At 41.9% G+C, this 243,793-nt stretch overlaps 4 protein-coding genes, 1 long non-coding RNA gene and 1 pseudogene across 6 annotated transcripts; 2 read left to right on the top strand and 4 right to left on the bottom strand.

Annotated features, from left to right (window-relative positions):
- Positions 1-11,245: 11,245 nt before the first annotated feature.
- Positions 11,246-13,760, bottom strand: Rps13 (ribosomal protein S13). The gene is made up of 6 exons (XM_057777085.1): positions 13,639-13,760; positions 13,437-13,485; positions 13,241-13,319; positions 12,443-12,612; positions 11,918-12,018; positions 11,246-11,325 (listed from the first exon to the last, which is right to left on the bottom strand). Exons 1-6 carry the CDS (start codon positions 13,659-13,661, stop codon positions 11,292-11,294), a joined length of 456 nt encoding a protein of 151 aa, XP_057633068.1. The 5' UTR covers positions 13,662-13,760; the 3' UTR covers positions 11,246-11,291.
- A 3,129-nt stretch (positions 13,761-16,889) lies between these two features.
- Pik3c2a (phosphatidylinositol-4-phosphate 3-kinase catalytic subunit type 2 alpha) lies at positions 16,890-127,427 on the bottom strand. Its single transcript, XM_057777084.1, has 33 exons — positions 127,296-127,427; positions 105,719-106,850; positions 88,888-88,991; positions 81,983-82,140; positions 78,240-78,360; positions 77,063-77,174; positions 74,628-74,707; positions 74,443-74,506; positions 56,680-56,823; positions 54,253-54,298; positions 53,967-54,177; positions 51,741-51,863; positions 50,771-50,938; positions 47,826-47,937; positions 44,093-44,238; positions 41,669-41,857; positions 40,876-40,969; positions 39,941-40,035; positions 39,424-39,604; positions 37,531-37,635; positions 36,654-36,746; positions 34,328-34,457; positions 32,103-32,239; positions 29,463-29,632; positions 28,038-28,194; positions 27,320-27,429; positions 26,280-26,487; positions 24,587-24,711; positions 22,705-22,822; positions 22,546-22,618; positions 21,889-21,998; positions 21,680-21,805; positions 16,890-19,748 (listed from the first exon to the last, which is right to left on the bottom strand). Exons 2-33 carry the CDS (start codon positions 106,787-106,789, stop codon positions 19,566-19,568), a joined length of 5,064 nt encoding a protein of 1,687 aa, XP_057633067.1. The 5' UTR covers positions 106,790-106,850; positions 127,296-127,427; the 3' UTR covers positions 16,890-19,565.
- On the top strand, positions 109,884-110,316 carry LOC130879077 (40S ribosomal protein S13-like; annotated as a pseudogene).
- A 59,196-nt stretch (positions 127,428-186,623) lies between the features above and the next one.
- Nucb2 (nucleobindin 2) lies at positions 186,624-223,972 on the top strand. Of its 2 annotated transcripts, none has more exons than XM_057778870.1 (14): positions 186,624-186,740; positions 192,762-192,927; positions 208,252-208,395; positions 209,218-209,325; positions 211,077-211,203; positions 211,429-211,532; positions 212,645-212,830; positions 213,014-213,104; positions 213,848-213,906; positions 213,993-214,085; positions 218,222-218,311; positions 221,697-221,867; positions 223,338-223,419; positions 223,836-223,972. In XM_057778870.1, the coding sequence occupies exons 3-14, from the start codon at positions 208,252-208,254 to the stop codon at positions 223,841-223,843; spliced, it is 1,263 nt and encodes a 420-aa protein (XP_057634853.1). In that variant the 5' UTR covers positions 186,624-186,740; positions 192,762-192,927; the 3' UTR covers positions 223,844-223,972. The 2 variants fall into 2 exon arrangements, with proteins under 2 accessions (XP_057634853.1, XP_057634854.1); XM_057778871.1 differs by lacking the exon at positions 186,624-186,740 and adding an exon at positions 190,977-191,045.
- Positions 206,390-206,791, bottom strand: LOC130879917 (60S ribosomal protein L31-like). The gene has a single exon (XM_057778742.1). It carries the CDS (start codon positions 206,780-206,782, stop codon positions 206,390-206,392), a length of 393 nt encoding a protein of 130 aa, XP_057634725.1. The 5' UTR covers positions 206,783-206,791.
- Positions 223,819-233,132, bottom strand: LOC130880049 (uncharacterized). The gene is made up of 3 exons (XR_009057588.1): positions 232,957-233,132; positions 224,916-225,044; positions 223,819-224,795 (listed from the first exon to the last, which is right to left on the bottom strand). It is a non-coding gene; the product is annotated as an uncharacterized LOC130880049 (long non-coding RNA).
- Positions 233,133-243,793: the final 10,661 nt, after the last annotated feature.

Genomic DNA, 243,793 nt, shown 5'->3' with positions numbered 1-243,793 from the left:
ACCTTGACCTGAGCAGCTAGGCTGTCGATTCCAGCGATTCTGTCCACTGTCTGGAGATCTTCAGTTTAGATGACAGGCATGTTCGCCCAATGGTCAGTGCTTGGCAGTTGAAGCGAATTGCAGATGGACGTTGTTCTGTGCCCATTTGTCTTCTGTCTTCTTTGGAGGAAGTAGAGTGCTGCTGCTAGGAGCCAACCTGTCTCTTTTTGTTATGAAAAGTTTTTTAATAATTAAATATTGAAATACCATGCTCCCCTGATCTCTGAACAGTTGAGGGCTGTTTATCAGGTATAGCTACAGTATAGAACCTGCCTGGAGAACTGGGTCTGAGCTTGATTATACTGGCTCTTAACAGGTAAAATTTACACTTGTAAAACGGCAGAAAGAAGGAAAAACTGCTTGCAATAGAGGTTAATGGCAGAACTGACAATAGTAGAGAACATCTTAATATATTTTATTTTTTTTATTTTTTTATTTTTTTGGTTTTTTCGAGGCAGGGTTTCTCTGTGGTTTTGGAGCCTGTCCTGGAACTAGCTCTTGTAGACCAGGCTGGTCTCGAACTCACAGAGATCCGCCTGCCTCTGCCTCCCAAGTGCTGGGATTAAAGGCGTGTGCCACCACCGCCCGGCATCTTAATATATTTTAAATGAGGGTTAGATTAAATATAAAGTATTTTTGTAAGAGACTTAAAAGTACATACCAGCTTAAAACATGGGACTTATTGTTTTTGTAGTCTGAAATGAGATGCAATGAATAGACAATTATAACATTTAACAGTAAACATAGGTGCATTTAAGTTACATGTATGAACACACACACAGAGTGAACGGGAATTGGGCGAAGTGGATGCTCTTGGTGGCCACTGTGCAAAACACACATGCAACAAAGTCAGCAAGAAGAATTTAGAGAGGGGCTGGAGAGATGGCTCAGTGGTTAAGAGCATTGCCTGCTCTTCCAAAGGTCCTGAGTTCAATTCCCGGCAACCACATGGTGGCTCACAACCATCTGGAATGAGGTCTGGTGCCCTCTTCTGGCCTGCAGACATACACACAGACAGAATATTGTATACATAATAAATAAATTTTAAAAAAGGAGGAATTTAGAGACAAAAAACATAATAAAACAGGACCAGGCAGGGAATACCTCAGTAAAGATGGTGGAACTTGGTCGCCTGACCTCAGTCAAAATGGCAGTGATCACATGTTCTATGGAAGAGAGATCTAGAGACATGATCTGCCCTGTTGCCAAGCTACCATGCCACAAGCTGCAGCAGGGAACAAAAGGCTGGAATTGAAAACAGCCACCTGGTGGATCTGACCAATCTTGTTGGCAGCAGTAGCAGTGGCAGAGACAGTTTGAGGAAAAGTGGAGCCCGTGGGATACAGGCAGAGTGAGGGTTTATACCATAGCCGAAAACATGAAAACTCACAAAAACAGTGACACCACAAGGCTTATAGGGGAACGTCTCCCCTCTATAGGTGGGGTGTGCAGCAGCGAACACTGCAGTATGAGAGCGTCCTCTATCTACAGGCGGGTGTTAAAGCCTGACTGGCTCTGGTTGGGGCAACTCAGAAGCCAGAGAGGCCAAGGCAGGGACCACTGACAAGTGGTCTAAAAGAAAAGAAAAAAGGAGAAAGAAAAATCTGAGGGACCCTGGGCCCCCAGTCGCAGGAGGACTGATCCCGGGTTGTCCAAACGTGACTTCAGCTAAGCCGTTAAGACCATGGTTGGGGGCTGTCATCCGTGCCCGCGCCCCCAGAAATGGCTAAGCTGACCAGAATGGGTAAACTCACCAACTGAAGCCAGTGGTATATGTAGAAGTCATGCTCAGGCGGATGGAATGGAGAGCTTTGTAAAGAAACCTGGTTCGCGAGTGTCCTTAGCCGGTCTGCCCACAGGCGAGAGGAAACGTGTGCCTATCCATGTCTCTGTCTCTCACCCGCCGCCTGGCTCCTTGCCCAGGACCAGCTGCCTTCGGAGACCTGCGGCATGGTCTAGTGGCGTGTCTATGCATCTCAGTCCCTCACCCACCATGCAGCTCCCTGCCTGGGACTCGCTCCCCTACGTGACTCACAGGCCACTCAGGAGCTCCCTGCCTGGGACCCGGCTGCCTTTGTGGCCTGTCGTGGTTTCATGGCCCGCTGGCCCACTGCCGCCATTTGGGGACCTGCAGTTACGAGGGGGAGGCTCTGGGCTCTGTCTGACGTGATGAGGCGTCCTTGAATAATACTGGCCAATAAAACCACAGGGGTGGGGGCGAAGGTGTTTGTGATAGAATGCCACCATTAAGGCAATTTATAGAAGTTATTTGAGCCGGGCGGTGGTGGCACACGCCTTTAATCCCAGCACTTGGGAGGCAGAGGCAGGTGGATCTCTGTGAGTTCGAGACCAGCCTGGTCTACAAGAGCTAGTTCCAGGACAGGCTCCAAAGCCACAGAGAAACCCTGTCTCGAAAAACCAGAAGAAAAAAAAAAAAAGAAGTTATTTGAGCTTCTGGCTCCTCAGGGTTAGAGTCCATCATGTCAGGGAGGCTCAGAGCCGGAAGCTGCTATCACATTGGCAGGTATGAAGCAGAGAGGGGCTGGAACCAGAAGAAAGTCGTACTCTTAGACTCTGTCCCCACTGTCACACTTCCTCCAGAAAGGCCACAACTCCGAAACCTCAAACATCAGCACCCACAGGGGGCTAAACGTTCAAATACCTGAGCTAGTTTTCATTCAAACCACTGTATGGGGCACGCTGGTGAGCCTCGTGGAGAGTCCAGAGCAGCTGAACGTGCCATTCCGCTAGGAGATGCTGGCCTAGCGGGACCCAGGCTGAGGCAGAGTCATCTCACAGCTGCAGCCTTAGCATTCTCTGTGCCCGGATTTCTCCAGTTGGGCACGGCATTCCAGGTCCATAATATCCCTATATAGGCACCACAGAGGCAACCCAGGGGCCTAGACTCCAGTATGCAGATCACTCTGCCCCGCCCCATCCCCTCAGTTCTGTTCATCTCAGACACACACTATTATGAGGAAAGAGAAAAGCAGTTTTTGGGAGACGCTTCCTGATACATGGCCCCCCTCTAGCCTCCACTCACTGCTGTCCTGTGAAGTGGTGTTCACTTTAGGACTGTTGGGGTCGCGGGATACTTCCCAGTAGAGAAACCAAATTCCTCTCAGGTTCTGACTTTCCTGTCCGGAGGAACTCCGAACAGGCATCTGAGAGGACGGACCCAAGCATAGGCAGCTGCTGGGACCCACTTGTCCCTAAGTCTGTCTCTTTATGCTTTGGCCCTTACTATGCCCACCCAGGCTGCAGAAAGCAACCTGGCACTTCTTGCCCTGCTGGTGATTACAAGAGCAAAGGACTCTGGGCTATTGCAGAGAGCCCCAGCAACACGCTGCCAGCCCTGTCTAGCCCCAGCCCTTTCGGAGTTGGCTCCTTTACTTTTCTTCCAGTTAGAGTCACTAGCCAAACTAAAGTGATCTCATCAACCCCTCCTTTCTCCATGCTCTGCTCTCGCTGCTCCCTCTGCACAGAGGCGCTTGCGTGGAGTGCGCCCCTCCCTCCCCAATGGCCTTCAAGATTCAATGGGGGTCTCCCTGGAGGCTTTAAAGCTCTGTGGTCTTAACGTCTACTGTCACCTTTCTTCTGAAGTTCATGAGGCATACACACTTAATGAATAAAGCACACACACACACACGCACACGCACGCACGCACGCCACCTCAACCAGTCTTAGTTCTTTTTTTTTTTTTTTTTTGGAGACAGGGTCTTACATTACCCAGAGTAGCCTTCAACTAGCTATATAGTCAAGAATGGCCTTGCGCTCCTAATTCTTCTGCCCATACCTCTCCACTGCGGGGATTACAGGTGTTTGCCACCATGTCCAGCAGTCTGTGAACCTTCTGAGGCACATGATCATTGTGATCATCTTTTTTTGTTTGTTTTGTTTTGTTTTTTGAGACAGGGTTTCTCTGTGGTTTTGAAGCCTGTCCTGGAACTAGCTTTTTTTTTTTTTTTTTTTTTTCTTTTTGGTTTTTCGAGACAGGGTTTCTCTGTGGTTTTGGAGCCTGTCCTGGAACTAGCTCTTGTAGACCAGGCTGGCCTCGAACTCACAGAGATCCGCCTGCCTCTGCTTCCCAAGTGCTGGGATTAAAGGCGTGCGCCACCACCGCCCGGCCATTGTGATCATCTTATTAGCACCTAGCGTAGAGCTTTGTTTATAGCAAGCACCCAATAAATGCGTTGAGTTAATTAGCCATGCAGCCAGGTCCTAAAATGCTGCTCACTGAAGCGCACCAGTCACAAAAGTGACAAGCTCAGAAACATTTGCTGGGTGAATGAACTGCTTTCACAATTCTGGACCCCGCAGAGATTTAAAGGAATTTTTGGCAATAAGAAAACAACCAACCCCTATGGAGACAGCCGTGACCATGCCCTGCCGCCTTGCTTATAGCTGAAACATTAGCCACGGCTCAAACTCCCCCGCGGGCTGTCTAAAGCTCAAGGAGGGACCGCTGTCCGGACTTGGGAGTTCAGCTAAATATGCCATTTGGTTTGTGGCCGCAGCAACACACAATGGTGTAAGAAGGAATGCGGCTGAGGTAAGGTTGCAGAGGCAGAAGCAGCGCCAGCAAGGAGGGGGAAAGCAACCTCATTTCTGACTAAAAAACCTCGAATTTGTACGTGTTAGTAAAAACATTAGACAGAGGGATAGTGTATGGGGGGCGGGCAGGTGCTCAGCAGTAGAACATGGTACACAATGCAGTCTCTGGACCCCATCCCCAGCACCTCACCTCCCCAGCCAAAAGGGACCCACTGTGTGCGGTGGCACTCGGCTGCATTCCCAACTCTTGGAAGGTGGAGACAAGAGCATCAGGAGTTCTTTATCCTCTGCTATGTAGTCAGTTCAAGAGGACAGGCCAGGGGGCTGGAGAGATGGCTCAACAGTTAAGGGAACGGCCTGCTTTTCCAGAGATCCTGAGTTCGATTCCCAGCAACTACATGGTGGCTCACGACCATCGGTAATGAGATCTGGTGCCCTCTACTGGCCTGCAGTTATGGCCAGTTATGTATGAAGGCAGAACGCTGTATACATAATAAGTAAATAGGGGCTGGAGAGATGGCTCAGTGGTTAAGAGCATTCCTGCTCTTCCAAAGGTCCTGAGTTCAATTCCCGGCAACCACATGGTGGCTCACAACCATCTGTAATGAGGTCTGGTGCCCTCTTCTGACCTGCAGACATACACACAGACAGAATATTGTATCCATAATAAATAAATAAATAAATAAAAACATAATAAATAAATAAATTAAAAAAAAAGAGTCCACGCGATTCTATCTGGAAAACAGAAACAAACCCAGGGTGGTGGTGGTGCACACCTTTAATCCCAGGACTCAGGAGGCAGAGACAAGTGGTGGATCTTTGTGAGTTCAAGGTCAGTCTGGGTTGTTACAGAGTGAGTTCCAGGACAGCCAGAGCTCTCACACCAAGAAACCCTGTTTTGAAAAACCAAACTAAAACAAACAAACAAAAACCCAAACCAAACAACTCTCCCACCCCCAAAAAGAATATTTCTAATTTTTGTTTTGTTTGAGACAAGATTTTACTGTGTGGAACTACACACCAGAGACCAGGCTGGTTCTGAGACAAAGGCACTCACCAGATACCCTTCTTCACAAAAATGGAAAGAATGCTAAGAAGAATAAAGCTGCCGTGATAGGAACGCTGAACGTCAGTGACTTGAGTTTGAGTCTTACTTTCCTGAGCCTCAGCTTTTGCACCTTAATCTTTTTTATTTTTATTTATTTATTTTTTGACTTTTTTTTTTTTTTTTTTTTTTGGTTTTTTTCGAGACAGGGTTTCTCTGTGGTTTTGGAGCCTGTCCTGGAACTAGCTCTTGTAGACCAGGCTGGTCTCGAACTCAGGCTGGTCTCGAACTCACAGAGATCCGCCTGCCTCTGCCTCCCGAGTGCTGGGATTAAAGGCGTGTGCCACCACCGCCCGGCATTTTTTGACTTTTTGAGTCAGGGTTCTATCATGTAGCCTTGACTGGCCTAGAACTTGCAGTGTAGAGTGTAGACCAGGCTGGTCTCAAACTTGCTGGCTGTACTCTCCCGCCTCTATCCCCCGAGGGCTGGAACACAGGCATGCATCAGTACACCTGGCAATTTTACTGTCTTTAAAATGGGGGTGGGCTGGGGCTGGAGATGACTCAGAGCACTAACTCTCCTTCCAGAGAGCTGGGATTCAGTCCACATCACTCGGATGGTGGATCCCAACTGTCTGCGACTTCAGTCCAGGAGGATCAGCGACCTCTTCTGGCCTCTACAGGAACTGCGTACATGTGGTACACAGACATCTATAGAAGCAAAATACCCATACACATAAAATACATCATGTTTCTAAAATGGGGGTGGGGCTGGCAATATGGCTTAACAGGTAAGGCACATGCCACCACGGAGCCTAAAAGGGTGAGCTCAATTCCTGTGACCTACATGGTAGGAGAGAATCGGCTCCCGTAAGCTGTCTTCTAGCCTTTCCAGTCACCTTGGCATGCACATGTATACACACGTAAACACACAATAAATAAATATGTAGCCAATCCATAAATCATAAATATAATTTAAAAATTAAAATGGGTACAATTTTTTTTCATTAATGAATTTAGATCTAGCCTCCTTCCAAAAATAGTCTGGAGTCAGCTTTCGGGGAAGTTATAAAATTAAAGAAACAAATGTGAGAGACTTTTCAAATTCCAAGCAGCTGTGGTTATTGGGTCAATGCCAATAGCAGCAATCTACAGCACCTACAGTAAAAGGAGAACATAAGCCTAGCAGGATGCCTATGACAGGACCCGAATGCAGGTAATTACACGGGATGCTATATTTGAGAATAGCCTCTACTTTTTCATTTTTTTTTTAGTTTTTTTTTTTTTTTTTCAAGACAGGGTTTCTCTGGCTGCCCTGGAACTTGCTTTTTAGACCAGGCTGAAATCCACCTGTCTCTGCCTCCCGAGAATAAAGGCGTGTGCCACCATGCCCAGCACAATCTAATGTAATTTTTGAAACAATCGCTAAAAGGAACTCAGAATAATGAAGAGGCAAGGACAGCTTCAGAAGTGTGTTTCTAGGATGGCCAGATGCTACATTGATGATACAGGCCTCTACGAAAGTCACTGAGGAGAAAAAGCTAAGCTCCGAGCGGTGGTGTGCTGGAGGTGCTTCTGTGGGCTCACCAGAGCCGACTGTGAAGCGGGCACTGTGAGGGTTTTCACACTGTAGCAACAGGCAAGCCCTATTGATCAGAGTCAATATTGTTGTCTCAAGAGGAAATTACCAATATTAGAAGGTAATGTTCAAACTTGCCAAAGAGATAGGCAGCCGGTAAGAAGATGAGAAAATTAGGAAACCAGAGAGTCTAATGTGCAAATAAGCTCTAAAAAACGTGAAAATAGGGGTAGGGTGAAGTTATCAAAGCAGTATTTCAAGAAAGTTTCCCACAGCAGCAGGGCAGTTGTGGCCTGAGATGGTACTGAGCACCGTGCAGAACAAAGAAGTAAAAGCCAAGCGTTGCTGCAAACCATGCTCTGCTGAGCCATGAGTCTCAGAGCAGAGATGGGCGGAGCCAGGTTAGGAGGAGCCAGAACTGGAATGGCACCCGACTTCACAGCAACACCTATCTGCTTGCTCTTCAAGTCAGGAGCACCAAGTTCTCCATCAACAGCAGCAGGAGCTAGGAAAGGGCAGTGTCCAAGACCTACACTGAGTCCCAGGTAAGCCAGTGCCATACAGAGACCCTGTCTCAAAACAAACAAATGCCCCACTTTTCCTACTATTCTTCAATTTGAGTACACTATACAGCAGTTTCCTGCCAGGGACTCAAGGCGTTGTCTTGTCTTGTGCAGCAAGATTAAGAACTTTAGAACATACTGAAAGAGTTGGGCTACTAACTGGGAGATAGTAGTTATTTACTTACGGCTTTTTTTTTTCTTAAAGATTTATTTATTACATATACAGGGTTCTGCCTGCCTGCATCCCTACACACCAGAAGAGGGCACCAGATCTCATTATAGAATGATTACTAGATCTCATTATAGATGGCTGTGAGCCACTATGTGGGTGCTGGGAATTGAACTCAGGACCTCTTGAAGAACAGCCAGTGCTCTTAACCTCTGAGCCATCTCTCCAGCCCTTAATTATGGCTTTTTGTTGACATTGTTTTAGGGGAGGACCAGAAGACAACTCTAGTTCCCATCTTCTATCATATCGTACCCAAACTTGGTGGCAAGTGCTTTTTCTCATCAAGCGGTCTCACAGGCTCCACCCTAAAAATTTAAGGGCAGTACTTTTCTTATTAAAGATTAAAAAAAAATTGTGTGTATGGAGGTGCCCAGAGAGGCCAAGGGGTTATCCAATCCCAACTGCAGGTAGGCGGTTATGAGTTGTCTGGCAAGATCGCTGGGAGCCAAACTCCTGCAAGTGATCAGTTGCTGAACCATCATCCAGTCTTGTTTTCTGAGAAAGGGTCTTATGTAGCTGTTGCTGGCCTGGAACTCACTACAGAGATCAGGCTGGCCTCAAATTCATGGAGATTCACCTGCCTCTGCCTCTTACTTGATGACTGTAAAAATGCTACATAGTGAGACCAGCCATCCTATGTTGAGATGGAAAAGAGAGGAGAATCATCCAGAAGTTCAAAGGTCAGCTAGCCTGCATGCTCAGTACAGGGGCAAGACATAAGAGATGCCACCCTGGCTGGTCTACAGGGGGAGTTCCAGCGAAACCCTGTCTCTAAAACCACAAGTGGCATGCATATGCCTGCACTTACACACGGGGCATGTGTATTTGACTGTGGGGAAGCAAAAGGTAACAAACACTAAACGCGAGTGAATCACTCAATAAAGCAAAACATGTGAGAAATACGAACCTTGGGATAGTTATCTTCATGAACCTGGGGCTCTATAAAGGCTGTTTTCTGTTGGGTGGTGGTGCACCTAGGATGGCACCTGGGAGGCAGAGGCAGGTGGATCTCCGTGAGTTAGCAGCCAGCCTGGTCTACAGAGTAAGTTCCAGGACAGAGAGGGCTACACAGGGAAACCCTGTCTTGAAAAAAATAAAAAACAAAACAAAAAAAGACTTTTAATCTTTGTCTAAGGTAAATAGCGGATATGGATTACTTGAATTTTTTCGAAAGGAAAACAACTATTGAAATAAACATGCAAACTCTCACAGGGGAACATCTGGACAAATAACTGTGTATGTGCTATTCCCAACTGTGTCAAAGTAGATGTTACAAATATGAAATACTTTTTAATTTTTTTGTTTTGTGCATTGGTGTGCAAGTATCTTTGTGTCAGATCTTGGGAGTTACAGACAATTCTGAGCTGCCATGTGGGTGCTAGGAACTGAACTCAGGTCCTCTAGAACAGCCAGTTCTCTTAACCTTACTGATCCATCTCTCCAGTCCCCATAGGAAATGCTTTGTTAAAGTGTAAATGTACTTAGCTGGGAGAGGCACACACCTTTAATCCTAGCACTCAGAAAGCAGAGGCAGGTAAATCTGTAAATTTAAGGCCAGCCTGGTCTACATAGTTCAGGCCAGTTTATGCTACAGTTGAGACCCTGACTCAAAATAGTGAAGGACCAAGTACAGAACAGATGAAATACTGGGACACACACACACACAAAAAAAAAGCTTGCCGGGCGGCGGTGGCGCACGCCTTTAATCCCAGCACTCGGGAGGCAGAGGCAGGCGGATCTCTGTGAGTTCGAGACCAGCCTGGTCTACAGAGCTAGTTCCAGGACAGGAACCAAAGCCACAGAGAAACCTTGTCTCGAAAAACCAAAAAAAAAAAAAAAAACAAACCAAATCTAATGCTGATGGGCTCAGTAGTCTTCATCTCAGTTCTCAGAAGGGAGAGGCTGGCAGATTGGGAGTTCCTGACTGACCAGGGTTCACCTCAAGGAATGGAAAAAAGATGTAACACATGCTATTTCAAATTTGTGATTGAATCTCACTGTCCTGCTCAGGACATCCATGCTGGACACGCTAGACCTTTTATTCACTTGGTAGTCTTCAGCGATCTCACCCATCATGGTATCTCCATGTGTCTGAGCATTAGCATTACAGCAACTCTTACATAGTAGCTACAGATCACCTCCCATCATCCTAGAGTGTTTTGATATTTTTAAACATCTGTGTGCGCTTGCCTATCATATTTTAAATTTAAATGTTTAAATTTTTCCCTTCCACCAAATGGTTCCCAGAATTCGAATGCCAGGCTTGGTGTCAAGTGCCCCAACCTACTGAACTATATCGCTGGCCCAAAGGCTAAATATCTTATTACAGCCTAGTTAATAGTTCTGGCAACATATTCAGTCTATAATTTGAGACTTAGATTAGGTCCAGTTCCCAGGACCAACAACTCAAAACCTTCTCTAACTCCAATCCCAGAGTAACTAACACCCTCTTCTGGTCTCTGGAAGTACTGTATGACTGTGATGCGGCCATATACGGAGATGGGCAAGTATGTGCACACACGTTAATAAAAAGAATTCATTCCAAAAGTTGCCATTCCTCAAGAGTCCCTAGAGAGACCGAGTCAGCTCTCAGCCAGCAGCCTGTACAATGTGGGCACACTTCTGAAGCTAACCATGGTTATGCCTCACACATAAAAATCATAAGCATCAAGGACTCACCCCCCCCCCCCCCCCCAAGCACACTCCACTCCCACACTTCCTAGTGTCTTTCAGGTCTACAGGTAGATAGCAGTTAAGAAAAACCAAGTAAGCCAGGCGGTGGTGGCGCACGCCTTTAATCCCAGCACTTGGGAGGCAGAGGCAGGCGGATCTCTGTGAGTTCGAGACCAGCCTGGTCTACAAGAGCTAGTTCCAGGACAGGCTTCAAAACCACAGAAAAACTCTGTCTCAAAAAACAAAAAAAAAAAACAAAACAAAAACAAAAAAAAGGCCGGGCGGTGGTGGCGCACGCCTTTAATCCCAGCACTCGGGAGGCAGAGGCAGGCGGATCTCTGTGAGTTCGAGACCAGCCTGGTCTACAAGAGTTAGTTCCAGGACAGGCTCCAAAAACCACAGAGAAACCCTGTCTCGAAAAAGCAAAAAAAAAAAAAAAAAAAAAAAAAAAAAAAAAGGAAAAACCAAGTAAACAGACACTAGCTTTCTGTCCATGCTGATCAGTAACTGCCAAAAAACCAGTTCCCACCAAAAAAGATCAACAGAGAAAAAAAAGCACACACTTGAATTTATTCAAAGTGATTTTATTGCTTGTGTATACAAGGGAATTTATGCCACCAAAGCAGAGGCTGTGGATGACTCACTGGAAAAAAGAAAACAGAAGCTGGGATTAATACTAGATTTGGGGATCCATTCACAACTTTCTTCACTACCAGAGCTATCCCCAAACAGCTCAAATACCCAACTGCACACAATGCATCAAACCGAGTGAGAACCCAAACCCCACAGACTTAATCAGGAGGATGAATGGCAATGCTCCATCGGACATCTGAGCAAGACTGGTCACGAGGGAAATGCCTATCCTGGCAGAAACTGAATGTTTGGATGATCATCATGGTGAACAATCCATGCGGGTGGGGTAGAGGACCACTCCTGAGTCAGACCACATTTGCCAACCATGGTCCTCTTGTGTGACCTTTCTCTCTTTAATAAGACAGGATCTTGTGCAGACCAGCCTGCCTCTACACCCAGCTCTAAATAACATTTTGATCCAACATTGTCATTTGATTAGGTATTATCTATCGCCTATGCATGCTTTCCCACATGACAGGGATGAGCTGAAATGGCACTTAACCACAGGACGAGAAAGGCAAAACATGTACCACCAAGTTCCTTATCTACTACCACCGTTGCTTACTGTCTGGCTGAGTCTTCAACAAAACGCATATACTTACTATTTCCAGTTGGGTGGGAGTACCCGCTTGGTCTTATAGTAACGAGCCAGCCGGTGAATTCTGCTCTCTATCAGAATCAGGCGGAATTTAGCATCCTTATCCTAAAAAATAAGATTTAAGAAAACCACCAAATAAGTAACCCAACACCTTCCAAGGCTAAGTTCTTAAGGCTTTAAACAATCTTGTATCTTGCAAATTGCTAGACCAGGCTGGCCTTAAACTCAGAGATCCACCGGCCTTGCTGAGATTATATGCACACACCACCAAACCCACAGCAGAGGCGATTTGAGGATGCAGATTTAGGTCTATAGAAATTGTTAAAAAGCTACAACAGCCCCCAACATTTGGAACCAACTGGATATGTTTAGGGGAGAAAAAAAAATCAAACTACCCACATCAAAGAAACTAGAATGTTGATTAGTGGGGGCCTAGAACCACCCGACAGAATTAAACTCAAATGCACACTGCCTCCTGAAGACCAGGACAAGTATCGCTACACAATCCCAGATTTGTGTCCTCACTTACCTTTCTGTTCCTCTCAAGATGCTTTCGGACAGCGACTGCCTTCTTAATCAAATGGTAGAGATCCTCAGGGAGATCAGGGGCAAGGCCTTTGGATTTAAGGATTCTCAAGATTTTATTACCAGTCACAAAACGGACCTGGGCTACACCGTGAGAGTCCCTCAAGATCACACCTGAAAAAAGCAAGCAATTTCTAACACAAACTTGAGCATGTAATAAAGCCCTGATAGCAAGGCCCTCCAAATTTCCTCCGATTAGTCAACCTAACAGCGCTTGCAGCTCACTCAGACATCCAAGGAAGGTCTACCCAACACGGAAGAAGCCCTTCTGGTGGAAACCACGAATGTTGGAACACCATCATCACAGTGTGGCTGCTAGAATACAGCTGACCAAAGGAACCAATGAGATCTCTGCCTTTATATCTTACCCTAACTAAAACCGCCTGAAGGTGTATTTATACCAATTTTGAAAACCGCATATGCTATTCCTTTTAAATCTCAAACTACTTCTGATGAGCTGAGTCCCTCTCAAATTCTTTGTTCTCAGTATCTGTAGTATACTCAAGTCTTAGCGAGCATGTTTTCCTATGACCACTTATCCTACACCCCAGAACCACATTAACAGAAACATATTATCTGCCGTTTGTACAAAGTCCCAGTCAATTCACATCTAGATGTGACGTGATCCCAGATGCTCGTCTAGCTGTGGAAGCTGGGAAACGCGTGTCCGACGCACGGATTAGGCACGTTTGTCTTTCCAGATCACACGAGAGTAGAAGTTAGAGACGACACCAACACTCACCTATCTGGGAGGGAGTGAGGCCTTTCTTGGCCAGTTTGTAAATCTGTTCCTTCACGTCGTCAGACGTCAGCTTCAGCCACTGTACGTGGAACAGAAATCGGCCTCAGCATAAGAAAGCCCAACAGCAACCTTCCCCTCGGGCCTCAGATCCCCTTCCCCACCCCATGCTGCCCCCCAACCCGCCGCCTCTACTCACCGTGGGGACGCTGCGGCGGTAGGGCAGCGCCGACTGGGACAGGCCCTTCCTGAGAACAGAAGCACAGGGTGTGAAATGGGGGCCCGCGGCTCAAGCAGCCCGGCGGTCTCCCCACCTGCAGCCCGCATCCTCCTCCTCTCATTGCCCCGCGCCCTAGCGCCCCAGCTCCAGCCCCACAACCCGGTTTGGCGCCGCGGCTCACCCGGGAGCGTGCATGCGACCCATGATGGCGGAGGTCTGGCAGCAAAGAGAGAACGAGGGAGGAAACTCCGCAGGAAGCCAAGATACGCAGGAAGTGACGCCACACGTACACGCTTCATCCAACGCGGGGCGGGCGGGGCTATACGGTGCGGCCACGGGCGCCCGCTTGACTACGTGTCCCAGAAGGCATTGCGGCGAGACGTCACGCCTCAGTTTTAGTTGAGTTCCCGCCGAGCCTCAATGGCAGATCCGGAAGTCAGTCTAACCCCTAAGTGAAGGCCGTTTCTGAGAACATAGGGTGGGATCGAGCCCCGGGCTGGAGGATTTGGGTAAGCTGCGGGGTCAGCGGTTCGTCAGGGCTCGCTTACTAGCCCCAGACTCGAGCGGTGCGGCGTGAGCGCTGCATCGAAGAGACCGCCGTGCCTCCGCCTCCGCGCAGCCGGCGCCTCCCTCCTCTCCAGAGCGTTAACCCTAGGCTAGCACAGAGCCGGCCTCTGTCCTTCGCTGCCTGCGCCTTTGCTGAGCCGCGGACCCGGCTGAGAAGAGCTGGGGACCAGGAAAGCAGTTTGGAGAAGATGAGGGGGAAAGGGCATCCCTAGGGAATTTAGCTTTTAAGGATGACCTAGTGCCGGCCCACCATTAATGCGTTCCAAGAATGGGTGAATGGAACAACTTGTTACAAATGCAACAGAAAATAAAAAGCAAGGGCTTGGGAAGGAGGAAACTCAAATCTACAAGACCCTGTTGACAAGTGACGGGCGAGAAGTTTAAAACATTGCCTTTTTTCGTGTTTTTTTTTTTTTTTTTGAGACAGGATCTCCCTTGTAAACAAGGCTAGCTTCGAACACAAGAAATTCTGCTTCTGCCTTGAGACAGTGCTTAGGTGAAAGGCATGAGCCACCATGCCCTCCCTGTCCAGCTGCATGCTTTTAACCCATCACTAATTGAATGTTTTCCAAAACATTGGGAACTTGAGCCAAATTTGTATTTTTCCTAGCAAAGATATATTTGATTTTTGTTTTGTTTTCAAGACAGGATTTCTCCGTGCAGCCCTGGCTGGACTGGAACTTATGCTGTAGACCAGGCTGGCCTTGAACTCACAGAGATCCACCTGCTTCTGCCTCCGAAGTGCTGGGATTAAAGGCGTCATCACTGCCTGGCTGCAAAAATATATTTGAATAATTAACCAGATTCATACTTTTAGCCCAGATATGCGACCCGTACATCAAATTTGGCTTCAATTCATCATCCATAAACTAGAGCCCTTCATTTCAGTTTAACACATTTGCCCAAAATATAAATTCAGGGTTCTTTATTCCTTTTCATTTCTATGAGTCACCCCAACACATCTCATTACGGAAGCGTATAATTACTTGTTTCCACGGATACCCCATCCTATCCATCCTTTCTCAGGTGGTTTAAATGGTACCCCATTCTTTATACAACCCATTGTCCACCTAGTGGTCAAATAAGTGCATTGCTCCTGTGTAAATGCCTCTAAATTTTTTAACTTTTTTTTTTTTTTTTTTTAAAAGTGGTGGTGAGGAGGCAGAAGAGAGATGGCTCAGGGGTTAAGAGCATTGGCTGCTCTTCCAGTGGTTCTGTGTTCAACTCCCAACAACCACATGGTGGCTCACAACCTTCTATAATAGTATCTGATCCCCTCTACTGACATGCAAGTATATTTGCATGGCACTCATACATAAAATATAAAGTTTTTAAGAAAGTGTTGAGTATGGGGAATATAATAGGACAACATTATGGAGTCTGTTCAATATTTTCACCTTCCCCTGGCTTTGGAAATCAAAACTAAGCTTGTCAGTGTATAGCAAGCACTTTTACTCACTGAGCCATCCCAGGGGCCCTTTTTACACTTTCTCAGTGCATTTGAAATATGCATTGAGATGGCCTCATGTCCTCCCACTTTATTGCTAAACATTCCAGGCACGTTTCTTCTGATCCTATACATAGCAACATGTTGTCTACCTGAAAAAAAAATATATTTTTAAATGTGTGTGTATATATATGTATGTACATACTTGATGTGGGAGTCCTCTGTATGCTATGAATGTTTTATTGCCATTGGTTAATAAAGAAGCTGCTTTGACCTATGGCACGGCAGAATATAGCAAGGCAGGAAATCAAGCAGAGATAGAGGAGGAAAGAAAGTGGAGTCAGGAGGCACTGTGTAGCTGCCAGAGGATGACACTGGAACCTTACCAGCAAACCATGAGCCTTGTGGTAAAAGATAAAATAATAGAAATGGGTTAAGAGCTAGCTAGAAATACTCCCGAGTCATTGGTCAAGCCGTATTGGAATAATATATAGTTTCTGTGTGATTATTCGGGTCTGGGCAGCCAGGAAACAAATGAAAAAGAAGTCTACACTTAAATGAATTTATGTCTTTGTACCACAGTACCTGCAGTGCCCATGGAGGCCAGAAGAGGATATCAGATCCTTTGGACCTAGAGTCACAGAATTCTTAGCTGCCATGTGGGTGCTTGAAACTGAACCCAAGTCCTCTGCGAGAGCAATAAGCTCTTAACCCCTCAGTGACCTCTCCAGCCTCCAGGACTTCTTAAAGATTATTACATGAATATATGGCTGTGCATGTGGCGTACAGTGGCCGCAGAGGCCACAAGGACACTGGATCCCTAGGAGCTAGAGTAATACGCAGTTGTGCCTTTGTACCGGGAACCAAACTCTAGTCCTTTACAACAGCAGGAAGCCATTGTAACCACTGCATCATCTCTAGCCCCCTATCTACAATACTATTTGTACGCCAGCACCTCCAAACAGCCTGGCAGGAAGTTAGGCAGGCACTTATTCAAAGAGTAAGCCTACATACTTTAATTGTCCTTTCAGGGTGTTTAGATTCTTTTTCACAGTATAGAGATCCAGTCTCATGCCCATACCCAGGAGTAAAGGTATGGTGTTAGAATTTGCACTGAATGTGATCGTTGCTCTATTATTACTGTTTAAGTGAACTGTCAGAGACCAGGAACCACATCTACAGAAGACTTCACATCTCAGGAATAGTGATGGGCTGTAGAAAAATGATATCCAAACCTTCAAAGAATCACACTTAGATAGCAATTCAAACTCTCTTTTTAGACATTTTAGGGAAGTCTGACAGATCTGAAATCCAGGATTACTAAACTTTATAAACTCCTGGGTGAGATACAAAGAACACTGTTATAAAAGTTTGAAACCAAAATATTAAGACAAGAAAAGACAGATTGAGTTCTTTATTTCAGAAATATTTTAATATAATTGTAGTATAGTTATGAAGTCACATTCAAGCCACTGAATATATTCCAAGTATTAATAAAAATATTATACATCTTCACTATGCTGATATAATTAAAGCATTTGGTTCTTACAGATGACACCAGTAATCACATCCATATTTGCACTGCTAGTAAACAGCATGTAAGTAAATGTGTATTTTAATAGCAGGGCTTCAGTGTTTTTTTTTAAATTATCAAAAGTGAATTTTTAAATGCCACAATTCATGAATCCTAGAAAGAATTAAAACAGCTTAAGGCAAGATTTTGAAGTTTTATACACTTTAATTTGAAAAAAAATATGTAAAAAAGATACATGCTTTAACAACTCGATTCACATAAACACAGTACTAAAAAGCATTGGTGCCAGTTCTCAGTGGATTCCTCAGAGACAACAGGTTGGAATGAACCATCATCTTCAGATCCTAGAGCACTGCCAAGAACAAAGAATTCTGGCACAGGACTTCTAGGTAGCAGAATTATTTTTACTTGACAAAGGTAGTTATAAATGATTATACAAAAAAGTTAGTGTCTTGGCCAGTTTAGGGTTTTGTTTTCAGATGTATTTTAAGGTAAGTGTTAAAAAGTTTGTAGAAAGCGAGTTGATTTATACTTGACTGCAGTAGTGCAAAGAGGCTATTCTCTCCTCCCTAGTGCTATTTTTGGTATGGGCTGAAGTTAGCATTTTACAAATAACTTATATTAGAATATGTGTTTTAACGACCAAAGGAGGCACAGATTGAGTTAAATTAAGAGAAAATATTATCTTTTCTTCTGAATTCTTAACTATACAGTATTAATCATAATATATACTTTTAGATATGAATCAGATTTCTTGTCACTGGAAAGTGACATTACCTTTCCAAGTTCTATTATTGTGCTAAGATGTGCTGTAACAGATCACAAAAGTCCACACTGAGTTCCATCAAAGGCAATCTTTCAAAAAGAACATCTTTTTAAAGAAGTAGATAGGTGAATCATGGAATGGAATTAGGTCTCTCTCAAAAGAAAAAAACAATTCTAGTGCTACGTACATTTACAAAACAATTTAAGGAAATATTAATTGTGGAAAAACTAGACAACGGTGCTTTGATCTTATTTTAATTTATCAACACATTTTAATATAAAAATTCATATACTATACTCAGATTTCCTTAAAAGTGGACCATAGTGTTAGGCACCAAAAATTTCAAGTTTTGATTTCTTTAAAAATCTATTCCAACGATAACACCCTTGACTCTTATTTAGCTCTGTAAGCATCATTTCTGCTAATCACTTTGTACACTTTCCAAAAATTTCATCAGCAAACTGAATCAGATTGTCCTCTCTTGGTATTACCCTTCATTAAGTAGTTTGTCAGTTTTCTCATGACTACCAGACTTGCTACATCTCTATTACCATTCTAAAAATATTTGAAATTCTATTCTCACCATGAAGTCTGTCATATTTACATGTTTACTAAAACTAAACAAAGTTATGTCTGAAAGGAGAAATAAAAATGAATCTTATTCTTAATGGTTACACTATAGTAACTTCAAACTCCTCTCTTGTAATTCTGAATTTCCTTGTATTACAGAAAATAATTCTTTTATGTGAATGTACAATGTTTACAAATACAGGAGAGTTTACACAACACCTTCCGTAAAATGTTTATATTAAAATTCAGTCTGGATCCTACCGTTCTTTTCCTGGGCCTCTTACCAAACAAAAATGGGCACAAGGCCAAACAATTTCCATTTGTTTAATGAGGGAGTAAAGTATAAATACATAGACGTGAAACTCCAATTTCAGTTCACACCCCTACATATAAACATAGGATTATAATGGAATGATAGAATTTAGAATGCAGCAACATCAATGAATCTCATTCAGTTACTGGGCAACAAACATTAAATCAAATAGCTTAATAGTTAAAATAACTAAGTCACAATCAGAAGTAGAGAACATAGTATTTTTGCGGGGAAATTATTAGTAAATGTACCTGATACCTGTCCTCATTAAGGTGAAATGAACGGAAACTACTCTAATCAGAATGAAGTGCCAACGACGCAGAGAAAGTTAAGTAAGGCACCACTATTTACAACTCCAGTGATTGGCACTTACTCTGAAAAGGCTTTAACAAGGAATAAAAATAGTATTTTTTCTCTACTTCTATAAACTACTTAGTAGTTCTTAGCATTCTGCCTACTATTTGTGCTTTGCTTTTCAGCCTGTTGAGTAGCAGCTGCATCTTTCCTTTCCTTTGGTGTCTGTGAACGTACACAGTGGTAAAGGCTGTGAGGTGCATAACAGGAAAACCAATTTGCTGTGTCTGTGTAGAAAGAATGCAGACAAGGTGGCCGAAATGATACAGTATTATTTATCTCAAAGTCTTTTTGAGGACTTACTATATACTATATATTAAGTTTGGGATTGGTAGCATTTAACAGAACGATTTTGAAACAGCAATGGCTTCCCTAAATCTTTAAGTTAGTTATGTGACAGTTGGTCCAACAGATGTGTTGAAATACTGCAAGTATATTTAAGTTTATAGTTTCTGCCAACATATAAAAATATACAAAGTTCCCAAGTGTGTGTTTGTGTGTACACACATGTGCATACATTTATAACTCCTTGCTTCCAACGCTCAGAAATCCACGGTTTATAGGTATGTGGCCGCAGTCAGCTGGTACCACTTAACTGTCTCTTTGCTCAAGTTGAAATCTTTCAACGGCAGGGTTATTCCACCCAAGAAGAAATTCTCCCGCAGAGATTCTGCACTGAGGACACTCAGTTGAAGTTCTTTCTGTCTCAAGGTTTCTTTGCTGTATCCATTATACACAAGCTAGAGGGGGGAAAATGGTAAGATTTGGTTTCTTGGAATATCTTCAGTAAAGTATGAAGGTATCAGTCAAAGAGTAACACAATGAATGGCAGTGAATATAGAAGCGGGACTTGTCTCGATGTATCAGGAGCAAGTTTTAATTTCTGGAATACTGGATTGAACTATTATTTCTGTCAGTGTTTAACAAAGAGACTGTAGAAAGCAGGACCAATCATTGTCAAAAAACAAAACAACCTCCAAATCCTCAGATATGGGTTCTGAGAGATGCAAGTGATGGGGCAGGGAAAAATTACCTGGTGATTACCTTAAGATGATTTAATAGCTCGAGAAAAAAAGAGGATGAAAGGAAAGCAAGTTGGAAAATAAAATTTTAAAATTATTTTGCAAAATCAGATTAAAATTTCATTGTTCTGTCAAATGCCAGGAAGTGGTAACCTTTTATTCACAAGAAGAGACAAACCCACATAGAATGTAGTTTGCAGCAGATCTGCAGTGCTCAAAGCTATTGCTAGCTCAAATCCTCATTACAGCACTTAAAATGTTTATTTTTCCACAAAACTTCACAGTAAGGGCCGGGCGATGGTGGCGCACGCCTTTAATCCCAGCACTCGGGAGGCAGAGGCAGGCAGATCTCTGTGAGTTCGAGACCAGCCTGGTCTACAGAGCTAGTTCCAGGACAGACTCCAAAGCCACAGAGAAACCCTGTCTCGAAAAACCAAAAAAAAAAAAAAACAAAAAAACAAAACAACAAAAAAAAAAACCTTCACAGTAAGTTCTGAGAAATATTTCTTTAACTTAGACCTTCTCACTGTTTGACTAAAACAACCAGAAGAACACTTGCTTGTATGTCTTTGTCTTGACAGTATAGTATCAACTAGGGGAAAATTCACTAAAAATCCCACCATTGTTTTATAAGACTAACACCAAGTGTTCTTTGGTAAGTGCTGCATGTGTTTTTAAAGAGTGGATGACCCTCTAGAGGGCTCTCTGTGTGTATGTATTTGAGACAGGGTATATCTAGACGGCCCGGGTTGACTTCAAATTTGCTATGTAACCCAGGCTAACTTTAAATTCACATTCTAATCTTCCTGCCTCGACTCTTAAGTGCTACAAGTACAGGAATGTACCAGCCCACCTGACGTTTTTCTCTTTAAATTTTATTTATTACCTTTTATTATTATTATTATTATTATTATTATTATTATTATTATTATTATTTTAATTCACGTGTATGTCATACATGTGTGGGTGCCTTAGGAAGTCAGAAGATGGTGCCAAATACCGGGCGGTGGTGGCGCACGCCTTTAATCCCAGCATTCGGGAGGCAGAGGCAGGCGGATATCTGTGAGTTCGAGACCAGCCTGGTCTACAAAAGCTAGTTCCAGGACAGGCTCCAAAACCACAGAGAAACCCTGTCTCGAAAAAAGAAAAAAAAAAAAAAAAAAAAAAAAGAAGATGGTGCCAGATTCCGTGAAACTGGAGTTATCGGCAATTGTAAGCCCCCATGATATAGTTGCTGGGGACTGAACTCCAGTCCTCTGAAAAAACAAGTGCTCTTAAGTGCTGAGCCATTTCTCTAGCCCCATGCCTGGCTTTTCTACGGGTCTTGATACATTCATAATCTTGATAAAAATTCAAGTTGTCAAGCCGGGTGTGGTGGTATATGTTTTTAATCCCAAAGCTCTGGAGACAGAGGTAGGTGGATCTCTGTGAGTTCAAGGCCAGCTTGGTCTAAGTAGCTAAATTCCAGGACTGAGTGTCAAAAACAAAACAAAACAAAAATAAATTCAAGTTGTCTTCCAATCTCTATCCAGACATTTTTTTGTGTGAATTAAATGCTAAGGTCCATAAATAATGTGTCTACTCTGCCCCCCAAAATAGTTATGCAAGGCAGCAAGGTGAGAACTTTTGAGAAATGAAGTTTAGCTTACCATTTCATTGAATGTTGGGTTCCTAGTTTTACGTGAAATTTTGGTTTTACGTTTTGATGTTTTGTGGGTATCTGGAAGTAGGTATGTTTTGACATATGGATTTGGGTCGGCCCCATCTTCAGTAACCTATAAAGAAAAGCAGTCTCTTAACAGTGATGCTTCCCACCAGGTACAGATCTTCTCAGCAGTCAGCATTTGTAACCACTCACAAGGTCTTTGATGTGCATCACCATGATGAAGAGGGTGCCATTTCGGTAAGACACAGATAACTTCACTGCTCCTCCTATTTGGCCCAGAGTAGGGCTGAAGGAACCTGCACCTGAAAATAGAAATACTTTCCTCTTTATCTCAACGTGCCTGCAAAGGTCCACAGTTCAACAAAAGAACTGCTGCACGAGGGCAGGGCGAGGGGAAGTGGACGGGAAAAGTAAACCTCATTTGCCACTAATTTGTACTTTTTTTTGTAATCACAAGCTAATTATTAGGAATGCTAAGTTTTTCTAGAAACGGACTTAGAAAGACTAACCTATTGAGAGAAAGGAAGGGAAGGAGGGAGACAGAAAATTTATTGCTCTTACAAAGAACCTGGATTAGATTCCCAGTATCCACGGAGTGCTTACAACCACCCATAACATCTAATTCGTTCTTCTGACCTCTATAGCATGTACATGGTATACATATATACATTCAGGCAAAATACTCATGTACATAAAATAAATCTCAAAAAAAAAAAAAATCCAAGAGAGACACCTGAAGACACCCCAAACAGATTTCTAGCCCCCACACACATGCATGTGCGCTAACACACATCAACCCCCACCCATCACAAAAGTGATGAGTTATCAACCGACGGGAAAAAGTCTCACCTGCAGACCTAGCTATTCCTTCAGCTTTCTCATCACGAAGTAAGGGGTGGAAAAAAGTACAAACAAGATCGCACTAAGATAAAAGAGAAAAAAGTTCATTAGTTAAATATTACATGACACAAAGGTAGACTGTGTTATTTACTTATATTGGAAAGTCACCTCTGCTACATCTGTTGATGCATTCAGCAAATTCTGTAAATAACTGTTTAATTCAATTTTCCTTTTGGCTGCTACATCTTTTATGTGTGTTCTTCCCAGAACCATCCTATTAGGGAAGCTACAAAAGATAAAGAAAAACAGCGAGATTTAAATGATTTTATCAGAAAATATTTGTAGAGTATCATGCACAATATTTACCTAGAAATATATTTTTAAGACACAAAAGTGTGGTTTTAACCTATTACATTTTGCAGGTGTGATTCAAAACACTAGGAATAAACTATTCAATTATTCATTTTCTTCATTTAAGCCTTGGCATCAAGATGCATGTGTTAGTTGGGCATGGTGGCACATGTCTGTAATCTCGGTACCACTTGGGAGGTAGAGATGGGTAGATCAGGAGTTGAAGGACACTCTGAGCTACAAAGCAAATTCCAGGCCAAAAAAAAAAAAAAAAAAAAGAGAGACCCTATCTCAACAACCCCCTCCCTGGGAGAAAAGAGGAAAGAAAAAGAAGCATGCCCTACTAGTTTCCTGTATTTGTTACTAATTTTCTGATATTGGTTTCAACTTTAATCATTCACAAATATTTACCTGATCTTGTCTCTAAAAGAATCATTACTCAATAATCATAAAGATACACAAACAATGACATAGAACCTAAATCAGGTGCCAAAACCATTATCTTAATTCTTACTTTGGTGATGATAAGAAAATGAGAGTACACACAGTAAGAAACTCTTTATTGTCTGAGACAAGGTCTCACTATGTATCCCTGGCTGGCCTTTTACTCAGAGATCCACACCCATCCGTAACAGACTTTGATACCCATCTTGTCTCCATGTTTTTGAAATCTCGTATGACAAGAATATGGCAAAGGAAAGCTGTAAGCTTTTTTAATCTGAGGTTTTACAAAAGGAGTCAGATAAAAAGCTAAGCACTAGGGGCAAAAGAGACGGCTCAGCAGTTAAGGGCATGTACTGTTCTTGCAGAGAACCTGAGTTCAGTTCCCAGCACCCACATTGGTCAGCTCACAATGGCCACTGTAACTCCAGCTCTATGGGATCAATGCCTCTGCAGCCACCAACACAGTAAACATACACAACACACATATACAATTTAAAATGAAAAATTATCTTTTAAAAAAGTAAGCATTGAAGATTAAAACATCTGTGAGGCAGTGCCCTTAATCTTAGCACTTGGGAGGCAGAGGCAGGTAAATCTCTGTGTTCAAGGCCAGCCTGGTCTACACAGTGACCAGGACAGCCAAGACTGTACACACAGAAAAACTGAAATGACCAAAAAAAAAAAAAAAAAAAAATTACATCTAAGAATTTCAGTGGTAACTGGCAAGGGGTCAGTGTTAAGCCATGGCACATGTTGAGGTCTGAGTTGTCAGGTTTGGAAGAAAGAGCCTTTACCAGCTAAGCCATAACATCTGACCTCAGGTTTACTATTTATCACAGAGTCAGTATGGCTCATATGGATGATTTATGCAGCTGTAGCATGTGACATTTTAAAACCAAGATTCCATTATCTTAGTTGACACATACAATCAAGGTGACAAATCAGGCGTCTTCAAAGCTCACACCTTGGTTGTTGTTTTGGTTTTTAAGACAATGGGTACATACTTAAAACAGTTCTCTGAAACCAGACCCACCTGAAACTTGCAGTGTCCTCTTCCTCTGCCTCCAGTGTACATGTGCCACCAGTCCTAGCTTTAAGATTTTAGTCACATGTTCATTCAACACAAAATTTAAGCTCCTTATCTATGTTCAGTACTGTACAAGGTACTTATTATTTTAACTGTTAACCACTTGCATGTAAAAATAGTTTCTACATAGGAAAATAAGAATAAATTTTTGCCAGGATAGGAACATACCCAGGTAACTTCCAAAGTGGAAAAATTATGCTGAGCTTATTGTGCAGTTCCTGAAACTCATCAAATGTCCGGAATACAAATGATGGTTCAAGGTGTCCTTCTCTCAGAATTCGGACTACATAAATCTAGAAGGAAATCAATGATAGGCACATTACATTATAATAAAATTTCTTTCCTGATACAAAAGTTTTAGTACAAGTAAGTGCTTTTACCCTTGGGAATATAAGTCACTAACAGGAAACAGGTTGTGAATAGAGTTCAATGTATTTATATAGCACACACTGCATTCTGAGACTGAACTTAACTACTAGAAGATTCAAATTAAACTTGGAAGTGAGCACTTTTGTTTCCATGCTTAAATATAATATACTTCTCAAACATATACACTTAGTGCATTTCCAACAAAAAGGAAAAAGGTTTATTTAAAGAAAGTATTGAACATGATTGCAAGAAGAGTCAGGTACATCCATAGAAAGCCCAAGGCACATGTGTGTACGCATGTGTATGTAAACTGAGTACACTTTCCAGTGCCATTATAAATCAATGGCAATATAACCTCAACAAAGAGATTAAAATTAAAGTGAAACGACTTTCTAAAAATATATTAATCATAGATTTAAAAAAGCATTATCTAAGAAAGTATTAGCATGGAGGATAGAGGTGTAGCTCAGTAGCACAGCATACGGCTAGCATACCTGAGACCTTGGAACTGACTCTCAGCATAGAAAAAGAGAGCGAAAAACAACAACAAACAAGACAGCACAAGGGTGAATAATAATAGCCACGGGAGAGTATGTAAAAAATAATACAAATCCTGGAGTTGCTTAAATATAAGGTGGTAGGCCATGGTGGCAACAGTCTTTATTCTAGCACTTGGCAGTCCAACAAATGTGGCTCTCCAAGTTTGAGGCTAGCCTGGTCTACACAGAGAGTTCCATGACAACCAGGGCTAAGACCCCTTCAGAGAAAAACAAAGAACAAGTTTTATGCGTATGTTTAATAAATAAATGCTATGTAGTGGTTAAAACCCTGGGTTTGATTGCCAGTGACACAAACAAATAGGAAAATACTGAACTGAAAAGTATAATGGGAGCTTAAGACTTTTTTGTTAAGTCTCTCTAATCAGCCCTGCCTGTCCTGGAAGTAGGTATATAGATCAGGCTGGCCTCGATCACAAAGATGTGCCTGCCTCTTGTCTCCTGAGTGCTCGGATTAAGGTGTACATCACCATGCCCTGATGAAACTTTAAAACTTTTTGAATTATATTGGTTAAATATGTTTCAGTAAGCAAGATTTACCTTTGAAACTAAAAAAAGATGGAAGGAAAAAGAAAATACTCTGACACTAAAAGAAGGAATGTATTTTGACCTTCATGATTTATTTCTTTTTTTTCTTTTTTTTGGTTTTTTTTTTTTTTTCGAGACAGGGTTTCTCTGTGGCTTTTGAGCCTGTCCTGGAACAGGCTGGTCTCAAACTCACAGAGATCATGATTTATTTCTAAGCAAATTAACAGTCCAAAAAAAAAAAAAAAATCAAAGTAATTCTTTAGGTATATTTACTTATTTTTGGACCATCCATGGAAACAACAAGCATAAACAAAATCAAAGCTCAGAACTTCAGCAATCAGTGAAAAATGTATGAAGGACAACAAAAACCTTACACATGATAATCTACACATGTTGAACAAACTTACATAGTGTTTATCTGGGTTGTATTTCTTGTGATATGTGAAAACAGAGGCTTCCTTGATTCGACCATCTTGTCTAAAGGAGTATGTTTTTGGTGAAAATGAAAGGATGGGCTCATCATTAGAAGGAAGACCAGAAAAACGGAGCTGAGCAAGGTTATGAATGAAGAAGTTAAACTTTGTGGCAATGCTTCCCAAACTTGACTCAATCAGCCTAGAAAAGAATCAGAAATTTGTTAATAGTAAGTTTACATGGAGACACGCGCTAAATTCAAGATAATAAAAAATGACCCCCCCCCCTTTTTTTTTGAGTTTTCCGAGACAGGGTTTCTCTGTAGCTTTGGAGCTCTTGTAGACCAGGCTAGCCTTGAACTCACAGAGATCTGCCTGCTTCTGCCTCCTAAGTGCTAGGATTAAAGGCATGCATCACCACAGCCCAGCCAGGTCAGTGCTTCAAACCTCCTCTCTACCGAGAGGAAGAAAGCAAGAGGAAAAGGACACGTCGATGCAAGCTCATTCTTCCCTGCTGAGAAACATGACAGCAGAAGTCAGTGAGTATGGTCACTGGGTCTTCAGAACATGTTTGCCCAAAAGATCTGTTTTTATTGAAAACAGCAATGATATCCAAATGCTAGCTGTTAACTGGCATGCACTTCAAATACTGTCATGAAGAAATAGTTTACAGCCCTAGAGTATCAGTCGGCTGCTGTGTTGTGGAATTCATAGAAGCTATTATTGTAGAATCTTGAAAATAGAATCATTTCAGAAGGAAACCTTAAAAAGCACATTATCATTAATGTAGAAACATGTTTCTTAGAAATACACTTATAAGCAGAATTCATCCAGTGGAAATCATACTAAATAACCTTGAGATTACACTTTGAAAGGAATAACATTTTTCTAAGCACTGCTGCACCTTTTAGTAGTTTTTTTTCTTTCAGTGCTGGTGAATGAACACCCAGGATCTTTCAGAGGAAAAGATAAGCACTCTACCTCTGAGCTACACCCCTAACCCTTTACATCTTGACATAATTAACATGTCATACCTAGTGAAGAAAATGGTAGCCTCAGCATCTGTAGTTTGGGGCTGAAGTGCATCTCTAACATACTTCAAATCCTGAATACTTGTAAGTTCTGGCAAACCTGAAGGAATCATCTATAGAAGAAAAAATATTAAAATTTCTCTTGGTCAAGTACTTAGAATTAAAGAAACAAAATTTATCAAAGACTTGAGTTTGTTAATATCCTGGGTATCTAAGTGACTCTTACAAATGAGAAAAGTCATACACCTCGCTGGAAGAAAAGTCCATTTATGGAAGTAAACACATACATTCTTGATCTCCCTCCTAGGCCTATGCTTACTATAACAACTCCACTCACAATCATTACAGCACGTTTTGGTTGTTTCTGTTCTTTTTACTTAGGTGTACTACTTATCCTAGGAACTGCAGAGATCCTGACGAGACAGCTTAACAAATGTTTGCCACTAGAATACACGTAGATCTAGAGACACAAATACACACTCACTCACCAGCAGCCATCGCCCCTTTCCACTCTAGCGTCACCACTCTCCTGACTTTTTGTAGTTTTTAATCAGTGGAATCAGACAGTGAGTACTTATATCAGTAATCTAAAAATATTGCACTAAAATTTTGACAACTGTGACTATAGCCAATTTTATTCCAAAAGAATAAAACATCCTTCTTAAAATATCAAAACATAGAGGTTTTAGTATATAATTCAATGCCAATAAAGAACAGTTACCAGTGAGAGAAGGTTAAGAAAGAGGTTTGTTTGCTTTCTTATCAAGTTGTAGGCTTGACAGCAGAGGTCCACAAACAACTGGAAACGAATGGTGGGCCTTTCACCCCCATTAATGACGTATGCCATGTCAGAGGTAAGCACAAAAGGAGCTCGATCCCTGTTGAAAGTAAACACAGAGCATATTTACACAACATACTTAAAATAAATGCTACCATTGCTGTTAAAAGTTATTAAATAAGCCACGTGAGCTACAATAATATTCAAGTGGGAAACAGCATGCTGTGGGATGTCTTTCTGCATGCTGTGCTGCTCTCACTGGTTGATAAATAAAACTGCTTTGGCTTATGGCAAGGCAGGATAGAGCCAGTCAGGAAATCCAAGCAGAAAAACAGGAGAAGGGTGGAGTCTGGGAGACTCTAGCCAGCCACCAAGGAAGCAAAATGTAAAAAATGAGGTAACAAGCTATGATCCATGTAGCAAAGCATTGATAAAAAATATGGGTTAATTTAAAAATGTAAGAGCTAACTAATAATAGCCTGAGTCATTGATCAAACATTTATAATTAATATTAAGCTTCTGAATGATTTTTTTTGAGACAGGGTTTCGGTGTGTTAACAGTCCTGGCTGTCCTGAAACTCACTTTGTAGACCAGGCTGGGCTTGAATGCACAGAGATCCAACTGCCTCTGTCTCCCGAGTGCTGGGATTAAAGGTGCGCACCACCACGCCTGGCAACTTCCTTTTATAACAGCACCAGGAGTTTTGCCTTTCTATAATCCCTGAATGTTCACATTTTGAGGAAAACTATTACATAGCAACTTCAGCATTGGGACAGAACTTAAATATGAAATTTTCACAAAAATGATTACTAATAAATCTTTATGACCAAAGAGAGATTCAACAGTGGTTACAAAAATATGCAGAGTTAGGGGCTAGAGAGATGGCTCAGAGGTTAAGAACACTGGCTGTTCTACCAGAGGTCCTAAGTTCAATTCCCAGCAACCACATGATGGCTCATAACCATCTGTAATGAGGTTCTGGTGCCCTCTTCTGGCATAGAGGAGTACATGCAGGAGGAAGGAGTACATGCAGGAGGAACATTGTATACATAATTAATAAATCTTAAAAATAAAAAAATATTAAAAAAAAAGAAAAATCAAAAAAAATATGCAGAGTTAAATTTATATTCATTACCACTGTACAAATGGACCATTTCTAGCAGATGACATAACCTAGATTAAACAATACATGTCCATTGACTTCAACAAAGTGCACACACACTGGTTTTGTCTATTATATGGTAAAGGCATCTCTTAGGGCCTTTTTCATTCCCAGTTACATTGAAAAGGAACTACAAGGCAAAGCACAACACAAGGACAAAGTCTGGGACGCTTCCCTTCACTGACAATAATAACAACATCTGTACCTTTTGAAGCTACCGAACATTTGTGCATGGCCCAAAAACTTTCCAAAATCAATGTGGAACATGTGTCCTGTGCTTCGAAGCATTATATTGTCATTGTGCCGATCGCAAATGCCTAAGACATAGGTAGCTACACAGCACCCAGCACAAGAGTAGATGAAGTTCTCGGAAGCCTGGAATAAAGACATAAAATTATTATTATTATTATTATTATTATTATTTTTTTTTTTTTTTTTTTTTTTTTTTTTTGGTTTTTCGAGACAGGGTTTCTCTGTGGTTTTGGAGCCTGTCCTGGAATTAGCTCTTGTAGACCAGGCTGGTCTCGAACTCACAGAGATCCGCCTGTCTCTGCTTCCCAAGTGCTGGGATTAAAAGACATAAAATTATGTGAGAGGAAAAAATATGTCTTAAAGGAGGCAGGGTTTGCCTGTGTATAGTAATAATTTATCACTTTTTTGGGGGGCTGGAGGGACAGGGTTTCTCTGTGTAGCCCTGGTTGTCCTGGAACTCTCTCTGTAGTCCAGCCTTCCTCAAACTCAGAGATCTGCCTGCCTCTGCCCCAAATGCTGGGATTAAAGGTGTGTACCACCACTGCTTGGCAGGAAAGCATACTTTTTATTTTTATTATTATTTTTATTTCTGGTTCAGTGGAAACGGAATACCTTTTAACAGAGCAAATTAATTCTCCTTTCAAATAGAACAGAGAACACATGTAAAGAAAGTCCGCTTGGAACTTCGGAGATGGCTCAGCAGTTTTAGCAACTGTTGCTTTTTCTGATTCCAAGCATCTACATCAGGTAGCTCCCAACTGCTTGTAACTCCAGCTACAGGAGATCTGATAGCCTCTTCTGTCTTCCAAAGGTACATGAGGGTACACACATACAATACACATAAACGTAATTTTAAAACTAAGTCAATTTATGGGCTAAGAGTATATATAACTCATTGTTTATCTAGCATGTAGAAGAACACAAAGCCAACTTATATCTTAAAACAATAACATGATTGGCTCTGTGCTAGCATCTGATGACTCTGTGTCTTCTAGAGTCTCAAGGGTATATCCATTTGTTCAGTTAGGCTTGCTATTCCTGGGGATTGCTAGCATGATACAGAAGGATACACAGCATGTAAGATGCACATAATAAGTATTATAAAGCATGCCCACTGATTCTCAAAATACCGTGATTGTTTTTTTCTTTTTCAGACAGAGTCTGTATCCCAATGAAATTCACAATCCTCTTGTCTCAATCTTTTCGGACCGGGACTGCAGGTTTGCACAATGCTAATACTAGTGAAATACTCGATTTCTTAAGTGGTACAGTTCTATTGGTCTTTGTGGTTAATTTTATTTTATAATCCTCCAGACACCATTGCCAATAATGATGATAACAGCAACATATATATAATACTTAATATCAATCTCTCTATTTATACAACTACTTATTTAAAAATCCCACCATAGGGGGCTGAAGAGATGGCTCAGAGGTGTAGAGCACTGGCTGCTCTTCCAGAGGTCCTGAGTTCAATTTCCGCAACCACATGGTGGCTTACAACCATCTTTAGTGAGATTGGATGCCCTCTTTTGGTGTGTAGGCATCCATGCAGATAGAGTAGTTGTATACACAGAATAAATAAATATTAAAAAAGACCCACCACAAATCACTAACTTAGGTATTAAGATTAATGCCATTTTAAAGACAAGTGAAACTAAGATATAGCAAGACTTCAATGTTTATCAAGATCATGTAATTGCAGAGGTGGCAAAGCCAGAATCCAACACAGACAACGGGACTCTACTGTGCTATACTCCTTCTTAGTCAAATGCAAATAAGGTGCTTAGTATACACTGTTCAACAAGAATTTTGGGGCAACATCTTATCAGAAATCACAAATCAATACTAAAATGAAGAAAGAGTGTCTTCTGCCATACTGTTTCCCAAGACTACAAAGAATTAAAAAATGGAGCCAGACACGATGGCCTGTAATCTCAGCACTAGGGAGACAGAAGCAGGTGGAACTTTGTGAGTTCAAGGGCAACCTGGTCTACACAGTGAGTTCCAGGACAGCCAGGGGCTATGTAGAGAGACCCTGTCAAAAAGAATTAAAAATGGCAGTGGGCTAACTAAACCACTCTAAAAGACCAACAAAGCATGAAATTCTCTTGCTTTTCCTTCACAAGTCAACAAACTGGATAGCACTTAATAGCTATAAAAATGACACATTAATGGCACTTAAATTAGGTATCTAAATGACATTAAAACTGGGGTCTTTTCAAACAGAGAGCACAAGGGAAGAGAGAGGGAACACAAACAACAAAAGGAAAGTTTGTCCGAGAAATGCCATATCAAAATATAATTCTTACTGGTCGGGCAGTGGTGGCGCACGCCTTTAATCCCAGCACTTGGGAGGCAGAGCTAGTTCCAGGACAGGCTCCAAAACCACAGAGAAACCCTGTCTCGAACCCCCCCCCAAAAAAACCAAAAAAACCCCCCAAAAAAACCCCCATAATTCTTCAACAGCTAATAAAACATTAATTGTGAGTCTTCCTTAAACCATATGAACAACATAACAGGTCTTAAGCACTAACAGTTTTCAGAATATATTTTGACAAAGTTCTCTAGGATAAAGAAGCATGCTGATTACCTTCTCATACTCTTCTTCAGAAGGATTGTACTTCCTCAGCCACTCGGCAAGGGGTTTATCTTTGAAGGATCCTGTCACACCATATTCCACTTGGATTTTCCTGAGGGTATCTGAAGCAGGAACTAGCTCCACCATGCCTTTAACAAACAAAGTATCAACTGTTTGAAAATGTTTCCCCAAAGTAGGTCTCAAAAATATTGATATGTTTCAATCCTTGAAATAAGACACCAAATCTAGCAAGTCATGCTTAAAAATGTAAGCAGTCGAAATTATCTTATTTTTTTAAAAGTACCCAAGGACTGGAGAGATGGCCCAGCAGTTAAGAATAGTAGCTTTTCGGGGCTGGAGAGATGGCTCAGAGGTTAAGAGCACTGACTGTTCTTCCAGAGGTCCTGAGTTCAATTCCCAGCAACCACATGATGGCTTACAACCATCTGTAATGAGACCTGGCGCCCTCTTCCGGTGTGTGGGCATACATGGAAGCAGAATGTTGTACACATAATAAATAAATAAATTAAAAAAAAAATACTAGCTTCTCTCTAGAGGTACCAGATTTGAGTCCCAGCACTCACATGGTACCTAGTTCACCAAAATCTGTAACCACAGTGCACGGAGATCTGATGCCCTCTTCTGGCATCTGCAGGTACCAGGCACTCACATATTACAAACACATATGTTAGTCAAACACCCATATACACAAGTAAAAATAGAAATAATGCTGGGTGGTGGTGGCACACACTTTTTATTGCAGCACTGGGAGGCAGAGGCAGGTGGATCTCTATGAGTTTGAGGCCAGCCTGTGTATACAAAGTGAGTTCTAGGACAGAGCTACACAGAGAAACCCTATCTCAAAAAGCCAAAACCAAACCCAAACCAACCAAACAAAAAAGAGTAATTACAGTGTCATTTGATGAACATGTAAAATATATCACAGAATGAACGAATTGTTATCAGTTACTTGAAAAACTTATCAATTGAGGATTGAGGCGGTTCAGTGGGTAAAAGTATCTATGTTAGCAGGACAACTTGATTTCAGTCCCTAGAATCCACAGAAGAATGAAAGAGAAGAGAGAGAGAGAGAGAGAGAGAGAGAGAGAGAGAGAGAGAGAGAGAGAACTGATGCCTGAAAGCTGTCCTCTGACCTCCATGCATGTGTGCCTACTCTTTCCAACACATACAAATAGCAAAGTAAAACAGAAAAATTTATCAACCGAGTAATAAAATAAAAATCTAGCTAACATAGATCAAAATAATGGGTTAAGATACGTCATAAGAGCTAATAAGAGGCTAGATCTAGCCGGGCGGTGGTGGCGCACGCCTTTAATCCCAGCACTTGGGAGGCAGAGGCAGGCGGATCTCTGTGAGTTCGAGACCAGCCTGGTCTACAAGAGCTAGTTCCAGGACAGGCTCCAAAGCTACAGAGAAACCCTGTCTCGAAAAACCAAAAACAAAAACAAAACAAACAAACAAAAAAAAAAGAGGCTAGAGCTAATGGGCCAATCAGCTTTATAACTTAAAAAAATATCTACTCTCATGAAAAAAGAAAACTTCATTACTGCTATTTATTCTAAGGAAATGAATCCAAAGTTGGCTTAAGTAGATGATGTCCTTATTGGGTCAATAAACCTATACTACTGGTTACTACAAAGTGTTTATTAGGACTACCTACTGAGCTGTTTTCTTAGTAGTTCTTTAAATGTTTTGTTGTTTTTTGGGATACAGTTTCTCTGTGTAGCCCTGTCTGTTCTGGAATTCATTCTGTAGTCCAGGCTGGCCCCGAACTCACAGAGATCTACCTACCTCTGCCTCCCAAGTGCTGGGATTAAAGGTATGAGCCAACACCGCCTGGCTGTAGCTGTTTTTAAAAGGATTTAACCATAATTAATCCAATCACAAGTAATACTAGCCAGGCATTGGTGGTGCATTTGGGAGGTAGAGACAGGTAGATCTCTGTGAGTTCAAGGCCAGCCTGGTCTACAGAGCAAGTTCCAGGACAGGCTCCAAAGCTAGAGATACCCTGTCTCAAAAAACCCAAAACCAACCAACCAACCAACCAAACAAACAAAAGTCCCCAAACAAAGCAAAAAAGCAATACTAGATATAAATAACTGAGACCCCAGCAAGCCTGCACCAGGAGCTGTGGGTATATAACCAAAAGTAAGTTCAAGAGTAAGCTATGTTCATGAGACAAAAGAAAGAAATCAAGATCCAATTAAAAGACATACCTCGATCTCGGCCAGTTGACAGGCATTTGAATATCACCATCCTCAGATCCAGTCCCTCTTTAAGCCAGATCTTATCCATAATCTTTATCATCTGTAAAGCTAACATATCTTGTCGAAGGTCTTCACCAACCTTGAAATTAAAGAAATAAAAATCACACCTTTCCCCAAGCACTTGTTACATGCCATAAGATCTGAGGGGTGTTTGACAGGGCATGCACAGAGAGAAGGGATTTTCAGAGCTGCACTGTACTCTTCTGTGGTGTCCTAGAGAAACTATTTCAAATGCCTCATGTCTCCATTTCATGTACAGTGCATTTTATTTTAATTAATTTTAAGGTGTCGGGGACTGAGTCCTTGGCCTTGTGTACACTGGGCAAGCACTCTACCACTGAGCTACATTCTGCTCAACAGTACGTTTAAAAAGCTGAATTTTAGCCGGGCGGTGGTGGCGCACGCCTTTAATCCCAGCACTTGGGAGGCAGAGGCAGGCGGATCTCTGTGAGTTCGAGACCAGCCTGGTCTAAAAGAGCTAGTTCCAGGACAGGCTCCAAAACCACAGAGAAACCCTGTCTCGAAAAACCAAAAAAAAAAAAAAAAAAAAAAAAAAAAAAAAAAAAAAAGCTGAATTTTAGAGTATGTAAAATACCTTCAATCAAAAGATAAAAGGAAGCTGGGTGGTGGCAGTGGCACATGCCTTTGATCCCAGCACTCCAGAAGCAGAGCATTGGAATCTCTGAGTTTAAGGCCAGCTTGGTCTATAGAGTGAGTTCCAGGACAGCCAGGACTACACAGACAAACCCTGTCTCAAAAAAAACCAAAACCAAAAAACAAAAAAGGAAATCACAGTGATCTTATGATAGTTTGTTTCTTGACTGTATCAATGCTAATATTCTGACTATAACATTACATTACAGTTATATAAGAGGTCAACAAGAATCTCTAGGAAACTTCTTATAATTATCTATAAATCTACAACCATTTCAAAATAAAGGTCACTTAAAAATATTAGTCCTTTTGGGGCTGGAGAGATGACACAAAGATTAAGATCATTTGATGTTCTGGCAGGACCTAAGTTCAGTTTCCAGCACTTATACATGGTGGCTCACAAATGTCCGTAATTCCAGTTCCAGAAGATCTAATGCCCTCTTCGAATCTCAGCGGGCACCAGCATGCATGTGTACACATTCAGACAAACATTCATATATATACAATAAATAAATGCTGGCCTGGAACTTGCTAGATTGACTAGGTTGGCCCTGAACTCAAAAGATCTTTCTGATTTTGCCTCTGGCGTGCTGGGATTAAACGTGTGTACCACCACACCTGGTCAAATAACAGTTTTTTTAAAAATATTTATTTATTTATTATGTATACAATATTCTGTCTGTATGCCTGCAGGCCAGAAGAGGGCACCAGACCCCATTACAGATGGTTGTGAGCCACCATGTGGTTGCTGGGAATTGAACTCAGGACCTTTGGAAGAACAGGCAATGCTCTTAACCTCTGAGCCATCTCTCCAGCCCTTGAATAACAGTTTTAACACAAACAATGATAAATATATTTTTGAGGCTAGCCAAGAAAATTATGAAAAAGATTAAGGAGGATTTGCTTTAACAAAAATTGAGACAACTTGTAGAATATCTATCATTAAAATAGATGGTATTGTTTTAAGAAAAGGTAAAAATATCAGTAAAATAAACAGAAACTTCTATCAAAGAAGGTTCAATTTTAGCTATCTTTATAAACCTTCAATTTATCAACTTAATGAATTAGCCAGAACTCCCCATTTTTTCTTCAATGTATGATTACAACTCACAAAATTTCAACAGGTAATAGATTCTTTTCTAACACTCCAGTCCTTCTAATTCACATAGGTAATCTCTATGCTTCTAAAAAACAATAATCAGGTATGATGGCATACCCTTACAATCCCAGCACATGGGAAGCTGTAACAGGATGATCCAGGGTTTAAGGCCAGCCAGGACTATACTGTGAGCTGTTGTCTTGCACAATTCCCTAAGAAACATCACCCTTTCTAGTTTTGCAGGTTGGCAAACCTGAGGGAGCCTGCCTGTGGTGATACTATGCTCACCAGCCTGGTCAAGGGCTGCAGTTGCCCCCCAGTCCTATCTGGGAAGATTTTATGTCAGCAATAATTTTACAGAAATACTCAAATTGTTCCCGTCATTGTCTGTTTTTTTATGGGACAGGGTCTCATAATTGAGGCCCTGTCTCAAACAAACAAACAAAATCAAACCAAACCAAACCAATCCCCTCTGAAAGAACCCAAGAGACAAAAAGCACAGAATGACTCTGGTCACCTCACCTTAAACATGACATTAATCTCTTCCCCCACAGGGTCAGCATTCACCATTGTGACTTTCAGGGGCATAGCATTAGAACTGAAGAAAGAGCACGACTGCAGACACAACACTGAGCGTTAGAAAGGCTGACGACAGCATGAAAATGAATTCTGAATTTATTGTGCCTGATATTTTTTTTCTAATGCTTTAAATTAGAGCAAATCAAACAATGGATGTTAACTAGTATTTACATAATCTGCCAATAATATGGATATGTAAATAGCTTTTGAAATTTAAACAGTATATAATCAGTAAAATAGCTACTCAATAAAGGCAGAAAAAACAAAAACTTAAAGACTTGGTGCAAAACCCTTTAAAGCCAGCCTGAACTTCTTCCTAAGTATCTGAATCACTCAACAGAACACACAGAGACCACACAGCTGTGTGATACTCATCCTGACCTGGGACAAGAGCTCCACTTTCACATAAGTACTGATGAAATTCATTACCTATGTAATTAAATACTAACACTTTAATAACTTCACGGCTTAAATCAAATCACATTTTATCTATTTATTTTGGGAATCAAATTCTGGGACTTGCACATACTAGACAAGGGCTCTACCACTGAGCTACAAATCTTACCTTACCATAAAACTCACAAAAAGCTAGTGTACGACCGTAACCCTACTTTAAGAACACAAAACCCAAAGTAATGAAAGAGCCTGTCACTATGTCCTTCAGGGACTCTGGTCAGGTAACAACATGCAGAAAGACAGAGCTAAGGGCACTTTCCCTAGCCAAGTACTTACAAACTGCACTCTCGCCCTCACCTGCATTAACAACTCTCCTTCTTGTGCATTATTTTATGTTTATATGAACTTGAGAGTACTGTGTTACCTTAATATTTAATTCTTTTGCCACTAGACTTGGTTTGAGAGGAAGACGACAATTATTTTTCAGAAAAAAGGACTGTACTCGTTCCATATTCTTTTGGAGGACCACCTATGGAAGAGATTGCCTCTGTAAGTAAATTATGAAAATGAAGAAAAAACGAAGATTATTCATTCTGAGAACGAGTGTGTCTATGCAGGTACACATTCATGGAGGCCACAGGTCAAGTGGGTTTCTTCTGTAATTGTTCTTTACTTATTTTTCTGGATAGACTCTCTCATTGAACCTGGACCTCACTGATTAGGCTAGCTGACCAGTGAGACCCAGGGATTCTCTTGTCTTTGCTTCCCCAGCACTGAGATTTCAGGTGGGTATCACTGAGCTGCCTTTTTATGTGGGTACTAGTAGGGATGCAAATTCAAGCTTGTGCTGCAAGCACTTTGCTGACAGAGCCATCTTCCAGCACTGAAGATCTGTATCCCTCCCAACATCGTGAACTCTTTTTTCCTATATAACTTACTGAGTCTAATTAGGAATGCCCATATACACAAGGGTGTTGGGTCACAGGAAGCCTACCAGTGGCCACCCCCTAATATTTATCTTTTGTTTTATTTGGTTTTAAGATACGGTCTCACTATGTAGCTCTGACTGTCCTAGAACTCACTCTGTAGACCAGGCTGGCCTCAAACTCACAGAGATCTGCCTGCCTCTCCTTCTCAAGTGCTGGGATTAAAGGTATGTGCCATCATGCCCAGTACAGATTTTTAGAAAAAAACAATCTAACAATCTAATGAAGTCATTACAGTTAAAATGTATACAGCTCTTAACTCAATTATTTTGTCCATAGGAATATTCCATAAAAAAATTAAAGCAAGCCTGGAGCAGTGACATGTATCTACAGAGTGAGTTACTGGGGAGATTGAAACAGGAGTGCAAGGCAACTCAGTAGTCTGAGACCAGCCTGAGCAACATAGTAAGATTCCATTCTTTCAAAACATAAAAGAAATAAGGAAGAAGTGCTTGCTAGAAGGCAGTAAAGACGTGTGCAAAAATGTTCACAGTAGCATTACTTGGGAAAAAAATATATAAACAATGTACATGGAGGCTCATAAATGATATATTAAATACTTTGTGACATTATGTACCTATTGAATGCTAAGTGTAATTGTATGGACTGACAAGCCTCCAAAATAAAAGTGAAAAAAGCTATTTTCAAAAATACAAAACAAAACAAAAACACCAACAATTTTTGAAAGAATTTAAGAACATATAAATAGAAAATATTCTCCCCCTGTGTTCATGAACTGGAAGACAAGCTGAGTTCAAGAAATAAGATATATTATTATGGCTAGATGTGACGGTGAACATTTTAATCCAGCACTGGGAGGCAGAAGCAAGAGGATCTCTGTGAGTTTGTGACCAGCCTGGTCTAACTACGAGATCAAGGATAGTCAGGGCTTTATAGAGAGATCTTATCTCAAAAGAAATTAATAAATAGCTGGGCAGTGGTGGCGTGAACCTTTAATCCCAGCACTTGGGAGGCAGAGGCAGGCAGATTTCTGTGAGTTCAAGGCCAGCCTAGTCTACAAGAGCTAGCTCCAGGACAGCTAGAACTGTTACATAGAGACATCCTGCCTCAAAAAAAAAAAACAAACAAACAAACAAACAAAAAAACCAAAGAAACACAATAAAAGTTTATTATTATAATCATAATATTTCCAAAATTGATCTATAGATTTAATATAGTTCTTATCAAAATCCCAACTGCCCAATGTGGTGGCAAGCATCTGCAATCCCAGCACTTATGAGGTCTATGCAGGAGGATACAGGGCTAGTCCAGTTATACAGATTTGTCTCAAAAACAAAACAATACTTGTGTTCTCTTTCATGGGTACATACCTGTCTAGTTGATCCACTAGCCTGTCTTACTTTTTCTGCCACTCCTCCTAAAAGTTGTACAAGTTTCATCTGCTTAGAAAGTTCTTCTCTGAGTCCTTTTCCTCCTACTGAGAGGAGAGCACCCAACACATGCTCATATCTGCTTCCAAAATGTGTATCATGCAAAGCATCCTTGAGAAGCCTAATGCAACAAAAATATTTATTGTCAGTCACTTCTGAGAACTAGATGAAGCTCGCTCAAAGATCAATTTAACAAGTTCTATTTTGGATATCCAGGAAATTAAGTCACACAAGCAAGAAAAGGCTCATTAGTTATTATAAAAAGCATGATGTTGTTTCATTAATTTTGGTTTTATTTCTAAAGACAAACCCTTCAGCTTCTTTAAAATAATAGATTCACTACACAGCTGGTTACCCACAGCAAGTATAATAAGCACACTGTTTATATTTAATAATTATGCCAACTCTGTTACTGTCTGCAAAACAAAGGAGCCACTTAATAAAATTTAAGTCTTACCAATACAAACTGTGTGCTATCTGGATATTTCCCAAGGCCCTGGACAGAAGGAAGCGCACTAGTGAACTGTTCAAGTAAATTTCATATTTCAAAGCCTATGTGTAAGAGGAAATAAGAGTTATTAGAAGTCAAATCATACCAAATTGCTCAGATAAAAGCATCAAATATGTAGACTAAATGCTACTCACTGGTGAAAAGATGACACTTATGGGAAAAAAAGGCTGGGTCTTATAGCCCAGAGGTAGAATGCTTGCTTAGCAGAAGCAATGCCATTCCTTCAATCCACAGCACTGCAAATATTTAAAAAAACCAATACTACAGGGGCTGAGCATTAAGATACACGCCTTTGTTCCCAGCACTCAAGAAGCAGCGGCAGGTCAATCTCTGTGAGTTCAAGCCCAGCCTGAATAAATGAATTCTAGGACAGCCAGGGCTACATTGAGAAAGCCTGTCTCAAAAAATAAAAGTCTATGAATATAGGTCAAATTGTTGAACTCAAAAGGAATACTATCTATTATATTAGCTATGTTTCACCAGCAAAGAAAAAAAAAGGGCTCAAGTCTGGCAAATTCCTGAAAATTGCCGGGTGCACACCTTTAATTCCAGCACTCGGGACTCAGGAGGCAGAGCCAGGCAGATCTCTGAGTTTGAGACAAGCCTGGTCTACAAAGTGAGTTCCAGGATAGCAGGGCTGCACAGAAAAACCCTGTCTTGAAAAATTAAAAAAAAAAAGTCTAAAAATAAAAGTTCACATGGCTATATGCCACATTACCCATGGCAATAATGGGAGATCATACTATATTCTCACACAGTGCCCTCAACATTTCTGCTGTACTACAATGGCATTTTAAAACAAAGAAGGGGTCCCATGGCCAGTCCCTTACTAACTGAAAGTAGGTGGGTGAGTAAGCAAGGTGCCTAGTAAAAACTCCCACCTGTACAAACTGTGGGAGAAGATCTGTTAGCTCATCATCACTAATGGCCTCAATCCAGCTCACAGCTAGAGATCGCACTTCCTGGTCAGCAAATCTAGAGTATCAGAAAATCAATATATAACAGTGATTTCTTGCAAGTGCAGTTTCATTAACTGAAAACACAATTTTAGTCTGTACCTGACAAAGAAGATTCAAATGGCTCTTACTCAAAACCAATGTGCTGGCGTGGCAGTACATGCCTTTGGGAGGCAGAGGCAAGCCAATCTCTGAGTCTGAGGCCAGCCCAGTCTACATAGCAAGCTCCTAACAGAATTTTCATACATACTGAGTACAATGACAATCTCCACTTAAACCCTTCCATTCTTACTATTCCCTCTTCTACTTTCTATTACCCTTCCACCCTTCCCTTAATACTTTTCTTTTTTTCTAAAGGAGCAAAAACTTAACTGTGTAAATACAGACTCAGTTCCCAGATTATTTCAAAATTTTAGCTTCATAAAAATTAATTTTATCCCCATAAATTATTACAATTATATAATTATTAAAAATAATCAATTACACATTAATAAAAAGAATTATTCAAATTAGATACTTAATTCTTTCTTTAGGTAAGCTTTAAATGATACAAAATGCTTTCTTGAGCATTTCAATGAAAAAGAATATGTTTATATAAATTATGCATACACACTTACATTATCATGTTGTTTTTATGTTAAAAGGGAAGTACCCCTGCAGCATAACACACTGCTGGGAAATTTGACAATAAAACATCAAATAAATGTATTTGACTTACTTTGCATCAAGAAGCTCCAATGCAGCTAGTGGGCACAATGGTGGCCACTGGTGCAGCAATGAGTAAGTTTTGGCAAGATTAGCCCATTTCCAGTTTGGGGCACTTGCTAGTATCTTAGGAAGACAATTTGGATGTTCGAAGCAATAATAACGTTTTTCCCACAAAAAGACCTTATCTTCTTTAGAAAGTCTGCATATATAATAGAATTAAGTTACTTCTCAGTAGAATTACGACATGGCTATAACCTCAATAATTAAAAAGTCAAAGAAGAAATGTATTTGTGACAAGTTACTAGTACTTGATGCTGCTAATACTAATAAGAAACGGAAATATTCAATGTACAGCAAACATACTCATCTACCCTCATCTGAAGATGGAAACTGCTCTGCCTTGACAAAAGTACAATAGTTGTTAAAGTGAAGAGTAATCCCAACAAGACACCAGGCAAACAAAGCAAGAGTTGAATGAGCAGAGTGTGTCCACACAAGTAAAATGAAACGCTATGAAGAAAACAAATCTTTAGGGAAATGTTATACAGTTGAGTTGAGAAGCAGTGGAAAAAGTGTGAAAAACTGAGAAACAAATGGAAAAAAATATTTTTAGAGATAAATTGTGCGTTAAGTTCAATGACATGTTCATGAAATATTTCACTTTTATTATTCTTTTATTTTTGAGACAGAATTTCACTGTGTTACCTTTTCTGCCCTGGAACTCATTCTTTATGCCAGGCTGGCTTTGAACTCACAGAGTTAACAACTCTGCCTCCCAAATACTGGGATTAAAAGCATGTACCAGCACCCAATTTACTCGTTTTTTTTGAGGCAGTTTCTTATATAGTCCAGGTTGGCCTCAAACTTGCCATGCAGCTAAAGCCGGCTTCAAACTCCTGCTCCTCCTGCCTCCATTGCCTGTGTTAGGATCACAGGTGTGCAACAGCATGTCTGGCTCGCCCACTCCACTTTGTGCTTACAGCACACCTCATGTGCAGTATAAAAAAAACCCCACAAATATGACAAAAAGCACCTAAATAAAATGTGCTGGCTAATGGCCCCCCTCTCCCCAAGACAGGATTTGGAGCCTGCCCTGGACCCAACTCTTGTAGACCAGGCTGGCCTCAAACTCAGAGAAATCCACATGTTTCTGCCTCCCGAGTGATGGGATTAAAGATGTGCACCACCACTGCCCAGTTTGTGCTGGCTAGTTTTAAGTCAACTTAACACAAGCTATAGTTAGAAGCCCATAGAGCATTTTCTTAAGTAGTGATTGATGAGGCAAGGCCTGGGCAATTGATAAGGGGCCATCGCTGGGCTGGTGGTCCTGGGTTCTATAAGAAAGCAGGCTGAGCAAGTCATTGGTGGTAAGCCAGTAATCAACAATCCTTCATGGCCTCTGCATCAGCTCTTGCCTCCAGGCTCCTGCCCTGTTTGAATTCCCGTCCTGACTTCCTTCAGTGATAAACAGTGATGTGGAAGCATAAGTCAAATAAACCCTTTCCTCTCCCTCTCCCTCTCAAGCTGCTTTGGTCATGGTGTTTTATCACTGCAATAGTAACCCCAAGACAGAAGTCTTCCTAATTCTACAGACAAGGATCTGCTATGCTTCCAGAGATGGTTCAGTAATATAGAAGTATCCACATGGGTGTTTTAGGTTTTATTTTCTTTGTGCTGATGGTAACACTATTCTAATATGCTGATGAGTTTTGTTTTGAAACTGTTGGGTATTAGAGGTGGAGACAAGCAGATTCTTAGGGTCTGATGGACTGCCAGTCTATTCAACTTACCGGCAAGCTCCAGATTCAGTCAGATATTGTGTTTCAAAAACTAAGGTGGGAAGTGATTAAGGAAGATACCTAGTGTTGACGTCTGTACTCTATATGCACATACATGTGCGTACACACAGTAAAGATGGTAGCATGAATGGCTCAGTGGATAAGGTGCCTGCTGTGCAGACATGAGGACCTGAGATCAGATCCCCAGCACTAACACAGAACTTGGGTGTGGCAGTATGCATCTGTAACCCCAGCACTGAGATGAAGAGCTAGGAGGACCCCTAAAGCTCCCTGAACAGCCAGCCTAGTAAATTAGTGAGCTCCAGGTTCAGTAAGAGTCTGTCTCAAAAAATGAGCTAAAGAGACAGAGAAGGTATCCTGTCAATCTCTCTCTGCATAAACAGACACACACACACATGCGTGCATGCTATAGAAATACATGATTTAAAGAAAGACTAAAACACAGATTTATATAATTCCCTGATTTGTATGTAGCCAGTCTTCCATTGGTAGTGCTGGGATCATGCTGTACTCTTAGTCCCGTACAGCTTCCTCCATATCAAGAGCACTTCTAAATGACAGGCTGTAATATTAAACCCTGAACCTGATCTTTTACACGAGAGAAGATTCCCAAGAAAATAATAAACAAAGCATACCCAAATGATGAGTCCCTGTGAAGAATATCCAGAAGTTTTCCCTTTACATCGTTTTCCAGTGTTTCCAACTTGTACTGTTGAATGACGTTTCTATCAACTTGGGGAGATGTATAAACAATGTCACATGCAGGAGAAGGAAAATCAACCTGAAAAAAATTAAAGAAATCACTGAACTTGTGTGTGTGCTTTGTTTGTTGTTGGTTTTCTTTTCTTTCTTCTGAGACAGGGTTTCTTTGTGTACTCTGGCTGTCCTGGGATTTGCTCTGTAGACTAGGCAGGCTAGCTTCAAAATCAAGAGATCTGCCTGCCTCTGCCTCCTGAATGCTGTAATTAAATGTGTGCACTATCATCATCCAGCGAAGTTGCTCAAATTATAATCCATTTCCATATTAGCATCTTTGTCTTTCAGGAAACTGAGTTTTCATAACAATCTAGGTAAGTTTATTTTAAGTATAAACCTGGTGCTTCTTTTCTCTTTTCTTCTTTTGCCAACAGCTGGTCATTCTCAAAAGCATGTATATATTTCTTAGGAAAGATATAGGGCATGTTTTCCTCTCTCAGAAACTGGAATTTTTTTAAACTTTCTTTTTATTTATTCTTTGTGTTTTTCACATCATGCATCTCGATCCCATTCATTTCCCTGTCCCTCTGTATCTGCCCTCTGCCCTTGCAACCATTCCCTTAAAACAAAATAAAATCAAATTTAAGAGAGAAAAAAACCGATCTTGTCATGGAAGTTGTAGTGTGACACGGTGAGCCATACAGTAAACCGTTTTATTCATATATCTTTACTTCCAAGTGAGCATTGCAAAGAGTCACTGGTCTGGTTTGCGGCCTCTGGCTTCTGCTACACTACTGATGCTGGGCCCTCCCTGGGACTCCTCTTGGATGTCCTGTTGTTGCCCCGTGTCGTGAAAATCCTGTAATTTCGGGTCCGTAAGACTAGCACCTTCATGTGCTCCAGCAGATTATACATGGTGGATGTTGAGGTAGCCCAACTCATAACCCTGGTTCAGCGCCTGGGTAGTTGCAGGGTTGGTCAGCTCACCAGCTCTCCCTTGTTCTCACCACTAAGGTGAGCTTCAGTTATAGATTTTAATGTAATTTTATGAAAGACATTATTTTTTATATTATCTACTTTAGCAATTTATGTTATCTGGTAGACTTCTAATAAGACATTTGTCCTGAAATACAAGCAGATTGTTTAATATCCCTTTATTTGACATTTTAACCTAAATTATTTAGAGCAAAAATTGGGAATAGAAATGCAAATTAATTACTAGGAAGTACATTATTAATATACACAATCGTAGCCATTAAAAGCTGATGGAAAAAAATCAATTCATGGCATTTTAATTTTGAAAGGGCATAAGAAATCTTGTAAAATCCCATTTTATTTAATTTGTGCATACAAAAACTAAAATTTCATAAGTGTCTTTTGACCATTTGCTATTCTTCTATTGAGAATTCTTATTTAGATCTGTACCCCATTTTTTTGATTTTTTGATCTTGCGTTCTTTATATATTTTGGAGATCAGACCTGTCTGATGTGGGATTAGTGAAGCTCTTTTCCCATTCTGTAGGCTGCTATTTTGTCTTATTGACTGTGTCCTTTGCTTTACAGAAGCTTCTCAGTTCCAGGAGGTCCCATTTGTGTTGCTCTCAGTGACTGTGCTACTGGTATTTATATTTAGAAAGTGGTCTCCTGTGGCCATGTGTTCAAGGCTACTTCCCACTTTCTCTTCAATGAGGTTCAGTGTGGCTGGAGTTAAGTTTTGTGCATGGGGATAGATATGGATCTATTTGCATTCTTCTACATGTTGTCATCCAATTATGCCCCCACTTTCTGTTGAAGATGCTTTCTTTTTTCCATCGTATAATTTTAGCTTAAAATTCAAGTGTTCATAGGTGTGTTGATTAATTAATATCAGGGTCTTCAATTTGAATTGCTCAACATCCTTAGTCATCAGGAAAATACAAATCAAAATGAGATACCATATTATACTTGTCAGAATATCTAAGATCAAAAAACACCAATGACAGTTTATGTTGCAGAGGATGCAGAGTAGGGGGAGCATTCCTCCATTGCTGGTAGGAGTGTAAACTTGTACAGCCACTTTGGAAATCAGTGTGGCGGTTTCTCAGAAAATTGTGAATCAACCTACCTCAAGACCCAGCAATACCACTATTGGGCCTATACCCAAAGGATGCACACTCATACCACAAGGATAATTGTTCAACTGTGTTCACAGCAGCATTATTCGTAATAACCAGAACCTGGAAACAACCTAGGTGCCACTCAACTGAGGAAAGGATAAAGAAATGTGGCACATTTATACAATGGAGTACTAGCGGTAAAAAACAATGACATCTTGAAATTTGCATGTAAATGGATAGAACTAGAAAAAAACCATCCTGAGAGAGGGAACCCAAATTTAGATAGACAAACATGGTAAGTACTCACTCATAAGTGAATATTAGATGTAAAGCAAAGGATAACCACCAGTCTATAGTCCATAATCCCAGAGAAGCTAGGTAACAAGGAGAACCCTATGAGAGACATACATGGATCCCCCTGGGAAGGGGAAAAAGACAAGATCTCTTGAAAATTTGGGAATGTGGGCGGGGTTAGAAGGGAGAGTGGAAGCAGGGGTCGGGAGGGAAAAAGGGTAGTAAGGAGGAGAACATGAAGGAATGGGATGCTCAAGAAGGGAAAGGACAGAGAGGGAGAGAAAAGAAAGTGACATCTTGATTGAGGGAGCCATTAAAGGGCTAGCGATTACATAGCACTAGGGAAATTCCCAGGAATCCACAAGGATGACCCCAGCTAAGACTCTAAGCAACAGTGGAAAGGACGACTAAACTGGCCTTCCCCTGTAAAATTGATGACTACATTAATTGTCACCATAGTACCTTCATCCAGAAACTGATGGAAGCAGATACAGAGATCTACAGTAAAGTCCTGGGCTGAGCTACTGGAGACCAGTCCAAGAGTGGAAGGAACAATAATATGAGCAAAGGGGTCAAGACCATGATACCCACAGAAACAGCTGATCCGAGCTAGTGAGAGCTCACTGACTCTGGACTGATAGTGGGAGAACCTGCATAGAACCAAGCTAGGACCACTGAATACGGGGAACAGTTGTGAGTGCCACTGGCAGTGGAACCAGGATCTATCCCTAGTGCTTGAACTGGTATCTTGGAGCAAATTCTCTTTGGAGGAATACCTTGCTTGGCCTAGATATAGGGGGAGGACCTTGATCTTTCCTGGAAGTGAAGTATCAGACTTTGTTGACTTCCCATGGGAAGCCTTACCCTTTCTGAAGAGCACAATGGGGGGGGGGGGAGAGACAGGGATAGCTACATAAAATAAGAAAAGATTGCATTAAAAAATTCTTAATTAAAAAACAAACAAACAAAAACAAAATTAAAACGAAGGCCATCTTATCATGATCATTCCAGTGGAGATTGAGTAATAATATTGAAGGAAACAAAACCTTAGATCTGAAGATTAAGATCATTGCCCTGCAGAATACCAGCTATAGCACATAGGAGAATGAGCCCAGGAAATGGTTTTATAACACTTAAATTGAAGACAGATTCTGATATCAAATTAATTAGACAAGATTAATTAGGCTTCTTCAATACAACCCAAGTCATCATGGTATATGCAAACACTTTCTACAAAGACATTCACATGTAAGCCCCTCTATATGTCAAGAACGACCATTACCTGTAACACAATTCTTTCCATGACACAGCCTTTTTTTGGGATTGCTCCAGGAACAGAATTTGTATGTGATGAAGTCCAAAGGTAGAGAAGTTTTGTTCCACATGTTAAAAACCTTCACGAACATAAGAATACTGTGATTTTCATTTCAAAAATCTCAAACTTACAATATATCATGACAATCAATTTGAAATATCAGTAAAAATAGTATGGTCTTCAAGAGTGTTTTAGGAGGGGACTATATATATGTATGTTGGTTGGTATGTAAAATGAATAAAAAGAGAACATACTAGGAGGAACCAGTTGGCTGGGCGGTGGTAGTACACACCTTTAATCCCAGCACTCAGGAAGGAGGCAGAGGCAGGTGGATTTCTGTGAGTTTGAGGCCAGCCTGGTCTATAAGAGCTAGTTTCAGGACAAGCTCCAAAGCTACACAGAGAAACTCTGTCTTGAAAAAACAAAAAACAAAAAACAAACAAAAAAAAAAAAAAGAAGGAAAGAAAGAAAAAGAAGGAATCAGCTGCCATATTGTACTGAGAAGTTAGGTAAAATATTAAGGGGGGGGCAGGGAAGAGAAATTATGGTGATCATGTAAAATAAATGAAAAAAATTTAATTAAAATATTAATGTGTAGGATCAGAACAAAGAAAGGGAGAATAAAAATGCACCTTGGAAAGAATAGCATTGAGGACAGAACACAGAAGGGAAAAGGACAACCACTGTCCCCAAAAACACTCTAAGCAGGAAGGTGAAAAAAATTGTCTTCCAAAGTTTTTTTGAGAGACCATGACTTGAAGGTCATGGTTTGGATTACAGCACTACACCCTGATTTTTACCATTATAATAAAAAGTACATGCCAAGAAAATCAGTAACTGCTTTGCACTGAAGCACAAATTATTTGACGTAAGCTATACATGAGAGCTCCTCAGTGAATATTTTCTCTAAAAGATTAGACAATGCCGGGCGGTGGTGGCGCAAGCCTTTAATCCCAGCACTTGGGAGGCAGAGGCAGGCAGATCTCTGGGAGTTCGAGACCAGCCTGGTCTACAAGAGCTAGTTCCAGGACAGGCTCCAAAACTACAGAGAAACCTTGTCTCGAAAAACCAAAAAAAAAAAAAAAAAAAAAAAAAAAACCCAAAAAAAATTAGACAATAAATATTTAGGAGCCAGCATGTGTTTGCAATCGCAGTATCTGGGAGGCTGGGGCAGGAGAACAATAATTCTGGGCTACACAGTAACTTCCTGTCTAAAAAAAAATTTTTTTTAAATAAAAACTAAGGGCTAAAGAGTTGGCTCAGGGGGCTGGAATGATGGGTCAGAGGTTAAGAGCACTGACTGCTCTTCCAGGGGTCCTGAGTTCAATTCCCAGCAACCACATGGTGGTTCTCAACCATCTGTAATGAGATCTGGTGCCCTCTTCTGGCCTACAGCACATATGCAGACAAAGCAATGTATACATAATAAATAAATAAATCTTTAAAAAAAAAAAAAAGTTGGCTCAGTGGCTTAGAGCACTTGCTGCTGCTCTTGCAGAATACCCATGTTTAATTTTCAGCATCCACATAGTGGCTCACAAAATATTCTAGTTCCAGGGAATCTAATACTCTCTTCTGATCTTTGTGGTCACCATGCATGTTCATGGTACACAGACACACATATAGGCAAAACAATCATATGAATAAAATAAAATAAACACACCTAAAAATATATGAATAAATAAATTTAAAAAGGCCGGACATGGTAGCACATAATAGGATTGGTGAGATGCCTTAGCATGTAAGGTTTTTGGTCTTATACCTGACAACCTTTAATCAATTCCCAAGACCCTCATAGTAGAAGGAGAGAACTGGCTCCTGCAAACCATCCTCTTACCTACACACACCCACACTATAAATAAATGTTAAAAAAAAAAGGCAGTGGGGCTCATGTATGTTGATCCTCATCCTCGACTACCAATTTATGATTTATTTAAAACATTTACTTACAGACTTTGATAAACTGTTACATAGATAAAATTTCTTTTTTTCCCAAGAATAATCTCTAAAACTTTTTGTGTATGAATTTATAAGGCTAGAAAGATGGTTCATTGGTTAAGAACACTTGCTACCCTTCCTGATGACCTTAGTTTTGTTTCCAGAACCCATGCTGGGCAGCTCACAACCACTTGTGACTCCAGTTTCAGGGGATAAACTCCAAATTATCATTACATTATTTCATTTATAAACTGTTTTGTATTTTTCAAAAAAAAAAAACCCAAAACCAAAATAAAAAACAATTTCAGGGCAGGGGAGATGGTTTAGTTGGTAAGTGCTTGCCCTACAAGCATGGGAAGCTGAGTTTGATCTCCAGAGCTCATATTAAGAAGCTAGATATGCCAGTGTACACTTTCAATCGCCGTGCTGAGAGAAGCAGACATAGGTGGGTTCCTGGAGCTCACTGGCCAGCCAAGTTAGCCTAATATATAAGCCCCAGGCAATGAGAGACCCTGTGCCTCAGAAATTAGGTGGATGGTGTTCTGGAAGAAGGCAATTGTGGCTGCATTTGGGCCTCCACATGCACAAATAGGTTACTGTCCACAGGTGAGATGTTCAGAAATCTTAGACCAAGGGCCCACAGCACTAAGGGATTGGTTAGTGAGTTAGAATAGTTAAACCCTGTTGCTTCTCTGAAAATGGAGAAAGGTGGGCAATAGGAACAACAAGGTCCTTTCAGTATCAAGAAGAACTGACAGAGTAACGGCATTCTGTCATAGTAACTTTACAAAATGACAGCCATTGGTTACTGCTTTCCCCTGGGTCCTCTGCATACCCACCGTGCTACACTGACACCACAGCAGAGTGACTACTTTGCTAAGCTCAAAGATCATGTGCATCACTGTTCCCAGCCTGTCCCCAGCCTGTCTGTGACGCAGAGATGTGCCCTAGAATCACAATTAAGTAATACTCACCGTTTAAAGTCAAAAAGAGTCAAAGAAACTTTACCCAAAGTTTCTGGCCCCTTTCTTTGTTTATTAGAATCAGGTGAACTTCCACTGCTTTGATTTAAAATTCCAAACAGAGTAAGATGAAGAATTGACTCTAATGGCAACTGTGATATCTGAATAGGAAAAATGATTCTATGGGGCAAAAAAAAAAAAAAAAAAAAAAAAAAAAAATTGGTGTTAAGAAAAAATTAGATTAAAAGTGAGGCTCAGTAATCATTTAATGAAAACTGATTAACTTTAGGTGTTTTATTTCACTCTTAAAACAATTTTTAGTTTTAAGTAACTTTTAGCTAAGTAGCAAGTATGGCTAACTTGTACTGTTAAGTCTTAAATGTCATTATAAGCATAAAACTTCAAAAATCTCACAGTTCTTTCTGTAAAAATGCTTAAGTACCTAAAGATATGCAGTTCAATAATCAGGCAAAATAAATTAGACCTTAATTCTGCAACTAACTATTTACCCTAATAATTATGAGGCCTCTCTATTTAAAAAAAAAATCAGTATTTAAAAAACATTAACATTACAGAATATCATCATGTATACAGATTTAAAATTTAGGTTGGTTATCTATTAATCAAAAGTGAGATTCTTGTATAGTGTTACTATATAATAAAATAATTAAGCAGTTTATTAAACACTATTTCTAGAGTTCTGGGTAAATTTCTAATCTTTGGCATGACAAAGTTTAGGAAGAATTAATACCATGTTACTGCAATTTTAAGATACAGATGTTTATAAAAATACTTATGAAATTTTCATGTTAATTTCAGTTTGTTTTATAGAATTTTATGTAGAAGATATTTTAACATATTAGTAAGAATCTATTGGATTTCAGTTGAGATAATAATAAACAATAATGTATACATTGAAAAAAATAAAGAACAGGGCACAGTGAACTATGAAATAATTATAAAAGCAAAAAATTTCACTTACAGTTCATCCCATTTAATAAGATAGAAGAAATTCTTGTACGTGCCAACCTTCTTTGACTGAATAGGTTTAAAAAGATCCTTCCCATTGTGAGACAGGGAACATATCAAGTAGTATTTTTCATAACTAAGAAAAGAAAGCTTAATTTGATTTCTAGGTTAGTAATAATTACCTAACTAATACAAGTACATTATCGGTTTCCCCCAAGTGACAAACTATAATAAACTGGTCACCATTAATTTTATTTTTTTGAAATTCATCTGAAATATAACCTTTGCAAATTCTACAAAAACAGGGAAGTGGTATAACAAAAAGAAGTAGAGGGGGAGCATATGTCCCTAAGTGTCAGTCTCAAGGGTACTGTAATAATGATACCCACGTACTACAAGCTGTTTCAACTATTGTTACTAGCTTCAGAGCACAGGTAAATGACAACAGACTATGCATTTATCCATTCCTAGGTAAAATCCAGAAAGGAAGTACCAACAATTATCTTCCCTTGGTGCTACTTTCATTACATTTCTGCTTTTTGTTAAGAGTTTGTTTAGTTTCTTTTGCTCTCTTTCTTGGCAGTGGTGGAGATGTTACTCACCTTTGCTATATCACTGAAATACTCAGCTAAGTATATTAAGTTTGCCATGTTTTTAGCTGGGCATTTTGGCACATACTTAGAACCCAAGTACTTAGAGGCTGCAGTGGAAGGATCCCTCAGTCTTTGAAGGTGAGACCGGCCTGAGCAACATAGCGAGCCATCATCTCAAAAGCATGATAGACAAAAAGAAATAAGCACTAATAGCCATTTAAATGGAAGTTCCAGAAAGGCACTGTTCTGGTTTGTTACCAGATTTCCAGCACTGAGAACTCTGTTTATAGATGAGGCTCAATAAACACTTATTCATGACTTAAAAAACCATTTTCAGCTCGGCATGGTGGTGCATGCCTTTAATCCCAGCACTTGGAAGGCAGAGGCAGGTAGATATTTATAAGTTCGAGGCCATCCTGGTCTACAAAGCAAATTCCAGAATAGCCAGTACTACATAGAGAGACCCTACTGCTTCAAAACACCACACCCACCCACCCACCCACCCACCCAACCACCCAACCAACCAACCAACCAACCAACCAACCAACCAACCAACCAACCAACCAACCAAAAACCCAACCAATCAAAACAGAAAAACAAACAACAAACACACAAAACAAACACCACTTTCAAGTTACACCATCATTTTAATCTGAAGCTTAATTCACATGGGATTTTTGTTTGGTAACTCTTCAGTAAACTTTATAGTACTAAGCCATTATGAACCTATTTCAATAATATTCTTTTCAGACTTTTCAGTTTATATTAATTATTCCAAAGTAAATTAAAATTGGCTCCCAAAATACTATGCTTTAAAGATATTGACAAAACAAAAAAAATCAAAAGAAGAAAACCCTTATCGGGCTGGAGAGATGGCTCAGAGGTTAGGAGCACTGACTGCTCTTCCAGAGGTCCTGAGTTCAATTCCCAGCAACCACATGGTAGCTCACAACCACCTGTAATGAGATCTGGTGTCCTCTTCAGGCTCTGCATTCTATATACATGCAGAACACTGCATATGTAATAAATAAATAAATAAATAAATAAATAAATAAATAAATAAGAAAAAAGAAAAGAAAACCCTTCAGTAGAAGAAATATGCTCACGTAGAATTCAAAGATTAGCAATTAGTGACTGTGAGCTATTAATGGGGGATAGGGCCTGAATTCTAGTCCCATTACATTCTGTTTCAAATTACCTTGACTCTAAAGAGAAGGCAGAAAAGCTCAGCAATTTTAAGCTAATTCATCTTTTAAATAAAATTTTTGCTTGATAGTTTCATCATATATTTTCTTGCTTTATTTTATTTTATTTTTTGAGATAGGGTTTCCCTGTGTAACACTGGCTGTCCCGGAACTAGCTCTACTGTAGACCAGGCTAGCCTTGAACTCAAAGATCTGCTGACTGCCTCTACCTCCTGGGTACACCACGACACCTGGCTCTCTTGCTCTTTTTTCATGACATAGGAATGATGTTTTTCACTACAATAATTTCAGATATGTCTATAAATTTATTAAAACCACAAAAGTACAAAGGGGTACTCAGTGATCTTTGTATCATCCATTTAAACAAAGAAAAGTAGTTACAACATTAAGATTAGCACAGCTTTGGGTGTGGCTGTGCAAGTCCTCTAAGCAGCTACTTACTTTGATACCCAGTTACTGGAAATTCCATGTGCAGCATAGACAGTAAACTGGAGCTGCTCTGTTGCAGTCCACGCTTCCTTGATGCTCCTGCTACTTTGAGGACAGTCTGCAGAACTCTTACTAGAATTTGCATGGAGCCTGAGAAGATCGTAAATTGCTGCTGTTAAGTGATCCAGGCTTACTTGAACAGGATTTTCAGGATTCGGTGAGTCTACATTGAAACAAGGTGTTAATTCTCTGAAAGAGCAAAAATCATTGCCAAAATATAAATAATCTAAAGACATACCCCTAGTTGAGTTCCTGGTAGTATCTCCTCCAGATAATGAAGTCACCTGTATACACATATATCAATTAGTCAGAAATTGAGCATAATTTAATATAAAATGTTTACTTTTTCTTCCTTTTTTGAGACAGAGTCTTGTGTAGCTCAGGTTGGTCTCAAACTTGCTAAACTCCTGATTCACATCCAAAATTATGGGATAACAGGGGTGTATCATACACTGGATTTTTGCTTTTGTTATAAATAAACTTTACTTTTGATACATTTCTTTCTTTCTTTTTTTTTGGTTTTTCGAGACAGGGTTTCTCTGTGGTTTTGGAGCCTGTCCTGGCACTAGCTCTTGTAGACCAGGCTGGTCTCGAACTCACAGAGATCTGCCTGCCTCTGCCTCCCAAGTGCTGGGATTAAAGGCGTGGCCACCACCGCCCGGCTGATACATTTCTTTTTTTTTTTTTTTAAATATTTATTTATTTATTATGTATACAATATTCTGTCTGTGTGTATGCCTGCAGGCCAGAAGAGGGCACCAGACCCCATTACAGATGGTTGTGAGCCACCATGTGGTTGCTGGGAATTGAACTCAGGACCTTTGGAAGAGCAGGTAATGCTCTTAACCTCTGAGCCATCTCTCCAGCCCCCCGGCTGATACATTTCTTTAAATGTCAAAGAAACCCTTCTCAGAAGAAATCTGTCCTACATTTCTGAAAAATTACTAGAATAGTAAGCAAAGAAATAAAGGGCTATAAAAATGCCTCAATCTGTAAAATAACTGCCAAGAAAGCATGAGTTAGAAGTCTCTGCACCAACTAAAAGCTAGTCTATCATGCCAGCACAGGGGAGTAGCGGGGTGTGAAGTAGAAGGTGGACCCTGGAGCTCACTGGCCAGTTAAGCAGAAGATCCCGTCTCAAAAGGAGTGGAGAGGAGTAGCTGATACCTGATGTAGTCCTCCAGTCTCCACATGGACATGTGCCTACTCCCAACACTCACATGAATATCTGCACCCACCCACATAACACACAAGTGCAAATTCACAAACAAAAAGTGAAAACATAACTTTTTTTTTTTTGGAGACAGGGTCTCACTATGTAGCGCTGGCTAGCCTAGAACTCAAAGATCTGCTTGCCTCTGCCTCTCAAGCCCTGGGATCAAAGATGTGTGCCACTATGCCTGACAAGAAATGATTTTTAATAATACAAAAATCAAGGCAAGCTGGAGTGGGAGTTCACACCTGTAATTACAGCATCTGGGAAGCTGAGGAAGAGTAATATAGCATGTTCAAGGCCACTTGGGCCAGAGTAAGACCTTGACTCAAAGCAAGTAAGCAAGCAAAAAAAAAAAAAAAAAAAAAAAAAGCCAGTCATGGTAGTTCATGCCTATAATCTCAGCACCTGTGAATAAAAGCAGGCCAGAGTTCCCGGATTTCCTTAGCTGAATTAAGAGACAGTTGGAAAATATGAGACCCTGTCTCAGGAAGTCAAACAAATCAGAGCACCTAAAACTTACTATGGAAAAAGAATAAAATCAGCACTTTTATTTTAAATGAATTATAACTGTTTTCTAACACAGTACAATATTTTTCACTAGCATGAGAATAACATACTTAAAGAAACTCCATTACCATTAGGTGATTGAAGAAAATTCTTGTATATAATTATGTAAGGTAAACTCCTCTCTCAACTACACTTTAATGCTTCTTCATCCGACAAAAGAGTAAAAAGAACAGCCACTTCAGGCATTAGGGCATATGGTGATAGTTTTCAAATAATTTTTAAACAAAACCCCCACTCCCAAAATAAAACCGAACTAAACCAACAACAATGAAACAAACAAAAAACAAAAAGGAATCCCAAATTAAGGGTCATGTAGCTAGAAAGTCTTTGAAATTGAGTAGCCTTGTGAACACCCAGACACAGAGATGGAGGAGCAGGTCAAAGATATAGCTTCTCCTTTAATGTAAAGTAACTTGTAGGAGTCACTTTTTCTTCACTCCTTCCAATTGAAGATATAAACATTTCTATGAACTGAATTTATTAAGGCCCCATGGAAGGAAGTATTATGGAACATAGTTTTATTAAAAGCTGACATATGGCACAGAAGTCTCAACAACTGGCTGCTTCTAAGACAAGGCCATTTCCACAGGTCAGGAATATGACTCAAGTGTAATGAACATGGATATTTCCATTAAGAGAGAACTGGCAGCTACTACTCCATAGGCTCCCTATAGAGAGGTAGGGGTCTCACCTATAGGAAGCAATTTGAGCCCACTATTTGATGTCAATGTTCACAAAGCTCCTCCATCATTTCAGCAAGGAATCCCTACCTCACCAACAAAGCAATTCAATCAGCTCAAATGTAAAAGCCAAAGTGAAAATGACAATGCTTTGTCTATCAAGAGGCGGACGTCCTCCTGTTGAAGTTATACAAATACTTACATCAGCACTTTTGTTCCTTGGAAGGTTAACCACTCGCTTTAGCTTCTTCACCGCTTCTGTAACAGCAGGGGTCTCAACCCCATCTAAAGCACTACAGATTTTTCTTACAGCTTTAATTACTTGGTCGACAGCTCGGTGTTGGCTCTTTAAAAATGGAAAATAAAATAAAAATAAGTAGGTACAATGTAGGACCCATGTCAAAGATGAAGTCAGAAGCTAGATATTTTTGACAATTCTAAGAACAGATATTCTCTATTGAAAAAGAAATGAGATAGCTTCTCAATTATATGGTATACTGTGAAATGTATTAAAGCAAGACATAGTCTTCGCTCTGACACTATTCATATGCAAATGCTACAAATTTAATATTAGAATCAAAAGAAACAAATTAGAAACAGATTACTAAATAATTTTTAAAAACTAGATCTGGCACACATGTGGTATATATACATACATTCAGGAAAACACTCATACATTTAAAATAAAATAAATCTAAAAAATAAGCACAACTAGATTTATCTTTTAAATTCTCACTTGGAAGTAATTTTCATGTTGGAAATAACCTCTTCTGCAAAAAAAAAAAATACTGGTATTAAAAACTAAGTTCTAACGAAACAAAGCAAACAGAACATCCTTGAGGGGCTACAGAGATAGACCAGTGGTTATGAGCACTTGCTGTGGCAGATGATCTTTAGGAGTTCAAGGCTAGCCTGGTCTAGATAACAAGTTCCAGGATAGCCAGGACTGCACAGAGAGAGCCTGCCTTAAAAAACAAAAACAAAAACAAAAAAAACAACAACAGAACAAACAATATCAAGAGGATCTGAGTTTGGATCCTGTCACTCACACAAGCTGAGCACCCCACAAATGTCTATAACTGCATCTGAGGAGCTCCACATGTACGCAGGCATGTGCACCCCCATACGTACATGCACATACACAAATCTTAAAAAATAATAAAAGAAACACTTAATTTTTTAAAAAAGATAAAATTGGTTTTAGCAGTGTTGGGTCAGCTCTCTCTCTCTCTCTCGATCAAACTCCCAGCGACCAGCCCCACAAAGAAACATGAATTCTTCCCCACCTGCTCCTCTGCCTGAAGCCATCACCTGTGGAGAGCTACACCTCAGCACCCTTATCACAATTTTTAAGTTTCTGGTGACTTCCTGTCTGTGCTATTTTCCTCCACATAATCACAAAGTAGCTTCCCTGCCCTTCAGTCAGCAGGAGCACAGATCATGGGCCTACATACAGTCTCTAGCAATAGCACAGATCACAGACAGTGTCTGTGGCCTGTACTGTGGCAGAGGGCTGTGTTGATTTCAGTGATCTGTTCTACCATCAGAGACCATGCTGAGATCTTTCTCCACTTAAAAATTTTATATCTATTTTTATTTGTGTGCGTTGTGTATCCATGTAAGTGAATGCCACGTGTGTGTAGTTATCAGCAGAGACCAGAAGAGTGTTGGATCCCTTGTATCTGGCAGGTATTTGTGAGCTACCTGATGCGGGTACTGGGCACTTGTGGTGGTTTGACTAAGAATGGCTCCCATGGGTTCATGTATTTGAATCCTTAGTCACCAGGGAGTAGAACTGTTGGAAAGGAGTGTGGAGTGTTGCAGGATATCTTTCTGTATGCTGGGAATATGTTTTGTTCTCATTGGTTGATAAATAAAGCTTCTGGCCTATGGCAAGGCAGGATAGAGCCAAAAGGGAAATCCAAACAGAGATAAAGGAGAAGGGTGGAGTTTGAGAGACTAGTCAGCCAGCAGCCAAGGAGGCAAGACATGTAAAAAATAAGGTAACAAACCACATGGCAAAGCATAGATAAGAAATGGGTTAATTTAAATGAAAGAGCTAACTAATAATAAGCCTGAACCATCAGTCAAATATATATAATTAGGTTAAACCTCTGAGTGATTATTTTTAAAGCAGTTGAGAGGCTGGGCAGGACAAAAAAAATTTCTGATTACATTTGGTGCCCAACGTAGAGTATGTACATCCACATAAAGCCTGAAAAAAGCTTTAAAAAAAAGGTTCTAGACACACAAAAAGAGTCAAAAACAGCTTCTTGGTAGCCAGATTTTTTTCAAATAGGCTCTGTTTACTGGTAGTGAGTAGGAAGCTCCTTTAAGAGATGGCTTCCTGCCTTGGTACTGGCAGTATGGACAGCTCTTTTGGGAGTCCTGCTATGGAGCACTTGATCAGGGTTTGTGGGCTGGTGGGCTGCACACTTGGTGGCAACATGGACTCCAGAGTTGGGGAGATAAGGATGACTCTCACTGGTACCTCTGTCATGTTGGGAACCCAGGAGAGGCAGAGCAGCAACCAAAGCTGCCGGTTTGGTCCTAGCCGCTTGCACTTGGCAGTTTAAAGACTCCTGGTCAAAAAGGATTACAGATATGCAATTAAAAACATATTTAGATAAAAAGAAACCTCTAAACTGGTCACAATGTGTTCAAAACATGTGTAAGGCCGGGCGGTGGTGGTGCACGCCTTTAATCCCAGCACTCGGGAGGCAGAGGCAGGTGGATCTCTGGGAGTTCGAGGCCAGCCTGGTCTACAAGAGCTAGTTCTGGGACGGGCACCAAAGCTACAAAGAAACCCTGTCTCGAAAAACCAAAAAAAAAAAAAGTGTAGGTTTAAGAAAAAGGAAAAAGTATGCAGTTATAGAAAGGAATAGTTTAAAAAATAATATAAGGAGGAGCAGAAGGGGGGAGAACATGAGCAAGGAAGTCAGGACCGCGAGGGGTGCACCCACCCATTGAGACAGTGGGGCTGATCTAATGGGAGCTCACCAAGGCCAGCTGGACTGGGACTGAAAAAGCATGGGATAAAACCAGACTCTCTGAACATGGTGGACAAATGAGGGCCGATGAGAAGCCAAGGACAATGGCACGGGTTTTGATCCTACTGCATGTACTGGCTTTGTGGGAGCCTAGTCTGTTTAGATGGTCACCTTCCTAGACCTGGATGGAGGGGGGAGGACTCTGGACTTCCCACAGGGCAGGGAACCCTCAGTGCTTTTCGGACTGGAAGTGGAGGGGGAGAGGAGAGGGGTGAAGGGGAGAGGAGTGGGTGGAGAGGGAGGGAAATGTGAAGCTGGGAGGAGGCAGAAATTTTTTTTCAATTAAAAAAAATAAAATAAAGATAGAAGCAAAACAATAAAAAAAAAGCCACGTAAAAATAGGAAATTCACCTGGAGTCTGGATCCTGTATATTATTATGTTGGCTTTGAATTTTTTGATGGCTGATGGGCAAGAGACAGCTACTAGGAGACATGGGACTGAAAGAGAGACTGATAAAATATACCAACCTAAATATTTTTAAAATATCTTAACTTTAAACCAAAAGTCAAAAAATATATTTGTAAAATGGAACTTAAAAGATGCATTGCTTTGGAAAAGCAGCTTTACATTTTTTTCATAGGAAACAAGATGTTATGAATTTGTTCCAGGTTAAGATGGGTCAGATTTGATAAAGGGAAACCTCCTGAACCTTGACATGTGATATCTAGCAACAAAGGTTATAACTGGCCTTCCCAGGACTTGAAAAGTACCTCAAATTTTCTCAGGGTCCCCATAAGATCACCAGCATCAACCAGCAGGAAATAATCTAGAGAACTTCGCCCAAACTCCCAAAATATTGGTTATAAATGTTGTTTTCATTTAAGGGGGGTTGGTTATAAACTGTTATTGATCATAGTCAATCTCTTCCTAAAAGATTAGACAGAAAGGAGGCTGGAGAGATGACGGCTCAGAGGTTAAAAACACTCACTGGCTGCTCTTCCAGAGGTTCCAAGTCATTTATAATTAATCTATAATTTAATATAATTCAATTATATTAAATTAATAATTTATAATATATATCATATATTACACATTATATATTTCATATATTACCATATTATATATAATATAATAAATCATATTATTATATGATATATGTGATATAATATATAATCATATTATTATATAATATAATTAATAAATTATAAATATCATTTAATTATATTAAATTAATAATTTGATATAAAACATTTATAATTAATATAAGCGTTTCAGTGATTATTTTAAAAGTGGCTGCAGGACGGGGCAAGACAACAAAAAGTCTCCATTTACAGTACAGCCTTGTTTGAGGAAATATAACACTAGGGATGGGCTTTGATTTTATTATTACATATATTAGTTAATTAATTTCTGCTTGTTTTTTCTTTTTAAACATCTCAGTATATAACCCAGACCGACCCCACATGTAAACTCTCTCCAGTCGATGCAGTGATAGGATTGCTGACGTGTACCACCCTGCCCTGGCATGGATCATTACTCATTTTACACATGCACTGAAATGTCACATTGCATTCCATAAATATATGTAATTATTTTGTATCAGATACCTATAAATTTTTAGGGCTAAAGAAATAGCTCAGTCAGTACAGTGTGGTCCTGGCCTTGCAAAAATGAGGATCTTTGTTCAACTCCAAGAACCTACATAAAAAAGCTAGGCATAGTGGTATATGACTGTAATCCCAGTGCTGAGGAGAAAGGCAAATCCCTGAGGTTACCCGGTCAGCCACTGTGGTGGTTTAAATGTTTATGGCACACATAGGCTAATATATTTCAGTATTTTGTTCCTGAGCAGCAGAATATTGGATTGGCGGGTATGGCTTCATTGGAGGTGTGTCACTGGGGTGGGGTTTTTGAAGTTTTGAACTTCAGGGCCACTCTCAAGTTCTCGATCTGCAATTTGCAGATAATGTGAGTTCTCAGCTACTGCTCCAGCACCATGCCCTCCTTGCTGCTGCCATACTCCCCATCATGAAGGGTATGGTCTAGCCCTCTGAAACTGTAAGCAAGCCCTCAATTAAATATCTTACTTTGTAAGTTGCCTTGGTCATGGTGCTTATTCACAACAATCAACAGTAAATAAGATAGCTGTACTAGCCTACTCAGTGAGCTCAAACCCTGGCTCAAAGGAAAGATGAACACCATGCTTGAGGAATGATCCCTGAGGTTATCCTCTGGCCTGCACATACACATGCACCTGTACACACAGATATTCACTCACAAAATGTAGCTTTAAAGACTTGAGCAACAGAGGCATTCACATGTCCCTTTCCCTTCTCTTAGACAGGGACTCACTATGTCTCCTAGACTCTTCTCAAATTCATAAGCTCAAGGGATTCTGTTTTCCTCCTGTATTACTGTGCGTGTGCACTACACACAGCTTAAAGATTCACAAAACATTCATGTTACACTTTTATGCCAAGAACTATGAAAGGCTGCAGCTAAGCTCAGCATCTTCCCTTTTAGTCTATTTTTCTATTCTTGAGGCTTGGCTACCATACATACATAAGCCAAATGCTTCTTTTACCTTCAAGCATAAGTGAAACCATCTCATTTTCTTAAATAGCCAATTATGGTGCAGTTCTCAGGGCCTGAATTGAAGATCAGCTTTCAAGTCCCCCTTTTTAGATATCTCATTTATATTTCTGCTTCTTTTAAATCGCCTTCATGTAAAAACTTTCCAATCTGAAGGTCTGTAACAATGTCCTGCACTATTCTCCATTACTCTTAACATGTGATGGACTAGTGTATAGTCTAGCAGTTCTAAATCCACCCTTCTTTTGCTCTTTGTAGAGCCAGAACTAAACTCACATTTTTTGGCACTAAAAGGACACTTTAACCAAAAAGCAACAGGGCTAAGTTCCAGTCCTGTATGCATTTATTCCTTTCTTTTCAATTCACTAGGAGAGCTCAGTGGTTCTCAAAGACCAGCCCTACCTGTACCCTTAGGTCACTTTAGCTAAAATTCTTTGGGCAGTTTCTTTACCATGGGCAGCCTCTATCCTCCTGTGGTAGCCATAAGCTAAAGTTCAGTCTGGGGAGAAGGTTTATGAGAAGTTATTACATCCTAAACTGTTCATTTCTTTACAGCCTAGTCATGGCAATCGCTTTTTCACATCTGCAACTTCTAAGCCCTTCTTAAATAAAGACTAGGAAATTTTCTTTAAAAAAAAAAAAAACCACAAAGTATCCAGGTGTGGTAGCATCTATCTGTAATACCAGTACTTAGGAAGCAAATGTAAGAGTGAAAAATCTGAAGTCATCTGGTCTATACAGTGAGTTCTGGGCCATCCAGCCTATATAGCAAGGACGGGAAAACCCCGCCCCCACTACTGCCACATTCAAAGTCACTAATTACCAGGTATGGTAATACATACACATCTGTGGTGGTGTGAAGAAAAGGTCCCCCAAAGAAAGTGGCCTTGCTGGAGGAAGTGTGTCACTGTGGGGCAGGACTTGAGGTCTCTGATGTTCAAGTTTCCTTCAGTGTGACTATTAGTCAATTTCCTGTTGCCTGCAAGATGTAGGACTCAGCTATTTTTCCCACACCATGTCTGCCTGCACGCCACCATACTTCCCACTATGATGATAATGAACTGAACTTATGAAACTGTAAGCAAGCCACCCCAACTAAATGTTTAAACTTTATAAGAGTTGCTGTGGTCATGGTGTCTCTTTACAGCAATAAACACCCTAACTAGACAACATCTATAATTACAGTGACGTAAAAGTCTGAGGTGGCAATACTGAGATTGTCTCAAAATCAAAACACACACACAAAACAAACAAATATTAGTTAAGTAAATATTTTATATTTTGTGAGTCATCCTCTAGCGAGATTCAATTCTAGCCTTTTAAGGGTGAAGACAGACAATAAATAAGAGAAAAAAACTTTACAAAAACAGGCAGTAGTAGGCTAGATTTGGTATATGACCTATCAGATGTCAATTTTTGCTTTGAATCCTCTTTTATGGGATGGAGAGATGGCACTACAGTTAAGAGCACTGGCTGCTCTTCTATAGGACCTGAATTTGATTCCTGATATCCACATGGCAGCTTACAACTGTCTATAACCCCAGTCCAAGGGGATCCAACACCCCCTTCCAGTCTCTGTAGGCACCAGGCACGCAAACACTGAAGCAGGCAAAACATCTGTACACATAAAATAAACAATTTAATAATTAAAGTTTATTTTTTAAGGAAAAGAATCTTTTTACTAAAAAGAATAAACCATCTTTTGCCCATTCACTAATGATTACTTAGATTTCTTATTCAAGCAGCCAGCACAGAGGCTAGTAAAATAGATCTGGTCAAGTGTCAGCATGTGTCACTGTGGTTTCAACTGTGTGTATACATGTGTGCATGCAAGTCTGTAGTCTCAATACTTAGGGGAAGGAGGCATGGAAGAGCAAGAATTCAAGGTCAGGCAACTAGAACTAAATGAGACCCCAATTCAAAAACAAAACAATCCAATATAGTATACTGCCTTGACTGGTCAGTGACTGATAAACATTAGTACAGATAGGTGGTCAGTTCTCCACAGCAGGTTATACTTTTGTTCTGGGTATTTATCTGAATTTCTATTTTAAGTCCATACAGAACAGTCATACTGCCAACACCAAACATGAGTTCAGCTGCTTTCTGAAGTACATGGATCTCCTTGGAGTTGGAGTTACAGATGGTTGTGAGCCATTCCATATAAATGCTGAGAACCAAACTTAGGTCTTCTATAAGAGCAATACAAACTCTTAACTGCTGAGTCATCTCTCCAGTCCCAGCATTCCCTTAGAGTATTACAAGCCATTATTTCTTTTCTTAAGCCCCATACTGCCACTTTAGCAAAACAGAGTATTTCTAGAAAAATAAAGTCAAGAGAATTGAAAATTTCTGCAACTTCCTGGTCCCTTTGTAAAACTTTTCCTACGAGAAAGTAAAACATTAATCCATACAAAAACTAGGAATACATGTATATATTTCATTATGCCAACATTATTCATGATAACCAATTTATTAACTTAAGCCCAGATATAATTATTGGATGTACAGATGAAATGTGCTGTAGCCATTCAATGGAATAGTATTCAATAAAAAGGAACCACTGGTAGGGCTAGGGAGATGGCTAAGTTGGTAAAGTCTGTTGAGCAAACATAAGGACCTGAGTTTGGATCTTTAGCATCCAAGTGAAAAGCTGGATGTAGGGCTGTAGAGATAGATGTCTCAGGGGTAAAATGCTCTTGCAGAGGTCCCTAGTGTGGTTCACAGCACCCATGTGAGGTGGCTCCCAACCACCTGTAACTTCAGTTCTAAGAGACATACACAGACACTATGGCCACGACAACTCTTAAAGGAGAACATTTAATTGGGTGGTTTACAGTTAGAAGTTCAGTCCATTATCATATGCTGGGACATGGCCGTGTACAGGCAGACATGGTGCTGGAGAAAGAGCTAAGAATTCTACATCTTTGATCCACAGGTCACGGAAAGTGAGTTCTAATACTACGCATGCCTTGCGCATATATGAGACCTCAAAGCCTGCCTACACAATGACACATTTCCTCCAACAAGGCCACACCTACTCCAACAAGGCCATACCTTCAAATAGTGCCACTCTGTCTGGGAGCCATTTTCTTTCAAACCAACACACACACACACACACACAAATTAAGTATATATATATATATATATATATATATATATATATATATATATATATATGTTGTATGACACACACATATATATGTATATATAATATACACCATACAACACAATGTAAAAAAAAATTTTTAAGGTACAAACTACAAAAGATTAAATGGTTTAGTATTTGAAAAAAGTAAAACAGATAGAAAAATAACTACATTTCTTTTACAAGAAATGTGCAGAAGAGGAAATCATGAAAGAGACAGGAATTGGCTCAGCAATTATTTGAGGTTAGAGCTGGAAGGAGGGTCAACTGCAAATTATACATGAAAATGCTCTAAAACCAGATTGGGGTGATGCTGGTAGAGTTCTGTGAATTTGGTAAGTCTTTGAATGGTGGTGCATGCCTAATAATGCCTGTACTAGGGAGTTACGGGAAGGAAGATCAAGAACCCAAGGTCAGGCTAGGCAATACAGCAGCTCAAAGTCAGCCTGAGCTGCACTGAGACCCCATCCCACAGGGAAAAAGCAGAGTAAAAGAAAATACTTAAGGTGAGTGAGTATAATGTATTATGGGCATATACCTATAAGCCTAGCATGTAGGAAGGCTGAGGCCAGAGAATTCTAAATTCCATAGCCTAAACTACAAAGCAAATTTGAGGCCAGGTTGGGTGGTGGCGGCATGCCTTTAATCCCAGCACTCAGGAGGCAGAGGCAGGCGGATCTCTGTGAGTTCAAGGCCAGCCTGGTTAGTTCCAGGACAGGCTCTAAACTACAGCGAAACCCTGTCTCAAAAAACAACAAACAAACAAACAAACAAAAAATTGAGGCCAGGCTAGGCTAAATAGGAAGACATTGTCTTAAAGCAAACAAACAACACTTCAACTAAACTTTAAGGGAAATAAGTGATAAGAGTTGCTGTTTTAGACAAAGAGGTCAGTGGAAAGCACCGTGGTAACAGGTAAGTACTTAAGGAGGGAAAGCCAGGCAAATACCTAAGGGAAGGGCACTACAGAGTACAGGTCCCAGGCTCCCTGCTGGGGAGCACACCAAAGAGCTAGGTTTTGGATGAAATACTAGGATATAGGAAGTTGAGGAGGGAGGTTCACAAGTTCAAGGCCAGCTGAGCCTAAACAGTAATTTCAAACTAGTTTAAGAGCTCACTTTGCTTTACTGTTAATTTTTTATTTGTTTTTCTGAGTCGGGATTTCTCTGTGTAGCTTTGGAGACTGTCTTGGAACTCACTCTGTAGACCAGGCTGTCCTGGAACTCACAGAGATCCGCCTGCCTCTACCTCCCGAGTGCTGGGATTAAAGGCATGCACCACCACCGCCCAGCACAGTTTATAATTTTTTTTACAAGATTGATTGATTGATTATGTATACAATGTTCTGTCTGTATATATGCTTGCTGGCCAGAAGAGGGCACCGGATCTCACTACAGATGGCTGTGAGCCACCATGTGGTTGCTGGGAATTGAACTCAAGACCTCTGGAAGCACAGTCAGTGCTCTTAACCTCTGAGCTATTTCTCCAGCCCCAGTTTATAATTCTTAATTATCTTTTCTGAAGACAAGATCTCGTTCTCCTGGAACACACTAGGTAGATCAGGTTGGCTTTGAACTCAGAGCTCCACCTGCCTCTGCTTCCTGAGTGCTGGGATTAAAGGTGTGTTCTACTACATACACATCAACCTGGTTCTAAAAGTCCTTTTTTGTCCTTTTTTTTTTTTTTATTTGACATCTGCTTTCTGCTCCTATTTCACTTTTAAAGTAAACTTTTCATTTGGAATAATTTTAGAATTGTAGGAAGCTACAAAAATAGTACAGAGTATTTCCATATAAACCAGTTAAGCAGCAGCTTGCATAACCATGATCCATTTGACACAATAAAGACTGGAGCAGCGGCACACAATCAAGTAAACCCAACTTACTCAGCGTGCCAGTGCTTCCACCAGCTCCCTTTCCTGCTCTGTTCCAGGATCCAACCCAGGATACATCATTTAGTGAATTATTTTTAAAGTATCATTTTGGTTGGCTGCGCGCATGGGGGGGGGCGGTACAGAAGGAAAAGCAAAGAATTTGGAAGACTAGTAAAGAATAACACAACTGACTTAGGAATGATAATGGTCACATTCTCCATTTGTTTTCATGACAGAGATGGTAAAATTAGGTTTAATATGGAAGATGAAAGATCTTTTTTCTTAAAGGGTTAAGGATAACACCAAGATTTTAGCCTGAGCAAACAGGAGAACAGAGTTACTATTTATTAAGGCAAAATAATAATAGTAACTTTTAAAGTGAGATTACATCTGGGTAGTACCAGGGGATGTATATATGGGATATCTTCTCATTTTGCTCCAAATCCAAAACTTCTCTTAAAGTATAGTCTTGGGCCATTGAGATATCCTAGTGGGTAAAGGTATTTAAAATCAAGCCTAATGATCCAAGTACAATCCCTCAAATTCACATGGCGGAATGGGGGAACCAAATGCAGCAGTTTGACCTCTGACCTCTTGTGTACTGTGCATGTGTGAACACATACATTCATATTCTCCCCATCACCAACCCCAGAGATGGCTCAGTGGTAAAAGCACTTGCTGTTAAGCCTGACAATCTGAGTACAGTCCCCAGGACCCACATGGCCATATGGTGGAAGGAGAGAACTAACTATCCACGTTGTCTTCTGACTTCCACACAGGCATGCCTACACAAGCCCCTTCCAATTTGTGTATGTGTGTGTGTATGTAAACGTTACTTAAAGTGCTAGAGAGATGACCAGACGTTAAGAGCACCTGCTGCTTTTGTAAAGGACACACCCTCCCCAGCACCAACATGGTAGGTCATAACAGTAAGTAACTTCAGTTCCAGGATATTTGGTGCCCTTTTCTGGCTTCCCTTGGTACCATACATACAAGTTTACAAGTGTCAAAGGGACCCTGCCTTGAAACACCACACAAACAAACAAGTAGATAGGTAGGTAAGTAAGTAATAGGTAGGTAAGTAAGTAGGTAGACAGGTAGGGTTCTAGTCCAGCCAAGGTACATACACCATGACTTTGTCTCAAAAGAAAACAAAATTCACCAAAATAAATAAATCTTAAAAAAAAAAGCAGGTGTAAACAAATCTATAGAAAGACTAGGAAAAAAAGTACTACTAGATTGGGATTATGTGCATGTCTGATGATCTTAAGTACAGTTTCATTTAAGTGCTAGTAATGGGCCAGCAAGATGGCTTAGTAGGCAAAGGTGATTGCCACCAAGCCTGATAAGGTGAGTTTGATTCCTGGAATCCACATGATAAAAGGAGAAAAGCAACTCCTTCAAGTGTATTCTAACTTCCACAGGCATACTTACAGACATATTCGTGTCCATTTACAGAAGAAACAACTAAATTTTTTTTTTTAAAGGAGTACTGGAAAGGAGCATAGTTGGAGTGGGTACTAAGAGAATAGGAAAAGGAGAGAGAAGCAGCAAAACCACATACTTTCAGTTTTGTTGTAAAGAGAATAGAGAAGTGGTGTGGCTGACAACAGGATCACAGGTACTCTCATGTGTGTGTGTGTGTGTGTGTGTGTATGCATTCATGCACGCATGTATGTATATCTGAGAACTACATGTATGCCTAGTACCCAAGAATGCCAGAAGAGGCCATCAGATCCCTTGGAATTGGAGTTACAGATGGATTTGAGCTGCTATGTGGGTGCTGGGAGTAGAACCCAGGTCCTCTACAAAAGCAGTCATTGTCTTATTTGATGAGATAACTCTTGCAATGATTTTTTTTTGGGGGGGGGAGGTAAATCAACTAATCTTATAGCTGTAAGATACCATTACACTCTGATAGTTCTCAAGTATACTATCTCTACTTGGACCTCTTGCATTAAATTCCAGATTCATATCAACTACTCACTCGGTGTCTCTTTTGGATAGTTAAAGCTATCTCAGATATCCAAATTAGCTACTTTCTTTGTCACTGTAACTAAAGAGCTGACAGAAACAGCTTAAGGGAGGTAATTATTTGGGTTCACTGTTTCAGAGGGTTCAGCGTGCCAATATTGTCTCAGGATGTGTACTCAGTATTTCTTTCTTTCTTTTTTTTGATTTTTCAAGACAGGGTTTCTCCGTAGCTTTTGGTTCCCGTCCTGGAACTAGCTCTTGTAGACCAGGCTGGCCTCGAACTCCCAGAGATCCGCCTGCCTCTGCCTCCCGAGTGCTGGGATTAAAGGCGTGCGCCACCACTGTCCAGCTTGTACTCAGTATTTCTATATGGTGATAAGAATGTGCTGGGAGCCGATTGAGTGGCTGCCATTACAAGATGGCGCTTGGCCCCGGCCTCGCTTGCTGGACAGCTCCATATTAGGCAATGCAGTGGAACCGTGCCTCTCGTATGTGCAGTGACGATGATGTGCTTAGGGCCAATCCCGTGGCCAGGAGCATCGGCAGGCGCGCATCGGCCAATCCAGGCACGACTCGTTCCCTTACCCCCTATATAAGCAGCTGCCGTTTGGCGCTCGGGGGCCCCTCGCTTCCACTCTCCCTTCAACCAAGAGGCTCCAATAAAGCGTGATTTGGGAAGAATCCTCCTCGTCTGGTGGTCGTCCTTTCCTGCTGGTCAGGGAGTTCGCCGCAACTGGTGCCGGAAACCCGGGACGCTGGGACAAGCTTTGGTACCGAGTGAGGGGCCAAAGAGGATTCAGAACTCGACACGCGGAGCGGCGACGTCGGTGAGTCTCCCAGGTATGATGATTGCTGGGGTTGCACCTGAGATGTTTTGCTTGATCTTTGTGGCCCTCATAATTGTTGTTTTTCTGTGCTGCTTTTGGTTGCACAGGGAAGGGACGAGGGCACAGCAAGCACACCAGGACAGCCTATCAGAGTCGGATTCAAAAGGGGGGGACTTAGGCAGGTCTAGACAGAAAAGAATAAAGATAAAAAAGGATAGTAAAAAGGAAAAGGATAGAAAGATAAAGGGTATACCTAGAGAAGAAACTCAAGAGGACCCTCAACGGGAGGAAGGGGATAAAAAGCAGAAAAACCAGCTTTACCTACTCCTCACAGAGTTCACTGACTTAAATTTGTCGGACGATGAACTCAGCTCACAGGAAGAGGGGGAGCTAGAGGAGGAGGCTGCTAAGTATGAGGAAGAAAGGTATGAACGGGACTATCACCGTCCTCCAGCCTATAGCCCACCCGGTGCTCGCGCACCGATGGAGGGTGTGTCTCGCCCCTTGGCACCACCATTAGGTGCACAAGCGGCTGAACCAGGAAGGGGTTGCCATTATATTAGCCAGAGCACTTGGGCACGCTTAGCCTCAGCATACCCGGTGATGGAGGATCCCGTCACCCATGTCAAGACCCACTGCCTAGAGGCCTGGGCGGCTTGGGGCAAACCCACCCGCCTTAAAACTGACAATGGCCCTGCTTATTCCTCAAAAGGTTTCCGTGCCTTCTGTGCACAGCTTCTGGTGGAACATTCCACTGGCATACCCTACAATCCCCAAGGTCAGGGGATTGTGGAGAGGGCAAATAGAAGCCTTAAAGAACTCCTACAGAAACAGAAAGGGGGAATAGCGGAGATAGCTTCCCCCAGGAACAGAGTTGCACTGGCACTCTTTACTTTTAATTTTTTGATAGTTGACGGCCGGGGCAGGACAGCTGCTGATCGGCATGCTGCAATGACCCTTGAAGATAAAGGAGAGGCCGTCATGTGGAAGGATGTGTTGAATAACAAATGGTATGGCCCGGATCCTGTCATCAGAAGATCCAGGGGAGCTATTTGTGTTTTCCCGCAGGGTCAAGAGGTGCCTCACTGGGTTCCGTGCCGATTGACAAGAACCATTAAGGATGATTCAATTGCTCCCCAGCCAATGGAGGAAGGCCATGATCCAGTCGAAGATGACACCGCTGCTGTTCCTGATGATGGTGGTGATGACAATCCGGATTCGGGTGGAGCAGAGATGGGGAATACTGTCTGCCTTCCCTAAGCCGATTCCTGTTCGCCACAATGCCGTGGTTTTCCCCCGCTTTTTTTTTACCAACAAGGATTTGGGCCTCCCCATGTTACAGGCTTTTTGGTTCAATGGAACCTTCTTAAAATCTGCTAACGCCCTATAATAAATGGCTCCTCTGCAGGGTTAATGGCAGTTGCTCTGATCTCTCCCCTTTTTACTTCAGGGAGGGCAGGCTGGACAGAGCAACTTTAGTTGTGCTACCAATACCACTAATAAGTGCAAAGTGAGTAATGGTACAGGCTATTCTGGGCCTCAATGGGCCCCCGCTAATTTCACTAGAGGCTGCAACAAAAGGTTTTCGGATATAAGGATTGTTTTTTGCATGCTGCATGGGAGAATGTATAGTCTGCCTTTGGCTAATATGCCGCCTCCGAGCTCAAACATCTCGAGATAAGGTTGCGGTTCTACAAGCGTTAGCCACTTTGGAGAATGGCGATTCACCCCAAGTATGGTTAAAAGGCCAGTAGATTTGTTCCTTGCATAGCCTTTGCACTCTCAGGGAGAAATTCTCCATTGCACTGAGGAAGGTATGCATTTTTACTCTGAGTACTGCCTTTGCACCTCCCAGGAGTTTATTCCATTGCACGGGAGAAGGAGTACCAGGAGTTTTGGGCCTCCTTTGATCGGTCCTCGCATCATGAGGTGAAGACCTGAACGGGAGTAAGACCTTCTCACTGGCCTACAGAGAAAAACAGAAAGGGGGAGCTGCTGGGAGCCGATTGAGTGGCTGCCATTACAAGATGGCGCTTGGCCCCGGCCTCGCTTGCTGGACAGCTCCATATTAGGCAATGCAGTGGAACCGTGCCTCTCGTATGTGCAGTGACGATGATGTGCTTAGGGCCAATCCCGTGGCCAGGAGCATCGGCAGGCGCGCATAGGCCAATCCAGGCACGACTCGTTCCCTTACCCCCTATATAAGCAGCTGCCGTTTGGCGCTCGGGGGCCCCTCGCTTCCACTCTCCCTTCAACCAAGAGGCTCCAATAAAGCGTGATTTGGGAAGAATCCTCCTCGTCTGGTGGTCGTCCTTTCCTGCTGGTCAGGGAGTTCGCCGCAAGAATGTACTCATAGTAGAGCTGGCAAGATGACTCAGTAGGTAAAGGAACTCACTGCTAATCCTGACATATGACTTTAGTTCAATCTCAGGAACATACATGGTAGGAGAGAACCAACTCCTGCAAGTTGTCCTCTTAGTGTGTTGTGACATGTGCATACCTAAATACACCCACACGGGAAAATGTACTAGTAATTAGCAATCTGTTCATTTTACATTTCCATCTCTCATGTCCTGCTAATGCTTATCAATTTTGCCTCCAAGTATTATTAATCAGCTCTCTCTGTAGCAGTCATAATGCTTATCTTTTACTTGAATTGTTACAAAAATCCTTCCCTTTGAAATCAATTCTGCCACTTTTACACCTAACCTCTACATTATGTTCAAGTTAACTTCAGAAGACAGGGCTAAACAATTCCCACAGTATGAGTTTGGATAAAAACATCTTAAGTAGCTAGATCCAATATTCTGTAAAAGATCAGCTAACTTTTTCTATAAGGGATCAAATAATAAGGGGCTAAAGAGATGGTTCTGTGGTTAAGACCACTTGCTCTTGCAGAGTACCTGAGTTTATTTCCCTGAATCCACGTGGTGGCTCATAACTGTCTGTAACTCCAATTCCAGGGGACCCGATGTCTTTTGATTTCTGAGGGCACCAGGCATGTAAATCGTACACAGACATGTAGGCAAAACACTCACAGACATAAAATAAATTTTATAAAGTTAAAATAGTTTAGGCTTTCCAGGAAATAAAGTCTACATTCTAACTGAAATGAAAAATGAAATTTATGCCCTAGTAATGCTGAATCATGTGTGGGCAGTCCATATATGGTGGTTCTGTTGAACCTGTTCATATTGGGTTTCATGGTCTAAGTTGATGAGGATGACTCTTCCTCAAGAAGACATCATATCTTATTACAGATGGTCGTGAGCCAACATGTGGTTGCTGGGAATTGAACTCAGGACGTTTGGAAGAACAAGCAGTGCTCTTAACTGTTGACCCATCTCTCCAGCCCTAGTAGACTCTAATATTGGAATACAAAACAAAAATGACATCAAACAATAAGAGCAAATAGGTTTGGTGGGTAAAAAAATTCATTTACAAACTCAGAAATTATACTAAGTATGGTCCTCTAACTCCTCAGAATAGAGTGAAACTCCTTAATATGAACTATAAAGCAGTAACTTATATCTAGCCATTTCTAACACTATACCCTTACCTTTTTTTTTTTCAAATTATGTATATGGGTATTTTGCCTGTGTGTATGTCTGTGTATCACTTGCATTCTTGGTGCCCAAGAAGGCCAGAAAAGGGTACAAGGTATCCTGAGACTAGAGTTACAGATGGTAGCGAGCCACAATGGAAAAGCAAGCAGCCATTGCTCTTAACCAATAAGCCCTCTCTCTGGTACCTTTCCTAAACTTCATTTCACACTTTTCACACACATTATAGAACTGCTTATTTCATGTATCATGTATGTACACTTCTGGTATAGGAGGTTCTTCTGTATTTGTGTTGCCTTCATTAGTTGAATAAAGAAAATGCCTTGGCCTTTTGTTAGGGCAGAACTTAGATAGGCGGGGTAGACAGAACAGAATGCTGGGAAGAAAGGCAGTGTGGCACCCGCCATGAAGCTCCTGTCTGAGACTGATGCTGGTTAGAATCTTTCCCGGTAAGCCATGACCTTGTGGTGATACACAGATTGGTAAAAATGGGTTAGATCAGGATATGAGAGTTGGCCAAAAAGAGGCTAGATATAATGGGCCAGGCAATAATTTAATTAATACAATTTTTGTGTGATTATTTCGGGTGAAAGCTAGCAGGGCGGCCGGGACCAAAAGCAGGCCCTCCGCACAACAGACTTGTGTCTATAGGTCCTTCTCAACTCTTTTCTGGCTGTTTAAGAGTTACCAGACAGTTCCTATGTGCCTGACTCCTCCAGGTCTGACTGCTGTTCTAGGTCAGGACTTGGAAAGGTACTAACTATTGCTTTGTCTTCTCTTTTGACTGCTTCTTTTATATGCTGACTAGAGCCCAAGTATGCTATTAAACTCGATGCTTTTAGGGCTTTCTCTTTCTCTAAAGCTCTCACTACCCGTCATCCACTGCTATGTGGGTGGCTAACACCAAGAATATAGTTTTAAAACATATCATCTAATTCTAAAACTAGTATTTCAGAGAAAACAGAAATAATCTTTAAGTCCCTATGCCAAAACTTACTTCAGTTTGAAGAGCCAGTTCCACTTGGTTGTGATAGGAATCTAAGAGTTCTTCAACAGGGTGTCTGAAATGAAAAACAGGTATTTTTTTTTAAATCACAGCAGTTGCTTTGATCACAGAAAATAAATATATTTACATCCAAAACAAAGTTTGAAAACCTGCAATGGATGCTTTAAATGCTATACCTTGTCATGACTTCTTTATAAGGTTTTTCTACTTGATTCAAGAAATTGTTTAAATCCACAGGTGCTTCATCATCTTCTGCCTAAATAAATACATACACACATGTTTAAGAATAATCAAATATAATTCTTTGGTCATTCAATTAAAGTAAGTATAGTTAAACAGATGATGAAATCTTTAGACTAATTTTTGAGAACTGGAGACATAATGCTATCTAAACTACTCTTTATAACTGACTAAAAAGTTAGTCAATAGTATGAAAAATTAATTTTGTTTTAAATGTTTCAGTATTTGGGGCTGGGGAGATGGCTCAGAGATAAAGAGTACTTGCTGGTGTTGCAGAGGACTTGGATTTGGTTCCTAGGACCCACATAGTAGCTCACAATCATCTGTAATTCCAGTTCCAAGGGATGTGATAGCCAGTTCTGGCTTCCATGGACACTAAGTATGCATGGGGTACACATACATACAGTAAACATTCAAGTACATAAAAATAGAAATAAATAAATCTTTAAATGTTCCATTACTTATTTTATTTTGCATATGTGAGTACTAGGGTGTGGGTAAACGTGTGTGTACAGAAGTCAATGTCATTCGTCTTCCTCTATTGCTCTCCAGCTTATGTTCTGAGAAAGGACAGGCTCTCTCACTGAACTATGAGCTAATAAAATGGCTATACTGGCTAGTCAGCCAGCTTGGGAGATCTGTCAGTGTTTTTCTCCCTAGTGCTAGGATTATGGAAACACTGTCATATCCAGCTTTTTACAGGTACTGGGGCTCCAACTCAAGTCCTCAAGCACTTTATTTGAGTTATTGCCAACTTCCTCTACCCTGCCCCCCAGCACTCTTTAATTTTAAAGAGGTTCTCATGTAGCTCAGACTGGCCTTGAATTCTTGACCCTTGCCTTTTTGCTGGGATTATAGAAGCATACCATCAAATCTGACCAAAACTTCTATTTTTACAAGTTTATTTTGTATGTATAGGTGTTTTGCCTTCATGTGTATCCGTGGATCATGCGTGGTGACCTCACAGGTCAGAAGAGGGTGTCAGTTCCTGTAGAACTGAAGTTACACATGGTCATGGGCTATCACATGAGTAGAGGGAATCAAACCTAGGTCGTCTGGAAGAACAAACCAGTGTGCTCTTAACCCTGGAATCCTCTACGCAGCCATAAACTCATATTTTACAGAGCTAACAATATAGGTCAGAGGATAAAGGCCTTTGTCCCCAAGCCTAATGACCTGAATTCCATGCTTGGGACTAACATGGTATAAAGAAAAAACCAAGTCTCGCAAGTTTTCTTCTGACCTAAACACACATACTGTAGCATACATGCATACACAAACACACAAAAAATAAATATATGCAATAAATTTCTTAAAAAATAGAAAAGATCAATGTTCTTTTTTTTTTTTTTTTTTTTTTTGGTTTTTCGAGACAGGGTTTCTCCGTAGCTTTGGTGCTTGGCCTGGAACTAGCTCTTGTAGACCAGGTTGGCCTCGAACTCACAGAGATCCGCCTGCCTCTGCCTCCCGATTGCTGGGATTAAAGGCGTGCGCCACCACCGCCCGGCAAGATCAATGTTCTTAAATCTAGTTTATGGTGATCAAATAAAGGAAAAACTAAGCTGGGCCATATGGCATACATCTATAATCCAGGCATGGCAACAAACTTGAGGTCAGTATGGTCTATGCAAGTAACCTCAGGCAAGCCAGACCTACGAAGCAAGATCCCATTTCAAATACTCAATGGAGGAAGAGGTTGTGTAAAAACTAGGTGGGACTAGATGGGGACAAGATTGTTTGAATTTCTGCTTCTTTTTCCTCAGTAAGTTTTGTCCCTTCTCTGCTCACCACCAATGAGAAAAGTAGTCTCGCCTACATTCCACATTATGCAAACATATTCATGAGAAACTGAAAACCCTTATTTAGTATTCAATACCCTTTCTTCTTTGTTCCCTCTTAATTAACCCTGAAATTTTCACGCTTGTGTAAGACTATTAAATATGAGACTTGGACAGGCAGCCCTTGGCTGTTGCACTCTTGCAGTGAACTAAGTAAACTTAGCTTTTTCTCTAAAAAAAAAAAAAAAATGAAAAATCAAGGGCTAAGGATGTAGCAAGTCCCAGGATGATGACCAAGTCCTCAGCTCAGTATCCAGCACTACATAAAGCTGGTCATGGGTGGCAGAAGGTGACCCTTAGCTATATAGTAAGTTTAAAGTCAGTAGGAGATAGCTTTCCCAGTTTGTACTTGTAGATCTGAGGAACGTGCTACCTAAACTCCCATGACTGAAGACCTTCTGAGAAGATCCTGCTAGAAACAACAAGTGTATCAACCCAGCCTGGTGCAGAAAAAAATGGAAAACAAACTGACTGAAAATCTCTCAACTATCAGAACTATTCTGATTCACTAAATGCAATTCATACACACTTACTGTTCGAGCCAGATTCTGGCACATTGCACTGAAGGTCAAGAGTTGTAATTTAATCTCTGTGTCCCATTTTCGACAATTTTGAATATGTTCATGACTTCCAAGGCAATGATTACTGTTAAAATACATTAATTATCCATCAGTATTATTCTATTCAAATCACAAGTTAAAGACATAAAGTACAAATTGCATCTGTATGAAAAATTGAAGAAAATGGAGAAACACATTGTTTTAAAGCCAACTATGAACATTTAAACAGGAATTTTTCTATGTGAGTCAGTGAAGATGAAAGAAGATAGAAAACAACTGGACTAAATGTAAGCTTTAGTAAATTACTAAAGTTCATGCAATGATTATTTCAGGCAAATAAAAGACAGTAACTGCTGACTCTGTATATATAGCAACTGCATGCTGCAAAGGAGAACAGAATCTACAAATGATGTGATTACTGACTTTTTTAGAAGGTTATTTTATTTCCCTTTTAACCAACTGACTACAACTTTTAGTGAGTGTATAAGGCTACTAAACTTAAGAGAATACCATATCTTTCTTACTTCTGAAATCCCACTATTATATCCATGGGGAGTAGATTCCAAGAATCAAACTTGGGCTATCAGGCTTGATGGCAAACACCTTTACCTACAGAGCCATCGAAAGACCTCTATAAATTATTTTCAGATGCGCTTGTTTTACAAAGCAGAGTTTACATAGGACTCAGTGTTCAGTTTCAGACATCCACTGAGGCATTATGGAATATAACTAAGGAAGGACTACTGTAATCACTTAGCTAAGCTGGGGGAGTTTCAGAAACTATATAGTACTTGTTTGGGAAAAAAGAAACTATGTAAGACACACATACATACACATTAGGACCAAATATATTTCTTACATTTTATAAATATATAATACATAAAAAATAAATGAATGAATTTAGGGACAGGGTCTTATTATGTAGCTCTGGCTGGCCTGGAACTTGTTAAGTAGAACAGGCTGGCCTTGAACTCAGAGATTCACCTGCCTCTGTCTCCAAGTGGGGGATTAAAGGCGTGTAAAACCATGCCATATACAAAGATATTTTTATATTACAAATTTAAATTGAAATTAAATTCTAATTTAAAACATTAAGAATGAAATTTCCAAAGACACCATTCAGTAGTCATAAGTGAGTAAGTAAACTTACTTCTGTAGAACCTCCTCTTGACCACAAACTTTCAGAACATAGCTGCCAACATCCACTTGATTCAAGTCATCGTGCACCCAGCAAAGGGCTTGCATTATAACTATTTCTACAGCAGAACTCACTGAAAGAGAGTTAGTTTCATTTTGCTCAATTACCTGTCAATATTACTCATAATCTAAGAGAAGACCATATAACAGAAATATAATGCATACTCCCCCCCCCCACCATTTTTCTGTCTCTCTCTGAGACAGGGTCTCACTATATAGCCCTGGCTGGCCTGGAACTTAACTATGTAGACCACACTGGCCTCAAACTCACAGAGAAGCTAGAGAGATGGCTCAGCAGTTAAGAGCACTGGCTGCTCTTCCAAAGAACTCAGGTTCAGTTCCCAGCACCACATGACAATTTCCAACCATCAATAACTCTAGTTTTAAAGGATGTGGTGCCCTCTTCTGGCCTCCAAGGGCACTAGGCATGCAAAATGATGAACAGACACATAGACAAAACACTCATATACATTTAAAACATAAGAAGAAGAGGAGAAGAGGAGGGGGGGGAGAGGAGGAGAAGAAAACAGAGATCCATCTACCCCTGCCTCTTGCCCAAGTACTGGGATTAAAGGTGTGCACCACCACACTCAGCCATTTAAAATTTTTCCATTAGCCACACTGAAAACAGCCAGAGAAAGAGGCTAATTTTGGAAATAAGCTGTAAGGCAAAGACGTGTGTGTGTGTGTGTGTGTGGTTTTGATGTAGCCCCAGCTGGCTCAGAATTATAAAGCAGAAGACGATCTTGAACTTCTGATACTTCTGTTTCTCCATCTCAAATGCTATGATCACAAGTATGCACTGTTATGCCTAGTTTATGTGGTGCTGAGGATCAAGCCTATCTCATGGATTCGAGACAAGCACTCTACCAACTAATCTACAACTCCAACCTTGCAAAGCTAATTTTAATAATATATTTTATTTAGTCTAATATATCAAGAACATTGGTCTAGAGGCAGGAGGATCATGAGTTTAGCCCAGCCTGGATTATATAACAAGGCCCTATCTTAATAAACTATGTAGATATATGATGCTAGCATTATCAGTATTTGCTTACATTTTATTATTTTCTTTAGGCTAAGGCTCTGAACTTTAGTGTGTATACTGGATCTACAGCATTTAATACAGATGAGCCATATTTCAAGGGTTCCACAGCCTCTATTAATTGGTAGAAGTGAAGGCCTAAACAAAGAAAGTTACATCCTGGTAATCTGAACAGGAATGGCACCCACAAACTCATGTGTTTGAATGCTTGGCCCATAGACAGTAGCACTATTTTTTTGTTTGTTTTGTTTTTCAAGACAGGGCGTCTCTGGTTAAAGCCTTTGCTATTCTTGAACTCACTCTGTAGACCAGGCTAGCCTCAAATTTATAGAGATCTGCCTTTCCCTTTCCCGGGATTAAAGGTGTGCACCACCACAACCCTCAAGAGTGGCACTATTTGGAGGTGTGGCCTTGTTGGAGGAAGTATGTCACTATGGAGGTGGGCTATGAGATACTATATGCTCAAGCTACACCCAGTTAGGCACACAGTCTTTCCTGGCTTCCTTGGGGATCAAGATGTAGAACTCTTAGCTCCTTCTCCAGCACTATGTCTGCCCACACACTGCCATGCTTAATGCCATGACAATAATGGACTAAAACTCTGAGCTGTAAGCCAGCCCCAATTAACTGCTTTCCTTTATAAGAGTTCACAGCAATAGAAACTCTAAGACAGACCCATATTACAGATGCCTTCAAATAGGGCAGTAGTCAGCAATACCTAGAGAGCAGTGTCTTAAAACAAATTACAAGGAAAAGAGAATTACTACTTCAGATATTTGTATAGTGAATTCTCCAATGAAGAACAAAAAGAAAGCAAATAAGTAGGCAGTCTCACTCTTGGCAAAGTTGAGCTACTAATAAAACAATGAAGAGAAGATGAAAGTTTTCATTTTTTTTAGATATATTTATTTTAACATGTATGAGTGTTTTGCCTGTGTGTATATACATGTACCATGTGCATGCCTGTGCCAGCAGAGGTCAGAAGACTGTGTAATATCACCTGAGACTGGAGTTGAAATCATATTTCAAAGGCTCCACAGCCTCTATTAGTTCTGTCAGACAGTGAGCAGTCACGTGGGTGCTGAGAATTGAACCGAGTCCTCTGAAAGGGCAGCAAGTGCTCTTAACTGCTGAGCCAACTATGCAAACCCAAATTAAAGTTTTTTAAATCATCTATTTTTTTCTTCTTCTCAGAGTCTAACACTGTAATCCAGGCATGTCTTGAAATCATAGCAATTCTGCCTCAGTCTCTAAATGTTGTGATCACAGGCATGAGCCACCATCTGGTCAGCCTGTTCAATTTTTAAAAAATAAGCCTGCTTTTAAAATACACAGAAACTGGTGACTTGGCATTAAAAGCTTTTATGTTCTAAAATATCTTATAACACAATTCTATTTTTGAACAGACCCCAAACAAATAAAAACATATAATCTGATCATATAGTCTATACTTCTATCATAAAATGCTTATAATTTTTTCCAGTTCTAAGGATTAAACACAGGGCCTTATTTATACTAGATAAGTACTGTACCACTGACCTATGCCCTCAGTCAAGTTACACTTAATAGAAACATACATAATAAACATGCATTTATGACTAACCAATAGACATGGACAATACAATTTGAAGTTAGTCAGACTTTGATGTAAGTTAAGACTTGATGGAGATCAACATTTGCTATCAATTTTTACTCATGCTTTATTGCAAAGCACCTGTTGACTCTTTAGAAATTTAATATTCTTACTGTATACCAAATTAAAATGACTTAAAAAGAATAAGTTTTCCTTTAGAAAATAAAGCATGACTGTTATAGTTGGCTAACATTTTGTTTCAGATTTACACTTTTTTGTTTGTTTGTTTGTTTCTTTTTCGAGACAAGATTTCTCTGTGTAGCTTTTGGAGCCTGTCCCCGCACTTGCTCTGTAGACCAGACTGGCCTCGAACTCACAGAGATTCGCCTGCCTCTGTCTCCCAAGTGCTGGGATTAAAGGTGTGTGTCGCCAGCACCAGGCTCAAATTTACATTTTTTTAAAGGGCTATCCAAAAGCACAAAACCAGAAGATCTTTAAATATTGGACACATTTCTAGTTACAACCACTAAAGGAAAAACAAAATATGCTTCAGTCTTAGGCTAAATTACTAGAGATGAAAAACTTACTCCACCATTCAAACCCTACTTAAATAATATACATCATAAATAAATTAAAAGAAAGCCAATGTAGTTCTAAAAACAAAAACAAACATAACAGAAAACTGCTACAGACGTCCAGGACATAGATCTAGAGAGGATATTTACCCAAGCTTGGAAGGGAAAATTAACACCAAAGGAGAATTACCTTTCCTGCAGAGATTAGGAAGTGATCTGAAGGTTTGTGTAACCAATTCTCTGTAAGAAAGCACTTTTCTTGCCATAAAAGCAGAGTAAGTATTATAATTAGCTTTTATAGTTAATGTTTTTGGGCTTTAGTTAAGAACCAACTTATTATAGTCAGAAATAGCCCTACTGTGACCTGGTTCACTTAACCAGAAAACTTCCCAAATGAATATAAATGTTTTAAAAGGATATCGAATGAAAACAAATTTGGTTTATGAAAAGAAAGGATATACTGACATTTGAAACATTTCCTTCCCAGTCAAAGCAAAACTTACCATCACATGTAAAAGTAACCGGCAGTTGAAATCCTTCAATTTCAATGGAGACCTTCACACTGGCATGTTCTCCACACACACTTCTTTGCACTGTGACTGGACTTAACAAATAGCCTGGATTTGTGCAGTGATCTGTATATGGAAATTTGGTCTTCAATCTGTTCACAAGAAAGGAGATATTTAATCCTTTTTTAAAGCTGCATTTGAGAGCCCTGAACAAGGCTGTGCATGCTTTCAGCTACTCAATTCTCGCGTCTTTGTCCAGCTCCAGAGTAGCTCATGAGAATGGCAATGAATGAACTCCTGTTAAAACTCCAAATAGCAGCATGTGCCTTTTAAATGAAGGGGAACCAAGGAAAAAGAAGTTAACTTGTGCCAGAATATCTTTGGTAATACTGTCAACAAGATCTAGGCATTGCAGAGATGGCTGGCATCAAATGAGTTTTAGATTCTTAGGCTGTACAATACAATAAAGTGATTTGTTTTAAATAAACTGTTGATAGCACTAACAATGTCACTAAAAATTGTAAATACCAGAGGGATAAAAAGTTTCTATCTTTTCAAAGTATTTTCTTCTAAGCAGAGCTTTTTTTTTTCCCTATAAACATTGTTTGTGGTTTCAACACAAGGAAAAGTGGAAAATGGGTTTCCATAGAGCTACAAGACCTTTACAGTGCTACAAGGGTACCTTAAAAGGGGTCAAGCAGGGCATGGTGGCACATGCCTTTAATCCCAGCACTTGGGAGGCAGAGGCAGGCAAATCTTTGAGAGTCCCAGGAAAGTCAGGGTTACACAGATGAATCCTGTCTCGGGGGGGAAAAGAAAGGAAGGAAGGAAGGAGGAGGAAGGAAGGAAGGAAGGAAGGAAGGAAGGAAGGAAGGAAGGAAGGAAGGAAGGAAGGAAGGAAGGAAGGAAGGAAGGAAGGAAGGAAGGAAGGGAAGGAAGGAAAAGAGAAAGAGAGAAAAGTTAGGGGGTCACACGTTAAGGTATTCATAGGAACAACAAAGTCACATATAAATACATGAGTGTAGTATGTGGCTCATCTCCAGACATGACTGCATTATGAAAATCTGAGTCAATTCCTGGGACTTACAGGGTAGAATAAGAGAACCAACCCCTGCCAGGTGTCCTCACATGCTTGCCATAGCATGTCCACCCATACGTAACTCTCACTCACTCACCCACATATTAGCACAACACAATGAACAAATAAGTAAAATAAGCATTTTTAAGAACGGGGAGATTTAATACAGTCAACTTCATAGGCCCCAGTAACTGCCTTTTCCTAGAGGTTAACAAAAGGTTCCAGTCCCCTCTTCTTATCGGTTTTTCTTTTTTCCACCTTTTTTGAAGTGCTTGGAATTGAACCCAGGGCCTCATACATGCTAGACACGTAGGCTATTATTACTGAGCCATATATTTAGTAATCATCTGTTTTTCATGAGGCCTTAAGTAGAATGTTTGCTGGAAATACTATGTGCTTCTACGGATATTAAAGTATTCAAGGCATAAATACAGAATAAAACAGTTTGAGATGATGAGCAAATTCAGCAGTCAATACAAAACCTGTAAGGCATACTATTTGAATCTGATCCTTGTTTTTATTATTTATTAGCTGCATTAAATGCAGTTAAGTTACTGACATTCTCTTGCTTCAAAGTAATATGACCACTGATTTCTCAGGGTTGTCACAATACCATGTAAAATAAGTTTATAAAACAGTGCCTACTATGTAACAAATACTGTAAATGTCTTATAAAATGAACTAGTGTAAGAATAAATGTGGTTTCTACATTGTGATCCAATACTAAAACGATAAAATATGGAACAGAAGAGATGGCTCAGTGGTTAAAAGTGAACCTACATTTAATTTCTAACACATATGTCAGATGGTTCACAATTACCTATAACTCCAGCTCCAGAGAATCCAATGTCTCTGGCCTTTACTGACAATGCTAATTTGTACATAAATAACCACACATAAACTATATATACAAAATTTACAAATATTTTTTTCAAAAGATGAAATGTGATCAAAATGTGCCAGTTGAATTGATATTGGAACCTGTAAGATATTTAGTTGCTGCCAAGCTTATCCCTTCATAACACAGTAAGCTTGCAATGGCTTATTTTTATTATTTCACACATACTTGGCATTGTATTGTTTGCTAAAATTCATAAAATAAAACTGGACCTTTAATCTCAGCACTCAGAAGGCAGAGGTAGGCAGATCTCTCTGAGTTGAGGCCAGTCTGGTCTACCAAGAGAGCTCTATGTCAGCATGGTCAGCATAGTGAGATCCTGTCGTCTCCCCCACAAAAATAAATAAATTAAGAAAGAGAATTCATAAAATAGATAAAGTAAACCATATAGTTAACTAATCTGAGAACTGAGAATGGAGTTTAAATGGCAGTTTAATGTCATCCTCGGTTCTATGGCAAGTTCAAAGTGAGATTGGGCTGCAGGAGACAGTGCCTAATAAGGAAATAATTATTAATGAAAGATGAATTCAATCTTTGAAAACATATGGAATGTCTTAGAATTAAGAAACTATGGGGCAGAGGGAGAATGTTCAATGTTATTTGCATGTATGAAATTGATGAAATGAAACATTTTTCTGTAGAACATTTCCTAATAATAAAAAGATTATTATATGCCGTAAATATGAGATCTGAATCACATACAAAGAAAAGGTAGGCATAGAATATAGTTTCTCATTTTGTGCTAGAGAAACATAGAGAAAGCAGTAATAACCACAGACCTGGGCTGGAGCTCAGCGCTAGATGCCATGCCTAGTTCCCCGAGTTCAATCTTCATTATGTCAAAAAAAAAAAAAGGCCTACTACAACAACATTCTTTTAAAAATTTTTCTCTAGATCACAACTATTAGTTTTATCAAGAAAAAGAAACAAAGAAATAAGTATAACGAATATTGAATGGCAGTCATGAGTCAAAGTAAAAGACCTTCACTAGTTCAATTCTTTAATTTCATTGACAAAAACAATAATAAAAACCCAGGCCGAAAATTGGCACTGAATTGTTAAAACTTCTAAGTAATTTCAACTGTAAGTACACATAGAATCCTAATAATCAGATGCTGATTTCACAGCTGAATCAAAATGATGGCATGAATAACTTCTAGAAGACTTTTAAAAAGCATAAAATAGGGGGCTGGAGAGATGGTTCAGTGGTTAAGAGCATTGCCTGCTCTTCCAAAGGTCATGAGTTCAATTCCCGGCAACCACATGGTGGCTCACAACCATCTGTAACGAGGTCTGCTGCCCTCTTCTGATCTGCAAACACACAGAGACAGAATATTGTATACATAATAAATAAATAAATAGCATAAAATAGGTACTACATATAGCGTGGCAGCTGTGTGCATGCTGGGTTCAGTTCCCCAAAGGGTCAGGCATTGTAGAATATTATAAATGAGGCCAGTAGTCTGGGCTACAAAGTCAGTTTCCATCTCAAAAGGGGAGTGGGGAAGAGAGTCAAAAACCTTAGTGTTACAGGGATCATCTGGCATATGTGAGGTCCAGGGATCATCTCCCAGCATGGGAAGAAGGGTTGAGACTACTTTAGTCTGTGTGTGTGTGTGTGTGTGTGTGTGTGTGTGTTTTAAAGTCCACTGGGTTGTGGGGAGACTACGCTGGAGAAAAGCAGCCACTTGAGGAATATATGTACTGAGCCCCCATATTTTCAGGACAAAAAGAAAAATTCCTAGAACATGGCTTCAGAAACCTCTATTCTGAAAGTTGTTGCAATCATACCATGTATTACTGGAAGTCGGAGATTAAGAACTCATTTTCTCGGGAGGCAGAGGCAGATGGATCTCTTTGAGTTCGAGGCCAGCCTGGTCTACAAGAGCTAGTCCAGGACAGGCTCCAAAGCTACAGAGAATCCTTGTTTCCGGGGGTGGGGGTGGGGGGAACACCTCATTTTCTATTTGGTTCATCTGGAGTTACATATTAAATAAGCCACTCTGAGTATAAATATGCATATATGAAATAAATACAGCAGCATCCTTATTCAGTTGCATTTACTGTCCTGTCAACTATGATCTGAAAATAATTCCAGTAAGCAAAAAGAAAAAAAAAAAATCTTGACCCAATAAGGGAAGAAAAAAAAAAATCATGTGCTCAGGCTGTTAAGATTAATGGTAAATTATTGCTGTTATAAATTACGATTTTTTTTTTTTTTTTGGTTTTTCGAGACAGGGTTTCTCTGTGGTTTTGGAGCCTGTCCTGGAGCTAGCTCTTGTAGACCAGGCTGGTCTCGAACTCCCAGAGATCCGCCTGCCTCTGCCTCCCAAGTGCTGGGATTAAAGGCGTGCGCCACCACCGCCCGGCCAAATTACGATTTTTTTAACTTAAAAATTTAATCTGATGGGGCTGGAGAGTTGGCCCAGTGACTAAAAGCACTTGCTGCGGATTCAGGTTCAATTCCCAGCACTCATATAGCAGCTGGCAACTGTCTACAACTCTAATCCTGGGAGGATCGAATGCCCTCTTCTGGCATCATGTATACATGTGGTATGCTTACATACATGCAGCCAAAACATTCACACACATAAAATAATAAGGAAATTAATTTATGTGGGAAGGGGGCATATGGGCAGAGTCCAGAGGACAGCCATGGGGAGTAGATTCCAAGAATCAAACTTGGGTTATCAGGCTTGATGGCAAACACCTTTACCTACAGAGCCATCGAAAGACCTCTATAAATTATTTTCAGATGCGCTTGTTTTACAAAGCAGAGTTTACATAGGACTCAGTGTTCAGTTTCAGACATCCACTGAGGCATTATGGAATATAACTAAGGAAGGACTACTGTAATCACTTAGCTAAGCTGGGGGAGTTTCAGAAACTATATAGTTCTTGTTTGGGAAAAAAGAAACTATGTAAGACATGTAACATTATTTCCAAAGCATTAAGGTAAAAGAGTACTTCTAAATCATTAACCAAAATGGCAAACACACTCGAAAATGGTCTTGGGGTCCCCATGACTTATTTAAAAAGGAAGCCTCTTTTACTGAAGACAGCTCTGGATTAAGAATAAATCCTTGGTGATGATCACTTTTCTCTTCATGAGAGAGCAGATTTTGTCTTCTGCCTTCAAGTTTGCTGCTTCAGCCTTCTGCATAGCTTTTCTCTGTCTGACTGGCTAAGATTTATTTTCCTCTCTGCTAGCAAAAACATCAGAATATGGAATCAGTGATTATGTGCCCTGTCTTCAGAAGTCTCATTTACAATAGGAAAAAATAAAGCTAAACCACATGGAGGATGAGGGTGGTAAGAAAACGAAGTAAAGGAAAGGGAAAGACAGAAGGTCTAAAGAGAGCAGGAAATTGTGAATTTAAGTCTTCATGGTAGGAAGTCTGTAATCCCAGAACTCGAAATGTACAAGTAGAAAAATCCCAATTCAAGGTCACCTTTGGATTTATAAAATATTTCAAATAAAAAAAGGTGAATTCAAGGTAGGCATGCTGATGCATAACTGTTACTCCAGAACTAGGGAAGCAGAGGCAGAAGGATTGCCCTGAGTTCAGGGACAGTATAGCCTACACAATACACTGCAGGGGCTACAAAGTGAGGCCTTCCCTGTTTCACAAAACAAAACAGGGATGGCAAGATACTTTAGCAGGCAAGTGTTTGGTGCACAAACCTGTCAACTTGAGTTTGATCCCCAGAACCCACAGAAGAATGTAACACAAGCCCTAACTGATACAATCATGTAAAGGAAACAAACATTTAACCAGTGGCAAAGATGATGTGACACTGTACTGACAGCAGAGAAAAGTTTGTTAGGGTATTTTCTTGGAGTTTCAATTTTTCCATCTATGAAGAATATGATATAAGGCTGAAAATGTAACTCTTAGTTGGTAGAGAACCTGCCTATCATGCTTGAGGCCTTGAGTTCCATCCCCAGTACTGCATAAAACTGGAAGTGGTAGCTCATGACTATAATTCTAGCCCGTGGTGAAAGCAGAAGCATCCACAAGTTCAAGATCAGCAAGGCAGTGGTGGTGCACACCTTTAATCCCAGCACTTGAGAGGCAGAGGCGGAAGGATCTCAACGAGTTTGAGGCCAGTCCAGTCTACAAATTGAGTTCCAGAACAACCAGAACTATTATATTACACAGAGAAACCCTGTCTCACACAACAACAACAAAAGTTCAGGATCATCTTCAGCTAACCAGGACTTTGAGGCCAGTCTGGGCTACAGATCCCATCTCTGAAACAGCAATAACAAAACAAAAACCAATACTGTCTAAGACATACAAGAGTGAGAAAATATTTAAGGACTAAATTTTTCTAATATTTATAAAATATATTTTTATTAAATAAGTGGGATAGCTTTCTGAATGGTAGATAAGTTTGTGAGACAATGGGCAGGGTTATGTATGCCTGTAAACCTAGAACTCAGGAGGCTGAAGCAGGAAGAGTGAGAGTTTGAGGCCAGCCTAGACTGCAAACCAAACAGTATCTCCAAACATAAATAAATAAACAAACAAATAAATAAATAAATACAAAAGAAGGCACCTTCTAGGTGTGTGGAAACACACATGAAACCCAGATTTTCACTTGTTAATGGAGGACCAAAGCTCACTCCCGGTCTTACTTAGAAACTGTTTGTTTCAAAATTTAGCCACCCAAAGGAAAAAAAAAAAGTTAAAAATTTTAGGATTGGCATGAAGTAGCAAGTTTTGGATTTTGTTTTGTTCTGTTTTTTTGAGACAAGGTCTCATTATATAGCCTTGGCTGGCCCAGAACTCAAAGATACGCTGCCTCTGCCTTGCCCAGCTCTTATTTTGTTTGTTTTGTTTTTTGAGACATGAAGTATATCTTTTAAATGACCATTTTAATTTAAAGAATCTGTAATTTATAAAGAAAATTCCTTACTTCATAATGGATTGACAAAAAGCTGCCACCTCCTCATTCTGTACTTCAAATTCTTGTAGAAGAGAACTTCCAGTTGGCAAACTACTGGTCCCATTTGGGTCTTTCTGTAATTAAAAAAGTGATTTTATTTTAAAAGTGAAAGATCTCCAAAATGCTACATAGTAGTACCTCATAAACTAATTTTATGAAGCTATACAAAGTTGCAGAGATAAATCATAAGTAGCAGAGCTTTTAAAAGTGGCTTTCTTTAACATAACGCCTTATCCTGTACCTCAGGCAGTCCTCAGACTTTAAGTGATCCTCCTGTCTTAGCTTCACAAGCATGAACTACAACTTGCTAAAACATCTATTTCTTGGCATACACCTGGGATTTCATCACCCAGAATGCTGAGGCAGGAGGATCTCCGACTCAAAGCCAGCCTGTATGTAATCATGAACCCATTTCAGAAAACAAAGCAACACAAGAAAAAGAGGATTTCTATCCTGGCAAAGTACCAACTAAGTCCAGTTTTAACTCACTGTTTTAATTGATAAAAACTAAGAACATGCTGTACTCATCAGCTAGAACAGTGAAGACCTTTCCATTCTGAACGTTTCAGTAAGCTAGCAGCTGGATGAAATTACGTCTGTTTTAAGAAAAGAGCTCGTGCTCATTTGAGACTCGTGTAACAAAACCAGGACATTCGCATACCCAACTCAAGCTTCAAGTTACAAGAACTGGCATTTTAGGTAGAAAATGAGTTTTTAGGAGAAGTTATTGTTTTCCTATGTTAATAAATGTACACAAATATCCTAATAATCCTTTATAAGTTAAATTTGGTCAGGATTTTTTTGCGCTGTTTAGGGAGATCAATTTATCAACCACTAACAGTGAAATAGTAGAGTTCACTTAGAGGTGTTTTGATATACAACATGAAATATTTGATTTGGCACAAGTTTCAAATATAAATTTCCTTTAAAATTAGGAATAGTTTCAATCTAAACCAAGTGAATAAAGAGCCACAGCTTTAGCTAGCCCTGTGGCAGAGAGATGGCACAGATTTGGGTTCAATATTCTACATGTCAATAAGCAAATGAATAATAAAAAAATTAATGGAGCAGAAAGATGGCTCAGCAAGTAAAGGTACTTGCTGCCAAGAATAGAAACCTGAGTTCAATCTCACATGATGGAAAGAGATCAATTATTCTTGAAAACCACCTGCTGGCTTTTGTGCTTGAGCACGCACGCTCTAAATAAATAAATGTAAAAACAAATAAGCAGCATAAAACTTCGAAAGTCAATAGATTTCAATGATCTTGGTGCCTACAAAGATGTTTACATTAAAATTTTAAGGGCAATAATTACTTTAAGAGCTTTCTTTGTTGAAATGGCGCCAGAGACCTTTCTGCTAGAATGTGATAGTGTTTTTGAGGGAGGGGGCAACTGACAAAATCACAAGTAAAAATAGCACCACTCCTAAAAAAGATAGTTAAGAGAGACTATTCAACATACAAAAAAACCCTAAAACAAAAATAATCTTTATAATAACAATTTAACACAGCTAGGCATAGTAGCTCTCGATCAGAAGAACGGAACTCCAAGCCAGTATGGACTTTAGAGGGTGAGACCCTGTCTCAAATGACAAAAATACGCCAAAACAAACCTAACAGTTAAATTTTCATCCTTATTTACCCCTCGCTTATGGTCTTCAATTCTTTGAAGCCTGTCTTTCTTTCTGTTTTGTGATGGAAGTTCTTGAGGGCATTTACTCCCTTGAAGACTGCTGAATAATGAACATAGAGGATGTGGACGTCTCAACTAATCAGAAGACAAAGTTCCTCTAAGGCCAATGTCCTCCCAGCTGCTCTGTACTCAGTTTCACCAGTTCAATTCTGTGGACTTCGAACTACTCCTGAAATTGTATTTGCAGAAGAGTCTTCTGCAAGATACTCAGTGTTTTCCATAAAACCTGTCATATTGTTAAACGGTAAGAAAAGTTCGTTCAGGATTGCTACAAAATAATAGTGTGCTAGGAAAACTGGACTAGCACAACCTTGCTGCTGTGCTGACAGCAGTCTGCGACTATCAATCTGTGTTACAGAAACAGACAGACTTCAGTTCTCTGAAGAATGAGATCTGACCTCTGCTCCAGATGGATCAGTGGGTAAAATGCTGCCTTCCCAGTCTGATGATCCAAGTTTGGATCCTCAGCACCCAGGTAAAAGCATGAGCATTCGTGCCGGTTATCGCTGTGCCCCTATGGGAAGATGGGAAGTGGAGACAGAATCCCTCGGAAGTTCACAGCCACTTAGCCTGGTGTTCACAGTAGTTAAACCCTGTTTCAAACAGTGGAAGGTGAGGACTGACACACAAAGCTGTTCACTGACCTCTACATGTGTTACATACATGTGTACCATGGTATGGGTGGCTCTCACATATGAACACGCACACAAAATTAAATTACATTAAATTTAAAATAAAAACCATCTGTTCTTAACCTCTTTAAGTCAACCACTGTCTACTCCAGCCTTACTTGTCTAACGCTTCCACTGACTTCTATGCTCCAGTTAGCTCGAATCATATCCTGTTCGTACAAAACACAATGGGACTTACCTGGCTCTGAACTTTTTCTGCCAAAAACGTCTTCCTTTTCATCTACCCTCAAAACATGTAAAAAAAAACAAAAACCTAGTAGGCTTTTAGGGCACAGTGAATAGCACTTCTACACGCTTACTATAGCGTAAGTGTCCCCTGCCCCAGCTCTTGGCACACTCATGTACGTGTGGGCATGTGCATGCACATGTTGAGACCAGAGGCTGATGCCATCCTCAACCATTTCTCACCTTTTTTTTTGGAGACAGAATCTCTCACTGAACCAGAAGTCCACTGTTTTCTTTAACACTGCCAATTTATGTTATAGAAACAAGCACTGTAACAGATAAGACTTCAATTCTCTAAAGAATTCAGAGCTGACTGACCCTTGCTCCATTCCCCAAGTCTGAAGACCCATGTTTGAGTCCTCAGCACCCATGGAAGAACAGCAATACTTATTTCTGTCATCTCTGCCAGTGAGTCACCTGTCTCCCCCACTTGTAACCAACAGTGAGGTTAAAAGCCAGCTTTTTACATGGGTGATGGGGAATATGGACTTAGGTCTTCGTGCTTGCAGACCAAGAACTTTCTATTGAGCTATCTTTCTAGCTCCACCCCCACCACCTCTAACTGCTTAGTCTGAACCAAACTCTGAGCATCACATCCTGTTTTGAGTCTTGGTGTAAAAACCTCCTGGAGAACAAGCACCAAACTGAGTTTTGCATTTTTACAGAACTTAACATCCAGCTGAAAAGGTGCTCAACCATCAATCAGTTCAATCTGTTGAATATTTGCTTCTGCTAAAAAACACACCACAAAACATTTAAAGAATTTAAGAAATGTGCTTTCTTCAATAATCTAAAAAGAGTAGCAGCAACTTTAATATTTTATTCCCTAAAATAAGCTTTTTAAATTATTAGTATTATTTTAAAAATAACTTGCAACAAATACTGATAAGGTACTCTATCAGACTCCTCTATATAAAATCGACATGCATTTATTTGTTTATCAAGTAGCTCCAATAGATTGTTACTACTATAACAAGTTTTTCAGGTGGGGATATGGAAGACTAGACTCACACTCAAAGGGCTCACTGAAAAGCGAGGGAAGCACTTAGAGAGGGAGTAATCACTAGCACGTGGGAGATAGAGGCAGAAGGATCAGAGGCTCATGTCCAGGTCAGCTGCACAGTAAGTCTGAGAATAGCCTGAGATTAGAAAACTGTCTCAAAATCAAACACAAAACAAAACCCAAAAAAAAAAAAAAAAAAAAGCAAATACCTGCCCTCCCCCACCCAAAAAATCCAACTCAAACAAACCAGAGAATGCTAGAAAACAATACTGTGGTCTTTTGGAGACAATGACATGAATCCTGCCCTGTTGAATAGATTCCCAATCTCCTTAATGGCATGCTTAGACTTTTAATTAAAATATGTATTTTTCATAACACCTTTTATTCATGAGGACCTTCCTTTCATTAAGTCACTGAATTTGACTAGACAGGAACAATTTCAAGATAATAACGTAGGGGGCTAGAGAGATGTCTCAGTGGTTAAGAGCATTGCCTGCTCTTTCAAAGGTCCTGAGTTCAATTCCCAGCAACCACATGGTGGTGCTCAGTCATTTGTAATGAGGTCTGGTGCCCTCTTCTGGCTTGAAGGCATACATGCAGAAAGAATACTGAGAAGACTGTATACATGATAAATAAATAAATATTTTTTAAAAAGATAATAATGTAATTACAAAAGTTTCATGTTCACAATGGGTTTAAAAAAAAGCTAGGCTACTTCAAATGATAACATCAACTTTATTTCTGTTTTGGAGGATCTCACTATGTGGCCCTGCCTGACCTCAATCTTATGCTCCTCCTCTTCCTCAGTTTCACAAGTTGGGATTATAGACATGTGCCATTATATGCAGCTATTTGAGTCCTTCCGTCTCACTGGAACAACACAATTCTATACCTATCCTTTTGAGCCATGTTCCACTATATCCCTAGGTGTTACGCTAACGACCAAAAGCGTCAACTAGCCTATTTCCATTAATCTTGATGACTTTTCTTTTGTGGCATCAGGTCTTCTGGAACTGGAGTTGTAGATGGTTGTGAACCTTCATGGGGGTGTTGGGAATTAAACCCAGTTTCTCTGCAAAAACAAGTGCTCTTAACCACGGAGCCATTTCTCCACACTCAATCATTTTTTCTTAACACATAAAAAAGATACAATATTTAATAAAACTGTTAATGCTGTTAGCCAATACATAGAATAAAAAAAAAGTGTGTAGAAGATACTGAGTTTTCAAGTAAACATATGTTTGGAATTTCAAGTAAATGTTTAGGTCATAACCCAAATGTTCTCTTCTAGAAATGCCATATTAGAGAAATTCCAGAGATTAAAAACAGTTTCGGACATAATCCTCCTTATGGAATTCTCTAAAGGATGTTCTCCTGATTATTGCTGGCACCCATTATGATCATTTTAAGAACAACCCCTCAGTCAAAGGGAACTCTGCCTCTCCCAAGACTCAGACAAAGGTGTGATCCTGTCCTCAGAGTGACTGCAGACTGCAGTGCTCATCTCCTCCTGCCTTACATACCTCTCTCCACCCAGCCATATCACTCATGTCTCCACCTCCCTAGTGCTGGGATTAGAGGCACGTGACTCCTGAATGTTGGGAACACCTGTGTGAGTTCAATTTTTCTTTTTAGACAGATTCAATCTCGTGTAGTCCATGGTGGCACTGAGTCCTGGAATTAAAGGTGTGTGCCACCACTCCCTGGCCTCTATTAGCTCTATGTTCTGATCTTCAGGTAAGCTTTATTTATTAAAACACAAAATATCACTATAGACTAAGCTTGGGGTTAGTCTTTCTGTCCTCAACTGGTTGGTTAAGATCTATTCACAGAAAAAACAGGCAATCTGTTTTCCCTAGACTACCAATTCAAGCGCCAGCTTCACCCCAAAATACTTTAATAGACATTCTCAGAATAATGTTTGCCCAGATGCCTAAGCAGTTCATGCCCTAATCAAGATAAAACACAGAAATGGAAGAGAATACTCCAAAAATATTCCATGGTATCATATAAACCAAATAAACCCACAGCACCAAATAGGTTATATATTTTTTTTTGAAACATTGGTCAAAGGAGTCCCAGTAGACACCCCCCACCCCAACAGCACAGGCTATTGACAATGCTATTGGTTACCTTCCATAACCTATCGCTACGAACACTACATATTTACATCATAGAACATGGAAAGATGGAGCAGGTACTCAACTAGAAGCTTCACCCTATGACTAGTGCTCAAAGTCTTGGAAAATAATATATACACTACTGGAGGGGAAAAATAATCATCAGTTTCTCCCAGTTACAAAACCTGTGAGCTTCAACAGTGACCAACCTGCAGGATTTGTCCACTAATGCAATAGTGGTATGACTATTAAGGGAGTAACCAGCCATTTTTTTAAAAATTGGATTTAAGGGGCTGGAGAGATGGCTCAGAGGTTAAGAGCATTGCCTGCTCTACCAAAGGTCCTGAGTTCAATTCCCAGCAACCACATGGTGGCTCACAACCATCTGTAATGGGGTCTGGTCCCTCTTCTGGCCTGCAGGCATACACACAGACAGAATATTGTATACATAATAAATAAATAAATTTAAAAAAAAAATTGGATTTAAGGTCTCCTCTGTGAGATGAAATCCATACCAGACACTACAAATAAGGCCTAGGGCCTAAGACTAGATTGGTAATGGATCCCACGGGAAAACCTATCATTATTATTCTGCTAAACAAACATAGCAATAAAACAATACCTAATGACATTTTGCTCATAGATTAACCTTCCATGGGGAAGCTTCCTACGGTAGATGGTAATTAACATAGAGACCTATAACTGGACAATGTGCAGAGAGTAAGAGACTTAGGGGCATTTTGCCCTAAATGGGATGTATTTAGCACAAAAATTTATCGGTATATCTTCTGATTAAAAAAAGCTGTCTCACCAGGCAATGGTGGGACACCTTTAAACCCAGCACTTGGAGACAGACAGGTGAATCGTTGTTTGTTTGAGGTCAGCTTGGTCTACAGAGTGAGTTCCAGGACAGCCAGGGCTACACAGAGAAACCCTGTCTCAAAAACAAAACAAAACAAAACAAAACAAAACCAGAACAAACAAAAAGCCATGTCAAGAATACTGTATGGATTGAGCCTGATAGCATACGCCTTTAATCTCAGCACCCTCAGCACTAGGGAGGCAGGGGCAAGTAGAGTTCTGTGAGTTTAAAGTCACCATGGTCTATAAAAAAAGTCCTGGCTTGCCAGGACTACACAGAGAGATCCTGTCTCAAAACAACAGAAGTGGGAAGCTAGGTCTAGTGACCTACACCTATTATTTCAGCACTAGGAAAACTAAGGCAAGAGGACCACACAAGGTCAAAGTCAGCTCAGGCTATATAACAAGTAAATAGCACAGTATTTGCTACAGACTGAGATCTTGTCAAAACAACCAAGCAACCAAGCAACCAACCAAACAATAAAAACCAAGAAAAAAAGGGATAATGTATTGGAAAGCTTCATGGTAACATGAGTTTTAAAGTTCCTGACATACTACTCAGAAATTAAATGGGATAAAAGCACAGTTTGTATTAGTAAATGCACTCTAAGAATATTTGCTATTCTTCAGAACTAAATGCACTGCTTCCTTATTTACATTTAATTTTCCAGAGATGTGAGTTATTAAAGGTGATTAGCTGTACAATAAAAACATTTTGAACCTTCCTTCTGTATAATTAATCAGAGAAAAACGAGGGAAAGAGGTAAGAAAATTAGGTAGAAACTGGTACAGTGATACATGTCTATAATCCCAGCATTTGGGAGGTAGAAAGAGGAAGATCAGGAGTTGAAGACCTCAGCTACATGGTGAGTTCAACCTACATGAGACCTTGCCTCGAATAAAAAAAATTAAAAAGAAAGAAAGAACATGAAATTGATGTTAGACATTCTGCCAATAATATATAAATTAGACTCCTAATACAATAAACTTTTAGAAATACCCAGTATCCACATTTATAAAACCACATTTTTGTTTTTAAAAATAGGGTGTCGCCAGCCAAACATTTAGGTGGAGTTTGGGGAATTCTGAAAAGAGGAGGAAGAAGGATTGCAGGAGCCAGAAGGGTCAAGGACACCACAAGAAAACCCAGAATCAGCTCACCTGGGCTCATGGGCTCACAGAGACTGACCCGACAGCCTGGGAGCCTGCATGGCCTGCATATTTGTTACAGTTGTGTGGCTTGATCCTCTCATGGGACTCCTAACAGTGGGAACAGAGGCTGTCTTGGACTCACTGACTTTTGGTACCTTACTCCTAATATTCGATTGCTTTGCCCAGCCTTAACAAATGGAGAGGTGCTTACTGCAATTTGATATGCCATTATTTTGCTAATACTCATGGGAGTATTCAAACTAACTAAAATAGTTATTGACTACCAGTCTGATTTAAGCTTAAAGTACCAAAAGGTCGTTTTAATGCTGTTCCTTTTCCTGGTTTTGATCACACACAAAAACTACACTCAAATATTTAGATTATTATTAACCAAACAAAAGACAGTAGGAGGAAACAGGAAGTAAGCCTGCTGAGTGAGAAGAAAAACACCCTTTAGAGTAGGGTTTGTAACACACAGAATTTCTAACAGGAAATGAACGCATAAGTACCTACAGTAATTATGAGAATAGGCACTGCAATGCTGTTTCCCAACAAAAAGTCTAAATTGTGGGGAAATACTTATAAATAGCCAGAGATGAATGGTATGTGAGCATGTGAAAGCACCCGGCCAATGACTTCCAAAGTTAGTCTGCATTGGTGTTCTCTTTACCTTTTGGTCTACATAAACCAAACTTTCTTTTCTTTCTTCTGTTATTATTGTAGTGCATGTGTATGATGTCAGTGTGTGGGTGTGTATGTGTCTGTAATAAATATCACTGTGTATGTGTGGAGATCAGAGGACAACACTGTGGGGTCAGTTCTCTTCATCTTTTACACAGGTTCTGGGGATTGAATTCATGTTGTTAGGTTCACCAACCCCTAACTTTTCTTCTTGTACATGTACAATCAGTATAAGATCTCACAGACAGAATAAGATCTTGGTATCTGGAGAAAGATTGAGGCTAGCCTGAGCTATCAAGGCTCTATTTCAAGAAAACTAGTAAGACATAGGTAAGACGACTTAGAAAGTAAAGGTGTTTGCTGCTAAGACTAACCACTTGCATTAGATACATGGGATATAGTAGTCCCATATGCAAACTCCCACAAACACTCATGCACACATATGCACAAATAAATAATAAGTGAAATTTAAAATTTTTAAGTAAATAATAGGCTTGAAACTTTAATACAAAAATCCTTCCTGTAGTATTTGTAAATTGCACATCAAACTCTTATTGAATGTTTCTAATAATTATGCTTGCAACCTAAGAGTCGCTATTATGAAATAGCTATTTATAGATTCCTTGTAGATAATTAGATATCAAACTTCTTGATTTTCTTCCCCATTTGAACTTGCTCTACTTTTTGGGATACTGAACTATAAAATTAAGTTACTAAACTAAATTCTCAATTTACAGGAAAAAAAGTAGGAACCTTGCCGGTAAGCTAGAGACAAGTGGTGATACACAGATTAATAGAAATGGGTTAAAATTAAGATGTAAGAGCTAGCCAATAAGAAGCTAGAGCTAATAGGCCAAGCAGTGATTTAATTAATACAGTTTCTGTGTGGTTATTTCGTGGTCTGGGCAGCTGGGAATGAACAAGTGGCCTCCTACAACACTGTGTCATTATTGGGGAGCCAACAATTGTGACAAAAAAGTCCAACAACATATGGCACCTAATGTCTAGCCATGTATATCCACATAAGGCCTGAGAAAGCTTTAAAAAAAAAAAAGTTTGGGACATGGAGTTAAACATGGCTTCCTGGTGACTGTAGTCTCTTTGGGAGGTTTGGTACTAATGGCATATATAGGTGAGGATCTTCTTAGAGGCCCTGCTACCGAGAAATTGAACAGGGTTTATGAGCAGTGGGCAATGCGCTACTTGGCAGTAGAAGTGTCTACATCAGTGTGGACCTAGAAACATCCCAAAGCTGGAATGGTAAATGAGGCTCCTGGTGGCATCTCCTCCATGAGGTTAGGCTATCAGTGTACCAAGAGCTAAGTGCAGCTACTTTGGAGGTCCTAGCTGCTACTTAGCAGTTTATATGGCTCATGCAGAGAGAAGGCTGCATGTACACAGTAAAGTGGTCCAGACCGAGAAAACCTTTAAACAGACACAGTAAAAAATGGGTACAGACAGTCGTAGAAAAATTTATGAATAATAAGATAAGGTCTTTAGAGAGAAAATAAAATAGTATTAAAGAGGATACGCCATGTAGAGATGGGAAATACACAGGGAGTCTGGATCCTGTATGGTGTTGACTGTTGATGAGTGAACAATAGCTGCTAAGACATTGGAGTATGGGAACTGCAAAATTAAACTACCCTATATATTTTATAAATGTCTTAACTTTACAAAGTGGAAGCCAAGAAATATGTTACAATGGAGAAGGGGTTGTTTTTGTTTCCACAGAAAACAATGTGCTGTGGATTCGTTTAAGGTTGAAAGAGATCAGATTTGATTGGGCGAGATCTCCTGAAAATCCTGGCTGCACACATAAAGACATAAACCTAAAAAAACTACAAGACAGGTGACATATATTTTGCCTGCTCAAACATAAAAGAAAAAAACCATCTTTGGCTGGCTTGTGTACAACACACAGTTCATACTTGTGTTAATGCACATATTATGTTACCTTTGAAAGTTTGTGTTTTCAGGGCAAGGGGACCAGACACCAGTGAAAACAGGTGGCCCAGAAATCCAGCCTATCAGAATGCCTCTGTTGCAGTTTCCTTCAAGTTCTATGTCCAGAACAGCTTCAAGACTGCTGGCTGAGATGATCTAGCCTCACAGACTTCTCTAGTCAAAACTTTAGATAAGCCTTTCATTATCTCATCACACTGAGACTGGACAACAGCTAACGCCCCTAGACTTGACCATTATCTTTTTTTTATTTATTTATTTATTTATTTATTTATTTATTTATTTATTTATTTATTATGTATACAATATTCTGTCTGTGTGTATGCCTGCAGGCCAGAAGAGGGCACCAGACCCCATTACAGATGGTTGTGAGCCACCATGTGGTTGCTGGGAATTGAACTCAGGACCTTTAGAAGAGCAGGCAATGCTCTTAACCTCTGAGCCATCTCTCCAGCCCCTTGACCATTATCTTAATTTGTTCAGGGTCACTTAAAGATTGCCAGTGCACCCAGACAACAGGAAGCAGTCTAGAGAACACAACGTCCACATTCCTAAGAGAAGGAGTGGGTGATTTTTGGTCATTCAGTGTGCTATGGATGTTTGTTGTTTAGGGGGTTGTTTACAAATTGTTATTAGTAACAGTCAGAAAAAAAACCTGAACAAAGAAGATTAGACTCAGGGATCTCCTAAAGAGAAAAATGGGGGATATAATAGAGAAATGATGAGATAAAGGAGTGGATTGTTGAGTCTACTTTTGAACAACCATTAGCCTCAAATATTTTACATTGGCATGGATTTCTGTATACTGATACAAATTTAATATTTTTGTTATGCTGTATTATATATTTCTATTCTTGTTTAAGTTATTGTACCTATGTAGCTCATTTTAAAACGTAAAGTTTTAGTCCTTGAAAACTATTTAGGATAATAAAAAAATACAGCTTAATAGTCATCTATAACAATCATATATATAGTCATGTTAGATATATTTTCAAGGTCATACAAAGATATATTTTAGATTTCTTCAAATACTTCAAAGATCTGTGATGGAGGAGTTACTTTCATTTAATAAAGAAACTGCCTTGGCCCATTTATAGGCCAGCCCTTAGGTGGGTGGAGTAGACAGAACAGAATGCTGGGAGAAAGAAGCCGAGTAAGCAGTCGCCATGATTCTCCCACTCCAGACAGACGCAGGTTAAGATCTTTTCTGGTAAGCCAGCTCGTGGTGCTACACAAAATATTAGAAATGGGTTAGATCAATATGTAAGAGCTAGCCAATAAGAGGCTGGAACTAATGGGCCAGGCAGTGTTTAAAAGAATACAGTTTCCGTGTAATTATTTTGGGTAAAGCCATGTGGGCAGCCGGGTGCCAGGGACGCAGCCCTGCCGCTCTTATTACAACAGATCTGTAGAATATGGCATTTAAAATGCTTTAATAACATAAGGCTTTTAATAACAATGAGACATGCCTGCTCCTGACAGCATCAATTTACTTCAAAGAACCTCCATGTGGAGTTCGCTTTCTTTGTGGCAATTAGTCGCTGGACAAGAAACTGCCCTTGCTTTAACTGCTGACAGCATGCTGTCACAAGAAACTGCCCTTGCTTTAACTGCTGACAGCATGCTGTCCAAATTGGAAAAGCAGGACACAAAACAAAGTGAGTGCCAAACTTTGCCAAGCCAGGGCAGAAGAGTCCTTCAAAAATTCCTGCTTCACAGAAAAGTCTGTCAGATATTCTTGGCCTGTAGGCCAAAGATGAATGTCAGTGTTACAGAGGAACCCTGGGGTAATGAGATTTCTCTGTCATGCCATAGTTTTGGAAATTGTTTTCTCTGCACTTCCTGTTTACTCAGGTAATATTATATACTTCTTGGTTTTCGAAGTTGAAGGCCAGATATAATTTTCCTTAGTCATGATAAAAATTAAATTAGATATAAAATTCTGGACTCACTGAGGATAGTTAATAGAGTATTTTCTCTGAAATTTGCCAAATACAAATGTACTGGACATTTTGTGTGAATGGTGTAATTAACTGATAATTGTTCATATTGTATATAGTTTTACTGTGTTAAGAGTTAAAACCTTTTTTTATTGAGACAAAAAGGGGCAAATGTTGTGAAATAATTTTTTTGTTTTGTTTTGTTTTTCGAGACAAGGTTTCGCTGTAGATTTGGAGCCTGTCCTGGAACTAGTTCTTGTAGGCCAGCCTGGCCTTGAACTCACAGAGATCCGCCTGCCTCTGCCTCCTGAGTGTTGGGATTAAAGGCGTGCACCACCACCACCCAGTGTGAAATAATCTTTTTATAAACTGTGAGGATGTGTCAATGATTGGTTTAATAAGAAGTTGAATGGCCAATAGCTAGGCAGGCTTTCCAGACACAGATGCTGGGAAGAAGGGTGAAGTCAGGAGAAGATACGGAGGGAAGCATGACATGTAGGAGATAAGATTAACAAGTCATGAGCTACATGGCAGCATGTAAATAGAAAAGTTCATTTAAGTTATAAGAGCTAGTTAGAAACAAGCCTAAGTATTGACTGAGCTTTCATAACTAATAATAAGTCTCTGTGTCATTATTGGGGAGTTGACAGTCCTAATGAAAAAGTCTGACTATACATATTATTTTATTTATTAAATTTTATTTTTTATTGTTTTTTTTTTTTTTTTTCGAGACAGGGTTTCTCTGTAGCTTTGGAGCCTGTCCTGGAACTCCCTTTGTAGACCAGGCTGGCCTCGAACTCACAGAGATCCGCCTGCCTCTGCCTCCCAAGTGCTGGGATTAAAGGCGTGCGCCACCAGGGCCCAGCTTGTTTTGGTTTTTTTGAGACAGGGTTTCTCTGTGTATCCCTGGTCCTCCTGGAACTAGCTGTGTAGACCAGGCTGGTTCCGAACTCACAAAGACCCACCTGCCTTTGACTGCCAAGTGCTGAGATTAAAGGTGTGCACCACCAACCGCCCAGCCTAAATTTTATTTCATTTTTTTTAGACAGGGTCTCACTCTGTAGCCATGGTCATCCTGAAACTCACATCATCAACCAGGTTGAACTTGAACTCAAAGATTCATCTGTCTCTACCTTGAAGGAAAGTGCCACCATGCCAGGCCTAGTATTGTTATCTTAACAAACGGGGAGGAAGAGGAGAAAGGGTGAATAATGGGAATTAAACTAGGGATAAGTTCACAAAGGCAGAGTGAGTAATACAGCTGATAATGTAGTAATATTTCCAAAGGTCAAGAAAGAATTTCAGTTTTTTTCACCACAAATGATAAACCATTTAAATTCCCTTTAAGATCAAAGGCTCACTTTTTCTTTGACAGTGACATTACAACTTTCCAGGCAGCTGCTCTTTTCAAACAACCAACTACAAACAGCTGACTCAAGCCCTGACTAGTAGCATCATACACAGAACTAGTTTCTATCATTTTTAACCTACAAAAAAGCATGTTTAAACCTATTAAAACAAGCAGGAACTCATCAGTGCCCTATAGTACAAGGTCTGGGGATGACTAACTTCCCTCCTTCCCCTCCCCTCACTTAAAAAAAAATTAGGTAAAACTCACAGAACATAAAAGTCACAATTTAAACCATTTAAAACTGTATAATTCTGCAGGATATTCAAAATTTGATGCAATGACCAACAATTTCAGGACAGTTTCATTACTGCAAAGAGCCTGTACTGTTACACTATCCTACATATAGCAATTAAGTCCACGTAAACACTAATCTGCTTTTTCTACACATTTGCCCCCTTCAAAAAACTGTTTATTCATTTAATGCATATGGGTGTTCTGTATGCATATATACTGCACATCATGTGCGTGCCTGGTATCTCTAGAAGCCAGAAGAAGGCATCAGATCCTCTGGAATGGAATTATAGGCCATTGTGGGTCTCCATATGGGTACTGGGAATTGAGGTCCTCTGGAAGAGCAACCAGTGTTCTTAACCACTGAATCACTTCTCCAGACTCATTTGCCTCTTAAGAATGCTTCATATAAATGGAATTATATAATACATGCACAGTGGAGTTTTGTTGTTTATTCTGAAACAAGGTCTTAGCTCTGGTTGGTCTAGCATTCACTATGTAATTCAAACTGGCGTCAAAATTTGTGGCAATCCTCCTGACTCAGCCTCCTAATTTCTGAGATTATACACATTTGGCGTCAGGTCAATCTATGTATGAAATTTTTAGATCTAGTTTCTTTCAACCAACTTGTGTGGTTTTGTTTATTTTTCCTGCTGGTGGGCAATAAACCCAAAAAGCCTTGTGCAAGTACTTTACCACTGAGCTAAACCCTCAATTCCACACTCAGTGTATTTTCAAGGTGTATATAAGTATCGGGATTTCATTCATTTTCTTCTAAGGGAAAAGTTTTCCATTGTATGGCTACATCACATTTGTTAACCCATTCATCAGTTCAACATCTGGGCTGCTTCTACTTTGAATCTTTATGAATAGGTTTCTGTGAATAATTCATTTTTTAAAAAGTAGACAAAGATTTTAAGTAGATATTTCTCAGCCTGACATGATGATACAAGCCTGTAATCCTAATGTTTGGGAAGCTAAAGCAGGAAGATTGCTAACAGTTTGAGGCCAGCATGAGATACATGGTGAATTCTATAGTGAGACTCCATCTCATACAAATAAACAAACAGGCCAACAAAATGTCTTTGTATCTCTCCCCCAAAGGGCACAGAGATGGCCAGTAAAACATAAAATAGAGGGCTAGAGAATAGTTCAGTGGAAGAAAGCTTGCTAAGCTTCCAGAAGACCCTGGGTGTGATGCACAGTACCACAGAGAAGCAAAGAAAAGCCATTAAAGAATCATCATCATCAGTATAAAAACCGGAAAATAGTGTTAGAAAGAATGTAGAGAAACCTGAGCTTTCATATATCACTGGTAGGAATGTAAATGGTGAAATGTTATGGAAGACAGTATGCACAGTCAGGTACGTCAGCACCTGTCCAAAACAGCAGCCCATAGAAGGCTGAGGGATGAAGAGCATGAGTTCAAGGCTAGCTTGTGTTACATAGTGAGAGAGACCCTATAACCAAAAACAAATAAAGCAACAAACTATACACAAAATTACCATATCATCACTCAAGTGTATTTTCCCTGCCTTGTTCTTTTTGAGGCAGACTCTCACTATGTAGTCCTGGTGGGCCTGGAAACTGCGATACAGACCAGGCTAGCCTCAAACTCAGAGATTTACCTGCCTCTGCTTCCTAAGTGTGTGTACTATGAACTATCATGCATGGGTGCTTTTCTGTTTTAGTCCTTAGACATTCCCAAGATCTACAGATATTATAATATTTGGAATGGTATGTTAGTAAAGGAAAATTCTAAACTATGTGTGACTCTCTTCTGAGCAAAGACATACTATTCTAGTTACCTCTTAACTAACAGTGTCTCATACCTATAATCCCAGCACTTTGGCAGGCTCTTGTAGGACGGCCATTCCAAATTCGAGGCCAGTTTGGGACTTGTCTCAAATAATGGAGCTGGAGAGTACTGGCTGTTTTTTACCAGTGACCAGGTTCAGTTCCCAGCACCCACATGGTGTCTTGCAACTGTCTGTAATTCTGATGCCTTTTTCTGGCCTCTACAACATGCATTGAACATATGTGGGGCACAGACATACAAGCAGGCAAAACACCCACATATAAAAGTAAAGCTTTAAAAAAGTTCCCAATTTTAAAAACTCAAAGAATTGTTAAAAAAAAACAAACCCACATATACTATTAATAATCTACACTACCATTCCATTCTTCTCCTTTATCAATATAGGTATTTAAGGAAAAGCCTTTAAATGATGTCTTCCCTGACTTTTTGAGGTTATGTTTTTTGGTGTGTCTTTCATTATTAAGAACAAAAGGAAAGTGTTCAAATTTATATAATAGGTGACAGACAAAATTCCTTGCTTGCCCTGAAAATGAGAAGAAAAAGAAAGGTTCACTTATAAGATAAGACGAAATACCAAGAATATCTTCAGTTCACCTCAGTGATGACAGGTGTGCAACTAGGCTTATCTTGCTTGCTTGTGTTTTGAGACAAGGTCTCTCTGTGTAGCCCTGGCTAGCCTGGTAATCGCTATGTAGAACAAACAGGTTGGTCTCAAATTCAGCAATCCACCTGTCTGTCTCCTGACTGCTGGGATTAGAGGTGAGTGTGACCAGATTAACTAGGTTTTTATTTATAGTCTTACAAAAAAACTAATCAATTTTTCAGTTGACCTAATCATATTTAATCTTTTTCCACAAAACCAAAACCAAACCAAACCAAAACAAAACAAAACCACAGCAGCCTTGGAGGCAAAGAAAAGCAAGATTACCTCCCCGCAAAACAAGTGACTCACACTAAGATGCACACAAACACTATCAAATTTAAGAAGCTAGCAAGCAGAGACTGTACCTGAGATACTTGGCCTTGGGCTTTTGTAAGTTGAGCCGTTCGAATGTTTAAAGACTGGCTTCTTGTTACAGTTGCCCCAGAAAGGTATTTTCCATTCACCTTTCTTTCTAGGTGACAACTTGCTAGAGATCTCTCTTCAAGAAGAACAGCATCCCAAGGATCCTCTGCTAGCAAAACTGGACTCTTCTCCTCTCCATCATGTTCTAACGACTCCACATTGTCCACTTTAGGTTTACTTAGAGGATCCAAGTCTAACCAGTCAAATTTACTGATATCTTCAGACTTTGGAGACACTTGTAGACTGCAGACTGAAGTTTTCGAATTTGCAATCTCCAAATCAGTCCTTGCTTTCCCATTTTTTAAAAATTCTGATGTACTTGCTATTTTGTCAAATAGTTTTGCCATGTCAGGACTGACTATTGGCCGATAGATTGGTAAATTTCCTTGTGGATGAAATGGTGTGGAAGGTGTCAAAGGATATGAAAAATATGGAGACTGTCCTGGAAGTCGTAAATATATAGGTTCTGTAGATGGAAAAGTGGGCATCCTTGGACTGAAGCCATTCTGGAATGTGGCCTGTTTACTGTATGCTGAAGGATAAATAGAAGGTAAAGTATATGTGGAAGGCCCGGATAATCCAGGGGGCCACTGTTCTCTTTGAACAGTAGGTCCAAGATACAGCTGTGCTGAAAATGAAGGGCTCAGAACAGGAGTAACTGGCAACACAGGCGGTTTTTTAGTCTCAAAACTGTCATCCAGCAATATCTTCTCAAGTTCAGCTTGGGTGAGCTTTTCTACGTCAATATCTATTGCTCTCTTTTGGGAATCAGACTCAGGAAACACCATGAGATCATAATCCTGTTTGTTAAAACCTTGTGCTCTTTGTCTAGTGCTGCTAGACAGCTCAAAGCTTCTAGGACTGTCAGTCATTTGTCTATCCTTCTGAAGTTTCGCTAAGGCCTCTGCTTCCATCTGTAATGCTTCTGCTTTGTCCACATCTTTGGCTCTTATTGGTTCCGGATGTGAAGATGAACACTGTTTAAATTCATTGCTGTTGGAAATCTGAGCCATGTCCACAAAACAGACCAAACCTCTTAATCTTTTTTTCTTGTAGCTTCCAAAATACCAGGACCTATACATAAAAATAAACATAACACTCAGTTAGATTTTCTAAACACAAATTAATTTTGTTAAAACCTAACTCTGCTGGATGTGGTGACAAACACATTTAATCCCAGCACTTAGGGGAAGAGGCAGGCAGATCTCTTTGAATTTGAGGCTAGTATGGTCTACAGAGTGAATTCCAGGTTAGCCAGGAATATACAGTAACATGCCATTTCAAAAAACAAATAAATTAAATAAAACCTATCCTATATTAAGTTTTGAAGCCACTTACAAAAATACACACCAATAAAACACAATGAGAGGTTTCATGAAATCCTAATGGAAAAGCATGTTAACATTTTATCCACTCTTTGGTTCAGAAGACACTGAACCACACTTTATCCCACTTGCTAAGTTATCAAAATACTTGGCAGAGTAAGTGAAGTTAACAAGGCCTCATATCAGCTGTCATAATGCCTGTCATTTCCCAGTGACACTCTGGCTTTATTCCTGACATGAAATGACTTAAGTACCATTCACATATTTCCAAGACAGGGCTTATGATTATGCAACTAAAAAGTCAAAATAGTCATGATCTTCTTGCTATTACACTGCTCAAGAGCAAACTTTATCAGTCAAAATAAAACAAACAACTCTTACTTGATCAAAATCTATGAAAAACTTATAGAAGCTTCTTATACTTCAGAAATGTTTAAAATGTATAAAGTATCATAGCTTAGAAGAGTAGGACAGGTTTTAAAATTATAAAAAGCTGTAATATTCTACTCAAATATTTTATCATAACTCAATTCATCATATACTTTTGGGTTTTGAGATATGCGATTACACTGTCACTGTGATTGGTTTAATAAAAAGCTAAATGGCCAGTAGGCAGGAGGTATATAGGCAAGACTTCTAGACAGAGAGAGTTCTGGGAAAAAGAAAGGTAGAGTGGCCAGTAAAAGGCAGAGAAAACATGACTTGCAGGAGGGAGTAAAAGCCATGAGCCACATGGCAGGATATAGATGAACAGAAATGAGTCAATTTAAGTTATAAGAGCTAGCTAGAAACAAGCCTAAGGTTGAGCTTTCATAATTAATGTCTCCATGTTTTTTGTGAGCTGACAGGAAAGAAAAATATGTCTACAGTTTTGATTATACTTCAATTTATTTGCAGTTAAATCAATACTATACTTATCCTTTAAAAAATTAGTTTAAACATTCTCCTAAGCAGTAAATGAAAAAATATACATTTCTGATTAAGACAAACACTCCAGACAGAGGCAGAAGAATCAAGAATTCAAGGTCATCCTCAGCTACATATGAGTTCAAGGCCAATCTGGGTTAGCATGAGACTGTCCTGTGATTTTTGTGCTCTTTTTCTTCTGTTTGTCTTGTCCAACCCTGATGTGACAGTTTTATCTTATCATATTTTATGTTTTTTTCTAATGAGAGATAGAAAGGGAGTGATCCAGATGGGAGGGAAGTGGGGAGGAACAAGAAGAATAGAGGGAGGGGAAACTATAATTAGGATAAATTATGTAAGGAAAAAAATCTATTTTTCTTATTGAAAACAAAAACAAAAATCATGGGACCTTGTCAAAAAAGATGGGCATGAAGTGCTAGAGTAATGGCTCAATGGTTAAAAGCGTTGGCTGCTCTTCCAGAGGACCCAGGTTCAATTCCTAGCACCAACACAATGACTCACAACTAAGTGTAACTCTAGTTCCAGAGGATCCAATGCTCTTTTATGGTACTCTGAATGTACCAAGTTCTACAATAGTACACATATATGTATAAAAAACACCTTTACACATATAATAAAATTTTTAATTCTTATTAACTTTATTATTATTATTATTATCATCATCATCATTTTTATCCATATGAGTGTTTTTCCTGCATCATCATCATCATCATTTTTATCCATATGAGTGTTTTTCCTGCATGTATATCTGTGTACCACATGCATATCTGGTACCCATGGAGGTCGGGGAAAAAACATTGGGTCCTCTAGAACTGGAGTCACAGATGGTTGGTTGTTAGAGCCATGCAGGTGCTGGGAGTGGAACCCAGGTTCTTGGCAGGAAAAAGTGCTTTTAAATTACTGAGCCACCTCACTAACCCCTAAATTAATAAGGAAGAAAGGAAAGAAGGAAGTAGCTATATGATCTTTTGTAAATGAAAATGTTTCAATGTGCCTCACTTTAATTTCTCAAATTATTTATTTATTATGTATACAATATGCTGTCTGTGTGTATGCCTGCAGGCCAGAAGAGGGTACCAGATCTCATTAAAGATGGTTGTGAGCCACACCATGTGGTTGCTGGGAATTGAACTCATGACCTTTGGAAGAGCAGGCAATGCTCTTAACCACTGAGCCATCTCTCCAGCCCCACTTTAACTTTAAAGTTAAAAAATTAAAAGTCAGATTAAAGATATAATGCAATATTTATTACTAACTTTAACGGTAACCCCTTGCTGATCACAAAAGCTGTAGCTACTTAAAATTCTCTAAAAGAGGGCAATTACATTAGTCAATCAAACTTTTGGATACCATTTGCATACCCTAAAACAAAGGAATTAATTTAAAAGCTCGTTGATCATTCTGTGCATTCATTTACAATTTAAATTTAAACTTCAGGAAAAATAAAACAGAGGTCAGTCTTGTTACTCATCTAAATGCTTTCTGATCTTAACAATTCAAGATACCTAGTCAAGTGTGGTTGACTCTCTAAACATGGGAGGATGATGTTCCAGAGAGCTTGGGGGAGGGGGAACAGCCATGAGTTCCCAGTAAGAAACAGGGCCAGTGGGTAAAGGCAACCACAGCCAAACCTGACAACCTGAGTTAAGTTATCAGTACCCATAAAACTGAAAGAAAAAAAAGTTCCTGAAGAGAAAGCCACTCCTTCCAGGTTGTCTTCTTAACTCTGTCGCATACACACCAACACAATTTTTAAAACTTAAAGTAACAAGATAACTAAGAAAATAAAGAAGCAACGGTGGTAGTTCAACAACAGACACAATTCTCTTTGCTGTCAGGTGCCCTCACGGTTTGCATGCATGCGCCTTGGAGGGGCCTGTCCCAGTTGGCTCTGCTCTACTGCCTAGATCCCCAACCCGGCTGAAGGTGTTATCTGACAGTGTCAAGGCTCAGACTTACAAACTGGCCAAAAGAAGCCTGAAAGCCCCAGAAATTGGTGTGATCCCGAGCAGCTCATGATGTGTCTCACAGGTCTTTTTTGTAACTGGTAATAAAAATTTAAGAATCCTTAAATCCAAAGTCCCCTGATATTCCCGAGGATCTCTACCATTTGATTAAGAAAGCAGTTGCTGTCAGAAAGCATCTTGAGGATCAGAAGGATGAGAATGTTAAATTCTACCAGATTGTGAAAGACAGACGAATTTCATTGGCTTGCTATTATAAAACTAAGCAGGTCTCCTCTCAATTGGAAGTATGAGCCATCCATGGCCTCTGCTCTAGTAGCATAAATATGTCTTAAATACTCAAACAATAAAAATCACTTAAAAAATCTAGACACTATTCTAATATGACAGTAATATGGAACCAATTAAGCCATTATTAGAAATAAAATTATGAACCTAGGAAGACAGCTCAGTCAGTAAAGAGCTTGCCATGAGGGCTTAAGTTTGATCACAACCCAGGCATGGTTGCACAGGCTTGTGATCCCAGCACTGGGAAGGTGGTTGCAGGTAGACGGATCCCAGATGCTCACTGGTCAGTCAGCCTAGCCTAATCAGCTAACTTCTAGTGAGTGACTAGAAATTTTTACAAAGTCCTCAAAAATTTTACAAAGTCCTATTGCTAATATCTCTGGTTCATAAATGAAGAAACATAAGCAGTTATATGATATGTCTAAAGTTAGAGCAGGTAGGGGCTTGGAAAATGGCTCGGCAATTAAGAGCACTTGCTCTTTCAGAAGTCCTCGGTTTGGTTCCCAGAATTCACACCGTGATTCACAACCATCTGTATCTCCAGTTCCAGGGGATCTAACACCCTCTTCTGATCTCCAAAGTGTGCATACATACACGCAGACACAACATTCATACTCATAAAATAAATCTTAAAAGTAAAATAAAAATAAACTTATAGCAGGTAGTAAGTGTGGAATGAATCCAAGCACTACTAATTTACATGATACACTTTTATTTTATTTTTGTTGTTGTTTTTGAGACAGGGTTTCTCTGTAGCTTTGGAACCTGTCCTGGAACTAGCTCTTGTAGACCAGGCTGGTCTCGAACTCACAGAGATCCTCCTGCCTCTGCCTCCCAAGTGCTGGGATTAAAGGCGTGCGCCACCACCGCCTGGCTCATGATACACTTTTAAATTACCTGGAATCAGTATAGGCTTAAATCACCATAACCTATCCATCACAAATATCAAATTTCTTCTCAATCTTGAACTATTTTTTTCTCCACTAATAAATTCTGCTTCCGTCTTATCATGAGGCAGTCAACACTGCTATTTAGTTATAACACACACAATTTAATCAGTCAATTTACTATCAACAAATGACTGGCACATTATAATTTCACTGAGGGCAAGAATTTTTCCTCACTTCTACAATCAGATTTCTAATGACCAGACATACTCTTCCTTTTATCAAAGAGAAGCTCAAATTGAAAGAGAAATCAAGCAAAATGAGCTCATTTATTAACAATATGCCCTTTAATGAAAAAAAAAATCACATGGTTGGTTTAGAATAAGTAGGGAGAGACAATTATCTTGAAAACTAGAAGGAATATGGTAACAGAGAACTAAAAATAGGTGTTCATCTCTGTTAAGACCGAAATATCAATAGACGAAAAGAGAATATTCTATCTCTGATTCATGGGAAGGGAAAACTCATCTAAAAAGAGCAGCCAAGTACTTTGGTATTAAACACTAATTTATCACAAAAAAAAGATAAAATGGAAGACACAGAATGCACAGAATTTAAATGAAAACTTAATATTTTCAACAATTTTATTAATAATAACAGATAGATGAAATCACTTTAACAATATATTTTATTCAAATGTATCCAAATTATCACATTACAGATAATATAAAATTTAGCATTTTCTTTTTTAAGTACTGAATTTTTGAAATTTGATGTTTATTTTATTTTATACTTACTCATCACAAGTAAACTATTTACCTTTGTTTTAGGTTCTTTGATACAAAGTTTCATGTAGTAGAGACTGGACTTGAACATGTTATGTAGCTAAGGATGAATTTCTAATCCTCCTGCCTCTCTGTTCCAGGTGCTGAGATTACAGGTCAGTGCTACTGGGATTACAGCCCAGCATCAGCGTACCCAGCAAACTAGTCACATGTGCGCGCAGTCCAGGGTCACAGTTTAGAAGGAAAGGTTTAACGAGGGACTAAAAAGGCAAACAAGCATCATACCTTCTGCACAATTAATGGATGTATTATAATGAAACAGTTCCCAATAGCCATCTCTTTCCTCAAGTCAGAAAAGCATTAAACTGTTTATTATTGAGAAGAGAACAGATTTTCTTTTCATTTAACTCTATAATCTATGGTCTTTACATAAAAACTACCTTACCTTTTGTAATTTATTATAAATTTTATTCTATTTTTTTGTAGCACAAGAAATCAAACCAAAGACAAGTAAGGCAGTTGCTTTATCACCAAGCTATATCTCTAGCCTTCTTCCTAACTTTTGTATTTTTAAAGTACGTAACTTCTGATTAACAATATTCTAGAATTGTAAAGTTAACATTCCATAAACAATGTATTTACGGCTGGAGATATAGCTCAGTGGGTAAGAGTGCTTGCTCAGCAAGAGTACCTGAGTTCAAATCCCTAGCATCCACATAAAAACTGAGCATGGAGTGGGGCATGGTGGCACACGCCCTTAGCCCCAGCACTTGGGAGGAAGGAGGCAGATCTCTGTGAGCTGGAGACTAGCCTGATCTACAAAGCGAAATCCAGGGCAGCCAGGACTACACAGAGAAACCCTGCCTCACAAAACCAAAACCAAACCAAACAACAACAAAAACTGAGTATGGTGGCATATGCCTATAACCAGAACATTGGGGTGGAGACAAGTGGACACCAGGAGCTTGCTAACCAGCCAACCTAGCATAAAAACACGGTACTTGATACAGGCTCAGTAAAAAATCCTATTCCTTAAAATAAGTGGGAAAGTTAGAAAAGAAGGCAGCTCATGACACATTCTGGCCTTTGCATATGCATACACAAATATACACACCCACACACAAAGAATGCATTCACAGTCAAGGCATCTTATAGGTAGGTGGTGGCTGGAGAGATGATTTAGCAGTTAAAAGCACTGGCTGCTCTTGCATAAGACCTGGGTTCAATTCCCAGAACCCACATGTCACTTACAACTAGCTCTAATGCTAGTTCTAGGGGATCCAATGCTTTCTTCTGGTCTTTGAGGGCACCAGGCATGCAGGTGAAAACTCATAGCCATAATTTTTTTTAAAGCTAGGCAGTGGAGGTGCACACTTAAATCCTAGCACTTGGGAGGCAGAAGCAGGCAGATCTCTGTGAGTTCAAGGCTAGCTTGGTCTTCAGAGTGAGTTTCCAGGATGCCAAGGATACAAAGAAACCAGTCTTGAAAAACAAAAACAACAAAAAGTAAATATATATTTAAATATAAGAAAAGACAAAGAACAGAGTTTATGTATAGTCACTGAATACAGAAGGTCTCCCTAGCTTGGTTCAAAACCTATAAACCATATAAAATTTTCATGTTTGGGGTACATACATTTTTAAAAAAAGGTTTATTTTTATTCATGTGTATGAATGCTTGCAAACATACATACATGTATGTGTACTGTTTGTATGCCTGGTATCCATAGAGACCAGAAGATATCGGATCTCTTGGCATTGGAGTTATTGATGATTGTAAGTTGCCATAAAGATGCTGGAAACTGAAACAGATTCTCTGTAAGAATACTAAATACTCTTAACCACTCGGTCATCTCTCCAGTCTGGTCTAAATAAATATCATGACAAAGGAAAACACTATGTGTTCATTTCAATGATGGTTCCTAGATGTATGCTGTGCACCCTGCACTGTTCTCAGTGATGAAAAGCAAAATAAAGAGTTTAATTATAAAATGTCTGTGGAAAGCAATAACCCAAGAAGAAAAAATTTCCTACTTACAACATACAGCAGAAATTAATCCTCCTAATATATAACACAGAATCATTAGGGGGAAAATCAATAACAATGTATTAAAATGGAAGAGTTTGAATAAACAGTTCACAAAAAAGTAAAGATGCCCAATACACATCCTCTTATTGAGACAATAGCAATTAACCATACTAAACCTGTATACCAAACTATATCCCCAACCTATGAATGAGGAAATGATGAAAAATAAAAAACTATTTTAGAAAATTTAAAAATTTACAGTAAAATAGATGAGATTAATAAAGATCAGAGAAGAAAACAGTAACATAAATATATATCAGGAAACTAAAAATCTATCTGGCAATAATGATCAGGAAAAAAAATTAAATTTGGTGTGGTAGCACAAACCTGCAATCCCAGAACTCAGGAAGTGGAGGGAAGGTCAGGAGTTCATGGTCACCTCCAAATATGTATTTATTTTATTTTATGTGTATGAGTTATTTTGACTGCATGCATGTCTGTGTACCAACCACATGCATGCAGTACTTATGGTAGTCAGAAGAGAGTATTAGATCCCCTTAGCATGGGAATTCTATAAAGTCGTAAACTGCCATGTGCAGGCTGGGACGCAAACCACAGTATTCTCAACTATATACCACAGAGTCCAAGGCCAGCTATATGAGAACCTGTCTCAAAAGCAAAACATTTAAAAGAAAAGAAATATTTTAAACAAAACATGTACTTATGGTAGTTAGTATGGGATGAGCAGAAGCGCCTTCCTCTAGTGAATGTATCAGCAACTCACACTTAATGGGAAACCTTGCAATTTTCCTTATGGCCATAACATAAACAAAAGCAGAATGCTAACTATCACCTTAATTCAACATTTTAACCAGTTCTAGACAGTACAGTAAGGTAAGAAAAAGAAATAATGGGGTGACATCTTTGTACATCTAAAGACCTAAAGACATGAAAGCAATTGATGCTGTTCTCAGAGAATGCAGAGAATGAAAAGGGAGAAACCATGAGACCCAAAAATATCCAAGTAGGAAACAAAAAGAGGAAAAGAATGATAATGAAATACAGGAATGCTCTAATGGACAATACAGAGACAGGATAAGGAATGGAAAAAAAGACACATAGGGAAACCTAAAAGCTCCTAAGCAACTTTGAGAAACAGATTTATTAAAATACATACTGCTAAAAGTTCATGCCTTTAATCAAAGCACTTGGGAGGGAGAGGCAGGATGATCTCTGTGAGTTGAAGGATAGCCTAGTCTATATAGAGTTCTAAGACAGCCAGGATTACATGACACAATCTGTCACACACACACACACACACACACACACACACACACACTCATTCAGACCAAGTGTAGTGGCACATGTTTTTGATACCAGCACTCAGAAGGGAAAGGCAGAGCTGTGTAAGTTCAAGGTCAACCTAGCCTACATAGTGAGTCCTTATTAAAAAAAATCATTAAATTATACCTACAGGGCTAGAGAAATGACTTAGCAATTAAGAGTATGAACTGCTATTGCAAAGAACTGGAATTCAGTCCCTAAAGAGAAATTATGATATCCAATATATCCATGTCAAGTAGCTCACAACTACCTGTAACTCCCTTAATAAGATGTGTGAAGTTAGCATCAAATCAATTTATTACATAGATGGTATGTTCTTTAAGGAAGCAAAGGGTTGTTTGTGAAGAGTTGTGTGTTTATCTCATGTATTTCAGGTTCGCCTTGAACTCCTGATTTTCTTGCCACCACTTCCTGAGTGGATTATAAGTACTAGTCACCATGCCTGACTGGAAGTAAGCTGTAATTTTATACACTGTATAAATAATTTAGCCTCGTCCAAAAAGAAGTTTATTTTGGCATATCTGGTAGGAATGGCATTGCTTAGTGCAACTGGCCACAAAAAATGAACAACATGATAGGGAAAACATGCCTGATAGTGTGATTGGAATTCAACCCAGAGACTGAGTTCAATCATACGGGTACTCTACCAACTACGACAATGTAATGAAGACATACTGAGAAAAAAAATATGGTCCCTGCAACTCATGTGAGAATCCCTGGCTGCTAATACTTCATGTATACTGTACACATGGATACTGGAAGCACAACACATTTGGATGTCACGGGGAAAAACCTACCAGAAGTTCCACGTTGGGAACACTCCTGGACTTTGTTCCGAAACATGTTCATTTCCTTGACTGATTTTAATCTATCCTTTCCCCATAATAAACCATTAACCACAAGTATAACAACATTCAGTAAGTTTTATGTATCCTAACAGATGTCAAGACTAAGGGTGGTATGGGTAACTCTGCTTTTCAATGTGCAGTTCATGTTTAACACGAGGGCAGTCTTATGTCCATTATGCCTTCAGAGGTGAGGTAATAATAAAGACAGTAAGGTAGATCTGAAATACAGAAAGACAAGCAAGACTTTCTAGAGACAGGATAAGCTGGTTAGTGAGGCTGACAACAGAGATCTATAGAATCATGTCAGTGTGCAGAATCCATATTTTGCTGATGATATGTCATGGTTCTTCTCCAAAGTTATTTATCTATTTATTTATTTGCAGTTTGAGTAGATCTATGTAAACTTTTAAATACTCTAGATCGGGGTGACAGTCTCACTTGTGAGCATATACTTCAAAGCATACCAAAGCGTACATTTTAAATACGAACAGTGCATTATACGTCTATTATTCTTTATTCAACTTTGTTAGAAATAAAATCAAGTGGAGAATCAGGAAAAAATATGCTAGATCAATATAAATCAGAATAGCACTAGATTTTTATAATAAGCTATATTACTACATTCAGTACTTGGCTCATATATTATATAACACTTACAACAGACAACTACAAAGAACCAAATAAAACTGACAGCAGGGCATAGAGCAATTGTTCTCAACCTATGGGTAGCAACCCCTTTGCGGGTATGTGTGGGTATGTTGAACAACCCCTTCACAGAGGTTGCCTAAAACCATCAGAAAACACGGGTACTTACATTATAATTCACAACAGTAGCAACATAACAGTTAAAAAGTACCAACAAAAAATTTTATGGCTGGGGATCACTACAACATGAGGAAAAGGACTGAAGAATAAATAGCAGCATTAGGAAGGCTGAGAACCACTGGCATAGAGGCTCACATTTGTAATCTCAGCAGTGAGAAAGCTGAGAAAGGAGGACTGCCATGAGTTCAATGCTACTCTCAAACTTACGTGTGGAGCTGTAAGTTAGACTGGGCAAAACTGTGAAATAGAGTGAGATGCCTATGAGAAAGTAGGATTCTGTGAGAGGAGGAAAGGGGAGGATGGGGAAGGGGACTGACTGACATTGACTGATGACTGGGTTCTTATCCTAGCTGCACTTCAGCTTTGATTAGGCATTTCACCTCTCAGGAACCAATTTTTCAAGTAAATGAAGTGGTTATGCATCGAATAGTAAGATTTACTCAAACATTAACATTTCAACATCAAACTTGATTTGCAAATTTTAATTCTTTCCTCCAAACTGATATAAATGTGTAGTAGTATTTTTGCCTTACGGTCTGACACAATGTATGCTTTTATTTGAAACAAACTTAATTTTATTCTGTAGATCTGATGAAATGTTTTTGAAAAAGATGGAGACTAAGTTAGCTGAGGCTGTAGGCTTTGGGCTCAATGTCTAGCCTCAAAACGGAAGAAAAAAAAGTTCAATCACTAAGACTACATAACAACCCCCTCCCGCCCTCCTTCAAAGAACCTCGAAAAATCTGACAATAAGAGTGTGTGATGTACTTATCTACTGTACTTATCAGTGTAACAGGAAGACAGAGGGAGACTCCATGCACAAGAATTTATACTGTTCAAAAAAATCCCTACTGTTCGGTAGAAAATGGAATGAAAAACAAAAAATTGAGGGCTTGGGATGTAGCTCAATAGTAGAGAGCTTTGCCTAGCATGGAAAGGGCTGTCGGTGTCTTGGCAAAAAGAGGGCGGGAAATAGGGAGACCCAAGAGACAAATAAGCAGATAAATAAAATTAGGGGATTAACTATGACTTGGAGTAAGGATAGTGGCAGTGGAAATATTAGAAGTGGTTCGATTTAAATGGAACATGCTAAGTTTAGCTAGCAAGTGAAACAGAAAAACAAAAAATCATTTAGATTGGGGAAACAGATGTTATTTTTAGTCAGTGAAAACAAATAAGGCATGGGAAAACTAAGAAGAGCTTCCCCAAGATTCTTCATGATCTTAAAGACAGGGAAAATCAGGCATGGTGTCTCACACTTGTCTAATTCCAGCACTCAAGAGACACACTATGATTTTAATGCCAGTTTGTTCCACCTAGAGAGTTCCAGGCCAGCCAGGCCTACATAGTGTAACACTGTCTCAAAAGGAAGAAAAAACAGGTAAGAATTTCCAGAGCTTCAGTCCCTGCCAGGTCAGAGTCAATGAGATGACTCAGTGGATAAAGTGCTTGCCACATGAACTGTCAAGAGAGGAGCATGAAATTCAAGAATTAAGTGGGAGGAAACTATTCCTAGCTGTCTTTATTTTATTTAAACTATTGTTATGATATTATTCTTATTGTGTGTATGAGGTGTGTAGGGAAGCTCATGCCATAGCACTTTTTGAGTTGGTTCTCTCTTTTCACCACAAGGGTCCTAGGGATTCAACTCATGTTGTCAGGTTTAGTGGCAAGTTCCTTAACCTACTAAATCATCTTGCTAGTCCATAGTTTTAACATTTAAAATGCTTTGTACAATTATATTAATAAAGAACTAAAGTCTTCTATCTTGGCAAAAAGCAAAAAGTAACCGAATACACACTAATCATTGTTCCACTCTCGGCCCTTAAGAGCAACATTCTAAACATCCAGGATACAGCCACAACAACCTTCTGTGTCTAGACAGGAGTCTTATTGAGTCTTATTGCATATGAGTGGGAGGGGGTCAATGAAGAGAAGACAGAGGTCACAGAAAAAAGCTCATTCTAAAAGGCAACATGCTGACCACTAAGTCTGCACTCTAACTTGGTTTCTCAACAGAAGTATTTGGTGGAGATAATGGCTGAACTTTGGACTACTTTACTGTTCATTCTTTTGACATGAATCATTTAATATACCTTGACGTTACTGAAATTTCAACATGACAAATAACAGTAAATCTTTTGTGCTAAGTGTTATGGTAGTATATGCTTCTATTTTCAACATGGCTTAAGAGGAGAAAAATTAAAACTGAGAAACACAACTAAGAATCACAAAGTAAGGAACAGTAATAACAAAAAACTGAGCCAAGCTGGGAATGTGCTTACCTAGCATGCATGAAGAATATGTTTGCATATAGGTGTGTGTGTGTGTATTTGTGTTCAAATGCTGAAACGAGCATCAAAATGCCCCCAACACTAAGAAGTCCAAGCCCATGAAAAGATGCTGAGTAATATTAGTCAGAAGGGAGATGTAAATCAAAACCACAACCAGACATAATTCAAACCTACTTGACGACTATAATATTTTTAATGGAAAATTTGAAGTGGTGGCAAATATATGAAGAAACTGAAACTCTTTGCTAATAAGTGATGCAAAATGGTGCAGTCGCTCTGAAAAACTTTTCATCTAAATGTAAATGCTTCATCTAAAATGTAAACATAATTATTGTTTGAACCAGCAATTCTACTCCCACTCAAAAGAACTGGAAACAGACACTTATATTTACACATCAATCTGTGTTAAGGATACTATGCTTACCAAACAGTATGCCATCTTAGTATAAGTGTCATTATTTACAATATCCAATAGATGGAAATAACCAAGTGTCCATCAATGAATTGATATACAAAATGTGGTAAAGACATATCACAGAATATTCTCTAGTTATAAAAAGTAACAACAAATACTGCACTATGGATGATCCTTAAAGACACTATACTAAATGAAACAAACCAGCCAAACAAATATGGTATAGTTCCACTTACAGGAAATATCCGGAATAGGAAAATTCTGACAAAAAGTAGAGTAATGGTTATTAAGGAAAGCAGGGGCTGGGAGGATGGAATAGTTACTGCTTAATACTCAGAGTTTTATTTTGCAGTGATAAAAGTCTTCTGAAATAGACAGTGGTGATAGACAACATTGTAACTAATGCTACTAAACTATAAATGAGCAAAGACTCTCTCCCCCCCGTGTGTGTGTGGGGGGGGGGTAGAGAGAGACAGAGAGTCTGACTTGGGGGTATAGTGCAGTGGCAGAGTTATTATCTAGTAGGTATAAGTCCCTGAGTTCAAGTCCCAGTACCATGTACCCACTGAATCTAGGTCCACATGCTTGCTTTTAATCCTAGCTCCCAAGAGGCTGAGGCAGGAGGATCAAGAAGTTCAAGGCCAGCCTAATCTACAAAAGTAGATTCTAACTCAAAACAAACACAACCTTTCTTGCTGAAAGGATCCTTATGCAGCTCAGGTTGCCCAGACTCACTACACTAAGTAGCAAAGGATAACCATGAACTCCTTCTGATCTACTTGCTCCTATCTGTTGAGCACTAAAACCACAGGTGTGAGTCACCTAGCCTAATCCCAGAGCTTCACACATGCTAGGCAGGCACTCTAGAAAGAGCCAGAACCCCAGCCCTACATTTCTTCATCCTAGCTGCTGTGGTACTAGCTCTGGGACTGCTATTTTCCATACTCCATAAAGTGTTCACTTTATGCACAGATTTCTAGTTGGACGGGTTTTCGGATTTTATATTTAAAACATACCCCAGTAACTATGACTAGAAAAAGAAAATCAACTACAGTTAATAGGTGTTGGTGGTTCACATCTGTAAACCTAGCACTTACAAGGCAGGAGGAGTGTTGTGAGTTCAAGGCCAACTCAAAAAACAAACCAAAACCAAAAATAAATAAATAAATAAATAGAATTAAAAAAAAATCAAGCTCTGTCAAGCATTTCAATATGCATAGAATTCTAGTCTAAGAACTCAATGGCAGAGCATGCCCCTAGTATTCTAGCATGCAAAAAAGGAAGGGGAGGTTTAGTCAGACAAAAGTGGGTCATTCCAAGTCAGGTAAACACCTGTAATTCCAGCATTTGGAGACTAAGGCAGAAGGATTTGAGGGAGTTCAAGTCTATCCTGGGATACCATTGAGAATCTGTCTCCCACACCTCCAAAGGAAAAAAAAAGTACAAATTGTGTATTCCCTGGAACTAAAAAGCACCCTTTTCCACTTAGCACTGTAGTCTAAAACAGATTTATACATTAAACTATAAAGTGTTTATCAGAAGAGTCATAAATTGTATTATGAACATAGATAAGGTGACTTAATAAATAAACCAATGCAGTTACAGCAACTCACTGCACTGTGGTTTTGTTTCTAAGAATAGTTAGGTCTCCATCAGAGCTTATCTTTTAGGAAGAGCATACATGTTTACTGACTCTCCCAAACTGAAAATAGAACATTTGAAAGAAGTATTTTCCTGATTCCTAATTAGACTGCATTTTTTGAAACAAAATCACTCATGCTCTAGTCCCTCCTCACCAGAAAGCATTACTAGCACTGATCTCCTGATTCATTTTCATATACTCGGAAAGAAGGTTGTGCTTTTGCTTATTACACAGTGGAACTTTAATGACAACTTCTTAGACATGTAGTGGTCTACAATGTAACTCTTAATATTCATGAGGCTGAAAAAGTAGGATTACTCTAAATTCAAACCCAGCATAGGCTACACTAAGAGAGGATTTCTTGGTAGACAGGTAGGAGGAAGGAAGGGAGGGAGGGAGGGAGGGAGGGAGGGAGGGAGGGAGGGAGGGAGGGAGGGAGGGAAAAAAAAGAAAGGGGAGGGAGAGAAAAGCTAACCAACTAGACAGGCAGGTGTGCACACCTGCAATGCCAGTTCTTGGGAAGTATAAGCAGTAAGATCAAGAGTTCAAGGTCATTTGTGATCTGTGACCTTATTGTGTGTACACACGAAGTCAGCCTGGACTCTGTGACCCAATCTCGGAAAAGTATTACCATATGGATTATAACTGGTCTCTCGGGTTGGACTATAAACTTGTTCATCCTTTAATAAACATTCCAAAACTGTGCTATATTTTACACATGTAAACATTAAGACACCAACTTAAGAAACACAATGAAAAGAACACTGGGCCAGCACTATAGGACCTGGATTCAAGCAGTGCCTTCTAGACACTAAGTTATATAAGTCAAAATATATTTAGGTCTCATTTTTTTCTCCGAGAAAACAAGAATATTTACTATTTATTTGAATAATAAGGTCTTGAGGGACAAAAATATTAGTTAAGCTATAATCAGCAATCAATGCAAACACAGGTTTTTAATATTGTTGGTCTAAGTCAGTGGTTCTTAATGCTGTGACCCTTTAATACAATTCCTCATGTTGTGGTGACCCCAACCATAAAATTATTTTCATTGCTATTTCATAACTATAGTTTCGCTAGTTATGAATCATAACGTAAATATTTGTGTTTTCCGATCATCTTAGGTGAACCCAGTTACAGGGTCATTGTGACCCACAGGTTGAGAACTACTGTCCTGAACTATCTACTAGTATCTGTTTCTAATAAACCTCAATGTATAGCAAATAAAGTTAAACATTATATACTATTTGATTCTTTCTATACTGTAACTGTTAAGCCTGTAATTCCATGCACTTAGGAGGCTGAGGCAGGACAGCAAGTTCCAGGACATTCTTAATTGCGTAACAAGACTGGATCTCAATACTAACGATAGATATGGTGCTTCATGTCTATAATGTAGCACTTGGAGGACTGGGGCAGGAGAACAACCACTGAGGTCAAGGACAATCTGGCCTACATAGTGAGTTCTGGGCCAATCTGAACTAAATTATAAGACCCCATTTCACAGTAAGACATACAGAAAGCATTACTGTTTAACACTAAAGATGTTGATTAAATAATATTTAATGTATTCTCAAAGTTAAGAGATAAATACCAATAGCTAAGTCAAAAAATTGCATTCAAATCTTTTTAGAAATTATTTTAAAATTTTACTTATTTTACACCCAAATAACTAAATTTAAATTTTTAAGAAATCTAAGGTGGGCTATGGTAGTGCCTGTCATCCTAGCACTTGGTGGATAGAGGCAGGAGGAGCCAGACTTCAAGGTCCTCCTTAGTTACAGTCTAAAGCCAACATAGGCTTCATGAGGTACTACCTACAAAAGCAAAAAGAAATTCAGAAAGTAGTTCACAGCTGCATCTATTTCCATTATAACTGTCAAAATATCTCTGTATACATCTCATCAGAACAACATATAGTCTGGGCACACGCCTGTAAACCCAGCAGTCAGAAAGCAGAGGAGGGCAGATCTCTGTGACTTTGAAGCTTCTCTACATGGCAAATTCCAGGCCAGGGCTACACAGAAAGACCCCAAGTGGGTAATGTTCCAAAAAATTAAAAACAAAAAACCCTAGTCTAGGCATGGTATACAATACCCCTTAGTAAGAATGTTGGATAAGGTAGTCCCCACCACATCCCCCATTCAGGCTATTGCTATTGCTCTTGGTCACCAACCAGAACTAGGTAATAAGACACTATTGCTGAAAACACCAAACACATCTAGTTGCGGGACATACAGAAATCAAGCTACAACTGAGCTGCCTACCGTTCTTTTACTGTGTCAGGAGGTGTTATGCAGGTTATCAGAAGAGAAAGTCTTACTTTGCTGTGGATCCTGTAAGCTATATATAATACCAACCTTGCGGCTAAGATGTGCCCACTAGTGCAACAGTGGCATTGCTGTTGTCTTAGGGTTACTACTGCTATAAGCAAATTGGGGAGGAAAGGGTTTCAGCTTTTGTTTCCAAATCCCTGTTTATCATTGAAAGAAGACAGGACAGGAACTCAAACAGGGAAGGAACCTGGAGGCAGAAGCAGATTCAGAGGCCATGGGACATGACATGGCTGCTACACCCATTACTCACAGAAGCAATGCTACAAGACCTGCTTATACCAGGTCCATTAACATTCCATCATGACCACCCTATTCCCAAGGAGCTATAGGAATGGTTGCTAGGATTGGGGAGTCATATTCCTCAGTGGTACAACCCCTGGCTAGCAGCCTTTACTCAAGTAAATAACCATTGATCTAAACTCATGCAGACACCCTAATTAAAATTTTTCACAAATGGGAAAAAGGAGAACATAAAAGTAGTTGGGAGAAAGAAGAGGTACACTAGGAAGAAATAAAAGAGAGTAACAGGGGAGGGGGTGGAAATATCAAAGTATATTACATACATACAAGAAATTGAATTTTTTTTTTTATTTTCGAGACAGGGTTTCTCCAGGTTTTGGTGCCTGTCCTGGAACTAGCTCTTGTAGACCAGGCTGGCCTCGAACTCAAAGAGATCCGCCTGCCTCTGCCTTCCTAGTGCTGGGATTAAAGGCGTGCGCCAACCACCACCCAACAAGAAATTGAAATTTTAAAGCAAGAAATAACATCGCAAAAAAAATAAACATGGCATACATAAATGCACAAAACAAAGATCCATAGCTAGAGGTGGTGGTGCACGTCACCTTTAATCTCCGTGAGTTCAAGGTCAGCCTGATCTACAAAGTGAGTTCCAGGATAGCCAGGTATATACAGAGGGACCCTGTCTCAAAACAACAACAAAAGCAAGCAAGCAAACAAACAAAACTGTGACTCCCACCTAGGAGGTTTTAGCCTCAACCATAATCTTATGAATAACGTACAAGACACCTATCCGGGGCAGTATTTCCAAGTGAGACCATGATTTCCACTAAAAAAAAAAAAAAAAAAAAAAAAAATTGTATATGAATGCTATCAAATAAATACCAGAGTTATCGAGACTTTTCTCAATTACCTTACCACTTGGAGGTAATGGGAAAGAGCTTAGAACCTGATCACTTTTACCCATTCTGCCCTCATTAATAGAGAGAACTCATTCTGTAAGCCTCAATTTGAGCGGTCTTCTCATCAGACCCACGCATCCCTTCATTTCCCCAGCCTGATCACATCCTTCTTAGCAGCTGAATCCCCCACTGTCCTTATAACCAGAGTTAGAACTTGTTAAACTGTCAGGGAGACGAGACAACAACTTCTACTTTCTCTCCTCTCCTCATTCCCCAGTTTCTTAGGGTGGGTTTGTGGCCCAACTCAGTTACAACTATCAAATGAAACCACCAAACTAAAGCAAATCTGGCTCAGTGGTAGAGCCTTGTTTAGGCCCTGGGTTCAGTCCCTAGTACTGGGGAGGTGGGCTGTTGAGATTAAACAAATCACCAAATTCTGTAAATGCAGCATACTAAAACACCATCATTTGCTTGTCTTAAATTTCTTTTGGAAATATGATAAATTAGTAAAAAAAAAAAAAAAGATTAAGTTGTCTTATCAAAGCAAGATAAATTCCAACTCATTCTGAAAGTACTGAGAACCAAACCCAGAGCCTTGTGGTAAGCAAGCACTAACTCTTAGCTACATGCCCAGCTCACATAACTTTGTCATTTTGCTTTGTTTTTGTCTTTGGAGACAGGGTCTCCTGTAGCTCAGGCTCATCTCTCCAAGTACATTGCTAAAGCATTTTAAGAAAGTGCTCTGCACCTCTCCTGATCTCAGGGGTTGGTCCGATGCTCTGATAAGAACTCTGAGCTCTTAGAAATCAGACTCTCTTGAGGTACAAATTTACTACTAATTAAATGTGCTACTTATTACATTCAAAACAATGTGCCAGTCTTACTCCTGGGCACAGAAATGCACACAGCAACATTAAACTGAATGGAAAATTTGGAGCTCTAAATAGAAGAAGCAACAAAGAACCATACACTCAATACACAGCTGACGACAGAAAGTTATTTCTAAAATCCTGAAAGCAAATATGTCCAACTTTAAGCTCTCTGAAACTAAAAAAAGACTGAGACCATTAAAGTATGACTGCAAATTAAGCTGCAAGTAACATGGACACAAAATAAATTATAACAGAAAATTTCCTATTATTATTATTAATTGACAGTGTCTCACTAGGTAGCCGAGGCTGGCCTTAAATTTGACCCTCCTACCACAGCTCTGTGGTGCAGGCAAGCACTGCAATTAACAGAGTGCACCACCATGCCCAAGACAACAGACATTTTCCCAAGACAAACTGCTTTTGAATTAAGTTAGCCAACGCAGATGGAATTTGTGGAAGCTCTGTTTATATTTTGTACCTATGTTAAAACCACTTTGGAACAACGTTTGAGTTAACAAACATCTCTATATCGATCACAGTGCTTTTCAGTGCTCAAAACACTGACTGTCAAACCCGCAGTCGGCTACAAAGATTTGAAAATCTCAACCACGGCACTTCAGTGTGGTTTGTAACCTTGCATGACCACACCGACTCCAACGACGGTGCGGCGCTGCTGCTCAACAGTTTCTCGTGGAGACCGAACCATCATCATCAGGGAGGCAAGAGTACAAAGTCTTCCTTGGAATCAGTGTTCCAGGACCTCTGTGCAGCCTCTCCTCCCGGATGCTACTGCACCAACTCTCTAAGACTAGCTTTCCCCCCCCCCCCTCCTGTCCTTACGGCTTGTGATGATCCAATGCATTCAATAATTTTCCCCAAGGCAGTTTTCCTCCTGACACCCACCTGGAAAGATCTGGGGTACCTCTTTAACAAGTAATCTCGTTCAAACAGGGAAGCTTCCTTCAAACACCTACTGTCTAAAATAAAAGTATAATAATTGGAACTTCGCCTTCTATCAGGACAACACAGGGAATGAACTACCATGCACACTCTCCTCATCTTCAATTATTTCTTGTTCGCAGTCACTCAGGAAGAGTTAAATATTCTTACTCTAATGCCTTTCCAGAAAGACGGTGCGCTAAATACACATAAATATTATTGCATTCCCAAAGCAAGTAGGTTCCGGAGTTTTGTTTTAAGGTAAGGGGGTGAAGGATCCCAGGAGAAAAAAAAGAACCACCCGAGGCTCCAAAGACAGAGCTGGGCGAGGAGGAGGAAGAGGCCATAGCAGAAGTTCAAGCTACTCTCCAGAAAAGTCCGGAGCGGAGCCTGGGACCCGCCGCCGCCGCAGCTCCCTCACTGTCCCGGGGACCGCGGGGTGGCTTCCCCTCCCCCTGAGGGACAGCGGCGCCCGGCGGGTCGCGACAAAGGGACCTGGCGCGGGGCGCTGGCGACCGCCGGGTGGGGGACGGGGCCCCGAGGAACGAGCCAGAGAGGATGGAGCGACCAAGGGGCACCGCGGCCGCGGTCCCTCCCCTCGGGAACCTAGGCGGCCGCGCAGTGCCAGGCCTCGCTCCACACGCACCCGCCGCCCCTCACCTCACGCTGCGGGAGCTTCGCTCTCCACCGCAACCCGAGCCTTCGCGCCTTCCAAGGTCCGAGCCATGTTTTGCCCCCGCCTCAGCTGGCTCAGCCGGCCGCCGAGGAGAGCTTCGACTGACTCCGCGGCCAGCCGAGCACCGGACGTCACTTCCGATGGTACAAGCACCGCCCCCGGGCTTGGGCGCCTGACGATTGGCTGGTGCAGGCGGCCTACCTGGGGCGGTGGGCGGGGCACAGGCGGGGCCGCAAGGCAGCGGCGGGGAGGTTGCGGGCTGGACTGGTTGCCCCGGGGAATGGGTGTCCTGTCGCGGCCTGGGGCCTCTCTGGTTTCTGGGACCCCTTGGCCCGCCTCGGGCTCCCAGGCGCCCTTTGTTCCCGGGCCCTCTCTCAGCCCTGCGCGCCGATGACCTCTGGCTTGTGGCTGCGGGCTTTGCGATCTTGGCCCCAGGCCGCCCGGAGATGAGTTTGGATTGGAAGGCAGAAGTAAACAGTCAAGGCGAAATCTTTCATTCCCTCCAGCATTTATCGCGGACATTCAGGTGCTTCGAAGTTTGTAATTAGCAGCTCATCACGTGGGTCCCGTAAAGGGCTGAACGTGTGCGGCGTCCTCACGTCGCTGTTTGCTGACAGCCTTGCCGGGGCCAGGTGAGGAAGGCAGCCTGATAATAACAGCGCTCGGCCAGACAGCACACCCGGGCCCGGGAGTAATCATACCTCTCTCGTGAGCACCGAATGGAATTGTGCTTGTAAAGCGTTTAGCCCTCTGCTGTCTGGTTCACAAGTGAAGCAGATGGGGAAATTATTCCCGTTTTACGGATTGCAAAAGAGGACGGACAGCCGGTAACTATTGTGGAGAAGGATGCCAAAACAAACTGGATTTGGCTTTTGGAATTTAGAAGTTTATTCCCAACATTTTCTCCTTTCCTGTAGTAGGAAAGAGGAGACCTCTGATCTGTTCTTTCCAATAAACATGTCTGCACTTCTGGAGTTTGGATGAAGTTCTACATTAAGGGGAAGGAAGCCAAGAGAGAGAGAGAGAGAGAGAGTATGGCATCTTACTGTAGTCCAAGCTGAGTCTAAGGCAGGAGATTACTTAAACTCGGCAGTTCTGAACCTGTCTCAAAAAAAAAAAAAAAATTAGAAATAGGACTGAGACCAGCTCCGTGGTAGTGCACCTAACCAGCATGTGTGAGGTCTAGGTTCAATCTCTAGTACCAACTAAGCAAAACAGAGGCTATTCCATGGGGAAGTCTAGGAGCTTTTTATGTCTGCACCACCCTCCCAGCCCCTCTGTCCACCAATCCCACCTTCCTCTGTACACTGGCACTTCCATGCATGCTTACACACCCCAGAAGAATGTCCCTCAGGAATCTGTTCGGCTCTACAGCATTGTTCTGCTTTATCTTCCAATCAAAGGAGGAATTTATACACTTGGCAGCTCTTCCTCAAGATTTAAAAGGGTGAGGAAAAGGAATTCTTTCAGGACTGGCTTCCTACCTTCTGCTGGGGAACCAAGTGTGCCTTATGGGAAGATAAAACGCTCTCTCTCTCTCTCTCTCTCTCTCTCTCTCTCTCTCTCTCGGAAGGAGGGAGAAATTGTTCTTCTGGATCCTGAATCAAATCCTTGGTGAAATTCTGACTTTCTCGTTTATTATGGTTTTTGTGTGGCCTACTGGTAGGCTCTGATCACCCAGGAATGCCAATAGACTGAAAAGGCAAAGACTTAGGTGGCTTTCAAAAAAAGGCAGCATTGCGAATTGCTAGGTGTCAAGAAACTGAGCTGGTGGCCCTCTCTTAGCCTTCCTTCTCTGGCTGACAATGGCACCTGATGAAACCATCTGAACACAGACCCGTGAAAGAAAAGTGCGAACCCATGCTGCTATTATTTGAAACCAGTTAGAGACTAGCTAGAAGCTACTTTCTCCCCCAGCTTCAGTTTTAAGATCTGAAAGTAGAAAGAAAATAAAAATTGAGGGGGTAGCATTACATTTTAAACTGCTCCAATCTTAACTTCCCACAGAGAACTTTATAGTATCCTCAAACTTCTTCCAGTACCAAATGAGAAATGGGGAACCTTTCTCTTTGACCATGTGTGAAAAGAAGGACTGATGTTGAACATTTCCTGAAACCAGACCCTGTTCTTAGTGCTTTGTATTATCTTACTGAATTCTTCCCACAAGCTGAATGAAAAGGGGCCCTTATTCGATCCTTGATTTATGGTTGAGTACTTTGAGCACCAGAGAGAAAAGCAACTTGCTCAAAGCCACACAGCCATTAAATAATAGAGTCTAAATGCAGATCTTCCCACATAGCACAACCTCTTTAACCTCTTACTGCCCTTGAAAATTAACCGAAGAGGTTTAAAAGGCCATTGATAGTCAAGCGTGGTGTTGTACACCTCCAAGCCTAGCACTCAGCAGACAGAGGCAAAGGGATCACCAAGCTGGAAGCCCTTTTATCTATCCTAGAAATTCTGACCAGCTTGGTGTGAGGTAGGCTACACAGCAAGACCCTACCTCAAACAAACAAGGCCATTAGTAAGTAGTTCTGTTGTCTGTTCCTCCCATAATGTCATATTCCAACCACATAGGAAGATTCCACTGTGGGACTGTAGTATAAAATTTTTAAGTTGTGGCCCTGCTGGGCAATGGTGACCCACACCTATGATCCTAGTACTTGGGAGATAGAGGCTAAAGGCTAGAACTCAATGCCTAGGCTACATAGTGAGACTCTGTCTCACTATATATATTATTTATATTATATATTATATATATGTATATAATAGAAAGGGCTGGAGATGTAACTCACTGGCATATCACTTACCTTGCATGTATAAGACCCTGGGTTCCAATCCTAGCTCTATTTTTTTTTTAATTAACTCTGTACACAGAAATCATCACCCATGGCAAATAACATTGACACAATGACACTTAGAATATTAAATTTGTAAACAATAAAGGTGTATGCAGTTTGTGGAGGTAATGAAAAACGTTTGCCTTAATTAAAAAAAGGGGGGTTTGGGGCTGAGGGAGCATAGGGAGGATATGCTGAGCCCTCACCTTCTGTATTATATGTCAAACACAGCTCTGTGCCGAGGAGACACTGGGCAGCAAGACAGTGTTTCTCTGTCCTCAGAGTTTGGAGTACATGGGGAACGAATACAAAATACCCAATTAAGCAATCATTTCCTCATAATTGTGATAAGCAGTGTGAAGGAAAATTACAGTGTTCTCTGATTTAGAATGGAAAGCAGGAAGGCCTTCTCTAGGAGGTGACATTGGGCCAAGTAGAAATTAAGGAGGTTGGGCATGGCAACACACACCTGCAATCTCAGTACTCAGAAGATGGAGGCAGGAGAACTAGAGGCTCCCTGTCAGCCTTGACGACAAAAAAAGACCAGCCTGGGTGACATGAGACACGATCTCGTGTTTTTGGTTGTGAGTCTAGTCATTAACATCTGGGCCATCTCTCCAGCCTGAGACCCTATGGCAGAAAGTGGGAGGGGAGAGGAAGAAAGTGAAGGAGGACAAAGAGAAATGCACATAGAGGAAACTGTGTGCAAGGAGCCTGAGAGAGCAAGGTTCAGCAGAGGAACTGAAAGACCAATGTCATTGTTACAGCGGGAATTAGAGGGAAGTGACATTTCCCTGGTGAGACAGGCAAGCTTCTCATGCTGGAGCTCAGAGACAGTGTTAAAATTTTAGGTCTGTCAAATGGTGGTACACACCTGTAATCCCAGCACGTGAGAAGTGGACGCCAAAGGCTCAGGAGCTAAAGGCCATCCTGGGTTACGTCCAGCTTTGTCTCAGGACAATTTGGGGACAGAGAAGTGGCTCAGTGGTTGAGCATATGCATTACTCTTTCAGAAAACTTGAGTTTGGTTCTCTGTACCCATGTCAGACACTCACAATTGTCTATCAGGCAGCTCACAACTGCCTGTAACTCAAACTCCAGGAGATCTGATACCTTTGGCCTCTTTGGGTACCCCCCCCCCCCCGCCACCGCCACATACACACAGCATAGGCTCATGGAGAAACAAAATAAAACACCATGTAATTTAAAACTTTTAAAAATGAAACAAGATTTAAAAGAAAAGTTAGCTAGGAGTGGTGGCACATGCCTTTACTCTCAACGCTAGGGAAGCAGAACCAGGTGGATCTTGGAGTTTTAAGCCAGCCTGGTCTACATAATGAGTTACCAGTCAACCAGGCATAGTAAGACAGCTTTCAAATGATCAGGGTTGTATTTTTTGAAGATTTCATAGTGTGCTATGAAAATGCCCTAGTCGGGAGCTGGAGAGGATTTAAGTAGCCTATATTGGAAATTGAGATATCTGTGCTTTGGACTCTGCATAAGACACAGTAAATACTAAGCCATCTGAGCCAGAGTTTCTGTTCTTGGACAATCGATTTGGGGAGAGTGACTCGGTTGGGTAGCATGGGATGATCATTAATAGTGATCTGTGCAAATAACTTGGGAAGCCCAAGAGAGATACACAGGGAAGATGAAGGTCTGTTAGTTATCTGTGGCCTTCATGTCTGTTTACTCCTGAATTTAGCAGCTTGAAGGAACAAGCTTTTATATTCATATTTCTTTGGGTCAGGAATGTAAGCACTGTTCAAACTGGTACCTCAGCTGTCAGTCTCACTAAGTGGCTTGAAATGGTGGGGAAACCCTGTCTTGTAAAACCAAAACAAGCCATGCCTTTAACCCAAGGTGGATCTCTGTAAGTTCAAGGCCAGCCTGGTCTACAAGAGCTAGTTCCAGGACAACCTTCAAAGGTACAGAGAAACCTTATCTGAAAAAAAAAAATGGTGGGGGAGATAATATGAAAGTTTATTTCACTGGGACAATGAAAAGGCCCCTTCAGAGTGCTGACTCCTTTAAGTTTGAGGCCGCTGGACTATCTAATAAGTTCTAGAAAAACCAAGGCTACATATCAAGATGTTGTCTCAAAAACAACAAGATGTGAGAACAAAAGTATGTGAGGAAACCAGTATTTTAATGGTATCCTGTCGCTTCTCCTGTACTGTATTCATTCTGAGTGGAGAAGCATGGTTCATACTCAAGGGAAGGAGAACCCACAAATGTGGAAAAACCAGGAGGGGACTACATAGGAATCACTGGGATTCAAAAAGTGTTCTAAACCCCTGGACAATCTCCCCAATTTCTTTTTTTAAGGATATCGGTTTATCTTGAACTTTCTCCACAAAGGTCCTATTCACAAATAAGCATGTATTCTAAGACTTTTAAGTGTTAGCATTGCATGCATGAAAATACAAGGGTCACAACTCAACTCCTAACTATATGGCATGAAAAGAGTGAAAAAACCTGTGATAAATCTTCGTTGTCAACTTCTCTAGGTCTGAAATCAACTAAACCAATGGGCATGTCTGTAAGAGATTTTCTCTTTCTCTTTTCAAGATTTTGTGTATGTTTTGTCTGCCTGTGCACCAGCTGTATGCTTGCTGCCTGACCCCCTGGAACTGGCGTTTCAGATGGTTATGAGCTTCCATGTGGGTACCGGGAATGGAATCTGAGTCCTCTGCAAGAACAGCACCTGCTCTTGACTGCTCAGCCATCTGTCTAGGCTCTAAAAGGGATTTTTCTTCATTAGGGTATTTGAAGTGGGAAGGCCCACCTTAAATGTGGGCTGCACCTTCTGATGTCAGCTAGATAAACAGAGGTCCCAGGGGAGAAGCTGCATTCTTTCGGCTTGTCTGGTCATTGCCTTCCTGCCGTGCTGGCAAGTTCACCTACCCCGTGCAGCTTGCTGCTGAGCACGTGTGCCCTGCTGCCACAGCCATCCTTTGTAGACACTGGAACCCAGCTTCTTCAGCCTTCCGACACAGACTGCAGACCAGTGGCTCTTCAGGAATCCTCTTGACTTTCAGCATTAGATTGGGACCGCTGAAGCCTCCAGTGTCTCAGCCTCCCCAATACACTGTTAGACTGTCCAAACCACATCATTTAAGCCAATCTAATAAATCACCTTTTATTTTAAAAGTTTTAGGAAACATTTTTTTATACTGTGTGGGTGTATATTTGTGCCCACACATGTACAGTGCATGTGTGGACATCATAGGACAATGTGTGGGTCCTGTAGTTCAATCTCAGGTTATCAAGCTTGGCAGCAAGTGCCATTTCCTAATGAACCATCTCATTGGCCCAAATCCCCCTGTTCACATATGTATGTTATATAGGATAAATGTATTCTATTGATTGTGTTCATCTAGAAAACCCTAATAGACAAATTAAATGTCTGTCAACAGGGAAATGAATTGAATCTGCTATGAAATAGAATAATATGATATAATGTTAAAAGATGTGCTTCTCATGCTGGTGAGATGGTTTTCTCAGGGAAAGGTGCTTGCAGCACAAGTCTAAAGATTGGAGTTTGAACCCTGAAACCCGTGTAAAGGGGGGGAGAGAAATGGATCCACAAAATTGTTCTCTGACTTTGCACACACACACACACATGCACACACGCACACAAACATGCACACACACACACATTTTTAAATTTTAAAGTCTGGGAGCTTAGTAATTGTGGATGAAGTATATTTAGATTACAGTGGACATGTTTGGCTACAAGCTCAATGATCAACAAAAATGAAGATAAAAACGCAAACAGTACAGGACTCTTGTGTGATACAAAGTTGCAGTGGGATTTTTATCAGTCCTTCAAGGACTTGAGTCCAGGAGTTTCCAACAAAGTCTCCCTGTTAAATTCAACCGAGTTCAGTAATTGTTGACGAAGGGCTAGAGCCGCGAGCTGTTGGAAGAGAGCTTGCATTCCTAGCATGCACAAAACCCTAGAGGGTTAGTTAGTCCCAGCACTCCATACACTAGGATGGTGGCACACTCCTGGAAACCTAGCCCACACTCACACACACATGAACACATCATATGCACATACATAGAATTATAAAAACTGGAAAGAAAAATTGAATTCTACATTCCAGGAGAGGAGAAACATCCAAGTCAGCTGGAGGCAAGAATGGGGCAAGCAGGAGTCTAGAGGAAGTAACCTGGGCAAGGAGTAGAGTGGACAGGAAGAGATGTAGACTGATGCACTAGAGGGAATACATTTGGAATTGCCTCTGTTAAAAATATTTGCAATAGGAGATGGAGAGATGACGCAGTAGCTAAGAGTACTTGTTCTTCCAGAGAACCCTGGTTTGGTTCCCAATACCAATGTAGTGGCTCACAGCTAGCTATAGCTTCAGTTCCAGGGGATCTTCTAACTTCCTTATGACATGCATACAGACAGGCAAAAATAAAATAGATTTTTTTAAAAAAATTTAAGTATTTGTGATGACTAGTTTTGTGTTTATTTGTTGTTTAATGGTTTTGGGGTACTACTGATCAAACCAAGAGCCTTAATTCTAAAACTTAGAAGGCTGAGGTAGGCCACAAGTTCAAGGCCAGCCTGTGTTAAAATAAGCACCAAGTCAGCCTCAACTAAATGGCAAATTCTTCTTTCATTAATGATAAAAATTTCCCGAGTCTTGTGTATGCTAGGCAGGTGTTCTACCCCTGAGTTAGTTAAAGCTCTTGAAGTTTGTCGACTTCTCCCATGAACTGTATTAATAGAATTTAACCCTATGATTGGTCCTAATTTTTAATGGGAAGAAGGTAAGTCACTATGGTTGACTGTAATCTCTACATTTTCTGAAGTTCTGTTTACTTGGTTTAATCCTTAAAAAACTCTTTTCTTTTTTTTTTTGTGGTTTTTTGAGACAGGGTTTCTCTGTAGCTTTTGGAGCCTGTCCTGGAACTAGCTCCTGTCTACCAGGCTGTTCTTGAACTCACAAAGATCCACTCTGCCTTCCGAGTACTGGGATTAAAGGCATGCTCCACCAGCGTCCGGCACCTCCCATCTTTTAAAAACTGTAAAAGTGTGTTGGGCTAGCACTCTTGTCAGTGTACTTCTTGTATGCCTGGTATCCGGGCCAGAAGAGGGCCTCAGTCTCCTGTAACTGGAGTTACTGTTGCAAGTCACCATGTGGGTGCTGGGAACTAAACCCAGGACTTCTGGAAGAGCAACCAGAGCTATTACCTGCTGAACTATCTATCTAGCCCCATTACTTCATTTTTAATGTTTTCAATTAGTTTTATAATTACAGTTCCCTCCATCTAGTGAGTTCTGACTGTTCAGCATTGTATATACAGATTTCATTCAAAGTTATTTTGAGACTATGTGATGTAGCTCAGGCTGGTCTTGCTGTCTTCATACAACCATGATGACTTTGAATTTCTAAACTTTGTGTATTTATTTATAGGTAGGTCTCCTGTTTCCCAGGCTGACCCTAGACTCATTATGTAGCCAAGGATGACCCTGAACCCCTGATTTTCCTGCCTCTACTACCCTAGTGCTGTGATTACAGGCCTATGCCACCATGCCCAGTTTTTATATGGTGCTAGGCAAGTACTCTACCAACTGAGCTATCTTCCTAGCTGTCCTGGACTTCTGGCTCCACCTCCCTAATGCTAGAATTATAGCAGCCCCAGTCAAGCATAAAGTTTTTGTCATTAGTATTGTTTCTGCCAGATGTGATCATAACCTTTCTAAGAGTAGGAACTGAAGTTCAAACTCTTCCCCATCTCGAAGCTTCCTGATTTACCCTCTTCATTCAAAACCCTGCACATATGTATGCCATCCCATTTCCCTTTTTTAATTTTAGCTATGGTGCTAGCACAAAGGTACGAGAACAGCTTGAAGGAATTGCTCCTCTCCTTCCACAATTTGGATCCTAAGGATTGAATTCAGGTTTGTCAGCTTTGTGACAAGCACCCTTATCTGCTGAGCCCCCACAGTCTCTCTGGAAAATGTTTTAATTTACAGTGTCTGTATTAGTATATGCCACATTTCTGCAGGTGCAGGCAGAACCAGTGAAGGGTGTTAGATTCCCTGAAGCTAGAGTTGCAGGTGGTTGTGAGTTGTTCCTTGTGGGTGCTTGGAACAGAACTCCGGTCCTCTTCAAGAGCAGAAATAGTCCTTAGCTGCCAAGTCATTCCTCCAGGGCCCTGATCTCTCTTCACATAACATGCCTTCACTTCCTATTAAAACAAAAATCAAACAAATCACCTATGTTTGCTGACTGCTTTCTCACCCTAGTAGGCCTCATCCCCTACATATCCTGAGATGGTTTTTAAGACCCTGGCTTTCTGGACCTCTCAGCAGTTTTTGACTTTGTGACCACTCCTTCTGAAGGCTTCCAGGACTCTAGGGTCACCTAGCTTTTCCTATTCTTCCCCTTTCTTACACACTGGCTAGTTAATTGTTTTGTTTTTCTGTACTTGGGATCGAACTGAGGCACTGCTAGAGAAGTCAGCCAATAAGCTAACCCAGTTCTCCTTTTCGAAATGTAGAGACAGAATCTTCCTATATGTCCTAGGTTGTCCTTGAACTCATGATTCTCAGCTACTCTCTTGGTTAATTGAGGTTATAGGCATTCATCACCATACCAAGCTTCTCTGCTCCTCTGTTTTATTTGTCTGCTCCCTCTTCTTCATCAGACCTCTGATGGTAGGTGAGCTCTAAAGACATAGATCGCAACTCTTTTTTTCTCTGTTCATATCTTCCACCTGGGGGTTCATTGAGTCCCATGGTTTGACGTACACTTCTGGGGATCAATGATGCTCAAATCTGTATAACTAGTCCCTAACATCTCTGAACTCCCTTATATCACTGTCTACCCTACATTTGCATTTGTATGCTTGGCATCCCAGAATTCAGAAGAGGTGAGTATAGTGGTATTGCCCGTGATCCCAGCACTCGGAAGAGTGAAGCACAAAGAATGCTGTGAGTTTGGGATTGCTGGGAGCTCGAAGCCAGGCTGGGCTACATGAGTTCTAGTTCCAAAAACAATGACAGCCAAAGAACCAACCAAACAAAACAGCAAATCAAATCTCACCAACTGGTTAGAACTCCCCAATAAGCTGAGCATGGCAGCACAGAGGAAAGAGGAGATGCTGTGAAATTGAGGTCAGCCTGGGCTACATAGCAAGACACAGTCTCAAACAAAAGCAGAAACAAGATCAACTCTCCAGAACCTTCCCATCCCACCTACAGTAGCCCTCCCCTTTGCTCCCAAAGCCTTTTGCAAACAGAGCGGGTTTACCCCTGACCACAGTGTCCCAGTCAGAGCAGCCTCCTTCCCATTCCTGCTATGATGGTTTGGTATTAGTTATCCCTTGCCGAGAATGCTGTTCCCTTGAGCTTGGTTGCCTCCATCTTTATCCTTCAGATCTGTCCTAAATGTTCCTTCCTGAGAACTGACCTGACCACTCTGTCTAAAATAGCCATGGAAGACCTATCTGTACAACATGTCTTCAGTGCTCTGGGAAGAACTATTTCCTTCTAGTCTTCGAATTTTAGTTGTTTCTCGTTCTGCATGAGAAAGGAAACTCAATGACAACGGGGACTTTCTCTTGTCCATCACCAATTCCTTAGTATTTAGAGCAGTGCCCTGGCATAGAGCACAAGCTATTTATTCGTGACAGTCTCACTCTTTAGCCAAGGCCACTGGGTCTACAATTTAACTCTGTAACCTAGAGTGGCCTCAGATTCCCAGCAACCCTCCTGCCTCTGCCTCCCAAGTGCGTGCTGGAATTACAGGTAAGATCAACCATACTCAGTAAAAAGCTTGATACTTGAATGAATAAATGAAATAAATTCTTTCTACTTGACACCGCCTTGGTCAGAGTCACAAAGCCTAACTTTGTAAGTCAGTTCTGAGAAGCATCTGTATTGAATCGAAATGTTAAAAAAGAAAAACGGAGCTGAGTTACTACCCCATTAAGCTGGAAAGCGTCTGCTGTTCACATGCTTTCGGATAGGAACTCTGTACATCAGGAGAGTGGTTTTGTAGGGCCTGTGGCTGCAAATGTAATACTTGGGGTGTCTGAGGCAGGAGGAGCCATAGTCCAAGCCAAGCCTGGGCTACAAAACAAGCTCCTGTCTCAAAGTAGCAATACAGGTACAAGGGGGGGGGGCGGCGGAGGAGGAAGAGGAGGAGGAAGAAGAGCTGGCAGACTGCTTCTGCAGCCTTGTCACGAACACGACGAAATGCAGACAACAGAGCATCCTGGCGGTTGCCTTGCAGGCAGCTTTCTTGTTCGGAGCCACCATGAAGGCGCGAGGGTTGTGGGGCCATGGCGTTTTATTTTCTCTGTCTGCTTAGGGAGACGGTGTGAGGCTCAGGAACAGCTGGAAGAAATGGAACAGGAACAATTACACTACTTGGCGGGAGGAGGCTCCATCAAAGCAACTACCTTTACCTATTGAGCCGTCTCACCGGCCTGTGTTATTTGTTTATTTAAAACTTAATTTGGCTTTGTTTTTTTGAGACAGCCTCCCTGTGTTGCCCTGGCTGACTTGGAACTCTAAGCAGATCAGACTGGAATTCAAGCTGTGTACCACAAGGCCTGGCCTATTTACTTTTATGTATATGGATGTTTTGCCTTCATGTATGTCTGTGCACCACGTGTGTGCCTGGCACCCAAGGTTGTTAGCCATTAAGTAGATGCTAGGAATTGAATCAGGGTCCTCTAGAAGAGCAGTCAGTGCTCTTAGCCTCCAAGTCATCTTTCCAAAAAATATTTATTTATTATTTTTTATTTATTTATTTTGAGGCAAGGTCTTACTCTGTAGCTCTCTATGTAGACCAGGGTGGCCTCAAACTCACAAGATACACCTCTCTCTACCTCTGGAGTTTGGGATTAAAGGCATGTGTCGCCATACCTGGTTTGCTTAGTTTTTTTTTTTTTTTTTTTTTTTTTTAAAGACACAGAATCTCATGTAGTTTGGACTGGTTTCAAACTTACTATATAGCTGAGGATGACCTTGGACTCCTGATTTTTCCTAGTTCTTCTTTCCAAGTGCTGGGATTACAGGCCTGTACCATCACACTTGGCTTTGTTTTTCCCAACTGAAAAAGTGGAAGTGGGTGTGACAGTTCATATACACATAATTTCAGAACCATGAGAAGCAAAGGCAGGAGAAAGGCCATGAATTTCAAACCAGCCTGGAACTTAAGACCCTGTCTCAAAACCATAAAAAAATTGAATACTGAGTAAGATATAGTATAATCCTGATACTCAAGGTGAGGCAGGAGAATTGTATTTGAAGCCAGACTGAGATATATAGTGAATCTCTGCTAAAAAACAAAAACAAAACAAAACAAACAAAAAAATCAAAGACAAAAAGAAAGAAGAAGAAGAACAAAGGGAGCCAGTCTAGTAGGTAAAGGTGCCTGCTGTGCAAGTCTCATGACTAGAATTCACGTCCCTGGGACCCACGTAAAAAGCTGGATGCAGTGTCTCACATCTGTAATCCCATTGCTTATTGGATAGACCCAGGAGATAGATGATAGATAGATAGATAGATAGATAGATAGATAGATAGATAGATTGATAATAGATAGATAGATGATAGATAGATAGATAGATGATAGATAGATAGATGATAGATAGATGATAGATAGATAGATAGATGATAGATAGATGATAGATAGATAGATAGATGATAGATAGATAGATAGATAGATAGATAGATAGATAGATAGATAGATAGAAAGACAGAATAATCATCTGGAAGCTGAAGGGCCAGATTACAGCACAATGGAAGAAACAAGAGATCCTGCCTCAAAACAAGGTTTGAAGTTGAAAACTGACTCCCACTGACCTCTACATGTGCACTGTAGAGGATGGACACACACACACACACACTACTTGTTTTTTTTAAGCGAAAATCACTGCTTAGGGAATGTTTTGGCCATGTTTAGCCATAAAGGCACACAGAATCTACCGCAGCTATGGTCCAAAGGGATCAAGCTATGTCGTAGGCTGGCAGGAGAACCTGCCACCATCCACATGATACTGGTTTTGCAAACAGGACAGATGCAAGAGTGAGGGGATCATGGGAGCTTGTGTCAAGTTCTAGAAAGCCATGGAGGCAGCAATTCCTGGGGTTGTAACTGCAGTCCCTGCACAGAGCTCCTGAGGTGGCTGCCTATCATGTTATGGAGATGAAGCCTGAATTACAGTGATCACGGGATAGTGAAAATATCAGGAACACAGATGCCCAGCAAAGAAGTTGCAGACACTGAGTGAAGCTGGCCCTAGAGAGAAGCCATGGATGCTGCACACTACAGAGCTGAGAGGAAGGAGGTCAGATCCCAGCTATGGATGACAGCGTGTCATGCTTGCCCTGCCCAGGTTTTGTCTTGCTTAGGTTTGAACTTTCCTCTCTGTACCCCCATTCTTCCTTTAGGATGGAAATATTTGTCCTGTGCCATGCATATTGGAAATTTGTTTTTGACTTTGCAACAGTTCAATATTAAGAGGTTACTTTGAGTCTGAGGGCAGACTTTCAACTTGAATAGTGTTGAAACTGTTAAACCTTAGTGAATGCCTCAAGACATATTAGATGCATTTTGTGTTGTGGGCTCACCATGAGACTTTGAGAAGTAGGGGTAGAATGCTATGGTTTAAAAAGGATATGTCTAGATGACAAGTTGAGACGAGGTGATCTTGTAATGGTTACTATTCACTGACAAATTGAGTTGATTTAGAATCGCCTAGGAGATATACCTGTAGATGGGAGTCTGTGACTGTGTTTCTGGAGAGGTTCAACTGAGGGGAAAGATCCACCTTGAATATGAGTGGTACCCTCCTGGGTCCTGGACTGAATAAAAGAGCGAAACAAAAAAGGTTGATAAGTACTGCCATTCATCCATCCATCCATCCATCCATCCCGTCTCCCCGACCTACCCAAATGTGCACAAGCATCCTTATGCTTCTGCTACCACAGACACAGGCCACTCCCACTGCCATGCCTTCCCTAACTTGATAAACTATATCAACTTATGATGCAAAATAAATAATCCCTTTCTCTATTTTAAACCTTTCTTTCTTAAGTTGGTATAGCAACAAGAAAAGTAACCTATTTGTGCAGTTACAGGTTTAGAGAATTCTCTGTCCTTTAAACACAGCGAAATGATAGAGGCAAAAAAGAAAAGAGGTACGTGTTAGATGTGACTCATGAGAGAAATAGCTATCTCCGGCCACCTACTTTTCTCTCCTCTGCTGTCTTACTCCCAAACAACATAAAAGCAGTATAAGAGGCACTTGGAAAAATAGCTAACTCTTGCTGAAGGCTTCTTATGTGCTGGATATTATAAGTTTTTTTTTCAGATTAAGTCATTTTATCTTCATGAAAAACTTATAAAGAGTCATTATAACACCTGTTTTCAGATAGGAGGCCGTGGGCAGGTAATTAATGTGCACAGATTACATAGTCAGTTGCAGTAGGCAAGCTGATGCCACTGCTTGAACCCTGATTCACCTTATCACACTGTCCTAGTGAATGACATTTCAGTGGGCATGAGTATTTGTCACTGCTTTAGTGCTTTGAGACTTCAGAGGAGGATGAATCAGGAGAACTAGAGGTAAGGGCCTAAGTATAAAATCCCACAAGTCACTGCCTGCATTTGACTCTTTAGTGTTCCTTAAGGGCCTGTGTTGAAAAGGCAAGTGGGGGATCTTCAGGTCTCTTGAGGGGACAATGGGTCCCCAGTCCCTTTGTCTTCCTTTATTGAATAGAGTCCTGGAGTTGAGCATCTTTGTTCTATGATGTGCTACAAGCATATTATGTGTCTTGTCACAGTCCTAAAATCAGCAGGGCCAACAAGTAAATCTGCAAATCAAAGCCAACCTGTTTGTTTCCCTCCCTCCCTCCCTCCCTCCCTCCCTCCCTCCCTCCCTCCCTCCCTCCCTCCCTCCCTCCCTCCCTCCCTCCCTCTCCTCTCCTCTCCTCTCTTTCTTCTTCTTCCTTCTTCTCCTTCTCCTTCTCCTTCTCCTCCTCCTCCTCCTCCTCCTCCTCCTCCTCCTCCTCCTCCTTCTTCTTCTTCTTCTCCTCCTCGTCCTCCTCCTCCTCATCCTCCTCCTCGTCCTCCTCCTCGTCCTCGTCCTCCTCCTCCTCGTCCTCGTCCTCCTCGTCCTCCTCGTCCTCCTCCTCGTCCTCGTCCTCGTCCTCCTCGTCCTCGTCCTCCTCGTCCTCCTCGTCCTCCTCGTCCTCGTCCTCCTCGTCCTCCTCCTCGTCCTCCTCCTCGTCCTCCTCCTCGTCCTCCTCCTCGTCCTCCTCCTCGTCCTCCTCGTCCTCCTCCTCCTCCTCCTCCTCCTCCTCCTCCTCCTCCTCCTCCTCCTCCTCCTCCTCCTCCTCCTCCTCCTCTTCTTCTTCTTCTTCTTCTTCTTCTTCTTCTTCTTCTTCTTCTTCTTCTTCTTCCTTCCCTCTCTGAGACAGGGTCTCTATATGTAGTCCTGTCTGGCCTGGAACTTTCTACATAGACCAGGCTGACTTCAAACTCAGAGATACACCTGACTCTGCCTCCTGAGTATTGGGATTAAATGTATGTACCACTATGCCTGGCTATCAATCTGTTCTTTTAAACTTCATTATCTTAGGGATTTGAGGCAGGATTTACTTCACTCTGCAGTTCAGATTGCCATAGAACCACTATGTAGCCCAGGCTGACCTTGAATTCTTGAATTCATAGAGCCTGGGATATGGGAGACCTTGTGTGGGCTGGGGAGCCCTAAAACAAAACCTAAGCCACACTATGCATTCTGACAGCAATCACATAAAACACAGTGCCTGTTGAGTGCAAATAATGCCATGCTTCTAATATGAAGACAAGTAATTCTTTTTCCCCTTTTATCAAAAGGCCATGAACAAAGCTATCTCGAGGTGCTTTGAGTTCACGGATGAGCACATTCTGAGCTAGCTGATTTCTTGGCATGACAGAAATAGTCTGGCTGGTGACAAAGCCATCTTTCTTTTCCTGGAGACCATAGTGAATCTGTGGTTTTCAGCCAAGATGTGCACAGGTGATTCTGGCCAGTGGAACTAGATATATTTCACCTTTAGGATAGAAACTAGAAACCTCAGAGTGACGTACTAGATCCAGCAACCTGGATCTAACTTTTCATTAGGCTTACGTGAGAAAAAGACACTTCTGTTGTGTCCAGTCATTGAGACTACAAAGTTTCTCATTAGAGTGGCTGGCACACAGGGGGACACCAATAAAGTCAAGAAAATATTGGGGTTGGGGTGCAGGTTGGTGTTGAGTGCTTGTATAACCTATATGCACTCTATATGAGGCTCTGGGTTCAATCCCCAACACCACATGAAAGCAAAAACAAATACAGGAAGGTCTGTATTTACCTTTCTGGTCCTTAAACTCCCTTCCTGTGAAATGAAATTAATTGTACTTGCCTCATGACTCAGCTTCAAGAATTAAACAAGCAAGCCGGGCGGTGGTGGCACACGCCTTTAATCCCAGCACTCGGGAGGCAGAGGCAGGTGGATCTCTATGAGTTCGAGGCCAGCCTGGTCTACAAAATGAGTTCCAGGACAGGAGCCAAAAGCTACGGAGAAACCCTGTCTCGAAAATAAAAAAAAAAAGAATTAAACAAGCAAACAAACAAATAAATACAATGAACAGGAAGTGCTTCAGCCAGTGTCTGGCCCAAAGTGAATGTTCAACTTATGTTAGCTCTCTCTGGGATGACAAATAGTTCTACGTAAATTGTTACTTCTGCCTAGTTGGACTCTAGATTCAAACGATTTCAGTTATGCTACAATCTGCAGTGCTGTGGGTCATTGTAGGGCTTCAATATGTTTCTGGACCCCTTGGGTCACCTCACACATGCTGCGAAACTCCTCTCTAGTCTCTGTACTATTGATACCAGTGGAAGGACTAATTTTTATTTTTGAGACAATGTATTGTCTTGCTATCTATATAACTCTGGCTGACTGGGAACTACCTATGCAGACTAGACTGGTTTTGAATTTATGGAAATCCCCCAGTCTCTGCTTCCTGGCTACTGGGATTACATGCATGTGCCACACACCCAACTGAAGTCATATTGCCATTCAGTTTTTTTCACACCTATGGTGAGTCACCACACCCAACTATACTTATAAACTTCTTACACCCATGTCCAAATGGCAGTAGAATGGCTTTGATTTCCAGCTACCACACAGTCAGGGTTGTCATTGTCTGAAGTGTTGTCAGTCCTGCCTTCAGCTCCATGGGACTGTCAGCCCAATGGTTATTTGGCAGCCAGGCTTATCTGCATTCTTTTCTTACAGAGAAGTTCAGATTTTCTACTGTACTTCAATCACTATTCCTTGAGAGTTATTTGAAAGGCAGCTAACCTAGGGATTTTGCTGGATATTCAGAGCACTGTTCCTTGAAGAGCCACTAGAATAAGCCATGCAGCTAGCTTGCCTCTTGTAGGATTGCTTTTGCTAGTGCATGGAAGCTTTATGCATGAAATTAACTCTAAGAGCTGGCCCTCAGAATCTTGTAGCATTCATCTCCGGAGCTGAAAGTGGTCTATTAGTGTAGTGTTTATTACAGGGCTGCTCTTGAGACTTTGGCCATTGTGTCAGAGTGACTCATAGTTAGGGACCATTTCTCTCAGATCATATTATCAGGAAGCTATATTTCCCTTAAGAATGACTTCATTGTTGTTATGGGTTCACTGAATTTCATTATTGATGGGATTTTCCACATTTATCCTCCCTGGAAGATCAGAATGGAATATACAGCCTAGGCCTAGCTATCACTAAGGACTGTGTAAAGACATGTCTGCATCACCACAACAGCTCGAACCTTACCCCACTTCCGTTTGTCTTCTTGCTTCCACCCCAATTACTTGAACCAATTGATTTATTTCATGCAAACTGTTGGAATCTCCTAAACAAAAGACACTGAGCTGGTTGTTTCAAATACTACCACTGAGTGTCTCAGAAGAATCAGTTTGACAGTGGAATTTGTGTTTGTATAGCTGCCAACATCCCTTCGCCGGTGTGCACGCCCCCATTTCTGCTTCTTCCTAAGCTCTTTCTCACCCCTTCCGCTCCTCATTGCCAAATCTTCCAAGAACCTCAGCACTTGCTGCTCTGCCTGGAATGCTGGAATGTTCTGGAATGCTGGAATGTTCTTTTCCTGGCAATCCCCTTAGCTCCCCCCCCATTCCCCACCTTTTCTTTTTCTCCTTCCTTCCTTCCTTCCTTCCTTCCTTCCTTCCTTCCTTCCTTCCTTCCTTCCTTCCTTCCTTCCTCTTTTCTTTTTGATACAAGGTCTCACTATGAAGCACTGGCCTATCTGAAGCTGGCTATTTGACCAGGCTGGCTTTAAGCTCACAGAGGTCTGCACCCTTCTGATTACTGGGCGTTTCTGTATGTAGTTATGCCGCGTATATAAACTTCCTTTTTCTTTATGAGTTCAGAAGCCTTTTCTTCCCTACTCCAAAGGCAAGAAACACTGCAGATGAGGGAGCAGGACAGAGCTAACTTTTATTAGCTGGGCTACTAGTAATCTTAATCGGCAAGATGGGAACCAGTGATTTTGAGTCATAGGAAGTATATTTTCCTCCTCCTCCTCCTCTTTTTTTTTTTGTGAGATAATGTCTCGTGTAATAGGCTGGTCTCACATTTTCTCTATAATAAGACTAGTCTTGAATTCCTGATCCTCCTGCCTCTACCTACCACATCCTGGGAACACAGGCTCATACCCCCTTACCTGGCTTCATAGTATACTTTTGTATATATCTGTGTGTGCATTTTGTGTGTGTGTGTGAGTGCATGTGTGTACCTAGGTATGTTCCCCATGTGCCACCCACCTGTTTCTCCTTATCGGCCTGGAGATCTCATATTTGGCTAGGCTGGCTGGCAGGCCCCCAGAATCTGCCCCCATATTCTTCCCCAGCACTGGGATTACAAGCACAAGTCACCACACTGGTCTTTTTTGTTTTGTTTTGTTTTGGTTTTTCAAGACAGAGTTTCTTTGTGTAGCTTTGACTGTCCTGGAACTCACTCTGTAGACCAGGCTGGACTTGAACTCACATCTGCTTGCCTCTGCCTCCTGAGTGCTGGGATTGAAGGCGTGCACCACCACTGCTCAGCCACAGTAGGCCTTTTACATGGGTTTGGGCATTGAACCCTGATCCTCATGTTTGTGTGGTATTTTATCAACTGAGCTGTGTCCCAAAGCTAACTTCAAAGCAAACAAGTGACGGAGAAACTCAAGAGTAGAATGAGGGCCAGTGAGATGACCCAGTGGGGAAAGGCACTTGGCACCAAGTCTGATGAGCCAAGTTTGACTGACTCCTGAAAATTGTCCTGTCCTCTGACCTACACATACACCATGGCACAAACACTTGTATACACAGGCACATAGTTGCACACACACACACACACACACACAAACACACACACAGAGAGAGAGAGAGAGAGAGAGAGAGAGAGAGAGAGAGAGAGAGAGAGAGATTAAATATTTTGTTTGTTCTTTTCAAGGCAGAATTTCTCTGTGTATCCCTGGCCATTCTAGAACTTTCTCTATAGACCAGACTGGCCTTGAACTCAGAGATCCACCTGCCTCTGCCTCCTAAGTACTGAGATTAAAGGCACTACCCCCAGCTCTGTTAAATTTTTTTTCTTTTTTTTTTTTTTTTTTTTGGTTTTTTGAGACAGGGTTTCTCTGTGGCTTTGGAGCCTGTCCTGGAACTAGCTCTTGTAGACCAGGCTGATCTCGAACTCACAGATATTCACCTGCCTCTGCCTCCCAAGTGCTGGGATTAAAGGCGTGCGCCACCACCGCCCGGCTAAATTTTTTTTAAGAGTAGAATGGATTTCCTTGAGCACACAGGTTTTGCCTGCAAGGCCTGTTGGTAAAAACTTGGAATGAAGAGTTAGTTCTTCTGTCGTTATGGGTAATCCAGTGGACGCTGAACATCTAAAAATACCTTTTATCAAACTTGGGAAACTCTCTAGTCCCTGGTAGAGTCAGTGGTGGAAAAGCAAAGTGTTTGAGTATTTGTTGAGAACTCACAGTAAGTCAGGCACCATGCTAAGCAACACAGACAGTCCCCCACATTCCTTCAAACATCCCCAAAACACGGAAGGGAGTACACTGTACGGTGTGTAGATTCTCCAGCCGCCACTGGTTGCTGGCCTAATTCAAGTAATTCAATGGCAATGAGAAACTGGCCATGTATCGGTGCCTGCAATGTAGACATTAAAACAGAAATGAGTCTAGAGCTCACACAGCCGAATTGTCAGAGGCCACTTACTTTTGCAGCTATCGCCAGGACTGAATTTATGCTCAGAGTTTTCTGGCCTGTAGTCCTGAACTTGGGTTTCAAAGTCACACCTCTGCCTCCAAATACATGAGGTAACTGATTGTTGCATAATTAGTCATCATAGAGATTCCAGAATGTCATAGCCACAACCATGTCACACTATGCCATCTCTGGTAAGACTCTCAATGCTACCAGAGCCTTTGCTTTCTTAACTACTATATCACAGGTTCGTTTATAAAGTGATTTATTTTTTTTTGCACTGTTTTCTAACCAGCAGGGGGAGCTGGGTCAGTGTTGATTAAAAAAAAAAAAAAAAAACGAACAAAAACCAAGAAACAAAACAACAAAAAGTGCTGGCGGCAAGGGACCATACTTCTCTGTTTGTGGTATCCTTTGCTAGTGATCAAGGAGGTGAAACAGGGGACTGGGAGTCACATAAGTGCCCCGGCTCTGTGTCTCAAGTCATGACATCTGTCATCTTCGTTATTCCAAGGTTTGGCTAGTATTAGTTACTTTCTTCCCCCAAGATTTTATTTTAGAGTCAGGCATGTTAGTATGCTCCCTTTAGTCCTAGAACTAGGGAGGTCGAGGCAGGACAGATCTCTGTGAGTTCAAGGTGAATCTATTCTACATAGTAAGATCCTGTCTCAAAACATTTTTTTAAGATGCATTTTGAATTATGTGTGTGTTTGTGTGTGTGTGTGTGTGTGTGTGCGTGTGAGTGCAGGTGCTTACAGAGACTGGACGTGGGCATCAAAGCTGGAATTGCAGGTGGCTGTGGCCCTCGTGAAATGGGACTATCCAGCTTCCATGTCAGTTACTTTTGGTTGCTGTAATAAAACACCATGGCCGAAGGCGACTTAAGTTTATTTTGACTTGCTGTTCCAGAATGAGAGTCCATAATAGTGGGGAAGGCATAACTACAGGTGTCATGAACAGGAAGCTGCGAGATCACATCTACACTGCACACAGGAAGGAGAGGGCAAACTGGAAGCAGGGCAGGGCTATAAACTCTCAAAGTTCACCTGTGGTGATGTACTTCCTCCAGCAAGACTGCATGTCCTAAAAGTCCCATAACCTCCCCAAAGAGCACCATCCACCGGGGACCAACCTATGGGGAACATTAATCACCGAAACCATTACAGCTTCCTAATAGTTTAATTTGCTTTGCTTATTTTTCATAAGGTAATGTGCATTTTGGAAGCTGCTCATCTACCCAAGAGCAAGATCTTTATAGTTATTTCTATCTCCTGGAGGTTTCTCCTATGTGCTCGATAGCTTCATGTCAAATTGACACAAGTTATGTCATCTGAGAGGCGGAAACCTCAACTGAGACAATGCCTCCACAAGACAGAGCTGTTGGCAGACAACACTGTAGAGCATTTTCTTAGTGAGGGAGTGATGGGGGAGGGCCCAGGTCTTGGTGGGTGGGGCCATCCCTGGGCTGGTGGTCCTGTATTCTGTAAGAAAGCAGGTTGAGCAAGCCCCGAGGGGCAAGCCAAGAACAGCTCTCCTTCATTAGCTCCTGCCTCCAGGTTCCTGCCTGGTTTTAGTTCCTGCCTTCCATCAATGAACTTCAGTGAACTTTTCTTCTCAAGTTGCTTTGGTCCTGGGTTTCATCACAGCAACAGAAATCCTAAATAAGACACCATAGCTCACCATCCTCATCCGTCTCGTGCAGGCAGCCACAGCTGAAGTGTGCTCATAATTGCACTAGTCATGCCATACCCAGAAATCACATTTCACAGCCTCCCCTGGTCTGGCTTGTGTGGTCTTTTTGCTCCTTCTTCTGCAATGTTCCTTGGTCCATGGAGAGAGTGTCAGACACGTTAGCACTGTCAGTGGAAGGACTGTTGAACTAATAAACGAAGGGTAAGTATACACAAACTAAAAACTTGAGTATTTCAAAGAAATTTTTTCTGTTTTGAGACAGGTTTCATGCTGTACATAGCACAAATGATTTTTGAACTCACTACGTGGCCAGGCTGTCCTAAAACCTGCCACGGTACCTCTGCGTCAGTCCCTGAAGTGTGCCAGGGATTGCAGGTGCGAGGCACCATGCTCAGCTGTTGTGTCTTATTGGGATCGAGTCTTGATGTGTAGGTCTGGGTGGCTTAGTACTTGTTATGCAGGCCAGGCTAGCCTGGAACTTAACAGTGACCCTCCTCCATCAGTGTAATGCACACCGGCATTATGGATGTGAAGGACCACATCCACATTTGTGGCTTTATTTTTTTTATAATTTATTTGTATTTTAAATGCATTACTGTTTTTGCTTTCACGTATGTCTGTGTGAGGGGGTCGAATCCTCTGGAAGTGGAGTCATAAACTGCCAAGTGGGTGCTGGGAATTGAACCCAGGTCTTGTGAAAAAACAGTTAGCACTCTTAACCGTTGAGCCATTTCTCCAGCCCCTTGGTTTTTTTTATGATTCAGAATTTTAAAGGTCAAAATGAACAGTTGTTTTCTACTTCTATTACTCAATACATTGTTCTGTCCCCCAAGGTAAGCTATTAATGTCTTACCTACATTTTATAAGCAGCAACATCACACATCTGTTATCTCCCTGTTATCTCCCAAACTGCGTATATTACTCCCAGTGTTCTGCATTTGCTTTGAAAACTTAAGAACATAACTTCTGTTATTCTGTTCTGTATTTTTATGTGGGGACTCCATGTGTGGTTTCTGATCATCCTCTATTTAGAGAATAGGTAGCAATAACTAAAGATTGTTAAGTATATTTCTTAAGATGAGCCTCTTCACAGACGCAAATATTGCCCGCATTTAATGCAGCACTCCTGGGCGGCCGGGAAAGCATGGTGAGAGAGAGAGCAGGGGAGGCCATGCAAAACCCGGAGACCACGTGTTACTTTTCTGGGCAGTAGACTAAATAGCTTGTGGGAGTGGTCCACCGCTTGGCAGGCTTTTTTTGACCCTCCCTGGGGAGGGATCATTGCTTGGTGGGCTTTCCTGGAGGTGGAGTCCGGACCAAGGCAACCCCCAGGGGAGGGGCTTGAAATGGAGCTTCCTGCTCCATTCCTGCTCTGTTGGCCCCTCAAGGATGAATGCCAGGGGTTGGGGTGATGCTTTCAATCAATCATCCCTATATCCTTGGATATAAGGGTATCAGGGGGCTGGGGTCTCACTTCCAATCAAATAAAGATTATGACAGATCTGTTATTTCTCACCTGTGAAAGCCTATCTGTAAGACAATTTCCTGGGATATGTTCACTGCACAAAGATACAGTTCTGAATATTATTTTAGTAAAGATTTTTTAAACTTGCAGTCTGCGGAGCCTATAATGAATATATACCCTTGCATTGTATGAGAGAATACAAGCTTGGTATGACTGTGCACACCTATAATCTTAGCACTTGGGAGGTTGAAGCAGGAGGATCAGTGGTTCAAGGTTATCACTGGCTATCCAGAAAGTTCAAACCAGTCTTGGGTACAGAAGAACCTGTCTCAGATGCAAACAAAGCAAAACAAAAATAAAAAAGAGGTGGCTCAGTACATGAAGGCCCTTGCTTCTAAGCCTGATGACCTGAGTTCAGTCTTAGGACCACACAGTGAAACAAGAGAACTCACTCCCAAAGTAGTACTTTGTCTACCTCACATGTGTTGGGCTATGAGTGTAACAACACTCAAACACACCAGTGTCTGTACGCATATAAAATAAATTAATATAACTTTTATGTATTTATTTTTAAATTAATGTAATGAAAGGTAATTTCCATCTCATTTTCTCTAGCTTCTCAATGACAGTGTTTTGACATTTTCCTACTGGGCTGTTGATGATATATTTAGGTAAAGAAGGGTTTCAACTCTTGCCCTTGACTTGTGTGATTTTTCAGGCATGGCTCCAGGTCATCGCATAGGCTTTATCTGGCAGGTGTTACAGAGGAATGTGTCCTTCCCCTTGCCTGCATTGCACACCCATCACATTGTGATTGCTGGAGGAAGCTTCTGTCAGAGACTGTAGGCAGTGTTTTAGATACCTTTCTATTGCTGTAACCATGACTAAGCGTAATTTATTAAAAAAAAAAGAGTCTGATTGGGATTATGGTTTCAGAGGATTATATCAGCCCATGATGGTGGAGCAAAGACATGGCAGCAGGAACAGCTGAGAGCTCACATCTCAAACTAGGAGTTAGAGAACACATTGAGCATGGCAGAGTCTTTTGAAACCTTTAAGTATACCCCCGGTGACACACCTCTTCCAACAAAGCCACGCCTCCTAATCCTTCCCAAACAGTTTCACCCACTAGAGACCAAGTATCTAAATACATGATTTTAAGAGGGGAAGTAATTCTCAATAGAACCATCATAATCAGTTTGAAATCCAGCTATTTTGTTAGTTTACAAAATATTTAAATTGTAATTAAATACACATCATACAGGCCTGTAAGCCCAGCATTCAGGAAGTGGAGGCAGGAGAACTGGGAGTTCTAGCCTGGGATACACACACCCACCCAACCCCACCCCCACACGTCTTCCTGTTTGTTTGTTCTATTGTGTACAGTCTTGCAAGTCTAACTGGCCTTCAATTGGCTGTGTACCCAAAGGTGGCCTTGAACTCTTGATTTTCCTGCCTCTACTTCTTAAACTCTAAGATTACAGATGTGTACCACTATGTCCACTACACTTAGTCAAAAACAGCAAAACAAAATAATCCCAAATCTGGGTTTGATAGCCAGGCTCATCTAACAAATTTGAGTTTGAGGGTAGCCTGGGATACATGAGATAACACCCTTTTCCAAGAAAACGAAACAGCAGCGAACTATCCAGGAACACCATAGTTGAACTATATGGTAAGTCCACACCAATTCCCACAGTGGCTGGATTGGCTTACATTCTCACCAATAGTATGTAGGGGTTTCCTTTTGATCATATCCTTACTAGCATTTATTGTTATTTTCTTGATGGCTGCCATTCTGACTGGAATAGGATAGGATTTTTCTCCTCTCCTCTCCCTCCATCCCTCCATTTCCACCTCCTCAAATCTCACAACGTAGGTTTGACTGGCCTGGAACTTACTATATAGATCAGGCTGGCTAAACTCACAGAGATCTGCCTGCCTCTGCCCCCCTCCACCGACTGCTGGGATTAAAGGCGAATGCTAACTGTATAGAATCGCACTGTAGTTTTTTAAAGATTTATTTTATGTTTATTTATGCCTATGCATGTATGTTGTGTGTGCATGTGTGAATGCCTGCAGAGGTCAGAGAAGGGCATTGGTTCCACTGGACCTAAAGTCACAGGTGGTTGTGAGCGGCTGTGTGGGTGCTGGCAAAAGAACTCTGGACTTCTGGAAGAGCAGCCATGCTTGTTAGCACCAAGCCACTCTCCAGTCCCTCGGTCTAGTTTTTATTTGCATTTCTCTGACGGCTACCGATATTGAAGAGACCTTAAAACATTTAACATTTCTGATTCTCCTGCCCATACCTCCCACATGCGACTCCACCAGCCTGACTGCCAGAAAGTGCTTCACTGGGGACGTCTAGTAACTTTTGAACGCTGTGTGACATAGTGAGCTTTGGAACAGTCCTACCTGAGTTTGCACAATGGCGAGGTGTGGCCTCCATTTGTTTGCTCTTGCTTTTGTCCCTCCACAGCTCAGCTGTTTCCACAAAGGGGCCCAGGAGCAGGGTTCTGAGTTACTCAGGATAACGAAAACAAAGAGATATCATCAGGCAAGCACACGGCATGCTCATTATAGATATGGAAAAGGACAAAACTGTGGCGAGAACAAAGGAAGACAGTCTCAACCCCTCACATCCCCACAGCGAAGGCAGGTCAACATTTGATGTATTTCCTCCCCATCTTGTGTCTCATGTCTGTGGGTGCTTGTGAGACTGTGTATCGCCAGTTTTACATCTCTCATTGACAACATTGCCTAAATTGCTCTAAAATTTTTTTTAGAGGCTTGTAAGTTATTCAGAAACAGCCTTTAAATGGCTTCATAATAGCCCATCCAGGAGAACACCGTAATTGGTAGTTCCTTCTCTATGGCAATTTGAGCTTCTCAATGACTTTTCCAATGCTTTTCAGGGGGTTCACGCCTGTAGTTCTAGCGCTTGGGAGGTAGAGGCAGGAGAATCAGGAATGCCAGGTCATTCAGCTACATAGAGAATTTAAGATCAGCTTTGTTGTATGAGACCCTATCTGAAAAAAATAAGTAAATAATCTTTTGTTTTTGAGAGGGGGTCTCACTGTGCAGTCTGGCTGGCCTAGCATTCAATGTGTAGATCAGGATAGTCACTAATTTTCAGGCTCTACCTGCTTCTGCCTCTCAAGTTCTGGAATTAAAGGTGTGAACGACCACACTTGAAAAAACTGTTTTTGGTTTTGATTAAGATTTTATTAGTTTTTGCTTGCTTGTTTGTTTTGAGATAGGGTCTCTCTATGTAGCCTTGGCTGTCTTGTAACTCGCTCTTTAAGATCAGGCTGGCCTGCCTCTGTTTCTTGAGTGCTGGAATTAAAGGCAAGTATCACTCCCCCCCCCCGTGTGTGTGTGTGTGTGTGTGTGTGCACACACAAGTACAGGTGCCTGCAGACGCCAGAGGAGTCAGATTGCCCAGAGTTGGAGTCACACGCAGTTGTGAGCCTGCTGATATGAACCCTGGATCAAACCCTGGTTCTCTGGGGAAGCAGTTTGTGCTTTAATTGCTAAGCCATCTCTCCAGCCCCTATACACAAAAAAATGTTTTTTTATCAATGTTTCGTCATAAAATATTACATATTTGGAATTCCTTCTTTCAGAATTTTTTTGAAATCAAAGTTTATGAACTTTTTTCAAAGCCTCATTTGTCTTCATAGTTAGAGATGGAAACCTTCATAACTAACAAGGAGAATTCAATGTGAGGCTGAAAAGACGTAAAGATGCCCAGGCAGGATCATACCTGTGCGTGTCTGTAGTGCTGTCCTCTGGTAGGAACATCTCAAGAAAAACAGCCTGTGCTCTGGGTCTCAGCCTCTGTCTCCGTCTCAACAATGCACCATTGCATTCCATGTACTTACAGCAGTTCATGAGAAATCTCTCTCTCTCTCTCTCTCTCTCTCTCTCTCTCTCTCTCTCACACACACACACACACACACACACACACACCTGCCTGGTTCTTTGTTTGTTTGTTTTTTGAAACAGGGCCTAATGGCGTGTTTCTGGCTGGCTTGGCACTTGCTGTGTGGACCAGGTTGGCCTTGAATTCAGAGATTTGTCTACCTTTACCAGCCAAGTGCTTTTTAAACCACCACACCCTGTTTATTTTTTGTTTTGTTTTAGTCTTGTCTTGAGATAGTTGCAGAGCACAGAATAACCTCAAACTCTGACTGTGTCTGAGGATGACCTTGAACTCCTGATCCTCTTGCTTCATCCTCCTGATTCCTCTTGCTTCCAAAGTATAAGAGGTGAAGCTGTGTGCCACCACACCTTGCTTGGGTTTCTCTCTCTTTCTCTCTCTTTCTAGCAGTATTGCTGTATGTACCATGCCTGCTCCACGTGGGACTTCTAACAGCTGTAGACCCCTCGGGATATTTAAGTGTTCCTGATGAGAATTTTGATTCCTGGAGTCCCACATATTTAGTTTTTAAAAATTCATTGTATTGTTATTGTTGTAACAAGGCTGCTAGTTAGTTCCCAGCTGCTCATCCCCAAAATAATCACTCAGAAACCATATTATTTGTAATACTGTTTGGCCAATAGCTTAAGTGTATTTCTGGCTAACTCTTATATCTTAAGTTAACCTATTTCTAGTAATCTGTGTATCGCCATGTGGCTGTGGCTTACTGGGTAAAGTTCTGTTTGGCTCCAGCCTCCAACAGGGTTACATGGCTTCTCCTTGTCTCCACCTTCGTCCTCCCAGCATTCAGTTTAGTTGTGTTCCCCGCCCCTTTACCATTCAGAGTTAGGTTGCAAGAATCCCAAATAACCCAATCAGGCACCAGAATCCACAAAAAACAAAATTGTATTGAATTGGACAGCAGTAGTAAAAAGGTAAAAAAAGAGAGACTATAGCACAGACTTGGGAGCTGACTGTGCCCCAGGACATTTATTGCAGCAAGTATTTAAACCCAAAAACATTTGTGCCAAATTATAGTCACATTTTTCCACCAGTTAGGAGTCAAAGATTAGGGGCTTTTCCTATGAGTTTCTTCATCGGCAATTGACATAGAATGTAAACTTTTCAGTCCAACCAATCAGATTCATTTGTTCTTTCTATAGTTAAAAATAGCCAGAACATCTTTAGAGAACTAAAGATACATGGCAGGCTGTTTCTATTGTTTAAGGAGGAGGTTGGTCAGCTATTGGAAAGTCCCCAGTACCCCAAAGGGCCTGGGAACTTGAGCTTCATTTCATTCTACAGGTAAAATGGAGTCTGAAGTCGAAATGGCGGTACTTAGGACAAGGTGCTTTTTCGCCTGTCCCCAACAATGCAGCACGTTCTAATGACTCTTAACAAATGGATCTCATTCAGTTCTTACAACAACTCAATACAGTAGATACCAGCATCCCTCATGTACAGTTGAAATAGCAGAAGTGTCAGAGGTCAAGCTGCTTATGTGAGAGGCTGAGAGGCATAGGTGGGTGTGAGAAAGTAGCCTGTCCTGTCATCTGTTGAGCTGGGAGAGCAGTGACACCCTGCATCATCAGCAAGGGCTAATGCTTCTCTCAAGGGGATGGGTGATGATGCAGCCATGCAGTGTCCTAAGGAAGCTCCTTCTGATGACCACTGCCTTTTCCCTGTCTCAAGCAACTTCTTTTCAAATCATAGACACTAGAAAATTTGAGATCGTACCAAAGGAAACATTTGTCTATGGTGGCTTCCATCTCCATTCCTAGTACTTGGCTAGAGAGGCAAGAGGGTCAAGTTCAAGATCATCCTCAATTAGATTCTGAGTCTGAGGCCAGCCGGGGCTATATGAGACCCTGTTTCAAAAAACAAAACAAAAACAAAAGAACAAAAACAAAACAGATAACTGACCCAACCCATCAAACAAAGGAAATAGTTTACTTTCCCCAGGAAGTCCTAAGTCAACTTGCAATGAAAAAGCTGCCTGGATTTCAGTTTCAGAGTTTCCAGATATGTTCTGTACATAAACGGCCCATGTCCACCTCACGTTTGCAAACTGAGGAATCTGTTCTCTCGGTCTGCTGCTCGCTCATCCCAACCTCCCTGAGCGTGTCTGTAATAGGCCCCTTTCATTTTGAACCTGTCAAAACCATGCTTCCCTCAGTGACACATGAATTCCACTTATTCTCCAAGTGCACCGTTCCAGGGCTCCTGATATGCCAAGTTTCCCTCATTGTGAGGTGCTAGTTAGCTTGACTTTGTCACCATAAGCGTGTCCCTGGTGGCCTGAGGTGGGCTGGGCGGGAGAAATTTGAGTCCAGGTTTGCCACAGCGGAATCTAATATTTAAATGCGAGAGTGAGCAGGCAATGATCTCACCTGCTGCCCACTCCGCCCACGCTCTTCAGTACAAGGTCTCGCTACAATGGTGGGGAAGTGCGGGACAAGGCAGCTCAGCAACAATTCCTTTGTTGTTGTTTGTTTTTGACCTAAGGTATCTTGTAGCCCAGACTGGCTAATTCCCTCTGGAGCAGAGTATGACCTTGAATTCCTGAGCTTTCTGCCTAACCTCCCAGATGCTGGGGTTACAACCGTGCACCGTGGCTTCTGGTTTAAGAACACTTTATTATGGGACTCAGTCAGGACTTGAGCTATGTTGGAGGGTATGAGGAAGTGGTTAGAGAAATAGGAGTTTACTCAAGAATTCCAGATGTTAGAAAGCTGGCCTGGGAGTGTGATGCAGATACATAATCCAGGTGCTTGTGAGTAGAAGGATTTTGACAAGTTCCTGGTAGCCTGGCTCTGTGTGTGTGTGTGTGTGTGTGTGTGTGTAACACCCTCCCCAAACAAACAAACAAACAAAACAACACACAAAACAAACAAACAAACAAACAAACAAAACAATAGTAAGAACAAGAAAACCTAAAACAAAATCCAAAGAGAGTTCTGTGCATGTAGCATTTCTCCATCATCTTCTGTGGCTTGTCTTTTCTTTCTTTTTTTTTTTTTAGTTTTTCGAGACAGCATTTCTCTGTAGCTTTGGAGCCTGTCCTGGAACTAGCTCTTGTAGACCAGGCTGACCTCGAACTCCCAGAGATCCGTCTGCCTTTGCCTCCCGAGTGCTGGGATTAAAGGCGTGCGCCACCACCGCCCGGCTGTGGCTTGTCTTTTCATTGTCTCTAAGATCAATCCTCTTTTTTCATATCATGATCCATTTCTAGTTCTTTCCTCTAAACTATATGAATCATTTCAGATGGGCTGCAGAGTTTACAGAGCTTTCATTTATGGTTGGCTTGTTAGATCTGAGCAGGAATGATCTTTTTCCAGAGTCATCCGTGTCTGAATTCACAAATCCCCAAGCCCCGAGCTTTAGCAGCATATCTCTCTATGTTAATGATATCTAGGAAGCTGTGCGGGTAATGCAGTCTACAGCAAAATCATTTACTGGCTGCTCTGGTTTAAATATGGAAAATCTCCCAAAAGATCATATGCCAAAGACCTGGTCCTTAACCTGTGGCACTGCTGGACAGTGATGGAATCTTTAGGTAATATGTTTTCTGCCCCAAATAATAAGTTTCTCTGCTGATGCAGTAAGCCAGATCAAGTCGAACTGAAAGTGTATAACAACCGGTTTATTGAGAGCAAAGCAACTCTTGGGTGGGCTCATTGGTCTCAGAGATAGAGAAGTCCCACGCCCAAACCAGGGCAGGAAAGTTTTATAGATTGTAGGAGTGGGGTGATGACCTGTCGGCCAGAAGCTGAGTTTGTGTCCAAGTCTGGTCAAACGCTGAGCACTTAGGCAGGGACTTAGGTGACTGGCAGCATCAAGGCTGGAAGCTGCAGTGGCTGCCAAGAATGCGGAACTGGGCTTTTGGTGCCTCTCCTTTGTTTGAGATTCCCTAGGCAGGTGGGATTTAGAGAGAAAGAAAGGTGGTGGTGATGATGGGGGAAATGGGGCTTACCAGACTGTGCAGGGGTGAGCCAGAGGCTCCAACCAAACATTAGGAAGTGCACCTAGTGGGAGGGTAGGTGGTAAGGGCTTGGCGTTGAGGAGATTCTATGACCTTTGTCACTTTCTCTCATTCGTTCCCAGACATGAGGTGAACTGCTTCTTCTGCCAATGCCCTTGCTACAGGCTGTGCTCCAATACAACAGGGATAATCATGAACTAAAATTCCAAAATGTGAACAAAATAAGCCTTTCTTCTTTTAAAGTTGCTTTATTGTTGGAGGTATTTGTTCCAGTAGTGGGAAGTATATATAATGGTGATAACCTCTTATCATTGTTGCTTAACTAATAGAGAGCAAGCAGGATCTGTGGTTTTCAGCATCAATGATGGAGTTGGTTTCCATCTATCCATCAGTGCTGACAACTGAACTTTTGGAAATTTGTCACCCCACTGTGACACCAGTGTCACAAACTAACTGATAAAGAATGTAAAATACTTAACATTAAGAACAAAGACAAGAGGCCGGGCGGTGGTGGCGCAAGCCTTTAATCCCAGCACTTGGGAGGCAGAGGCAGGCGGATCTCTGTGAGTTCGAGACCAGCCTGGTCTACAGAGCTAGTTCCAGGAAAGGCTCCAAAGCTACAGAGAAACCCTGTCTCAAAAAACCAAAAAAAAAAAAAAAAAAAAAAAAGAAGTTCATTATCATTTCTTAATTACTTTGGTAAATTTATTATTATCTCTAAGTTTGTTTGTGTTTTGAGATAGGGTCTCACTCTGCTGCCCAGATTGTCCTGGAATGCACTAGATAGATTAGGCTATCCTTAAACTTACACCAATCTTCCTGCCTCAGCATCCTGGGTGCTAGGATTATAGGCCAGAGCCACCACATCCAAATATTTGTGTTCTTAAGGTTATTTAGAGCTACTGAACGTGCAGGGCAGAAATGCTACATAAAGCTGTAATTATACATCTCCTCCCAGGTCTCTACTCAACGATACAGCATAATTTGCCATGGAGGAAATGACACAAATCCAAGATTGCCCTTCCCACTCCCAGATGACTTAGTTGCTGCTGGAGACCAGTCCTCCAACCATTGCTGAAGGGCTCAATAGACAGAGGTCCAGCAAGAAAGCAGCAACCGAAAAACCGAAAGAAAAAAATGATCTCGGCGAAAGAAAGAACTTGAGGTGCTCAGTGAACCGACTGTAAACCTCCCTCTGTTAGTTCAGAGAACATGAAACTGAGGCCCAAGCACATTCCTTTCTTCAAACTGGCTTCCAGGGGACGTGGCTCTGTTGGTAGAGTGCTTGCCGAGCACACTGGATGCCCTGACTTCAGTCTCCAACACCGTATAAAACTGAATGTAACGCCAGCGCTCTGGAGGTGGAGGCAGGAGGATTAGAAGTTCTGGATCATTCTTGGCTATACATGAGGAGTTTGAGGCAACCTGGGTTTTTGTAAAATGCTGTCTCAGAAAACTAAAAGAAAACTAAGCTAAAGTTTAAGCAACCAATCAACCAACCAAACTAACTACCCAACTTTGAGACAGTAGTGTCATTCCTACACCTTATAAGTCCTTGAAGCCCACAGTGAAATTACCTGGTGCAAGTGAGAAGGAAACCTGGAACAAGCAACAGACCCGCTTAGGAGTTTATTAGAGGGGCCGTGTACAGGCCTGGGGAAGTCAGTGTGCAGAGAGAGAGAAAGAGAGTGAGTGTCGGGGCTCATGCATGCACTCGAGGGCTTAGCTGAGTCATACGTGGATGATGCAACAACACCACACATGTGGGTCACGCGGGGCCCTTTAACATCCTCGGGGCCATTAGTCACTTCTGCCTGAGGGCTTGTCCACACGTGCGTGGCCCTGGAACCCGGAAGTGTCAGCCATATTGCGGATGAATCATTACAAACAGTACAAAAGCACACTTCATACTCAAGTCCTATCTCCCTATCGGAGTTTCTTCTAAAAAAAATTATTGAATTTTGATTGATTGATTTGTGTGGGTGTGTATATGTGAGTACTTGTGCCCTCGCATACCAGCATGCTCCACAGTATGCATGTGTGTGTGAGGGCTAAAGTTGTGTTTTAAGTTTTAATTACTGTGCTTAAGAGATCTATAAAACAAAAACGCACTTGTCCAAGGACAGATAACTTTCTAGAATGCCAGGGGCTGTTGATCATGTACGATAACATGCCAAGTGTTTTCACTTCAGTAAACAAAGTTGGTTGTCTCAACTGTACAGAATGTGCTTGATCACATGTAGGCAGGAAGTACATAGACAGGAAATATATCAGGATGAATGCTTACCCCTGATTGGACAAAGGCAGGAAGTATGTAACCTTGTAGGTTTCGTCTTTATAATCCTCTGGCTAATATAACTTGGGGCCATTCTCTGGGACTCTTGAGTATGGACCTGGCTCTGGTCCATCTTCCTGGCCAGGATTTAATAAAGCTTGCTTCAAATTTGGCTCAACAATGTGGGAGTGATCTTATTCTTGCAGGTGGGATTAACATGTGGAACTCAGTTCTCCCCTCCCACCCACCATGTGGTCTCAAGGATGGAACTTGGGTCCTCCAGCTGTCAGGTGAGGCATCTTGCCAACCCCTTGTTGGGATGCTTCTTATATAGTATTGGGATGCAAGAGTGTCAAGGTGGATAAATAACCTCGTGTTAACTAACACTCAAGACGACAGGGGCGGCGGGGGGGGGGGGAGTCCCACCATTCTATTGCTCCCACAGGACTGCAGTTAGACACAGAGAGTTGACTAAGAAGAGTGCTTCCTGTGCCACAGCGGTTTTCTCTCTTTTCACTTCCTCTCTCTGTAGAATCTCAAGGGACTGCCCTGTAGTTGCTTTCTAGTGACAAGTGTCTCTTAGTTTCTTTTGCTCAAAGTCCTAGGTTACAGTCAATCACGGAGGGAAGTCACAGAACCAGAGCAGCTGACCACACTGTGTCCAGTCAGAAAAGTTTGTATAGGCTCAGGCTGAGCTCCCTGTCTCCACTTGTACTATCCAGGACCCTTGCCCAGAGAATGGTGCCACTCACAGTGGGCAGGTCTTTTCACTTCGATTAACATGGTCAAGAGAATCCCACAGACATTCAGAGCCCCACCTACCAGGACATCCTAACTTTTTTTTTTTTTTTTTTGATTTTCGAGGCAGGGTTTCTCCGTAGCTTTTGGTTCTTGTCCTGGAACTAGCTCTTGTAGACCAGGCTGGCCTCGAACTCACAGAGATCCGCCTGCCTCTGCCTCCCGAGTGCTGGGATTAAAGGCGTGCGCCACCACCGCCCAGCGCATCCTAACTTTGTAAAGTTGACGATACTAACCACACTCGCGCTTTCAAAAATTATTTCATTTTGATGTACCCACCCACCCTTTTTTGAGAAAGGATCTCATTTCATGTGGTCAAAACTAGCCTCCAACTCACTATATGACCAAGGATAACCCTGAACTCCTCATTTTCCTGTTTTTACCTCTCAAGTGTTGGGATTACAGATGAGTGTCACCACACTCTGCTCAGTCCTAGTGAGTCAGAGGAAGAGTATGAGGCCAGACATTGCTTGTGGTAGAGCTTTCAATGTTAGTTAATTGGTGATAGTGAAAAATGTATAGTAATCATATTGATGAGATTGACAAGTAACCTATAAACTACACACAGAAGGAACAAGCCAGTCCTGTGTTCATCGACAACAGTGGGAAATGGGAAAGGCAGCTGTGGGGCTTGCCTGAGGAAAGAGCCAAGGAGATCATTTTCGTATTGTTGGAGCTAATACCACAGGCTTTTGAGCCAGCTCATATGCAGACCTCTATTTCCAAATATTCTACATTAAACAAGTTACCTAATACCACTACAGCTCTGTTTCCTCATTTGTAAAGTGGGGATAATGTGTCTACGGTGTATTATGAGGATTGAATTAGGTCACGGGACTGGCTTATGTTATAAGCTATTATTTGGGAGTTAGCAGAAGTTCTCAGCCTTGGGGGAAAACCAGGAGAAACGGTCGCTCTTCAGAGCAGAGGTTGAAGAGTTGGAAATACTCCAAATGCTTTCATTAAGTCTCTAGGAGGAAATGAGGTCATTGAGGAGTGGGGAAACACTCCAGGTACACTTGCTACCCTGAAAAAGAGCCAGCCTTCCAGATAAGGAAGGTGACAGAGAAACCAAGGCATCTGCCTTCCAGTGTGTAACCCCTGTGACAGTGACGGCTTCCTGTCTGTGACTGGATGAGGACTTATCTATGCACATGCGTGTTTGATTGACAAACTCTGGTCTTGGTCCTTAGACGCTTTTTTTTGGGGGGGGGGGTGATTTTCAAGACAGGGTTTCTCTGTAGCTTTTGGTTCCTGTCCTGGAACTAGCTCTTGTAGACCAGGCTGGCCTCGAAACTCACAGAGATCCTCCTGCCTCTGCCTCCCGAGTGCTGGGATTAAAGGCGTGCGCCACCACCGCCTGGCTTGGCTTTACTTCCTGAGGCAGGGTCTTACTATGTAGCCCTGGCTGGCCTGGAACTTACTATGTAGTAGACTAGACTAACCACCAACTTGTGGAGCTCCACCTGCTTCTGTCTGCAAAGTGCTGGAATTAAAGGTGCATGCCACCACACCAGGCTAACATATTTTATGTAGGTTGCTGGGATTGAACTGAGGTCCTCACACTTGCAAGACAAGCTCTCTACCAACTATGCCATCTCCGTAGCACATTTTGAAAAGACTGAGCCCTGTCTCCCCGCCTATGGTTACTCTGAGCCCTTTCAACGAAAAGGACCAATCAAGACAGACTTGACTTAGTGGTTGTAGACAGTGTGCTGGAGCATCCTCAAATTTCACATGCTAAAGACCTTTCCCCACGTAACTGTGTTTGGAAAGAAGGCCTTCAAGAATATGATTAGGATAAAATGAGGCTATTTGAGGCCACTCACTCAATCTGGCCTATGACCGTATAAGAGGAGGGGCTTAAACCTATATGAGACACAGTAAAGAGAAAGCATCTGCCAAGCAGGGAGGGAAGCCTCAAGAGGCTGAACCTGCCCACTGTGAGCTTTGGTCTTTCAGCCTCTAAAGCCTCCGCCGGAAAATTCCTCTTGTTCAGATCATTGCGTATAAACTGCTGACAATGGCACGACCACTTGAAGGCATGGTTAAGAGGGAGGCTTTTATCATAGGTATAAAGGTGAGAACTGACGGAGGCATATGGAAGAATCTAGAGCCCAGAGAGAAAGCAGTAGACTTAACATGCTGACAATGGCACGACCACTTGAAGGCATGGTTAAGAGGGAGGCTTTTATCATAGGTATAAAGGTGAGAACTGACGGAGGCATATGGAAGAATCTAGAGCCCAGAGAGAAAGCAGTAGACTTAACATGGCCATCAGTCTGGACTTGGCCATGAGGTCTGGGATTAGGGGAAGCCAGGGATGAAGAGAAAGACAACGAAGAGAGAGGAGCAGAGGAGAGAGCGCGCAGAGCTGAACTAGCAGGGCTATAAAGACAAAGAGAAGCCAAGGGGAGAGAAGTCCAAGCCCTGGAGTTTAGGGTAGAGATGGGATGTGAAGAACCAAGATACCAGAATGGGCTCTGAAATGTGTGATGGGTACTTGTGATACTGAGGGAGCCCAGAGGCCAGCTGGGGAGCCGAGAGCTCAGCATGCATTTTGGTTTGCTAATAGGCACCAAGGATAGCCATTTGTCCCTTCTGCCAGGGCTAAGAGAACTGGCTCCTGTGGCAGGGGGGAACCAGCTTTACAGATTCAGGAGGGCTTCTGGCTTTTGTCTAACTGCTGGGAGTCGGACCTGACAATTGAGTCTGTGGTGTGTTGTTGGGACAGTCCTAGCAGACAAATACAGAATGCGTGCCCAGGATTCCTGGGGGTGGGGTGTTAACATGGAGATTTAGGCTCTTGAGATAGCTTGGTGGGTAAAGATGCTTGCCACCAACTCTGATGGCCTGAGTCTGATCTAAGGATTCTTTCTTATGGAGGAAGGAGAGAGTCAACTCCCAAAAGTTCTCCTCTGACCTGGACACTCACGCTGTGGTAAGAGTGTGCCTACATGCACGTGACATCAATAAATGAATGAAATAAAAATGTAGGCTTATGTCAGGTATGATAGTGCAGGCCTGTAGTTCCCATACTTGGGAGGCCGAGGCGGAAGATTACTGTGAGTTCAAGGTCAGGCTGGGCTATACATTGAGTTTCAAGGCCGGCCTTAGCTATGGAAGGAATAAAACCACCTCTCAAACAAACAACTTTAGACAGATTTTTAAAAAAATTGATGAAAAGTTAGATTTATTAGGTCTGAGGTGGGTGACTTGATTTTCTAACTGCTCCCGTGTGACACCAATGCCAAGATCACAGTTGGAAGTGTAAAGTATAGGCAGCTGCCACTTCTCCCTGTGACACATCTGCCGTCTTTCTCTTCTCTCTCAACCTTCCTTGCTCCCTTCCTTTCTATTTATTTATTTAAATAGGATCTCCTTTCGTGTCCTAGGCTGGCCTTGAACTTGTAATGCTCCTCCTGTGTCAGAACCATTTACACCCTGCACACATCAGCTCTCAGTAGGAATTTACGTGTGTTTATTGTCCTAAGTTTCCAGCTGAGATCCTAGCAAGCTCTCCAAGCATTCTTTACCCAGGGATTTGCTTCCTTTGTCTTTTAGACCTAGACTAAGGCCAGGAGAGGGTAATGATGTCTGTCTCATCTTGCCTTTCTCTAGTCTGAGGCTAATTAAGTAGGGGCACTGACTACTGTTGCTTAAGTCAGAGATCCTGCCCAAGGTAGAGGGAAGCAGGGGTGGGGGTGGGGGAGTGGGTAGGTGCTTGAACACAGTCCTGGGAGGGAGAGGGGCATAAAGCCACAGTCGGGCTGTTGAGTGGAAACCGGCTGGAAAGTCTGGTCAGGAGCTAGAGGAGTGGGAATAGTGCCCGTGAATGGTGGTGATGTCTTTGGAGTTTATAGAATTCTGCTTATTTGGTTTAGAAAGACAAGGTTTGGGACCAGCTGCAGAGGTGACCCCAGCACTTGGGAGGTAGATCAGGAGGTTCAGGGTCCAAGGTTATCCTCAGCTACATACTGAGTTTGAGGTCAGCTTGGATATATGAGACCCTCTCTTAAATGCAACTCCCTTCTCCCCAGACCTCCAAATCAAGAAAGGGTCTAGGAGACCCTGGCTCGGACACTACTTCTATTAGATGGAAAGCGATATTTGCATTAGGAACCTCTTATCAACCTTATTTAGAGATAGGGCCATGTTTGCCGGCCTGGAACTTGCAGTGGGGTAATCTTCCCATCTCTACCTCCCAAAAACCAAGATTACAGTATCTACCACCATAGCAGGTTTTACAAGCTTTTGGCAACTTGAAGTAAGGGCAGTGCAATGTGGAGCGCTCTCTCTCTTCTTTAAATTGGTCTAGGGATTAAGGCCAGGGGCCTTAGACAGGATAAACAAACAGTTTCCTGCTGAACTATACACAGCCTCAGCCCCTGTGCTTTAGGGGGGAGCTTATTTCTAAAAAAGCAAACAAAAAAACAAAACAACAACAATAACAACAACAAAACAAAACACCCCCCCCCCCAAAAAAAAAACCCTATTGGCTTATCTGGAAAATGAGAGACATGAATTAAAATGAATTATAAGAAATTTAATCACAGACCAAATTAAATTTGCCTATAATCTTTAGACAAATGGTAGTATTCTTGTAAATTATTAGTTATTTAGGAAATCTTCAAATTTTGAAGATCTGTACTTATACATTTCCTCACAAGGGAAATCATGTTATAACTTTTCTTTCTTATTTTTACATTTTTTCCTGATTTAGAATTATGTGTGACTGTGTGGGTTTGTACACATAAGTAGAGACATGTTGTATACCCTTGAAGTTACAGGTGGTTGGGAGCTGCCCAGCATGGGTGCAGGGAGCCAACTCAGGTCCTCTGCAAGAGCAATATCTGTTCTTTACTGCTGAGCCAGCTCTCCAGCCCTTCCTCTCTCTCTCTCTCTCTCTCTCTCTCTCTCGCCTTCTTTCTTTCTTTCTTTCTTTTTTTTTTTTTTTTTTTTTTTTTAAGAGAAGTTTGTTTTGAGACAGGGTCTTATATAGCTTAGGGCTGGTCTCAGACTCTCCATGTATCCAAGATTGACTTTGAACTCCTAATCCTCTTGCCTCTGACTCCCAGTTTCTGGGATTCCTCGCATGTACCACCACACCTGGGTCTGTTATAATTCTTAAGTTAAAAACAAGGCAATTTAATAGCCTTTCCCCTGCTTCACGCTAAGCGTCTTGCTGAATTACAAAATTAGCTAATTTTCATCTTTTAGAAAGTTTCACTTGTTTTGTTTCCCATTTAAAAAAAAAACACACTTAAAAGCTGTTCGGATTTAGTTATGCCAACCAGCAACTTCAGATAAAAGCTTGTACTCCTTCAAGGCAAATCACGACCCGACGGAAAGACTTTATTTTCTTCAAAGGGAACTGTCTAAATTAAGGAAGAACGGCGTGTATTAGGCAAAGCACATCGTTGTTTACTAACGCATCCCACAGGCACGCCAGGGCTTGGAGCCTGGCTTAATTCACCACCACAGTCCACTCTGACCCACTTTAATCCCTGCTGGAAGCCTGACCTTCCACACCACTTCACCCACACTCAGTTCGGTTTCCTGCTCTGCAGAGACAGGGATTGGGCATCCTGGTTTACAGCCTGGATGTTCCATAGGTGCCATGAAAAGCCGCTTTTGTTTGTGATTGTCAGAAACCCAGACAAGACCCAGGGATGTGAAGCAGTTACCCACCCACGCCTGGTGTCAGAGCAGCAGGCTGTGGACTAAGTGCTATGTCTGGCTTCGAGCTGGAGACGCTTCCCACAGCGTCACGCAGGCCTGCATTCTCTTCAGCGATAACTTCCCTACTCTAAAATACGAAAACAAAGCAGGAGAAACCCGCGGAAGATCGTGGGCAAAGATTAACTTCCTTTAAGGAAATAGTCATTTTTCTGGGTGGCTTGATCTAAGTCATAGCTAACTTATTGTGGTCAGAGGCTTCTTCCTAACGAGGCTGCAGAGCCACATGAAAGTGGGCCGAGTGCTCATGCGTGGTGAAAAGGAGGTGGCGTCGAGACCACACAGTACCTTTGCGGTAGGCGGGTGGCCCGAGGGCAGAAGCTGTGCCTGGTTTGTTTGTGTGACCAGCAAGACAGAGTTCTGTACCTAGGGCCTTCTCCCACTGGTACTGCAGGTGGGGCAGGTCTGAGGCAGAGGAGTAGCCTGGTAGAGTTAGGGAAACAAACATACTGGAACGGCATCTCAGGAGGGGTCGCTCAGTCTCCACTAGGAGCTCTCAAGGCCCCTCAGCCTTGTTGGTAGACTTTAATGGGCTCACATACGGGACTCTGTCCCTCCTTCCAAGGACAGGAGCTATGCCAGCGACCTAGTTCTGTAGTCTAACTGCTGCCGTTCTTGTTTCTATGGGGCTGGCATTGAACTTGGCTTCACACACACTAGGTAAGTGCTCCACCCCCAGCACTTGCTGTGTCTCCCTGGCTAGCCTGGTGCTTGTTACATAACGTAGGCTGCCCTCAAACTTTGTCTGAGGAAAGCTGGGTCCTTGGTGTGTACCACAATGCCTCCGCACACGGCCTCTCCTAATTAAACTGTCTTGGATCAACCAATGCCTATGGATTTTCTTTCTAACACAGGAAAAATGTCAAACTAACCAAACACTGTTGAACTTTAGAATTTAAGGAACTAAATTTGACAAAAGTCATACTTAGTACCTTCTCATTTACCTGCCTCTAGGATGGCTTGGAATTCTAGGGGCCAATAGCATACAGGCTCCACCACCTACTGCTAGGATTATTGTCATTCACTGCCTCCCTCAGCTGAGTTACTAGATTTCTAGGGGGCTGTGCGATACCTGGGGGTTCCTTAATAGTTTTTCTTTCACCATTAATCATGTACCCCATGTTGTGGCCCTGGGCATCCTCCAGGGCAGGCCTCAATCTATGGGCTCAGAAGTTGTGTAGAAATCTGTTTCTGTTGGATTGCCTTTCTCCTTGCCAAATGAAATTGGTGAACACTAGAAATAATAGTGCTACGACTGAGAGGGAGGAAAGTCCCAGATACTTCTAAGAAATATGTCTGTTCAACCTGAGAACACTGGAGAAGCTCTATGTTTAGGTGATAGGCAGGAGATGGGGAAGGAGGGAAAGTCAGGGTTGAAGGGAAAAGTTAAGAATAGGTGACGTATGCCTTTAGTCCCAACACTTGGGAGGCAGAGGAAAGTGGATCTCCATGAGTTCGAGGCCAGCCTGGTGTACAGAGTGAGTTCCAGGACAGCCAGGGCTACACAGAGAAACCTTGTCCAGAAAAACAAAATAAAACAAGACACTGAAAAAAACCTAAAACAAAACAAGACAAAAACAAAAAAGAAAGAAAGAAAAAGAAAGTAAAGAATATTCTATCAGGGAAGCCAGGTGGTCAAAGCACCAAAGGGAAATCAGCTCGACAGCACCAAATGCTGTCAAAAGGCCAAGAATGGTGGTTCATGCCTGTTGTCCCAGCACTCATGAAACAGTCAGGTGGATCGGGAATTCAGGGCCATCTTCCACTAAAAAGTTTTTAGACTTTTATGCAGTGTGTGTGTGCGTCTGTCTGTCTGCCAAAGGCCATAGTCAAGAGCTAAGTATGATGACATACGTCTATGATCCTAGCACTTGATAAGTGGCGGCAGGAAGATCAGAAGGTTTAAGGTCATCCCTGGCTGCAGATAGTGTGTGATGCTTTTATCTTTGAATTCTGCTCATATTCTGGGATTTGACCTTACTCATTATCTCAGTTAATTCCAGAGCCAAGCAAAATGCCAAACCAATCCGTGGCTCAAAGTGAAACCCATACTTAAGGTCAGACCTGTAAAAATCATTCGAAGCACATTGGTTTAGAAGAGATCACTATTGATCCAGGCACAAGCTGGTGGTCCCACAGAAATCCACTGATCATAGACAACACTACCTGACTTCCACAGAGAGACCAGCCTGACACAGCTGCGCTCTCCAGTGCAGCCTGGCACAGAACTAAACTCCCTCGTATGAACCCAGATCAGAGCTCAGGCATAGCTTAGCGTGGTCCAAACTCTAGGATGTGCCAGCTCATTCTCACACTCGTGAGTTGATTTGCCAAGCCCTTAGTGTCCTATGCTCTGGATGCTGTTGTAGCTGCCGAGGCTTGGACGTGGGAGGATTTCCTCGAAGCTCGAATTTTCCAAGTGTCTAAATAAAGCAAATCAACACTTCCAGAATGGTGTCACCAAATAACCGCACAGATTTTTTTTTTCTCATGACACATTTTGCTTCATCTGCTTATGCAATTTTTAAGTGTGTGATGGTATGTGTCAGCTTGGTCCCACCCCCTAACCTATGTGCTAGTAGGTTTCTATACTGCCTGTGGCCATTACTCAACAAATATTTACCAGCTAGCTTTACATTGTAAGGCCTTGGAGACACAAAAGTACTGCCTTTAGTTCTATGAAAGCAGATTAATAAATTAATAGATCACTGTAAGTACAACAAAGGTATACTAAAGGCACCTTCAAAGTTCAGTAGAAACATGATGGAAGAATGGTTTCTTGGGCCAGCGTGCCAACATGTGCCTGTCGTCCCAGTGTTTGGAAGGCAGAGGCAGAAAGAGTATGACGGTAAGTTTGAAGCCAGCTTCAGCTACACAATGAATTTATCTTAGGAAACAGTTCTCACGTAACCCAGGCTGGCCTAGAACTTGACCTTCCTGTCTCTACCTCCCAGGTGCTGGATTCTAGTCGTATGCCACCTGGCTGTCTTTTCCCTTATTATTCAGACTGGGATGCCAACCCGTGGGGTAATCCCACCTGCATTCAGGGCGGATTTTCCCTCCACAGTTAATTCTCACTGGAAGTCCTCATGAGCACACTCCGAGTCACACCCCAAGGTGTGACTCAGTACTCTGGGTGTTTCTTGAGTCAATCCATTTAAGTGACTAGTAGGATGGGGATTTGTTTCCCAAAGTATAAATGTGCAGAATGCTCTTCCCGTCCTTCATTATGAGCTTCATAGAGTCTCAAGCCCATGGCTGCTCAAGCAGGACCTCAACGAGGATGGCACCAGTAGACATGCTAACGTGGAAGGGGAATCTCACAGGGCCCCCGACCATAGGCAAAGAACTACAGGCAGCTAAGGAATGCTGAAAGAGGGTGAAATAGCGTTCCAAGAAAAAGTCCTCCCTCCATTGGTTGTCCAATGCCAAGTGGTCAGCTCAGAAATCATATATATATATATATATATACCACACACACACATATATGTATAATTATATATACTAAGCAAATTGTTTTTATTAATTTTCTATATACACGATTTATATTATACATATATATCAAGTTAAAGAAGAAGAGGTCATGAGTTTGAGAGGAAGCTAGGGGTACATGGGAGGGCTTCAAGAGAGGAAAGGGAAGGGGAAATAATATAATTGTATTTTAATTAAATTATTAATAAAAATAGTAAGCCAATCAGTGGTGAGACACCCCATTAATCCTTGCACTTGGGAGGCAGAGGCAGGTAGATCGTTGAGTATGCGGTCAGCCTGGTCTATAAAACAAGTTCCAGGACAGCTAGGGGGCTATACATAGACATTCTGCCTTGAAAAACAAAAATACCCAAAATGACAAAAACAAAAACAAAAAGGACTTTATAGAAAGGGTATTTTCTTAGAGAAATCACGACTTCATTTCTGCTTTTAAGAAAAAGAATGTGGGGACTGCAGAGAAGGCTCAGCAGTTAAGAGCACTTGCTGCTCTTGCAGAGAGCCAGGGCTTGGTTCTCAGCACCTGCAAGGTGACTCACAACTGTCTCTAACTCCAGTTCTAGGGGCTCTGACGCCCCCTTCAGGCTTCTATGGGCAATGCATGCCAGTGCCAGTATACATAAATGCAGGCCAACACCCATACATAGAAAATAATAAGACTTCAAGAAGCATATCAGAGTCATCTTGAACCTACATATTGTCCCAAACACTTTTATTCTGTTTGGTGTTTTGAGCCTGGGTCTCACTCTGTAACGCTGACGGGCTTGGAATCTACTGTGTAGTCCAGGGCTGCCTGCAACTTGTGGCACTCTTTGTGGTGCTGTTGTTTGTTTGTTTGTTTTTCAAGACAGGGTTTCTCTCTGTAGCCATGGCTGTCCTGGAACTTGCTCTGTAGACCAGGCTGGCCTCAAACTCAGAAATCCACCTGGGATTAAAGTGTTGGGATTAAGGGCATGCACCACCACTATCTGGCAATTTGTGGTACTCTCCATGTCCCAGCCTTCAATGTACTGTTTTTTGTTTTTGTCTTTGTTTTTCGAGACAGGGTTTCTCTGTAGCTTTTTTGGAGCCTGTCCTGGAACTAGCTCTTGTAGATTAGGCTAACTTCTAACTCACAGAGATCCACTTGCCTCTGTCTCCCGAGTGCTGGGATTAAAGGCGTGTGCCACCACTGCCCGGCCAGATTTATTTTATTTTATTTTTTTAAGATTTTATATGAATGATTGTTTTTTGCCCGTGTGTTTACATGTGCACCACATGAGTGCCTTATACCTATGGAGATCAGAGAAATCATTAGATCCCCTGGAACTAGAGTTATAGATGGTTGTGAGCTACCACGTGGGTGCTGGGAACAGAACCTAGGTCCTCTTCAAGAGCAACAAGTGCTGTTAACTACTGAACCAGCTCTTCAACCTCCAGTACTAGGATTTTTAAGTGTTTTCGATTCAGAATTGCCAATATGACGAAGCAACGCATTTTGTGGTGGCATGTGTTCCTTCAGCATAACGGCAGAAAGATGTTATCTGTGGCTAGGCTGCAGGCTCAGCTCTAGCCAAAGTGGGCTCTAATCTAGGTTCCCCTTCTTTCCTCATAGATGTCTTTCCCCTTCTACTGCATATTTCCAAACACTGATCTCCTGTTACCACTAGATAATGTATAGGCTATGGGGTGGATGGTGGGAAACTAACAGAACCTGTCTTATGCAAAGACGGACATTACTCTTTGTCCCAGCTAACTTTTGCCCTGAGGAATGTAGGCCACTGGCTGTTAGGATTCTAACATTTCAAGAGAACCCAAAAATCCTCGCTTTTATTCCAGAAACCCCAAACATGACAACTAACTAGGAGAAAGGAAACACAAAATCATGTGTGTTGGCCAACATAGTTTTGAACCAGATGCCAACTTGGACAGCACCATCCTTTTGGCAGTCTTCCTGTCTCAGACTCTGTGAAGTACAAGCATGGGTCACCACGCTTGACTTCAGATTGAGGTAGGATTTCATGTAACCTAGGCTAGTCTTGGATTTCTTATTTTTCTGCCTCTGCCTCCTCAATGCTGAGGTCACAGGGGCAAGCCACCATGCCTGGTTTATGCTCGATGCTGAGGTCATGGAGCATGCCAGCATGCCTGGTTTATGCTCGATGCTGAGGTCACAGGAGCATGCCAGCATGCCTGGTTTATGCTCGATGCTGAGGTCACAGGAGCATGATAGCATGCCTGGTTTATGTTCGATGCTGAGGTTACAGTGGCGTGCTAGCATGCCTGGTTTATGCTTGATGCCGAGGTCACAGTGGTGTGCTAGCATGCCTGGTTTATGCCCGGCTGGAGAGCAAACCCAGGGCTTCATGCACACTAGGAAAACCTTTACCAATTGTTCTACTTTCCCAGTGCCCAGCTTCTATCACTGTGAAGAATGACAGGCATTCTCTGATGAACTGGCTCATTGGATATACCATCTATTCCTAAGGGGAGAAGAAAATTATAGTTTTTAATCTTATGGAATGAAGATCCTGGGATTAGGATCAAGGTTTATGAAGCGGATTGTTGTATATTCTCACTACAGTCTTTTCTTGGCATAAAACAGAAGTTACGACTGTAACACACAAGATTTATCGGGTAACATTTCTTACTGCATAACTGGACTTTATTCTAAATTGTTGCAGTCCTTATAATGGGTAGAATGATCTATATCGTGGTTTGAATGTGAAGTGCTCCCACTCACGCTCACGTGTTTGAACACTTGATTCCCAGTTGATGACGCTGTTTCGGAAGGTTGTGGAACCTTTAGGAGGAGGGGCCTTGTTGGAGGAAGTGGGTCGGCGGGGTTGGGTCTTGAGGTTTCGTAGCCTGGCTCCTCTTTCTGTTCTCAGCTTCCCGGCTATGGACGCAGTGTGAGCAGCCACCTCATGCTCCTGCTGCCATGCCTTCACCACCAAGATGGGCTGGGTCCCTTCGTAAACTGTGAGCCGAAATAAAGTCTTCCTTTCTTGAGTTGCTCGTCAGGTGTTGTATCATAAAATGAGAAATGTGGTGGATACAATGTGCTTCAGGATTCTGTTTTGAGGTGTGTGTGTTGTGTATTTCACTGGAGAGGCTCACTCTGCCACTCAGATATATTCATAGGTTTAATTTTTTTTTGAGACACTAAGTTGTCCAGACCAACCTTGAACTCATTCTGTGCCTGAGGCAGGCCTTACACTTTCAATTCTCCTGTCTCAGTCTCTCAAAATGCTGGGATTCATTTATTGTACGGGCACAATAAATTTTTATTCTTTTTATCTAGAAATGTTTTAACAATGTAGAGAAATAAAGAAACTAAACTTTTGAGGCAAGGGATGTTATTAGTTTAGACATCATTGGTTTATCATAAAAGGAAGGCAAGAGATGATTCACAGGATGAAACAGTTCATCGTTTACGCTTTCCCAGGATGCTGCTGGCTCGAAATGAGAAACAGACCCTGTCATTTACAACAACTTTGTTGTTTCCATATTCTGGGAGCAGAACTTTGTCTCTGACTGTCACACTAACTGGTTGAATCTCTAATGTTTTAGGCACAGCTACTATGGTTGCTTGCAGTATTTTTCCCGGAGCTTTTTCTAGGGGCATAACATCATCTTCGACTGCAGATTCAGCTGCCCTGCTTTCAACCAACACTTGGTCAAACAGCGTTTTTTTTTTTTTTTTTTTTTTTTTTTTGGTTTTTCGAGACAGGGTTTCTCTGTGGCTTTGGAGCCTGTCCTGGAACTAGCTCTTGTAGACCAGGCTGACCTCGAACTCACAGAGATCCGCCTGCCTCTGCCTCCCGAGTGCTGGGATTAAAGGCGTGCACTACCACTGCCTGGCTGACTTGAGTCTTGATACCGCTGTTGGGACTCTGCGCTTCAGATGCCCCTGCCTGGCAAGGTCTGGCCTCAGGACAGGTGGGAAGGCTGCCCAGTACGTTCCTGTCATTGTTGGTTTTTGCTTTGGGGGGCGGGGGAGCAGGTTTGATAAGATTGCTAATAGGGAGTGGGATGGCTGTTGTTAGTATGTCAGCAACCTTTTCTGGCAGGGATAGCATGACTTTTAAAGGGCCTCTTGTAATTATGTCCACTAAATAGGATTTATTGCTATGAATATTTATTTCTTACATTTTAATCTGCATAGTAGCCAAATGGAGAAGTTGAATTTTCTGTTTTCTTTCTAAAGGGGAAAAGAAAGAAAATGGATATTTCTTTGTCAAAATATTATAAAAAGAAAAAAGCATTGTCTGAGATAATATTTCCTTCCTTCCTTCCTTCCTTCCTTCCTTCCTTCCTTCCTTCCTTCCTTCTTTCCTTCCTTTCTTTTTTGAGGCAGGGTTTCTCTGTGTAGCCCTGGTTGTCCTAGATCTTGCTCTGTAGACCAGGCTAGCCTTGAACTCACAGAGATCCACCTACCTCTGCCTCCTGAGTGCTGGGATTAAAGGCACGTACCACCATGCCCAGCTGAGATAATTTTCTTGCATCCATTATATGTGCAACAAATACGTATCAGCTGGGATCTGTGTGATAAACCAAATATGGTCTATACCCTCGTGAGCCTTATATACTAGTGAGAAAGAGACAAAAAGTTAAGGAGCCAAGCATGCTGGCACACACCTGAGTCCCAGCACCCAGAAGATAGAGGCAAGTATATCTCTTTGAATTTGAGACCAGCTTGGTTTACATAGTCAACTTTAGGACAGCCAGGGAGAGATAGAGAGACTCTTTATCAAAAAAAAAAAAAATTACTTCCCTCATGCAAGTATATGATCAAGGAGACAGGAAAACTGGGTTGGGTGGCTTGTGGGCTAGCCTGAGATAACAGTACTTGAATTTCAATGAATGAAAAGAACTAGTCACTCTTCTGAAATGGGACAAGCTTGGTCAAAGGTCTTAGGTGGGAAGGTTTTCAAAGGACAGACAAACCAACAGGGCTAAAGTGTAGTGACTCAGAAAGGGTAGCAGGAGGTCAGGCAGAACGAAGAGAGATCTGCAGGGCTTTGACAGGCACAGGGAGGAGTTGAAAGGGAGTGGTGCCCTCTCTGCAGGGGCTGGGAGGAGGGGCTAGAGTGGACCAACGTAGGAGTCAGACACTCACGAGAAATGACGGTGACAGAGAGAGACAGAGAGACTGACTGATTCTGGAGGTAGAAGAGACAGAACTTGCTAATGGATTGGACATGTGGGATGAAGGAGAATCAGAACTGACTCACAGGGTTTCAGTTGAGCAACTGAGTGCATTTATTACTGAGATAAGGACACAGGGAATGCAGAGTAGGTTGCAGAGAAGTAGACGCTCAGACAGGGCCGGGTGTTAGAGATCTGGAAGGTGGGAATTTCTGAAATAGGGAAAGGGCGGAAGGAGAATTCTGAGTTGGGAGTTGGCAGATGGTGAGGTAAAACACACTTCTGTCAGCCAAGGGAGGATCCGGAGTAAACAGCTGTAGTTAGAGAGTTCTGGCAGAGGGGGTGCATGAGCTACCGGCTTGCTCATTCACTGCCTGGCAGAATAACCAACTGGTGCTACATCCAACGAAAATCATGACTGGCTCTCAGGCTGAGGTGGACTCTGAAGCAGGTAACAGCAGAAGGCTGCGAGCTAAGCACGTGTCTCCCAGCTCGGCTCCAGAAGCAAGCCTCCACATTTCCCACAGAAAACTTTCCCATATCAAGTGTATTAGCCAGACTGTGTGTCCATGTGACCAAAGTGCCTGAGACAGCAACTTAAGGGAGAAGATGCTGATTCTGGCTCACGGCTTCAGAGCTGTCAGTTCTCTGTTGTGGGGAGAGCAGAACAGTTTCCATCATGATGGCCCAGAAACAAAGGGAAGGAAAATAAAAGGAGACAGAAGAAGAAAACAGAAAATGTCCAGTCAAAGGCAACTTTACGAAGAAACAGTCTCAGAGGAGAAGTGGTTATGGAAGACAGAGTATACAAAATCAGAGTAAGAAAAAGGTGAGTACATCCATAGAAAATGGAAACTGACTTGGACCAGCACGTTGTTCTTCAGTGACAGGTTCCTGAGAGGGAGGACCGGGGGATGAGAAATAATAAAGGAGCCAGCAAGCTGGGAGGCGGTGGTGATGTCTTTAATCCCAGTACTCAGGAGGCAGAGGCAGAGGCAGGAGGATCTCTGTGAGTTCGACACAAAGAGCAAGTTTCAGTACAGCCAGGGCTGTTACACAGAGAAACCTTGCTTCAAAAAGCCAAAAGAATACGTGTGTGTGTGTGTGTGTGTGTGTGTGCATGGGCGCACACGGAAACCATAAAATTTTGGGATCAGGAGGTCTTGCACAAGCTGGTGGTTCATGCAAACAAGTTTATTAGGAAGTCCAGCATTTTATATTCCGTTTGCAGGGGAAAAGAGTACAGAATCAGCAGAAAAGCTATCATAACACGGGATAAAGTCAGCAGGAAGTAACCAAACAATGCTGCACAAAAGCAACACAGGATATCTCAAGCGCTACCGACCAGGCACACAGCAGCCTTGGGACTGATAATCACAACCCCTATGGAGGGAAGAGTGTGGTTCTCAGGATTCCACATTCCAGCTCCCCCAAGGCCCTGGCCCCAGGCCATTACTGGCTCTGACTAGGGTGTTCCTGGTTTTAGACAAGGAGCTGTGTTCCTCCTCCATACTTTGGTGGCTCAGGGAAAGCCTTGGAGTGGCCTGGCTCTCAATAGAAACTCTTGAATAAATTTGAACACTAGCAGGGCTGGCTGGCTCAGTGTGTAAGAGCTGCTCTTGTAAAGACTTAGGGTTAGGTTCCTGGCACCCACACAGTAATTCATAATATTCCCAAACTTCAGTTCCAGTGAGTCAGATGCCTGCTTCCTCAGGTACCAGGAACACACATGGTTCCCAAACTTACATGTAGATATAATACTCATACACTTAATAAAATAAATAAGACTAAAAAGGAAAGAAAGCATGCCCTGCTCTTTCAGAGTACTAGAGTTTGATTCCCAGCACCCACTCCAGACATTCACACCTATCCGCAACTCCAGATACAGGATAATCCGACACCTCTGCCTTCCATGGACACCTACAAGCAGAAACACACTTATGTATAACTGAAAATAATTAATGAAAAAATTAAACAATATCCGAATATGGTGGTTCATGCCTATAAACCCAATACTTAGGAGGATAAGGCAGGAGGATTGTTTCAACTATTTTGTAAATTATTTTGTAATTTCTTGGAGACAGGGTCTCACCATGTAAGTATGGCAGGTTTAGAACTCACTATGTAGACCAGGCTGGCTTTGAACTCACAGAGATCTGCCTGCCTCTGCCTCCCAAGTGCTGGTAATTAAAGGCGTGTACCATCACACTTGGCAATTTCATTTTTGTAAATTTTAGATTTTGAATTTTATTTATTATTTGTGGTATTAGTTTTAGTAGTGTGTGTGTGTGTGTGTGTGTGTGTGTGTACATGTGCCACAGTGCACAAGTGGTGTAGGTCTGTCTTGGGTTACTATTGTGGGGATCAAACACCATGACTAAAAGCAAACCGGGGAGGAAAGGGTTCATTTGGTTTACATTTCCACATCACTGTTCATCACTGAAGGAAGTCAGGGCAGGTACTTAGACAGGGCAGGAACCTGAAGGCAGGAGTTGAAGCAGAGGCCATGGAGAGGTGCTGCTTATTGGCTTGTTTCTCATGGCTTGCTCAGCCTGCTTTCTTATAGAACTAGGACCACCAGCCCAGGGGTGGGCCCTCATTGATCACTAATTAAGAAAATGCTCGCCGGGCGGTGGTGGCACACGCCTTTAATCCCAGCACTTTTGAGGCAGAGGCAGGCGGATCTCTGTGAGTTCGAGACCAGCCTGGTCTACAAGAGCTAGTTCCAGGACAGGCTCCAAAACCACAGAGAAACCCTGTCTCGAAAAACCAAAAAAAAAAAAAAAAAGAAAATGCTCTACAGGTTTGGCTACAGCCCAACCTTATGGAATCATTTTTCTCAGTTAAGGTTCCCTCCTCTCAGACAACACTGACACGAAACTAGCCAGCACACGACCAGAGGAAGACCTTTAGGGGTTAGCTTTGTCTTCCTGCTATGGCTTCTGGGAATGGAACTCAGATTGGCAGGCTTGAGAGGCAAGTGTCCACTGAGCGGTCTCACTGGATTATTATGGCTTTGAAGCTAGCCTTGGGTTATATAGCGAGTTACAGGCCAGCCCGGGATACCTCAAATACATTTTAAAGTTTTGAAAATAAGCAGGAAAACAATTTGGAAGGTGCTTTGGGGTCACAGAAGGGGTTTTTCCTAGCCAGTGCTACATTATGAAAGGTTTAAACATATAAAAACATTCAAAGAATTTTGCACTAAAGTCACTGAATTCTTTTTTTTTTTTGTTTCGAGACAGGGTTTCTCTGTGGTTTTGGAGCCTGTCCTGGAACTAGCTCTTGTAGACCAGGCTGGTCTCGAACTCTAGAGATTCGCCTGCCTCTGCCTCCCAAGTGCTGGGATTAAAGGCGTGCGCCACCACCGCCCGGCCAGGTCACTGAATTCTGTACTTAATATGTTACTGCTTTTTTTTTTTTAAAAAAAATAATTCACATTTCTTTACCTAGTAGGAAGGGATTTTTAAAAATGGGAGATGCTGTGGCACTAGAGTCACAGGCTTACAGGAAAGGAGAGGAATAGCGGAAGAAAGGAATGGAGCCATTAGGCAGCTGGACAAAGTCAGTTTGAGCAAAGGGACTGCCTTTTGGGTTACACAAGTGCAAAAAGAGAAAAGGATTACAGAGTCAGGAAGCTCTGCAGATTGATTCTGAGATATGGTGAGCACAGTGCTGTTGCCTAACCAACTACTCGACTCTGTTCTTCCTTATTAATGGAATCCAAATTTGGTGTGGGTGTGGCAATGTAGAAAGGGAGTAATCCTGGTTGGCACAAGCCAGTCATGACAATTGTCTTCCCCTCTGCGGGACACTGGCTATCCCAGGATACTCTGAGGTGAAGAGACTGGCAGGGCCACCCTGAAAGAAACTGAAAGCATTCTCAGAAAAGGCTCTTTGCTCCCTCTCCTGCCCACTCCCTGACCTCTGTGCTTTCTACTTTCCAGGTCAAGATTTATGACGTCACTAGGAGTATATTGCCCTGGAGAACAGGAAACAGGAGGATCAGGAGTTCACACTCATCCGTGGCTATATAGGGGTTAACCTGGGCTACACATGACCCTAATCTCTCCTTCGTACCAAAGAAAAGCAAGACAAACAAAAATAACAAGCGACTTGGGCTGGGTGACGAAGCTCAGTCTTAAAGCACTTGCCCGACGTGTGAGCCTCAAGCTCCATCCTAGCACGACAACCCCTCACCCCACAAAAAAAACAGTAGAGCGAGCAAACTGACTGAGGATGTTCTCAACAAAGGCAATTCAGGTTATCTGCTAAAATCCCTTGGGGGAGAGGACAAGTGGTCCAAACACGAGTGGGATGGTCATGGAGGATGATGGGGGAGACCAAACTGACTGAGGACGTTCTCAACAAAGGCGATTCAGGTTATCTGCTGAAATTCCATGGGGGAGAGGACACGAGGTCCAAAGACGAGTGGGATGGACGTGGAGGGGGAGAGGGGAGGAGAACGGAGATGCTGGGAGGTTACTGGGCAGTGCGACGATGACTTTAGAGACACAGATCTGGTGACTTCTCTCCCACAGCACAGGGAGGGAGCCCTTCCGCTTCACCCAAGGCTGAGTTTTTATCAGATGGGAGCTTCAGAGGGAAATACAGGCAAGGGAGCAGATGCCTACAGGGGAGATTTCATCGATCAGTCGCAGACATTAAATTAGGTTATGAGGGAAGAAATGACAGGAAGCCACTGGTGTTAAAACCTGAATGCAGCTGGGTGTGGAGGTACGTGCCGGTCACTCTAGCATTCGGTACGGAAAGTGGAAGCAGGAGGAGCAGAATTGAGATTTTTTTTTAGCTAACCTGGGATACAGGGACCCTGTCTCAAATGAATGAATAAATGAATGAATGAATAATAATTAATAAAGAAGGAAACAACAACATAAAGGAATCAAGACACCCCCCCCCCCAGGAACTAGCTAGTCAGAAACAGAATCTCCTGCTTCCTCACAGACTTAATCACAAGTTGTGTTTTATCAACACCTTCAGGACCAGTGAGAAGGCTCAGTGGGTAAAGGTGCTTGCTTTCCTGAGTTCAATCCCTGGAACTATTAAAATTGGAAGGAGAGAACGGCCTCCAAAAGTTATCCTCTGACTGTCCACTCATGTTATGCATGTACAATTACACACACACACAATCACAATAATAATAATTTTAAACAATTAAGAGGTTTGTATATATAAGAAAGCCTGAGAGGTAATGGATTAGAGGACTTGATGAAGCATTATTATTATTATTATTATTATTATTTTGCACATAGAATTCTGTATGAATTATCTAGACCTTGATTGACTCATTTGTTTTTCTTGTTCTATGACCCTGGATGCTGAGCGTGCTAGGAAAGCACTCTCCCACTAAGATATATCTCCAGTCTTCCTAAATTTATCTTAAGATCATTTTGCTTAAAATCAGGCAGGTCTCAAACTTGCAATCCTCTTGTCTCAGCCTCCTGAATAGCTGGAATTGTAGGAAGGTGCATGCCACTACACTTTGCTCATGATTTCTACCTTGAGAACGAAAAGGTTTTTTAATATCTATTCTGTTCTGCCATTTCAAGGTAGCCAGAGACACTGTGTAAAGATACTGTGTATGTAATGTCTGTAGCTATTGGATATGGCTATCTGCCTGTTGTATTATGAGCGGCAGAGCTGTGTCTCCAGCACCCGGCTGCCCGCATGGCTTATGCCCCAAAATAATTACACGGAAACTGTATTCTTTTAATCACTGCCTGGCCCATTAGCTCCAGCCTCTTATTGGCTAGCTCTTACATATTGATCTAACCCATTTTTAATATTCTGTGTAGTACCATGAGCTGGCTTACCAGGAAAGATCTTAACCTGCGTCTGTCTGGAGTGAGAGAATCATGGCGACTCACTGACTCGGCTTCTTTCTCCCAGCATTCTGTTCTGTTTACTCCACCCACCTAAGGGCCTAGGCAGTTTCTTTATTAATTAACCAATGAAAGCAACAGATTAATACAAGACCCATCTCCATCATCTGCCAAGAAAACTAGCCACAGAAGCAGGCAGTGGGGTGATTTGGTCTCAAAGCTAGACCTTAATACAGTTTGTAAGTCTTGGCTCCCATAGTTTGCTGCTGAGTTTTTTAGTTTCTGAGTATTTAATGTATAATAATTAGTCTCTACCTTCTCGGGCAATCTTTTGGACACAAAGAACTTGCCTTTGTAACAAACTGTTACATGTTGAATCCCGGAAGAAGAATACAGAGGGGGCATACTGTGGTATTAATAAGTCAGAATAGGCTGGGTGTGGTGGCATATGCCTTTAATCCCAGAGGCAGGTGGATCTCTGTGAATTTGAGGTCAGTCTGGTATATGAAGAGAGTTTCCAGGATAGCCAGGGGTGTTACACAGAGAAACCCTGTCTTGAAAAATCCAAAACCAAACCAAAACAAAAAAGCCAGAATAGGTGGGACATGGTGGCACATGCCTGTAATCTCGACAGTCAGGGGACAGAGGCAGGAGGTTTGCCACTAGTTCAAGGCCAGTTTGTTTTACATATGGAATTCAAGGGCATCCAGAGTTACACAGAGAGTGAGCCTGTAACAAAACATTAGAGTATATACAATATATGTACATAAATATTGCATGCACGCGTGCGCGCGCGCACGCACGCACGCGCGCACACACACACACACACACACACGAGTCAAAACAACCAACCACCTGGACGCTCCTTACACCCCCCTCTCCTGAGGCACCGAGCACTACACTGTGGGGCAGGGCTCAGAGTGCCAGTCTGCTCAGAGGTTTCCTTTTCTTCTCTCCTGCCTCTAGCAAATTCATTTTGAGTTTCTTAGCAGAGCCAGATTTCCTTGGAAATCAAAAAATCAAATTGTCTAGACCAAGTTGAGTGATATCCCATGAAGGTAAATGAAAGTAATAATCAACCAGGGTTTCCTAGGTAACAAGCAGAGAGTGTGTGAGGAGAGAGGATAAAATCTACCCCGTACCTTCTCCAGCACCTCATACGACCCTCAGAAGACAGGCACAGAAATGCCCTTTTAGGATGTTCTATCGGGAACTCACCAAGGCCAGCTGGCCTGGGTCTGAAAAAGCATCGGATAAAACCGGATTCGCTGAACATAGTGGACAATGAGGACTACTGAGAACTCAAGAACAATGGCAGTGGGTTTTTGATCCTACTGCACGTACTGGCTTTGTGGGAGCCTAGGCAGTTTGGATGCTCACCTTACTAGACCTGGATTGAGGTGGGTGGTCCTTGGACTTCCCACAGGGCAGGGAACTCTGATTGCTCTTAGGGCTGATGGGGGAGGGGGAGGGAAATGGGAAGCGGTGGCGGGGAGGAGGCAAAAAATCTTTAATAAAAAATAAATAAATTAATTAAAAAAAAGAAATGCCCTTTTAACACATTGCTGTGGGACAGTGTGCCAGGCACCCCCTGATTTACCCTTCACTATCTCGGCAGCATGACCCACTCTGCCTAGAGGCTTGCTGGGTGGTATTAGCTAATAGGAATAGAGCTGGGTTTAGTTAATAATGCTACGTAAGGGCACATTCCAAAGACAATGGGGTGGACTGCCCAAGGCAGGAAGTAACATGGAGCTGTTCCCCCCACCCTCCCCGACATAATATTTTTATTGATTATTATTTGGGAATTTCACATCATGCACCCCTCACAATTCCGAGTCTTCCCAAGTCAGCTCCCCCACCCTTGTGACCTGCCCCCCAAAAGAAGAGAAACAGAAACAAAAACGAAACAAAAATTAAAACAAACAAAACATCCAATTTGTGTTGCCCGTGCTCACTGGAGCATGATCAAACTCCCAGTGGCCAGTTCTTAAGGAAAACTGAGTTCTTCCCGAGTCTTTATCCAGGTACATAGGCTTCCTGCTCATATCACCTCTCCATCCAGTTACCTAATTAGTTACTTAATGAACTGATTGGTTACTCTGCCAGAACACGCATCAGACCAAGAGTCAGATAACCAACTCAAGACAAGGCACAAATGTTAAGCATTTGAGGTAGGGTTGGGGATGGATTCTGACTTGTGCTGTGTGTACTGACTGTTCTTCCACTCTTCTCCTGACCAGGAAATTCTCCATCCTAGCTAAAGCCTAAGTTTCAGGTTTTACTTATTAAGCAGCATTTATTTCTCTTATTAAAACGACATTTAATGTGTGTGTATGTGTGGGGGGGTCTGGGAATGGGGGTGGGGAGCAGCATATGCCACAGTGAACATGCGGAGGTCATAGGACGACTCAGCTCTCTCCTTCCACCACGTAGGTCTTGGAGATGGAATGAAGGCTATCCTAGGAGCCATCTTGATTTAAGAAGTCATATTTCTTCTTAAATTCCTTGGATAAGAGGATGCATTCAAGATCCTCCCTCTGTCCATCCCTCTGTCCCTCCATTCCTTCTTTCACCCTTTCTTTCTTTCCTTCCTTCCTTCCTTCCTTCCTTCCTTCCTTCCTTTCTTTCTTTCTTTCTTTCTTTCTTTCTTTCTCTGGTTGAAGACTGAAGCAGGGCCTTGAGTATACCAAGGATGTTCTCTACTACTGTTACTGTTATTTTTCTTGATCCATTTTAGAACTGCTTGTCTTTGCTTTTATTTAGTATTGTTTAGTATGAGAGGTTGAGATAGGGTCTCACACTGTTGCCCCGCTGGCCTCAAACTTAACACTGATTCTTCTGTCTCAGTCTCTCAAGTGCTTGGATTACAGACATGAACCACCACTCCAGGCTTTTATCCCCATGGCCACTGTTCATCCTGCTTTTCTTGTCTTCTTTCCATCACATCTCAGTCACCACACTCCATTATCGCCTTCCTTTTATTACATCATGGGGTGCATCTCATCTTGCTTGCCAGGTTTTGCTGCTCCCTATTGGATTTCCATGAATCATCCAGACAGCACCACAGCTTCTAAGGTCTGTCCTTAGAAAAGCTACACCGGTGGAGTTTTTGTTCCTGGTTCAGACAGTATCTGTTCTTATGCTAGACAACAGTTAATAGTTCCTGCCTTCATTGTGTTTACAGTCTAGTAATTGTTTTTCTTTCAAACGACAGGGTCTTACACAGGCCAGGCTAGCCTTGAATTCCTGATCCCCTTGCTTCCTTCTACCAAGTGCTAGTGCTGAAGGTGTGGGCCACCATGCCTGTCAAGTCTAGTACTTTCCACAGTGTTGGGACGTAAAATCAACTCAAGGTTACTAATGACACCTAGGATGTCGGTAGTATTTCTCATGTTTTCCAAGTAGAAATGTAGTGTCCCTACACCATAACTTTCTATCTTCCTCAAGTATCATTATGTTTAACCTGTTCATTTCCTTATATAGGTCTCTGCTATTAACCCTTTCCTGGAAGCAGAGCCAAACCGCCCCAAAACCAGACATGTATCCCTCAAAACACAAAAGGAGCTTAACCTTGGGATATTAGTCTAAGTGAATGCATGAGAAGTGCTTAAGAGTTAAAATCTACAGCTGAGTGTAGTCTTAGTTCAACCACCAACCCAAGAATGGCTAGCAGTGCTAGCCTCCTCTCTATTGGTTGGCTATGCTGTAAGTGGGAGGTGTGTGTGTGTGTTACTGTCCCCATTTTGCACAAAAGGAAATAGAAGCACAGTGCTTTCATACCTTGCCCCAAATGATGGGTTAGAAGCAAGCTGAGTGTTGCAAGAGAGGAAGTCTGGTCCCTTATGGTGCCTGCAGCCATTAACCTATGTTGCATCGCGCTAATAGTGGCTTCCACTGCAGTTTGCCTTCCTCTGTATCTGTGGGTTCTATACTCGTAGATTCAATCCACTGTAGACTGGGGTCATCTACTGCATTAGAGAGAGAGAGAGAGAGAGAGAGAGAGAGAGAGAGAGAGAGAGAGAGAGAGAGAGAGAGCACTAAGCACCAGCATTCATCTGTCTGCTTCCTGACTGGGATGCCTTGTGACCAGTTGCCTCTGCTGCCGTACTGAAGCGCACCTTCAAACTGTGGGCCAAAATAAACCCTACTTTCCTTAATTGCTTTTGTTAGCTTTTCACTACAGTCAGGAGACGAGTGGTACACAACCTAGGGACATTTTTCTTTAAGGTGAAAAAAATGAAAGATCAGTAAGGTGTAAGTAACTGGCACCCAAGCTTCAAAACCAGCTCAAGGCTCTCAAGGCTTTTCTAAACCTCCAACCATGTTCATCTAAGAGCCCATGGTTAAAATGAGATGAGGGTAGAGAAAGCAGCATCTGAAGATGTGCGTAAGATAAAAATGAGGTAGATGCAATTAAGTCACAGTGACTCAAGGCCCAGGATAATAAGGGTGGGGTACGGTTAAATACCGTTCTGAGTCCCTCCAAGAAAGAGGCTCTGAACCCGTAAGAGGACTGGCACTTTTTTATTCACCACTCGGGGAGCTGCAGGCACAGGCCACAAACCAGGAGCCTGGCTATCCCTCAGATTTTGTGGGAGATCCCCGGGCAGCACCTCACCGCCTAAGTCCCGCTCCACAAGCTAGTCCAGGACAGCAAGTGAGGGAAGAGGCGCGGCCTCCTGGCCTGCGTCGGAGAGCGCCACGTCCCTCTTGGCTGGCTAGGTCTTCCCCAAGCTCCTTCGCGTAGGCTCGTCCCTGGACCAATTCACCAATGGGCGTCCTTCGTGATCCGGGGCCGGACCAATTAGCGACCGCCGGGGGGCGGAGGCAGTCACTATAGCAACCAGGAGGCGGGCGCGCAGAAGGCCGTAGAATAGAGCGCGGCGGAGGGCAGTGGGCTGGGAAAGACCGGTGTGCGCGCGGCGGGCATCAGTCGCCTTAGCCTCGCGCGGAGATCCTGCCGAGAAGGTCAGTGGCGCGGAGCTGGGTGCAAATCCCGACCTCGGGGGAGGGTGGGAGGCTCCCGGGAGAGAGGACGCAGGTCCTCGCTTGCCCTGCTCAGGCTGTGAGCTTAGAGGGCCGAGTTGGGGGCGGGCAGGGCTGGGGAGGGTCTCCTAGCTGTAGCCCCAAGCGCCGGGTTCTCTCCACTGCTCCTTTTGCTGCAGGGTACCTGGGCTTTCTTCGGGGTCGGTGGCACAAGCTGGCGGGGTAGGTGTTGGACTCAGACTGGGGCGGGGTCGGTGGGCGAAGGGGATGCCCACTGGGTGAGGACGCTGGACCCATCAATTCCGTGTAGATGCTCCGTACCAAGGTAGGCCCAGGAACAGCTCTTCCCAGGGGTATGTGAAGCCAGCATCTCTGCCACTAAGGAGAAAGTTCATGCCGGCTGTAGTATCGTTTGCCCCAAAGTGACAAATTAGGGGAAAGAGGAGCCCTTTCGATTTAGGGGAAGAGAAAGATGATACTTTCTGGTTGCACCTGCTGAATGTTAACTCGGTGGGCTGATGTGGTTATTGTGGTTGATGCAGGCAGCGGTCCTACATGGCAATTATTTTGCAAGATCAGAAAGGGGTGGAGGGAGAGAGAACGAAAATGAACAGGAACCCTTGTTCTGTTGATTTATACCTTTCATACTGGTTAATGTACCTCGTACACAAATTGAATGCTATTATCCAAGTTTCTTACTTAAGGCTCTGCTAAGTTTGTGGATGAATAATATAAATATTCCCCTTCCCCCCCAAAACACACCCTGATTTTAACAAAAGGCAGGAAGCTGTGACTCACACAACCCCAGCTATTAGAGGAGCCCGAGGCAGGAGGATCTTTTGAGCACCGATCTTAGGAGATTGATACCAGCATGGGGAGCAGTTCATACACACACACACATACACACACACACGGTTTAAATGAAATTGTTATAGTACGTTATGTTTGATTGTGGGATTTTCCTATAGGAAAGCTTTAAATGTTGAGATGATAGCCCTAAAGATGATTGTCTGAAAGTCAAGAGGCTCAGGTTGTATCAGGCATTTGTTCCAGATAGCCTTTGGCTATTTGAATTGCTTCTTAAGGTCTTCCCTGTTTGCTTTTGTTAAGTAACTGGACTCTAGTAATACGCAGATTATTTTATCTTTCCTTCTTAGAGATTGCATCAGGAGTTTTCCTCATTTAAACTGTGATATAGTTTTATAAAACTCAAGCAAATTCAGCAAATAATAAACGAATGTTCTAACACATGTTCCTTGGTTAACACAATTAATAGTGTAGAATATTAAAATCATGGAAATATAGAATTACAAATGAAATCTCAGTGTCACTCTAGTTATTAGGTGAGCACAGAAACTCTCCAGCATCTCATTTGTCTGGTGTGGGTCAAAAATTCCTTTCCAAGAGCCATTTAGATGGCTCAGTGGATAAAGGCTTTTGAGGCAAGCCTGATGACTTTCTGTCTTTGATCCCTGTGGTCCATATGGTAGAAGGAGAGCACCAACTCCTGCAAGTTGTCCTCTGACTTCCCCACAGACATCATAAATAAATTTTAAAAAACTCCTCTCTGTGTCCTTGTGGGTTTATAGATGCTGTTTTTAGGCTCTTCTGATTTTACCCACCTGTTCTCCCCAGGTATTTCATACTGTGTGTGTGTGTGTGTGTGTGTGTGTGTGTAGGCCAGAGGTGCATTTCAGTTCCTCTATCACTTTCTACCTTATGTTTTGAGACCTGGACCTCACCTATGTGGCCTGACTAACTGGCCAAGGAGTTCCGGGGATCTTCCTGTCTCTTCTTCCCTAGTGCTGGATTATAGGCACGCAGCCTGCCTGGCTCCTTATGTGAGTGGTTGAGATCCAAACTCAGGTAGGTCCTATGCTTACGTGGCAAACAGTTTACTGACAACCATCTCCTTAACCCCTACATCCCCAACCGCCATCTCTCCAATCCTCACACAATTTGTATAGTCTTTCAGAATACTTTTTGTTTGTTTGTTTTAGACAGGATAGACTCAGACCCTATATGTAGCCCAGGTTGGCCTGGGCCTTGCGGCAATCCTTCAGTCTCAGCCTCCTGCGTGCTGGGATTATAGATGTGCACCACCAAGCCCAGCTTTCAGTCTGCTTTGTGCCAAGTTGGTTTGTCTTCCCTAAATAGAATTGGAAATGAAATCCCAAGAAGGCAGTTAGGGCATTTCAAATCAGTGGTTATTAATTTTGGGCTTTTGTTCTAGTGTCTTTGTTTTGGGGTATGTTTTGTATGTCTCTGCAGCCAAATGGTAGAATAATATATGTTAAAATGGTATGTCCTATTGTTTAAGGACCCTTTAGTGGCTGGTGTCTGCAAAATGTTTCTTTGAGTATTTGGGAGCTGGAAGGATCAAGTGCCAGTTTTTTTATTTTTATTTTTATTTAATATATATTGAAGGGGCTGGCAAGATGCATCTGAGGGTAAAGGTGCTTGCTGCCAAGCCTGATGATCTGAGTTCAATCCCCATCACCATGGCAAGGTGGAAGAAGAGAACCGACTCCTCCAGGTTGTCCTCTGACTTCTGTTTGAATGTCATGGACCTTGTATCTATATACATGAAGTAAATACATAAGTAAGTAAAAATAAAGAAAGAATTCTTAAAAATGATAATATGTGGGCTGGATAGCTGGCCAGCAGTTGAAAATGCTAACTTTTCCAGAGGATCTGTATTGGGTTCCCAGTACCCATGCCCAGCAGTTCACAGTCACCTGTAACTCCAGTGCAGGAGATCTCACACCCTCTTCTAGCCTCTCCAGGCACAGGTGCACGTGCATGCACGTGTGCGCACGATGCACACACACACAAACACACACACGAATAAAAGTTTAAAAAATTAAAATGGGTTGAAAATAATTTATATTTTATTCATGAAATGTAATAAATTTAATCTTTTTTTTTTTTTTTGGTTTTTTCGAGACAGGGTTTCTCTGTAGCTTTGGAGCCTGTCCTGGAACTCCCTTTGTAGACCAGGCTGGCCTCGAACTCACAGAGATCCTCCTGCTTCTGCCTCCCAAGTGCTGGGATTAAAGGCGTGCGCCACCACCGCCCGGCTAATAAATTTAATCTTATTTAATTTTTTAAAGGCATGTTTTATGTAGCCCAGGCTGTCCTAGAAGTCAATTATGTAGCCCAGATTGGCCTCACACTTAAGGCAGTCCTCCTGAATTCTGTGATTACAGGTTGTAGCCATCATGCCCAGCTTCATTCAGTTTTATGGTTAGGAAAGTCAAGGCTCAGAAACTCAAGTCACAGACTAAGGTTCCAGCTTGGGATAGAGCTCTTGCTTTCACATCCATTTTATTTCTGGGCAGGAGTGGGGAAAGTGCAAGTAACTGGCAAACCAATGAATTAGGCTGGGGTTCAATGAGCTCGCTCTTTCTTTCTTTCTCTCTCTCTCTCTCTCTCTCTCTCTCTCTCTCTCTCTTTCTTTCTTTCTTTCTCTCTTTCTTTTTTTTTTGTTTTTTTGAGACAGGGTTTCTCTGTGGCTTTGAAGCCTGTCCCGGAACCTGGAACTAGCTCTTGTAGACCAGGCTGGCCTCAAACTCACAGACATTCGCCTGCCTCTGCCTCCCAAGTGCTGGGATTAAAGGCGTGTGCCACCACAGCCCGGCTCTTTCTTTGTTTTTAATATGCTGTGCTGTGATATGGGATTTCCCTTTGTATGCTCACCAGTGTTGTATTGAAGTCATGTACAAAATTTAACCTGCACATTCGGCTAAACAGATATCTGTTACTAAAATTTGAGGGGCTTGATTTGCTTCTTTTCTTTGCAAACTTCATAGAAAGACTTAGACGTGTGTATCTTGTATGTAGTAGGGGTTCAGAAAAGGCTTTGAGTCTTTGGAATGCTCTGGTTTTCATCTCTGTGGCAGGGAGAGATGGCTCAGTGGTTAAGTGCACTTGCTGCTCTTGGAAGAACCCACACCTGCTCACAATTGCCTAACTTCCATTTCAGAGGCTCTGACAACCCCTTCTGGCTTCCACAGGCACCTGCATGCATATTGTGCACATAAAGATAAATAGGCACATGCACATAAAATAGAATAACAACAACGACAGACCTGTGACAAACTGGGTCAAGCTAATTAAAATATTTTACTGTTTATGTTGTATGTGTACCGTGTCAGAGGACAACTTTCAGAAGTCAGTGTTCTTCTGCCATTTGGGTTCTGAGACCTAGGTGTGTCGAGCTTGGTGACAAGTGTCTTTACCCTCTAGCCATCTTACCATCTCCAAGTTAATTGTTTTAAGGTCATGGTAAGTATAAAGAAATACTTAAAATTAAGAATTTGCTAATTCTTCCTTGACCATCCCCCTTTCTTCTTTTTTTGCTTTGCTTTGGTTGGTTTTGTTTGTCTGGTTTGGGGCAGATTTGGGATGGGAGGAGATGGACAGAAACAGAATGCATTATGTGAAAATCTCAAAGAAATTGTAGAAGTTAAAAAAAGAATTTGTTACTTTTTAAATTTCTTTTTTTTTTTTTTTTTTTTGACAGTCTCATTTTGCCCAGACTGGCCTCAGACTCACCATATAGCAAAAGATGGCCTTGATGCTCCTGTTTTCTCCCTCCAGCTGGATCAACAGGCGGGTAGCACCATACCTGACTTCCCAGCTAGAGACTTAACAGAACGAGTTGCTCTTGAGGCTGGGGAGATGGCTTGAGATTAAGAGTCCTCTTTGCTCTTTCAGGGGACCTGGGTTTTTTTTTTTTTTTTTTTTTTTTTTGGTTTTTTTCGAGACAGGGTTTCTGTAGCTTTGGTGCCCGTCCCGGAACTAGCTCTTGTAGACCAGGCTGGCCTCGAACTACCAGAGATCCGCCTGCCTCTGCCTCCTGAGTGCTGGGATTAAAGGCGTGCGCCACCACCGCCCGGCTGGGACCTGGGTTTTTGTCACCATGGTAACTCACAACTGCCTATAACTCCAGTTCTGTCCTCCAGGACTACCAGGAGGCACACATGTATGTTACATGCAGGAACTCACACATATACATAGAATAAAAACAAATGTTTAAAAAAAAAAAAAACCAAAGAAAAAGTTACCCTGTGTCTTGGTCAGTGTTCTATTTCTGTCATGAGTCACTAGGACTGTGGTGACTCTTACAAAGGAAAGCATTTTCTTGGGGCTGGCTTACAGATCCGGAGGTTTAGTCCACTGTCATCACGGTAGAGAGTGTGGTGGTGTGCAGGCAGATGGTGCTGTGGAAGGAGCTGAGAGTTCTACATCTGGATCCACAGGCAGCAGCAAGAGAGAGCCGCTGGGCCTGGCTTAGCTTAGGTTTTTGAAACCTCAAAGCTTACCCCCATTGACACACTTCCTCCAACAAGGCCACACCACCTAATCCTTTCAAAGAGTGCCCCTCCCTAAGCATTTAAATACATCACAGCCATTCTCTGTGTCATAAAGTCTATGTTGTATAGGCTATGTCTATGGTGAGAAAAACTAATGCTCTTATCTTGAGTTCTGGCCAGTGTCGTGCTGCTTAGGCAGGCATTGTAAACAGAATCTGTTTGTTCTGGCCTTTGACTGTTTATTTTACCAGTAAACTGACAGGTCATAAAAATGTGATACTTCTCTCTTTCTTTTTCCTCTCCCTCCCTCCCTCCCTCCCTCCCTCCCTCCCTCCCTCCCTCCCTCCCTTCCTCCCTCCCTCCCTTCCTTTTTCCTTCCTTCCCCCTTCTCTTTTATTTATTTATTTATTTTTCCATTTTCCAAGACAGAATCTCTCTTCATAGCCGTGGCTATCTGGAACTCACTCTGGAGACCAGGCTGGCCCCAAATTTACAGAACTCCTCCTGCCTCTGCCTCCAGTGCTAGGATTAAAGGCACAGGCTCCCTTGCCCTGCTAATTTGATACTTTTCTTTCCTACTAATTGTATACTATGTATATAATAGCAGGCATTCTTGTGTAATGTTCCTACTGAATAAGGATACGTTTATAATTCATTGTTATATTTAATCTCTCTCTCCATTTAGAATCCAAGAATCAGTTTTCCAAGAGAAAAACATTGGACAAGGAGCTAAGACCTGTTCTCCACAGACTTAATATTGTATAGATCATCTTACCACTTGAGATCTCAGTGGCCTCATCTGTGAAAAAAAGAAAAAAAAGAAAAAGCTAAAACCCCCAGCCTGTCTGAAGGTAAGTGTTTGGTTAAGAACTGTCTTTTGCCGGGCAGTGGTGGTACACGCCTTTAATCCTAGCACTTGGGAGGCAGAGGCAGGTGGATCTCTGTGAGTTCGAGACCAGCCTGGTCTACAAGAGCAAGTTCCAGGACAGGCTCCAAAACCACAGAGAAACCCTGTCTTGAAAAACCAAAAAAAAAAAAAAAAAAAAAGAACTGTCTTTTGTGAGAAACAAAAACAACTACCGCCACCAAGGAGAATAAAGCAGAGGGAAGACAACATGGAACAGATGGAGTGGAAACCTGGTGGTGGTGGTGGTGGTGGTGGTGGTGGTGGTGGTGGTGGTAGTGGTGGTGTATAACCCAACACTCGGGAGGCAGAGGCAGGTGAATCTCTGTGAGGTCGAGGCCAGCCTGGTCTACAAAGTGAGTTCCAGGACAGCCAGGACTACACAGAGAAACCCTGTCTCAAAAAGCCAAAAATAAATAAAACAAAAACAACCCCCCAAACAATAACAAAAACAACAAACAACAATAAAACAAAATAACTCAGACATAACCCAGACACAGTGGTGGCTTAAACACACAAAATTTATTTTCTCATTTAAAAGAACTTTCTTTATGGGGGGAGATGCAGAGAGGAAGTAAAGACAGAGTTTCACTGTGTAGCCCAGGCTGGCCTTGAGCTGGCAGCAATTCTCCTGCCGTAGCCTTCTGTGTGATGGAATTACAAGTATTCAGCACCACATCTGGCTTAAAGTCATTCTTCTTTTTAAAAATGAAATTAATTTAGTGTGTGTGTGTGTGTGTGTGTGTGCATGTACGTGTGTGTACTCATATGTGTTCCCATGAGTGCCCTCAGAAGCCAGAGGAATCCGATCCCCATTGTGAACCACCCAACATAGGCACTGAGAATGGAACTTAGGTCAAGAGTAGTGTGTGCCCTTAAGCACCGAGTCATCTCTCTAGTCTATAAAATAATTGTTTTTAAATTTAAATTTTATTTTATGTGCATGTGTGTTTTGCCTGCATTCATGTCTGTGCGCCATGTATGTGTCTGGTGACCCAGAGACCGGAGTAGGGTGTCATATCCCTGGAACTGGAGTTACAGGGGCTTCTGAACAGCTGTATGGATGCTGGGAGCTGAACTTAGGTACTTTGGAAGAGTAGCCAGTGCTCTTAGGGCTGAACCATCTCTCTAGCCACTAAAATATCTCTTGAAGTCATAGTTCAGAATAGGCAGAGTGACTTCATAAAGTAGTCTGAGAGACCTAATCTCCTAGTTCTTGATCTGTTGCCCCTGAGTTTCCCATAGTTCTCAAAATCAAAGATGCCTGCCAGACCTTCACTGTCACAGTGGGGTTCCAGGCAGCAGGGGAGAGACAAAGAAAAATGCATTCTGTCTCTTTGGAGACTCTCTCAGCTGAAAGCTCAGGCTTCAAAGAAGCATAGCTGGATGTGCGACTACCCTCGATAAAGTGGGATTTGTACCACTGAGAAGGAAGGAATGACTTGGATATCAGTGGGGACCAGGAGTTTCTGCCTCAGGTAGAGGGGCTTCCTACTCTCACCTCTGAGCTTGGGGCCTTGGCAGTGACTTCAATGATGGGTGGAGAGCTCCGGCCTGACTTACTGCCTAGAGAAAGAAATAGTCTGTTCGTTATATTGCATTTCTGTTATTTTCTTGGGTTACTGTTTCTCTGTTTCTGTTTTTTACTCCTAACTCTTTTTTTTTTTTTTTTTTGAGGCAGAATCTTGCTATATAGCCCTGGCTGGTCTGGAACTTAAAATACAGCCAGGGTGTTGAATGAACCTGCCTCTGGTGTTGTGATTCCCGGCCTGTGCCCGGGTGCTTGGCTCTGTTTTTCTTTCATTCCGTGATTCATGACAGAGGCACCTCTCTCTTGTTTGGAGGTTCGTTCTGGTTATTTAAAAACAACCACCCATACACGCTCAGTGGATTTCTGTTGTGCAACTGATGGCTGTGTAGATGTGAGCTGACATTTATCCAGCTGCAGGCAGTTACGTAAGCCAGACACTAGGACGATAGAGACCTTTCCCGTCATCCAAAGGGACTGTGATAAGTGTGTCCCCTTTTGGTGTATTTGCATTCAGGATGGTCACACTGGACACCTGTTTGCCTACTTTGCTGGTTGAAAGGAGCTGATTGTTTAAAGTCACTTAGCTTTTAACCTGTTGATGAAATTTTTTTTTCACTACTGGCCCTTGCATAATTTAAGTATACCATTTTTGGGGGCAGCATTAGAGTTGAAATCAGGGCCTCACAATGCTCCTCAAATCCTCTCTACATATACCTAGCCTCAAGACATGACAATACTCTTTTTTTAAAGTTTCCTTGTAAACATTTACAGACACCCTATTCTGTCATTTAAATGGTTCAGATGGTCAGGTGTTGTGGGACACAGCTGTAATCCTAGAACATTGGAGGTAGGTAGAGGCTGGAGGATAGGAGTTGGAGGCTAGCCTGGGGTACAAGGTTCAGTTGTCATTGTTTCAGTGTAAAGTGAATTGAAATGAACAACCTTGAGAAAATGAAACAGCAATTCAGGGAATGCAGTTTTAAGTGAGGAAGATCTAAGGAGTCGTTCTTGAGTTTAGTGTTTATAGGCAGGAGATAAAGAGAGATTAAGATTTTATGTCTATGAAGTGTGTTTACATTTTTACAAGCTCTTGTACTTTTCCTCTTAATACTTGGGCATGGCCAGGTGTGGTGTTAACAACTTCTGACCGGCCTCGAACTCACTGTGGAGCTGAAAATGACCTTAAACTTCTGACCCTTCAACTTCTTCCTCTCTATTGCTGGGATTGCAGGCAGGAACCACCATTGCCTAGTTTTGTGCAGTCCCGGAACTCTTAAGCAAGCTCTCTCCCATCTGCAGTGTTTGGAGCCCCCTTGTTGGATTTAAAAGGCGTTTGACATTTGAGTCATCAGACTGTGTCTATCCCTGAATACCACTTTAACATCTCAGCTTTCGTTCTGCTTTGGTGGTTTGACACAGTCTTACTCTGTAGTTCAGGCTAGCCTCACACTTGCTACCATCCCTACGTCTTAGCCTACTACATGCTGGGCTCAGCTTAGTTTTAAAAAATTCTTTTTTTTAGGACTGGAGAGATGGCTTGGCAGTTAAGAGCTCTTCCAGTGGACCTGGGTTCGAGCCCCACCACCCACATGGTGTCTCACAACCAGCTGTAACTGCAGTCCCAGGGGATCTGACACCTTCTTCTGGCCTCCGTGTGTACTACATATACACGGTGCATAGACATACATGCAGGCAAAACACCTACATTTACAAAACTAAATGAATAAATAAATAAAATTTGCCATTTTTTTTTTTTTTATTTTTGAGACAGGGTTTCTCCGTAGCTTTTTGGTTCCTGTCCTGAAACTAGCTCTTGAGGACCAGGCTGGCCTCGAATTCCCAGAGATCCGCCTGCCTCTGCCTCCCGAGTGCTGGGATTATAGGCGTGCACCACTACCGCCCGGCTCAATTTTTTTCATTAACAGAAAAATGGCTGTTTTGTGTATTGTTTTTTTGTTTTTTTTTTTTTTTTTGGTTTTTCGAGACAGGGTTTCTCTGTGGTTTTGGAGCCTATCCTGGAACTAGCTCTTGTAGACCAGGCTGGTCTTGAACTCACAGAGATCCGCCTGCCTCTGCCTCCCGAGTGCTGGGATTAAAGGTGTGTGCCACCACCGCCTGGCTTGTGTATTGTTTTTAAAGTAACTTTCCCCACTCTAAATTGCTTATTGTACCACCTGCCTTTCTTATTATATCAAAGGCTTCCACAGTGAGGAGGCATCTGTCCTCTTTATCTTTGCTTTCTGTTGTAATATCTGATGTGGGTACTTAACACATAAACATTTGTTTGAAGGAAACATACTTCAACCTTAAAAAAGAGCAGAAGAGAGGGTTAAGGGAGGGAAAAAATTAAAAGAAAAAATGAAGGAAGGAAAAAGATTCATAAAGACAGGGGCAGGGCTAAGAAGATGACTCAGTGGATAAGAAGGCTTGGTGTGCAAGCATGAGGATCTGAGTTCAAATCCCCAGAACTCAGATAAAGAGCTCGGCAGGATTCCTTGTACTTGTAGCCCCAGCCCTTTGGCTTTCATGTGAACACATGCCACCACACAGTATTCTCTCTCTCTCTCTCTCTCTCTCTCTCTCTCTCTCTCTCTCTCTCTCTCTCTCTCCTCCCTCCCTCCCTCCCTCCCTCCCTCCCTCCCTCTCTCCCTCTCTCTCTCTTTCACACACACACACACACACACACACACACACACACACACACACACACACACTGCACAGTTTATACTAACTGGATGACTGCTTGACTACTTGAGTGATTTCACAGCTAAGAAATCTGGCTCTGTGTGTGACTCAGAGCCTTGACTTGTTTTTTCTGGACTTGGATCTTGGGAGGTTTGTCTTGGGTTTACTGGATCCCTAGGAGAAGGCTCTGATTCCTGGACTCATGCTTTTCATGTTGTCTTATCATGGGGCTGGGGATGTACTTATTTGTCAAGAGTTTGCCCGGCATGCACCAAGACCCTGGTTCAGCTGCCAGCACCTTATGAACTGGCTGTGGAGATGCACACCTGTAGTCCTAACCCTCAGGAGATGAAGGCAGGAAGATCAGGTCATTCTTGGCTATATAGTAAGTTCAAGGTAATCAAAAAAAAAAAAAGTCACATCATACTGCATCCTACTAGACTTGGTGGCTCCTGCCTGTGAGATCAGCACGGGGAAGGAGGAGGCAGGAGTGCTTTGAATCTGAGGCCAGCCTGGACTGTACAGTGAGTTGAATGGATTTCATGTTGTTCTTCCCTTAGAGTTTAGTGTCAGCCTGTAATATTTGGCTCCATCTGCTGGTCAGCAGTTGGTGCATTGTCTTCTTCAAGGCCTGTGTTGGAAGCAGAGGAATGATAAAGGAAAGATGGCCACGCCTACTGACCTGGTCAGGGGAGGAGACTGGGTTATCCCTCCCTTCCCTCAGCTCTAGCGTGAGACATTCATACATTTCCCAGTCGATGGAAGTCTGTAAATGGATCTGTCACGTTTGACATTATGTTGGTGTTTCAGGAGATTTTTCTGTCGTTTCTTTTCCACCTAATGGACGTGGACACTTTCCATTTCTTCTGGAACGGTAACAGTTGACATTTATCGAGTCTTTATTAAGGACCTAAGCAATGTTTAAGTTAATTGCTCTAGTTATATCTAGAATGAGCATGAAAAGATTAAAATCTAATGAGGGATAGGTTTTAAGTAGCTTCCTTCCTTCCTTTCTTTTTGTTGTCATTGTCATGGGTTTTTATTTATTTATTTACTTTTTGAGATAGGATGTCCAGGAACTTGCTCTGTAAACCAAGCTGGCCTCAAAATCATAGAGATCCTCCTGCCTCTGCCTCTGAGTGCTGGGATTAAAGCTGTGCCCCACCACCGCCTGGCGAGAATGGTTCATCGATCAGAAGGAAGTAGGCAGGACTGTTGCGATGGGTCAGCAGGTAAAGGTGCTGCTGCCAGGCCTGAAGACCAGAGTTCCGTTCATCGATCCAGGTGGTGGAAGGAGCGAACCAGCTTCTGCGGGTTATCTCTGATCTCCACATGAAATAAGAAATGAGAGGCAGTGAATATTAAAAGGCAAAGTAGATAGAAAATCCTAAAGGAGATGGTAGAATTCACATTTGAGATTCCTGTGTCTCATTGATAGGATGGACTCATGACTGTATGGCATGTAGAAAAATAATGCTGCCAATGAAAACGGGGGGGGGGGCAGCCATACAAGCCATATCATGCACAGTTCCATTTTGCTTACTGAAAGCTTTTAAAGATTAATTTAGACATACAGCATTTGTGTAGCATTTATAAAAAGATGTGTTTATTTTCCTTTTACGTATGACTGTTTAGCCTGCATGTCTGTGTATGACATGCATGCAGTGTCCAGTGATTCTTTTTTGCTGCAGTTGTGATTCTGTTTGGATTCTCTGTTTGTGTGCTGGGCCTTGAACCTTGGCCCTCTGGATGAGCAGCCAGTGCTCTTTACTGCTGCACCATCTCCCTAGTCCTGTGTTTTCTTGTCAGGCCCCATTACCTGGAAGTTTCTTCTAATCCTATAACTTCCATTTCACACGCTTTGGTGCTGGAACTTTCTTGGTGTGACCATAAGCTGGCAGACAGCTTTCAGCTGTGTGTTCTTCCCCAAACTCTTTAAATGGTTTGTTAACCGAAAGCACTGACAGCTGTCAGCTGTGGAGGAACACCGCCAATCTGTGCTCTTTCCCAGGCGTCTTGTTCCTGCTTGCTCACATGATGTCAGAACGCTTCAGGAGCTAAGATAACATGCTCGGCAGGTTGGGTCAGGTTCTTCAGCGTTCAGCCCAGATTTAGGCACTCTTTCTTAGCTGTGTCGCTGCCTCTCCCACAAGAGCACACCGTAACAACTGTGGGAGACTGCCTTGTAGTTTCAGATGTAATGTATCAGCGCCTTTGGCCAGTTATATTTCTGATTGTCCTTCAGTGGAGTGCTCTAAAAACCGTTCACGGACTGGAGATGCAGTTTAGTGGGTAGAGAGCCTACTTGAATAGAAGAAGCAAGCCCTGGATCCACTGGATTTGGTGTTCTCTAAAAGAGGCTTGCACTGTGGACATATTCACAGTTGTCTCTGAAATATCTTCTATGGGATGATAAAATGAGCATTCCAATAAACAAGTGTGCAGGAACCGAAGGAAATGGCCTGGGATGTGGCTCAGTTTGCAGTGTGCTTGCCTAGCGTCCTCAAAGCCTTGGGGTCAATCCCCACTACTGCATAAGCTGAGCATGTCAGTGTCCATCTATAATCTCAGCATTCCGGAAGGTAGAGGCAGGGGGATCAGAAGTTCAAAGTCATTCTTGGTTGTTTATATCAGCTTACCTAAAAACAAACAAGCAATAAATAAACAAACGTTTTAAAATGGTTTTAAAATTTATGTGCACTGATGTGTACCTGTGATCTCAACGTTTAGGAGGCTGAGGGTCGCCGTGAGTTTGATGCCAGCCTGAGCTATATAGCAAGACCTTGTTTCAAAAAGCAAAAGCCCATTCTCCTATGCCGGTCTCTTTCTCACTTCAGCGTTACTATTTTGAGGCGTGTGAGAGAGCATCAGAAGTCTGTCAGTGTTTCTCCTTGACTGAAATCAGCTTTGACCCCTCGTCCTGCGGTTCTGGGATCAAGCCCTTTGCCGGACACATGCTAGATAAACACTCTACCCCTGAGTTCTGTTCTCAGCCACATTGCTGGAAGTTGTGAAACATCTGCTCCGTGTTAGGGGACACTGCTGACAGTTTGACATTCGCCCTAGTGGTGGGCACGTCTGTCACATCAGCCAGTACCCGGGAAAACACTTCGGGCCTGTGGTCATTTTCTGCTGCCCTCGGCTGTGCTCAGGCTCCTCGTAGGGAACTCTGTTGTGTCTCACAATGTAGAGTAACACGACTTTGTGTGCTAGCTTCCTGTCCACCGTCTGGTAAAGCAGTTAGTGCCCACAAACGAGAAGGTCAGGTTGTTCCTCTCACAGCCGTGTTTGCCTCACCCAGCCGCTTCATTTCCTCTGCTTATGGAAGAATACTTGAATGCCAGACTATAACCCTTTTTTCCCTTGTAGGCCTGGAGATTGAGTTTAGGGCTCTGTGTGTGCCAGGCAAGCACTCCACCATGGAACTGTGCCTGCAGCCCCTTGACTGTGGCCCAGGATGGCCTTAAACCCTCTCAAGTCCTTCTGCCTCAGCCCTCTGAGTGCTCTGATCACAGATGTACAGCACTGAGCAGACCAACAAGATATAGCAATAATGTGAAAAGTCTGAGGTCATGCCAGTAAGAAAGCCTGCAACAAAGTGTATGACGTTCGGATAGTAAAGCCCGTGCTGCTGTTACCGCCTGGACAATCAGTTTTTTCAGTTAACTGAAAGGCAGTCCCTGATTTCTAAGTTATCAAGCTAAAGAATCATGTATTAAGTTGATAGGTACAGAATCAGTAATCTGAGTAAATTTAAACAGGACATATTTGAATTAGAAGGCAGATGGGGCTGGAGAGATGGCTCAGCGGTTAAGAACGCTTGTTGCTCTTGCAGAGGACCCAGGTTTGGTTCCCAGAACCCACATGGCAGCTCATAATTGTCTGTAACTTTAGTTCCAGGGGATCCAGCTCCCTCTTCTGAGCTCCTCAGGCGCTATGTGGATGTGGTACATAGCTATACATGCAGGCAAAAACACTCATAAAATAAATAAATCTGAAAGAAAATTTAAAAAAAGAAGGTTAAGATTGTACTTGCATAATGGAGGCGAGAATTTCCTCCTAACAGCTGTTCTGTGACCGTCACACGTTTATGGAGGCACATGCGCACACACAGACACAATAAATAAATAAAAACAAAAGGGGCAGAGGTTGTCAGCTGTATGTAACAGTGTGTATGTGTATGTACACGCATGTCTTATCTATTAGCACACAAATAGGAAATGGAACTGGCTTAGCAGTGCTGGTTTCAAATAAAATTGGCCTAAGGTGACCTGAGACACAAAGTCACTCAAATAGTAAAAGGCTAGAAGATCTTAAATTTATATAACCTCATGCTTAAATAAAAATTAAAAGAATTGCCGGGCGGTGGTGGCACACGCCTTTAATCCCAGCACTTGGGAGGCAGAGGCAGGCTGATCTCTGTGACTTCGAGACCAGCCTGGTCTACAAGAGCTAGTTCCAGGACAGGCTCCAAAACCACAGAGAAACCCTGTCTCGAAAAACCAAAAAAAAAAAAAAAAAAAAAAAATTAAAAGAATTATCAAGACAATTATGAAGAAAGCAGATCATGTTTTTTTTCCTGTTAGTGACAGAACAGAAGATGAAATTGCTAAGAATATAAAATTTAGACAATGCAAAATTATAAAGCATGGCTAGTATAGATGCCAAGCATGGGTTACAAATTTTATCTTTTCTTCACATTAAAAACATTTAGCTGGAACTTTTTGCAGTATTCCTTTTTGTAAAATTGAAAAATGATTTTATATCATGTAATTTACACACACACACATACACAGAGGCACACACACGGGCACACATGCACACAGACACACACACATAGACATACACCCACACACCATCTTACTGTGTCGCTCAGACTGATCTGGAGTTCACTGTGTAGTCCAGACTGGCCTCAAGCTAACAGGTTTTCTGCTTTAGCCTCCAGAAACTGGCCTACGGCATATATCCCCATACTGAGCTACAATCTATCTCGATTTAAAGTGTTCAGTTGACTGCTGTTTAGTGCACGCTAATGTTGTACAGCTATCCCCTCGATCTGCCTTAACAAATTTTCCTCCCACTAAATAAATCCTTTCCCCAGTAGCCTTTACTTCTGCTTCCCTCTCCCATGCCCTCCGCCCTGAGCAGTGATTATTTCCTTCTCTCGGGATTTTCGTATTGGGGGCATTTTACCTGGACTGGCCTGTATAACATATGCCCTTTTTGCTCTTGATTGTATTTATTATTGTATTTGATTTTTATTTTTATTTATTTATTTTTTTTATTTTTTTGGTTTTTCGAAGCAGGGTTTCTCTGTGGCTTTGGAGCCTGTCCTGGAACTAGCTCTTGTAGACCAGGCTGGTCTCGAACTCACAGAGATCCGCCTGCCTCTGCCTCCCAAGTGCTGGGATTAAAGGCGTGCGCCACCACCGCCCGGCCTGTATTTGATTTTTAAACTCACAGATTTCTCCTTAAAAAAAATATCAATCTTTGACTTTTCAAAATTACTAAAGAGCAAAATAGCCTCTGGTTTTGAATGGTCTATCATGATGAATTGTCTTAGTCGTGTGAAACTGAAAAGGAACCCAGAATGAATGAATGCAGGCCCATCATCTTCTCAGCCTACACATCGCTCTTGTCTACCCAAAGCAAGCCAGGAGCTAGGGCAGAGCCTCTGTTTCCAGAGTGTGGCATTTTCTTGGATTTACCTCTTTTCCAGTTGTCTCTCGATAGGAACTTCCTTTGGTAGTCATCCTATGCTGTTCTTGCGGTTGGCTTTTGTGTACGAGCACTGGTACCCAGGCCTCTTGCTTTACCAGTATAATGTTAGGCTTGCTCCATGAGCCCTGTTCAAGTAGAGGTTTAATTTAAAGGTTTTTGTAAATTGTTGAACCTAGTAGTTTTATACAGTTGGTTTGAGTACAATCAGTTTTATTGCTATTTCTGATTAGGTGCCAGAAAAGACCTCTGCTTTATCCACTTAACTGTAGCCCGAGAGTCCAGCTCTTCAAAGCCACCTCCAGAATTTGAGGAAGAAGTTCACAGCGAACCAAAACTGAGATTAAAAGTTCTCTGAGGGATTATGGGAGAAATTCACACATGCACTGTCCGAGTCATGTTCTTTATTCTTCTGTCTATTTTCTGTCCTCTTATTTTCTTCTGTGTTCTAATTCTTTCTACTTTTCCTTGTTTCAGTTCTCTCTTCCAGTTGCCCCTGCTTCTCTGTTCATCTAGCTTAAATACATTTTTTTTTCAGGAGGCTTTAATGTGGAAAGAAAAAAAATTGTATGAACTACATCTCATTGGTCATAGCACATTCCCTGGGTAAACGATAAGGATCCGAGCCACTTACCATGGTAACACAAGGTTTCAAGGTTCCAGGTGTAAGACTGTGACCAGAGGTTGGGTCACAGTGCCCAGGTGAGACAAGTTACAGAGAGATCTGCACAGAGAGTCGGGTCTTACCAGTCAGACTTGTCAAGCGAAGAATTGACCTGATTCTTTTAGCTTGCTTTGTGTTAATAAACCTTGGTAGACATCTGCCAATCAGATGTTGTGCATATCTGTAAAGTTTTTAACTTATGATCCATATACAGAAACATTTAGTCCAGTTTGAACTTGCTCTGAGTGAAAATGAGCTAATTGTATGTAGCTTGTCTTAGATTGGGGAGAAATTGTTGATTCCTTGTGTTTGTCTAATTAAAAGAACAAGGCAGGCTTTTAAGTGTCTTACAGTCCTTGTTGGACAATAGATCTAGTTATGAAGCATATCCTAGTATATTTTCTATATATTAAAGTTATAGTGCTTAATGAGAAGTCATCTTCCTGACCACCCAGGGATATATGTGCCCATAAGATTGAGATGCAATCATGAGATTCCATATACTATGGTGCAGGTATTGGGGAGACACCATAGCTGCTTTTGCCCATGTGAAGTTACAGACAGGAGCAATGGTTTCCTGAATCAGTGGTCCCGTAGGCCTTGCCTGGATGGGATTCTCCTCCATCAGAGAATCACTCCTCTGGTGGGTTGACATCTGGACACTAGTTGTCACCTGCTGCAACTCCCACAGCCTCTGACACCCACTGATTTGATAGTGGGATTTATAAACTTAAAGAATACTGAGCTTGAACTGGATGTGGTGGTCCAGGCCTGTAAGAGGCAGGAGAAACAAGAATTCAAGGTTATCCTTGGTTACACAGAAAATTAAGACAAGCCTGGTCCACATGATCCTTATCTCAATAAAGGATGAATAGTGAGGTCTAGAGAAATGCCCCAAGTTAGAGAAGTTCTGTGGCTGGTTTGTGATGACACAGCTACGGGCGTGTCACAGCCAGCACTGGAGTGTAGACCTAAGGGGCAGTGGGGAGATGGCTTAGTTGGCAGTGTTCATTGTGCAAGAATGAGGATTTGAGTTTGACTCCCAGAACCTACATAAAAAGCCAGGCTTGGTAACAAATGCTTGTAATCACAGCAAAGGGGAAGTGAAGACAAGTAGATCCCTAGCCATCCCCCTAAGTCTACCTAGCAAGCTCCAGGCCCCAATGAGAAACCTTGTCTCAGAAAACAAGGTGGACAGCTTGTGAGGTCTCTGGCCACCACGTGCACACACCCCATCCACATTCAAAAATGGAAACGAAGAAGAATATAGATATAAATTTGATTATGCCCTACTGTTAGGTATTAATTTCTGTTACTACATTTGGATCAGTAGGCTGCACCTCCCCTAGTGCAGGGGATGAAACCCAGGGCCTTGTGCATATTTGCCAAGTGCTCTATTGGCAAGTGCTCTATTGCTCAGCTACACCCCCAGTCCCCAAACTACCTTGGAGATCAACATTCTAAACAGTAGAGTAGATGAAGGTGATGTGATGAAGGGCAGTGATTTCTATTGCTTCAGAGTTAGCTATAGGGCTTGATAAAAGAGATTGTGGGGCTCTTCCCAGGTCTCTGGTTTACAAGGTCTGCATAGGCCTGGGAATTTGCATTTTTTCCAAGGAGCTGCTCACAGGTAGCCTGCCAATTAGGCGTCAGTCACTTCAGGTCTCAGCCCTGCTCTGTGACTTCTGTGTACCGTTTCTGTTTTCTGTACGCCTTTCTCCATGCTTTGCATGTTCTTAGCATTATTCTTGATCTGACCCCTAACAAAAGCCTTCATGTAGTGTCAGATAGTAATCATTTCTGATTCTTTCAGGAGACCTAGAGCTATGAATAGTTATGAAAATGGAATAAAACGTCAGTATTCAAAATATTTGAAACCTTTCGCTCTTTTGTTTTAGCCTCTGACATCTTATTTGTGAGAGTTGAGCATACTAATCATTACACTACAGAAACCTCTTCAGCATCCTACCTGATAGACACACACTTTTTTTGTTACTGTCTTTTTGAAACAGTCTCTTCTATATAGTCTGGTTGGCCTGGAACTTGGTATGTAGATTAGGCTAGCAACAAACTTGCTGCAATCCTCCTGCCTCTACTTCTTGAGTTCTTTGATTACAGGAGTGTGCCACCATATTTGGCCTATTTGGTATTTTGTTGACCTATTTATTTGAAAGCAGATATTGGCTGTTTATGGTTTTGTTTTGTTTTGAGACAAGGTTTCTCTGTATAGCTCCGACTGTCCTGGAACTCTCTTAGACCAGGCTGGCCTCAGACTTACTACATTTGCCTCCTGAGTGCTGGTATTAAAGGCATGCACTACCATTGCCTGGCTGTTTTTTGTGTTTGTTTTTGTTTAGTTTTTTAGATTCATTCATTCATTCTCTTAGTGTGCATATGCATCATGGGACATATGTGGCCGCCAGAGGACAGCTTTCAGTGCTTAGTTCTCTCCTGCCATCAGTATGGGTCCCAGGAACCAGACGCAGGCTGTCAGCCTTGCTAGTAAATGCCTTTACCCACTGGGCCATCTTGCCAGCCTGGCTGGTTTTCCACTTTTTAAAAAAATTGTTGTTTGTTTATTTTTAATACTTATATATTTTATCTTTGTTCGTCTGTACATTTGCATGCTGTACTGACAGAGGCCAGAAGAGGGCACCAAATCCTCTGGAACTGGAGCGCAGGTGACTGTAACTTGTGAGATGTCTCTGAACAGCACAAGTGCTTTTGACTGCTCACTGGCTCTGCAGCCCTTTGTTTTTTTTTTTGTTTTTTTTGTTTTTGTTTTTGTTTTTGTTTGGCAGTTCTCCAACTTTATTTGAGATTCAGTAGGTTAGTTCTCATCCACATTGACTGTAGATTTTTGAATGTGGTAATAGGCACGTAAGTTACCAATGTGTAGAGTTTGTTTGGTGAGTCCTCATCCTCATTACGTTTTCTGGACAAACGTAACCGTATACGATATGGAACATTCCTTATTCCTTTGGCCCAGACAGCTTTATTGAGCCTGGTATCAATCCGCACATCTGGAGTCCCCATCTCCTTCATGGCAAATTTCCGGATTTCTTTGAGTGCCCTAGGAGCACGCTTCTTGAAGCCCACGCCATGGATGCGCTTGTGAATGTTGATGGTGTATTCTCGGGTCACCACCTCGTTGATGGCAGAACGGCCCTTCTTCTTCTCGCCATCCTTCTTTGCGGGAGCCATTCTGCCGGGCCCAAGCTCTACTTTATTTGTTTTTAAAGATTTATTTATTTTTGATTTTATGTGTATGGATGTTTTGTACTTGTGTGTATTTGTGTACTACATGCATGCCTGTGGAAGCCAGAATTTTCTCTGGAACTGGAGTTTTGTACAGTTGTGAGCAATCTGATGTGGGTGCTAGGGACTGAGTTGGGTCTCCTGGAAAAGCATCAAGTACTCTTAACTACTGAGCAACTTCTGTAGCCTCTTGTATTGAGCATTTGGTAATTAACTTTTTTTCCTGCCTCTTCTGCTTTTTTTCCTTTCCCTTTCCCTCCCTCCCTCCCTCCCTCCCTCCCTCCCTCCCTCCCTTTTTCTTCCCTCCCTTCCTTCATTCCTTCATTCCTTCTTTCTTTCTTTCCCCCCCGAGACAGGATTTCTGTGTGTGAACCTGGCTGACCTGGAGCTCACTCTGTAGACCAGACTGGCCTCGAATTCAGAGATCTGCTTACTTCTGAGTGCTGGGATTAAAGGCATGCACCATCACCACGCAGCTTGGTTTCTTTTTTCCTTTCACGTTTTTAGTTAGTGTACAGAATAATGGGTTTAATTATGACATTTTCATTGTGTTTTGTTTCTGTGTGCTCCCCGCTGCCCCCTTCCCTTTTCCACAAATGCCCCCTTTCTGGTTTTATGTCACAGGTGTGTAAGCACAGGGTTTCAGTGTTGATTCCTCACGTGACATTAGACAGGCAATGTTTATATCCACCACCCTTCTACTTTTACCCTCTCAGGTCTACATCTTTTCTTCCCCCTTACCCACCCTCTCATGTCACCCGCATTCCTTATTCCCACCATAGTCTAAATGTTTACTTTCTTTTGTTTATGTTTGGATACAGTTTCTCTGTACCCAGAGTGGCCTGGAACTTAAAACAATGTAGACCAGGCTGGCCTTGAACTCATGGCACTCCTCCTGCCTCAGCTTTCCTCGTGCTGGGATACAAGACTGAGCCACTGTGTTTCACTTTCAAATGTTTCCTTATATATGCAGTTTAGAAGTCGAAGTTTTGTTTCTTGTGTTTTTTATTTTGTCTGAAAAACATTTCTCCCTTAATTTCCTTTCTGCCTCTGATTATAGCTATGCACCACCACACCGGACTCTGTTTATTTTGAGACAGGGTCTTAACAAGTAGCCCATGCTGGCCTGGAACACACAATCCTGCTTCAGCCACCAGAGTGCTAGGATGATAGGCCCATGCCCACTCACAAAGCTCTCTCCTGATTTTCTTTGGTGATTGATTGCAAGCATCAATTTTTAAAATTATTTTCACCTCATTTCCTAGAGGTTTTTTCTTGTTTTTTTTTTTTTTTTCCATTTGGCCTCTTGGGAATGAGTGTCTGAATGAGGTGGCTATGGCACCGGGAATACATGTCACAGCCTTGTAGCATCTTTCCAGGACTTTGCTGTAATGATAATGATGTCTTCATTTCAGATGCGGTGGAAGATCATCCAGCTGCAGTACTGTTTTCTTCTGGTTCCGTGCGTGTTTACTGCTCTGGAAGCCGTGCCTATAGATATAGATAAGACCAAAGTACACAACACTGAGCCTGTGGAAAGCGCAAAGATAGAACCACCAGTAAGTGCATGGGTGGATCAGAATAACTAAATGAATTCTATGGTAAGGGAGTATGAGGATCACTGCTAACTGACTCACAGGTGAAATTCTGTGAAGTATTGCTAATGTTGACTGTGCATAGAATCCCATATTGAGCAACTGTTTCTGAAGGGTACTGGGTAGGAACCAGGTGATATAACACTGGCCACTGCTATTTAGTGTAGTTGGTATGTAGATTTATTTTAATGTGGCAATAATCATCCTAAAAGAAAAATACTGTTAATTTCAAAAGAGGGATGGATGATCATGGGGAGAAACTATTTTTTCTTGTCTTTCTTTTTTTCTTTCTTTTTTTTTGGTTTTTTGAGACAGGGTTTCTCTGTGGTTTTGGTGCCTGTCCCAGAACTAGCTCTTGTAGACCAGGCTGGCCTCGAACTCCAGAGATCCGCCTGCCTCTGCCTCCCGAGAGCTGGGATTAAAGGCGTGTGCCACCATCGCCCGACTGAGAAACTATTTTTTTTCCCAGAAATCCATCTATACCACTGTGTTGTTGTTTTTCAGTGGTGGGAATGGAACCTGGAGCCTGTACATTCTAGGCAAGCACTCTACCCCTTAGCTACATACCCAACCTTAAATCTTCACTTGCTGGACCACACAGGACATTTACACTTATTTTGTAATAAGCCATGATATTGGTCCCAATTCAGAACACTTCCTGACCACTGAAACTGTCCGAGGACATTCTGTCATGGTGCCATTTTGCTAGAAGTTGCTTTTCAAGATGCAAGTCTTTCTGTTCAGACCAAGGCAAACCTTCTGAACTGGGCTGTTTCTCGTTCGAAGGATACCGGGCTTTATTACGATGAGTACCTCAAGCAAGTGATTGACGTCCTGGAAACAGATCAGCATTTCAGAGAGAAGCTCCAGAAAGCAGACATAGAGGAAATAAGGGTGAGTGAAACACAGCTGCAGAAAACTCACACTGAGAGATAGATCAGACGGGTGGATCTGGGCTGCTGTGTGTCAGAGGGGTAGAAGACAGACATGTGGCCTGTATGAAGCAGTGGGAAGAGGGAGGAAGGCATCCTTCCCAGCAGAGATTATGTCGGAGCTAACCAGTAGAAGGAAGAGGGAGGAGCTGGAGGGTGTGTGAGCCCAGCAGAGATTATGTCAGAGCTAACCTGTAGAAGGAAGAGGGAGGGGCTGGAGGGTGTGTGAGCCCAGCAGAGATTATGTCAGAGCTAACCTGTAGAAGAAAGAGGGAGGGCTGGAGAGAGTACAAGCCCAGCAGAGATTATGTCAGAGCTAACCTGTAGAAGGAAGAGGGAGGGGCTGGAGGGTTTATGAGCCCAACAGCAAAGGCTGTGACTCATGCCATGTATAGGAAACACTCTGGACTTAGAAATAGAAGCCATGAGTGGCCAAATAATGGTGTTGGATTCATGGGCCAAATGGCAGGGAGCTGTGGACCGCAAGTGCAGTGGCTTGGATCATGTTCTGAACACAGCAGGACGTTATTCAGAGCTGAGGACCAGGTTAGGGCCTGATTCCTTGGTCAGTTCCATATTAGCAGATAAGGTAATGAGCTGTATCTTTCGTTACTGCAGCAGGTGCAGCCGTTTGCCTCCATCCTAAGATACTGTTATATGATGTCCTGGTCATATTGAAAACGTACAGTTGCACAGGTTATACGGGACACTATCCCGTTATCTATTTATGCACCATGGGTTTCAATGTGTGTGTGAGTTCTGGAAATAATCCCTTATCTGGGGGCTAAACTGAGGAAGGGCTGTTGTAGGCTTTAACTGTTCATCAGTTGAGAAGACATTTGGGTGATTTCTGCTGATTTTGGTTAGTCTGAGTAATGCTGCTGTGAATAGTGATGCTCAAGTTTCTGTGTTAACGTATTTCAGCCTCTCAGTGAGTCCTGGGATGGAATTACTGGGTCATAGGTCATATGCCCACTCTGTGTTTAGCTTTTTTTTTTTTTTTGTTTTTTTTTTTTGTTTTTTCGAGACAGGGTTTCTCTGTGGCTTTGGAGCCTGTCCTGGAACTAGCTCTGTATACCAGGCTGGTCTCAAACTCACAAAGATTCGCCTACCTCTGCCTCCCGAGTGCTGGGATTAAAGGCATGCGCCACCATCGCCCGGCTCTGCATTTAGCTTTTAAAAGAACTGCTTAGAAGGAATAGTTTGTTTCTGTCTTTCAAGACAGGGTTTCAGGTAATCCAGGCTGGTCTCAAGATCACTGTATAGCCAAAGCCTTTGAACTCCTGATCCTCCTGCCCCCACACTTCAGGTGTTGGGAAGGAGACATCCCAGCTGAAAGGAGACTTCTGAGAGGAATGCTTTTATAATGTCGAATTTATCCAAGTTAGCCAAACTACTGCCAACTTAAGATAATGCTATTTAAAAACGATTGCTTTAATTTTTAATGTGTGGGTGTTTTACTTTGTGTGTGTGTGTGTGTGTGTCTGTGCGTCATGTGCACGCAGTGTCCGCAGACATCAGATAAAGTGTTGGTTCCTCTGGATCTGGAGTTACCGATGGTTGTGAGCTGCTCTGTGGGTCTGTTGGAAGAGCAGCCTGTGCTCTTAACTGCTGAGCCGTCTCTCCAGTTCCTACAATGCTATTTTTACTCTGTCACCTCAGGTCTCAAATGGAATATACTAGATAAAACTAATTTGTTTATTTTGTTGACAGAGCGGGAGGCTGAGCAAAGAGCTGGACTTAGTAAGTCACCATGTGAGGACAAAACTTGATGAACTGAAGAGGCAAGAAGTAGGAAGACTGAGGATGCTCATCAAAGCCAAACTGGATTCCCTTCAAGGTGGGTTCTGGACAGATGGGGAGGGCGCGTCCAGTACCTGCTTGCTGAGGCTTGGTTTACATAAAGTACCTATAGCATGCTCTTCTCTATCTGCGTGGTATGAATGTATTCATGTGTGTGCCTGAGTAGTGTGTACACACTCATGTGTGCTTATGCAGAGAGGCCAGAGGTTAAGGTTCGATGCCCTCTGAGACTGGTATTTGCTATTTTCTCATGCTTTTGCAGACACTGGCATGAACCACCACCTTCTTCTGAAGCAGTTTGAACACCTGAATCACCAGAATCCCGACACGTTTGAATCCAGAGATTTGGATATGCTAATCAAAGCGGTGAGGGTGTGCCCCCAAGTGGGGTCTTGATGTTCCCTTGAGGACCTGAATTTGACAGATAAACTCAATGGAACAGGAACACAACTTCTGTGGGCTGTGGAGAGCGTGCATCTTCTGAGGAAGGCTGCTTAAGCTTTCTCACTGCAGATAATGTTACCAGCATGGGTGTACAGCGCTCATCCATGTCCCCAAATCCAAAATGCTGCCAACTCTGAACAAGGCTTGAACTAGCCACTCACAATGGTATCTGTAGTTTTTATTTGGACTTAGTAAGGAAGTCCTGCCTATGAAGGTTCTATGGAAGAATCAGTTGCCTTTGCCAGCTTTCCCCTAGTATTTCTTGGCGTGAGGAAGTGTGACTTAAGTCTCTCCCTCCATCTCCATTTGGCCTCACTCCCTGGGCCCTAAAATTTGGAAAAATCCCTTAAATATTTTATTACTAGTATATTTATTTTATATATGATATATTTATATAATATTTATTATTCTTACATAATTATCATATTACTATATGTTGTATTTGTATGTGGTGCTAGGAGTGTAACTCAGGATTTCATACATGTTAGGGAGTGCTGGGAATACTGGTATGAGCCGCCACATCTGGCTAGCCCTGGGGGTTTTAAATTAGAGTTTGGGGACCTATTGTAGTAGTTATGAGAAGAATAACAAACTTAATGTTTAGTTGGTGGTTATGAAACTTAGTGAAATAGCACTCAACCACTTTTCATTTCGTGTCACGTCCATGTTTGGCCTCGTTCTTTCTTTTTGAAGTCAGTTTATATTTTGCTTGTCTTAGATGGTTCAATATTTGTTTGCTCTACTCTCCTATCCCACATCTGTTAGAGAGCACAACAGATTATTAGAGCTGTTTCATTGTTCCAGAGAGACAGCTCCGGGCTCAGCTGTGAGACCCTGCCTCACTGAATGGGGTGGAGAACAAGGAAGGAAGACTCCAGCATGCACCGCCACACACTCCTGCACACAAATGCACCCCCACGTGACCACGCGCGCACACACTCACAGGGACCCTGCACACATGCCTGTGAGAGGGAGAGACAAGAAGGACCATTTGCACTTCCCCAGCACGCTGATTTGAATGTGTTGTGACCTAGGCAACTGCAGATCTGGAGCAGTATGACCGCACGCGGCACGAAGAGTTTAAGAGGTATGAGATGATGAAGGAGCACGAGCGCAGAGAGTTCTTAAAAACACTGGACGAGGAAAGGAGAAAACAGGAAGAATCCAAATTTGAAGAAATGAAGAGGAAGCATGAAGATCACCCCAAAGTCAATCATCCTGTAAGGACTGTGATTTATGGGAATCGTATCTAGATGAAGTGAATTCATTGTAGCCAAATTTTATCCTAAGTTTAGCACATAATTCTCGAGTCTTAATTCTGAAAAGTTCCTCAGACATATTTTTTGAATCTCTATACGTAGATTATAATTTGTTTTGAGCAATTTCTTAAAATTGGTTCACAGGGAAGCAAAGATCAACTAAAAGAGGTTTGGGAAGAGGCTGATGGATTGGACCCTAATGACTTTGACCCCAAGACATTTTTCAAATTACATGGTAACAGATTTGATACAAATATTGATATTTATATCTACTGTTTGAAAAGTCTGTATTTGATTTCCTCGTTATTGATCGCTGTGATGGTTTGCTGTCGAGTTCTACCAATAGTAGAATGTTTGGACATTTTCCTTCAGATGAAATTGTTAACAGTCTTTTAGCTGATCTCAATAGATGATATTTTAGATCTTAGCCATGTCTTTCTGCTTGTTTTTGCTATTGAATCATTGTGTGACTCACTCCAGAGCCTTCTGTAAACTGGAGCTGCTTCTGTGGCCGGTTAGGTTATCTGTAACAAGCTTCACATGACAGAATTAAAACTTTGTTAAGCTTATTTGGTGGTGACACCTGTAATCTCAGCACTTGGGAAGCTGAGGCAGGAGGATCGCTGCATATGTTAGGCTATCCTGGACTACCTAGTAAATACCAGGCCAGTCAGGGCTACGTAGCCAGACTATGCTAATTTTTTAAAAAACTACTTTTAGTCTTATAGAAACTGCTCTGTCTCTCTGGAAAGAAATAGAGAAGTGCTTTTCTAAGACACGATTATGAACTGTAAATTTGAATTTACAAACTGTAGAATTGTCCCTTGGTCTGGTCAGAGGCCTAGTGGGAAATTCGAAGCCCAACCTGCAGCTGATGGTCACTTCGCATCAGCACTGCTTTTGCAAACTGTTGTAGTTGAAGTATCTATTTCTGAAGGACTCAAATCTGCTTTTGCGTTTGTAACTACTGAACTTTAGATGTCAACAGTGATGGATTCCTGGATGAACAAGAGTTAGAAGCGCTATTCACAAGAGAGGTAAATGACGTCCTCAGCCCCACCTGCCTCGTTCCCTCCCTCACCGCCTCTTCCTTCATGTTGTTTTTCACATTTTCTTTTCTCAGTTGGAGAAAGTGTATGACCCCCGAAATGCAGAGGACGATATGATAGAAATGGAGGAAGAAAGGCTTAGGATGAGAGAACACGTCATGAATGAGGTATGCTTTAAGGTTAGGGTGTGGGTCGTTGCTATCATTCATCAAGTTCTTGCATTAATTCTTATCATAAGATGGAAGAATCAATACACAGTTGGTATTATTTATATTTGCTTATTTTTATGTGCGGGTGCTTGTCTATATGTACATGTGTGCACTTGTGCATGCCTGGTTCCTGAGAAGGCCTGAAGAAGATGCCTGGTCTGGAATTGGAGTTACAGACAATTATGAGAGACCATGTGGGTGCTGGGAATTAAACCTGGGTCCTCTGTAAGAGCAGCAAATGCTTTTAACTGCTGAGCCATCTCTCCAGCCTCCATCATAGGATTTTAATTGGATTTTGTATTTGTGACTAGAATACTATACTGGATTTCTTTAAAAAAATAATTAGTAACCACTTTAAAATATTTTACAGAATTATGATACTACTGTATATCAGCAGTAAATATTTTGGGGCAGAAAAAGCAAAGATGTTTTATAGTAACAGTTTTAAAACCTACATAAACTTTTATGGGTTGAAAAGCCCTAGTCAGCAATCTAAAATGCTCCAAACTTTCACACTTTCTGATCACTGACAAAGATACAAGATGTAGGAAGGCCTGTACTATGAATTTTTATGTTTCATGCATCAAATTACTTACAAAATTGTATAAAGTTGCCTTTAGGCTATATGTGTAAGTTGTATATATGAACCATAAATCAATTTTGTTTGGGGGTCCCAACCCCAAGAAATGTCATTATGTATGTGCAAACATCACTGTAGCACAAATAATAAAAACCCAGAGACAGATATTGGGGTTCAACCTGAAGGTCAGAAAAGCAAAACAGGAGGGCTGGAGAGATGGCTCAGTGGTTAAGAGCACTGGCTGCTCTTCCAGAGGTTGTGAGTTCAATTCCCAGCAACCACATGATGGCTCACAACCATCTGTAATGAGATCTGGTGCCCTCTTCTGGTGTGTGGGTATACATGGAAGCAGAATGTTGTATACATAATAAATAAATAAATCTTAAAAAAAAAAAAAAAAAAGAAAAGAAAAGAAAAGCAAAACAGCCAGCCACTGGCTCTTACCTCTACCTCAGTCCGAAATGGCGATCCTGCCTCCAGGGATCTCAGAATGAGACTGTGTCTGGGAACTGTCTCTTCTCATTTTCTATTCCTCTCTAGGGCTGGGATTAAGGGCGTGCACCACGACCACCTGTTTTTATGGCAAACTAGTGTGGCTACTGGGATTAAAGGCGTGCGTCATTGCTGCCTGGTCTTTAAGGCTGGCCAATGTGACTGTTTTACTTTTCTGATCCTCAGGCATGCTTTATTTATTAAAATGCAAATGAAATGCCACAACATATCTCAAAATTTCCTTCTAGAAATCCAAACCCTAAAACCACTTCTGGTCCCACACATTTTGAATAAGGGGTACTCAGCCCACACTAAGAAGATTCCCAAGTTCTGTTACCTTAATAATTATGACAACAAATATTTACATCTTGTTTACCTTCTGTAAATTTCAAAGGTAGGGGAAGGAAGTGCTAACTCAGCCAAGCTTGTGGCTAGCATGCTCTGGCTTTTTGGTGTACTTCATTCCCAGGCTGCGGGAACATTCTCTCACTGGATAAAATAAGGGTCATCATGAACTCGAGACCCTTTCATGGAACGTGTGAGACTCACGCCCAGCCATACCAAGCCTCATGTCTGCAGCCGGTCAGTGAGGAGACAATGGGTACCTCTCACAGGCTGTTTCAGCAACACATGCTGAGCTAGAGGCAGAGATGTAGAACATGTAGGACAGAGCAGTAATGGCAATAAAAACATAAACCATCACGGAGACCTAAAATTTCAATTTCTGTCTTTTAGAGCAATTGATTATTTATCGCCTTTGCTTGTTCAGTGAGTTGTCCTTTCTCCCTTGACTTGGGTCTCCAGGAACAGAGTGACCCATGTTGCTAAGTAACTGACAGATGTGAATGGAAGGACAATGGCCTCGCACAGTGTTTGATCTACTGTGTGAGCCTGCTGCATTCGCCCCACCCCCCAACAGAGACACGTGACTGGAGACTAACTGGCCTCACTCCGTCCCCGCTATGAACCCAGATCACTAGCAGGCTCTCTGCCTGGCAATTCTGATCCCTGGTCCACTAACGTCTCCATTCCAGCATCCATCTCTCACATAACCTGGGCCTCCTTGAAGCCTCAAGATGCTCCTCTTCCTCTGCCTTCTCTTTCAGTGTCCGACAGAGATAGGGGCAACCAAGAGGAATTTGATCTTTCCCTACCAAAACTTCTAGCCGCTTTGACCGTTCATTTTGCCTTGCGTCTGATCCCGTGGGTAATCATGGCTACTGCGCCTGTTGAAGGCCCTCTCCTTCATGTGCTCGGAGTCCTGGTCTCTCTTTAAGGACATTCTTCATGCTGCAGACTCCTCTTTGTCTCCTTGGGCCAGGTTTCATCTGTCTGCTGGATCACTCCCTCTAGAGGGCAGACGTGGTCTCCTCTTTTCCACCCTGGGAACCAAACCCAGCTCTTAGCCTCGCTGCCTTTCTCTTCTTCCACAGCCAGCCTGTTCCCAGAGTCCTGTCCTTCCCCCCCCCCCCCCCCGCCTTTGTCTCCTTTCATTTTCTCCACAGCCTGTGCTAATTGTGCTGTGACCTCCTAATCCCCGTTAGTCCATGCCGTCAGGGCACCGCTGTCCTTGTCCTGCATGGTTTTGATACTCCGATACAGTTCATACTCTTCAAGCCTTCAGAATCCTCTGCCCATCCCTCCTCAAGTCTGAATGTGACAGTGTCCAGGGCTGTCCCTGGCCTTGTTCACCTTTCAGCTCCCGTTCATTCATTCCTTGGGTGCCATAGGATGCTCTCTGTTGGCATATATGCTCTATAGACTGAAACTAGAAATACAGGCATTTGTGAACCGCTAAGTGGCTCCTGGGAATTGAACTCCGATCTTCTTCAAGAACAGCAAGTGCTCTTAATTTATGAGCCATCTTTCTAGCCCCAGGGTAGCTGCTTGACTTCAGTGGTTTCGGTGGGAATGTTTGATCTTCCAGTGCTGAACTGGGGCTCCTGTAGAGTGGGGAGGTTAGTATAGACTGCTAACTGAGGCCCGGTCTTATAGACCCAGTGTCAAACGAATTTCATTGTCATTAAAGTTCACCGTTGTAACTGAGTTTACCAAGAACGGTACGCTGAAGAGGACTCGGGGAGGCCGTTGACTTCTGCCTTGGTTTAGATATTATTTCTTTTAAAAGAGTTGAACCAGGTGTGGCGGCACATGCCATCTTAGTCATCGTTCTGTTACTGAGAAGAGACACCACAGCAAGAACAGTTCTTACAAAAGAAAGCATTTAGTTGGGGGCTTACTTACTGTTTCAGAGGCTTAATCCAGTACCGTCCTGGCAGGGAACATGGTGTGGGAGGAGGAGCTGAGAACTATAATCTGCAGGTAGAGACGGTGAGACACTGGGCCTGGCTTGAACTTTTGAAACCTCAAAGCCTCACAGCACTCCGCCCCCCCCCCCACACACATACTTCCTCCAACAAGGCCACACCTCCTGATCTTCAAATAGCGCCATGACTTTAGGAGCCTTTGGGAGGCATTTGTATTCAAACCGCCACACATGCCCCTATTCTCAGCACTTGATAGGCGGAGACAGAAGAACCACTGGCAGTTGAGGCCAGATTGATCTTCATAGCTAGGTGTATATTCGCTGAGACCCTATTTTGGAAAGTGTACCCTTTCGAAAAGCAGTAAGTTGAGCCTCTTAGCCTTGCCTGCTTTATTCTTGGCCGTAGGAACTCTGGAGTGGCGACTGGTCTAGCGCTTAGGTCCAGCTGGATTTGTGTGTACTGTGGTGAAGGCTTTGGCCGTAGCAGCCTAACCAGCCAGATCACTGACTTGCTGTGTTGGTCGTGAGCATGTCAGGCAGATTGACAGCTTGTATTTCTAAGTTTTAAGTATAAAGAAGAGGAAGATGTGTGTTTCTTGATTCCATAAAAACGGAGTGCATTTCTTCATTATCCCCTCTCGTCTTTGTGCATGTTCACCCAGTCCTAACTGGTGAATATCTCTAAGGTGGCATCTTTTGGGAATTTGTACCTAAACAAAATTTGCTTATATTGCTTTTGTGTTTTCCTTTAATCAGATCGATAGCAACAAAGACCGATTGGTGACTCTAGAAGAATTCTTGAGAGCCACAGAGAAGAAAGAGTTCCTGGAGCCAGACAACTGGGAGGTAAGAGGACCAGCCTTAGAGGGGCAGGCGGTTCACGAGGCACGGCACCACTGTGTCTGCCTTTAGCTGCCATTCCTCATGGTTCATATGTGTAACCTTACAGGGTTAATGTTCTACATAATGTCACTGTAAAATAATGGTTCCTTGTCTCCTGGGAAAACTTTCTAACAATTTATCTTTATGATCACAGTGTATAAAATTAGAATTTTTTTTTTTTTTTTGATTTTTCGAGACAGGGTTTCTCTGTAGCTTTTGGTTCCTGTCCTGGAACTAGCTCTTGTAGACCAGGCTGGCCTCGAACTCACAGAGATCCGCCTGCCTCTGCCTCCCGAGTGTTGGGATTAAAGGCGTGCGCCACCACTGTCCGGCTAGAAATATTTTTTTAAAAATATCATTTATTTTTGTTTTATGTGCATGTCTAAGTTCCTGCATGTATAGATGTACACCAAGTGCATGCCTGTGCCTGAGGAAGGGAAAGGGGGTGTCCAATCACCAGGAACTGGAGTGACAGGCCATTGTGAGCTATCATGGGAGTGCTAGGAACCAAACCTGGGTTCTTTCTAAGAGCAACCAGTGCTCCTAACTGCTGAGTCAACTCTCCAGTCCTCAGATTAGAAATCTTTTAAAACTGTACATTTGTTAAGTATAAACTAACATCACTAAAAGTTTAAAACAGATATTTTAAGAATAAATTAAAGGACCCACTGAGCTGTGTCTGCAGATCCATTTTGGTTGTTCTTATTGGAGGCAATGTCTTGTGTAGCCAAGACAGCCTTCAGCTCATCCTCCTGCCTCACCTCCCGTGTGTTGTTGTTACAGGACGGCACCACTGGGCTTTTATCTTCTAACACTGTGCCTCAACCTTACACTTGAGGTGACCTTCCTGCCTCAGTCTCCTGAGTGCTGGGATGGCAGGTATCAGTCCCTAGACCTGTCTTCCAATATTTTATTGTTATTATGAAAGAAGCTGGGGCCTGGGGAGTTGGCTCAGAGGATAAGAATGCTTCCTGTGCAAGTGTGAGGACTGTAGTTCAAGTCCCCATTATCTGTGTAAAAAGTCAGGTATGGTCACACCCGTAACTCCACGGCTGCAGTGGGATGGGGGCAGAGATAGGAGAATTGCTAGGGCTTGCTGTCTGCTGGACTGTAGTCAGAGACTGCTCATCCGTTCCTGGTTTCCCAGACCCGAAATGATCACACAGAAACTGTATTAATTAAATCACTGCTTGGCCAATCACTTAAGCATATTTCTAGCTAGTTCTTACATCTTAAATTAACCCATTACTATTATTTTATGTTTTGTTACGAGGCTCTTGACCTACCGTCAAGGTTTTGACTGACGGCTTGCGTCTCTCTCCTCTGGCTGCTACATGGCTTCTCACTGACTCCAACTTCTTTCCCCCAGCATTCAGTGTAGGTTTCCAGCCTGCCTGGCTTTACTCTGTTAAGCCATTGGCCAAAATCAGCTTTATTCATTAACCAATAAAAGCAACACATGTGTAGAAGGACTTCCCACACCACCAGACTAACTTCAAGTTCAGGAATAAAAGTGGAAGAGATGGATGAGGACACCTATGTCTCCTCTGGCCTATGCATTGCCTCCTCCCCACACTATCCGTGCTGTCTCTCTACCTGTCTATAGGAGCTCAACCAGTAATGCAAATCTGTTAGCCCAGATACTCGCCAGAGACTGGGGCAGGAATGTGACTCTAAGTTCAAGGCTAGTCTGAGCTACAGACTGAGTTCTGGGCCAGCCTGGGCGAGTTAGTAAAACCTTGTCAAAATAGAAAGTGAAAAAAGGGTGGTGGGAAAAAAGGGAAGCGGGGAGTATAGCCCAGTGGTAGAACACCCCACGGTCATGTACAGGGTCCTGTCTATGTTCAGTCCCCAGTAACACACAAAATGTAAAGAAGCACATAACCCAGGTATGGCCATCTGTGCCTATCCTCTCAGCACATAGAAAGTGGAGGCAGGAGAATCAGTGTTCAAGGTGTCATCTTCAGATACATAGCAAGTTTGAAGACTTCCTGGACTGTGTGAGAGTCTGTCTCCAAAAACCAGAAAAGAAACACTTTTAAAAAGTATAAACAGGGGCTGAAGAGATGGCTCAGAGGATAAGAGCACTGGCTGCTCTTCCAGAGGTCCTGAGTTCAATTCCCAGCAACCACATGGTGGCTCACAACCATCTGTAATGAGATCTGCCACCCTCTTTGGAGGCAGAATGTTGAATACATAATAAATAAATAAATCTTAAAAAAAAAGTATAAACAGGAGCTGGAGAGATGGCTCAGCGATCAAGAACATTGGCTGCTCTTGCAGAGGACCTTGCCTGGGTTTCCAGCATGCACAAGGTGACTTCCAACTTCAGTTCCAGAGCATCCAACACCCTCTTCTGGTTACCAGAAGTTACCAGGCATGCACATGGTACACATGAATATACGCAGTCACACATCCACATACATATAAATATTTAAAATGTAATGAATAAATTAGTTAAAAGGAAACCACTAATATAACTGATATAACATTTTCCTTCCCCCTCTCTTCGTTCTGTCATTCCTTTCTCCCTCACCCACTCACCCACCCACCCACTCACTCACCCACCCACTCACTCACCCACCCACCCACTCACCCACCCACCCACTCACTCACCCACCCACCCACTTACCCACCCACCCACACACTCACTCACCCACCCATCCACTCACTCACTCACCCATCCACTCACTCACCCACTCACTCACCCACCCACCCACTCACCCACCCACCCACTCACTCACCCACCCACCCACTTACCCACCCACCCACACACTCACTCACCCACCCATCCACTCACTCACTCACCCATCCACTCACTCACCCACTCACCCACCCACTCACCCACTCACTATATTAGTCCAGGAAATTTTGGAAGTGACATCACTAATCTGGGCAGGCATCCTTTTCATTTGTTCTTTCTGTATTTTGAGAGGATCTCATTTTATGGACCAGACTGAACTAGAACTCACTATTTAGCTTGAGCTGACTTTGAGTTGGAGCCCATTAACCATCTTGCCTTGTTAATATATTTTTTCTTATTTTGCCAAAAGTATATTATTTATACTATTTTGTAAAATGATGGTTTTATTATTTAAAATTTTTTATGATTTATTTATTTTTATGTGCACTGGTGTCTTGTATGTGTGAGGGTGTTGAATCCCTTGGGGCTGGAGTTACAGACAGTTGTGAGCTGCCGTGTGGGTGCTGGGAATTGAACCTGGGTCCTCTGGAAGAGCAGACCAGGCTTCCTAACTGCTGAACCATCTCTTCAACAACTGTACAATTTTAAAGCTGAACATGACATTCCTTTCTTTCTGGCACTATTATCTACTTCCCTTTCTTTTAGACATTGGGTCAACAACAGTTATTCACTGAGGAAGAACTAAAAGAATATGAAAACATTATTGCTATGCAAGAAAACGAGCTTAAGAAGAAGGCGGATGAGCTGCAGAAGCAGAAGGAAGAGCTGCAGCGCCAGCATGACCACCTTGAGGCCCAGAAGCAAGAGTATCATCAGGTAGACACCGAGGGGGTGTGGTTTGCAGAGACGGTCATGGGCTGCATGAGGCTCAGGAACTTAAGTGTTAGCAGATGAGAGTGGCTTTCAGGGGATGTCAGGCACCCCTAGATGTGATGTACGTGGTCCAACCTACTCAGACAGGAGGATTGCTTGAGTCCAGCCACCAGGTTGTATCACAGAGTGAAACCTGTCTCAAATAAACAAAAACAAGCAAACAAACTCAAGTTAGGGGCTGGAGGTATAGCCCAGAGGTGGAGAATGTTCTTAACCTGTTCGCTGCCCTGGGCTTGGTCCTCAGTGTAACAATAATAACAAGAACCGAAAACCAAATGTTAGGTGCTTGGCTGGAAGTCTGTGGATTTCTTTGTTTATGTTTGTTTGATTGTTTGTTTATTTCATTTTTTGAGACAAAGTCTCATGTAGCCAGGGCTGGCCTAGAACTCCTAATCCTCTTGCCTCTGCTTCAGTAGTACTGAAATTATAAGAGTACTACAGAACACTAAGCTAAACTTGTGCTTTTGTAATATATCATTAAGCTGTCATATTTTAAATTTTACCATGTTTTAAAACTAGCTTTGTTACAATTTCTGTTTTGGAGTTGTGGAACCCATGAGAAAATGTCACACCAACTGAGCAGTGAAGGTGACTTTTATCTTTGCCAAGAGAGGAAAAATGAGGCAGACTCACAAACCAGCCTCCTAATCCTTGGCTGTTGGAAGATTAGAGATAAGAGTGAAAGAGATGAGGAGGGTGTGGACTAACAAAAGGATGTCTGTGTCCTTTCTGGGTATATGTATTGATTTCCCAGAAATCCAGGCACTGCCTTCTTTTGTTCTGTTACCATTCCTTCCACGACTCTTGCCAACTGTCCCAGCACTGGGAGATGCGTCCTTTAGCTTATATATTGCCTGATAATGAAGTTAGAGACTGACATAGTCCAGCAGCCACCTTGGATAGAACCAGTTTTGCCAGCCCACCCGAGGGGAACTTCTGATCTACCATGCCTTGTCTTCTGGATAAATAAGATTACGGTGGGATAAAAATTCATCTGGGCCCCCTGAGCATCACTCAGGGTAACACATTCTCTTTATTAGTTACTTCCTCTGTCTCAGTGATAAATTCCAGGCAGAATTGATGTACAGGAATGGTTTGTTTTGGCTCACGGTTTGAGATTGCAGTCTGGCATGGCAGGAAGGCATGGTGGGCAGCGGTATGAGGCAGCTGGTGACATTGAATTCAAAGTCAGGAAGCAAAGACAAATGAATGTGGGTACTTCTCTTGCTTTCTCCTTTTTATACAGTCCAAGACCCCAGTCCATAGAACAGTGATGCTCACACGGAGGGTGTTTTTTTCCCCCACATCAATTACCTCAATCTCGAAACTCCCTCAAAACACATGCCTAGAATTTTATCTTCTATATAACTGTAAATCTTGTCAAGGTTTCAGTCAGTATTTCCCTCTCACCAGGCTGTACAGCAGTTGGAACAGAAGAAATTTCAACAAGGAATCGCTCCGTCAGGGCCAGCAGGAGAACTGGAGTTTAGACCACGTATGTAATTTTTCTTTATTTGTTTAGGGAAATAAACCATTATAAATTGATAACCATTTCCATTTTAAATACAGTCTATCTTCAGATGATTAAAATTCATGTTGTATTCTATATATTTGAAGAAATAGAGAAATCTACATTAAAGAAAATATGAAAAGTTTTCCAAAATTTTCATGAGTGAATATTTTTCAAATGCCACATAATTAGATGTCCATAATTATGGTGCAGTAATTTATTAAAAATTATTGTAATTCTTTATGATTATTTTATTGATCTTACTAGAGAACATTTTATAATTTGTAATCTGTGATGAGTTAACCATACTTTTAAAAAGTAAAATTATGTATCTTTGTGTAAAAGAACATTCGGAATAAAGGAAGATATGTTTAAAATGTAAGCATACTTCTTTTGAACAGACACATAAAGTCCTGACGTCTGCCAGAACTTGGAAGAAAACTGTTAACTTCTGTTTCACCTTTCAACATCCCGTCTTTAATCTCCACTCAATAAATACTTTAAAGCACATTTGGAATAAAGGAAGAGACCTTGAAAGTGAGAACACAATTTTTTATTTTTTCACGCGGATATTTAAGGATTGAAATTTACCAGAACCAGGACAAAACCAAACTCAGCCAATCCTCCCATTGTTCTCCCATTTGTTAGTGGGTCAAGGGCCACATCCCATGGTTTGACGACACTGCCCTCATGTAGGTGAGAGAGCTCTGCCGTGGCTGGAGGACAGCCTGCTGTCACTCTGAGGGTGGTTTTCTTTCGTGGGTGCTTATCCTCCTCTCTCAGCAAACCCTTCTTTGATATTCATGGGTATTCCCCAAAGCCATCTTCCCCAGTGTTTCTGGTGACTTTGGCCTATTTTTAGCACCCCACCCTCTAGAAGGCTTCTGTTGAGTAGCGTCTGCCCCCACATCAGAGTTTATTTGTTCATGTGCTTGCCTTCTATCCCTCCATGTAACAGAAAACCAACGGTTTGAGTAGACAGAAAGCCTCGCTCTTTCTCTAGGGAAATCTCGGAGTAGCGTGGAAGTCTCCACTGTCCTACTCTGCCGCCCTCAGTGTGTGATTTTATCCCCAAACCACTTCACTCTCTGTCTGTCACGGCAGTGGGGAAGGGCAGGAAAAGGGACCTGAGGAATTTTCCAGAAGAACTCAGCAGCATTTGAATTTACATCTCCCATATTTTCACTGTCTTCGTGTGTTCAGGACCATACCTGAGTGGACTTTAGTAAGGATGTCCTACTTGGCTGGCAGCCGTGGTCTGTGTCCTACGAATGCAGGTCACATGCAGGTCACATGGTGCTCCTCATTGCCCTGCAAGCTGAATAACCCACAAGGGAAGTGACCAGCCTCAATTTGGGATTCTATTAAAAAGGAAAAGAGAATGTTTAGGGGGGACACCTTTTGGTCTTAAATCAACTGCAGTCAGCTTTGTTCATCATCCACATTTCTGGCTGCACTCTCCTGAGACAGAAAACACTCACCTCTCCAGCTCCAAGGAGCAAGTCCCCAATCATCCCTACACGTCAGCCCCAACACCATGGTTTTGCTCTGTTGTCCTCAGTCAGGTTAGGCCATGGCTCCTTGTCTTTTCTGCACCACACACAGGACGCCTGGGCATGGGAGAACCGCAACAGGTTTAGAGGAGGATTGGTGTGTGGGCTGGGAGGGAGCACGGGGACGCATTTGCCTGCCCTGAGCAAGGCCCTTGCCAACCCCCAGAACTGCAAGAAAATTAAAAAACAGAAGAAAAGAGTCAGGAATGGGATAGCTGATCTTTAGTGTTTAAAAGGTACTGTTTGACAACAACAGTGGCCTTTGCAGCAATGTGTGCATATCCCTTTGCTTGCCTGTCAGGCAATGTTGATTGACAGTTCTTAGAGTAGCTCCCTCCTCTCAATGTCCTCAGAGGCCATGGGTTCTGTCTAGGAGATTTTTATGTTCATAAACATTAAGGGACTTTACAAAAGATCTCCTACTGGGCTGGCAGCATTAGCCCATGCCCTACTACTACAGGCTTCAGGCTCAAGGCTTGCTTTAGGCAACAGCTGTGGGCATTGCCAGGTTGATCATGTTTCATTTTTGCCAAATAGTTTCAAAAGTCTTAGCAGGTATCTTGGGTTTCTTTCCCTTTCTTTTAATCACTTTGATGAGCAACTAGTAAGAGGTATATTTTTTGTTTATTATAATAATAATAATAATAATAATAATAATAATAATAATAATAATAATAATATTGTTTTGAGACAGACTCGCAGGCTGGCTAGATACTCACTGTAGAGCCCCAGGCTCATTTTTGGCTTATGTCAGTCCTCCTGCCTCAGCTTTCCAAAGACTCGGATTGCAGGTGTAAGTCTGGACGTTTGGTTAGAGGTATGATTCCAGCAGTTTAAATCCAGGTTAGTTTTGTTTCTCCTGGATTTCTGATGGTGTTGATTGAATGCAGACCTGTCAACATGCTAGACAAGCACTCTGTCACTGAGGGATATCCTCTGCAGACATTTTTGAAGAAAGGATCGCATCATTTTCTGGTCTCTGTGCTTGCTCCTTCTCTGGGGTCTTCACCCAAGGTGCCTCCTGGGGGCTCTTTGGACTGTAGGTTTGGATGGGTTGGCAGCATCCTTCACTGGGTCTTTGGACTGTAGGTTTGGATGGGTTGGCAGCATCCTTCACTGGGTCTTTGGACTGTAGGTTTGGATGGGTTGGCAGCATCCTTCACTGGGTCTTTGGACTGTAGGTTTGGATGGGTTGGCAGCATCCTTCACTGGGTCTTTGGACTGTAGGTTTGGATGGGTTGGCAGCATCCTTCACTGGGTCTTTGGACTGTAGGTTTGGATGGGTTGGCAGCATCCTTCACTGGCTCTTTTCCACTTATTACCACTGGGAAGAAAATTACTTTAAAAAAAGATTTAACTGTTTATATTTTATGGATATGGATGCTTTGCCTGAATGTTTGTCTGTGCATCATATGTGTGCCTGGTGCCCAGGGGGGTCAGACTGGGACTGGAGTTAAAGATGGTTGTGAGCCACCATGTTGCTGGTGAGAATTAAACCTGGATCCTCTCAAAGATCACTACGTGCTCTTAACTGCCGAGCCCTCTCCCCAAGGCAGAAAATTCTTAAGGGGGAGTCCTTGGAAAGGCTGAGGAAGCTTCGGGTCCCAGAACCTTTGCTTACTCCCAGGTCAGTTGGGAGGACATCTGTAGTTGAGTGAGTTCTTCGGCCTCTAGATTTGGACATTTCTCAGTTTATATCATTGTTACTGTTTGTAACACAGCCTGAGTCATATTTACATTGTGGCTTTGCTGAATCCTTTCTCCTCAACCAAGACACCCCCTTCCTTCTTTTTGTGGTGGTGGTACTTAAACCTACACATGACCTTGTACCCATTAAACATGTGCCCTTGGTGGTGTGCTGGTAAATTCCTGTCATCCTAGTGTTAGGAAGGCTGAAGCCGGGTGGGGGTGTAGGGGTGTGTGTGTACCATGAGTTTGAGCTACATGACCAGACCGCATCTCAAAAAATAGGCAATGAGATCTTCTGTAAGAGGGTTCTCATTCTCTAGCTAGAAGAGGATTAAAAAGTATAGATAGCTCACAGAATCTTTGGGAGGTTTCCAGATTTTTCTTGAAGAAATCGATCTAGGGCCTAGGATGGAGTTCAGCTTGCAAGAAGCCCAAAACTGCATAAACTGGGAACAGTGACACATGCCTATAATCCCAGCTCTTCAGACGTGTAGGCAGAATGATAAGAGGTTCAGGCTCCGATAAGTTGCTGCCTTGGACATAACCAACAGTCAGGAAGCTGCCTGCTGTGGCTGGAAACCTGGACCCTTGCCAGCTTCAGAACCTCACCATCTCTGCCAGGTGCTGTGGACACAAAGGTGAAGGACTCACTTCCTGTTTCCATGACCACATAACTCCAGTCAAAGTCTCAAGTAAGTTTGCCGGATTCACTAAAAGATTAATATCTGGAGCCCTCGCTGTACTGGAGGTTGGGAATGACAGTGTTTGCTTTCTTGCCCCTATGTTACAGGAATGGGAATGAAAGGACAGTGTTTAACCTTGTTGCCTGCTGTAGGAATTGTTATCATTGAGCTACCCATCCACTTTAGTGCTTCAGAAGTTTTACGCCGCGTTCCAACAACTGCCCTTTTTGTTTTGTTCATTTTTGAGACGGGACCTCACTGTGTAGCCCTGACAGGCCCGGAACTTGCTGTGTAGATAGACCAGGCTGGTCTTGAACTTACAGAGATCTGCTTGCCTCTGCCTCTGAGACCAAGTTTCTCGTAATCTTTGATTGATGAATGAGTCTTAATCTGTTTATAAGCAAACACACTGTTCTCCTCATGAATGCTTATTGCCGTCACAGAAGCGAAAATAGTAGAGAAACGCTGTTTGTGGTAAGGAGTGTGCTGGGCCTCTTCTAGAAACAGTCACCCTCCTCAAGCCAAGGCTGTGTGGGCTAGTCATCTAGGAAGCTGCTGGTGCAGTCCCCAGCATGCTCACTAGCGAACATGTTACTGCCCAGTCTAGTAGCACACATCTGTAATCCCAGTTCTGGCTAGGCTGAGGCAGAAGGAGAGGCTCTACAGAGTTCCGCTGTGCTCAGTTGGAGGTCATACTTGAAGAAAGAAAGACTGTGGACACATGCTGGCCATGCTTAGCTCAAGGGAGCTTATAGGGGCAGACAGGGCAGTTCAATGGGTAAAGGTATTTGTCACCAAGCCCGATGACCTCAGTTTGATCCCTGGGACCCACATGGCATTGGAAGGCGAGAACTGATTCCCGTAAGTCCTTGTGACCTCCACACACTCACTCCTGCCCAAACACCACAATGTTTGTGTGTCTTTGTTTGAGACAGTGTCTCCTGTTATATCCCTGGTTGGTAAGGAACCTGCTGTGTAACCCAGGCTGGCCTTAGAGATCTGTCTGCCTCTGTTTCCTGAGTGATGGAGTTAAAGGTGTGCTCCACCATGTCCAGCAATAAGTATAATTACAAAACAAAGCGACAGATATGAACACTTCTAAGCATGCTCAATTGATGGCAAAGAAAGAGTGGGCAGCAGGCTAGGGAGATGCCTCCATAGGTACGCAGGATGGCTGTGCAAGCATGAGGACCTGAGTTCAAATCCCACTACTTATGTAAAAGGTGTGGCATGTCTGCATGCCTGCAACCTCAGCACTGGGGAACGAAGACAGGTGGATCTCAAGAGCTCACTAATCAGCCAGTCTAGCTTCTGGTTTGGTGGGAGATCCTGTCTTACAGGAATAAGGCAGAGAGCAAGAAAGGAAGACACCTAGTGTCCTGCTCTGGCCTCCATGTGCAGGTGCACCAACACACCTATATGCATACATCACACATACACACAACACGCCAATAAGACAAAACAAAACCCCTAAAGGTGGAAGGGAAAAATTCTTCTATACATGTTTGGTTTCTTTTCCCCCCAAATGTTTAGTTGATACCAAAGAAAAGAATTTGAAGATGTGTTAACATGGGCTCTTTGCTCTAAGGGCATCACCTGACCAAGCTGCTAATACTTTCTAATCATTGCACCCCCTTGTACACGCTTGATTTCTTCCTGCGTTTGCGTTACTCTGTGGTTTACATGACGCTCAGGTTTTTCCTTCTGACTCTGTGTTCTTGTGGTGCGTGTGATACAACAGAAGTTATCTCTCCCCACAGCTCTGCACCTTGAGTCTCATGTGGTTCATTAGAAACTTACATAGCTCAGCTCTCCAGTTTCAGTGCTTCGGCTCTCCTGTTTGATTACAGTCCTGTCTGTCTGTGCTGGGGCTCTGCCCTGGTCCTTCCCTTCATGAGGAGTCCTTAGGCCAAGCAGCCTCTACCTGATGCTGCCCTTGCAGCCCCAGGTCGAGAGTTGTGAGGCTTGCAGTGTCTGCTTCTCATTCTTTTTGTTCACGTCCATCCTTTGCAGAATTTTTTGTCTGGCTTAACCCTCTTTCTCCCTGCTGCTTGGTCACTCTGAGCCCTGTGATGCCTTTGAACTTTTGGAGGCCATTTTGGACCTGTTTTTAGACCTTCATGGTCCAAGTCTGAGGTTTCCTGGATGGGCTGCATAAGTTTTTTTTTTTTTTCTTAAATCACAGATCTCAAAATTAAATATAGTAATTTAGAGGTGATCCCAGCACTTGAGACTTGAAAAGTGGAGGCAGGAGGATCAAGAGTTCAATATCAGTATGGACAATAAGAGACCTTTTCTCAAAACAAAACCAAAAATTAAAACAGGCAAAAAGAAACATTTATTGGCTGGAAATGTTAGCTTATTGGTAGAATACTTATTTAGCCTGTCCAAAGCCCTGGATTCGATTATCACCACACACACACACACACACACACGCACACGCACACACACACCGAGTAGTTAAAAAAAACCTTTAAGACACAGCTATACACACACACATACATACACAGAAATTTGTGTATATAGTCTTATGCTTTGCAAATTGAATATATTGGTGATACTGTAAGACTAAATTCACACCTGTTTTCACATATAAAGCACTTGCAAATTATAGTGATTTTTAAATTAACTTAGTTGATTAAAGAGTGAATTAGAAATACCTATTTTCTTTATTGTGAGGTTTTGAGGATCCTACTTCTGGTGTGTACATAAAATTTTAATCTGTCTTGCAGCTGTCCTAACAATCACAATACTGTTGAGGAGTCAGAGTGAGAAGTGAACTCCTTCATGTTCATGCAAGATTCTCATCCTCAAGGACCTGCAAAAGAAGTCCGCCCTCAACCTGAACTGCCTCAATGGAATTCTTACAGACTTGTGAGGCAGAGTCTCATGGCTCAGGCCGACCTTGATCTTGCAACCCGCTTACCCCTCTGCTGGAGCACTCAGTGGGCATATACCTCCACACCCAACTGCAAGATCAGTATTTTTCAAACTTGTTAGTACTTATTGAGGCTGAAGTCTAAAGTGTATTGAAAAGGACAGATTGTATTTCGTTTCTGAGGGCGGCATGATGGGACAACAACTTGGAAGTGTGGCATTTGAAGCCAATCAGGTCTTTTTGCTTTTTTGAGATGGGGTCTCATGTTGCCTTGGAATTTGCCATGTAGTCCAGGCTGGCCTTGAGCTGTTGGTGATTCCCCTGCTTCTGATTCTCTAGTGTGGGGCTTATAGGAATCCTCCGTATTCATCTTTTCTACTTATTTTAAAGCTTATTTCCTAATTAAGTAATTAGCTATGAATTCATAACCACTTCTCAAAGAGTCATAGAACTGAGCCAGAAGAAGCCTCAGCAATTGCTTATGATGCCAATCTGAGAAATGTGAGCTTAAGCCTTCGGCACTGTCATCCCATTTATTGAGAGAGCAACAGAAAACCAATAAAAATTTAAATTAAAACGTTTAGAGCCTTTCAAATATTGCTTATTGGACAATATAGAAAAACAATAACCCTTCACGATGACAGATGTTTACAGGTTTTAATGGCGGTGTTTGACTGCACTGTCTTTGGTGAAGGTCTTAACTGATAGTAGTCCTGCATCTGCTGATGAGGCGTGCCTTGGACCAGCTTGGGCATCATCTCCATGACTGCACTTCTGCCTCCCTGCTCATTTTCCTGGTTACCCTTTCTGTAGAGTGGCTGGGAGATAAAGTTTTGTTTGGCTTGTAACTTGTTTTTATCCTCTAGGAATTAAGCCTAGAATATGACACAGACTACACAAGTTCTCTACCACCTAGCTATATCCCCAACTCTTCCTTTGGATGTGTGGGGTGTTTCTCTCTGTAACCTTGGCTGTTTTGGAACTCATTCTGTAGGCCAGGCCAGCTTCGAACTCACAGAGATCCACCTGCCTGTGCCTCCCGAGTGCTGGCATTAAAGCATGTACCACCAACACCTGGCTCCCCAACACTTTTTGAAACATGCTTTTTAGGACTGTAAAAGTTTTTGAGGATCTTTATGACAATTTAACAATCTGGAGAAGCTGTGCCCTCTAGGATTAATAGAAGTCACACTTCAGTCCCAAAGCATTCATAAATATGGGCAGCATGACAGGCTTTTCTTTTAAAAAGATCTCATTTTAAATGGTAAAAGATGATGGACTGCTGGGCTGTGGAGGCGCACACCTTTAATCCCAGCACTCAGGAGGCAGAAGCAGGCAGATCTCTGTGAGTTTGAGACGAGCCTGACCTACAAGAGCTAGTTCCAGGACAGGCTCCAAAGCTACAGAGAAATCTGTTCTCAACTCCTGCCCCCCCCCCCCCCAAATACGATGATGACCACAGCCATTAGTCCCACTCCTTAGAGACAGTGATGTCCTTCTGCAGCTCAGTGTGCCAGGGCTGTGAGGTTACTCCATCATCTAGAATTTATAGTTTAATTCCTACACTGAATAGGAAATTCCATGGTCCAACCATAGTAAACCATCCCCAGCAACACTCTTGACTGTTTTTTTAGGCATTCAAGTTCAGGTGACAATGTCCCACCAACCTTTAGAGTTCTACCTGTTGTCCTCTGTCCTCATCACCAAGATAATTGAAAAGCTTCATTGACTATAACATGATACTGAGATGTAGCCCGTGAAATCTAACTTTAGGGGATCATACAGGATTGAATTTTCACAAGAAATAGCTAGGGCATATTTACAAATCCTGATGCCGCAGTGAGTTTGAATACAAAGGAACTCAAAACTTCCCTGCTCATCCTAGAAAAATGGCTCTCAACCTTCCTAATGCTGTGACCCCTTAATACAGTTTCTTACGTTGTAACCTACCAACCATAAGATTATTTTATTGCTGCTTCATTATTGTAAAATTTTGCTGCTGTTATGAATCATGGTGTAAATATCTGATATTCAGGATATCTGATATGTGACCCAGTGAAAGGAGCATTTGACCCCAGAGGGGTTGGAACCCACAGGTTGAGAAGCAATGCTCTAGGAAGCACTCATTGGCCCAAGGTTGCAGGTTTTCTACCATGGGTGCTCGTCTCTGACACAGAACCATACAGTCTGCAGATATATCAGCAACATCATATATTGACACACAAAGCATGAGGAACCCTCCTAACGCTAGGAGCATCACTGGGGCTGCATACTTTCACCCTGGAACTCAAGGGAAATAGGAAGTCCCAATCCTTGTTTATATAAATTCATCAAGCTAAATAAGAGGCTGGCTAGAGCTCTCGCCTTGGCTTATAATCTATAGCAAGCAATTGATTTGGTTTTTGCTGTGCAAATTTGATTGTCTATTTTTATCTTTATTAGTAATGATATTTTCTAAGCCTTTTCATATTCATTAATAGATACAGCACCCCCACTTTTGTGAATAGAGAACTGCCAGCCAGTACCATTTAACAAGGGTTAACATAGACAGTGAATCCAAAACTGAAAGGAAGTCCATGCCATAGTTGGGACTTTTCCAGAAGTCCCATAAATGGTCACATTGTCCAGGGCTGTGGATAACAGCCAAATGTCTGGCTGAACCTTTCCTCTGGAGACATTATAGCAGGATATGTGCAACAAGGCAATTGTGGGATGTTACCTTTACTCAGACCAGGTGGATGCCTGCAAGACAAGTCATCCAGCGCTTCCGTTTTCTGCTCAGAGATATGGAGTTCTTTAGAACCATAGATCACGTTGTCCAAGGGGGAATTCCATTCTGAAAGCAGGGCACCAGATTCTGACAGCATACTGGAAAACGTCTGTTCAACAGGGTAACCTGTGAGAGAACCCAAGTGAGAATGTATTGATGATGTCTAAAAAACGGTACATCCATTCCTTCCCAGACCCCAAATCCCTAAGCTGTATGAGCCATTGAGATGAGAGGGACACACAGCAATGACAAGTGGGAATGCTGGGTGATATCCCAGTGTAGTTCAGATCAGTTCCTCAATCTGATATTTATAACTGTTACATGATAATTTAATAGCCAGATGTTTTTTGAGAGACATTTTATTTTTTAATTTTTCTAACAATACTTTTATTGATTATTTTGAAACTTCACACAGTACACCCCAATTACATTCACTCCCCAGTCCTCCCATGTCTACTGTATCCACCTTGTGACTTTCCCAAAAATAAAAAGAAGAAGAAGAAAAACACTAAGTCTAATTTGTGTTTCCTATATACTCACTGGAGCGTGGTCAAACTCCCAGTAGCCAGCCTCTTAAAGAAAACTGAGTGTTTGACTCTACTGTCCAAACACCGAGGAGGAGTCGCCCCCCAGAGACCACCTCTCACACCACAGCCGATGCAAAAACATGAGGATTTTATTAATTCTGTCATGACAGGGTCCCTCAGCATTCAGGAAACCGAGGGACCTCGAATAGCTGGTACAGGCTACTTTTAAAGGAGAAGGCCACAGAATCAAGGGGGGGGTTGTTCTTTGACTATTATGATTGGCTTATTTGAAAGGGCTATTACCAATAATTGACTGGAGAGCTGTTGCCAGATCAGATGAGGTAAGAGGTCATTTTGACCCCTTTTCCCAGGGGACTGAATCAAAACATACGTATATGGGTAATTGTTCAGGAACTGAGTACGTGCATATGTAGCTGTTAGGTCCTTGGTTCCCAGGGGAGGAGGGGAAGCACTATGGCACGGAGGCTGAGAGGGTTCAGAATTGTCAGAAATGGCTCCAGAATTGTCTTAAAGTCTTACACCGAGTCCTTCCCCACCCCAACCCCTGTCAGAAGCCATCAGCTGTGAAGAGCTATGATGCTTTAGCATTCCTATCATCATTTTTAAGAGTTCTCTTCAATGGCTTCCTGTCTAGGCTGTTTCTTTTGTTGAGGTTATGGGGTGGGGAAGTTATCACAGAAGCCTTCTGTGTCTTTCATTCTAAACTCTGAGTCTGCAGTCATTGATTCTACTGCAAAAGAAACTTCCTTGCTCTTTGTAGTCAGCAGCAGCATGGATTATGGACTTCCACATGGTTTCAGGTAACAGTCCAGATCATGGATATCCCTATAGCGTTTGGTGGTAACATGGGCCATGGACACAAACATGACCTCTGGCAGCAGCATGACTCAAGGACATCAGCATGACTTCAGGTGACATCACAGACCATGAGCCTTTGGTGGTAACACCAGCTATGGACATCCACGTGGCCTCAGGTGGTAACACCAGCCACATACATCAACATGGCCGTCAGTGGTAACATAGGCCACAGACATCAACATGGCTCCTAGTGGGAGCACAGGGCATTGATATCACAAGGTCTTCAGTTACAGCACAGACCACAAATCAACATGGATTCAGGTGGCAACACAGATCATGAACATCCCTGTGGTCTTTGGTAGAAACATGAGCCATGGACATCAACATAGCCCTTGGCCACAGCATGGACCACAGACACCATTGTGACCCTTAGCAACAGACTGGTCCATGGACAGTAACATGACTTCAGAAGGCAACTCAGACTTATTGATGCCCACTTAGCCTTTGGTGGTAACACTACTCCTGGCCATCCATACAACTATGAAACCAGGTGTTTAGCTGTCAGCATAAAAACACAATCAATAACAGCTAAGACAATATGTTTCCACTAGAGGCCAGCAACTCTGCTACAGTAGGCCCTGAGAAATGCAATATAGCTGAAGCACAAGAACTTCAAAATAGCAATTATGAATATGTTAATGGTCTTTAAAGAGGAAATGAATAAATTTATTAAATCTATAAAAATGCAAACAGTGGAATGAAATGAGTAAAATAGTTTAAGACCTGAAAATGGAAATAAGAAAAATCCAAACTGAGGGAAAACTGAAAGTAAAAATTTTTGGAACTTGAGCTAGGTGGTGGTGGCGCACACCTTTAATCCCAGCACTTAGGAGGCAGAGATAGGCAGATCTCTGTGAGTTCGAGGCCAACTTGGTCTACAAGGACTAGTTCCAGGACAGGCTTCAAAACTACAGAAAAATCCTGTCTCAAAAAACCAACAACAACAAAAAGAATTTAGGAACTTGAGAGACAAGCCTCATTGAGAATACAAAAAACGGAAGAGAGAAACTTGGCCATTGAAGAGAAGATAGAAGAAATGGATACCCCAGTCAAAGAAAATGTTAAAAAAAAAATCAGGCACAAAACATCTAGGAAATCTTGGACACTATGAAAAAACTAAATCTGCAAAAAATAGGAATAGAAGAAGAAAAAGAAACCCAAGCCAAAGGAACAGAAATTATTTTCAGCAAGATCATAGAAGAAAATTTCTCTAAACTAAAGAAGGAGGTCCTAACAAGGTACTAGAAGCATACAGAACACCAGTTAGACTGTACTGGAAAAGAAATTCTCCATGACCCATAATATTTGAAACACTAAATGTACATAACAAAGAAAGAATATTAAAAAGCAACAAGAGAAAAAGAGCAAATAACATATAAAGGCAGACCTATTAGAATAATACCTGACTTTACAATGGAGACTCTAAAAGCCAGAAGGTCCTGGACAGATATTCTACGGACTCTAAGAGACCACAGATGCCAATCCAGACTACTAGACTCAAAACTTTCAATAATAATAGATGAAGGAAGAAAGGCATTCCATGATAAAATCAAATTTAATCAGTGTCTGCCTACAAATCTAGCCTTACAGAAAGCACTAGAAGGAAAACTGACTGAAAGAAGTTAATCACATCCAAGAAAACACAGGGAATAAATAATCCCAGACCAAAGGTATTATGTGTAGGGACACACCATCACCACCAAGAAATAATAGGAATCAATGAACACTACTCATTATTAACTCTCAACATTAACAGTCTCAATTCCCCAATAAAAGGACAAAATGTGAAAACAGGTTTCATTCTGTGTATCCAAGAAACACACCTTAATATCAAAGATAGACATTACCTTAGGGTAAAAGTATGGGAAAAGATATTCCAAGTGAATGAACCCAAAAAGCAAGTTGGTGTACTAGTTTTACTATCTGGCAAAATAAACTTCAAACCAAAACTAACCAGAAGAGATAGGGAAGGACACTGCATACTCATCAAAGAAAAATCTACCAAGAATGTGTTACAGTTGTTAACATTATGCACCAAACATAAGGCTATCCAAGTTTATAAAAGAAACACTACTACAGCTTACCTAACATATTGATTCTAATATAGTGAAAGCATGGCCGGGCGGTGGTGGCGCACGCCTTTAATCCCAGCACTTGGAAGGCAGAAGCAGGCAGATCTCTGTGAGTTTGAGACGAGCCTGACCTACAAGAGCTAGTTCCAGGACAGGCTCAAAAGCTACAGAGAAATCTGTTCTCAACTCCTGCCCCCCCCCCAAAATAAGATGATGACCACAGCCATTAGTCCCACTCCTTAGAGACAGTGATGTCCTTCTGCAGCTCAGTGTGCCAGGGCTGTGAGGTTACTCCATCATCTAGAATTTATAGTTTAATTCCTACACTGAATAGGAAATTCCATGGTCCAACCATAGTAAACCATCCCCAGCAACACTCTTGACTGTTTTTTTAGGCATTCAAGTTCAGGTGACAATGTCCCACCAACCTTTAGAGTTCCACCCGTTGTCCTCTGTCCTCATCACCAAGATAATTGAAAAGCTTCATTGACTATAACATGATACTGAGATGTAGCCTGTGAAATCTAACTTTAGGGGATCATACAGGATTGAATTTTCACAAGAAATAGCTAGGGCATATTTACAAATCCTGATGCCGCAGTGAGTTTGAATACAAAGGAACTCAAAACTTCCCTGCTCATCCTAGAAAAATGGCTCTCAACCTTCCTAATGCTGTGACCCCTTAATACAGTTTCTTACGTTGTAACCTACCAACCATAAGATTATTTTATTGCTGCTTCATTATTGTAAAATTTTGCTGCTGTTATGAATCATGGTGTAAATATCTGATATTCAGGATATCTGATATGTGACCCAGTGAAAGGAGCATTTGACCCCAGAGGGGTTGGAACCCACAGGTTGAGAAGCAATGCTCTAGGAAGCACTCATTGGCCCAAGGTTGCAGGTTTTCTACCATGGGTGCTCGTCTCTGACACAGAACCATACAGTTTGCAGATATATCAGCAACATCATATATTGACACACAAAGCATGAGGAACCCTCCTAACGCTAGGAGCATCACTGGGGCTGCATACTTTCACCCTGGAACTCAAGGGAAATAGGAAGTCCCAATCCTTGTTTATATAAATTCATCAAGCTAAATAAGAGGCTGGCTAGAGCTCTCGCCTTGGCTTATAATCTATAGCAAGCAATTGATTTGGTTTTTGCTGTGCAAATTTGATTGTCTATTTTTATCTTTATTAGTAATGATATTTTCTAAGCCTTTTCATATTCATTAATAGATACAGCACCCCCACTTTTGTGAATAGAGAACTGCCAGCCAGTACCATTTAACAAGGGTTAACATAGACAGTGAATCCAAAACTGAAAGGAAGTCCATGCCATAGTTGGGACTTTTCCAGAAGTTCCATAGATGGTCACATTGTCCAGGGCTGTGGATAACAGCCAAATGTCTGGCTGAACCTTTCCTCTGGAGACATTATAGCAGGATATGTGCAACAAGGCAATTGTGGGATGTTACCTTTACTCAGACCAGGTGGATGCCTGCAAGACAAGTCATCCAGCGCTTCCGTTTTCTGCTCAGAGACATGGAGTTCTTTAGAACCTAGATCACGTTATCCAAGGGGGAATTCCATTCTGAAAGCAGGGCACCAGATTCTGACAGCATACTGGAAAATGTCTATTCAACAGGGTAACCTGTGAGAGAACCCAAGTGAGAATGTATTGATGATGTCTAAAAAACTGTACATCCATTCCTTCCCAGACCCCAAATCCCTAAGCTGTATGGGCCATTCAGATGAGAGGGACACACAGCAATGACAAGTAGGAATGCTGGGTGATATCCCAGTGTAGTTCAGATCAGTTCCTCAATCTGATATTTATAACTGTTACATGATAATTTAATAGCCAGATGTTTTTTGAGAGACATTTTATTTTTTAATTTTTCTAACAATACTTTTATTGATTATTTTGAAACTTCACACAGTACACCCCAATTACATTCACTCCCCAGTCCTCCCATGTCTACTGTACCCACCTTGTGACTTTCCCAAAAATAAAAAGAAGAAGAAGAAAAACACTAAGTCTAATTTGTGTTTCCTATATACTCACTGGAGCGTGGTCAAACTCCCAGTAGCCAGCCTCTTAAAGAAAACTGAGTGTTTGACTCTACTGTCCAAACACCGAGGAGGAGTCGTCCCCAGAGACCACCTCTCACACCACAGCCGATGAAAAAGCATGAGGATTTTATTAATTCTGTCATGACAGGGTCCCTCAGCATTCAGGAAGCCAAGAGACCTCGAATAGCTGGTACAGGCTACTTTTAAAGGAGAAGGCCACAGAATCAAGGGGGGGGGTTGTTCTTTGACTATTATGATTGGCTTATTTGAAAGGGCTATTACCAATAATTGACTGGAGAGCTGTTGCCAGATCAGATGAGGTAAGAGGTCATTTTGACCCCTTTTCCCAGGGGATTGAATCAAAACATACGTATATGAGTAATTTTTCAGGAACTGAGTACATGCATGTGTAACTGTTAGGTCCTTGGTTCCCAGGGGAGGAGGGGAAGCACTATGGCATGGAGGCTGAGAGGGTTCAGAATTGTCAGAAATGGCTCCAGAATTGTCTTAAAGTCTTACACCAAGTTCTTCCCCACCCCAACCCCTGTCAGAAACCATCAGCTGTGAAGAGCTATGATGCTTTAGCATTCCTATCATCATTTTTAGGAGTTCTCTTCAATGGCTTCCTGTCTAGGCTGTTTCTTTTGTTGAGGTTACGGGGTGGGGAAGTTATCACAGAAGCCTTCTGTGTCTTTCATTCTAAACTCTGAGTCTGCAGTCATTGATTCTACTGCAAAAGAAACTTCCTTGCTCTTTGTAGTCAGCAGCAGCATGGATTATGGACTTCCACATGGTTTCAGGTAACAGTCCAGATCATGGATATCCCTATAGCGTTTGGTGGTAACATGGGCCATGGACACAAACATGACCTCTGGCAGCAGCATGACTCAAAGACATCAGCATGACTTCAGGTGACATCACAGACCATGAGCCTTTGGTGGTAACACCAGCTATGGACATCCACGTGGCCTCAGGTGGTAACACCAGCCACATACATCAACATGGCCGTCAGTGGTAACATGGGCCACAGACATCAACATGGCTCCTAGTGGGAGCACAGGGCATTGACATCACAAGGTCTTCAGTTACAGCACAGACCACAGAAATCAACATGGATTCAGGTGGCAACACAGATCATGAACATCCCTGTGGTCTTTGGTAGAAACATGAGCCATGGACATCAACATAGCCCTTGGCCACAGTATGGACCACAGACACCATTGTGACCCTTGACAACAGACTGGTCCATGGACAGCAACATGACTTCAGAAGGCAACTCAGACTATTGATGTCCACTTAGCCTTTGGTGGTAACACTACTCCTGGCCATCCATACAACTATGAATCCAGGTGTTTAGCTGTCAGCATAAAAACACAATAACAGCTAAGACAATATGTCTCCACTAGAGGCCAGCAACTCTGCTACAGTAGGCCCTGAGAAATGCAATATAGCTGAAACACAAGACAAGAACTTCAAAATAGCAATTATCAATATGTTAGTGGTTTTTAAATAGGAAATAAATAAATTTATTAAATCTATAAAAATGCAAACAGTGGAATGAAGTGAGTAAAATAGTTTAAGACCTGAAAATGGAAATAAGAAAAATCCAAACTGAGGGAAAACTGAAAGTGAAAATTTTTGGAACTTGAGCTAGGTGGTGGTGGCACACACCTTTAATCCCAGCACTCGGGCGGCAGAGGTAGGTAGATCTCTGTGAGTTCGAAGCCAACCTGGTCTACAAGGACTAGTTCCAGGACAGGCTTCAAAACTACAGAAAAATCCTGTCTCAAAAAACCAACAACAACAACAAAAAGAATTTAGGAACTTGAGAGACAAACCTCATTAAGAGAATACAAAAGACGGAAGAGAGAAACTCGGCCATTGAAGAGAAGATAGAAGAAATGGATACCCCTGTCAAAGAAAATGTTAAAACAAAACAAAACAAAAAAATCAGGCACAAAACATCTAGGAAATCTTGGACACTATGAAAAAACTAAATCTGCAAAAAATAGGAATAGAGGAAGGAAAAGAAACCCAGGCCAAAGAAACAGAAATTATTTTCAGCAGGATAATAGAAGAAAATTTCCCTAAACTAAAGAAGGAGGTCCTAACAAGGTACTAGAAGCATACAGAACACCAGTTAGACTGTACTGGAAAAGAAGTTCTCCATGACCCATAATATTTGAAACACTAAATGTACATAACAAAGAAAGAATATTAAAAAGCAACAAGAGAAAAAGAGCAAATAACATATAAAGGTAGACCTATTAGAATAATACCTGACTTTACAATGGAGACTCTAAAAGCCAGAAGGTCCTGGACAGATATTCTACGACTCTAAGAGACCACAGATGCCAATCCAGACTACTGTACTCAAAACTTTCAATAATAATAGATGAAGGAAGAAAAGCATTCCATGATAAAATCAAATTTAATCAGTGTCTGCCTACAAATCTAGCCTTACAGAAAGCACTAGAAGGAAAACTGACTGAAAGAAGTTAATCACATCCAAGAAAACACAGGGAATAAATAATCCCAGACCAAAGGTATTATGTGTAGGGACACACCATCACCACCAAAAAATAATAGGAATCAATGAACACTGCTCATTATTAACTCTCAACATTAACAATCTCAATTCCCCAATAAAAAGACAAAATGTGAAAATAGGTTTCATTCTGTGTATCCAAGAAACACACCTTAATATCAAAATAGACATTACCTCAGGTAAAAGTATGGGGAAAGATATTCCACGTGAATGAGCCCAAAAAGCGAGTTGGAGTACTAGTTTTACTATCTGGCAAAATAAACTTCAAACCAAAACTAACCAGAAGAGATAGGGAAGGACACTGCATACTCATCAAAGAAAAATCTACCAAGAATGTGTTACAGTTGTTAACATTATGCACCAAACATAAGGCTATCCAAGTTTATAAAAGAAACACTACTACAGCTTAACTAACATATTGATTCTAATATACTGAAAGCATGTAACATCAATACCTCACTCTTGCCAATAGTCAAGTCATCCAGACAAAAACAAAACAGAGGAATCCTAGAGCTAACTGACATCATAACTAAATGGACTTAACATATTTATAGAACACTTTACCCAGACATAAAAGAATATACTTTCTTCTCAGCAGCTCATGGAACTTTGTTCAAAATGGAATACATACTTGAACACAAAGTAAATATCAACAGATATAAGAAAATTGAGATAATACTCTGCATCCTATCTGATCACCACAAATTAAAGTTGAATATCAACAACAACAGAAACAACAGAAAGCTTTCAAATGCACGGAACCTGAACAACTCACTACTGAATAAAGAATGGATCAAGACAAAAATTAAGAAACATATTAAAAACTTTCTAGAATTGAGCAAAAATGAAACACAATATACCCAAATTTATGGGATGTAATGAAGGTGGTTCTAAAATACAAGTCCATAGCACTAAGTGCCTACATGAAAAACATTGGTCTGTGGGCCATGCTGTCCCTGGGGGGCTCATTGGTGTCCGTAGCTTGTTGCCACTGGAGGCTATGTTTGTGTCCATAACTCATGTTGCCTCTAGAGGCCATGTTGGTGTCCATAGCTCATGCCTCTGGAGTAAAGCACGATTAATAAAAACTCAGAGACAGATATTGGGGTCCAATCTGAAGACTAGAAAAGCACTGTCAATTCTAGAGTTTTGGAAGTTGCTTACAATGTACTTCTTGTTTACTTAGGTAATATCGTGGGGTCTTTGAAAAGTTGAAGACAAATAGTTATATAGTTTTCCTTAGTTATGATAAAAGATAAATTGGATATAAAACTTAAGACTCACAAAGGTAGGATAGATGATAGAGTATTTTCCTTAATTTGTCAAATGTAAATGGGCTAAATATTATAACTATAATTCTTGCTTGATAACTGTTTTGTATATGTAATTTTACTATGTTAAAGTTAAAAACTTTCCTTTTTGTTTGTAAAGAAAAGGGAAAATAGTATGGGAAGTCCTTTTGTATATGTGGTGCTTTTATTGATTAATGAATAAAGAAAATGCTTGGGCCTATGGCAGGGCAGAATAGAGCAAGGTGGGAATTACAAGCAGAGATAGAAGAGAAAAGAAGGCAGAGTCAAGGAGAAGCCATGTAACTGCCAAAGGAGACAGATGCTGGAGAACCTTACTGGTAAACCATGAGCATCATAGTGATACATAAATTAATAGAAATGGGTTAATTCAAGATGTAAGAGTTAGCTAGAAATATGTATAAGTTATAGGCCAATGTTGTAATTAATATAGTTTCTGTGTTATTATTTGGGTCTGGGCAGCTGGGAAATGAATGAGCAGTCCCTGTCAACAAAATGACCACTGGCTCTTACATTGACCTCAGTCCATAAATGGTGATCCTGCCTCCAGGAATCCTCAGAATGAGACTGAGAGTGAGAACTGTCTCCTCCTGTTTTATAATCCTCTCTAGTTCTGGGATTAAAGGTGTGTACCACTACCACCTGGTTTCTATGACAAACTAGTGTGGCTATTGGGATTAAAAGTGTGTGCAGAGGAGCAAATTCAGTGACCATATCCAGAGTCAGCCATCTCCACCAGAACAGGTACAGGGGAGTAACCACTGAGCAAGTGAGCCAAGTCAGAGACCACTGAGGGTCTGGATGTGAATCTGGGATCTTTAAGGGAGTAGACCTAAGACAGGACCCCTGTGGGTCAGGGCATGAGTCTAAGACCTCCCAGGAACTAGGCCTGAGACAAGACCTCTGATAGTCTGGGTGTGAGTGAACCTGGGACCTCCGAGGGAATAGGCAGTAACCAGACATCTTGACTGGGCCAGGTATGAGTCTGGGTCCTCAGAGGGAGTAGGCCTGAGCCAGAACCTCTGTGGGTCTGGGCATTGGTCTGGGACATCAAAGGGAATAGGCAGGAACCTGGAACCTCTGTGGGTCCAAGCGTGAGTTTGGGACCTCTGAGGGAGTAAGTTTATATAACCGATCCCAAAAATTCTACCAAGGAACTTCTACAACTCATAAACACTTTCAGCAATGTAGCAGGATACAAGATTAACTAAAAAAAAAAAAAATCAGTAGCCCTCCTGTACACAGATGATAAAAGGGCTTGGGAAGAAATAAAAAATCAACACCCTTCACAATAGCCACAAATAACATAAAATATCTCAGAGTAACTCTAACCAAACAAGTGAAAAACTTGTATGACAAGAACTTTAAATCT

The sequence above is a fragment of the Chionomys nivalis genome, chromosome 8 (assembly GCF_950005125.1).
Source record: "Chionomys nivalis chromosome 8, mChiNiv1.1, whole genome shotgun sequence".
Taxonomy (NCBI): Eukaryota; Metazoa; Chordata; class Mammalia; order Rodentia; family Cricetidae; genus Chionomys; species Chionomys nivalis.
This window is presented reverse-complemented; position numbering and strand designations above follow the sequence as displayed.

What these genes read in the sequence shown, in the direction of transcription:
- Rps13 (XM_057777085.1), bottom strand. Translation starts at nt 13,661, where the DNA reads ATGGGTCGCATGCACGCTCCCGG. An exon ending in ATCTTGAGAGGAACAGAAAG is followed by an intron (nt 12,019 to 12,442) that starts GTAAGTGAGGAC and finishes CTTATTTTTTAG; the next exon opens with GATAAGGATGCTAAATTCCG. An exon ending in CTCCCACCCAACTGGAAATA is followed by an intron (nt 11,326 to 11,917) that starts GTAAGTATATGC and finishes TCTTTTTTCCAG; the next exon opens with TGAGTCATCCACAGCCTCTG.
- LOC130879917 (XM_057778742.1), bottom strand. Translation starts at nt 206,782, where the DNA reads ATGGCTCCCGCAAAGAAGGATGGCGAGAAGAAGAAGGGCCGTTCTGCC.
- Pik3c2a (XM_057777084.1), bottom strand. Translation starts at nt 106,789, where the DNA reads ATGGCTCAGATTTCCAACAGCAATGAATTTAAACAGTGTTCATCTTCA. An exon ending in GGTTACTTTTACATGTGATG is followed by an intron (nt 78,361 to 81,982) that starts GTAAGTTTTGCT and finishes ACTCTCTTTCAG; the next exon opens with TGAGTTCTGCTGTAGAAATA. An exon ending in CACAGGGACTCATCATTTGG is followed by an intron (nt 41,858 to 44,092) that starts GTATGCTTTGTT and finishes TTATATATGCAG; the next exon opens with ACTTTCTAAAGAAGATAAGG.
- Nucb2 (XM_057778870.1), top strand. Translation starts at nt 208,252, where the DNA reads ATGCGGTGGAAGATCATCCAGCTGCAGTACTGTTTTCTTCTGGTTCCG. An exon ending in GCGCAAAGATAGAACCACCA is followed by an intron (nt 208,396 to 209,217) that starts GTAAGTGCATGG and finishes TCTCGTTCGAAG; the next exon opens with GATACCGGGCTTTATTACGA. An exon ending in ACCCCAAAGTCAATCATCCT is followed by an intron (nt 212,831 to 213,013) that starts GTAAGGACTGTG and finishes ATTGGTTCACAG; the next exon opens with GGAAGCAAAGATCAACTAAA.